This window comes from Pecten maximus, chromosome 2 (genome assembly GCF_902652985.1).
Source record: "Pecten maximus chromosome 2, xPecMax1.1, whole genome shotgun sequence".
In the NCBI taxonomy this organism is placed as follows: Eukaryota; Metazoa; Mollusca; class Bivalvia; order Pectinida; family Pectinidae; genus Pecten; species Pecten maximus.
In genome coordinates, this window is record NC_047016.1 from 28128608 (window position 1) to 28373443 (window position 244836).

A 244836-nucleotide genomic window follows, 5' to 3' on the forward strand; every position below is an offset into this window, starting at 1 on the left:
TCCACAGTAGGTATATGGATTATATGTCTCCGTGGTACTGCTGTGGTATATTTGTATAGTTTAAGAGTTAACGGTATATTTTGTCTTTAACACCATTCTTTTTATTTGTCACCTATATTAGACTGCTTTTATATTGAATAAATGAATTGACGACCATTCAAGCAAATGTATCAGGAAATTATAAATATTCTGGTGTCTATTTTATCTATTTTGCCCTTCTTTTTTACGCTTATCGACAGGAAGAGCGTCCTTATATAAATATCGTCTTAATGATTGGTGTCAGACTATCAAAGTCCTGAAACGATGCCTAATGGTAGTTACTACTTCTCCTTATCATTTTTGAAGTGGGACGACTGGTTCCCATGTTGTCACTATAATCTAGGTCCGAATGGTTCTGACGATCCCTACGCTTAAATATTCTGCTAATGGCGGATCCCTGCTCCTAGCAGTTTATCGAAGCGGCTAGGTAGAATCATTCGGACTAATTTTGGCCGGGTGCGATGTCCTACTGGGTGTCTTCAGCAGTAAGCTTCGGTGAGGTACCACTTAAAGTCGGCCTCAGTTCCACAATATCACAAGGAGACGAGCATGATCATTACTGCAGTCCCCCAAAGCCTTCTTCAAAAGGATGAGCATTCAAGGTCAAGAGTGAGACTGTATCGTTAGTCACGAGAGAAATTATCAACAACGCCATCTTTTCAATGTGTATAAAAGGGCTTTAAGGTAGTCGCATGTTTGTAATGTTTTTACTTTAAATGTCCATCCTGTCTAAAAGACCATTTTACCATGGCCAATAACATGTAGATTGTAATACAAAATTCATTTCATAGTTCAAAAAGTCAAAGGCTGTATCCAGAAATATATTTCATTTAAACGGGGTCGAAGGTAAGCTTGGAGATCTCTTCCCGTCGATATTCAAATCAGTCTCTCAAAGTATACAGTTTTAAGGATAATTCAAAGCGGTATCTTAGTGAAACATGACTTGGAATATACACAATAGAATGTATTACTATTTTTACAAAATAAATAACTTAATTGATATTTATAAAATCCTCAAGGCCATCAGTGGAAATAAGTCTTTAGATTTCCACGAACTATCCTTGGCTACATGTCGTATACGTACGTGAGTTTATAACATTGTGTTATTTTACATTTCTTTTAAATTAAGATTAATTTTGTTTTTTCTTAAACATTTTATAATCAAATTTGAATTTGTCTACTATACGTGTTGTTTGTGAATGCATGCATGAATATAATTACTAGAAAACGATGTAGTTGTATGATGCTGACGTTTTATATATAACTAAATTTGATTGTACAATACAGCACCATGAATACAACTCGGATTAACACGGATTAAGTTTGATATTATCAATATTGAAACAAAGAATAACTAGAAAACTTTCTGATATATTTGAAAACATTTTTTTGCTGCGATTTCTCTATCCTCAAATACAGGTTTATAGCGGGAAACCGCTGCTTAAGACTTATCATGAACTTTCTTTAACAAGAAACAGGTTTATAGACTCGGTCCACTTTCATGCCTTTATATAAAATATATCGTACAACCACAATAAAACTAAGAACAAATGTTAGGGATGTGCTAATTGTAATGAAGATCAAAATAACACATAACGAATTCGTCAGCGGCCCAGCTGATTGTCGATTGCCAGACTGCCGTCAACACACGTGTTAGTAATGGGATCAAAAAAGTCCAGTCCGTTGTTGGTACAGGACTGCAAGTACATATGGCCCGTCAAATCACATTGGATATAGTGATGGCGATCACCAAGCACAGGGAAAAACAGTTTCGCGTGGCTGATGTGGTCCGCGTCACAGGGTGTAGTGAACAGGGGACATTGGCTACAGAAGGGATACGCCCCGTTGATTGACGGCGTGTTAACCACCGGAAGTCCTATGGTTGGAGGCGCTGTCACAATGCCAGAAGGGTTGGTGACTGAATTTCCATTACAAGTTCCGGGGGCTGGTGTATTAGGCACGAATGAGTTTGGATTTACGCATGACTGTGATGACTGCTGGAAGTAGAAATTTGGCGGATTGCATTGGCGTGTGAACGACTCATGCCAGAGATCACACTGGATGTACTTCGTCGGGTCACATGGGTATGTGTACAGTAACGGGCCATCAGGAGCTCTAAGATGACAAGGGTTAGCAATATTGGAGGGCACGATACAGGTCAACTCATGCTGGTCCCATTCCTCTCCTGTGGGACACGGTCGTACCCACGCCTTCCCCCACACGTCGCAGTGGATAAACTTGGTTACGTCGGACGGATAAGTGAAGAAAAACTTGTTCGCCAAGATTGCTTCTACTGAACAGGGATTTCCTATGGCGTGGGCGAGCGGGGTTCCTAATACGACGCAGGGTGTATCAGCACCAACACACTGCTTACAGGCATCATAGTAGGACTCGTTCTGGGGGCATTGTACCACATACAGCTTACCCTGGTTATCACACTCCAAGTATTTGGTATGATCATCCGGATGTGGAAATTTGGTGATTCCAGCTAGAAGTGTTTCCTTGGTGCAGATATTGCCATAACCCCAATGTTCTGCAAATACAGAAATTGAATGAAACTTTCAGACACATACTAAACATATTATTTCAATCAAGGTATTCAGAACATGAAAATGGTGGTGCTGTCTGTGAGCCATCTTCACTAGCCAAGGCCTCTGATTACGTTACACTCCATGAACGTTCGAGGAGTGTAACGTAATCAAAAGCCTTGGCTAGCGAAGATGTTTGTGAGCTTGCTCTTGCCTTCTTAATTACTACACTGCAATACGTGTTAAATAATGCTCATAAAAATGTATTTGTCGCGACTACAGTATTGATGTCTGGGGGTGTAGCAGATCGTACATCAATCAATTATCAAAATGATAACCAACCCTGTCTTATGATCTAGTCCTTTGTACTGCTATGTATCTTACCTTTACAGTCGTCTGGACACTTGATCTGTACGCCGTTCTGGTAGCATTTGATTTCTGTAAGAGAAAATCATCATAAGGATTCAAACAAACGAAGTTTTATTATTTGAATCATGAATAGGAACAACAGTCTTTCGACCAGAGTGTATATGATCGCAGGCTTCATACAGCAGTTAACACAGCTCTTTCTTGTTCTTTAAATAACACACTGCTGAGACCGTTGGTAAAATCAATCATGTCAAATGTATTCATGTTTATCGTTTACTTTCTTTCAAAAAACATCTATAGGACTTTAATAAAGATGCTTCATCTCTGAAAAACAGTAACTATGATAGATAGAAAACAAGGGCCGTTATATACATGTATTTATATACAAATCCAAAAGTTACAATGTAATTTACGCAATTATCACCCTCCAAACGTTTTCATCTTCTTTTTATTATCTTTAGAATTTAAAATGGAAAATCTCCAAAGAAATTCCATCGTACGTTTATGCATTTCTGTTTTGTATGATCCTTCTGGTTTCGTAGGAGATCATTTTAAGACTATTTTATTCTACTTTCTTGGTGTTCACTAGATAAATGCGTTTTTATGAGACATTGCGTATATGTTGTCGGTCGGCGATCTCTATGCGGCGAATTAGATAATACAGATGATAATTTATGTAATTACCATGGTCACGATGATCCCCATTGTAGGGCGTTACGTTGATGGTACAGCCCCTGGTCCCATTGGTCAATTTGAGTGCATCCCCTAAACCCATGAAAAGAGTCTGGGTGGTGGTAGTATTTCGGAACACGATTCCAAGATCAGTAGCCTCGGTTTGAGTTTGCGTTTCATAGTATGAGTTTCCAGGGTATGGGCTCCCGAACGCCGTGAATAATGTGATTTTACCGCAGGTTACATTAGTCTGAAAATATAAGATATAACAGGTGATTACATTATCTCTATAGAGAATAAGTAATGAAGGAATTGGATAAGTAATGGGAGAATTGAACAAGTAATGATGTATGGCTAAGGAATGGAATGGTGAACTGCATGATGGGAATGTTTAATTATTAGTTTTGATCCATTTAAAGTCTTAATTAGTAAAGAGAAACGAATAAGTAAGGATGGAATCGAATAAGTAATGGGATAAGTAATAAGTAGCGAATATGTAATGATTGAATCGAATGAGTAATGGAATAAGGAATAAGTAATCAATTTCACGGAGGTTCTCTATAGAGAATATCCAGCGAGTAACAATTTGGTTAAAAGAATACGGTCTATAGTAAGTATCTAGCGAATGATAAAAGGGGATAAACACAATCAAGGGAAAAACTGTAAACACTATCTGATTGAGGAGGAGAAAATACATTTCAACCAATAATAAAACACAACCTTAGTTTTGATCATATGAAGTATGATAGCTTAATATCATTTCAAAATTACCTCTACAGTAACGCCTCCTGGTGGTGTAATGACAGCAAGGGGAGGGCACTCTTCCATAACACACGTGTAGGTGTGGTTCATTTTAATATATAAGGGTGCTGCCAAATAAAGAAAAAATGCAAAATATTATTTACACAATCAAATGAAAATAATTGAACTACTGCTTAGATTAGTCAGGAAGTCAAACTATGGTATGTAATTACTGACAACTGCACCCGTGAAGGAATGTTTCAGTGTTTGACAGTATTATACGTTTTAGTCATATTTGCTGTCCAAGGGAAGACAAGGCGGGTCGGTAAAACTTGGTTAGCGAGGATGTGTTTTAAGTAAGACAAATACTCATTATTGCTTAAATATATCAAATACTAAATATTTGCCGCTAATAGATATATCTTTCTTATGATCTATCAATTAATTGTCAAGTGCTGAATAGGGATGCATATTCATATTCTCTTATGTAATAGAAACATTTTTACATTAATGATGTAGTATAAGTGAAACTTAATTTTATGAAAACACATTACAAGTATACTGTATACACGATGCTTCCTCAGAGTAGAGAGGGGAGCAAAACTCATATCTAACTTAAGGACGTTGATCCGTTGGTTTTCGGTAGAGGTCATTTCTGCAATGTTTTGTGTATTTGGATTACAGTAGGGACTAGCCATGTCAACATAATGTTAAATACCTTTTACACTAAGGTATGATTATCTGTACACCTATATTCTCGTTACCTCTACATGTCTTTTCCTGAATCTCTTGTTTAAGAGCCGTCAGGTCAGTGAACCCAGACACCGTCATTACGTGTGTACATGACGGACTTGTTGCGATGGCGTTGAGCTCGCCTTGATTGATATGGCTGCCCACACCAATTGTAAATGTGACAATGTTGTTTACATGGATGGCCTCGGCAGCGTGCAGTGTATTCAGGCGGTCATTGGAAGCGCCGTCCGTGATGACGATAAGGACCTTCACCGCATCCGTCCGGCTTCCGTGAGACACCTAAAATGGCCGTGAAGTACCATATATCCTTTTCCTCATGACCTAATTGGTACCTAATCCATTGCGTTAAGTTTTGGGATCAACTTATCTTTCTTACCTTTTTTCTTTAAAAAGCAACAACAAAAGCAAGCAAATTTGCAGTTAAATTTTTCATGTAATAAAAACTAATATAGCAAGCACATATATTTATATTGCTCAAAGAAACAGCTGGTACTAGCCGATATGAACATGAAATTACTATAACAGGTTCTGGCCAATGCAACTTCGTTAAAGGTAAGACTAATTGGTTTGAGATCAATTTAAGCAGAGAGATATCTATTTTTGAAGTGAGTTAGCTACCTGGAAGACCTCCGTCAATGTTTTCTTGAGAGCTTCGTCAGTTGCAGTGGTGCCACTATCAAATGGTATGTTGTCTATTGCAGTAGACACGTCGCTCTTGCTGTTGTACGTGTCCAGAAAAAACCTTGTAGTAGCATGTGTGGAGTAGGTCACCATAGCAACCCTTGTCTTGTCCGGCGAGACAGGGAAGTCGTTGATGATGTCCTGAATGAACATTTTCGATCGTAAATTATCATCGGCGGATAGACTGTTAGACTGGTCCATAACAAATGCCAAATCTATCTTCTTTGTGTTTGAACAGCCTAAGGAAGAAAGTTAACAAAAATCCTTTACTGTTCAATAAGAACAACAAGTCATAGCAAATAACAAGCACATTCTCAACCAATTATTTACATGTAGACAATTCCTTTGTCTTAAAAATTCAAAAGGGCATACATCCTTAAATTGAATTTAAAAAAGCCCATTATAGGTAATATACAACGCAACGTAGACAACGCATGCATGTACATTGTATTACAGAGGAGTGTGTTAACAAAACAAATCTCCCTAGTTTACCATCTACGCATATGGTTAGCGACTATATCATATCCTCGCCGTAGAGAGCACTTGCCATCCATTCAATAATCACTATCAATTACACGTGATACAAAATGCCGAGTTACAATGAAGAATATTCATTGGTTTATTTATTACGTTAAACTTTAGTTACTTTAATTTAAAAAAATCGGCAGATGGCTATTAGTAACATTTGGAAAAATAGTGAACATTTACACTGATCATTGACAAAAAACAGCACGTGTCTATAAATTCACACAAAAAAACAATCTATACTGAATTATACCTACCTTGGGCAAGTATTTCTGCAAGATTGGTGAAATTGTTTCCACCCATACTAAGGAAATTATTGGCAAAGAACTGGCCCTGGTCCTCGATCCGCCATCCCACGCCTCCATGTATCTTTGTGAAGAGAGCGGCGGCTATCCCCGAGTACAGTGGCTTCCTAAGATCATTCCAATTTACCTCGCCCCAGTCTATATTGAACTTCTGCACAAGCATGTCATATTCGTGGAGTAGTTGATTGTTGTATTTCGTTTCCAGGAACTTGGGAAGGCTTAACTAATAATGAAAAGGTTGAGGAACATTAAAAGTGAACCTGGTCTGTCAAAAGAGTTATTAAGTTGTATTTAGTTACATGTATATAATATTGACAGTTATTATATTTAAATGGATACTACAGTGTTAGTACTATTTATATGACGTAACAAAGACATTTTTATGTAAGCTGTTGTCAAACCAGTTACATTTAACATAAATCCTTAAAATTAGCAATTGATAGGTTACTGATAATGTCCATATAGGGATTGAATGGGTTAATTTGTCATTTTCATTGCGGCTATGAATAGCAATAGCTTTACAGTTTCCAGTCTTTTTTTATTTTTGCTTTTTGCTTTTTATTCAAATAATGTCAAATACAATAATTCGTGTTAAATTATATCTATTTTATGTGAATAGCAAAGAGAACGAAAACCATGTTTTCATGCTGTATTCATTGTGTGTTCATGGTCAAATGTTTGCTGTTTCAATTTGGTAACTTCATACAAAGAATGAACACTCAGAATATAAATATATTTAAGTAGTAACATTAATTTTCCGCTTTTTGTGCTGAAAGCCTTCCGCTTGATAATGAATGCGCTAATGGCACTAATACAGGTATGCATCATTGTGCTAATCTGTTTTAACCCAATTATAGAATAAAATTTGATTGTACAAAAATATACAAACTACAGTATATGATTCTTTCATTTAATACTTACCTGCCATATACCTCCATCAAAACCAGGGCGGTACGTCTTCGGGTCGGTTCCGTCGTAAGATTGGACGTACGCCAGACGCCGTAAGAAGCCTTTGTCGTCGGCAAACAGGCACGACTCTCGAATCCTGGAAACAACTGCTTCGACCACATTCGCACCATTACCCCCGGGTTGCATCGTCTGATCCAACCCCAGGGTACCTACTATCACACCAGCACAGAAAATAGACACACACACTGCTATAGTATTCATCTTTGTAAATGAATAATAGAAGCAGTGTGAAGTCGACGTATGTTATTCTTATCAAAAACTTCCTTGTTAGAGAGTCAACCAAATGTCATAGTCACTGTGTAGGAGATAATGGAAAGCATATGTTGATGCACGAGCGGAAGCGTCTTATGTATGACTTTTTCGCGTGCATGCATTCTGATGATCGTAATTACTTATGTAACCAGCTTTAAAAGCACGTGCTAGTAGGACGGTACATCACGCTCAGGATGATCTGTACTTATATGAGTCATACATTGTTACTTACTATCTTATATTAAATTCCTATTTAAATATGTTATTCACTTTTTTGTCTTCTGTTGAGTTCTGTGAGACACCTGTGTATTTGAACTTGTCGTTATTTTGAAAGAAAACAATTATAAAACATATTACGTGATTTATTTCTACGTTCTTTGTAATTGTCAGTAATTCGTTGATAGGGCGTATGGTATCGCAAACGTATCCTACACTATCATTCCTTTGAATTAAATTTGATATTTACTTTATCACCAAGAAAACGCTTATGTTGAATAACTGATTGTCACTATTTATATTGTTGTCATATGTGGGGATGTAGATCAGACAAATACTTCTTGTATATGGGCAGGGAAGAGCAATGAGTCTTACTGTGGTTGCCATCTGCTAAAACATGTCGGATTGACATTTTCCTGTTATGCCTTCAATTGGAAATTATTTATCTCAGTTCCATTTACTTAATTGTTTTGCAGGAGATGTATTGTCCCCAATTGCAGTATCTTGGTTGTCGTCAACAATCGGCCGAATTGTTGCGACTGGAATATATTCCTGGCTGTCAGATGTCAGCTAGTACTGATGACCTCTCCAAAGGACAAACTCTGATAAACCATTCCTCCAATGTGATGTATTTTCGCATGTGATGACGTGTGTATTTATAATCCTACACAGGCTTTATCTTGGTTTACCAGCCCGCCTATAATCAGGTATTTTACACATTGTTAGTCACGTTATTCTAGCTGTTATACACAGACTTATTTGTGTACATTGCTGATTTTTTTTATATTATATTATTCAATCAGATACATGTAGGTAGATAAAACACAAGTTGTGATATCCAGCATTATCTAGGACTGCCCTCCTGTCGCAGAACATTTCCTGCATTACTTTTTAATGTAAAAGGCTTATTTAGCTAACAAATATATCCAACAGTTTGCACCTTTTGCAACACAGTTACAATAAAAGCAACAGGTTATAACCACTTACATGTATTTCATAGCTGATGTTACAATTAAACACTCAACTGCTTGTGTGGTCGAGTAATACTCATTATTAACGGGTTAAATGTTCACTATCGCGGCCTTTCGGCCGTTCAGTGGACGAGTCATCCAATTACACCAAACGTCACAGGTATAACTACTAATGTACTGGCGTGTTAAACGGTATGAGTCAACCCCGTATGTAATCCAGTTACACTCAACTTTGTAGTCATAACTCATGTTACCGGCGTGTTACACAAAAATCATCTCCTAAGCCATTTACACTAAACTTTGTAGTGATAATTACTGTCATCAGTTAACCTAAACTAATCGGCATGTAATATATTTGTAAATATGATGTAACCAATCACATTATATTATAATCCGCCAATAGGAATTAATCTACGTGTTTAAAGTATAGTTTTACAATAGTCTTTATAATGTTTTTATCTATTTGATAGAGTTAACTCCGTTATGAGAACTATGAAAGGTGATAAGACAACAGCCTGTCTAAAAAAAACGCGTGACATTGTTCCACATTCATACTTATCGATATGAAAGACGGATTCGAGTGATTTTACGTATGTTACCTTTCGGATCTTATCTTAATAAATGTCTAGACATTGGCCTTAGCATCACTACTTAGCATACGTCGGGTGAAGTAAAGTTTAATTACCTGGATTACAATTAAAATACTAATTCATTTGGTTATACGGATCGCTTTGGTATGTTTTGTATTGTGATTATTTGTGCGTCAAGGGATATTTCAGGTTTTAAAAATGTTTGAGTTTATTAATATAAATCTTAATACGATGAGTAAATAGCTTTAAAGAGGTTCACATGAAAACCTCTCATGCATGATAAGATGAAGAAAATAAGAAAATGCCTATGCATCATTCACAATAAGATATAGTGCAGGTAAATTGTCTAAGAAGTTAAAATTGAACCTACTACAGTATGTAACAGATCACATTATAGTAATTACGTATTGGTGTACAATCATCTCCACCCAGATATTGCTAGAGACATGCGCCATATTGACATATTAAACAGGCGCATTTCAATTTAAATGTTGTATGAGGGATATATATTTAAGCGTCTTCTATGATAGAATTCAAGTAAATTTTCGTTTTAAATGCTTTATTATTATTTTGTTATATTTATTCTATTTCATATGTTTTGATATTTTAGATTTTTAAATGTTACATGGTGGACATATATTAATCTAATAACCGATTATTAAAAAAAAGACAGAAAACTTGACATTTAAAAACCAAATTCAAAATTCTTTTTTAAAGTACGAGGGAACTACAAACAAAGACATAGATGCACGAAGACCATTGAAAACATACAAAGGGAATGCGACCATGTGCTGTAATAGGGTAAGCGTCTTCGACGTCATCGACGACACCTGACATTTAAATCTAGGTACAATCCTTATCACATTCTCAAAACCATTCTCCAATTGGTAAAGATCGCATGTATATTTTTTGTCCATATTCTGTGGTTGTATTCATGAGTTTTAACGAAAGAATTCATAATTAATGATATAAAAGTACTGTACATGGAAACTTACTTCCACAGGTTTTCTGATTAAATAAATGTTTCCTTTGCTTTGCTGTGTCCAGGTTCCATGTTGTGGTTTTGTAATGAGTTATCATTATATCTATATATATATTTTATCCATAAAGCAGAAAGTTAATCTGATCTCCTTTCCCTCAATAAATGGAAAATAAAACATTGGTGTTGTAAAAAATAGTTTATTACGTAGCTTTAAATGTTTAATGATACATTTGCATTGTATAATGCAATATCTATCTAGCTAATGTGGAACTGGGTATATCACATTCATGATATAACTTCGTTATCGTTACCAGTTGGTGAAAAAGTAATACGATTCTGTCACAGTGATGATGGATTTTACTGAATACGGCCAACATTTCTGTAATCATTAATAACATGCTGCTTTCACTTTTACTACATATTGTCATTCAGCCATAAGTCGGACATTGATTGTTGCTGATAATTTCTGTTCATGACTCAAGAAAATTGCCTATTGTTTATTTTTTGCCTACAACTGGGACGGGAACAGTACTCATGACGAACAGACCTCTTGGCACGCAATTGAGGATATCCTGCCTCCAAATGAAGTAGGGTTTGCATACTTTCTCGAAGGCGTCTCCATACTGGTCACAGTGAATATACTTCTGGGGATCACTGGGATGAGGGTAGAAGAAAAGATCAGGAACGGTTCCACATGGCTTACTGTTAGATCCAAAGGAGCCCTTGGTGGGATCTACAACAACCTCTCGGTACAGACAGGTGAGTGTGGCCTGGTCCCAGAAGTGGTGAGGATCGCAGAACTTCACCACAGCAACATACGGGAGATTGTAGCATTCGATGTATGCCTGATCATCGTTAGGATATGGAAAGAAAAATAGTCCATTTAGAATGTTTTCTGGTGTGCAGGGGTTGCCAGTCTGGACGACAGCGTTCGTTGGTCTTGGTGTAACTGACGGCAGAGGGGTCATGGTGGTCCTGGGGAGAGTGAAGGTCATCGGCATTCCTGGTACACACGTCTGTGCCTGAAGATCAAATACTTCCATAAATGGACATAGCACTTCAAACACGTTACCATGTCCATCACAGTACAAGAAGCGGTCGTTCCTCAGAGGGTGTGGGAAGATCTGGATACGACTGCCTGAGCATGGGTTGGGGATAGCTGAAAAGAAAATCAGGTTTTTCCGTCATAAAAATGAAAAAAAATCGATTTAAGATATCTTACTATACGTTATATCGCTCCCATGATATATAGAAACGTTTTTCTCTACCTTAAAGCACATGATATACCGATATAATCCAGGTCTCAAATTTACAACTCTATACGGTATATCGATATGTCGTGTAAACACGAATTCCATGCAAACATGTCATCTCGGATTGAACTTGAAGAAATCATAAACTAATTGGATGATGTTTTCATCCTTCTTTATTAAGGAGACGATATTTCTCCTTTTACAAATAATACACCACTATCAGCATAAGTTTCCTATGTTGTTATACTTACAGTACGGTGGAGGGACAATCATGTACTGGCTACCGAAAAGTGTCTGGGCTGAGCAGTTGACAATGATCCGTCCAGCTTCTATACACAATAGGTTGTTATCTACAACACACAAGGCGTAGTTAGAATTTGCCTGGGTAATATTATATATGACTTTGGGTTCTTTGGATAATTAATGTCAATAGAACTTTAAATAGGTATACGGATTGCTGTAACATCACTATAATGCCCCGTTTCATCCATATTCCTTAATTTAAGTCCAGAATTTAAATAGAAAAGTTTAATTGGATTTAACGGCAAAGAATAGTTAAGGAACTATCCTGTAATAATATGCTTTCCTATGACAAATTTTAGTTGAAAAATTAGCTTAACTTAAGGAGGATTGATGAAATGTTTGATAATACTTACATGGTCGGATATTGTTTCCCTCCTCTACTGTAATGTTAAAGTTTCCGGCACACGTCTTGGTAGGGTATGTGGACATGACGGCCAGAGCCACTGACCTGTTACCCCTCACATAGAACGACTGACCAGCGTTGATGTCGGCGATTTTGTAGAACTCATTCAGTACAGGACTGGGGTTTGCTGACGTCAGAGATCCAAACACTGAGACGGTGCCATCAGTTGGTGTGATCTATATACCAGTAAAAGTTAATTTAATACTGAGGAATTACTTCAACATAAGTCATAGAGGGTCCCATTTGTTCTTAAACAACTCTAGTGCGTACGGATTTTATGCTTTAAGTTGCCATATATGCATACTGTACACGTTCATATTTTAGCGGTTATGTTATTTTAGGGATTTTTGCGATTGAAGCATTCTGCTAAGTTATGATTGCGCTAATTGCACTTTCGATTAAACTGTTTCTATATTAAACAATATTAGCGCGCCAATTCATCAATGCGCTAATCTGTTAGAATTTGAAAATGCCCCAAAAATTGAGTGCGTCAAATAAAAGAACGTTTACAAGTATGCTGCTCAAATATTTTATTGCAAATTTAATGTTTTCTATATGTGTTAAATACTAAGAGGCGTGGTAGGTCCTAGCTCACATTTACAGTTCTTTACATATTTTCAATCAAACAATTTAACATTTGATTTCTTAATATAAATTCAACTTCATTTTATGTGGTTTTGTTGTTTAATGGTACGTTTCATTTGACTTATATGGCTGCTGAGATATCGTCATGCTTTGTCGTAAAACATCTCTTCAGAATTTCTTGTATACAGTTTGTTTCTTGTTGTTATAATGTTCACTCCCTCTGTATGTATTTAAGCATTGAACTGTTTTTGTATGGTATTTATGATCTATTATGGTCGCGTGTTTTTTGGCAAACAAAATAGTACATGGAAAGTTTTTTTAAAAACTCAATTTTGTTAATCATTTGATTATCAACGTAATGCACAAATGGCATATTTTTCATAACAAATAATGTAGACAAAATAATTAGTCGTTAAACTTAATTATCCTGGATATTGTTGTTCCGGTATGTGTTGTATTAATACGCTGATAAGTGTAGCGCGTGATGGGTGGCATTTAAAAGTACATCAACGCCAGAGCTCTCAAACAGACTACTAGTATATAGTGACAATGCCAGACAAATGTAAATATTGAGCTACCAACACCGGTATCTTACCGTGACTGTGGTGCCTGCTGTGATGTTGGGTAAGATCTGCACGTTGATGTCACTTCCACAATTGTACTGGTAGTTGTTTGGGGTCAGGATGGCGGCGGCTATAACATATCACCATGTCTTCTCTCATATTGTATATTAACAAAGAGTTATGCCTTATTAAATTTCTTGGGGATATATTGAAGCCGCATGTATCCAGACAATTTCACTGCATTAAAGTCCAGTCGCTTCCCGTTTCGTTCTACCCATGTCATCGCCCTAGCACATTATTTTCTTAACAAATTTAATGATACTTCATAAAAGTGTAGTGGAAAAGTGTCTCTAATTAGTTCTTAGTTCAGGATGTAAAGGTCAATTACTTCCTATAACAAATATTTTGATCAAATGATAAAGATGTAATGTATACTAGCATGTCAATACGTCTTAATTCAGCACACTTATATATATATATAAATGTGATTACATCTCAAGGGAACAACCAACCAATTGAAAAAAAATATATTTTTGAAACAGCCCCTGTGTATAGAAAGTTGAGCCAAGGATAAAATGTCTGGCAGCCACTGATTGGCCAGTATGTTATGAAGTGAGAAAATAGATATGTAGCCTGATAGGTAACTATCAATAAGAAATGTTGATATAAATTTCGTAAGTCCGATTGATTTTTTCCCAAAAGTTGAGCTGAAGGACTCAACTTTTTTTTTGATTAGGTGTTATATCAGACCCTAAATTTTTGTTATAAACCATAATTGTCATATTGAATTCAAGAATTTGAATGAAATACTCCAAAACGTTAACACTAAGGTCTATGGGAAAACAATTGGTTGGTTGGTCCCTCAAAGTTGTTCGATACAATATTACGGAGATATAACGTTTCACGCGTTTCATTTCAAAAGTATTATTTCTTCCCGCCAGTTATCAAGTTATTGCTGCTATCAAAACTGTTCTTTATCACAACCCCACGATACTGTGCTCGGCATAGATATATAAACCCATTCGATTTCTGGTATTAGACACTTATGTATTCATATGAATTAACGCGATACACTTTTTAACACAGTCTGGGACATATTTACTTACCTTTACATGAAACACTCTGGATTTCAGTTTTCAGACTGTCCAAGTCAGCGTAGCTGTTGAGAATTTGTGAGTGAGTACAGCTAGGAGCACTGGCAATCCCGTCTAATTCGATCTACAAGTAAGTATTTTATTGTTTGTTTTAGCTGAATGACGAACAATGACTTTAATTTAAGTTTCGAGATTGGGGACATCCGTATAAGGGGGATGACCATGACGCCATCAGATTTATTAGATTAAATCATCTTTGGAGTCGTACCAACACCACAGGACAGAGTTGCCTACCTTGTTTGCACTTTGTGTGACTCCGAGCGTGAAGATGGTAATTCCACTTCTTCTGGCGTTGTTGGCAGCAATTTGTGTGTTAACTGTGTTTTCTGACCTACCATCAGTGATCAAAATCATCACCTGTATAACAGAGAGGACAAATGTTGAAGTCGGTTTCTACTCCAAACTTCCTTTCCCATGACATGTTCTATTGTGTCTAATGATTTTAAACTACCGTGGACATCTTAGTGTATCGATAGTTCGATGATAATTGTAAACTGCTGTGGCCATTGTAAACTCACGTGGACATTTTACTATATTCATAGTTCGATAATGATTGCAAACTCCCGTAGACATATCACTGTATTGATAGTTCGATGATAATTGTAAACTGCTGTGGCCATTGTAAACTCACGTGGACATTTTAAAATTAAATGGAAAGATTGAGAAAAAGATCACCGAGTAGGGTGAGAGTACTTTACAGAATGAGAGTACGGTGTAGGGTGAGAGTATCGGGTATGGTGCGAGTACTTTATAGAATGAGAGAATCGGGTAGGGTGAGAGTACTTTATAGAATGAGAGTACGGTGTAGGGTGAGGATATCGGGTAGGGTGAGAGTACTTTATAGAATGAGAGTACGGTGTAGGGTGAGGGTATCGGGTAGGGTAAGAGTAGTTTATAGAATGAGAGTACGGTGTAGGGTGAGAGTACCGGGTATGGTGCGAGTACTTTATAGAATGAGAGAATCGGGTAGGGTGAGAGTACTTTATAGAATGAGAGTACGGTGTAGGGTGAGGGTATCGGGTAGGGTGAGAGTACTTTATAGAATGAGAGTACGGTGTAGGGTGAGGGTATCGGGTAGGGTGAGAGTACTTTATAGAATGAGAGTACGGTTTAGGGTGAGAGTACGGAAGGGATAGATTTATTCTCACGGCGATGCTAATGATATCATGTACTTGAAGAAACCATGAAGATAGACAAAGTGAATATATCCCCAGAGTTGAGATTACTTTTATGTCCACACGGAAGAGAATTCTTACATAAACCTAGCAAAGTGTTGGACGTTTACCTTAGCCGCACCGTTCCGTGCACCATTAACGGTAGAGAAGACTTCATTGACGGTTTTGTCAATGGCGGCTGCAGTATTGGTACCGCCTGGACTGTAGACAATACCATCGACCGCCTTCTTTACTGCATCCTTGGAATTGAATTGGTTCAGCAGGAAAGAGGCCTTAACAGCTGTGCTGAATTCTACCACTCCAACACGAACAGTTTGTGTTCCGATGTCGAACTGGTCGATCACATCACTAACAAACTTCTTTGTAATGTCAAAATCGGTAGGAGACAGACTAGCTGAGCTGTCCAGGACGAAAACTAAGTCAATAGCATTGGTGCTGCGACATCCTGTCAACAGAATCAGGGATGGTTACTGTAATTACCGTGTACAAATAACAAAGATAAGTTCTGTTTCTTATATAATGTGTATAGCTTTCATTGATCTTCATTTACTCGTTGAAATATGTATGGAAAAGAAATAAATTATATCAAAGCGGTGATGAGGAACTATTCCAGGTTCTGACTTATTTGTTCGGAATTAAAGCCCAAAGACAGATCTTCTTTAAATGTGCATGGCATTATTATGTTCAATTTGATGCCTGCATCATTACTACATCTTTAGCTTTATTTCGACAAAAGGAAATTAAAAGATATGTGGTCATTTTCGTTAAAATGTTAATGTGTTTAAAAACAATTACAAAACATTGTTACCAATAACATTGCCTGGTCTGTTCAATGCATATAACTAACCTCCCTGTAACTCGTTTACTGCACTGTAGTATGCATGGGCCTCAAAAATGGTGTGCTTGGTGGTGTTGATCCAGAATGAGCTCTGCTTCTCCACTGAGCTTGGAAGGGAATCCGAGCCCGCCTTCAGGAGCGTATACAGAGCTGCAGCCACCCCGGAGTAAAGAGGCTTCCTCAGGTCCTCCCACCTAGCGGCTGACCAGTCGATAGTAAGAGTGTTCCTAAGGAGAGCCCTGGCTGTAGCCAGCATCCCAGACGTTTGTGTCTGTAGGAACTGGTCCTCGTCAATCTATGTATAGAAATCATAAAATAAGTATAGCTAGTGTAAAATTCGGTTTTACGTTAGGATTTATAATAGCAGTCAACATCAATATACTAATTCCATTTCCGTGGTAGAAAATGGTATAAATACCATATTCAATAGAAAGGAACATACCACTTTATTAGTTATAATTGTGAAGAGTTTCAACCCTTAGATTTCCGTCTGCATGATATCGAGATGACACGGCATCAAACGTATTGCCTTACTTTTTAGCTAAATTATCAAGGTATAATAGGCTTGGTTTGGTGTTGCTTTCTGTTCAGCTCAGCAACAGCCTTAAATTATAGTATAAATATTTTAAAGGTATTGAGTTGATCTTCTATAGTCCTTTCTTTCACATTCTGAACAAATATAGTTGAAGATACGTTCGATAAATCTAATTTAGACAGTGCTGCTTCAAATATTTAAATCATGTGTGTTCAGTTAATCTGCCTTAGGAATATCAAAACTGAAATTGATATCGAAATGTATCGGATATTGATTGTAAGTTACATACGGAAGAACAACGATAAGATGAACAGTATCAAATGCGAGATCATTTCTATGATACCCTGATGAAACAAGAAAATGTCTATAGTTTGATATCTTCTAAACAGAAGCTAGCGAAATAAGATTGTTTAGTTAAGTTACACAACATACCAATATACATTTATCATTCCCCTAGTTTCGTACTATAAAAACTACGATATACATGACACGACATGTTTGGCCACAATGTTTGACCTGTAGAAAAATAAACATAGATACATCAACGAGGTCTTCCAGTAATTTAAGCATCCGCATGGTAAAATATTTACCATTGTATGGCACTGCCACTATATAACCCTACCAATTCAGTTGCGAGTTCACAAGCTTTTGAACTGCCAACTGAAATTTGAATTTGAAAATTTCAAAAAAAAAATCGCACGACAAATAAAAAATCGCAGATGGTAAATATAAGCATTGAACGGCTTTCAGTTGGCATTCATAGTCAATATGAATGCCAACTGAAAGCCGTTCAATGCTTAAATGAACTACAGGGTTTACCGTAATTCCCAGTAGATATTATTAGTAATTATCATTATTAGGAAAGTGATTTTAAAACGAGATTGAAGTAAACTATATTGTGTTTTATCAATGCTGCCGATACAAGATCTTGTTCATAAATACTGTTAACATATTTTAGCGATAATCCTGTTTAAGTGGTTTTCACGTTAAAAACGTTCTGCTGAATGATGATCGCGCTAATTGCAGTTTCTAGCAATGTGCTCCAGAATAGGTACGTTTACGGTAGCTTGTTTATATTTGAGATAGCCGTTTCATTGAACCTTAAGGTTTATTAAATGGTAAAAATAATAATAATGATAGCAATAATGATACAATAGTTTTATCATATTTCTGCCTAGCTTAGTATCATGTGTCTACATATAATCATAATACAACTTAGGAGTTGCACAGAATCCTAATCCTTACTGTTTGTATACATATATGTTATTAATTGACACACACCTGTGATTTGCATATGCATTTATTACAAGATGTTTATATACCAAATATCGAATATAGATAACCGCATCATAAAGTCATTTTCGTCCATCTGACTATTCAGTAGTGCTCAATCAGTAAATGAGTGAAAATCCAGAAAACATGTACACCCATACAAGGACGTTTGAAATGATGTCCTTTTGTCATACTAACAACACTAACTCACCTGCCAAATTCCACCATAGTACCCGAACCTGTAGGTGTCGTTAGCCGTACCGTCCTTGGATTCAACATATGCCAACCTTCGGAGGTAGAGTTTGTCGCTTGGGAATATACAGGACTCGTGGATGAGATTGATCACAGCCTCCACTACGGCAGAGCCACTGGCCTCGGGAACCCTTGTTTGATCCTGTATCTGGCCACTACACAGATACATCAAGCCCAAACCTAACAGTATTCTTGAAATCATTATGATTTGTCGTTTGAATTACAAAAAACAAACTGAACTAGCCTCCTCCTATAGGGGAGAAGTATGGCCAGGTATATTCGCTCTCCAGTTCCTAGGTGAGAGACGATGACAGGGTTAGGATTTTCGTTTTATATACCCAGCAGTTGGACAAGTCACGACATTAACTTTCTACACCTCAAATCCATTGTAATGTATCTTAAGTGTATTCTGTCAATCAGAAAAGATTTTTATCTCGTTACGCCTCTATCATAAACAAACAACCCCCACCTACAACACTGGATAATGTCTCACGATAACCTATGCAAATCAGAAAGAGTCGTCAACTACACCACAGTGCGGGAAATATTTCGATAGCCTTACTTATGATGACTATTTGTTCTTTGATAGACCATAAGCCGGTATCTATGAAGACGGAGCACGTATAGTCGAACGCCCGTCCAAGGGTGGCGTCACTCCGAGGAAGATCGCTTGGTTAGTGCTGACTTTGGCGTGGCTCGGTCACATTAACCCTTTAGCTAAAACATCTCCCTCGTTATCTTAATGGACATTTAATACTTTGAAATTTGTAATTAAAATCAATCTTAAATTTTTGCTCTACTTAATTGGTGACTTTTGTGCCAATGGGTCATGTCTACATTCTCCTGTAGTCTGTAAACACCTAAGACGTAGTCTACATTGCGTGTGTTACAATTTTATAAAATATGCTATTATTGTTTACAGAAATAGGTGTACACAAATTCTACATGAATGCTTTTCAATGTCATTGTTTGTTAGTTTTAATGTTTGTCGTATTTGGAATATACGATATGACTCCTTTATTAATTATGTTTTAGTAACAGATATCTAACCATTGCAACCAGTATACATAATGGTATAGCATTCACAACTTTAATGTATTTCATTTTACGGGTTTCTTACTGAAAAGTATAATGTGGTGTACTTAATGAAAAAGAGATTTAATTACATGATTGGTCAGTTTCAAGTCAACGTTTATCTTGTATCAAATCCAGCTACTTTATATTAATATAGAAAGCTGGAATATGCACCAAAAAAATACATAAAATTTGCTACGTAATAACCGAATTAACTTTTCCACTGCTATGCTGACCATGTAATACATCATATACTGTCATATCAAACTTCCGATCAGTGTCCTGATTTTCAAGACAAGAATCTTTCACTGGTTATAAACACTACGATCTTAATAAACTTGCAGAAGTGTAAGGCGAATCTAGGGAGAGAAACACAGATAATATCCCCATAGAGATGTGTTCATTGAATATGGTTTAAGACGGTATCAATACTCGATTATAAAAGGCCACTACTGGGATTGGTCTTATTATAAACCGTAACTCGAACTCAAAATCGACAACACGAGAGCAAAATATGAACAAAAACTTGAGATTGGCATGGATACTCTTGAAAATGTAGAAGGAGAATACGACCAGGTGTTCCAGTAGAGTAAGTGTTTTCTGCTTCATTGACGACGACCGCCTTACAAATCTAGGTCATAACGACGACCGCCATACAAATCTACGTCATGACGACGACCGCCATACAAATCTAGGTCATGACGACGACCGCCATACAAATCTAGGTCATGACGACGACCGCCATACAAATCTGGGTCATGACGACGACCGCCATATAAATATGGATCATGACGACGACCGCCATACAAATCTAGGTCATGACGACGACCGCCATACAAACCTGGGTCATGACGACGACCGCCATACAAATCTGGGTCATGACGACGACCGCCATACAAATCTGGGTCATGACGACGACCGCCATACAAATCTGGGTTAAGTCAAAATCTCAAAAAATAGAACTAGAAAGATGACAACGGGACCACTGGGCACTTCATGAATCACATGATACGATAGAATACTTCCAAATCAGATCATGATACGGACCATGAAACCTCTCCGTGGTATTTATCAACATGCAGCTTCCGTCGGCAGTCTACTTCTGTAAAGGAAATCGTGGTAATGACAATAAGTCCTTGAATTTCGAATAAACTGAGACATGTTAACACTGTCGGTAGAACATATGGATCCCACTGTCTTGAAATTGAAAATTGGGAAATGAATTAATCAGGTCCATACAGCTTATATAGATGTACCTGCTCATGCGCCCACTACTCTACTGTTGAATCTGTAACATCAATGGCGTAAACAAATGGTCTGTTATACTTGTCTTTCCATGAACTTCAATTTTATTCCTACATTCTCTATAGTAACGCTTTTGTTCTCTTATCATATATGTCTTCTGACACTCTCAGATTGTTGACAGACATATGGAATATTTATGCACAGTCTCCTAACAATAAACTATCAAACATACATTTGTATATTAATATTGCTCCTTAAAGTCTTATTTTCTATACCTTTTAATATCCAATTGTCCTACATTTTCCTAACTTTCAGCAATATTGAAAGATCGAAAATCAAGTCCTTTAATAGATAGTTAGATTAAGTTCGTAGATTTCTTTCATAGCTATTTTGCATTTTTGTCCTGAGATAAAGAACTTGAAGTAATCTATCACAACAGCAGAAAACACATCGACACCACTGATAGTGACCCTTGATAAATTATTGAACTTGCCAGGTTTGTGACGTCATCTTTGTTGTGGGTCTTCCCTTCCACAGTTTTGATCACATCAAAACACCGTACATACGCAGTAGGATATAGTCACCCCATGTGCGTCAGAGAAAACAAACAAAACCGAAATGAGTTCGGTTACTTCAACGACAAAATAACGCTACTGTGTTTGATAACGCCGTGTAAACAGTTTAAAATTGGTGACTAGTAGTGTTACCAAGGATATACAAGTTAATATCTTCACAACATAAGCTTTTACAAACAATTCAAAACTTTTACTGAATAATCGTCCGTGTCTCTTGTTTTATTTTATTTTATTTTTCAGAAAACGGATATCCTTTAATAATGTAAGGGTTCTTTTCTTTCTTGACTTACGTTTTAGCGATATCTTACCTGAATGGATTTTCCTAAAGAACAAAATTTCATCTGAATACAAATATATTTTACTTACCTAACCGTAATCGCCCACTCATGGACTTCGCACAGAAATCTCTTCGTGAGTCTTATACATCATCCTGGACGTATGTATAGAGCGATGCAATTAATCACACGTCGTCTAATTGTTACACACAGTATTTCAGTATTACAGAAAACAATGAATTCACAGGAATATTTCAAACTGATCAGCTGTTTTAATGATAGATTTCAACAAATCAATTCATTTATTTTGAGAAAGTTTGGTATAAATATAAAATGTATTTCAATAACCAAACTTCGGTTTCATCATCATTACTTAACTTACCGACATTCATTAACTTATTTTACTCAAAATGAAAGGTTACAGAATTATAGTGTGTTTTTTCTCTGGATTTATCGCCCCGTTTACTGCCATGGTAATTTTGAGGCAGGGTTTCCTTGTAGCAGTTGGTGACTACCTCGCTGAACAACATACGGGAAGCTGTCGCATGTCATCCTGGGTAAACACAACTACATTTGGTTTGGTTTGGTTTGGGTTTGTTTATCGTCCTATCAACAGCTAATGTAATTTAAGGACGACCTCCCGTGCATGCGATGTGCATGCGTGTGGTGAGTGCGAATGTAGCGCGACAATGAATACTAGTGAATGTAAGTGAATATTTATATTACACACAAATGTATGTAAGTGCGTGACATTTGATACCGGCGAACCTATTATGAATGGGACAACCCCGAAACATTAGCCCATGAAAAGTAACACCTATACAGTATTTAAAATGGTTTATTACAAATGTGAAAGTACGACAAAACCTAAAAATCAAATCTCCAGAGCGCACATTGAAAAATTGATACTGTTTTACCGGTGGGATTTCAAATAATATGGCAACTGTTATTCTTTCTTCATCAAGTTTCTACAATAACATTGCTTAGAAACTGTTCTTTCTATATTTCCACACTTTTGACCCTAGCATCACAGAGGATTCCTAAAAGGACGTAACAACTGTATGATGTAATTTTAAGGTAAATACTTAATTAAAATGTAAAGGAGTTATTATCTGGTCCTAATTACAACTCTATCAGACCAGCCTATTTCCAAAGCTATCTTGGAATTCATTGCCATCTGTCAATTCCAGACTTATTTCGAAATAATTTAATTTTGTATGAAACACGCATTTTCATTGGATGAAATAATTTCGTTATACCTCCATAACAAATTTTTTGACGTTGCGAAATGTAACGTCATTTTTGATTGGCTGATGACGTTGCGTAATAATTTATCACAGAAAAGAGTTCGCCAAAGAAAGTGAAATATCTTGGGTGTGTATAAAACGAAATTAAATTATAAGAATTAACATTAATTATTTTTTCTGTTATACAGTCATAACATAAAAAACTGGAGTGTACTCTCTTCATAAACCGCTTCCTTAATAATATCTGGATGTGACGTTATATAATTGAATCATGCATTTAATTTTTTTTTTTTTTTTTTTTCACGATAGGCAGGTTATTACATTTACAGGTAAGGGAGAAACTTTGTCATCAACGAGCTTTCTTGACGAGTTCTTGACCATTTTTGGTTACGTATAACTTAAACTGATAAGCACCAGTGTTGATACACTAGGTTGGTCATGACACGGACGTTTCGCACGAACCTTGGTATTGATGTTGTCTCATACAAATATTGGGATTAAATGCCATTTAGTGTAGTATAGAGTGTGTGGTAGCCACTAGATACAACCGATAAGTAGACAAACACTGCCCTTGTACTACATAGACCAAGGGTGTGTACTATCAGTAATGAAGTGAAGGACCCACACGGCTACTAACCCTATAACATTGTCATCATCGGAAATATCTGATAATGTAGCCTAGTTATGAAGTGCTGTCATTTTATACGCTATGGTAAGCAATTTTTATGAATGGGGATAAAGTAAAGACTATGAACTAAAATACAGAATTCGAATTACTGACGAGTCCTAAAGGACGAAACAGCTGTATGGTCCACCTTAATCAACTTTTGGTTCAACTGTACCCAACACTCAATCTGTATTGAATAATGCCGATGTCCTTATTATATGTATGTAGCTTCTAAAATTAGATATCGTATATATCTGAGAAGATTAAGTACCCGTAATTTCTGCCTAAGACAGGCAAACTTACATGTAACTAGTAGCTAATCAATAGGAACACAGAAACACCCTTTTATAGGAGTATTTTTTAATTAACAGTACTATCATACTGTTCACATCTTGGTCCGTTTTTCTCTAGTTTTAGGTCATGTTTATCCCAAAGGAAACGCGTTTGCGGCAGATATGAAATTGATCTCCGTCCGTCCAGAGGAATGTATGAAATTGAATTCTGTTGATGTTTCTTTTTATCCATTTATATGCAGGAGATACAACCCACAAAATTACGAACTTAATCATTTGCTTATATTTCCGTTCAGTCTGTCGCAAAGTACTGGGGTGGTGCACATGCGCAGTGACGTTTATTTGTGGTTAAAAAGCTAAAATTTAAGTAGCATTTTTATTCCCTATAGGAAACTAAGATAGTTTACGGAATGAACCGTGAATGCACAAATATGTTGATTGAGAACATCCAATTGCCCATGCAAAACTTGTACATGTATGACATGAACTCCGACCTTGGACATGTTTAGTTCATATTTACACCGTAATACAGCATCAAATTCTACACGTGGTTTAGGTTTTGATAGTCGCTCAAGAACAAACGCTTGTGTACTACATATCAGATGAACCCCTGGACAGACTTCTGTTACTGATGAGGTGTGTATGGTATAAGATGAACCCCTGGACAGATATATGTTATTGATGAGGTGTGTATGGTATAAGATATCAGATGAACCCCTGGACAGATATCTGTTATTGATGAGGTGTGTATGGTATAAGATATCAGATGAACCCATGGACAGATTTCTGTTATTGATGAGGTGTGTATGGTATAAGATATCAGATGAACCCTGGACATATATCTGTTATTGATGAGGTTTGCATGGTATAAGATGAACCCCTGGACAGATATCTGTTATTGATGAGGTTTGCATGGTATAAGATGAACCCCTGGACAGATATCTGTTATTGATGAGGTATGTATGGTATAAGATATCAGATGAACCCCTGGACAGATATCTGTTATTGATGAGGTGTGTATGGTATAAGATGAACCCCTGGACAGATATCTGTTATTGATGAGATGTGTATGGTATAAGATATCAGATAAACCCATGGACAGATTTCTGTTATTGATGAGGTGTGTATGGTATAAGATGAACCCCTGGACAGATATCTGTTATTGATGAGGGTTTGTATGGTATAAGATATCAGATAAACCCATGGACAGATTTCTGTTATTGATGAGGTTTGCATGGTATTAATAAGATGAACCCCTGGACAGTATCTGTTAATGATGATGTTTGTATGGTATAAGTGAAACACATGACAGATATCTGTTCTGATTGAGGTATGTTTGGTATAAAGAATATAAAGCCTCTTCACATAATATTCAAGAAGTCAATATCCTCTTGCATACTTCCGAATGTCTGGAAATATGTCCACGTTACCCCTATCTATAAAGGTAAAGGCTTAAGGTGTGATTCAACTAATTATAGACCAATCTCTGTTACTCCTATTTTCAGCAAAATATAAGAAACAAATTGTATGCAAATACATGTTTAACTGTCTCTCTATAAATAAAATTATCTCCTAAAATCGATTATTCAACAACATATCAACTTCTAGCTATATATGATGCACTTACAAAACATTTGGATGAAAGTAAAGAGGCAAGAATGATCTTTTGTGATATCAGTAAAGCTTTTGATCGGGTTTGGCATGATGGTTAACCCTACAAGTTAAATACGTATGGAATAACTGGTAGCATGTTAATATAGTGTTCATCCTATCTCAGTAATAGAAGGCAGAGAGTGGTCATAGATGGTTTCAAATCTACCTAGAAAACAACACAGGCAGGGGTACCCCAAGGCGCTGTCTTAGGACCTTATCTATTTCTGTTATATCAAAGATATTGGTGATGATATAAATTCAAATGTTAAATATTTTGCTGACGAGAATTCTTTATATACTCATATTGAATATAATCAACAGGAATCCGCTGCCATTTTAAATGATGATTCGAGATAAATTTCCTTATGGACTGAGAAATGGGGCATAATTTTAAATCCTGATAAAACTGTATCTTCTATTTTGTAGGCAAATTGACTCCCAGACATTGCAACCTAATCTGTGTTTTAATAACCTAGGTATTGTCTACAATGTTACCCATCATAAGCACTTACGTATATTCTTCAACACAACGGCAAACTGGTCAACCCACATAAATTATATCTATGAAAAAGCCTATAAACGAATCAATATACATTGTACTTAGAATGCTAAAATTCAGACTTGATAGAAAATCTCTCTTAACCACTGTGTGTATACCACATTTATTCGACCAGTTCTGGAGTATTCAAATAGTGTATGGTCAAATTGTAATCAGACTGAGTGTGATGTCCTGGAGTCGATTCAATTAGAAGCAATTCGCATCATTACGGGCTTAAGACGGGGAATAAACTATACTTCACTTTATCAAGAATCTGGCTTGATACCAATTACTTAGTACATCTACATAGAAATACTGTCCCTCTCATAGTCACGAACTTTTACAACCTTTTACTAATACAGGAGACAACTACGATTTTCGTCATAGAAGAACCCATTTATATCCAAATAGCTTCTTCTCGTCCTTTATGACGGAATGGAATTATCATACCTGTCCGTTTCCTACATTGACATCTATTAGATCATTAAAAAGAGTATCTCAAATACACATATAGTTGATAATACCCAATGTTCAGGCACTTTTAAGTATTATAGTGATCGTAGAATTAATATCATGCTTTTCAGCTAAGGAATTTTGCAAGTTATCTCAATAATGATCTTTTTAACTCTCATCTTAGTGACATTTCAGTCTGCCTGTGTGGTTTTCCAAAAGAAGATCGTTATCATTATTTTTTGCACTGTCCCCTTTATACTAACCCAAGACGACTTCTTTTCAACTCTTTTACTGAACTAGATAACACTCTTCCGCTAACTATCCAAACTTTCTTGCACGGATCTGAAACTCACTATAAACTGCAATTTATTACATAATGATATGAATATAAGACTTACTTCTATATCATGAGAATTCATTTAATATGGTAGAGTCTGCTATTTTTATTATTTATCTCTTTCATATAATCAAAATAATTTCCTATATTATTGAATTGATGTGTATGTACTGTTAATATCGTTGTAGGGAGAGGGCTTGTATAGGATATGCCTGTTGCCTTATTCATATTGTAGCAAAGATATGCACAATATAAAAAAATATTCTGAAATGAAAAATGACCCTGTATGAAGGTCAAGGTCATCCATTTGAACAAACTTTGAAACCCATGCTACAGACCCAATACCAGGTCTCTGGGCCTGTTGGTAACTGAGAAGTAGAAAATGTTAATTGTTTACGACGCACGACGCCGGACAAAAGGCGATCACAATAAGTCAACTGAGACTTTGTCTCAGGTCACCTAATAAATCTACAAAAAAAAAGTACTGCAAGTACTGTAAACGAACATTATTGTTTAATGCAAAATCAGTAATCTCCTAAGTTTAAAGTTGATAAATTGACTGATATTGATTTAGGAATTAATTGCAAATAATTTGAATTGTTTGGAGCTGTTCTGATATGATTATACACATGTTTCTGTAAGTCCTAATTGGAAGTATGTTGATCTATCTTGGATGGATAAAAATATATGTCTTCTTTTTTCGGAAAGGTATCATCAGTTATAATACAGTCGGGACTCTGTGACCTTATTGATGCCAACTTCTAATATGCACTAAATTTAGGCTAGTTCCATCATTAGTTAGACATATTTCAACTTAATATGATGAAACCGGCATAAAGAATTACTGAAAACCAAAACTAGAGTTGCTAATCAAGAACTGAATTAGGAATGTATCGTATTGAAACTGTACTCATGATGTATGGTACTACAAATAAAAACTTGAGTCCTTTTGTTCGGGAATCATTTGATGTTAATACATCTTTATATGAGAAGAGATACTCCTGGTATTATTATTGTAAACAATGTGATAATTAAAGGATAACAACCAGATAGAGACTGTACCTTCACCGAATAATTCAGTTAACAGGAAAAAAACATCCAGCTTCGTTTTCAACTTCAAACCTGATCACAAAGATTACAGAAGTCCGTCCGATGGGACGTCGCATTCCCTATGTATTGTCCCTTTCCAATATTGATCATCCAGTCATACTGAACCACAAAGTTCAGCAATGTAATCGTATAAATCACACGTTTAGTTGGAGAGAACATTTTTGGGCAAGTTATAATATTCCATAATTGTACGCAAATTTGTGAAGCATTCCATATCTATATCTATATATATAGGGTCTAGTAAGTAATAACGACGGTATAAACCAATATAGGTACTGGATCCTAACAAACAAATGTTGGATGCGTATTACTAGAAATAGATATATGTCAAGTAGTAATAACGACAGTACAGACAAGTAAATTGTCAAATTTTCGAGGCAATCTGCCCCTTTATCAAGACACAGGTAAATTACATACGATCACATATAGACATAATACATGGAACAGTTACACAAATATAGTAGGTATAAACAACAAAAAGTATCATAATGTTGTAAAAATGATCCCCCTCGGTCGATACTAAATTCGCCGAGGGCCTATTATGATTAATAAGGAAACATCTTTGGTGGTGTACAGATGCTAAAAGTAAATGAATGAATGAATGAATGAATGAACAAATAAATAAATAAATAAATAAATAAAATAACTTAAAGGTTTAACAGAAAAGCATCGCGGGTCGATTCGATGTGATGGCAGCGCGTGTTATGTCATGAATGTTTTTGTTATTGTTTTTTTTCCCTCGATATGTACATTTCGTCCCGCAAAACTCGGCCCAAACAGCGGGTTGCAGTGACAATATCGGGTGGCCAATCCCATATTAAAATTAGTTCGTTTAAATGAAATGGAACAAGTTTTAAAAACATATAGATGTAATTGTGTAGAAAGGTAAAATTTAGACATTAGAAACCAAACGAAAAGGTGGTCGAAAGATCCTATTATCGTGACGAAAACCGAATGTCAGGACGACTCGTCACAAACCGACAACATGTACTCGCCCAACTTATTCAGCCAATCAGCTGCTGTTTCAGTGTGTTTGTGGGGCCTGTAGGGGTTGGTCTGATTAAATAACATATGGAGTGGGTACTTCCTATAAGCGAGAATAGAGATTATAGGAATAATGTTTGAAGAACAAACATCATACATCCCTACTAAAAATAGGATGGCGTAGGACTACAGGTGGAAAAAAAGGCGGGAATTCCCCAGATGGGGGTTTCCCCGTCCGTTGTAAGGTCCTTTGATAACACATGTGCTCCTATATGCTATGAACCTGTGCACGATATTTGTTGTGTGTGGCGAGAATAGATATTTATTCCGTCATTTTAACTCCAAGTGAATGATAGAGGCGAATAAATCTGCAGTTTTGACATATAGTGAGGAGTTTCTATTGTGAGAGTCCCTCAACTACGTAGATCTAACGTGTAGGATTATCTCTCATTCATGCCGAGTGGGTAGCCGGTTTGTAGTTGGTTGATCCAATGTCGTTCCCTATTCAGGCGTTGCTGGTCATTCCAACCCCTGCAGTGGTCAATGGGGACAACCTGCATGTCGTGCCATGTGTGGCTCGGCATGTTGAAATGTCTCGCTACTGGCAAGTCCTGGCGTTTCTGTTTGATAGAACAACGGTGGTTATTTATCCTCAGATTCAGTGGTGTTTTGGTCTCCCCTACATACTGCATGCTACACTTGGCACACGTAATAAGGTATATTACATTGGCCGATGTGCAGGAGACTGATTGAAGGATGCGGTATTTCTGTCCATTAGTCTCACAATTGAATGAATTGGTGTTGTGAGTGTACGGACAGAGTTTACACCTCTTACTGCTACACGTCTCGAAACAGCCATTGGCTGAAGCATTAGATAGTGAAGGTAGATTACCACTGACTACCAAATCTTTGATGTTTTTTGGTCTGCGGTAAGCTAGTATGGGGGGTTCCGGGAAAATACCCTGGAGTTTGCTGGACGACAACACGATGTGCCAGTGTTTCTGGAAGATTGTTGACAATGCGGGCATGCCCGGATGAAAGGTTACCACACAAGGTACTCTTCCAGTTTTCGGCCTGTCTTTGTATTCCAGTGTACTCGCCCTGTCCAATTCTTTCACCCTATCAATTTCACGATCTATTAGGGCTGCGCCATATCCTCTATTGAGAAGATATCTATATATATATATATGTGTGTGTGTACTTACATATATAACATAGTAAAACAAATGACGATGGAAGACAACTTTTTGACTCGTGCCCTGACCGGGCGTCGAACTCACGATCTACGGCACCGAATCGCCTAGCCAGAAATACCCGCAGCTCTTAAAAAGAACGTTTCAATGGCACAGTGATGGTCGGCCCGATACTCTGAATCAATCATCTTTAAACTAACTTCAATATATGACTTAATTATAACATCACGTTTAATTTTGTCAGTTTTACCATACCAAAGAAATTCATATAATATATTGTTGATCTTTTTTTATATACGATTCATTTGGGTTCGGAAGAGCTATAAAGAGGTGATTGAATTGTGAAATAAGTAGTGTTTTTATAATAGTTATTTTCCCTATTGGAGTAAGATTTCTTCGGTTCCACGAGTTAATGAGGGATTTCAGTTTAATAAGTTTCTTGTCAAAAGTCAATTTTACTATTTTATGCAAATCAACATCATATTCTATTCCTAAAAGATTAAACTGTGTGCTTCCCCATGAAAGATTGTGTGCTGTTATATATTTATCATTACTATACTTTTTGCTACCTATCCAAATTACCTGGGTCTTGGTGAAATTCAATTTGAGTCCAGAAACTCTGGCATAATAATTAAGCTGTTGTAGAGTGATATTTAAAGATTTTTCCGAGCCATCAAGAATTACAGAAGTATCGTCCGCAAATTGAGAGAGAAGAATTTCTTGATTGTCAACTACAATACCACTAATGTCTAAATTATTTCTTAATAATATCTATAAAATCTCTGCACATAGTATAAAAATATTTGAAGAGACCGGATCCCCCTGTCGGCAACCGCGCTCAATACCGAAAAAAATTGTCAAGTTACCTCCTATATTGATAGCAGACTGAATGGTTTTTTGAAAAAGTTTAATCCCATTAATAACTGATTGTCCAAAATTGAAGAAAAATAAAGTTTTTGAAATGAATTTCCAAGAAACGGAGTCAAAAGCTTTTTCAAAGTCAATAAACAAAAGAAGACCAGGTATGTCATGTTCTTCAGCATATTGCATTAGATCGTAAATTAATCGTGTATTTTCGCCAATGTATCTACCTGGAACAAATCCAGTTTGGTTATTACTTATTAATTTGGAGATAACAGTTTTAAATCTTTCCGCTATTGTGCCAGATGCCAGTTTGTAAATAGTATTAAGTAATGTAATAGGGCGCCAATTTTTTAACTGATTACGTGGTTTATCTCCTTTAGGAATACACGTTATAATTCCTTGTTTTTGGGTAATAGACAATTCTGATATCGAGTAACCATAATTGATTGACCTGACTATGTAATGACCAAGTTGCTTCCAAAATACTTTTAAAAATTCAACTGAAAATCCGTCAGAACCAGGACTTTTATTTTCTTTCATTTTCTTTAATGTTTTCCCCATCTCGGCTATGGTAATTGGTCCTTCTAAAGATAGAGATTCAAGGGGAGATAATTTGGGTACATTATATTAACCTAATACATTTAGTTTTTCTAAATCAGCATCAAGGATGTTATCATTTTTGTTATATAATTTTTTATAAAAAAAAGTTCAGTTTCCTTCAAAATTTCTGACTGCCCTGTTATAACTGTTCCATCTTCCTTATCTAATCTAGGAATAATTTTACTAGTAAAATTCCGGGATTCTAGTCCACAAAAATATCTGGTTGGTTTTTCACCTTCACTAACCCATTTAGCTCTAGACCGAATCATATTACCTTTTAACTTATGCCTTCTTAATTCGTCTAGTTCTTGCTTTTTAGAATCAATGCTATTCAACTCGGTGTCACTTACAATTGTCCCATTTTCTAGCTTTTGGATATCTTCTATCAACTTATTTTCCAAATTATTATTGGCTTTCTTTTAAAAGAAGAATATGAAATAGTCTTGCTTCTAATTTCTAACAATAAAATCTCTAAAATATAGTTGGTCATTGATAACAAACAGAAGGAATATTTTCTATGTTATCCATTTTGTATACTGGTAATGCATATTATTTTTTAACTTTTACAATCACTGATCTACTAGCGTCTAGATTATTAATTTCCCATAACCCCCTCCCCTTTTGAAATTTGGTAAAATTAAGGTTTATTACAGGCATTGAATGGTCAGACCGGTTTCCTGACTCCACGCGTGACTCACTTAAACTTGATAACAATCCGTCTGATATAAAAATGTAGTCTAATCTTGCCTGTTTACATGGATTTCTTCTGCACCAAGTATATCTTCTAGCATCAGAGTTGAGTTCTCTAATAGCGTGTTCCATTTAGTGGAACGGCCGGTTCGAACTGGAACAACCGGAACGTTCCGCTAAATGGAACACGCTGTAAATGTATCAATAATTCCTATTTCCTGTTTAGTTTCCACAAATTTCTCTCTAGCTTTTTATATATACCATGTCTCTCAGACTACTACATGCTCTACCATTTTTTTTATTTGTATAAACATTTGTGGATTCCTTCTGTACTCAGTTCTATCTAATTAAACCTATCAATCATATATTTAAGAAGTTATTAAGCCAATTTCGTATGCAGTGTCACAGTCTCAATATCGAGTCTGGGCGTTATAATAACATCCCTAGAAATCAGAGGATTTGTACTGTCTGTGATAAAAATGACGTAGAGGATGAAGTGCATTTTGTACTTCTCTGTCCGGCATATTCCGAATTAAGGGCGACATACATCAAAAAGTATTTTTATTGTCGACAAAGTGTGTATAAGTAGATTCTATATTGAATTATTCTCGAGTAAAAGTTTTAAAATTTTGAATATGTTGGGTAAGTATTTGTTTCGTGCTACAGCGAAAAGAAAAGCCCTGCTTGCAAGTAATTAAATTGTTCTTAGTTTGTTTCTATTATTGATTCATCATTTTTCATCAGTGTCACTGTTGCTTTTTATATAGTATGACGTCATCCGTTATGACGTATCGTTACTATGTATGACGTCACGGTTTTGTCATATTCATTCAATAAGTTGAAACTGGTGAGTTTACAGTGTATATTGATAACACAATGTAGTTACAACATGTCTTGTACATCTCATTACAGTAGTATTGATGGTAATATTGTCCTCCGCCATCTTATGCTTGTCTATGTCATGATAATTATGAAAATGTTTGTACTGTTCCTTATATGCTTGTTTTGCATTTGGATGAAATAAAAACTACAAACCTTACCCCTTCCCCAAGCTCTGAGAAGCTGGTGGTGGTGTCTATTGTATAATATAATTAGCTAACAATTTGGTGTTGATCTGAATTAAAACCAAAGCTATTAAAATTTTCTTAGAACAATAGAAAAGAAAACTTGATACATGACAGAAAAGTAGAAAGATACTGGACCAACTCATCACTTTATGCATTCATTCTTTTTAACATGTTTTGTAAACTCTTGTGTGAGTCATACTGTTTATTAATTGCATTTATTTATATTAAATATATTGATGCCAGTTGAATGGAAAACAATATCTATTTAAACAGAGAAGGTATCAATTCCTGTGCATATCGGCAAAGAATACAGTAACATTCAACTTAAAAATCTGAAAGAGACATAGAGACAGTAAGTATATGTTTCGATTGTAATTACCCCCTTGGGGCCCCACTAGTTTAACACTAGCGATAACCAAAGTTGATTATCGCACGACAAAGCCACAACAAAACGAATTACAAGTTAAGTTGTTAAACCTTATATATTACAAGAGGCCCATAGGGCCTGTATCGCTCACCTGGTTGGATTTGACCAATTGTCAAAATAATGTTCATGTTCAATTTGTTAATACATAGCTTTATTTGTCAATCTTGAACAATACAATATATGATTATAGTGTGGGGATTCCAACTACTTTAAAGAAATAAAGTCCAGACTCTTTATGGGTGTGAAAAGACCTCAGGGATTGTTTTTACAACATGACTGTGTTTAAAGAAAGTAAGTCCCTTAGAGTGGGGATAGACCCTTTGGTCTATTTTTAGATCAGAATTGTGTTTATCCCTTAACATCCAGCGACGCTATACATGGTTATGGGATGGAGGGTCACAGCAACCATTAATGCAAAACCTGATCCCCTTCCCCCAAGGATCACAAAATTTGATAAGAACTTAACGACAAGTAGTGATTTATAAAAATTACCCCTATTTCTCCTATTTGACCCCGCCCCTCTGGCCCCTTGGTGGTCAGAATCGCCATTAATACAAAATCCAATCCCCATTCCACCAAGGATCTTCCAGACTAAATTTTGTTGAAATCCATTCATAACTTTATAACTAGTAGTGATTTAAAGGAATTGTCTCAATTTCCCCTACTGGGCCCAGCCCCTCTGGCCCCTGGTGGGTCAGCTTCACCTTTTTTACAAAACCTGTTCACCTTCCCCCAAGGATATTTCTGACCCAATAAAGTTCAAATCCATTCATAACTTTAGAATTAGTAGCGATTTAAAGGAATTGCCTCTATTTCCCGTATTCTACCCCGCCCCTCGGGATCAGAATCGTCAATAATGCAAAATCTATTCCCCTTCCCTCAAGGATCTTTCAGACTAAATTTTATTGAAATTCGTTCATAATTCTAAGACTAGTAGCGATTTAAAGGAATTGCCTCAATTTCCCCTATTGGGCCCCGCCCCTTGGGGGTCAGAGTCACAATTTATGCAAAATCTGATCCCCTTCCCCCAAGAATGTTTCTCACCAAATTGGGTTCAAATCCATTCATAACTTTATGACTAGTAGCGATTTAAAGGAATCGCCTCAATTTCCCCTATTGGGCCCCTTGGGGGTCAGAGTCACCATGAATGCAAAATCTGATCCCCTTCCCCCAGGAATGTTTCTCACCAAATTGGGTTCAAATCCATTCATAACTGTATGACTAGTAGCGATTTAAAGGAATTGCCTCAATTTCCCCTATTTGGCCCAGCCCCTTGGGGGTCAGAGTCCACCATTTATGCAAAATCTGATTCCCTTCCCCCAAGAATGTTTCTCACCAAATTGGGTTCAAATCCATGACATGACATGACATAAGCTCACCGGACCTTCGGTCCAGGTGAGCTAATAACTGCTTATTGTTTGTTAGCTGTTTTTCGGGTTCTCAACTTAGTTGCAGCCATGTGGTGTAGGGAAAGGTAACTCTTATTGGTGGATGTCCGAACACAAAGCGCACATGTACTTCCTATACTGGGAGTACTGGGGTACCCTAGCATTGTGTCCAATCAGAAATAGTTTATAAACCTAAAATGTAATATGGAAAGTTGTAAGATATCAAGTCTCCCATAATTTTTGATGTATTGATACCTAATGGGTTCAATTATAATAAAGTTAGATTTTTACATCCATTGACAATCAGCTCTGAAATAGCTTATCGATTACCGAATATTGCAAACAATACACATCCCCGACTGCTTCCTCTGATCTTAAAAATGTCTAACACTTCACAATCATATGTACTGGACAGTATTTTGTAGACCTTTGTCATGTCATATTGCCACCCAAGAAAAACTCACCAGAAAATTTGATTAAAAAACATATAATTTTTATTTTTTCAAATATAGTGACTATTTTTTTGTTACATGAGGGATATTTACAAGGGCAAATCTGAAGATGTTCTCTCAAAAAAATGACATTGCAACAAAACATGTAAAACAGATTGAACAAAATACACCTCACGATACCATTCTCAAAATATCACTCAGAAATAGCCAGCTAAAGCTCACATACATTCTGTTATCAGACAGACTACTGATGACAGCTATACCAAAATGTATTTCTAGTATACACACACTCTTTCAACATGTAAATATTCATTTTATCTCACCTCAAGAAAATAATAGAAACATTCTGAACCGTTCAAGTAGAAACACTGTATTTACCTACAAATAAACCTCTGTCCACAACAAACTCTTTCTCAAAGTAACAGAATCTTATCAATAACAATTTCAAAACAGTAACCCAAAATGTGCTCCTAATCTATGAACTCTTCCCAAACTTCATAAGTAAAATTTTGCACTAGAGCCTTTTTCATTTATTGCAGTTCAAACAACTGGACCAGTGTTGTTCGTGTATGAAATGATGACACACCAAGTGATTTAATGTTGCTTTCAGAAGAGTCTTGGCAAAGAAGAGGCTCTAGGTGAGGGGACTTATTTGAGATTAACCAAAGTAGAACAAATGTTATAAAGTGCAAAACATTCTCGAACCTACCATACATGTAAACAGGGCAAACTTCATTGCCTCCATGATCGAACATAGAAAGTCAACAGGCCATACAATCATATCTTATCAGTGGAACCACACATTAACACAACAATCTAACATAGTGATATATAATAAGGTAGTCCCAATATATAACAATTAAGTATTTGAGTTCACATTTTTTAAACATGGTCCCAAGTCCAAAATACATTATAGTTCAAAGATAAAACAAAATGTGCTCCCAATCCTTTGACCAGCACTCATTTTATCATGTGGTTTGTCTAAGTAAAAACATCCCCATCACAAGAAACAAAATATGATAATAGGTCCAATTTTTTTGTACAATATATAGAGGTTCTCATACACACGATAACGCATGTAGAACCATACACGTTTACCACAAAATTATGATCTAAATGATCTACATGTGCTTTTTACCCTGCCAGGTCATTATTTCTCGATGCAGATCTCTGATTAGGTATAATTATTGTGAGTACATGTATTTCGTAAATCCATGGGTCTCTAATGTAACAATTCAAAAGGTTAATAATATCAACATTACTGGTGTGACATGTACCTGGTGAAAATAACATGTTTTTGCTATCCACTTTTTGTTTTATCAACAATTCATATTATAAACATACTGAGCATTGCATCAGTCCTGTATTAGATCCTCAAACTGTAGTTTTCAACATTTACTAAATATGATCACAAAACATATATTATTGGTAATCAGGCACATTGGCTATTGAAGACGTATGAACAAAAACTTTCATGAAAATCGCAATAAGGATGTTAAAATCATATTAAGTAATCATACAAGTAATTCTGATAAGTTCCCTTAAGTTTGTGAGACAAATTGAGGCATTTAAGAAATATCTACCTTTCAAATACAACAATCAACATATATGGCCACAAGAGAACAACTATCAAATCAAAATAGCATACAGCTTTTTTCTGCATGCAGATGTAAACAAGTGGTATGCTACGTATACATAATGGGAAATACACCATGTACAGCTTACATGGTCACTGCTTGGTATGGAAAACTTTAACATAGTCTGACTTTAACACAAAATAATCATATATCAAAGATCGGAAAAACCGGTAGTCCAAACTACTCTAGTAATGAGGTTCCCATCATTAACTTCATTAATTGATATTCTACACATACATATATATATTTGTTCTTGTTGTATTTAACCAGAAATCATCAGGTTTATAAACCAAAGGCCATTTACTTGACAACTGCTGGTAGTTCCACTACTGTTCAAGTCTATATCATGCCTTCAAAGAAATATTCTGCACAAGTTGGAAAATTTCTTTAAAACTGTTTTGTTACTTTTTAAGAACTCTTTATATATAGTGGCTTTTAAAAATTCAGTCAAAATATCTTTTCTCTTGTCAGTTTAGACAAGCTAAATTGCTGGTTATAGTCATGGTCATTATAAATTTAAGCTGTCTAAATATAGAGCATCGTGGCACCAGGAACTAATTCGTCACTGGATCATAGATTTTATGGAAAGTATTTGGTAATTATACAATGCAAAAGTGTGTACGCTGTTCACTTATAGTATCTGCTGGAAATGCAGTTTCATTGCTTCGTTAGACATATATATTTCTTATTGCATTTAAAAATGTACAAATATTCCACTCTTCAGCTTATAAAACACAAACCCTGTTGTAAAGCAATCAGGGCCATGGGAACGTTTGTAAATCAATTGCAATACAGCTTAATCTAATTTCTACAAAGAAAATATTGTACATTTGTTGATATGGTAAATTGAGGCATACACTTTCCATAATAATGGTGATGTTTACATGCATTATTTTTTATAAAAAGCATATTATATACAATCCCAACTCGTGCTGAATATCCCTTTATTACTGTACATGTAACAGTTGATCACAACACTTGTTCGCACCCAACGGTTCCTCATAACAGCCATATTGATTTCCTCATAAAACTAAGGTAGACTGTCAACTAGCTATAGATACTATACGGTCTTTATTGCACCAAATGTTATGTCAACACTGTCATAAACCACTCCAGGCATCTATAAAATATTCATATTGTTTTTTATTTGTACAGTAGCTAGTTGTTGAATTCCAATCGATATAGCAATATAAAATCTAACATATATTCATGGAAATATAAAATTTAAACCAATAAATCACATAGAAATCAGTCTATCTAACATTTGGCCTAAATAATTAAAAAACATTTGATAAATAGTTATAAAAAATAAGTATTAATATTTATATACAGCAACCTAAGATATCATCCTTACCTTACTTAGGAACGAGACTGATGTGTGAAAAATAATTGTCCTTGGACTGGCACAAATTATACAAAAATATGAAAAAGGAAACAAGAAAAAAACTCATAAAAAAAGTTAATCTGTGTTAAAACATGGTCCCTCCAAAGATCTGTACAATAACACATATTGGAAAGACAATCATTTTAGTCACATTTACACAAATTTCAAATCAAGCATCCTATATTCTAACATCAACACACAGCAGGTACAGTATCCAATTTTCATTTGGAAATATTAAGAAATATATTAAATACAAAAATAATTACATTTAAGTTGGGTTTTTTTCAAAGCTTACATTGCTGTAAACCTTGCTAGCACATCTCATGTTCAGTTGTTTCTGTTATATATTTTGTCCTTCGTTCATTAATAATGTAATTATATAAGCATGTAAACATTCTAGACAATGAAATATATTCGAAAACACTAGAATATATTTAATACATGTATGCCTTTGATCCCACTTGGACATAAATGGTGCTAAATGCAAAGTTCAAAAACATGTCAAAAACAAAGCAAAATCTAAATCAAATTTTTCATTTTGACAGCAAAATATCAGCATCCTTTCATTATTTCTGATCAAGAGTGCATGGAAAACTTTTCAATAATTCTTAACCAAATCTGTATCAGACGGGCGACGAAAGTTTGTCTCAAACCTTGTAGTGGCAGGAGCATAATCAAATTGTCACCAACTACTCTCAATGCTATAAATAATTGTTTTAAATATGAAACTTTCTTATTAAAAAAATGCTGAAAATTTGAATATATCCATCATCATCAACTAAGTTACACGTAATGATCTGCTTATCAACACACCACTCTTTAATCTTGTTTTTTACTGATGGTATCAGTCTTTCAAATGCTTTTCTTTATGATGCGCTATAATTGTTAATGTCATACAAATCATTTTTTCTACTTGGGGACAATTTCAATATATAAAGGATCACAATTCAAAAATGTTTTTTAACTAGTTATAATTATGATAACAGTCATACCTACAACAGCATAAACTTAACACAACAGCACAAACCTTGAAATCTAACACAACGTTCATACACACACATAGTAATATTTAATGTCTATGCAACGATGCCATCCCATGCAATCAGGTACTGTACTTTTCCATCGGAATTCACACGTTTTGCCAACACATCATACTTTTCTCCCTTCTTCAGGCGATCAGTGGCACCAAAGTAACTGTTGATATTAGATTTGATGCGGGCCATACTAACAACATGACATTTTACACTTTCAATCATTTGAGTATCAATCACATTCTGCATCTCATCGTACCGTCCAGATATGCTTACTCGGTTTCGTTTGCTGCGTCTTGGTGCTACAGCCTCTTCATCTTCGCAGCCCTTGCGTTTTTTGCCCCGTCTCTTACGACAGGGTTCTTTAGAGCAGGAGGAGAGTGTTTCTGTTGACTGAGATGAAGTCACAGAGGGAGGAGGTGTAGGAATGGCTTTTGTGGGGTCGTCACCAGACAGTCCTGAACACAAAGAGCTCTGGGATGCAGAATCACTGTCGTAACTCTGATAGAGATAGTTAATGATCTGCATCTTCCTCTGATGTTTCGCAAACTCCTGCTTCTGTTCAACTTCCGTTTTGAAAGGATGATTGAAACTTTCAAAGTCTGATGGCAATGGTATAATGTTTTCTAAGGTATGGGATGGCTTCCTTTTGGATTTACCTTTCCTAGATGAAGTTTTGGCCACAAGACTTGGATCCTCTTTGATAGGTAGAGATCCATTGTATCCACCATAGTTCTGGTTGAGGCTGCATGCATTCTCATCACCATGCTGCGAGATAAATATAAACAAGGTTTAATACCTAATAATAAATGGCAACAAACACTGCAATTATTTTTTGGAACATCTGTTTTTGTAAAATATTTTGACACAGTGATATTGGACAATATTACATGGTGATGTTTGATCTCATGCTTCGTCTGTGTCATTTGTTTATATCCAATATGGTGGATTTAACCGCTTGTGATGTCACAGCTTGATAGGTCACTATGTACGAAAAATGACATTCGCGTGCAGGTGTGCATTCTGTGATATCACAAATATCTCGAAAACAATACAATATTTGGAAGCAGGTAATACAGCCAACACTGCGTTTCATAGGATGGATAGAGGGTCCTCCACTCCTCTGCTGGATACCCAATGGTATGAAGGGCGATCGAGCAATAGGAGAAATATGATACGTGCATCGATGACAACAGCAGTCGAAGTGGTAACTTTTAGACTTTTATTACTTCGTGATTATTGACGAAGTAATAAAAGTCTAAAAGTTACCACTTCGACTGCTGTTGTGATCGATACACATATCAATACAATATTTCATATAATTTCTCCACAGCACTTTATTTTACAACATTATCTAACAATAAGCAATTATAACAAGTGCAATCAATGATTTTGAAAGCTCAACGGCGGCAGCAATTACACTATGCATTCATTATTTATGTATGTATAAGCATGTCATTTTGAAATTGTACGTTACATAATATCGTTCCTAGACCTCTAATGGACTTATAAACCAAATAAGAAGGGTGTAGACTTACAAGCTTTCCAAAACATACCCCAAAAATCTTTAAAGAGGGTTTTTGTGCTAATCTTTAAAGAGGGTTTTTGTGCAAAAAAAATCAAGTCCACTAATTAAAATGCCAAAACAATTACAATTTTTTTCTGTATGATTTTGATATAACATCACTCCTGGACCTCTAATGAATGCATAAACCAAATTAGAAGGGTGTGAGAGCAAACTTTTGGACTTACCCCCAAAACTTTAAAGTGAGTTCTAGTACAAAAAAAGAAAATTCCAAAAAATGGTAAAATGCGAAAAAAATCACAAATTTTTTCTGCATGATTTTGCCATAACATCACTCCTAGACCTCTAATGAATGTATAAACCAAATTAGAAGGGTGTGAAGTGTATACTTTTGGACTTAGAAGCTTTCCAAAAACAGATCCCAAAACTTTAAAGTGGATTTTGGTGCTAAAAAAGTTAAGTTCTCAAAATGGTAAAATGCGAAAAAAATCAAAAATTTTGTCTTCATGATTTTGCCATAACATAACTCCTAGACCTCTAATGAATGTATAAACCAAATTAAATGGGTGTGAAGTGTATACTTTTAGACTTAGAAGCTTTCCAAAAACTGATCCCACAAGCGACTCGTAACCGGTGAGCTAACAAAAATTTAAATGGTCATCTGCCGGCCATCTTGTTTTCTGATTTTCAGCCTTAAAATGGAACCTACACATGAAATTTGAGGAACATCCATGAAAAACATATGGGCAAATAGTGATTAAAAACTTAAACAGTTGGCCATCTTGTTATCAGATATTATCGTTCTCAAAATAAAACATGCACAACTATAGACCAAGAGAAACCAACAGAAGAAATCATGAGAAAGATCCATGAAGAACTTCTGAGAACTAGCAATAACAAACTTCAGCTTCTAAAAATCAAAATGATTCTGTCTGCCACTTTGTTTGTACAACTAGGCAGGATGCGGAAGGTTACAAAATTTGAAAAAGATCAAACTGTAAATATTCGCGTATAGTGTGCACTAATTGGAGCGGTCCCATCTACTCTGTTTATACAAACAAAATAATTAATCCTTCCCTCAATTACCTTGTGATTTGCAGGCCAGTATGATCATTTGTGGTATCTGTACACGATCAAATACAATATATGTATACATGTATATGTAAATATTCGCGTATAGTGTGCACGAATTGGAGCGGTCCCATCTACTCTTGTTTATACAAACAAAATAATTAATCCTTCCCTCAATTACCTTGTGATTTGCAGGCCAGTATGATCATTTGTGGTATCTGTACACGATCAAATACAATATATGTATACATGTATATATATACAAAATGTATGAATGATGTGTGAATGTTTATGTTTGAGTTACCTCCCTTAAATGTTTATTTTCATGTTATTCTTCATTTCATAGTAAATTTATATATCTTATGTTTAAATTTATACGATCCACTTGCCACCTAGGCTTGGCCTTTTATTCGATCCTTTTGACTTATACCATACAATGTCAATAAAATTTGTTGAAATGAAATCTGTACACGATATATACAAAGCTAATTAGGCCCAATCATAACAAGATTGACTGGTAAGCTGAGTAGGGTAGGCTACATAATGTAACACTGGCTGCCATTTTGTATGTGGAAACAATTTTGCTGTCACTGTGTTGGTCACTATTTTTATATCAACTATTTTTTAAAGGCATTTTTCAACAGATAAATTTTATAGGGTAGACGATTTATTAGAACAGTCAGATCGTAATTCTATAGGGCCAGTTGGTCAGTGAGTGCGGCACGAGATTAAGACATTAGTGTCATCCTTGCCGAATCGCACATGCATGCTGTTACAGCTTCCGTAAATAAACAAGTTTCTGGCAAAGCTCTGGATTTATAAGGTATTAAATCATAATCCTACCATCGAGGAAACAATTACAAATCTCGCATCACATTCATGACATCCATGCATTTGACCGGCAAAGGCTTGTACCTGCCTATAGTGCAGTGGATTTTTTCACTTGTCAAATTTTGAAAAAAAAGTGTGCACTCTACAGGAATAGTTACATAACTGTTTTTTCTGAGAAATGCTGATTAAAATAGAAATGCTGATTAAAATATTCAACCTATCAAAATTTGTTTCTGATCACTCACAAATTAAATTTGCACAACTAGGAACCATGGGGAACCTCCAAGAATTTTAAGAAAGATCCACAAAGTCCTTTCTGAGAAATAGCGGCAACACAATTTTAAGATGTCAAGATCAAATGACCATAATAGTCATTTTGTTTCCAATCAGTTTCAAAATTTAGAATGTACAACCAGGTTCCTACATATGAAATTTTAGAAAGATCCATTCAGCACTAGCGGCCACAAAAGGACCACGTACAAAAGGCAATTTAATGACGACAAGTCTGCTTAAAATATGAATTCTTTTATGACAGTATAGCGTGGTAAGGTTTCAGTGGGATATATTAAATGCAGAACACAATCAATCATATGAAATGAAACCTCAAAAATAAACTATCCAAACTTACCTCCAATGCTTTCAGTAATTTTTTCCTAGCTTTATCAGACTTGAACGCAATTGACTCATCTATCTCATGACTGTTCTTCTTGTATCTCAGAGGTACAGGTGAATTACTACAACATAACAATAACATTATACAATGAACACATGACAATGATGTAAGCATGGTTTTATCCGATACCTAATGATATGCATTCCATACAATTTATTTAGGTTTCAACAAATTTTATTTGGTTAACAAAAGGATCAGACAAAACACTGTGTCTACATAAGTCTTCTCCTGAACTGGTACAACATGTATACATTTACACATAATAAGGTATGTTTACAAAATTAACGATAATCAATTACTTGCTGAGATTATTGTTAAGTAGATGGATAATTTTATGGGAAATAAGTATCTGACACTTTGTTTCTATTTCATCATAATTTCCATTAATACTACCAACACATAATATAAAATGTACAAAGCATATTTGATGAATAATTATTAGAGAACTGGAGAGTAATAATAATCAATAACTCTTGTTAATAATGAAAATCTAAACTGAAATATTTCATTATAATCATCAAAGGGGTTTAAAATATACAATCAGAGACCAATGCATTATTTGTTACATACAAATGTAGTTTCCTGATTATACTGTTCAATAAAATCTTTGCGAAATGAAGTTATGATAGTTTGTACTTTCTATTTCACAATTAAGTGTATAAAAATTTCTCTTTTATTTGATATTATCATTAAATTGTCCAGTAGAAAGCATGTGTTTAAGAATTAAAGAGTCTATAGTTATGTTTTGAGCTTCTGTTACTCTGTTGTGCATATTTGATGTCAAATAAAGTTCTTGTATCTTAAATGTGTTTTGTGTTATTGCATAAGAAGCAAAAAATAAATGCCTACCGATGTCTCTTCCTGGGACGACCCATGATCAGCTTTGATTTTTCTATACTTGTAAATCGAACTTACTCATTTGATGTTCAGGGTAACTAATGACAAATTCACAAGATGAAAAGTGACATCTTACTCAACATCTAATTAGAAGAGGAGTTGTTTTAACACCAATTGTCACCTGTGACATGTTAGGTGTCAACAGGTAAACAGACTGTCACACACCTGTCCAGGTAAATCAATACCTTCAGAGGGGGTAAACAGGCAATTATAGTTAGGTTTGTTAAGGTAATAATGTTTATACAATTGAGACATGGCTGTAGGGGTAACTACATCAACACTATAAAAGACCTGGTTTATTTGTGAAAATATACTTGCTCTTTTAAAACCAAACCTACAAATATGACCTGTGAAATAAGGATCATGCAGAAATATTTACCAGTAACTGTTTGTAGATAAAATATATTAATAATAGATCTCTGTTATTGATATTATTTAAGCATGTCAAAAAATGGCTGCACAGAGAGAAAATTCTTTATCAGAATCAGTATGTTGAGAAGCGCTGGCTGTCCCCTGTGATAGTATAAGCTGTACAGAGCTGGGGCATACACTTCTACAAGTCCGGTCCTAGAAAATTTTATTTCTGGGCAAGTGATTTCAGTAATACTAGTATTTTTCAGCAGTTTTTATGAAACTACAAAATTGCTGTACATCTGATTTGGAATTGATATATTCACAAAGTGAAAGGCAATACTGTAAGAAATCAGAAATTGAATTGTCAATTCTACAAAAGTAATGATCTGAATAAAACATCAATCAAAGATCAATCTGAAATGGTCAGATCGTAAGATTCCCCAAGAAATTATACCATGCACATAAAACAATCCTTGAAGCAAAACAAGTGCGATAAAGAAATTGTGAAGCTCTCCAGGAGAGGCCATAACAAAAGATGAACTTAAAATGATACAATTCTATAGTCTAAATCCAATCAATTTCATCTGTGAAAAGTGTCAAATTAACTTTCATTGTATACAGCTCTGTAACTTATTAGGTAGCTATTGACAGGCAAAATAGCTGTTTCCCTTAAAATACCTTAATATTATAAGTGCAAAAGTTTCCATTATAATTTTTGGAAACAGTCATACTTTTGAACAAGTATGTTTTAAAAACACTTGCAAAAGGAACACTGCGAAAAAGTATGTACCCCTGCAGAACTAGCCATAATTTACTCTGACCCCCAACACCAGATGAGGTTTAATGTATAAGATGCCTGGTGAGTTGTTTTCGATGTTTTTGTATTGTATTATAGGCCGTTGACAACTGAAATGATTTGAGACACACCCAAAAGACATAAATCAAACTTTAACTTGATTTGAAAGGCTGATTTTTTTTCATTATTATTATTTTAACATTACGAAAAATCCAAATGCAAAATATTCATATTTTGAGGTAAAGATCATATTCCATCTATATATCAAAGAAACTTTGTAAAGATTGAATGCCATACACAGGTTTTACTGGTATGTAGTGCTGAAGTAATCCTGAATGACAAACAATCTTCTGGAATAGAAAGAGTCATATAGGTAGTAAACCAGTAACTAATTAATTAAAACACTCTTTTGGTGGTACATTTTGTAGCTATCTGCAAAAGCCTCTGAAGATTGGAGCGTTGTGTACTACTGTCAACGTAAGGTAGCATACATATATAATAAACAAGGGTCTCATAATTATCTTATAAAAGGTATTTTATCTATCACACAATCTATTCTAGTTTCTGTAACAAGATTTTCAAGATAGCTAATATCTTGAATGCAGTGTGGACCTGAAGGACTGTTCCAATATTATCAGTGGGAGACCCAAAATTGCAACCACCCATCAAATATTATAACATATTCAATATAAGGAAATCTAGAAAATAGGGAATTTACTGCACCACCGATCAAATTTTAATACAAAAATAAGTTTCTGCTCAGAAAAATAATTGATCAGATTTTTTTCAATATGATGGGTATCTTCAGTCCACAGCTTTCACAATACCATATTTACCACAAACGTAATGTGAAAAACTCATTGTTCGGACTTGTTGCACAACAAGGATTTTCCTACATTTTTTCAACTGGGTCCAAGGTCCATTGAATTGGGAATTTCTACGAGACACAATGTGACATTGGGAAAAACAAAAAATAATGAAATTCATATAAATTTCAGTTTCTCTTTGATGAATTTTAATAGCCTTTGTTATTTTTGATTTCATTTTGTTATCTATAGCTGTTTTTATTTTTCAAAAGTACCTTTAAAGTATAGGTCTTTGTAGATAAAACTAACTTAATCATTCAAAAGTGACTTCAAATTGGGAATTTTTCAGTGGCTAATTGGGAATCTTCACAAGAATTTTTAGGGGAATGGGTCCTTTTAATTGACCCTGTTTCTATTGTAGGAAAATCCCAGCACAATAACGGCAAAACAGATAATTATAAGATGGTAACATTCAGGAGGAAATTGTTGAACTGTGGAAAGGGGTGGACTGTACAAACAGCACAGTTTTGAATAAATTATGACAAGACAGTATCAGAAATTTCTGTTATCATATAGTCGTGTGGTCTGGCCCCAGATATCTCTGTTCATACGTGAAACCTCTGGTGTTGGGGTAAAGGAAACTGGCTACTTCTGATGTTGTTGTTTTTATATTAAAATAAAGTAAGGAATTATTAATAACAACAAACCAAAATCTGACTATGTTTGCGCTGGCTCAAACCAAGCTTATGTTTTATGATTAAACCAAAATGAAGATAAGAAAAGGATTTTTTCTAAAAGCAACTTAGTTGTTGACTTTCAGAGCAACTCATGGGAACTGGAGCCTAGCGCCAACAGAGTCTGTTGTGAGTTTAACAATTAACATGGTTAAAACAGTTGGTACCTTGGTAGTACTAGAGCCGTCTTCTGGCTTAGCGAGCTACAAATAAACCACACAATTAACCAAACATTACAAAAAGCTAGAGGTATTTAATTACTAAAATGTCAGGCCACATACATCTATTTCGTTTATGATAGGGCTAATCAAAAACAAAATTGGATGCATTTCAGGTTAATACTTAAATACATGGGACAAAGGCATCTAAAAGTCACGTGGATTACTTAAAGGACAAAATGAACAAAATTTTACATCATTTTGGTTGAATCAGGATTACAAGATTAGTTCCATAGAGTAGTTTTAATATTACAAGCAGCTACTTCGACCAGAACTTTGGATAAGTGAGACAACCTAAAATGTACATTTAATTTGGCTCAACTAATTTTGACTTCATTAAATCTGTTCAAAAGATACCTTTACATTCTTCCAGATTGGACATTTGAATTCCTTGTCGAGAGGTGGGTATATATCCCATCCTCCAATATCATTGTTTGGTAGGGAGGTGGGAGAATTAAAATTCTAATGGAGAGTGCTGTGTAACAACATGACCTAGTACTGAGCCAATCTGTTAACAGCAGGCCAGTGGAATAGAGGGTAAATCAATGGTCACTGTATCTGTAAGTTATGCTGGAAACATTTCTAGACTGAGCTAGAGATATATGCTAGGAATATTTGCAAATGTCCCTTGAATGATCTTAAAACCTTAGTTTCTAACCATAATATAGCTTTAGTATGTAAATATAAATATATGAAACAAGACATATTAAAATCATCATGAAAATCTAAAATAAAACATTATTTTTTCAATGACACCACAATCTATAAAGGATGAAGTTAGAAATTGTATTAAGTTGTTCAGTTATTCTCTGCAAAATCATCAATTCCATTAGTTTTTATATAAAATGATTCTAGTAGTAAGCATCAGGTTACACAACAAATTTCCATGGCTACTAACCACTGGATGGGAACAAAACACTTGGTTTTGCGACCTTTAGCCTTCAAAGAGTTCATCACTTCTTCATTGATTTGACCTTCCACAGGGAGAATGATGGTAGGCCCAGGGGGTGGGACCCTCATTCTCAGGCCCCAGTGTGTGTGTTTCTTCTTCACATCACGGCTAAATGAGAATCTAAAATTTGAAAATATTTAACATTAAAAAGTTTGCCATGATTTTTATAAGTTAAATCAATCTAATATAATACAAAACAATAAAAACAAAAAAATACACCTTTTATGTAGAAGTTTATCAAATGTTGTCTCCTTGCCTGGTGTGATACAAATCTGTGTGACCTTTTGCATAGAAGTTTATAATGTATTAGCTCTTTGCCTTGTGTGACATGAATCCCTGCCTAGATAGCATGCTATTTGACATTGGCGACAGGAGATCCAGCCTCACAGATATAAAAATAAAACATACTTTTATTTTCTAGATTTAAGCATATAACATGATAACAACAACTACCTGTTTCTAGTATTATCAGACAGCCGTCACATTAAATGAAGTGGTTGATCAGTTTTTTATAGACTTTTTGAGATTTTAATATTTTCTGCTACTCTACAATTTGGACACAGGTTATTTTTATCATTAAAGATTTCATAGATGATTTTAAAGTGTAATGATAAATTATATTTTTGCATAAATGCTTTAGCTTGAATATGGAAAATAGTATTTTTGGCTATCCAGAAATATCTTAATTATCTTTTCTGTGTGAATGTTGTGCAAGACAAATAGATATTTCCAAGCCTAGAGAATTCCTTATTTCTTGTTTAAAATTGGGTGAATAATTTTTTCAGAGGTTTTTCCGAGACTGATGTGAGTAGTCAATTTTACATGCGAGGAAAATCTGTACGCAGAAACATGTACTTTGACTACCAATCACACACACACAAATTTGCTATAAAGAAAATCCACTGATACTATTTCTTGTACTTTTGTCTCTTACCAACCTTGTTTTATGACCCTTCAAAACATCATTAAATTTCTTCGGTCTCTCTTCTTCAGGTGTTTCAGCCATCTGTAGCAATAGGACACAATCTAAATCATTGTGATGCATTGTTTCAATACTGCAATTATCAAATTGTATTGGAATATTTTCACCTTTGTCCATGTACGCTGGACAATTTTGAAAAATATCTACAGCATAATACATCTATCAAAATACAGATATTCAATTTATTTCTATAATACCTATGCTAGGTTAGCTATTCATGCAATTATATAAAATCTAACATTTTCCTTTCCATAGACTCGAAATAAACTTACTACCTCTAGTCTGTGTTTAATATTTGTCAACTACTAAAATACAAAATCTGTCAATCCTTAATCCTACAACTTTCCAAATTTTCCTCGTTCTGAGATAAGACCATTAAAAATCAATTTCTTTGCAATCACGTTCTCAAATTATCTTTTTGATTGGGATATATATTATCCCAAATTGATGAGTGTACTCACCAACAACCCCCTGATCTCTCGTATTTTAAGCCATTTAACATACACAAGACAATTTGTATGTTCATTTTCTTAAATAATTACCACATGCCCCATTCTGACTTAAGATTCATGTCTAAAATATTCTCAGTATCAATTTATATTCTGGTGTAAGTACAAACTCAAACAAATATATTGAAATTTTGTATGTTTTTTTTTTAAAGAAAATTATAACTGTTGAGCCATAATGAAACCTTTTTTTCTAGATTTGAAAAAACAACAAAAAGAAAACAAAACTAGTAGTGTGCTAGATTTTAATAGATGCTAGCTTTCAGATCTGAGAATTAAGGAAATTAATTCTTTATAGCCTACATGAAATAGTCTTTATGAACGTGACAACTTAACCAGATACATGCTTGCTTTGTAAGGGTTTTTTATTGAAAAACATGAAAAACACCTACCGGGCTGCTGAGTTGAAGTTTGTTCCAGTTGGCATCAACATAGGCCATGATCACTTCAAAGTCATAGGATTTTTTTATGCCACTCAGGGTGAGGTTGAACAGGACCAGATGAGCTACATCAACCCTAAATCCACAAATTTACAATTATCAAAATGAAATCTATAAACTGAAACAATGGACTGAAATTTAGTTGAGTTTCTATAATATGTAGACAATATTGGGGTATATGATTGTATTTGTTAATTTCTTTCACTGCAATTTCACGGAAAACCTCTCTTTGGGCCTTACAGGATATACAGAACATCCATAAACTTGGCTTAAAGTGTCATGAAATTCAGAACCTTTAATAGGACTCACCATTTCAGATCAAGACGTTTTATATACTCTGGTCCAGAGTTACAGTGTGAACAGACAAACAGGTAAAACCGGTCTCCATTCAGTAATGGATGTTCTAAACACTGGATACAGGCTGGAACATATAGGTAATACAAGTAATAATCTTTTTTTTTTAAAAAGATTACCATCATATCAATATTCTGATGATTTGTCTTTTACATGATTTATCATTAATTTCAGTATTTGTGATGAAAGCAGAAATCTGATCATTTGTTTGGGTGTATTAATCTTTGTTGGATTTCATTTTGGAATTTTGTATGCATACAAATTCCATTTACTTTCAATAACAAACACACATGTTCAATCCAGTATTCACTATTAAGCAACTTTGAAATAGAAATTTCTTTTTGATTTGGAGTTCAGAGTCTATCTGTGTCATAGGAGAGCAAAAAATAAATACATGTATTCCAACCTGGTGTTGTCTTCACTTCAGTATTATTTTTTGGTCCTTTTTAACCTTTTAATACTTTGTTTACAATTTAATACCATGCAATAAATGTATTAAAAGTACCATTGTATTCATTACCCCACCAAACTGTATTTGCTCAATATTCATACAACTTCAAGTATTCATCATTGCTCTGTTTTTGTAAGAACATATTTCTACAGACAGCTAAAGATCATCCAATAATCCAGTCATTCTGGTGTATATGTCAATGATTTTGTTTATTTTGTATTTGGAAATTGACAATAGCTTTAGATACGCTGTAGATCCTGGTCCTTTTAATGTCTGAAAAATTTCAATTTCACCAGGAATCACAATAACTAGATGATTAAAACTGAATTTGTTATCACACTCACCTTCATGGAACCACTGCTTACATCTACAGCACTGTAACATCTTTAAGTACCAGCTGAATTTAGACAAATTTTGTATATGAATATTATGTACAATTATCAAACAGGCAGGAAATAAAGCGTAGAAATGTGTTAAAAAATTTACATTAATTTTATCTAAGATACTAGTTAAAATAATGTGAGTAGAAACATACAGTATTCATAACAAGTAGAAGAGCCATGATTGGAAATTAACTCTTTATGACTAGCAAAATGCAGGAAATGCTAGATAAAATTTTGTCTACTTGCAATTTTTTTTAGTATGTTTTCCCAGTCTATCTGTTCATATACATGATACATGATCATAAATAGTGAAAATATGAGTGGAAAAAAGATACCAGCAGCAGAAATTATGATTTATGATGAATGAAATCCTTCCAATAAGTGTCATGATTCCTGTATTTTCTCTACTTTGTAGTAAATTAATGAAAACACTGCTATAAAGTTTATTAGTTCAAAATTACATTTTGCTAGTGAAAATTTTAGGAACTCGTTATGAATTACTAGTGATGAAAAAAGTTAATTTCGACCTCTGTGAGTTGGCACCAAATTACAATAAAGTTTTTATTCCTGATCATTTTGGGAATTGCCTCATGGCAGAATTCACATACAAATACAAGTTCTAGTGACAGGAAATCTTGATGATTTCATCTAAGGCAAAATAGGGCATAAATTCAGACCCATATGAAAAGACAAGAAAAACACTTGGAAGTGGCACATAAAAAAAAAAAAATAAATAAATAAATGCATATTCCATCAATAATTTCACAAAATACTACAGACTTGGAACTGGGTAACTGGAGGAGACTGTACTCACTCTCCTGGACCACCACAGTAACAGTAACATTGCTCCACATTGGTTTTCCTCTGGGCATCCCATGTCAATTTGTTTAGCTGTAATTAAAGAAGGAACATTTCCATGTGATGAATACAATGTTGAAATGAAATTGCATTCTAATACATTAAACCCCCTTCTCTCATCATATAAGCTATGCTATTGTTTTATCGAAAAAAAATATAATTCCTTTAAAATCAATTGTTTTATTAGAAAAAACATTGTTTTAACATCAATTGTATCATAGATTCATATCAAAGCAATTTAATGATAGAGCACAACAGTATCCAACAACAGGTTGGTTTGTTTTTGTTTAGCGTCCTGTTAACACCCAGGGTCATTTAAGGACGTGCCAGGTTTTGGAGGTGGAGGAAAGCAGGAGTACCCGGAGAAAAACCACCGACCTACAGTCAGTACCTGGCAACTGCCCCCAACGTAGGTTTCGAACTCGCAACCCAGAGGTGGAGGGCTAGTGATAAAGTGTCGGGACACCTTAACCACTCGGCCACCGCTGCCCCATACAACAACAGTAATTACATTAATATTGTTAGTAGATGAAGTATTGACATAAAAAGTTTTTAATGTGCTCAGTTAATCTTAAAGTAGATAACACTGACAAATCTATAATGTTTATACATATGTAGATTATCTACATTTTAAAATGAACATAGAAAGTAAAGACCTTATCCATACTTACATCATAAGGAAAAGTCTGTTTCATCTTCTGCAGAGCAGTTGCTGGGAAATTAAAAAGTATGCAACACATGACAAATTAGCCCCGAAGAAGCATACATACATGTCCCTTACAGGCCCCCTCAAGAAATAGTAACAGCAACCTTGAAGCAAAAACCTTAAACTCGACTAGTCCGAGATATCATGGTCCTTCCTCATTGTTTGAAGTTTGATCACCATCCCTCACGGAATGAAGCCAGAGTGCTGATAAACTTTGGTGTTACATATACAAGATGGATAGCAAGGAAACCTATAGCCCTTCAGATTTTACCGTAGGGGACTAGAAACTAGCTATACCTATCCACTCCAGATTAATTTCACACACAACACCAAGTTAGTGTTTAAAATATTTCATATGAAAGATTGTAGTTATTTCTAACAGTTGATAGTCTTCTTAGTAAATCCTTAATGAAACTTTATCATCACCTCTGATAAAAGCTAAATGGGCACTTACCATCAGCTCCAATCTTTAAGGCACCTCCTTTCTGAAATTTAAATGTAAACTTTCATAACATACTCAAAATTTCAATGTCACATGGAAATCTATTCAGATGATTAAATTCAATACTTGATGTTCAGGGAAGTTTGCATACATGTAGGAAAGAATTACACCTCAAAGTAAACAATTCACATATTAATATAACATATGTACTTATATGAAAGATTAAAATACAAACTTTTCCCTAAAAGGGTAATGCTAACAATGTTAAGAGATTAAACATGACAAGAAAGTTTTGACAGACATTGTTTAACCAATACTGATCAATGTCATTGCTGAGAACACAGCACATCAACACTCACACACGCTTATTCTATCTTGATGTGATGAATATGCACATTTTCACAACTTATATATCCAAAGATTCAACCCAGTTTCACTGTTAAATTATGCCATACTTGTTCTTGCACAGGTTTATCGGAAATCTGGATTTACTACACAAAACAAGCAGAAAGCTATGTCTAGTGTGAAATATTATAATTTCCATTTCAATATATATATTTGTTTGTACTAACAGGAGCTGCCATTCTGTTCCAATGATCTAGAGTTGATCGATGAGTATACAACTGTAACAAGTGATTTTTCAAGGATTTCAATATTATTTAAAGTATGTCACACAATACTTTGTGCATAAATGCATCATTAACAAGGAAGTTTAATAGTAATTATTAACACCCTTTGTGGTTTTTGATGTTTTCTGGCACATTTTGAGTTCCACCTGCTACAGAGAAACATGGCTGTGGAAATAAGAGGTTGCAGATCTGCCAATGTAATCAGGCAGACTTAGACCTCTTATACATATAAAGGTAGGCAATACCTTAACTGCAGCAGCAAAGATACAGAGTCGGCAGCACCATTCTACCTCCTCCTCAAGCACATACTCATCATCTATGGTAGGGTTATGGCATTCCTGATGGAACCCTGTCAGACAATGTAATAATTAGACACTAAATATTCTTCACCGATAGCTATCAGTATTACCATGGTAATATAAATCAGTGTAACATTCTCTAGACTGTTTTCGTTAAAAATTCCGATAACTTTCTACAATTACCATTTCCATTTCACAATGAATATTAATTATTCCAAAATTTCTGATTGAGGTTTGATTTTGATCCATTAGTATTTCCGATAAAGCATCCCCTACTGTTTTAAGTCTGTTTCCAAAAAGAGAATATTAATTTTCATTAGATAGTTAATCTTGTTTCGTTGCTTCATTCATTTGTTTAGTGCTTTCCGATGTCTAACTACCCAAGGGTATGGTTTACAATAATATAACTTACCAATACCACAATTGTCACAAAGAACAATTTCATTGGGGGCCTCGGACACATCACTTTGACAAACACAACAGTTTATCTCCCCTTCCTTGGCTCCTGTCAACAGATCAAATTCATAAGTTTACAGTAAAATTTCAAACGAAACGGCATCCAAGATCAAACAATGTAATGCATGGCACTTTGAAAAGTAACAACAGACTGAAAATTACATCATACTTACATAGTTTTGACAGTTAATCTTTGAAAGACTAATTTGCTCATCAACCTTTGACAAATCCATGGTTATTGCTAAAACATTTTGGATTCTGGATGTTAATTTGTAATAATCTTGGTACAGGTCAGGTTGCAAAAATCAAGTATTCGATATTGACTTTTTGCTGTATAAATGTTACTTTGAAGAGAATGATATCTAATTCTCATGATTCAGCTCACTCTGCTCTCTCAAGAGGAATTTACATAAACAATTTTGTATATTCCCAAAACAGATCACCTATTGTTACTAATCGAAATGGCGATGTAGGGAACCGATTCTTCTTTATCTTTGAAGTAATAAAAAAATTTCCAATACCAATTCCTCTGAATTCCGAAACGATTTTGCACTCAAAATGGTAAAAATATACCCAGAAGTACTTGTGTGTGGCTGCCTAACCTACAGTGAAATCAACACCTGTGGTGATTGTTGTTGTAAGTTTTGTCTTGGGCCATAGGCATGTAGTAGGTAAATTGGTACATAACATCTATGACTAGAGGAGCATTTTGATTTAATTGTATACTAATCAAAGCAGTCAAGATGAAACCATGAATCACCATAATGGTAAGCAAGCAGAAGCCTGAGTTTCACATTTGCATGAAGCCCCAAACAGGAAATTTTTGCAGAGGAAAAATCTGCATGCGATAGGAAGCTAATAGCAGATTGGTTTAGAGAAGTTCCACTGTAGTTGACACAATCGAACTAGCACTTCAGGTTATGATACAGGGACAATTCATACCCCATTTCCACTTGATGGCTGGGAATGAGGGGCTTATATAGGCTTTAATATTCAACTGATGACATTTTCAATCAAAAGTAACTTTTGTTATACCACAAAGAATTCAGCAAGGTATAATCCTTCTATGGCTATAATAGCCTATTAGTATCTAAATGTATCTGTAGATAAGAAAATGCTTGCCTTTTTGAAGATCTTTATATAATACCCAGTATTCAGAGTTGTCCTCGAATTGCACAAAACACTTGCCTTCCTTATCTTCAACCTGTCAAAACAAATACATGGAAGTATATATATACAAAATCAGAAATGAACTGTGTCTATAAAACTAGCTGTTAATTAATCATATTCCTAGGAGCTGATAACCACTATATTCCTCAAACTAAGTGTTCCTGTATTTACGGTTTCAATTTTTACCCCATCCCCATATCCCCTTTTCAAGCCAGGTAACACATATGTTTATGTACATGTATATTTGATAGGTGAAAGAACTCAACATGATATATGCTGAATTGCTATATTTGCACTTGGAAGTTAGAACTATAGCATGAACCTATCATCCTGTAAAAACACATAGACTTTGACAAACAAAAAGGGCTTATTGCAGGACAGCAACAATTTTTTGACACAAAATTCAACTGAAAATGTTATTTGTTTTAAGGTTGGGCTTCAGCAAGATTGTCTTTTGCACACATCCAATGCCTCAGGTATTTATTTGAGTATTCAGGGACCGATTTTCAATTATGAACCATGAAGAAGGGTGTTTTTTTTTAGATGTGTTCAATTGTTATTTGCAAGGTATTGGATATCATGGGCAGAAGTGAAATTCCTTGACAGTCAATCTTTGAAAGTATGTAAAAAAACTAGTTCAATATGTATTTAAGATAATCTACTAACAACTTATATTGCTTAAAAAGTACTTCAGAGTTCTCTGTGTCTAGATTTTATTTTTTGTTCTGGGATTGCATTGTGCATGCAAGATATATCGAAGCACTTGTTACAGCATACACTCACTTTCAGTACATTTCCTAGATAGAAAAGACCATCACTCCACCTAGCTAGGACTTCTGCTCCAATGTTGAATTTTCCACGCTTTGCAACTTTGTTAGCTGCTTTGTTAGTGGATGAGGATTTCTTTGTTTTCTCCATCACGGTAAGAGCCAATGCCGTCCTAGTACCAAAACTAATATATATTACAATACAATATCTATACATTTAAATGATCCATTTAAGTAAAAAAAAAAAAAAAACTCAATTCATGATTCAACGATTTCAAGAAACTAAACAGTATACTTAGTAATAATTAACTCTGGCATTGAATAACAAGAATTTAAACAGTACTAATTGAACTGCATATAAAACAATCATGGTAATTACATCATGTCCAACAAGAACTTGTTAGAATTGTTCTGAAAACCAACCTGGATATGGGCTTAGGACTCTTTGGACTGGACCTCTCGGGCGAGCTACAGGTGGAACTACATGGGGAAGGTGTCACCGACTTGGGTGTACTTGGTAACAAGGACTTTGCTGAACTCAATGGAGATGACCGAAATGATACCGGTGATGTTTTTCTCTCAAACTTTGGTGATGCCTGGGCATCATTATAAATATACCTCGATAGTTTTTCATCTGATGTCATTGTCTTAGGGACTTTGGACTCTGCTCTTGCTGAGTACCTGTATGAGGTGATCATTTGGTCTTTTTTGGGGGACATTCTTCTGGTGTTGGATAATGGTTCCCTCCTAGGAGAGGATCTGATGGGAGGTGTGACATCTCGTCGAGGAGAATTTTTCTTCACCGCCGAAAGATGTTCTCTTCGTGGTGAAGATTTATTTGTGCCAAGCAGCAAGTCGCATCGAGCTGATGACTTGTTCATCATGACAGACCTGTAAAATATGTTCAATCACTTATGTAATATTATATAAAGAGCAATAGAAAAATAGAAACAGACAATCCAGACATCAATTGAATAACCTGTCAGCATAAAGTTTAAAATTATGCCCCAAAATTCTAAAATTGTACCCCATATAGTTTTTTTTTAAACAAACGTCTTAAACCATTTAATTCCGTAACATATTTTACGTTTTGTGAACTACAAAAACGTTTGGATGGGGTATTAATGAAGTCTTTCAACCACAATACCACATTGCAATATTTGCGATTTTCGGTTTGGTACAATAGGGGGTTCCTCGGCCTCGTTATATTTCCGAATGACAACGATAGCAAAAATAATAACCATATTCAGTCGTTTAGGCACTGTTTACAGAAGAAATTAGTGACCTGCACATTTGTTTGTCAAATATTAGGCAACAGGTCGCTGCAGTATTATTACAAACCGAAAATAGTTTTCCCTCATTTTCCCAGTGTGTACGAAAGAAAACAATGCAGTAAAATTACTTAATTTCTTTAGCATTGAAAATTCTATACCTGAAAAATGACCTGCCAACGTTTCTGAACTTTAAATCTTATAAAAGATATACTCGGATTAGGATTATATAGGTAGCATCTGTTGTTTCAGCAACTTCTGATTTTGCTTGTAATCAAACGTGCATTTCTCCCGCCATCTTGCATATAGGGACGTAGTAATATATGCACTTCCGGTATAAAGAATTATATCTTTATATACGTTATAATACTTTCAAAAGCCTTAACATATAATACGTTTGAAATACTGATTAAGTCATATAAAAGAAATTTTATGTGGCATTCGATAAAACATATCAATGGACTTCTTAACAATATAGTCCAGCGTACTTATTTCAGTGAACCGGCTCTATTTGCCTGTGTCCCGCCCCTTTTGATCTAGGATTATAAGGAGCTGTTCTCGCTCGCTGAAAAGCCGAAAAACCGCATTAAGCGGACGGACACTTATTAATAATGATGATGAAGGTGTCGCTATTTTATATGAAGACTTATTTTTATATCATGAATTAATTTTCTTTATTGATATAGAATAATGAAGAAATTATTTTTTGATATAGATCTACAAGAATTCGATATCAAGATAAATAAATAATGAATAAGTTGTAAAACGACGCCTTTTTACTGCCTAGTGTTCAGTGCAACTTTAATTGTTGTCTTTTTCATATCAAAAGGTGCTTGTGATTTTTTTATATCAATAATAATTCTTGACACATTATAAACAAAAAATGAATAAATATTTATATTGTAAAACGTCGCCTTCATATCAACAGAGACATATATATATAGAAATATATCTAATCTCTGATATCAAGAATTCGATATTTTTTTTACATAAAAGTTTTACTACCTATATATGAATATTATGCATATATTTTCTACTAAATTCTGGCTACAGTGAATTATCTATGCTCTCTTGAAATATATAACGATTTCTTCTTCTCTACGTAACTAGAGACGTATTCATATAGCTATACCTGATATACAAGTCTCTGTCGTAAATTCTGGAATAGATTTTGTCAAATCAAGAATTTATATATAGAATTTTGATGAAATTTCAAGAAACATAGTCTATTACAGGTTTGGATAAAGTTATCCATTTAGAGTGGCTTAAAATGTTTAAAAAAATACTTTTTCGTTTTCAACGCTATGGCCATATTCAATCATATATCTTCCTACACTGACTGTAAGTATGCACTTTTCAAACGGAATTGATTTAACCAGTATTTATAATCATCCGATACTTCCAGATAATATGCAAAGGTAAACAACCTAGCTCGGAGAAATCGGAGTCAATGAGGTTTTTTTTTTACAATTTATTTATTCATTCATTTATTTATTTAATGTCAGCATCGATAAAACCCAAAACTTCACAACAGTTAAACATTCAATATATAGAGCCGCAGATTTAAACACACATCGGCAATAGTAAGGTAAAGTTTTAGGTAAAAAAAAAAGCAAAACAAACGTCAATTTTATTCCTTTACATGTATTTGATAGAGACTATACATCATTCGTTCATTGTAAATAATAGACTCTATATATAGTACCAGAATAACACCTGGTATGATGGAGAAGCTGACACGTGGAAGTATTCTAGTGTTTACAGTAGATTGTATCAGATTTGGCTTGTGGAATAGCTCTTTGAACAAATCATTAGAGCATATTGGACAAACACAGGGGAAACATACCTGTATTTGGTTACATGCCCGATTAATTAGCTAACGAAAATGGCTTCTTATTCATTCTTTAAATGGACGACTTCGGCTGAATGCTATGAGTTATGTCCCTTTAAACAGCGCTTTTTGAGCAACAAGCGAGAAATTGTCCAGGCAATTATTTAACAAGAAAAGTGCTGATTCATCCGAGAATATCCGCAATTTAACCGTAAAAAAACCCATTGATTATGGGCCGTGTATTACCACGATTTCTCGTTTTAGGCTTTCCGCGCGTTTACCTTAGTTGGGAGACTCAATTCATATTCATAATAAAAAAAAATACATGAAGCGACTATATTTAAAACATTCGCTGTACGGAAATGTTCATACAATATTACATGTTCCAGCTGAAAATTAGAGAACGTAGCAACCGGATCGATGGTTTTGTATACCTGACTGTGAGGTAATGTGATTGTACATCTCTTAAATACGCCTACCCTATGACTGCCCTGTGAGGCTATGAGTCACATAGTAATTGATGTTAAAAAAGGCCAAGTATCATTATTGAACAAAGGACTTATGTGTTTGTTTATTGTTCAAATATGCTGTAATACCTGTTCAATTGTTAGCCAACAATATATTCCTTCATTTACTTTGGCGCACTGAAATTTTACCGCATATACGTGGAATTTGCGCACCCATTAGCAGTATACTTGTCATAGAATACAAAATATACGATGTACAGAAACTGTGATTAGCGGCAGACAATGCACGTTTACAACTGTGAAGGATTACACCACGTCAGGAACATGAACTACAAGTATATGGGGCGCCGTTTTACTATTTTTCAAATAAGTGATATCACCTATTCGAATAGGTGATATCACTTAATGAAACGAATAGGTGATATAACTTATTCGAATAGGTGATATCACTCATTCGAATAGGTGATATCACCAATTCGAATAGGTGATATCACTTTAAAATATTCTTAAGTGATATCACCTATTCGAATAGGTGATATCACTTATGAAATTTTATAAGTGATATCACCTATTCGAATGAGTGATATCACCTATTCGTTTCATTAGGTGATATCACCTATTCGAATAGGTGATATCACTTATTTGAAAAATGAATTGGTGATATAACCAATTCGAATAGGTGATATCACTTATGAAATTTGGAAAACTGTATGCTCGTTTGTATTGATTCTAAAGTGATATCACTTATTCGAATAGGTGATATCACTTAATGAAACGAATAGGTGATATCACTTATGAAATTTTATAAGTGATATCTATGGGGCGCCGTTTTACTATTTATTCCCATTTGGTGATATCACCTATTCAAATGAGTGATATCACCTATTAAAATAGGTGATATCACTTAAGAACTTTTTAAAGTGATATCACCAATTCGAATAGGTGATATCACCTATTCGAATGAGTGATATCACCTATTCGAATAAGTGATATCACCTATTTGTTTCATTAACTGATATCACCCATTCGAATAGGTGATATCACTCATTCGAATAGGTGATATCACCAATTCGAATAGGTGATATCACCAATTCGAATAGGTGATATCACTCATTCGAATAGGTGATATCACTTAATGAAACGAATAGGTGATATCACCAATTCGAATAGGTGATATAACCAATTCGAATAGGTGATATCTATGGGGCGCCGTTTTACTATTTATTCCCATTTGGTGATATCACCTATTCGAATAGGTGATATCACCTATTCAATCAGTGACATCACCTATTCGAATAGGTGATATCACCAATTCATTTTTCAAATAAGTGATATCACCTATTCGAATAGGTGGTATCACCCATTCGAATTGGTGATATCACTTAATGAAACGAATAGGTGATATCCCTTATTCGAATAGGTGATATCACTCATTCGAATAGATGATATCACCAATTGGAATAGGTGATATCACTTTAAAATATTCTTAAGTGATATCACCTATTTGAATAGGTAATATCACCCATTCGAATAGGTGATATCACTTATAAAATTCTTAAGTGATATCATCTATTCGAATGAGTGATATCACCTATACGAATAGGTGATATCACTTATGAAATTTTATAAGTGATATCATCTATTCGAATGAGTGATATCACCTTTTCGAATGGGTGATATCACTTAATGAAACGAATAGGTGATATCACTCATTTGAATAGCTGATATCACCAATTCAAATAGGTGATATCACTTATAAAATTTCATAAGTGATATCACCTATTCGTATAGGTGATATCACTCATTCGAATAGATGATATCACTTAAGAATTTTATAAGTGATATCACCTATTCGAATGGGTGATATCAGCTATTCAAATAGGTGATATCACTTAAGAATATTTTAAAGTGATATCACCTATTCCAATTGGTGATATCACCTATTCCAATTGGTGATATCACCTATTCGAATGAGTGATATCACCTATTCGAATAAGTGATATCACCTATTCGTTTCATTAAGTGATATCACCTATTCGTTTCGTTAAGTGATATCACCAATTCGAACGGGTGATATCACCTATTCGAATAGGTGATATCACTGATTGAATAGGTGATATCACCTATTCGAATAGGTGATATCACCAAATGGGAATAAATAGTAAAACGGCGCCCCATAGATATCACCTATTCGAATTGGTTATATCACCTATTCGAATTGGTGGTATCACCTATTCGTTTCATTAAGTGATATCACCTATTCGAATGAGTGATATCACCTATTCGAATTGGTGATATCACCTATTCGTTTCAATAAGTGATATCACCTATTCGAATGAGTAATATCACCTATTCGAATGGGTGATATCACTTAATGAAACGAATAGGTGATATCACTGATTGAATAGGTGATATCACTCATTCGAATAGATGATACCACTTAAGAATTTTATAAGTGATATCACCTATTCGAATGGGTGATATCACCTATTCAAATAGGTGATATCACTTAAGAATATTTTAAAGTGATATCACCTATTCCAATTGGTGATATCACCTATTCGAATGAGTGATATCACCTATTCGAATAAGTCATATCACCAATTCGAACGGGTTATATCACCTATTCGAATAAGTGATATCACTTATTTGAAAAATGAATTGGTTATATCACCTATTCGAATAGGTGATATCACTTATAGAATTCTTAAGTGGTATCATCTATTCGAATGAGTGATATCACCTATTCGTTTCATTAAGTGATATCACCAATTCGAATGGGTGATATCACCAAATGGGAATAAATAGTAAAACGGCGGCCCATAGATATCACCTATTCGAATTGGTTATATCACCTATTCGAATTGGTGATATCACCTATTCGTTTCATTAATTGATATCACCTATTCGAATGAGTGATATCACTTATTCCAATTGGTGATATCACCTATTCGTTTCAATAAGTGATATCACCTATTCGAATTGGTTATATCACCTATTCGAATTGGTGATATCACCTATTCGTTTCATTAATTGATATCACCTATTCGAATGAGTGATATCACCTATTCGAATTGGTGATATCACCTATTCGTTTCATTAATTGATATCACCTATTCGAATGAGTGATATCACTTATTCCAATTGGTGATATCACCTATTCGTTTCAATAAGTGATATCACCTATTCGAATGAGTGATAACACCTATTCGAATGGGTGATATCACTTAATAAAACGAATAGGTGATATCACTCATTTGGGAATAAATAGTAAAACGGCGCCCCATAGATATCACCTATTCGAATAGGTGATATCACTCATTCGAATAGGTGATAGCACCAATTGGAATAGGTGATATCACTTAAAAATATTCTTAAGTGATATCACCTATTTGAATAGGTGATATCACCCATTCGAATAGGTGATATCACTTATAAAATTCTTAAGTGATATCATCTATTCGAATGAGTGATATCACCTATACGAATAGGTGATATCACTTAAGAATATTTTTAAGTGATATCACCTATTCGAATTGGTGATATCACCTATTCGAATTGGTGATATCACCTATTCGAATGAGTGATATCACCTATTCAATCAGTGATATCACCTATTCGTTTCATTAAGTGATATCACCCATTCGAATAGGTGATATCACTCATTCGAATATGTGATATCACCTATTCGTTTCATTAAGTGATATCACCTATTCGTTTCATTAAGTGATATCACCTATTCTTTTCATTACGTGATATCACCTATTCGTTTCATTAAGTGATATCACCTATTCGAATGGGTGATATCACCTATTGGAATAGATGATATCACTTATTTGAAAAATGAATTGGTGATATCACTGATTGAATAGGTGATATCACTGATTGAATAGGTGATATCACCTTTTCGAATAGGTGATATCACCAAATGGGAATAAATAGTAAAACGGCGCCCCATAGATATCACCTATTCGAATTGGTTATATCACCTATTCGTTTCATTAAGTGATATCACCTATTCGAATGAGTGATATCACCTATTCGAATGAGTGATATCACCTATTCGAATGGGTGATATCACTTAATGAAACGAATAGGTGATATCACTCATTTGAATAGCTGATATCACCAATTCAAATAGGTGATATCACTTATAAAATTTCATAAGTGATATCACCTATTCGTATAGGTGATATCACTCATTCGAATAGATGATATCACTTAAGAATTTTATAAGTGATATCACCTATTCGAATGGGTGATATCAGCTATTCAAATAGGTGATATCACTTAAGAATATTTTAAAGTGATATCACCTATTCCAATTGGTGATATCACCTATTCGAATGAGTGATATCACCTATTCGAATAAGTGATATCACCTATTCGTTTCATTAAGTGATATCACCTATTCGTTTCGTTAAGTGATATCACCAATTCGAACGGGTGATATCACCTATTCGAATAGGTGATATCACCTATTCGAATAGGTGATATCACCTATTCGAATAGGTGATATCACCAAATGGGAATAAATAGTAAAACGGCGGCCCATAGATATCACCTATTCGAATTGGTGGTATCACCTATTCGTTTCATTAATTGATATCACCTATTCGAATGAGTGATATCACTTATTCCAATTGGTGATATCACCTATTCGTTTCAATAAGTGATATCACCTATTCGAATGAGTGATAACACCTATTCGAATGGGTGATATCACTTAATAAAACGAATAGGTGATATCACTCATTTGGGAATAAATAGTAAAACGGCGCCCCATAGATATCACCTATTCGAATAGGTGATATCACTCATTCGAATAGGTGATAGCACCAATTGGAATAGGTGATATCACCCATTCGAATAGGTGATATCACTTATAAAATTCTTAAGTGATATCATCTATTCGAATGAGTGATATCACCTATTCGAATGAGTGATAACACCTATTCGAATGGGTGATATCACTTAATAAAACGAATAGGTGATATCACTCATTTGGGAATAAATAGTAAAACGGCGCCCCATAGATATCACCTATTCGAATAGGTGATATCACTCATTCGAATAGGTGATAGCACCAATTGGAATAGGTGGTATCACCCATTCGAATTGGTGATATCACTTAATGAAACGAATAGGTGATATCCCTTATTCGAATAGGTGATATCACTCATTCGAATAGATGATATCACCAATTGGAATAGGTGATATCACTTTAAAATATTCTTAAGTGATATCACCTATTTGAATAGGTGATATCACCCATTCGAATAGGTGATATCACTTATAAAATTCTTAAGTGATATCATCTATTCGAATGAGTGATATCACCTATACGAATAGGTGATATCACTTAAGAATGTTTTTAAGTGATATCACCTATTCGAATTGGTGATATCACCTATTCGAATTGGTGATATCACCTATTCGAATGAGTGATATCACCTATTCAATCAGTGATATCACCTATTCGTTTCATTAAGTGATATCACCCATTCGAATAGGTGATATCACTCATTCGAATATGTGATATCACCTATTCGTTTCATTAAGTGATATCACCTATTCGTTTCATTAAGTGATATCACCTATTCTTTTCATTACGTGATATCACCTATTCGTTTCATTAAGTGATATCACCTATTCGAATGGGTGATATCACCTATTGGAATAGATGATATCACCTATTCGAATTGGTTATATCACCTATTCTTGTCATTAAGTGATATCACCTATTCGAATGAGTGATATCACCTATTCGAATGAGTGATATCACCTATTCGAATGGGTGATATCACTTAATGAAACGAATAGGTGATATCACTCATTAGGGAATAAATAGTAAAACGGCGCCCCATAAATATCACCTATTCGAATTGGTTATATCATCTATTCGAATTGGTGATATCACTTAATGAAACGAATAGGTGATATCACTCATTTGGGAATAAATAGTAAAACGGCGCCCCATAGATATCGCCTATTCAAATTGGTTATATCACCTATTCGAATTGGTGATATCACCTATTCGTTTCATTAAGTGATATCACCTATTCGAATGAGTGATATCACCTATTCGAATGGGTGATATCACCTATTCGAATAGGTGATATCACCAAATGGGAATAAATAGTAAAACGGCGCCCCATACAAGTACAGTTGGTTATTTGTATTATCCCGACAAATGATTGTCGGTACGTCGTGACGTCGTCAGATCATCTTCAGCTTATAACACAATTGCGTTAAACGTATTGTAGTTTATAATTGTAAGACATAACAAACGCTGTGTTTACCCAGAGATACTATATCCGTATACTATACTATTACCCAGAGATACTATATCCGTATACTATACTATTGTTAGATACCTCTTTATAATTGTAAGACATAACAAACGCTGTGTTTACACAGAGATACTATATCCGTATACTATACTATTGTTAGATACCTCTTCACTTGTGCACCTTTTGTAACACATTTAAAAACCGTTAATGACTAAACCGTTAACAATGAATTGTTCAAAAGACACAAATTTAGCACATTTCAAATCGAATCAATGTATAATTTGATAAAGGGCAAACCTACCGATGCATTGGTAGATACAGTTTTCATTAAACCAATCAAATTGAGATTTTGATATTTGCGTCGATCACAGGACTCGAATCTGACATGAAAAGCGATCTTTTATACAAGGTTGTATTGAAGATAGGAAGGACAATTCTGGACCTTTTTATCTCAACACAATGCTTTGTACGGTAATATTCCTGGTGAGTATGGTATGTACAAGCTGGGCGGCTACCCTGCTGGACGCGGACTCCCTGATACAGCACCTTTTCACTTCCTACAACACCGAACTACGTCCAGTCCAAGACCAGGGTCAGTCTGTCAATGTCTCCATTGGCATGACCCTTATCTCCATTAACAGTTTTGATGAAATAGCTGGAGTGATATCAGTTTCCGGTGGACTACACCTGTCATGGACAGACGAAACACTCACATGGGATCCAAATTCGTATGGCAATTTGACATATATCACTACTTCACTAAACAAAATATGGCATCCAAACCTATTTTCTGCAGACCCGTTAGCTAAAGCTTTTTATGTTGGACACGACCAGTTCAAGGTCAAGATTATGTCACACGGACAAGTTAGTTGGATTAACGGAGGTCTTCTGAGGGGACGGTGTATACCCGATGTAAGCGAATTCCCCTTTGATACACAAACATGCAAATTAGAATTTTTTCCAATAGGATACACACCCAGTGAAATCTCGTTCACAATGGTGTCGTCTGCCGTAGACCTTGGGTATTTCCGACAGAACAGTGAATTTATTCTCACAGGATCGAAGACTAATGTACAATCCTATGTTGGTGATGTTGCGGAATTCTACCTAATCATACAAAGAAGACCGCTGAATTTTCTGGTCAGCGTTATCTTTCCGATTGTAATGTTGGCACTCATCAATCCGCTGGTCTTCGTTCTACCGTTCACGTCGGGGGAGCGGTCATCCTACAGTATCACCGTATTACTAGCCTTTACCGTGTATATGACCGTGGTCAGTGACAAGATGCCCGAATCTTCTGACCCTATATCTTACCTCTCCTACTACATCCTGACACTACTCGCCATCAGTACACTCATCGTCGCCGTCAACGTCCTTCAAATACAGATACAGGCAAACGAAGAAAAACGTCCACTTCCACAATGGATTTGTAACTTGATACTTGTTCTCAGGGAAGTAGACAGAAGAGTGAAAGGGAACGATTTGGACGATCCCTAACACCCCGAATAACGAAGGATGTACTGATGAAAATGTGAATATGGATTCTTTAGGTGACGGAACACGTCCAAATACAATGGACGAAGACTGCGCGATGAGAGATGGTAAAGGTGTCAGCTGTTTCTAGATCAGGACGCTTAACTTGGAATACGGCAGCCCGGTGTTTAGATAAACTATGTTTTATTATCTTTCAGTTTCTCATTATTTTTTCCACTATTGTCTTATTTATGGTCACTGCAATATAAAGAACATTTATACATGTATATCCAACATGGAACAATCGGATGAGAATGCTGTCACATATACCGTGGTTATTACAATTAAACTTTAATTTAGGGAAACTACTTGACAGTTTTAGTTTATGTGTGTAAAAATTGGCAGTATTAAAAGGTATAGTCATGGAGATGATTTTTAGTTAGCGCATGCGATAGTCATTCACCAAGACGGCCGAGATTCGACAACCCGATTGGATGCGGAAATGTATGGGGTACACCTGTACCAACACATTCGGTTCTTTGCGTGTCAAGTGATCCCCCATATACGTCTAGTGACCACCATTCAGATAAAAAAAAATGTTTTCATAAAAAGTTGATTAATGAAATTTCATCAACTACTGAATCAGTAGTCTAAATGTTATTATCTTCATAAAGATCTGTGTCTGAATTACATCTTCTTGTGGCTATGATGTTACAATTTCATGACATCCATTGTAAATGACAATTTATAGATTAATCTTCATCTTTATAATTTGATTTTTCAACCGTAATCCTTATAAGAAAGAGGATAACGCCATTAATTTGGTTGTTTATTAACAATTCTCGGTTAATAGTATTGTGCAATTGTTTTACTGTTCCCCAAACTGTATACGTCTGTAAAGCCTCTTTAGTTGTAGTTTACCAGTGTGATATAAAGATATCTACTCTAAAGTCGAACTTTGTGAATTGTGTAAATAAAGACAATCTGTATTATTTGGTAGATTTGATTTTTTTTCAGATTTCTCTTTTTTGATTCTTGAATTTATTAAAACAATCCGCCATTTACTGATATGGTGAACCATCTTCCAGTTGCCGAAGTTCAACATGAATTTTCCGATAAATACACCATAGTTATGACACCTCGTGTCACAGAGTATAATGTCTATTATCAATTCTCCATTAATGACACGTAGTTCATTGTTAACGGATTGATCCGAAAGCTTCTGTTACTTCCGATCGCTGTGTGTAATTGCCGATAATCTAATGTCAAACTTTTCGTCAGCGTATACAGCAATATTTTTGATACAAGCATACTATTTTTTTCCAATACACTGTCGGGTAGATACCGATTTCGATCCAAGAACTGTACAAGGACTCACAAAGGGATAGTGCCTTCAGAGGCGGTTTTATTTTTATGTTTCTACTGCACGGTGAAATGTTCGATAAATGATGCCAGCTAAACACTAATGTCTCCATTGGCATGGTATTTTTCTCCATTAACAATTTCGATGAAATAGCTCGCATGATATCGATCTCGTCTGACCTGCAAGTATCATGGACAGACAAGTGTAGGATCTTGATATCTATAGCCATTCGACTATTTCTGAACCAAAGATATGGTATACCAAGCCTATTTTGGACAGTACTTTTTTCTAAGACAATTTATGATGAACATGACCAGTTCAAAGCCAAGGTTACCTCAAGGATACATGACTTGGTCTCGAGGAGGGTGTTATTGTTGATGAAACTGAAACTGAGGGGGGGGGGGGGGGGGGGGGGTCTACTTAGGGGACAAAACATACCTAATGTAAGCAAGGTCCTCTTTGTTACACAAACATGCAAATTAGAGGTTTTCTTCTCTCACAATCATTCCACCAACTATATCGCTATCTTTTTCCCGTCTTTACATTGGAAATAATATTCTAGAAACTATAACTAGTGTTAATCACGTGTTGTTCTAAAAAGAAGAATGCTTAATTTTCGGTAAGTATAATAGCCGTTCCGATTGTAATGTGAGGACTCATTAATCCGCTGGTATCCCGAGCCCCTGTGGTTTGCACAAAATATTTCATATATGAAATGTTTACTGGTGTCATTTTGTCAGGTCATTTTGGAATTGAGTCTAATAAGATGACAAGTTGAACTAAAAACACCATGAAAGTGGTACCTAGCGCACAAAACACCATAAATGTACTGTTAGTACCGATCACCACATCAAATTAGCTATACGTGTCTAGTATACAAGGATAAGACTTTCTCTGTGGAAACAGCAGTACAGAAACCCAACAAGAGGTCGTCTTGGTACAGTGTAAACTCCTATACTAGGTAAGCACAAGACAAAAATAGCTTCTTTCGACTTTTGTGTTTCTTTGTTATAAGCAAAACACTTATCTAGATGAATTGATCGCATCAATTACGGAAGAAACATTAATGTATGCTGAATATAAAGCATGAGTGTACTCTCATTGTATAACAAAAGTCTGGTTCATGGTGTTAATGCATACATTGAATTTATCCTTCCTGTTGGCCCTGATCCTGGGCAGCAAGAGCATCACATAGCCCAACCTGCTGGAGATGGACACTGGTCAGATCAGTTGTGGTCAGTTCTACGAGCAGCTTCCACAAGGCAGACACATAAGTATGTTATGAATACTAGGCGAGGCACATTTTATTAATATACGTGTCAGTAAAAGCAATTATATGAATCATTTCTGTCGTGCTTGTATTCATTACAAAACAAGTACGTAAATCCAAGATTTGTGTGTTAGCGTAACTCTATACTGATATATATACTCAGTGTGTGGGTATACACTAAGTGTCGGGTTGGTACACAATATGTATCGGGTTTGTACACAATAAGTGCCGGGTAGCCTAGGTACACACTAAGTGTCAGATAGGTACACACTTAATGTCGGGAAGGTACACATTTAATGTCGGGTAGGTACACACTTAAATGTTGGGAAAGTACACACTAAGTGTCGGGTAGGTAATACTAAGTGTCGGGTAGCGGGTAGGTACATACTAAGTGTCGGGTAAATACACAATAAGTGTCGGGTAGGTACACAATAAGTGTCGGGTAGGTACACACTAAGTGTCGGGTAGGAACATACTAAGTGCCGGATAGGTATATACTAAGTGTCGGGTAGGTACACACTAAGTGTCGAGTAGTACACACTAAGTGTCGGGTAGGTACACACTAAGTGTCGGGTGGGTACACACTAAGTGTCGGGTAGGTACACACTAAGTGTCGGGTGGGTACATACTAAGTGTCGGGTAGGTACACACTAAGTGTCGGGTGGGTACATACTAAGTGTCGGGTAGGTACACACTAAGTGTGGGGTAGGTACACACTTAGTGTCGGGTAGGTACACACTAAGTGTGGGGTAGGTACACACTAAGTGTCGGGTAGCGGGTAGGTACACACTAAGTGTCGGGTAGGTACACATTTAATGTCGGGTAGGTACACACTAAGTGTCGGGTAGGTACACACTAAGTGCCGGGTACTCTTGAGAAATTCCCTTGGTGCCCTGTTATAATAGCAAAAAATGTCTTGCCTTATATACGATACAAATTCCGGTAAATATTTAGATACCTTTAATATGTGTGATCAATGTTCAGACTCAGGCCCCGGTTACAGCAATGTGTCATAACTTAGATTCAAGAGAAACATCTCAGTTTTATGAATTTTGTTTAAATTTTGTAAAGCTGTCCTATGGGAAATCGTTGGTTAAGGAATATATTGATGAAACTGGTGCCAGACCCTCTATTAATGGTTCATTTTCAAATGACATCGACTCTCTATATATAATGTTTATATGCATAATGCATGGAACAGTAAGTTATCCAATCTTTAAGTCGGATAGATGTACCGTATCCACTACAATCTGTTTACATCAATTATGCCATCTATAAAAACCAAGGTTTCCGATCTCGGTGTAGTTACTATGTCTTCATTCTTGGTATTCTGGATTTATTTATCCGTGGTTGGACTCTCTGTATCCGTGTCGGTTTGTGTTTCTCGGAAAGCTGGGAAACGGGCCGGTCTATGCTGTCGTGGTTGTGTCCTTTGGTAAGACACTTTGCCCTGATTGCTCTGGATGACATACGAAAACAATGGTATGTTGTTTGGTGAGATGATCACCAACCACTACAAGGAGGCCTTCCCTCAAAATGACCCTGGCCGTTATAGGGGTGGTAATCCCCTGCAAACACACAAAAACAGTCCCTTGCGTCGTGAAAAAACTGAAGACTATTACTATGACATCTGGTTTCTCTCGGACATAAAATACTTGCTTACGTTAGGATGATATCCAATCCCATATAAAACCCCATGTTCTTTACCTTGACGTTCGCCGTCCGAATCCTTTGAAAAGGTACAATAGGGATTAATGATTCTCGAACCGACACGGATAACTATCCTCACCTGAGGTTACGTGGCCGAAGCTCTAACTGACTGAACTATTGCAGACCCTTAGAAGCTAAAGAAAATCCCTGTTCGTAACTAATCTAAAAATGTTCCTTTCCAAACCAAAATTATGTTTCGGAGTTAACCTGGAAATTCCATTATTAACTAATAGAAAATTCTCAATTATTTTCCCGAAATACATGTAAAGTGGAAACTTATTCCACGTCTTTTTTCCACGACTATCCTTCTTTATCTATACAGCCTTTCTAATTGTTCTGATATTCTATTTTTATCACTGGTCAATACTGACCATGCAGGTATATATTGTACTAATTATGACACTGATACAGAGTTGTATATCAAGTGAACAACTCTCCGCTGACACGGCTGTTTTCAGTCACGGCCTGAATACCAGCACGCTATCTGGAGTTAACGCAGTATATAAGATACCTATAGCGTAGACTAGGAAATATATACATACCTGTTCATATACCATGAATATTGACCGACGTACGTACTAAGATTGAGTATAAATAGTTCACACCTCAAAGTTACAGGGTCAAGCTTCACGGCCATACCGAGAGGATGCAGATGTGGATTAAGGGTGTGGCCGAAAGGTTAGTATACACATATCTAAAGGTGGAATTTTACTCTTCGTGTACGATTTTTACTGATTTTAACTGAGCATCATTAACAAGTTTATAGTTTACCTTTGCTAGACGATGGATATACGTTATGTCGTAATAGATATGTTATATAAATCTCACTGGAATGTGGTGCCGATGGGGGTCGTTATGATTAAGTTTTTATTGAAATATTTTGATCGTTCTCAATAACAGAATATACAATTGTAGACGAGTTTATGTGGTTATTGTGCCTTGTCATATTCAAATACATTTTATATACACGTACGCATGATTGCATGCAGAGGTACATGTTTACTCAAGCATATATTCGACAGTTGTGTATATATATACAAACGATATCTATCCCCACCGTTGGCACACGATCACAGGCGCCTGTATATATGAAGCAGTTGTGTTCCTCGTTATCATATGGTAGGTTAGGTAGGCACTTTGTAGCAATGATTTGGTACTCGGCCTCCTGGAAGTTAGTACATGCACGGCCACTTCACTCCAGCTGTTAATACTATCCGAACGGGAGCCAGCAAGATTCTTTAGAGTATATATGAGCATCTAGATTACAATCGGTCATGAAAAAAACAGATTTCTTTGTTTTTCGTACTGTGCTTCAAAGCAGGGTAGTGTATTTACATATATAGGTAACAAGTTAGAGCTACATGCATTTGATTTCCCTTCACATATTACTGAAATAGGGATAGTATACGTTTGTACAACACTAAGATTTTAGCGTACAATGTACTTAGGGAGAGGTCACCTATCACTTAATAATTGATTTATTCTGTATCAACTTTGGGCCTTATGCCCCATCAGTACTTAAACATATTACCCACACTACAGGCATTTCTCAAACATATAGTATTAGTTACATTAAAACAAAGTATTAGATAAATGGTGGCCTTGAATTTTAATTAAAGGTCAAGGTCGAATGTGGACATGTAAAGCCCTAGAGAGGTTGAAGGTGGTCGGTATGTTTTAATGATCTACACCCGGGTATAGTCAGAGCCTTTTTTCAAACTACATGACAATGGCGCATGTGCCCGGAGCAGTATTTATTTTCGTCATTGTCCTTTATTGAGATCTGATGAAGTATCAGAACAGGTAGGTCGATTAAGTGAATCTTGTTACGTAAAGGCCCTCGGGAGTTACCCGATAGACAAAGAACTTTTTAAAACACAGTAAACAAATTTCTCACATAAATGCATTAAAAATTTCACACCTGTATACTCTTAAATATATAATTGTCTTGATGTCATATTACTTACAGGTGTAGTACGGGTTAGTACTCACACATCATAAGAGCACGACAAAGATCGGTGACCAGGTCAGCATTTTACTCATCATTTGTGTAATAAAGGTATGTGAGGTATGCAGTTTCAGTAAAATACCTGTACATTATATATGTTTAGTACATACACGTGAACATGATACTTCGTATCCTGGCTTAGTCATTATTTTTGCTATACTGTAAGATATTCTCAAGACCCTGTGGTATAAGAGACCAAACATTTGTTTCATTCGATGGCTGTGATGTACAGCCCAAGTATTATTGAAATCGTCATACAAATGCATTGCCTCCCTGTTAAGCCTCCATGACTGACGACAATACCAGTTTACAATAGGAACACAATACAGTTATGATACAGTTATTTTTTACTATCCCTGTTAAAATATTACATAAGACTTGTTCGTATTCAGTAACTCAGATTTGACTGTATTTTTAGGGTTCATTTTACTAATTCAATTTCAGTATAACATACATGTACAGCATTCATTTTACTAACACATTTTCCGTATAACTTACAACACGTGTTTAGTAACACTTGTATATAAATTGTACACGCACAATAAATTGCCCTGTGGAATTATATAACACAGGGACTTGGTACGAATTCCCAACCCATGGTCCATATAATTACATAGTATCTTTGATACATACACGGACCGTGATAATTGCTAAGTCCCTGTGCGTGTGAAGGTATTATGATATTGGGATTTGGCTACCTATAGTAGTAGTAGTAGTAGATGTAAGTCCCTCCTCTTGTAGGAGAACCAGTCATACAGACTGTGATTCGAAGTTAGTGGTTGTCAGTGTTTGGGTGATTAGAGTATGCACCTCAAGTGGGAGACTTGCTGTATGAGATTGATTTTAATTCGGTTTTGATTAATTATACTACATCTGCTACGTATTGTTATGTAGGCGAGCCTATAAACTAGTTCATACTCGTGTGATTGATGATTTATGTCTATGTACCGAGGCATTTAGATATATATATGCAGAAGTTAGCTGATTAGTAGCAATGAGGGACCGTCCAATATAAGTATTTTACACTAGCTATATACAACTAAGTACATTGTATGTTCAATATTTAAAGCTATAAAACGTGATGACAGATAATGTTCCTCTAGATGTGTATGTTTGAATAGTAAACAGAAAATATTCATTTTATTTCTAGGAAAAACTGAAAATGGAGAAAATTGTTTTGAAAACTATGCACACTGCTAGACTGTGTAAAAATGCTGTCTACCAAGCGTCTGTCCGGGAGGTGTCCGAAGACGGGGATTTTGCCAGCCTTAAAGAGTCGCGTAAGGTATGCAAGTTCATTTTGGTAGTGAAATACTTTTCTTATGTACGGCTTAATTAAAAGACTTGCGTTAATGCTTTGATCTAGTCCTATAAATACATTGTTATAGTAGTTCTACTTGCTAACCGAATTGTTGTTGTTGTTGTTGTTATTGTTGTTGAAAGGGAGATATGAGGGGGCGTGTTTGATTGCTTGGTTTTGGATTTTGTTGTTGTTTATGACTGAATTATATTCAACAATGAACCAAATAAGTAAAATATACGTTACTTGTTGCGAAATAATATATCTGATAATTGATTCCTCTGATCTGTTCCAAAGGTTCATGCGAAGGCAAGAGAAGAAAAAAGATTAGAGGAGATTACAGAAAAGGACGACCAAACCCCACCTCCGACATACACACCAATCAAACCTGAACAGAGGGACGAAATACATGACGAGATTCGGGTAAAACTATTTGATGCTATCGAGAACGGCTCCGTTTCAGAAGTGAATTCTCTACTGGGTCAGGCAAGAAGCTATGTCAGTCTGCACCATGCGGACATGCTCGACCCTTCCAATGAACAAAACGTGTTGCATTTTGCATTAAGTATCCCCCGTCTGGAGATTGTCGACCTCATTCTGAGCGATAAAGTAAACGACGACTTATTGAACCAAGTGTTCCAAGTGCCAAAAAGCACAAGATCAATTTTACACCAAATAACCGAACTGAACAACGTATCATTAGCAAAGAGGGTATTGGAAAAGTTCTCAAACAGAAGTGAAAAGGTGAAAATTATCGAGATGGAAACTTTGGTTGACGTTGAGGGTCAAAGACCAAGAGTATTTTCTTCGTATCATCTTGCAGCCTTCAAGGGTTTTACTGACCTAGTGAATCTGTACCTCGACACCGGTGTCGATATTGATTTACTCAATGGGAAGAAAGATACAGCGTTGCTATGGGCAGCAAGGTGGGGTCACACAGACACCGTGAATTGTCTCCTTGACCGACGCGCAGATGTCAGTTTGGAAAACGACAAGAAATCGACTGCTTTGTATTGGGCTGTACGCTACCAGAAATACGACACAGTACGACTTCTTCTTCAGAAGGGAAGGGCAAATCCCAATCAGACTAGACTACTTGGGTTGGTGGCACCTATCGTCATAGCATCAGCATTAGGCAATAACACAATAGTCAAGGAACTCATTCGCCACGGCGCGGACGTTAATACCATAATTCGCGGAGGAGAAATGCCACTCCATCACGCAGCAAAAGAGGGCCACGTAGACGTGGTTCAGACCCTGTTGAAGGAAGGCGCAATACTTACGGCCCAGGACGAGAGGGGAGATAGAGCTCTAAGCCTGGCTTCACAAAACGGGTATGCAGACGTTGTCATGCTCCTTCTTGATAGCGGGGCAGACATGTATCACAAGAACCACTTTGGTATGGACGCCTGGTATAGCGCTATAAATCAAAAGAACGACATAGTGCTTAATGTATTGACGAATCATTACAATAATCTTTACGAGAAGGACAGAACATTGAAGTCGCCTCTTTGTATTGCTGCTAGCCTCGGTAGATGTGCGAAAATTGAAACCCTTGTGAAGTTGGGAGCATATGCAGAACAACAAGACGAAGATGGAAATACGTTAATGCATCACGCTGCTGCTAACAACCAAGGGGAAGTAATAAAGATGTTTCACAAGACGGTGAACGTTGATGCTAAAAACAACGAAGGGGATACAGCACTACATATAGCATGTAGGGAAGGCAATCATAATGCAGTTTTAGAACTGATAGATAAAAAGGCAAAATCCAACATTGCAAATTCGATTGGAGAAAATGCACTGCACACCGTGGCTCTTTCCCCTGCCACAACGCACGACATAGCCCGAGCTCTTGTTCAACACACCATCAAGTCACACGACTGGGAAAGCTTGAATGCGATGGATGCTCAGGGCAACAACGCTCTTCATATTGCAGCACGGTTTGCAAAACCAGAAGTTCTTTGGGAATTTCGATTCGTAAGATTTAGAGACACTGACATTGACGGAAACACACCACTTCACGAAGCGGTAATTTCTGGGAAAGAGAATATATTTAAGACAGCCCTTGACGTCTATGAGAATATGCAGAGAGATGCTGACATCAACACACTGAATAACAACTCGGAAAGCGTGCTTCATCTCGCTGCTGACGCAGGGTTCTCGGAAAGTGTCACAAGGCTAGTGTTTTATGGTGCTGACTTATCATGTGCCGACAGGGATGGTAACACAGTGCTTCATAGACTTATTAGGTCCCTGACGGAGGACAAAAGCATGCATGATGCCCGCATGAAAGTAGTGGAGACTATCTTGCATGATTCTGTCAGGTGGTGGAGCACTATGCAAAACGAACCTTATCCAGAAGAGAACAAATCGCGTTTCAAGGAAATACAACGAGAAGCACTTGTTTCATTGACAAACGACTACAAAAACAACAACAACTTATCGGTCTTGGCGTACGCGTATAAGTTAGGTTCATACACATTTCTGGACCGATTTTTGACCATGCCTGACGTCATGAAGTTTCAACAAGGAGATGAGGTCTATTTTGACGTTTCACATTTGATACCATTGACAAGTGAGGTATCCAAGCGGTGCTGTGGTCTTGCAACAAATGAACAAACGGGATCCCATATAGAGCTTTTGATGACATTAAAGGCCAAAGAACGTGCATCACGCGTGCTCGACGTGCCACCCGTGAGGCACATTGAACAAATGTATACTTCCATATGTGCTTGGGGCTACGCATTCTTCATGTTGTTGCACATCATCTATATGGGCGTGTTTTCCTATCTGGGCGTGTCGGTGGCGGAAAAATTCCGCCATCTTAACAATGATGTTCCCCTCTTCAATACAGACCCTGTGCTGGTGGCAGTCTACATAGTTGTACCCATAGAACCCGCCATAGCTGTTATATATTCGTCGGTGTCCCTTGGCAGAACTATTTACAGGAGAGAGTCGCCAGAAATATATTCGCTCATCACCAAGTTTTTCCTTACCCTGTCTGCCTGTTTGACTCTGGCCTGGATTGGAATGGTTGCCCGACGAGATCCTAACCAGGATTACGTACTAGCGATATGTTTGTGTCTTGGATGGATGAGCTCGATAGCACTGACGAGAGGTTTCAAAGGTATTCACTACTTCTTCAAAATGTTAGTCAACATGGTCGTTAGAGATGTTCTTCGCTTTCTTGTCGTCTTCTCCTTCGTGATCCTCGCATTTGGTTTCGCCCTGCATGTTATATTCCAGATATCCTCTGATATCGTAGATACTTACTCGGATCCGTTCGAGACTCTTTTCATGACTTTTAACCTTATGATTGGAATGGCAGAGCTGTTTGATGATGATTTTGTAAACGGAATGTCAGGAGTTGGTCGTTCAGTAACATTTGCTAAGGCAATTTATCTGATATATATCTTGTTATCGACAATTGTTTTGTTGAATCTGCTCATAGCAATGATGAACGACTCATACTCCGACATTTTACAACATCAGAAGGTCAACTGGAGAGTGGAATCGATTCAAATAGCGATTGGTGTTGAACATTTCTTCCCGTGGTTCCCGTCCATTTTTGGTAGAACCACAATTAGAAAAGAACTCCACGGCGAGGGGAAATTAGCGAAAAGAGAGAGATGGTATTTAGTGACAACAGAAACTAATGTTTTGAATGACACCTCGGAGTTTATCAATAATGACACAAATGAACGGAAGACCACTTCCTTTGAGGAAAAACTGTATGAAGTTGAAAACCGTGTACAGAATATAGAGCAGCAGGCATCCGAAACGAGAGAGACATTGGAAGAGATCAAGAAACTAATCCAAAATATAAACAGTATTCTTATAAAATGAGTTTGTGCTATGGAGGCATTCTGTTTTCTGAAATCAAAATGCGTTGTAATAATTATTCCCAACACCAAGAATTAGGTGTTGGTGCCTGGCAGACTAAAAGGGAGATGTTGAAACATCTAGCTTGGGTCTATTCTGTGGTGCATGAACATTGCATAAATCTTAATAATTTTATATTAATACCAATATTTCATTATCATACTTGCATAAATCCTTTCTACCTTTTGCACCATAATTCTATATTTCAATGATGAATGCATGAATCATCAGTATCATCACAAAAGCCAAATGTTGAAGGTATACCGGTTACCAATTTGTAATTATTTTACAGAAAGTAATTGAATACTAATTAAAGATAATATTCAAAAGAAACCCCAGTCTACCAAACTGTGATTTATTTATTTAATTATTGATACATAATCATATAACTTCGTATGAGAATGTGCATAGTTGCATTCTCATATATAATATTTTATTTCCTATGTTATAAGTTTATTTTAATGATAAAATATAATATTGAATATCAAAGCAACTTACATGTATTTTTTAAGATTATTTATTGAATTGTTAAAAATAAGTACATGTATAATCAAATTGAAAATTGATACAAAATATTTCGTAACAAAACAAAACACACCTTTCAAGTCTACTTTTATAGATATCCACCAATGAAATTCTCAAATGGAATAACTAGTATGTAATAAATGCTGTAAACCATGATATTAGTGCCCAGTCCCTGGTCTTTGAAAAAATACCAAGTGTTGATTACTAATTACAATTAAATTCCCGATCAATGTACCTGTAGTTCTAATTGTAAGATAATAGGTATTTCAGAAGTATGGTGAAATACCGATAAATACTGATAATGAAACAAGTGAAATCATGTGTATACCGTATTCTGCCATACCGGTATATTCTAGGTATATATACGGTATTCAATAAAAAAAGTACTCAATATTTTCAATTGTTTCAATTTATTACTTTTTTTCCAATATGACAATGAAAGTGATGGAGTATTGAAATGTATAGAAACTAGTAATGTACAAGATGTCGTATTCAAATCAGGTCTTTCAACTTCCCCCAAAAAGGTAATAAATTAAATATTTATGATATAATATTACGTTGTTTGTTTTGTTGAATTAGATTTGTTATTTCATTCATAGGCAATAACCAAAATGGAACATTCATCTGTTTACAATGTCAAGTATTTGACCAAAAACATCGGTTAAAGTATTAAATGTACTAAATATTGTTTTTCCATTCAACACTTAACATATTTACAAAATAACAAAAATGTGACCGTGACCTGAATTTCACATCACCACAGCTGAAACCAATACTTGTCTGTGAAATCAGAAAGGTCACAAGTACTGGAGAGTTGTTCACCGAATACTGTTCTAAATTATTACAAAGACAATCATTTTCTGTTTTCAGTACAGCATACTGATTAACCTAACCTTCAACAAGCACTTTGAAACACACTTGTATGATATATTAAAATACTTGGCATTTTTATTATTTGAAAATAACATGTACAAATGAGATTTCTAAAGTATTGGTAATCATTAAGTGATAACTCCGATACAGGCGACTACTTGGTAGTGAGGTATACAACTTTTTAACACACACATGTACTGTACTGGACATGTTGCCATGGCTATTGTCCTAAAAGCCAACAAATACTCGTAACAGCTAAACCCCACACATTTAAAGTAAATCCTTCATACAACTTACAGTTAAACACCATACAATTACCAAAATCAACCTTTACATGTACACAGCTTAGTATATATGATTTGATAATTACTACACACATCTAAAGTTAACCCATTACAAGCTTTCCAACATATATCTTAACAATAAATACTTATAAATAAACCATATAAGTTTAAAATAAATCCTTTATACTGATAACAGCTTAATCAAACACATTTAATGTCAACCATTTACATATATATAATAATACTGGTCACAGTTTAACCACACACAAATAAAGACACATCTTACCAATAAATACTCACACAACAATTACAAACCACACATTGAATACCACACAAATGAAGACCTCTTTCACATTCCCTTGATAACCTAAATAAAAAAAGGTTGACTAAATGCTTGACAAAATTCCTTAACCACCAAGTATTCCACAGTAATAGATGGAAAGACAAAATATTGTATAAAAATAAAACATGGAATGTATATCACATAGGTAGGGTTTTTATAACCATCTATATCACAGAAGAATTAGGGAGTTACCTCCCCTCAAAATGTTGACCATTAGTTTGGTAAATAAAACAAGGAACACCATATGATTTGATAGTTACCAATTAAATTTACCACTTAATATATCTTCAACATTGAATTGATGTAACATCAATTAAAACAATATTATTGAATTGGATGTTAAAAACTTTTTACATATTACATTTCTGATACCAAAAACTGTACTTTAGTTACATATCTTAAACAGAAAGATGATTTAATTCCATCCTCATGAAATGAGGAGAGGGCGTTAGACCTAGCCTGGTTGGGCCACTACAGAGTCTGGACGGCATTGTGGATGCATTACAAAGCATTCGGACGGCATAGAGGAAGTCCAGTGTTACAACACTTCATAAGGTAAAACATATCCTCCTCAGAAACGAGCAACAGGCCAAAGAGTCCCGTTAGCTAATGAAAACTGGAGTTGGAATATACCCATATGGAAACTGGAAACACATAAACTGAAACACAAACAAAGTATACTTCAATGGTCAGGTAAACAATAGAGTGGAGCCAAGTGACAATTTTGTATCTAAGCTACCATATATTTTTCTCCATTGTGTGGTTTCTTAATGAATATACCAATGGGTAGGAATTTCATGTTTCCAGTGTCTTAAAATGTTTATTTGCCATTTTAGACTATAAATAATACTGTTTTCCTGGTCAATGTTACAATTTACATACACTATTAAATACAGAAGGTTATGTACATGATCTACATCCTCCACAACCGGAATCAGTAAAAAGGTGTTAGATTATACTGTTTGCTCTTGCATGCTATTGGCAGATACAATCATTGTAAATTAGAACTTGTTATTACACATACATACCTACTGTCCTCGTAACATATTAAAGATGTAAGAGGACCGGATCCACTGAGACAGGTGTCAGCAACACACTCTACGATAAAATAAAATGTTACAGCTGTCAATACTCTTCATGTACAAGGTAAACAACCACAACAGCTAAAGAGTATGGTTTCTTCTGTTTAATGTCTGCTGCTTGTCAACATGTTTCCCCCTACTTGGGCTTCATCAGGACGAATATACAAAGATTTTTCACCCCTAAAGTACACAAATTGTGGGCACAATTTTCTATAAATATATACAGTTAAGCCACAATATTATGACGTCACACAATAGAAGTCCCTTGAAGATTGGACAACTCATTGGTGATCACAACCTGTTTTGTTTCTGAATACTATCATATTCTCTATTTTAACCTTTGGTGATCACAGTCTGTTTTGTTTCTGAATACTAGCATATTCTCTATTTCATCCTCTGGTTTCTAATGTTCTTGTTCTGAATACCGCTACAATCCAACCGCCATGTATACCCTTAGGTATCTAGCCTCAGAGTATAGGAGATACATTTCTACCACAATATACTGTTTTATTCCACTCTTAAGCCATTTTATAAATGTGCCGACTGTTGAATATATATATGTTATACTCCACTAGTGGAATATGACCTTCCGGTCTTTTGATTGGTCAAGAATTTGATCTTTGACCCGAGCTGCAATTGTCACCGGGTCCCGGCCATCACCTGTACACCTTATTTATATATGCGAAGTTAGACTTGGCCATGTTTCCCTTTGATTCAAGCCGATATCATTGTGGTAGAAACAGGTCAAACGACTAGTGATTTTTGGATATGGAATTTATTTCACACTCGTAAGTTAATTTTTAAAAGTTACAAAAGACACTCGCTAAAGCTTGTGCCTTTTGTAACTTTTGGAAAATAAGTTACTTGTGTGAAATAAATTCCATATCCAACAACCACTCGTTGTGTAACCTCTATATCCATTCTAGTAAGAATCAATGGTTACCATGGCGTTGGCTCTATTCTCTTTACTCTTTATGTAGTAACTTGTTTACGATCACTGATATATGTGTAAAATTATTATGTGGATATTTATCGATTGTTAAACAAAATCAATATAGTGAAGTTCTCTTAGTAATATCAATTGGAGTTATTATTATTATTATTTTTTTTATATAAATTGGAACGATTTTATTGTACCTTTGGTATCCCTGTCCCATATTCGCACAGAGCAGTCCCTTGAGGCAGTGGCAATAAGGTTTCGTCCATTAAATGGCAAGAATATACAGGACTCTATGGCCTCTCTGTGACCTTTGAACTCATGTACTATACTCTTCATTCTCAAATCATAAAGCTGCAAATATAAATACACAAAACACAGGATTCACTAAGTTTGTCTATCTCTATATTATAAAAAATATCCTAAAAAGATTTCTTTAGATATTTCATTAAGATTTGAAGATGCAGGTATTCAACACAATGTAAGCAGTGAATATGAAGAAATATCATGTCTTATTATCATTCAACTGTTTCATGAGTAGTGAATTATCTGTAGTTGGGTTTTTTTCTGGGTACTAGATGAAATGCTTGCTAAACTTCTGTTCTGTACGTAAATGTTGAGAGGCGTCTACTTACTGTAGCTTCACAGCCACTGCCACCGAACCCATTGCTACATGTTAGACAGTAGTTACCGTCCTTACTGACATCACAACACATCTGGATGTACTGTTTCTTGGGGAAGGTGTGAGTCACAAGCAGGTTCTTTGTTTCATAGATCCTATCGGAAATAGTCACGATACATTATACTGAACAGAAAAACACATACATGTAATTATCCTGTTTGAGATATCTATTTTTCCTGTCAAGTTGAATATATTGCTGCAAGGCTATGAAAGACAACAATTTACATGTAGCTGCCTTAATTATGATCTTTAAGAGCAAAAATTTTACATAATGTAACATGTACTAGATACTTGTAGCACCCTTGTGAGAATGTTGTTCACGTTTTTTTTTAGTGTCATCTATTTGTAAAGAGAAGGAATATTCTGATCCAAAACCTTAATTCTTTAAATGTTGAAATGAATTTGGAATCATTTTGTTTGGAGTTCTATCCCTATCTTACTGTGGACTTTAACTAATAAAATGTCTTCAGATATGTGAAAACTTTCATCAAATCCAGCATCAGATATTGATTTCTAATATTGATATCATTGTAGAAATTTGCATATACTTCAATTATAATATTAGTTTTCTATATGTTAAAGTATATTGAGAGGCAAAATAACTTGTGCCTTAAACTTTGTTATAAGTTTGACAATAAAAGTTGTTCAAATCAAAAACAAAAATGTGTGTATTGATATTGTAACATGTCTAGACAGTAAGGCTTTTATCTGTTAATGCCTTCATCAAAAAGACGGCAATTCTTCAAAACTTTACTTGATTGAAGGTTATCTGTGATATAAAATGGATGATTTTGTGTAGTATAAGTATATTTGCAGTCCAGACATGTAAAAAACGTAACTACATTTCTCCTGGTTACTACAGTTATATAACAGTTATTCCGCTATATATTGACCCTCCCTTCCCTGTGTCGGTTAGTATTTCTTGGGAAGCTGAGAAATGGAACGGTCTGTGCTGTCCTGGTTGTGTCCTTGGTTAAAGACACTTTAACCTTATTGCTCTGGACTGCATACGATGGGCATCTCGCATGTTGTTCAGTGAAGTAGTCACCAACTACTACAAGAAAACCCCGACTCAAAATGACCCTTGCTGTTCACGTGGTGATAAACCCAGCAAACAAACATACTATATATTTATATGCAGTATCAGTTTCTCCTTTTAGTTTTAATGAGAGAAGAAAGTTGATACAAACCTGACATGTTTGTCTTCCCCTGTCTGTACCATACCATTGTCGCCTGGTATAAACTTTAAATCTGTTACCTAAAATCATAATCTGGGGTTACGTCTGTTTCCTTAAACTACACATCGGAAAATACACCTGCCGAAGTTTCTTTTCTACAACAGTTTTGTACCATACAAGGTAGTTAAATGTATAAAGAGAAGGGTTAAATTATTATCTTATTCTTACCACAGCAATAATAATCTTATTAACCAATAGGTATCACCATAAACCTTTCTCTTGATAAGAATGAAACAGGACTAAGTACAAGATATCTGATAATTTTTCTTAAATTTTTACTTTCATCAATTAGCGTATAATTATATGATTACCTGCCACATATCAATCCTATTAATAATAGCATCTACCCTGTTTTGGTAATCAAGTAGTTAAATCATAATCCATACACCATTACAAGTCTGACTGGTTAACGCTTTTGACCATGTTACTTCAGTGAATAAGACCATTTACCAGATTTCGGTGGATGTTGTTTTCCAGCAGACATTCTCCTTTTTCCACATCCCATAGACGTACACTGTTGTCTCTAGATCCAGTACACAACAGACGATTGTCTACAATGTAACACTCTCTCTTACTATCTATAGATAACACAACAGTCGATTGTCTACAATGTAACACTCTCTCTTACTACTGATAACACAACAGTCGATTGTCTACAATGTAACACTCTCTCTTACTATAGATAACACAACAGTCGATTGTCTACAATGTAACACTCTCACTTACTATCTATAGATAACACAACAGTCGATTGTCTACAATGTAACACTCTCTCTTACTATAGATAACACAACAGTCGATTGTCTACAATGTAACACTCTCTCTTACTATAGATAACACAACAGTCGATTGTCTACAATGTAACACTCTCTCTTACTATAGATAACACAACAGTCGATTGTCTACAATGTAACACTCTCTCTTACTATAGATAACACAACAGACGATTGTCTACAATGTAACACTCTCTCTTACTATAGATAACACAACAGTCGATTGTCTACAATGTAACACTCTCTCTTACTATAGATAACACAACAGTCAATTGTCTACAATGTAACACTCTCTCTTACTATAGATAACACAACAGTCGATTGTCTACAATGTAACACTCTCTCTTACTATAGATAACACAACAGTCGATTGTCTACAATGTAACACTCTCTCTTACTATAGATAACACAACAGACGATTGTCTACAATGTAACACTCTCTCTTACTATAGATAACACAACAGTCGATTGTCTACAATGTAACACTCTCTCTTACTATAGATAACACAACAGTCGATTGTCTACAATGTAACACTCTCTCTTACTATAGATAACACAACAGTCGATTGTCTACAATGTAACACTCTCTCTTACTACTGATAACACAACAGTCGATTGTCTACAATGTAACACTCTCTCTTACTATAGATAACACAACAGTCGATTGTCTACAATGTAACACTCTCTCTTACTATAGATAACACAACAGTCGATTGTCTACAATGTAACACTCTCTCTTACTATAGATAACACAACAGTCGATTGTCTACAATGTAACACTCTCTCTTACTATAGATAACACAACAGTCGATTGTCTACAATGTAACACTCTCTCTTACTATAGATAACACAACAGTCGATTGTCTACAATGTAACACTCTCTCTTACTACTGATAACACAACAGTCGATTGTCTACAATGTAACACTCTCTCTTACTATAGATAACACAACAGTCGATTGTCTACAATGTAACACTCTCTCTTACTATAGATAACACAACAGTCGATTGTCTACAATGTAACACTCTCTCTTACTATAGATAACACAACAGTCGATTGTCTACAATGTAACACTCTCTCTTACTATAGATAACACAACAGTCGATTGTCTACAATGTAACACTCTCCCTTACTATAGATAACACAACAGTCGATTGTCTACAATGTAACACTCTCTCTTACTATAGATAACACAACAGTCGATTGTCTACAATGTAACACTCTCTCTTACTATAGATAACACAACAGTCGATTGTCTACAATGTAACACTCTCTCTTACTATAGATAACACAACAGTCGATTGTCTACAATGTAACACTCTCCCTTACTATAGATAACACAACAGTCGATTGTCTACAATGTAACACTCTCTCTTACTATAGATAACACAACAGTCGATTGTCTACAATGTAACACTCTCTCTTACTATAGATAACACAACAGTCGATTGTCTACAATGTAACACTCTCTCTTACTATAGATAACACAACAGTCGATTGTCTACAATGTAACACTCTATCTTACTATAGATAACACAACAGTCGATTGTCTACAATGTAACACTCTCTCTTACTATCTATAGATAACACAAGCTATGCTACATATTTCCAGGTGCCAACCAATGTCGTTGTGTAATTTGTAACATTATGATATATAATACTACCTCGTGAGTACCTTTGGTAAGATTATAAATCTTAAAATCTGGATTCAGTACAAGGCCTACTGGTATCATGTAAAACATTTGAATATTATTTATCTAGGAACAAATTAATTTGGAAAAAATAATGACTCCTTCTTTCAGACACTTTAAAAACCTACCATTGTTGAGGTCAAGTGCTGTGACCACAAGTTCATGTCCTGTGAATGTTTGGATAGGCGAGGGCCTGCCGCGACACCACATCTTTACTGATTTGTCCCTGGATGCACTGAACAGGCTATTACAATTTGGTCCATAACGCACCTATAATTTATAAGTGTTTTGACAAGGTAATTAATGAATTTTAAGATATGATACAGATTTTGTTACAATGTTTTAACAATTAAACAAAAGCAAGTTGTCTCTGCAAAAGATGTTAGAGATACAATATCTAACTTTGAAAAAATGTGATGAATTAAATGTCGTACAGACAACACAGTACTGTACTCACCTTTGTTACCTCCCTTTCATGTCCTGTCCACTTCTCTTCCAGACGATGATTATGATAATCATATAAAGCTACACTCTGTGTTAGAGGTAAACAGTGTTAGAGTGAGATAAAGAATGTTATGAAAAAGTTTTCACCAAAACAGAAAATTTATAAAAACAACACTGATTTTATTCATTTATTCATATTTTTCTTAGTACTTTCTGAGCTGATCATTTTATATTTAAGCAAAATTCTCAACTTTGGCAATTTCCTTCCTAATTCACAGATTTTATTCTCAAAGTGAAGCAAAACAGCCCCATCCTCAACCAGTGAAAATACACCTTGTAAATTTAACAAAGGGAAACTGATCATGATTAACTGTCAGGAATATTTTGGTGATGATCCAACAGATTTATTCATTTTTAACCAGGATGCAATTCTGATACTATTTTTGATCAAAAATATTCCCTAGTCCAACAGTACAAATACCCACCCTGTCTTTACTGCCAGACAAACAAAGTCCAGACTGTATAGCAGCCAAACTGACCACTGCGTCAGTGTGTATAGGACCATAGGTTTTGATCATATCTGATGCTTGGTCAGCGGTTTCACTAAATTCTTTTCCTCTCCCCTGTCCAAGCTGGGCAGTGTCACTGTATTAATACACAAGACCAAACATTAATTTTATATCATTTCTCATTCAAAGTTTTTGCAAGTATATATTGATATCAATACTGACCGGTAATGTTCAATGTTTATTTTAAACAGAAGATATCTAATTCAAATTACAACAGTTAACAATGATTACTACAGTAAAAATGCTTATGTGACCAGCTTTTGTCAACGGATTTTAAACACTATAAAGGGTGTGATGCATAAAGGGATATAAAATGAAATGGAGAATTTAATGAAAGAGGAATTAAGAGTAGACAGTCAGACACTAAAATGTGCGTATTGTTAATAATTAGTGTTTGACAGCAGCAGGTCCCATGGGGGCTGCAAATTCTCACCTGCCATTCACTGCTTTGACAATTTTCTACCTTTCGCTTATCAAAAGTTTTGTTTTACAAAGCTGACATCTATGACCCTGAATGGGTCAAGGTAATTTCTATAAACAAACATTGTCGGGTATTAATCCCAGGATCCTACCAGTCAAATATCATAAATCTAGGCTTTTCAGAGGAACATCATAAGTCATTTGAGTGTTATCCTAGGAACCTACCAGCCAATACCTTGATTCTAGGCCTTTTGGTTGATTAGAAGATATCACTTGAGTATTTAAATATATTTGACCCCTCTGACATATGGGTCATGAAAATGTCTTTACAAAAACTTGAATTGTCGGCTCCACCCCAAGAACCAATCCACCAGGTGATACGGTATCCTGATTCTAGGTATTTTTGTTTTGAGAAATTATATTGTTTCAAGGAAAATGTTGATGTAAGATGTATAAGGGATGATGCATCAAGGCATCAGGCCATAACAATTAAATAGAAATATGACAATAATCATCCTGATTCATCGATTCTTAATTTTACCTTATTGAATTTATGACATGGTGTTTAAACAGCTTGTATACACTGTAGATCTATAAATAAGCAAATTATGCTAATTTTCTTGCTCTGTCATGATCATGATGTTGTCAACCACTGTACAAACAGGAGTTTAACTTGATGTCACTCTCTGTATGTCATTATAATAACCAACAGATAAAGATAATTTTGAATCACTTCTTTTTATTCATCCCTGGTTTCAGATATTTCAAAATTCCAGAGTTTTGAATGCCAACAAAGAATAGCTGCAATGATTTTTTAATATATAAATGAGTCTTTTTTATGCAAAATAGCACCATCATAAATGTGTGAACAGCAAACCTGTAGAACTTAATTAGTCATTACCCATTTGCTGAAAACGAACAGGATCAGACTAATGTACCAGTACATGGTATAATGCCTCCCATTACCTAATGGCAGGGTCAAACAATTATTGATTAAATATCATAGATTAAAAGAAAGAAGAATCACTTTGTTAATTAGAGTTTGTTATAGAAGTGATATGGGATCAATTGGGAAACAAATATCTTTGACAAAATATTGAGAATGAAGCAAAGAAATTGCAATATGGTTTGTAACATTTTTATAACAGTTCCAACAAAACGAAAAAAAGAACATGAAAATAACAAATGTAATTTGAAATTGGTTAAAAACAAATACATGCTGCATTATATAATATCTGAGGGAACTTACCCTTTATATCGACCCCATAAATCACGTACCACACCCGTAACAAACTCCATAATGACTAACTCACGATGAAGACCTTGTAAGAAACAAACAAAGTTTCAATATATTCATTTTGTCTGCATTGTCCTGAAACCTTCCTAATTGGTTGGAGAGTCCCCTAATTAAAACTTGTATAGTACATATTGTATATCAAACCAGCCCAGGAACCAGTAAAATTGCTTGTAATGTTCATAATCTTAAAATATTACTCTTGTAGTCCTGCAAGAAGTGCAGATTAAGTTATATTGTTTTAAAGAAACATCAGGGTAAAACTTTTCTTTTGTACCGTTTTTTTTTAAAAACTTTTCCATTTATATATCAAGTCAGAAGTGTATCACCTTATAAACAACGACAATTGAATTTCAATGAAATATGTACTTGTAAAGATGCTAATTAATAATTCTAAAAGGGAGTCTCTCGCTGTTGATCAACAGTCTGGATATGTTAATGTGCACAACACGTCACACCTGTAAACAAAAATGGCCTACTAAGTGAATTGCCTGTGGTTGAAAAGAGTTACGAACTTACGAGAGACTAAATGGGTGTTCTGTGGTAAATAAATATCTCATTTATCCATATATGTAAGGTAGGTGTTATGTCACACCCGATTTTATTGTATTTGCACCAAATTCTTAGCAACACCAAACAGTGTCGGATAATTCCATGTTTTCATATAGCAGTGCGCTCTGGCCCTACACCAGTCATGGTGACAGGGCCAGAGGAAACTCGGGCTATATTGTATTATGCATTCTCTGTAGCGAGTATAGTGGTTCTGTTGGCCATCTTCGAATTTGGATCAACTCGAAAAATAACAACACTTGATCAAGACCATCTCAGGATCATTTCTGGTAAGATAGAGCTGAATCCCACTGGTGGAATTTGAGAAGAAGTTTAAAATAGGTGTTGTTCAGGAAAACCATGATTGCACAATCTTGTTATAAAATGGCCGCCATGTCAAAGTTTTTACAAGGCCGAAATATAACAACACTTTGTTTGCTCTCCTCCCTTAACATCCTCACCAATTTTCAGCTCAATGGCGCCAGTGGAACTGGAGAAGAAGTTTAAAATGTGTTTTTCAAGATGGCTGCCATGGCGGTCAGGACCATCTCAGGATCATTTCTGGTAAGATAGGACTGAATCCTACTGGTGGAATATGAGAAATTTGACATTGGTGTTATTCAGGAAAACCATGATTGCACAATCATGTTACAAAATGGCTGCTGTGGCTGCAATGTCAAAGTTTTTACAAGGCCGAAAAATAACAACACTATGTTGGCTCTCCTTCCTCAACATCCTCACCAATTTCCAGCTCAATGGCACCAGTGGAACTCGAGAAGAAGTTTAAAATGTGTTTTTCAAGATGGCTGCCATAGCGGCCATCTTTGATTTCTGACCGACCTGAATAATAACAACACTTGGTCAGGTCAGGACCATCTCAAGATCATTTCAGGCAAGTTTCAGCTCAATCCCACTGTTGGAATTTGAGAAAAAGTTTGAAATGTGAAAAGTTTGCGGACGGCGCAAGACGACGGAGGAAGCATGCATGATGACTATAGGTAGGCTCCCTACTCTTATATTATTTTATAAAACCAGTCATGCAGGTACCTGTGCGTGTATCTAATTTGGCCCATGGCCACATGAGTGTCTTTTCCGATGTGCATGCAGGGTATGTGTTTTGTTTTACATAATTGCATTTGTGTAAGTATTCAACTTGTGATCCATTGTTTATAAGATATGAAATCCGAACCGAAAACCGACAAGTAACTACTAGACCCGACAACAAAAATGATAACCCAGCCCACCGAGGTGACCGAAAACATCCGTTATAGACATATGATAGACCAGTCCGACTATCTAGAACTAAGGAACTCGGCGTTTCCAAATCTGTAAATATAAGTTATCTGACTAGATTACTGAAAATGGTACCTTGAATTATTTAATTTGCTGCAACAGTCCCCCATCAGGAAAGTTGATCAAACAACCGGGTTTCTTCAGTTTGTTTACAATCATTGATCACTGCGTACGCTGTCGGGCGTCTCAGGATTGTAACCTCCGACGCAGGAGAGTTCTGAGTTGCATTCTGATCTACCGGAGTTACTTCCCTTCGTTTACACATGAAAATATGAAGTCTGGAAAAAATATCCCCGCTATACTTATCAACAAAAACAGACCTAAGGTTAAAATCTTCAAACATCAAAATCCAAGATGGTGACCTGTTTTGTTGTTCTATATTAGACTCCAAATCGAAGAAAACTGAATTGATACAACCAGGGACCTAGGGGAAGCTACACAAATCAAAGACAATATAAAGTCCTGAAAACGAAACTGATAACATTCTCACGGACGACCAAGAAAAATCAGAATAACTCAACCATTTTTTACAAGTATTTTCACAACCGATGATCTTAGTAATATTCAAAATGTCGCACATGGATACGCCCAGGAAGACCTGACAGAAATTCAAATCGAAGAAGAAAAAAAATGAAATAAAATAAAATAAAAAAAAAATAAAAAAAATGCTAGACCAACAAAAAGCAACTACAAGGCACAAGGTCCAGATAAACTCCATCCAAAACTTCTGAAAGAAACCAAGGAACTCTGCACAAAACCACTCGCCGATATCTTCAGTTCTAAAACAATGAAAAGTAGCTAACGTCACCGCTATTCACATAAAATGATCAAAACATCTCGCACGAAATTACCGCCCGATCATCTTAAGCTTAAGGGGGAAAATTAAGGATCGTATGGAATCAAACAATCTTTTTACCAAACAGGAACACGTTTGGCTTTAGGGAGGGTAATTCATGTAATTATTGATGTCATATAACTGGACAAGAGGAGTTGGAAAAGTAAAAAACAATATTGATGTGTTATACCTTGACTATCAAAAAAACTTTGATTCGGTCACCATCGAAAGACGTTAGAAAATGAAGGATATGGAATTACAGGGAATGTCCTTATGAGGATTAAAGACTTTCTTAACGTTAACAAAGAGTTGTCCTGAATGGTAAAAGCTTTAATTGGTCAAGTGTGACAAGTGAAATGTCTTCTTCCAAGTCTGTAGAGGTTCAGCAGTGAGCAACACCTAAACGTTGGAGTCACCAGAAACCACAACACAAATCGATGACGTTACCGAAGACAAGGACCAGGGCGTCATGAGATCTGCACACATCCAAATGTCAGGCAAAAAAGCAGACAGGATGTTAGGAGTTGTCAAAAGAACTTTCTGGCACATGACTAAAACAACAACCCAAAACCTATATAAATCATCGGTACGACCACATTTGGAATATGCCTCGTCAGTATGATCGGTCATTAACAAAAAAGACGCCCAGCTCTTAGAAAATGTCCAGAGACGTGCCGCCTAACCATTTCGACCGATAAGGAATAACAGCCATCAAGAAAGGTTAGTCCGCGTTGGATTTCCGTCACTTCAATACAGGTGACAGAATAGACATGGTCGAAGTTTACAGAATTCTCACTGAAATGGGCAAATGTGACAAATTGTTTAAAATCAGGGAAGAAGACATAACGAGGGGTCACTAAAAAAAAAAATCATCAAAGGACACTGTAGATTAAATTTATCTGAGGAATTAAGTTGGCTCAGCCACCACTCTGAACCAGTTCAAATCACCACTAAATGAATTTTGGAAGAATTGTGCCCAGACTGGTACCAAAGCCAACCAGAACTGGAGACAAATATTGTGATGGGTCAGAGAGGGAACGCCTATAGAAAACTCGAAGACAGGTAACAGGTAATCTAGAAAAAAAATCCAAACCCGAGATGACCGCATATCAGCCATTTTGTATTCTGATCAGTCCCAAATTAAAATCAAAAAGGCACAAGGACTAAAGGGAAGATAATATGAAATTTGAGAAAGATCCGTCCAATGCATCACAAAAATAGAGATAACAAGGATTGACAAGAACTGAGGACGCACGATGGATCATGAACGCAGGGCGATGTAAACAGTCCACCATCTGACGATGAGCTGGCCCTTTTGGAAAATAAATGGAAAATGTCTTTCCATCTTGGGAAAGGTTATATACCCTCTGTCTCAAGGAATATAAATCTCACCCATAGTTATACGTCCTACGGCGTATCTAAAGCTACGTTTACGGCGACTGTAGATATAGAGACGCCGTACGGTGACACTGCGGTTACCGCAGATCTCAGTGGCCGCCTTAAGTATCTCTCGATTGCAATATAGAACAACAAATTAGTCTTCTGGCTGTCGGTGAAGAGAAGACAGTTTTCGCTGCTCCGCTTTTAAAAACTGTTTTCAGCTAGTTTATAGTTTTAAGCTCCGCCAGACTGACCCAACTGATTCCATTTTCAACGTTACACCAACATCAATATTGGAAATTCAAGTCAACTAACGGAAAGCCAACCCTTTTTCAATGCTTCCTGCCATCTCATACTGAATTCCCAAAATAATTTCCAACCGGGATCTGTCACACAACCAACTCCGGAATTCCACCGACTCCAAAACCATCCGTTTGACCGAAAACAAGCTACATAAATACATTAAAAACAACTCTAGACCTATCAATACCGCCAACATAAAAACTCCAGAACTCTTTTCTGCTAACAAAGGTAGATACCTACACAATGTAGCCACATGGGACAAAACATCATACAATTATGATATCAAAGCGGCTTTAACTTTCGACGAATAACTAGTTAGAACATCAACCATGAAATAGCAGAGATAGGTAAATAACCAGGGATCCAAAATATCAATACCTTTCACACTACACTCAAAAGAATATGTACATGTACAGTACTTATTATCACAAAGGTCCTACACCAAACAGATATAAAAACAGTCTTTCTGGAAGATACATGTATATACTCTGTCGAAAAATGGAATTACCACAATAAACAACCAAGAAGCAGACGAGTTCAGGATATACACATTGTATCGATAATTAATGAGGTCAACAATCTAATAAGGAACATTAACAAAGACAACTCTTTAATATCTAAAGAACAAGAACCATTGGATCTGGTAAAATTGATATCTAGTTAATACAATTTCGATCTTTATCAAGGCGGAATCCACTAATGCTTCACTTTGAGCAGGTAATTGCTCAAACGCATATAGAACTAATCTGACACGCCTGCTACCAACGATGGACATGCTAGGACAAGAGGGCGACACAAACTTACGACACGCAATCAGGTCGCTATCAGAGTATGATTATAAGTACAAGTCATGAAATCACAGGAAGGAATACAGGAACGAGACTTCCGGCACAAATGTTACTCAGTCCAGACCGACACAGTACCAAGTGAACAGGAAGAAAACACGAGAAAAGAAGATTGAAGCATGTAATAGAAAAAAACCCAACTTAAATTCTGTTTAAAAGCAAGGGGAAAACTATATAATGGAGTTCTCAACTGCAGTATGTGAGCTTTAAAGAACTATAGTGAACACTGATTTGGAAGCTAACACAGAAATACCCCATGTAAGCAAACTATTGTAAATATGACAGGTCAAAAATAGGAATCATTAAACATCTAAATGACCACTTACAAGTCACCTTAAACAACTATACAAACAGCAGTTTGAACAGCAAATATGCTAAGCTATCTCCAACCAGACTGACGTAATGAAATTATCACTCGTGCAGACACGAAGAGACCCAGGGCATAGAAAGTTCCCAATATCGACAGGATAATCTGGGAACAGTATACTGGAGATAGCTGTCAAAAAACTACCAGCATCAAAGACAACCTCAACAAATAATGATGATCATGAATCACAAACATGTCCACTCCGCACAATAAAGATGATAATAGCATGAGCAATAGAGTGCTCAAACTGAACATCATTGTATTATAAATCATGCACAGACCTAGTGAACAAGGACGTAATATATTGTGAAGGAATCCCCAACCATGTATCTGAATCCCTTCTAAAATTCTCGAATATAATGACCAAGACGAATCGAAGACATGAATATCAACTTGCATGTAGATGAAAATTCACATTATGGAGATAATGAATGGACCGCAGAAGATGGGAGTATGAGTACAGAGAATCAACAGCTAACTATGCCTAGAACCACAGACATAATAGTAGAAACACAACCAGAAAGGCATCAGACCAGGATCACAGCGTCGCGAGAATTAGGGGGAAAAAGAGAGAGAGAATAAAGAAAGACAAAATAACGAAACCAGAATTCGAACACAAAAATAGTTTTGCATGTAGACCAGTGAAAGACTGCAAGGAGAATAAAACCAGGTGCTACGGAAGAGTAAGCCTCTTCTGTTTCATCGACGACACTCGTCATACAAATCTAGATCAAATCCGAGTTGAGTCATGATCTCAAGAGTTTCAGATCTAATCGCAGAATGAATCTTGGAATTTCCATGATAGGCAAGTATCAAACAAAGAATTCAAACTTGGAGGAACGCCATATCTATGCATGTATATGCTTAAATCAAGCTTTCAACGACACCAAGACAGTGATTCTGTGATATGCAAACTTCGGCTCTGGACTCTGCAAAAGGGGTATGCCATCAATTTTGCAGTATCAAGAACGAAATATGCGCTAGAAGTGATGCAAATAACAAACGTAGACGAGGAAAACATCGAAAATGCTTTTTGAAATGTTAAAGCAAATGCAGGGAATGTCAACAGCAGCCACAAAACCGTAACAATCGACACCGACACTGTTCGTCAATATCACAAGAAACAATAAGTCAGTGAGTATCAAATACTACAAAGAGGTATAGCTATGACGAACCAAATCAGTGCAATATGATGAGCCACTGCACATTAAAAAAAATCCTCACAAATCCACATATTTACTCCTAAGATATAAAGAGCTGCTGCAGAAATCAAAGCAAGGTTACTTACCCAGACATACAAACTACAAATGCGCCAAGTGAAATTCGCCTAAAAATGTAGATGAAACCTGACAACTATGAAAAACTGAAAACTATGAACTGGAACACTCCCTGTTCAAATACCCTTCATTAGAAAAAAATCAGAAGTATCCATCAAACATATAAATAAATCAAGACTGAAGTTAAAAAAAATCTGGGGACACCGACAGCTGGTATTGGATCATCATTGTACAAAAAATGATATCATTAAATATTTTCCTGTTAGTTACGAGGTAACCGTTGATGGTGTATGACACTGTCCACAGTGGTGATCAGTCACTATGCTCCAACGGTTGGCTTCCAGACACTCTCCTTCTCTCTTCATCCGCACCCAACAGGAAGCACGCTCAGCTGCTTGGGTAAGCCTTTGTACTGCTCCTTTCCATGTCCATGACTCCGAACGCTCATCCTCTTGGTCACAACTCTTCTATGGCACAGTCAGCTCCACCAATGTTATCTTCTGCCTTTCATTAAAAAACAGTCGGACGTCTGGCCCGAGAGCCGCCTGGACGTTAGGGAAAGAAGATCTTCCATTTCGATCGACTTTCATGGGTCAATCGAGATTTCCAGTAAGCCTCGTTTCCTGTTAGATCCCTGCGCCATTGTATTTTTGGTCTTCCTTTGGGAATTTTGAAGTTCATAGTAAGATACTACTTCCTGTCTATATTTCTCTTCTTTCTTAGTGTATCTGCAAGCTCATGAAGAACTTCATTGTGCTTCCACGTCTAACAGTCCTGTGTTGTCAGCACAAGGTTCCACACCCCCTTTTGCCGAAGTGTATATGCCAGGTCTTGTTACCAGTCACTTAATCTCTGAAGATTGATTGGTGATGGCACAAGGCGTCATAGATCGAACGCGGCAGGAATTTCAGCTGAGCTGGTGGATATCGACAGGTATCTTTCCAGGTTAGTTGTTGTTGCTATGTGTCCCTTCTTGTCTAGACAAACTGGCAGCCAATCTCTACAGCTTGTTTTCCTCCCCTCCTTCCGGGCTTCATTTTTGTCAGTGCGTTCATACCGTCCCATAGATGTCTTTGTGCCTATGCCTGTTTGTGCACCGCAGTAGCCTTGCTTGCCAACCACTTGTTCCTTGTTTTCCTTTCAGTACTTGAGCCAGTGAAAGATGGTGCCTTCCTCGCCAATGCTGCAAATGTCTGTTGATGGTTAATTTCAAGCCTTCTGACGCACATCCCATACAACACCAATGGGCACGTCAACTGGGGAAGCTGGCCATGCTAAAATATCAAGGCCTCGAACTTGCCGAGTAGTCCCATAGTCATGTCAATGTTCTTCGTCCCAAAGTCCCCTCTGATGTCTACTTCTGTTATCGGTTGATAATACTTATTATTTTAAGATAAATCTATTTTCAAGACTGGTCAAATACCCAATATAGTATACAGTTATCAAATGGGTATGAGGGTGATAGTGATTTTGTCAGCCCCGAAGCAACAACTGTTGCACGAGGGCAACCGTTGTTGATGAGGGGCTGACAAAATTACTATTGCCGAATTACCCCATTTGATAACTGTTTTATTATACCTTTACGTTTTTTTTTTCTCTATAGGCTTATATATGTTTGTGCTGGCATGAGAATCTGCTAGATAGTCCTCCACTAACTTGACAGACGTTTGTATGACCCTTTTAGTGTTTTGGCTATCTCTGTCCGTTAATAATGACTCGATCTCTACGTCTGTGGTGTTTTGAATACGTGTGTGTTGATCCGTGTTTGACAGTTTCGTGAGAGAAAACAAAATGTTAGGCTACCGTCTGCAACAACAAATAATCTGTGTCAATTAAGCGCTTGCATGTCGTTTTGTCTTTCAAACGTTCTGACGACGTTACAGCAGGGGTGCGACAGTTCGCCGTGTGACAGTTTGCCATGTGACAGTTTTTTCGAACTGTCACACGGTGTGATAGTCCTGGAAACACATGCGCAATCCTCTCGAGGCTGACAGTCATATTATCACATTACTTTTATATATAGAAAAAAACGTAAAGGTATAATAATATCCATTATATCTAAAATTATGGTGCAGGTTAGGTCTTTCAAGTGTTCTGGAAATATCCAGTAAGTCTGGTGATCAAATGTGTACATAAAGGCAGGACATTATTGTGGTTTGTCTCGTAATTCTGTACATTAATAAAACAAAACACAAAGACTGAATCAATTTTAACCATTTAATGGTTTAATTCTGAGCTACAAGTTCAGCTGTGTTCAGCATTATGAAATTCCTGCATAAAATGATAACATACCATTAAAATGAAAGGAAAAACGATACAGATCTCACTCATTATAACACACATGGTCAACGGCACATAGAGTACAACAAAAACTGTATACAAACAGGAAAATTTCAGAGAAAAATACTGTTAAACAGAGAAAATTGCACAATGGAGAGAAAGTTCTGTAGCTTTGTCCTCTTCAAATGAGACATCCATCTATCTACAGCAACAATAAAGCTCTTAGGAACTGCAGGTAATTCCTCAGTGAAAATCTCATTCTTGAATAGCTTGTGTATCATCCAAATGTATTGAACAGTACTCTCAAATGAGCCTTGTTTCTATGGTAATGCTGAGTTATAAAGTCTAAGGACTGAAAATATAAGACTCATAAGTATTTATCTTAAGCATTGAAAGTACCTTAGCATCGAAAGTATTTATTCACATTTTTTAAATGAAAAACCTGGATATCGATGAAAATGAAAGAATCAAATAAATTAAAAAGACTCATTAATTAGAATACTCTAAGCAACAAAATGTGCAGGAAATGTGTCTGCATTGCATTTTTGTTTTTAATGAAAAGTCAATGAATTGTCATAAATTGCACAAAATACGATAACATTTTCAATCCATTGCATTGTTGATATCAAGATATTGATTATGATAAGAATGTCAACAGAAAGCAACATTTTGAGAAGTGAAGCATTGCAAAAAAAAATAGGATAGCAGAGTTTGTGAGCTAGACATTTTCAATTTTGCTGAACACACTATGACCATGCACTTGTCATAAAGCTTAAATACATATGAGCAAAATACTACAACGTAACAAATGTTATTCATGAAAATAAAGCTGTATATATCCTGCAATAAGCTCAGGGGCCCAACAAATAAAATTTGACTCAAAGAAGGGGGTGGCTTTATGAAGGACAATGATACTCGTATATCGTCCATTAGCATGTTTACTTAACCGAAACAGATGTGGACGTGTTTGCTGTGGGGCATGGGGTTATTGTAGGATACATAAAGTACCAAGTAAATTTCTCTCCAATCAAAACTAATAAAAGTAGGTGTTGTTTTTTTCACATGAATGATAGGCAATTCATTGAACATCATACAGACAATGTGATTCAAACTATGTCCATGTAATGCTAGTCACGGACACATTAAAAGTTTAAACTTTCACAGAAGACTAAATATATACCATAAATGTATACATTTGACAAAACAGTTGCTCCATCTATGCCAAGGACTAATGAAAACAAAGTATAACAATAACAAGCCCTATATATATAGCAACATATCAATCAGATCAAATATTGTAAACCGCTCAAAAATAACTTACTGAGAGGACCATAACGGACCTGGGCTACAATCAGAATCAAGAACATTTTAGAACACAATTATAAGAAATGCTTGATGTTTTTTAAACCAAACTGTTCTAGAATATTTTTGGGTCTGAATGTGTCACAGGTTTGAAAGACAAGAAAATGAAGGAACATTTCAAATACATGCTGGAAGTTTTCACTTACAGCATGCACATATTATGAATGTGTGATGTGTGGTCAAACAATATAGCTCTGTATCTTAACAGCATATTGAATGGAGGCAAAACAACAGTAAAACTTAGATAAGAGAATTCAAGAAGATAATTCAGACTTAATTTCTTAGTATTGGTAATTTCCTATATCAACAGCTATGGTCATTTATGGATGGCCTCGCCTGTGTGCAAGATGTATGTTAACCTGTGATAACATGTAAATGTTGACGTAACACATTTTTAATATTTTTGAAAAAGCTTCACATTACATAAATAGAAACCATAAACAGATGGCACCATATCATATTCTTGTATGCTATATTGTATTTCCTTATACATTGTACTGGCCACATATAGACTCTCTGATGGCACAATGTTTACACATCTATTAAAATGGCTTATACTGCATAAATAATCCCCATATAATGATACCTATACAAATTCTTTATAATTTTAATATATAAATCTTTCAATAATACAAAATTAACAAAACCTTTGTAAATCAAAAGATCTTGCAACCACTAATGTCATATGCCAGTTAGAATTTTACTAAATGTACTTTGTGTTTTATACATGTAGTATACCTACAACTGCAGAAGCAATATTCTTATTGATACTTTCTTACGTTTTTCTACATCAAGCATTTTCAGTGAACTAATCCATCATTGCACTAATCTGTTTGAATTTGGTAATGTGTGAAAATTTGAGTGTGCCAAAATGAAAGTGTTTACAGTATACGAGAATTAAAGTGATACCAGGTTGATGTAATAATCTATATATTGTTGACATTTATCTTTTAGTGTTATTATGAGTTCTACATGTAGTAAAACGATAGTTGAATATACTGACACATTAATTTTGGGATATGAATATAATTTATCTGTAAATAAAAATAGAATACAAAAATATTATAGACTGTAGAACGGGATTTGTGAGTAATGTCATATATTTATTTGATAGAGATTGATTCCCTGAATAACACAGGTGTCATTGATATTGTTTTACTGTACCAAAGACTACACATCCAGCATTTTACTGACTGAGCTTAAGTACCTGCGGAGACCACTAACAAAACGGCATCCACTGAAAATACTCAAAAATATGTTTGTGTTTCTAAATTAACACTTCAAATCTCTTGAAATTTATTTCAATAAAAATTCAAAGATCATCAACTAGATATGACAACATTAGTTTTCATTGTGTTCAAACATTTTCTATGTTGCTAAATGAATGTTTCAAACCTCTGTAACTTTCCTTTTAATGATAAGGTCCAAAGATCATTCAAGTTGAAGAGATTTCTTGATCACATACATAATTGATAAACTGTTTTTTGTTATGTAGAATGACACAGAATAAGTAAGCAGCTTGTGGATCATCTGAGGAATTGTTGAACATGTATGTACATCGTTGTCAATGCTGAAGAACATCCACAATGTTTCTCAGTTCTCACCCGTGTAACAATGATAATCACAAAGTATAAACATTAAAAGCATACCTACTTATATATATATATATATATATATATCCAAGTTCACTTCTCTATACTCTGAAGTGGAACTCTGCTTTCCTTTTCAAAATTCTAAAAATCTAATTCATCGGGACAAAAGAATGAATTGGTAATATATTTTACCTATATATATGTATTCACAACAAACTTGAAATATCTCAGATTAATATTATCAACCAACATCAAATTATTGCAGTTTTTCAGATGATAATAAAAACTGATCAATGAACATTCATATTATGTAAGAAAACAAACTTCCATACAGTTATATGATGACTAATAAAGTCACTAATTATGTAGGAATGAGGTGCAGAGAAATTCTCCCAAATGGTATAGAGCTAAGTCAGAAACAAGGTTTTACTGAGGTTCTGACCACATAAACTACATTAAGATAGATGTGAGTCTAAACATTTCGCTAAGGTTGTGAGCCCAAGGGTAGGATTTCACCATTTCTAATGCCTACATAATCAGTAACAACCGACTACTTTTCTCCCACCACTTACATAGAAATTTGTTAATAACAAATATCAGTTAAATGGGAAAGAAATAACAAATGTCAGTTTTTTTCAGAAAATGTACAAATAAATGACAACCATATATATTCATTATTTGGAAAAAGCAGGAAAAACTGTATACTTGAGGTATACTTATACAATGTATTTCCTGAACTTGGGTGCACCTTGCGGGACATATTTCCACATTGGCCCTTCACACATAAAATAATGTCCAATTCTGATCTATATTAAACCTATATATACTGAAGCCACACCACACACACATTATGATGGTAATCTATTGTTGTTTGTACTTGTCAGGACGTGCTTTAAACAATGTATTACCATTGAAAAAGTATGATATCTGAAATTTTAACAATTCTAGCGCCATTGACAAGTATTCTATTTAGCAATGAATAGGAAGATATTTCCATCACAAGCATTATTTTACCAGGATCAACGAAATAAATTTTCTTATACAGTACAGCTTTGAATTAATAAGACCACAAATGAACTTATTGACATACTACTTAAGAACAGGTGATCTATCTAATACTTTTTAACCAGAAGAACATCATTTATTTGAATTCAATTTCATACAAATTAAATCTTTATTACATAAATAATTTCTAACACATATTCGTATACTGAAGGGAGATTTTGATTCTTTACCGAAATGTTTCAGATTCTGAATAAAAAATTTCAGAAGACTCATAATAGGAATGTCTGGTATGATATTGAATTGTTGCCTGAATGTCAAGTATGATGTTGGATTTTTGCCTGAATGTCCGGTATGATGTTGGATTGTTGCCTGAATGTCCGGTATGATGTTGGATTGTTGCCTGAACGTCAAGTATGATGTTGGATTAGTGCCTGAATGTCAGGTATGATGTTGGATTGTTGCCTGAATGTCCGGTATGATGTTGGATTGTTGCCTGAACATCAAGTATGATGTTGGATTGTTGCCTGAATGTCCGGTATGATGTTGGATTGTTGCCTGAATGTCAGGTATGTTGTTGGATTGTTGCCTGAATGTCAGGTATGATGCTGGATTGTTGCCTGTAAGTATGGCTCTCTTACATGTAAAATGCTAGTTCTTTAATCAATTTTAATTGCACTACATGTTCTCATTAAAATACTTGTCTTGTTCATCATTTAGAAGCAGTTCCTTTGTTTTCTGCTTAATCTATTGTTTTTCTGTCCCGTCTGAAGAGTCGTTGGTTGTTGCAAAGGGTGGCATATTTGCATGCATTTTGAATTTCATTATACATTAAGACCAACTTGGTTTAGCCATATAGGCAAACAAGATAGATACATGTTTAAAGGAAATGAAACTGGTTTCACAATTGCAGCAAAATCAGAATGAGCATAAATACATTATCAACTCCCCTTCTTCTGAAGGTACATTCTATCACAATATTTTGTCTGAACTGTATACAAAATGTAGTGTTAGGATGCTTTACTTTCTGTACTGACTTTCGGTAGTTTAATTGTCTTCCAGCAAGTACTAAAGTATCTCAACTACCTAGCTGTGCATCTTTAAGTGGCAGAAAAATATTTTTTAAAGATAGAAAAATATTACAGAAAATATCTTGTTTTGATAGGATATAAAACTAATGCTGACAATCAAATTACATTAAAAGACTCCCTTCATATGATTTGTACTGTAATTAGTTATGATACTGTAGCATGTTCTCTCTTCATACACAAAACCTTTTTTTCTTGTCCCTGTTATTTTGGATATTTAAAGTTTTGAAAATCTAATTGAAATGCAAGATAGCAGTGAACCATAGGGGATAATGAATTACAAAATACAAGTCTAATTTAAATCACATGGCAATTGGGGAATCTTCTTTAAAAAAAAGCAAAATTTTTACAATGGCAATATTTCAGCATTATACATGTACCAGGTGGGGTAATTTTCCAAAGTTAAACCTGCTGTTATCAAGGCATAATAAGCAATTATCGAAAAAAGTAATGTCTGCATGGATGAAAAGTTTATAACATTGTACAGGTTCATTTGAGAAAAAATATTCTACTATTTCTGGAAATTTCTTTCTATTAGATTTTTTTTATCGTAATCAATGTTATGCAAACAAAATTCAGTTTCTCATACATACATAGGATAGGTTCTCACTGTTCAGACTTTTACAGAATTACTGGTCAGTATAGGCACGTAATCAAGGCCTCACACCAAGATCAGTGGACAGGTGTATGATGACTGAACTTCCCATGATATCTGGTATGCCATAAACATTATCATCATACCTTAAATGTTAGGAATTATAGATCATTCAGATAATAATATCAATTATAATATAACTGAACATTTTTATGCATTAGGTAATCAAACAGCATTTTGAAATAATTCAAAATTATATCTTGATGGATTACAAGCTGTTATGGATCCAAACAGTTTTTGCAGATACTAATATGTAAATGTTTAATTAAAGCATCTTCCAAACATCTCATAAAGTTATGTTCATTTAACTTAAAGTACCTAGTTCTGAACAATGCAGAGCAACATCTTTATTGTTACAATGTTTCTTTAATTTTCCAGGATTTATGAGGGCTAAGTATAAATTTCTTTGATTTTCCAGGATTTATGAGGGCTAAGCATAAATTTCTTTATTTTTCCAGGATTTATGAGGGCTAAGTATAAATTTCTTAGATTTTTCAGGATTTATGAGGGCTAAGTATATACATTTTTTTGATTTTCCAGGATTTATGAGATCTAAGTATAAATTCAGTTTAAAGTATCATAGCCATGTATAGCAGTAATACAATAAGTTTCAAGCTAGAAACGCCAAGGGTAAATTTCCATGGGGGTTAATTTGGCGATTTCTAAAGGTAAACTGACTAAAAGCATGGCGGTTGATCATTTCCGCGAATATTTTTTCTTCACCTTTTCCATAAATACCACATACATCACAAAAATATGCAGGGGGTTGCGGCTGGATGACCTTTGCCTATTAAGTGTAAATTCCCCCCTCGTGTAGATTTCCATGTTAACAGTATCCAGTGTCAAAAGTAACATGTTATTGAATTGGATCACTATTAATATATGAAAAGCACTGGAATTTTATCACTGCTAAAACAAGTGATAATATTAGCATATTTTTAATAGATTAAAAGATTTCATATTGTCTATATCTAATTGTTACCAAGAAATTTATCCCAAAATTGGCTGATTGAAGTAAATCAAGTACAATCTAAACCTATGTCATGTGATATCTGTAGTCTGTGTATAAAATTATTGATCAATTAGCATTCAATCTAGTATAAGAAGAAAAAAAAAAAATGCAAAAATATTGTTTCTTTTAATATTTTATAGGAAATGCAATTGCAAATAAAAGTTATTGATATTAATGTACTTTTTATAAATGATAAGAGTATGCAGTACAAATATACTGACAATGACAAGAAACAATTTACTCAAACTTGGCATTCTACATTACGGGAAAGACACATGTATATCAAGAATACTCTTAAAATTTGATTGTGCCATTTTACTGGCATGAAACATGTGGGCACTGACTGCTTGCTGTCCTGGAGTGGCCGGATTGTCCCAGGCCCACTTACAGAAGCATGTCTATCCACACATGCTGGCACACTGCATGCAAGATGTCATCTGCTGTTGGTCAGAAACCTTTAAAAGAAAATATTTCCACATTGCCTGTAGTGAGAACAAGTTTTAGCTGGAAGTCATAGTTAGGTTGACCCAACAGCTACACAATGAATACATCTAGTACATGGCTTGGGTACATAATTAAAATATATGCTAAAATGATTGTCACAAAATAGCATTGAAGAGCAGGAGGAACATCTAGTACTTGACAAAATATGGTCCGATTTCTTTGTCACCATCCAAAATATAAAGTATTCTGAGCAATTTGGTCCACTATCCAGATTGATATGTCCCTTGTATCTTGTATTGTGTGGACATACCAGGTCGTTGTGTCACGCTCCTGACTATGTATAAGGTAAAACTCCCAGCAATATCGGCTACCAAATGTTTGGTGGACACTGCGGACGGTCAATATTGTCACATCCCTGTGTCAGTAAAACATCCCTGTGGATCAAAATCATCTTGTTAATCTTCTACCGACACAGGTAAAATTGTACAGGAAGCACCCTATGTAATGGAGGCATGGGTTTCTATAATCCATGATACAATTAGCCAACATTTCCGGGGCAAGCATTAAACAGCCTGGGTACCAGTAGCCAATGATTTTGCATCTAAAAATTCACACTTCAAGTTCATTTCTTCTTTTTCTTCCCCTGTGTTTCTGTTGTTGGTTTGTCTGGCAGGCTAGTACGCTGCTCCTCCAACCTCGAAGACTGTACCTTCTGGATAAGACTGAAGAAATCTTCGTCGGGCACTGTCGGAGCTGGGATGTTGGATTGTGGTAAGGAACTTCTCTGGTCCTCGATCCTTGAACCCTGCATATTAAAAGGTGACAAATATTGGGTACATGTGTAGACTGACTTTAATGTTTAAGTTTTATGATTAACATATAAATCAGAAGTAATGGAATCCTCAAAACTGGATTAATACATTTACATGTATTTAATATATGCCTTAATTAAATTGTCTGAAATCTTAAATAATATCACAGGATAATGTGTTGCTATTATAACAAAGGTTTTATATCTATTAAGATACAATGTTACTATGGCGACTTTTATTACCAGATAAATAGCCAGGAAGGTATGTGTTCTCATGTGTTCAACATAATAACTTAACTGGGTAGGGCGTGTGGGGAAGAATGAGCATTCTATATGATACATCAGACAGTAACCAAAACAGTGACAGGGTCTTGCTCCATTCCTTAAGTCAACTGTCTGTCATATGATAGTCAACATTATCAAGTGCTTATTATTGATGACATGCATGTTTTTTTAAATTTTTTTCAAAAAGTTTCTTTTTATTAAATTCTAAAAGAATTCAACGAAGTAAACATTTAAACATTTAAACATTATGAATTATTGAAAATTATCTACAAAGAAGCCTCCTTCTTTATTTTTGCAGAATCATCAATTTTGAAAAAGTAAGCTAAAAGTGGTTCACTAGGAGAGGGGGCTTAATTATTTGAGGATAAACATGACACTACATTTTTAGTCTAGGGGAGGCAGCTTCTTTCAGGATAAATATGACAGTAGACACTAAATATTTTTTTCCTATGGAAGGGGCTTTTTTGTAGATGAATACAGTAAAAACATAATTTTGAAGCTGTTTCCTTATCACAACAGTTGTGGACACATCAGTTAATTAAGTATTCAAGGTGCAGCAAGGATAATGTATGAAAATAATAAAACGGTATCCTGAAATTTATAGAAGGTCAAACACAGATTTCTAGGTTTATGTAAGGTTCAACCACAGTCAAGTTTTGGATTTATCTTAACAGCAGTTACTGAGTTGTGATAATTAGTTGATAAGTGACAGTTTTCAATTTTGAAAATTTGTAATTTTGCTTTTGACCTTAATAAATTACAGAATTGAAATAAGAGTAAAGTTGGATGTTATTATGATCTGTGCAGTGTGTCATATATACTCATGGAGATGAGGATGACTGAAACTTACCTACTGCCATAAAGGAGACCTAACGTATTGTGTTGTTTTTAACCTGTACACAGTAGCTCTAACCTAACTACAGAGTCGCAGTCTCTACAGTATAAAAAACTGACAAAATACTGAGTATAGTCAGCGAGACGAAACCTAGCAATTGTCATGTAGACAGTAAACCAGTAACTTAAACTAAATCTACAGAATAACTAATGTCAAGTACTTGAAAGATAATCACATGTCCACACTTGTCCTTGTAAAATAAACTACCTCGTTAAACATGCAGCATTGGAGACAGACATATAATGTCACACTAACACCTGTCTATATGACTGCCCTCGTATTCATCAAATCTTGTATGATGTTTGCTCACTAAAAGCTGCTGATGTATATGTAAAATGTGACAATCTCCACTGGTGCACAAATAGTGTACACAAACTTTATACTCTCTAGTCTCCAGGCTTATCTACTCTAATTAGAGTAAAACTCGTATTGCCTATTCAATTTCTTAGAAGCAGGTCAAGGTCATACTATCACTGAAGTCTAGCTCAGTCTCCTGGTCAAGTTATCATAAATCAGGTTCAGTCACCTGATCAAATTATAAGTCTGGCTCATTCATATGGTCAAGTTAAAGTCTAGCGCAGTCATATGGTCAAGTTAAAGTCTAGCACTGTGAATCACCTGGTCAAGTTAAAGTCTAGCGCAGTCACCTGGTCAAGTTAAAGTCTAGCACAGTCACCTGGTTAAGTTAGTGGCTAGGTTAGTCACCTGGTCAAGTTAAAGTCTAGGTTAGTCACCTGGTCAAGTTAAAGTCTAGGTTAGTCATCTGATGAAGTAATCAGACTGACTCAGTCACCTTGTCAAGTTTTCAGTCTGATTTAGACACCTGGTCAAATTCTAAATCTGGCTTATTCATCATCATGTTAAAGTCTAGTGCAGTCACCTGGTTAAATTCTGGGTTAGTGGAAAAGTTAGTCACCTGGCCAAGTCATAAGTCTGGCTTAGTCACCTGGCCAAGTTATCAGCCTGGCTTAGTCATCTTGTCTAGTCATAAGTCTGGCTTAGTCACCTTGTCAAATTTAAGTCTAGCGCCATCACCAAGTTCAATTAAATTCTGGCCAGGTTAGTCAAAAATTTAGTCACCTGGTCAAGTTACGAGTCTGGCAGCTCAGTCACTTGGTCAACTTATAAGTCTGGCTCAGTCACCTGGTCAACTTAACGGTCTAGTTCAAGCGATAGGCGGAGTCATGTAGGCAGTAAACCAGTAACTAACTAATAGCCTAAAGTTATTAATCTGGCTCAGTCACACTATTTAGCTATTCCTTCATCACTGTAGTTTTGATGAGAAACATTCCTTGAAAGGCCAAAAGGGAAAGTTCTGAAATGTTTGTACGAATAAATTATCTCTTGTACAGTATATAGTATAATCATTTAATTGTTTTCAAAGTTATTTATTATAGTTAACAAAGGTTAAGGTGATCAGATTATTACTTCTCATTCTAGTGAAGGATTAATTAGTATTGTGTATAGGCTAATTTCAAATTAAAGGAAGTATACAGTAAAGTGTTGTTATTGTTGCTATAAGAATTTGGGCTAACAGTGATAAATTTAATAATTTGCTAGTTTGTACATCAACAAAAACTACCATATATCATCTTGCTGCACCCATTACAGATCTATAACATAACTCTTGTCTTGGAATGGATATCCGACAAATTAGAATAATTCCAGATGTGGTTAAGTGACCACATTTAATTTTTACAGCTAGATTTGATAAATATTTGATCATATTGGGATTTCACAAATATAGATACAAAAAGGGTACAGACATTTTTATAATTACAATAATTAAAAGGCACATGACTAAATAGAACTCAAGTATGATCACAGAAGATTATCTGTAAATCTAAATATACAAGATATAACTTACACTGAGATCCCATATGGATCATGCTCCTCTCCAATAATTACAGTAAAACCCTACTTTCTTGATCCTGCATACCCCCTATTCGTCAAACTGTTTGCTTGCTCCTGACAGCATCCTTACATATTCCTTGTACCAGCTATTTGTTCCATACCCCTATTATAATGGTTTAGGACTCACTGATGATAACTAGAATACCTGTATTCCTCAAACTAATGACATGGTCCCTACAGGAGTTAGTGAGGTTTTACTGTATATATGCAGATTTCAATGATCCTGGTCCATATATGCAATTTCATTGAAAGAAGCAATTAAATTTTCTATTTCCAAATAGGAGGTCATAAATTTTCATCAAAATCTAGCAGATTTTACAAAGTTAAAAATGTGTTTTACACTGTGACCCTGTGACCACTAATGTCCTCATGTTTAGTCCCTTCCCAGTACAGATTATCATCTTTATCACTGGTTGAGAGATAACATTAATCTGATCGCTTTAAGTGATCACTACACCCACTGACTTCCTACGGACCCATTTCTCAATCCTCTGAATGCTGAGCCATTCCTTGAGAACATAGCTGCATCCAAATGATCATAGGCTGAAGATTACCTCCATCATGTTTTATTAAAATCTGACTGACTTTTCACGAGGAAAAGTTTGAAAAGCACTTGCACCTGCATAGTGGAACCTATTTATGAAATCCGAGAACGATAAACATTATTTGTTAAATCCAAGATGGCTGACTGGGATCAATATCATTCTTTTGATCAGTTTCAAAATGAAACATGCAATGTTGTTAGTAAACACTACACAAAAACTAAGTTGGTTGATATCATCAATATTTGCTTTAACTGTACCTGACATCTCATCAGCATTTCAAAGAAGTTGTCATCTGGAACATGGGAGTCACTCCTCTGCTTCAAGAACTGGTCAATAACGGTCTGTGAGTTGAGACCAGGGAACTGTGGGAGAGCCGCTCTCTGGTCGTTCATCCGTGAACTTTGGATTCCTGCCACCATGTCAAGGAACTCCTCATTTCCTTCTGATGCTTTAGTGTTGAAAAAACAGTATTCAATGATGATATTTTATCACAATTTAATGATAAATTAATGATCCAGCAAACAAAAGAACAAGACCCAAACCCCAACCTTATACTATAAAAAAGACACAAATATGTATGAATCATACTTTGGTGGGAATTGATAGGAGAGTTAACTGGAATAGAAGAGCATACATGTTAAACTGGAATTACTGGCATTTGTTGCACGACAGCCAAGCACCTGTCATCATAATTGAATATCACCAATAACAAAATCACAGTGGGTCACTTGATGTTATTACATGACACACTATTGAAATATTAATACATAATCATGAAAAAACAAATTGTAGCAATTGTAATGTATTTCTAACATAATAAATATAATCAAGTAGATCTTACAGATGTATTCCTAACTTTAGTTATACACAATATCTTAAAACTTTTGTTTTCATTTTATTCAATTTTTTATTTTTGAAAATGTATTATATTTGATACCACATATTAAGATAAAATGAAGGACATAAAAACAACAACAATGGTTTTGCCCCAAAACTGAATCAACCAATCAGATAGTTGGTAATATACTCAGCACTTCATATTGGTACCAAGCAATCATAAAGCTAGTAGAATACTATTGGACTGATGGTCCAGGCCAATCAGACATTTGGTAGAAGAATGTTAGCAAATCAGGTGATAGGTAGAACACTATGTGGCTGATGGAACCAGCCAATCAGAAATGCTTTACTGCAAAACCAGAACACAAGGGCTCCTTGTATTACCTGCTGACATACTGGTTTTCTTTGTCACCACTGGTACTGTGGGGACTGGAGGTTTAGGGGTGGGTACTGAAGGCTCAATCTTGAATGAACATCGTTGGTCGTCAATTCGCCTACTTTGGAACTTGCTGACTAGATCAAAGAAACTGTCTTCATCTCCATGACTTGTGTCTACAGACTGAAATGAAATGAACGACAAAACAAATTCAAATGTAATGTAAAAACCACATACCACAATGACATCATCAAATCCCAAAAGATTGGTTAGAATCTGAACTAATTTGATTAAAGAGACAAAGGAAATTAATTATTTAAAAATTGTTTAATTAATTGAAAGCTTACACTGGGAGAGCAATTATATACATCATTATCATAAAGTTTCAGACTGTGGTTAAACTGAGGAAATCTCCAGAAAAAGAGCTTAAGGTTGACAGAAGAAAAGCTGTACAATGATATGCGTTGTCTAAATCTGTATTGACATGTACAAAATCTACCTTATCTTTCGTGAGCTTTGGTCTGTGTTCTAGTTCTGAATTAGAAGCTATACTGGCTGCCTTCTGGAACTTGGGAACTTTTGGTCGAGCCCCTCCGTTGGCAGTAGGTAGGGTACCCTGTAATGGATAAACATCTATTAAATATTTCTCAAATTCTACTCAAAATTTTAAAATTTGCCATTTCAAGAGAACTTTCATCATAATGAAGATTTTCTGATATCTACTTTCACATATTCGATACTTGGAAATTGAAAAATTTTATAATAAACAGCAAATTCTTTAATGATTCTTTAGGATCACAGAAAAACTATAAGTAAAGCAAGCATCAGCCATATATAAGAATTTTTCAGCACTCAATTCTCTTGTATATACATTGGAAATTTCATACAGATTTGGCATCTAAGCAAAACATATCAGTTGATCAATGTGAAGCAGAGGAGAGTTTAGCTATTAGGACCTTTTTATCAGGTGTAAGCTTCATCAGTTCCATATTTTCCATGCTGTGTCGTCGGAAAGGTCGTCTGCCTATGGAAGTGTGAAGTGGGCATTATGTTATTATTACATATTAACTGAAGTTTAATTTATGAAAACATGACCTTGACCTTTATACACATTAATATTTAGGATATCTCATAGCCAATAGTTTTGTTCAGTATCAAGGTCATGGACATGATAAATGATTACCTGAACTGAGATATAGAGATATATACATGAGGACACCCCTCTCACCAAGTTATGCCAATGTTGATCCCCCGCAAATCTACAAAGCGTGTCCATGTTGATCGTTTGAACAACAGACAACAAAAAGAATAAGTGACAGGTGTAAAAGTAGTCTGTGGTCAAAGGCCACACGTTAGCCAATCAGAATTGTTGGAGGTCACAAATGACCAAAGGCCACACGTTAGCCAATCAGAATTGTTGGAGGTCACAAAAGTGGTTACACACTTCACAAAAACACACCATTACAAATTTATCACGTGCCATATCAGTTGTAAATTTTTTTTTTTTTAAAGTGAAGATTAACTCTTGAAATCTAAGGTGTTATCTCCCCTCTGTGGCCATATTCAATATTATACAGTGTTATATCATCATAGGATATTAAACTATTAGTATGCACTATACTACGTACATCTCATCACAGATACAGTAGGACAAGTCGAACAGGAACTACTACTCACTTATAGCAAGATCTGTTTCATCCTTCAACTTCCCATCGTGACTGCAATATAAGAATGATTCCAACACATAAATATAATACCAGACCCAATTTGGTCTTCTTATCTACCACAAAAGCTGTTCTTAGCATATGTAGAAAAATGTTTGACAAGTACTTTATAAAAAAGCTTGAAAACAAACTTTGACTCTGAAAACCAAGAGCCTCATCCTACAAACTGCTGGTGCTCAATAAGCTTAAGGTTGAAAATGGGACCTTTATGCACAAACTAAAAAAATGTCCAATATTTTACAGGGATTGGGAAGGCACCTATGGCCCATGACCACTATCCTTCCCAAGTCCTGATTTTATGACAAATATTAAAACAGAATTACCGACGATCCATGGATAAAAGGCAATGTGATTAGAAATTTTGATGTTTGAGATCTCACCTGATGACCCCTGGAGTAGATTCAGCAGAGGACATGTTTATACCCAGTACATTTCTCAGGTCCGCTAGGTTCATCTGAGCTGAAAACTGACCATTTTCATCACCAATCTGTAAACAACAAATATAAAATAAAACACCACTTAATCACTTCACAGGCTCAAAATCAAGTTTATGGAATAATGATTATATAACTTAGCTAAGATGTTCAATACAGAAAAAAAAAAGAAAAAAAAATATCCCAAGAATATTGTAGCCAAGTTATAAATATGCTAGATTTAGAATTCAAGTAATGTTATTATAGTGATAGTATTTCCTAGGCTCACTATTTCCTGGGCCTTTAGATTCCATAATATGTGTAAATGTGCAAATTAGTAATCATGTATCATTTATTTATATGAATTTAAGTGGTAACATCTATGCTGGTCATATGTGTCGATATAAATCCAAGATTAAAAGGCCAAATAGGCCTGCATTGTGTACCGGGTATTCACTAGTTTCAGTAAATAACATCAAAAGAACTTGTTTCCATACATTTAACAATATGACCCCTGTGACCTTGAATATGGGTCAAGGTCATTTCTTTTTGAAAACTTTGTTGCCTGTCATCCATCCCAGGAACTTATCAATAAAATATCTTACTTGATACCCTTTGGATATGAGATATCATTTAAGTGTTTTTGAATGTGTTCTTGGCCTGTGTGATCTAAATCCTTATTGACTATACATGTATTATACCACAAATAATTTTATCTTAGCCATTCCTGACATAACCAGAATGATTAACATCAGCTTAAAGTGGTCCAAAGCCTAACTGTATTCTAACTAGTCAATGCAAATACTATCATGAGGACTATTGGTGTATTCTATTTTTCTATGATTTACCTCTTTAGATATTTGCAAGTGTTTACTGGCAAATTCCAAGGCTATTTCATTGTTGCCTAGTGAAGAATGTGCATTGCCTAAGCTCCAGCACGCTCTGCCCTCACCCACACGGTCATTCAGGTCCTGTGCTATTTTTAGATGCCTCATATGATATTCAATGGCCTTCTCGTAGTCCTGAAGGAGTGTGAAGGTATTTCCTAGGCTGTAGCAGGCCTGCGCCTCTAGTGCCTTGTCTCCAAGCTGTTTCGCAATCTGTAGTGTCCTCCTGTGAACACAAATCAATTTTTTTTTTTGAATTAATATCTAGCCTGATCATGTAAAAAGCAAAAGGGTTAAAAAGAAAAATTCAAAAAGCACTTATTGTAATGGGATGCCACTTTTTTCTTCTAAAAAGTAAAGTAATTAAAAAAAAAAAACAAGAGCTGTTGGAGAACAGCATAGCTCGTCTCTAAAATGTTTGTAAATAAATAATTAAAATATATTAATTGGAATGGTTTCGCAAATTGCATTAATAATATTTATATTTTTACTTGATCAGATTATGTTTTGTGAATTCATGCAATTTTCAAGACCATACCAATTTATATATATATAAATTATTTATTGACAAACATTCGGGAGACAAGCTATGCTGTTGTAGATTAAATGAATATATTAAATACAAATGTAATTGCTTTTGGACATATTTCTTCAATTTTTGACAAAATATTATCCTAATGAGAGTTGTCTCCCTTGAAAAATGTGGACCGGTATAAATTGTCTAATGTGAGCATTTTCACATTGTTTTATTTTCAGTTTCACCCCAAGATGGGATAGTGTAAGTCCATAGGGACTCTTTTACCAAATATCAGCACCCTAGTACAATAATAAAGTGATGTGTTAATAGCTTTCAACATTTGCACAAAAATTTTAAAAATGTGTTTTTTCCCCCCAAAACATCTTTCAGTTTAACTCCGGCAAGGGATAGTTTAACCCCCACAGGGAACCTGATACCATGTATTGCTATGCTTTTCAACACTCACAACATCAACTTAACATAAAGTCCAAAGATTTAAAAACAAAAAAACAAAGATTTAAAAAGAAAAAATCCAATTTTTTAAAAGTTTTACTCCAGGAAGGGATTGTCTTCCTCCATAGGGACTCTATTGCCAAATATCAGCACCCTAGTACAATTATAAAGTGATGTATTAAAACCTTTCAACACTTGCATCAAAAACTTAACGCAGAAATATTCTAAGTCCAAAAATTTGAAAATTCTGTTTTTTTTCCAAACAAAATCTTTGAAATTAACTCTAGCAGGGGATAGTCTAATCCAAGAGGGAGTCTATTACCAACTATCAGCACCCTAGTACAATTATAATGTGATGTATTAATAAATTTCAACACTTGCACCAAAAACTTAACGCAGAAATATTCTAAGTCCAAAAATTTGAAAATTCTGGTTTGTTCCCAAAAAAATCTTTTAGTTTAACTCTGGCAGGGGATAGTCTAACCCCAGAGGGACTCTATTGCCAATTATCAGCACCCTAGTACAATTATGAAGTGGTGTATTAATACCTTTCAACACTTGCACCAAAAACTTAACGCAAAAATTTTCTAAGTCCAAAATTTTTCAAAAATCTGTTTTTTTTCCAAAAAATCTTTTAGTTTAACTCCGGCAGGGGATAGTTTGACCCCCACAGGGACCATATTACCATAAATTACTATGCCTTTCAACACTTGCACCAAAAAAATAACATTTGGAAAACCAACGCCGACGCCGACACCGACACCGACACCGACGCCGACGTGACGACATAAGCTCTCACTCTTCTTCGAAGAGACGAGCTAAAAAATGGGATTGTAATCTAAAAATAGACACAAGTAGCTTAGTTTTATAAACAGCTGCAGTGGCCATATCAGAAAGGTAATTTTGAAGAAGAAGAAGAAGAAGAAGAAGAATAATAATACAGAAAAGGGGTAAAATCAATAAGTCCCCAAACTTTGGACACTAGTACTTAATGAATAAATCACCAGAAAAAAATACCAAATGCTAACAACTATCGCTTATTTATAGAAGATTGGATTGACAAATGGCCCTCACTGTGCTCCATGTTTCAAAGAAAGGAAGATCTTCACTTAAGCAAGGAGGTCCAGACCAGTTTTAATAAATTAGATATACATATGTGTACTCAACAAACAGGAATCTGAACATCTGAACTGGGTGAATATCTTGAATATTTACTATTAATGAATGGAAGAAATGGATAGAATAAGTTAAGTTCACTTGGCCTGACAATTTTGTTTATCCATATATATTCACCCTTGACCAGATGTTATGCTTAATCAAACTGATCAACTATTCCCCATTTTTTGCACATCACTAATAAATTACTATAAATCGGCTTGCAGTGTATACTGTATTGTGGAATATATTTCATCGAGCTAATTAAGCGACTAATTCAGAAATGCTAAGATATGAATTGCTAATCATTAATGTCATTAAAAATAAACTCATTAAGATTAACCCTGTACACACAGGAATGCTCTTACCAGGAAAATATGAAGTTGAGATGAACTCAGGTAGTACGCATTTGTTTGCGAATATCTGCAGCATTATACAAACCAATTACTGACAGTATTTATTGTGACACATCCTGCAGGTGTTTAGTATTCCATGAACCCAGTACTATACTGAAATACTTGACCAGTAACATTATTTTTATTTAGAAACATATAGATATGCACATACAGGGGTGTTCATGTCCACACGTAGCTCATCTGTTACTTCCGAGACATATTTTCATATATGATTAAAACAGAAGGAATGCATCCAGCTATCACTTCATACCAAATCATTTTGTTTTGTATCAGCACTACAATATATGTCTAGCCAATAATGGAGTTTAATATTAGACTCAGTGGACCACGGACAAAAATCATGTAATTGTATTTGTAGTATTCATTACAGCAAACCAGATATTGACCTGACATCCCTGATACATGAATTAAGTACAGGTATCATGAGACTGATAACAAGTTTATAGTTTCGATGACAATGTGAGGAAAATTACACTTGGTTTATCGAGCAAGTATAAAGATTTTTTATGTGACTTTATTTATAGTATTAGTGACCTAGACAATAAACTGACAATCTTCATTTGTGAACATGGCTGGGGCGTTGAGGAATAATAATTTGTGAACTGTTAAAGAGGTAATTTGTAAATTGTTTAAAGGTAATTTATGAATGAAGTTAGTTAAGCTTATTAACAGTACATTGTTTTGAGGAAAGCCAATTTGAGAACTGACACTTTTGAATATTGAGGACAATAATTTATTCATTAGGACTAACAAACATGCACCACCACACCATATTACGAAAGTTAGAGCATGACAACCCATGTTTTATCTTATTTAAGAAAACAACAGACAATAATAAAAAGTTTTAACCATACTGGAGTTAAATTATAAACAATAATCACTTCATACCTGTATTGCTCAGCTGCAACTTCAAATTCACCTAAGAATATATGGGCGTTTCCTAGGTTACTGTACGCCCTCCTTTCGGCTGACTTGTCTCCAAATTCTTTGGCTATCGCTAGCCTCTGAAGTCACATGAATCATTCATTACTATCAAATGTAACAATTCTAGTACACATTTTAGCTACATCTAGCCTCTGCAGTCACATGAATCATTCATTACTACCAAATGTAACAATTCTAGTACACATTTTAGCTACATCTAGCCTCTGCTGTCACATGAACCATTCATTACTATCAAATGTAACAATTCTAGTACACATTTTAGCTACATCTAGCCTCTGCTGTCACATGAACCATTCATTACTATTAAACAGTAAAAAATTCAGTACATACATCAAAACAGTTCATCACATTATTGTAGCTATCACAACATTTCCTTGTGAAGGATACAGTGTATTTGCAAATCAATAAGATTTTCCCTTATTCCATCACACCCTGTCTTACTTCATTGTGGAGACTATTTAATAATTGGGAAATTTGGCAATTAAGCAAAACTACAATGTCTAATAATATTTTGTGCTGAATTAGAGTATTTACCAAAGCATAATATACTATAAATTGTGAATTCATGGAACCAAAGAAATCTATGAAAACAAGATAGAACCTCTTCATTACTATCAAAAATCCTCAATGACAGAATATATGGAATGAACATGTATAATAATGTTTAATCATGCTTTTAAAAAGTTTCCTATTTCTATAAATCAATTTCATGTTAATAAGGGTAATTCAACAATTACTGTTTTAAGTGCCTTTGTAGCTATAACTTTACTGTACTTTAACACCATAGTTAAAAAACCCCAGCTCTGCTGTGAAATTTTAACTGTTGATTAAATTGTAGACATATGAATTAAGAGTATCCACAAAATGAAAATAAAACTTTGTGAAAATGAACTATTTCACAGAAAGAAAAGCTTTTCAAAGAAAGGACTTACTGGACCTTGTCCTGTTTTGATTTAATGTGATATGGAACAACATAAAACAGGCTAGATGAAACCAGGGAAACCCAACAAACTCTCTACTAAACACATTTTTTGCAAACAAATGGCCAGGAAAGGTTTATTTACCATTAGATATCACCAAACCTTGATACATCATCATCCAACAGTTATTGCCTGGTTTTGTCTATGTAGAAAAGGATGATGATTGAAAAGGTAGATGTGTTGTGACATAATATCTACTCCTACAATACACAGGACAGGTGATACGGGTAATGTCTATAATATATGTCAGTACATGTCCTAATAGCAGAATAACATGTACCACATGTAATATATCTACAGCCCCTGCTTTGGGGAGACATGAGTATAGTTCCTCGACACAAAATTTTATGGAAGATTTCTGTGCAGCACTGTCCAATTTCTTTGGTTAAAATTATTCCTTTGATATTTTCTCGACCATTTTTCTTTAAAAACTTCCTTCATGCTGATAGCATCTTTTCTAGAATGTTATCTATTTCTTCCTCATTTCAAATGTGAAATATTCCAGCCACAATTTGTTCAGCAACAGATCTTCTACCGACATTTATAATCGAAGAGTGGCTCTAGGGCTACAATCACAAAGCGGGAACATGACACAAAGATTTGTCAGCCTGGCACTTAATCAACCTAATCTAATCAAATAAGTTATAACAAAAATATTGTATAATTATCATAATGTCATACTAACCTCCTGGTGGTACTGTATTGCCTCACTAAAATTGCCCAGGAGATAGTTGGTGTTGCCAAGGTTACCGCAGGCCCGACCTTGGGCAGCTTTATCACCAAGGTCTTTTACAATTTGTAGATTTGCTCTGCCAATTTGCAAATTATTAATTATTTAATAAATAATATTAAAATTTTGTGTATATAGAAGATGTTTAGATGAATATATAGATTTTAAGATTTAAAGACAAAATATTACATCATCATCATCATCATCATCATCATCATCTTTCTGCATTGTCACTTTGTACTACAGAGTTAATTCATCTGATATCATTCTTCTTTTGATGCTTTTTAAAACATTCTAGGATGGCCGACAGTGAAAGGTACAATAGTTCACTGAAGAATGATTATAGAATACATTTGCCTACATGGATTTAAACAACCAGAGACTTTTCTGAGCTAGGTACACGCACCTTTTTAATTTATACAAAATACAGACATAAATGTGTATTGTCTTACTCATAGTACTCGGCAGCTTTCTGAAGACAGGTACGCACTTCTTCCGGAAATTCTCCTGGATCTTCATTTGTACATCTCCCAGTGTGTTTGCCTTGGGCATGGTAAACGTTGCCAAGGTTATACAAAGCACGGGCCTCACTCACCTGTAACAGGCACAACTCATAGAAACAATCGTTGCTATCAAATTTAGGATAATGAATCTGACATTCTTCTATATAACTCAAGCAGCAATTATATACCATATATGGTTTATAAAATAACATTTAATGAAAATATGGTGACGAAATTGTTGATTAGACCAAACAAAATCAGTATGTGCATCTCTTATAATAAATATGCTTGAAAAGAGGGCACTGTAAGGTAGATTATTAAGAATAAGTAAATTTTAGGATAACCACTGGAAGGCAATTATGGCTTTAATAGAAAATCCTTAAATCTGCTTTAAAATTTATGTTATAGGCATTTGGATCAGATAGAGACTGAGCCTTCAAGAATCAACAACATGTTTAACACAAACTTTATCTAGATATACTATCACAGTTTACATAAGTGCTAATAACATAGCTCTAACATTTCTTCATGTGATAATTAATGGAAAACTTTCTCATTTTTTCATTCTGAAAGTGACTTGATTCCCCGATACTGCTTCACATATAGGAGAAACAGTATTGCATTATGGAGGAAATATCTTTTCACTATAACAATGTTTTGAGGAAAAGTATAATTTTTACAATATATTTTTATTCATCTTTCAGCTCTCTGTACAGTTTTACAGAGCGATTGAGATATACAATAAAAATTTTGCAGAGCAGTTAGTTATAGCATCACATTTGTTTAAGATTTTTTTCAATTAAGTCTACATGCTATATGATCTAAAATGATATGAAGTATGAATAGCAAATGAACTACTGGCCAATAATTCAGATAATTTTTATTTGATGTACACCTGGTAATATATTACTGGGTTAACTAGAAATTCATCAGTAATCAATAGATGTCATGTTGCTGTATAAAAAGACTTAATCAAGGTCAAAGAGGTCAAAGGTGAGGATCAAGGTTACAAGTTGTATTTCTAGAGGCATGAAAGCATGTGAAATTATGATGGACCTTTTTTATTATGTCACAATAACCATACAACATAAAATGATTGTTTCTGTAAAAAAAAGAGGAAAAAACCATATACACTGAGTGACAAATTTTCCTGTCATATATATATGATATTACCCCATCTTTGCTTTTAGATTAATTACCAATGTTGATTTCTCAAATACTATATATTTTGGGAGTATACCATTAACATTGTTATGTATTTGATACTCAAGGTAGAAAAAGACATTAATAAATGATATTTACAACACAAATTGGTCTTCATTATTATTCTTGTGTATTTCTAACAAAGCAGCTGTCTCTTAAAATTGGCTCAGTTTCTTGACAGAGATGACATAAATACATTTAAAATTGGCTCAGTTTCTTGACAGAGATGACATAAATACATTTAAGCATTGAACTGCCTTATTTGGAAACTTATTTTCTATAATTCTCACAGCATTGCAGACAAATTGAATAATGTGATAACACATGGTATGATTAATTTGTCTACAATCCTGTGAGAATTATAGGACAATATCTTTTCAAAGAAGGCCGTTTATTACTTATATTTCCATATTATATTCAAGTTTCTCTTATATTCAACCTGTAACAGCTAGCGCTATACCCATTTCACGCTGTCAATGCGACCTGTTCTTGTGATATGTCATGACTACAGATGACGGTTCTCGTCAACAAGGGCCCAATGGGCCCGAATCGCTCACCTGCAATGCAGTGATGTTTTCATATATGGATCCTGCATTTATTTGAAAGCATGCTACAGGGCCAATATAATGTCTCTCGGCACTTTGGCTATTCAGAAGTCATTTAAAGACTTAAGCATACTTGACCAATGTGACCTTGAATATGAGTCAAGGTCATTCATTTGAACAAACTTGGTAGCCCTTCACCCCAGCATGCTACAGACCCAATATCAACTCCCTGGGACTCTTGGTTTTTGAGAAGTCGTTTAAAGATTTTAGCCTTTTTGCCCCCTGTGACCTTGAATGAAGATCGAGGTCATTTATTTGAACAAACTTGGTAGCCCTTCACCCAAACATGCTACAGACCCAATATCAACTCCCTGGGACTCTTGGTTATTGAGAAGAAGTGATTTATAGATTTCAGCCTATTTTATTCCCTTGACCTTGAATGAAGGTCAAGGTCATTCATTTGAACATACTTGGTAGCCCTTCATTCCAGCATGCTACAGACCCAATATCAACTCCCTGGGACTCTTGGTTATTGAGAAGTTGTTTAAAGATTTCAACCTATTTGATCCCTATGACCTTGAATGAGGGTCAATTTTATTCATTTGAACAAACTTAGTAGCCCTTCACCCCAGCATGCTACAGGCCCAACATTAGGTCTCTGGGCCTTTTGGTTATTGAAAAGAAGTTGTTTAAATGGAAAAGTTGACGCCGTACGAACGGACAGCGGCCGGACAACGGACGCCGCACCACGGCATAAGCTCACGTGCCCTTCAGGCAGGTGAGCTAACAAAAGCAAAAAAAAAAAGTTCATCAAAATAAACACAAAATTGTGTTTATTTTCATGAATTATAAGAGCCCATTATCATGACACCAACTCTCATTCCAAAAACAATTATGCAACCCCTATGACCTTGAAAGGTCAAAGTTATTCTTTTGAACAAACTTGATAGGCCTTCATCTCAGCATGATACTGGCCTAATATAATGGTCCTTTCGACTTTTGGTGAATGAGAAAAATTAACAGTTTTAACATATTTGATACTGCACATATTCTTCTTGCTCTGGGCATGCTATGTATTATGATCATTTTTGCCTGGATCTTGGTTATGAAGAATTACCGGTAATTTAAAATTTTAACATATGTGACCTAGAAAGTAGATCATAAGCCTTAATCAAGGTTTCATTCTAGAATGCTGATAGTCCTTATTGTGACCTAGAGCCTGTTTTCTGACTTGTTAAATAAGCTCTTCATGTGCTAATGGTCTTTAAACTAGAAAATAAGTTGTTTAACTTTTGGCAGGTGAGCTAACATAAGTGCCATCAATGAATGAATCTCACCAACAGCAGGCATAACAAAATGCCTACACCGAAGAAACTTTCTGGAATATAAAGCCTCACTGCCAAATAAAGCATTTTATATACAGACTGTTAACTGATGTGAAGTTGAAACCAATTCCAAATGTAAGAATAACTGATCTAGTTTTGACGTCCAGCGCTTGATAAAAGATAAGGTAAGTTAATTGAAAAGTCCAACTATTTTCAACACACAAGTCTTTTTTATCATAGACCCCTAATGATTGTATATCAACCAGGAAAACTAAGGCATGCATTCTTATGGAATGGACTTGGAAGAATTGAGTTTTCTGCACCCAAAAAAAAGAAAGAAAAAAATTCCAAAACATGATAAAATCATGAAACCCCCCCCCCCCCCCCCCAAAAAAAATTGATCTAGAAGCCTACCACAAACTTCAAAATGACTGCCTTTTGGTTATTGAAAACATTTGGCCCCTTCAATGTTGAAAGTCGGAGTCAAGTCAAACAAAAGATAAAACTTAGAAGCAATTCGTAGGTGTTAATAGCCAGATAGCATGACCCTAGCACTGTTATTCATGACTACTGAGAAGTCATTTAATGATTTAATACATCTGACACTTCTGACCTTGAGTGTGATTCAAAGTCCCATCACATCATGCTCTAACCAAGTATTATCGCCCTGGGAATCTTGATTATTGAGAGAATTTTTTTTAAATAAATTGAACACACTGGACCTCTGTGAGCCTGAAAGAATTGTCAAGGTCATTTGAAGAAATTTGGCAGCTGACTAATGTCATGGTCATAGGATTCTCATGCTTTGATACATCAATAAAAGATTTCAAAACATTTCACTCCTGTGACCTAGGTCAATAATAAGGTCAAGGAATAAGGCAAAGAACAAAATTAAGTTTGTTTGGCATTGACTGACCGACTGGGAAATTATCTGCTAACTCAAAAAACTATTTTTTCGCTAATGAAAATTTCCGAACCAGATTCTGTTCCGCTTTTTGTATTAGAAACTTTAAGAGCATGTAAACTTTATATTGATCAAGTGCTTCAGGACCGTGACATATTCTTACATATTCATCAAAAAAAGAAAAAAAGGAGAGAAAAAAAAGAAAAAGAAGGGGGGTGTGATATATCGATCTTACATATTCTTAAAAAAAAAAAAAAAAGTGTTTATGTGTTTAATTTGAAGTTGAATAAAATGTTTATTTTCGTTATATTATGTTTTCTTGTGTGAAATTTTTATTACCGGTAAGTACAAATATTTCTATTTTGAAGAAAAAAAGAGAGATATTTTCCCTACCTACCGACCCAACCTTCAGAGGTGGGTCAGTCAATTTGAAAAAAAAAAAAACAACAAAAAAACATGGTAGCCAATTATCCCAACATGCTGACTTGCCAAATAGTATGGTTTTTAACCTCTTGGTCACTTAGAACAATTTACAACAATAAATATTTTGCTTGCATTTTAAATGTTTGCTCATATGTTAAATGTTTAGATTATAGGTCAAATTGTAATTTCAGCATTGCTAATAACATATTATCTGATCTGTCCTTGAACAATCCAGGGGACCAACACCTAAATTTTGGCCTGACTTATTCCAGGAGGATGACATATCTTAATTTGTCTCCAATAGACATGAATCAACTAATTATCACTAGAGGAGCCAGATAATCATGATAATATTGTTAGTAGTTTTGAATAAATCTTACTTTCTGATTGGTCAGTTTCGATCTTGTTAATTGTCACAATAAAAATTTATTTTCAATGTAAAACATTACATTTCAGTAAAGTATAATACACTTTTGTTCATAGTTTTCTTACCTTATCTCCAAGCTCCTGTGCTATATCTAAGTGTCGTAAGCAGCAAGCTATTGCCTCTTCAAACTTTCCCAAGACTTTGAGTGTGTTTCCAAGGTTACCACTAGCCTTTGCCTCACCAACCTTATCACTGAGAGTTCTGTGGATTACAGTAATCGACAGGTGAACGTGAAGTAAAAACTAGCTCTGGTGTCCATGAATATCTCATGTAGGGCTGGATCAGCTAGATAAGTGGTCAGAGTTTACCCTAGGTGTTGATGTACACATGTAAATATTTCTCTCCGGCTGTTAACATATTATGTATCAAAATCCATGGAGATATTTTATGGGGCTTTTTTGAAGATTAGTATTCTGGCTCAGTTACTTGTGTTTTTATACACATTGGAATTTTGTTATTATTGGGAAAAGTATAGATGGGAATGTAAATATTTCCTCTACTATACTATACTGACATGTTACACTGCCTATACCACTCACAACACTACAGCAGCATATGTTTAAAGGGAGATGACTCTAGTCAAAATACCTCTGCAAAGTTCTTCTGAACAGCTATCAGAATATGTACATTATTGTATTTCATTAAATTAAAATGATAATATTTATTATGCATCACTTTCCTTGTATTCACTTATATGATTATTTTCTACCTAACAGTTAATCAAAAGAGCTTGTATCTGTGCTTTAACAAATTTGACCCATTTGACCTTGAATATGAGTCACCGAGGTCATTTATTTTCAAAGTTACAGTCTAAAAGACACCAACCTTAGAACCTGTAACCATCCAAACATCTTGCTTCTAGGCCTTTCAGTTAATCAAAGAAGTCGTTTAATGGTTTTAACAAATTAAACCCAGTGGCCGTAAATATGGGTGAAGGCCATTTCTTTTCTAAAACATTGACGGTGCAACCACAGAAAGCCAACTACCATCTAAAGATCTTGCTTCAGGCATTTTAAGTAAATCAGAAGAAATTGTTCACATATATTAACAAATTTGACCCCTGTAACCTTGAATACAGGATAAGCTAGGTCCTGTATTTTTGCAAACCTTGTCTGGCTTTATTCCAGGTACCAAGCAGCAAAATATCTATATTCTAAGCCTTTTAGTTATTAGCAAAAGTTGTTCAACAAATTTGACCTTGTGAACTTATATACAGGTCAAGGTCATTTCTTTTGGCAAAACTTTGTCAAGCATTATCCAGAAACCTAACAGCAAACATCTTGATTCTAGGCCCTTAAGTTAAATCAGAAGGTGATTTGAATATTCTAACAAATTTGACCCTGATAAACTTGAATATGGGTCAAGGTCATTACTTCTTTTTGCAAACTTTGTTCGGCGTCATCTCCGTAACCTACCAGCCAAATATCTTGATTCTGGACCATTTAGTTAATAAGAACAAATTGTTCTTTAAAAGAGAAAGTTCATACCGGATGAATATCGCATCTTTTCATAGGCATAAACTCAATTTGCCCTTTTGACCAGGTGAAATAAGAATAAAAGAATGATTTTTCAAAAGCATTAAAAAGGAAATTCCAATTCTTGAGTTAATACATGTATAAGAAATGTAAAAAATAAACATTTATATTTACCGTGCTAGAGAAAGGTCAAGTTTGTGGTACTCCAGAGCCTTAGCATATTCCTGTAAGTAAAAGTAGGCATTTCCAAGTTGGCTGTAGATGGCGCTGAGAGTTTTCAGATCATCCGTGCCTGTCTGCACCGCAGCTTCAAAGAAATGGACCCCTGTACGGCAGTCGCCAGCCTTACATAACCTTTCCCCCTCTAGTGCCAACTCCATACAGGTACATTCCATCTGAAAATGAATAAGGCTGAAGGTCAACTTTGGTTTATAAATAATGTAAGTGCATGACCATATGGTTATACAACAAGAGGCCCATGGGCCTTAACGGTCATCTGACATCAACAGACGTAGTACTATATCGTAGTATACATACTCAGTAGTAAGTCTTACACAGGCAAATCATCACCTGTGTAACAGCCACTTTCCCCAAACAGGATATGTACCCTTATCTGTAAATTAGTAGCTATTTTTCTTCCCCTGTAGCAATACTACATGTGCTCAATGTTAAAATAGTATATGTTGACTCAGTGGAGAGACACTATATATAGCACCAGTGGAACTGGCAGCCATCTTGGATTGAAGACCGACCCAAAAAATAAAACACTTGGTCAGGACCATTTCAGGATCATATCAGGAATGTTAGAAATGTGTTTTTCAATATGGCTGCAATGGCCATCTTGGGTTTCGGACCGACCCAAAAAATAACAACACTTGGTCAGGACTATCTCAGGATCAATTCAGGTAAGAGCTCAATTCTACTGGAAGAACTTGTGAAGAAGTTTGAAATTTGATAAGTTTACGCACGGCGGGACGGCACACGATGATGGATGAAGCATGATGACTACAGGTCATCCCTACCCTTTGGGTCAGATAACCTAAAAATCGACCGAAGTAAACCATGTTTAAATATATCCGCCATACACCAACAAGCCTAAAAGATCCAGACAGAGTGCATCATGTTTAAACAATAGACAAATCATAGGGTGAGAAAAAACCAGGTCAGATGGCCCAGAGGCCAGCTGATTTCGTCTTCAAGTAAATATTGGTGACTATTTGCTCGATAGACATGTGCAAACTATTTGCCGATAGGCATGTGCAAATTTGTATTTTTTTTTTTCCCCAAACTTTTCCTTAAACATTATGAGACACCACAAATTCAATTAAATTTTACAACTAATTTTACAACTAAGTTTTGGTTTTGAGCTGCTACTTTAAACACAAAATTGCCAGAATAACCAGTCGGAAGGTTTATTCTTTAATTGTTCTGCCTGCATTTACATCATGACAGTGAGTACAGTTAAGATGTAAAAGATATAAAAATACACAATTGTTTTTAACTCCTAATACACTCATTCATTCAAAGCATATGTTGTCAATACATGTATACCTAAAATATATAATATTTAGTGCAATTACTTTATTAGAACATTTTATTATCTAATTCCATAATTGATTGATGTCATACTTTTCTATAAAATTAATGAATTATTTCAAAACTGTTGAAATTCATTTGAATTACTGATCAAACCTGGTATGGTCAGTGCATAAAGCATGTATTATACAGATGTTACAAGAAACACGGATCATACGTCATTACAGGAAACACGGATCATACGTCATTACAGGAAAGACAGATCATAGGTCATTACAGGAAACACTGATCATACGTCATTACAGGAAACACGGATCATACGTCATTACAGGAAACACTGATCATACAGTCATTACAGGAAACACCGATCATAAGGTCATTACAGGAAAGACGGATCATAAGTCATTACAGGAAACACTGATTACAAGTCAATACAGGAAACACCGATCATAGGTCATTACAGGAAACACCGATCACAAGTCATTACAGGAAACACCGATCATAAGTCATTACAGGAAACACTGATCATAAGTCATTACAGGAAAGACGGATCATAAGTCATTACAGGAAACACTGATCACAAGTCATTACAGGAAACACTGATCACAAGTCATTACAGGAAACACCGATCATAAGTCATTACAGGAAACACTGATCATAAGTCATTACAGGAAACACCGATCATAAGTCATTACAGGAAACACTGATCACAAGTCATTACAGGAAAGACGGATCATAAGTCATTACAGGAAAGACGGATCATAAGTCATTACAGGAAACAACGGTCATAGGTCATTACAGGAAAGACGGATCATAAGTCATTACAGGAAACAACGGTCATAAGTCATTACAGGAAACACTGATCATAAGTCATTACAGGAAAGACGGATCATAAGTCATTACAGGAAACACCGATCATAAGTCATTACAGGAAACACAGATCATAGGTCATTACAGGAAACACCGATCATACGTCATTACAGGAAACACTGATCATAAGTCATTACAGGAAACACTGATCATAAGTCATTACAGGAAACATTGATCATACGTCATTACAGGAAACACGGATCATACGTCATTACAGGAAACACTGATCATACATCATTACAGGAAACACGGATCATAAGTCATTACAGGAAACACTGATCATAAGTCATTACAGGAAACACTGATCATACATCATTACAGGAAACACCGATCATAGGTCATTACAGGAAACACCGATCACAAGTCATTACAGGAAACACCGATCATAAGTCATTACAGGAAACACCGATCATAAGTCATTACAGGAAACACTGATTACAAGTCAATACAGGAAACACCGATCATAGGTCATTACAGGAAACACTGATCACAAGTCATTACAGGAAACACCGATCATAAGTCATTACAGGAAACACTGATCATAAGTCATTACAGGAAACACTGATCATAAGTCATTACAGGAAACACCAATCATAAGTCATTACAGGAAACACCTATCATAAGTCATTACAGGAAACACCGATCATAAGGCATTACAGGAAACACCGATCATAGGTCATTACAGGAAACAATCGGTCATAAGTCATTACAGGAAACACTGATTATAAGTCATTACAGGAAACACCGATCATAAGGCATTACAGGAAACACCGATCATAGGTCATTACAGGAACAAGAGGCCCATAGGGCCTGTATCGCTCACCTGGTTGGATTTGACCAAATGTCAAAATAATGTTCATGTTCAATTCCTTTTGTTTGTTAACCTCAAACAATGCTATTTATGGTTATAGCGTGGGATCCCAACTGCTTTAAAGAAATAATGAAGTCCAGACTCTCTGAGTTTACAACATGCATTTATAACTTTATGACTAGTAGTGATTTAAAGGAATTACCTCTATTTCCCATATGGGGCCCCGCCCCTTTTGCCCCTCGGGGGTCAGAGTCACCATTTATGCAAAATCTGTTCCCCTTCCCCCAAGAATGTTTCTTACCAAATTGGGTTCAAATCCATTCATAACTTTATAACTAGTAGCGATTTTAAGGAATTACCTCTATTTCCCAATTAGGCCCCGCCCCTTTGGCCCCTTTGGGGTCAGAGTCACCATTTATGCAAAATCTGTTCCCCTTCCCCAAAGAATGTTTCTTACTCAATTGGGTTCAAATCCATTCATAAATTTATGACTAGTAGCGATTTAAAGGAATAACCTCTATTTCCCATATGGGGCCCGCCCCGCCCCTTTGGCCCCTCGGGGGTCAGAGTCACCATTTATGCAAAATCTGTTCCCCTTCCCCAAAGGATGTTTCTGACCATATTGGGTTCAAATCCATTCATAACTTTATGACTAGTAGCGATTTGAAGGAATTACCTCTATTTCCCCATTAGGCCCCGCCCCTTTGGCCCCTTGGGGGGTCAGAGTCACCATTTATGCAAAATCTGATCCCCTTCCCTGAAGGATGTTTCTGACCAAATTGGGTTCAAATCCATTCATAACTTTATGACTAGTAGCGATTTGAAGGAATTACCTCTACTTCCCCATTAGGCCCCGCCCCTTTGGACCCTTGGGGGTCAGAGTCACCATTTATGCAAAATCTGTTCCCCTTCCCCAAAGGATGTTTCTGACCATATTGGGTTCAAATCCATTCATAACTTTATGACTAGTAGCGATTTGAAGGAATTACCTCTATTTCCCCATTAGGCCCCGCCCCTTTGGCCCCTTGGGGGGTCAGAGTCACCATTTATGCAAAATCTGATCCCCTTCCCTGAAGGATGTTTCTGACCAAATTGGGTTCAAATCCATTCATAACTTTATGACTAGTAGCGATTTGAAGGAATTACCTCTATTTCCCCATTAGGCCCCGCCCCTTTGGACCCTTGGGGGTCAGAGTCACCATTTATGCAAAATCTGTTCCCCTTCCCCAAAGGATGTTTCTGACCAAATTGGGTTCAAATCCATTCATAACTTTATGACTAGTAGCGATTTGAAGGAATTACCTCTATTTCCCCATTAGGCCCCGCCCCTTTGGCCCCTCGGGGGTCAGAGTCACCATTTATGCAAAATCTGTTCCCCTTCCCCAAAGGATGTTTCTGACCATATTGGGTTCAAATCCATTCATAACTTTATGACTAGTAGCGATTTGAAGGAATTACCTCTATTTCCCCATTAGGCCCCGCCCCTTTGGCCCCTTGGGGGGTCAGAGTCACCATTTATGCAAAATCTGATCCCCTTCCCTGAAGGATGTTTCTGACCAAATTGGGTTCAAATCCATTCATAACTTTATGACTAGTAGCGATTTGAAGGAATACCTCTATTTCCCCATTAGGCCCCGCCCCTTTGGACCCTTGGGGGTCAGAGTCACCATTTATGCAAAATCTGTTCCCCTTCCCCAAAGGATGTTTCTGACCATATTGGGTTCAAATCCATTCATAACTTTATGACTAGTAGCGATTTGAAGGAATTACCTCTATTTCCCCATTAGGCCCCGCCCCTTTGGCCCCTTGGGGGTCAGAGTCACCATTTATGCAAAATCTGTTCCCCTTCCCCAAAGGATGTTTCTGACCAAATTGGGTTCAAATCCATTCATAACTTTATGACTAGTAGCGATTTAAAGGAATTGCCTCAATTTCCCCTATTGGACCCCCCCCCTCAGGCCCCTTGGGGGTCAGAGTCACCATTTATGCAAAATCTGATTCCCTTCTGCCAAGGATGTTTCTGACCAAATTTGGTCAAAATCCAATAAGAACTTTTTGACTAGTAGCGATTTGAAGCAAATGTTGACGGACGGACGACGGACGACGGACGACGGACGCCGCACCATGGCATAAGCTCACCGGACCTTCGGTCCAGGTGAGCTAAAAACAGATCATAAGTCATTACAGGAAAGACCGATCATAAGTCATTACAGGAAAAACAGATCATAAGTCATTACAGGAAACAACGGTCATAAGTCATTACAGGAACACTGATCAGTAAGGTCTACAGGAAACACCTGATCACAAGTCATTACAGGAAACACCTATCATAAGTCATTACAGGAAACACCGATCATAGGTCATTACAGGAAACACCGATCACAAGTCATTACAGGAAACACCGATCACAAGTCATTACAGGAAACACCGATCACAAGTCATTACAGGAAACACCGACCATAGGTCATTACAGGAAACACCGATCACAAGTCATTACAGGTAACACTGATCATAAGTCATTACAGGAAACACCAATCACAAGTAATTACAGGAAACACTGATCACAAGTCATTACAGGAAACACCGATCACAAGTCATTAAAGGAAACACCGACCATAGGTCATTACAGGAAACACTGATCATAAGTCATTACAGGAAACACCGATCATAAGTCATTACAGGAAACACCGATCATAGGTCATTACAGGAAACACCGATCATAAGTCATTACAGGAAACACCGATCATAAGGCATTACAGGAAACACCGATCATAGGTCATTACAGGAAACAATCGGTCATAAGTCATTACAGGAAACACTGATTATAAGTCATTACAGGAAACACCGATCATAAGGCATTACAGGAAACACCGATCATAGGTCATTACAGGAAACAATCGGTCATAAGTCATTACAGGAAACACTGATCATAAGTCATTACAGGAAAAACAGATCATAAGTCATTACAGGAAAGACCGATCATAAGTCATTACAGGAAAAACAGATCATAAGTCATTACAGGAAACAACGGTCATAAGTCATTACAGGAAACACCGGTCATAAGTCATTACAGGAAACACTGATCGTAAGGTTACAGGAAACACCGATCATAAGTCATTACAGGAAAAACCGATCACAAGTCATTACAGGAAACACCGGTCGTAAGTCATTACAGGAAACACAGATCATAAGTCATTACAGGAAACATCGGTCATAAGTCATTACAGGAAACACTGATCATAGGTCATTACAGGAAACATCGACCATAGGTCATAACAGGAAACACCGATCACAAGTCATTACAGGAAACACCGATCGCAAGTCATTACAGGAAACACTGATCGTAAGGTTACAGGAAACACCGATCATAAGTCATTACAGGAAACACCTATCATAAGTCATTACAGGAAACACCGACCATAGGTCATTACAGGAAACATCGACCATAGGTCATAACAGGAAACACCGATCACAAGTCATTACAGGAAACACCGACCATAGGTCATTACAGGTAACACTGATCATAAGTCATTACAGGAAACACCAATCACAAGTAATTACAGGAAACACCGATCACAAGTCATTAAAGGAAACACCGACCATAGGTCATTACAGGAAACACAGATCACAAGTCATTACAGGTAACACCGATTATAAGTCATTACAGGAAACACTAACCATAGGTTATTACAGGAAACACTGATCATAAGTCATTACAGGAAACACCGATTATAAGTCATTACAGGAAACACCTGACCATAGGTCATTACAGGAAACACCGATCACAAGTCATTATAGGTAACACCGATCATAGGTCATTACAGGAAACACTGATCGCAAGTCATTACAGGAAACACCGATCATAAGTCATTACAGGTAACACCGATCACAAGTCATTAAAGGTAACACCGATCATAAGTCATTACAGGAAACACTGATCGCAAGTCATTACAGGAAAGACGGATCATAAGTCATTACAGGAAACACCGATCATTAGGGCAAACATAGAGACGACATGGCTGTATTACGGTTTGCAAGCAACCTCAGCCCAGTCCTTCTCCTTCCACTGTTAATAGGATTCAAATTGGCACCTATTTCAGTTACCATGGCAACCAGAAATAGAAATCTGCATGGCGACAGTGTTAGATTATTGTAGGCTCTGAACGAAAAACTGCCAAATGATAAAAAAAAATTTCTTTTAAAGCATTTTGAATTAATCTTTTTTCTATAACATACAGTCTGTACCTTTATCTGTGGTAAGTACATCTTACAACACTGCCTGTTTAAGTCACTTTCAGCTCTACAGCACTTCCTTTTATGTTTTGGACACAGATTATAGCCACTTTAGTGACACTGAGAGCTGTCAGACCTGTAATCTTCTTCAAACAGATTTACTAGATGATTATGTCCTAAATATAGATAGATGTACATAAGATCGTTTCCTTTGAATTGTGAGTTGGTAGCATGTAATCCATAAATTCTAATTGACACTGATTGTCCTGATGGGGGATAAAGATGTCTTCATTTCCACAGACAGTACGTATTACATTGTATGCGTAAACACAAATTTAATCCCCAATTTTTGACCATTGCATATGATATTTTGTCTAACTTTGGGTTATTGACAATACACAATAATGAAAGACAAGTCTCTAAACTTGTTTTCTTTTTAAAAATTCTTGTTACTTATTCCTATATTAATTTTTCAAAATTATGTTGATAAATATGAGACTGAGGTTGGACCTCTACATATAATATAAATCTCCGAAATAGAGTGAAAAGAAGTGATGAACTGATACGGAGGAATCAATATTTATGTGATTTCAGGGATTCTAACACACTTCAGCACCTCAAGTAGACAGGAAGTCTTATAATTTGAAATGTTTATCTTTCTCATCAATTTCTAAATCTGATTTATTGGACTGCAAGCTGCAGGCTATTGCAGGAAATAGAATGTAAAATCTGTTATACTTCCCTCACCCTACATTAAGTGTGATGGAATAGTCCAGTTAATGCATGTCTACAATAAACCAAATATCCCAGAGGGGGTGTCAGGTTCATGTTTATACACCTGCTACTCACAACTTTACAAGATCAGCTTCCGCCTCAAAGGTGAACATCTACCTTAACTTGAGACATTAGATTGGAAAACCAAGTCTTACAAACAGTTAAAAAAGAAACTACATATGTTTTCACTTTCTAAGTCAGTCCATACATCTTGCAATTTGACATTAACAAATTACGGGCAACTTTAATTTGCCTTTGTAATGCTGGTGCTGCCTTGCAGAACAGGGATGGGCTGAAATAACATGTAAACTCCATTACAACAGGCCCAATATATATTATCGGTATCGATACCACTTCCACTTATCTACAACCAAACTGAACATTTTCTGATACAATATTTCAATAAAGTTTTGTTGTAAGTGAATAAGTGAATAAATGAAATGCACTTAAGTTATTAAGGCTTGACAACAGAAAATGATTACACTCGGTCATGAATTTTCTATTGAGCGTTACAGCATCCAACGTAATTTAACAGGCTCCACAGACAAACAGAACAAGCCGTCTGTAGTCATGTACCGAAAAACATTATCGCAAACTGTATTGTGACAGTAAAGGATATCCAGATTAACATTGCAAGATCAAAAAAGATATTCAGAATAAGATTATCAGATATCCAGAATGACATTATCTGGAGATATCCAGAATGACAAAAGGTATCCATAATAACATTACAAGATATCCAGAATGGCATAAAAGATATCCAGAATGGCATAAAAAATATCCAGAATAACATTATCTGGTATCCAGAATGTCATTATAAGATTACCAGAATGTTATTATAAGATATACAGAATGTCATTATGAGATATCCAGAATAACATAATCAGATATCCAGATGACATACTTGATATCAAGAAGGACATTATAATATATCAAGAATGATATTAAAAGATATCCAGAATGTCATTTTAAGATATACAGAACAATGTTGTAAGGTGTCCAGAATGCCATTGTTAGATATCCAGAATGACATTACAAGAAATCCAGAATGGCATTGTTAGATATTCAGAATGACATTATAAGATATCCAGAATGCCATTGTTAGATATCCAGAATGACATTACAATAAATCCAGAATGGCATTGTTAGATATTCAGAATGACATTATAAGATATCCAGAACGGCATTGTTAGATATCCATAATGCCATTGTTGACTGCACTATTTTAGAAGTATACTTTGATTTAAACATTAGGATTAGGATTAGGCACAAGTTCTAACAACTTAGTTAGCCTTCTACTAACTAAATAAATTTTACATATATCGGGAACTTTTTTTTACGATATGAAAATAATCTATTTAAAGTCCAACAAAAAGAGCAATATTGATAGTAATGATAGGCATTAGTTTGTCAGAAGGAGGAATATAAATGTACCCATGGAAATTCAAAGAAGTTGACAAACATGTGTAATTTTACAGACCAAAAAAACTGAATTAATCAGCAGTAACATTTAACATCGAGTAACCTGAACTTATCCAAATGTTCTATTTTTGATGTGATTGGAGGCGAGGCAGCAATATGAATTTAATTGTACAAGGTGATCGGTCTATAGTAGGAGACAAAACAGTTCTTTACGACTCCAAGCAGACATATTTGGTTCATTAATGGGAAGTCAAAGTATCGGGTTTTGAGATGTGCGTAATACTAGGTAATGGAGATCACAGTTGTTCAGTATATGCTACAATGTAAATATGCACTGTCTGGTTTAAACTGTTCAGATAACCTTCCTAAATTATCCATCATCTCATGTTCCCAAGCTTAATTACTTTACAAACTAAACAGAAGAGGGTAACACTGTATCAGTGCCTGAAACATTATCTACTACTTGTAGCATTACACACAACAAATGTCACAGAATGTGTGGGTGCTGAAAAGGACTGTTTCTGAAGTGTAAATTGTAATTAATGAAGTCATTTGTGATACCAAAGTGTTAATAGGGTAAAGTACTGATCGAGTTTATGAGTAAATACAAATCTTCTATGTTATCTTAATTCATCCCAAAGCAATATCCTTCTCTCCAACATGTGTTCTGTCTTAATTTTATATTCTTTATTAACGGTAATTCCTGGGTCTTGATGACATTAAGGTTTTACCAATTCTGTTCGACAGTTGTCAGTGTTATCAAGGTTTTACCAATTCTGTCCCAGACAGTGTCAGTGGTAATAAAATGTTTTATCAATTCTGTCCCAGACAGTTGTCAGTGTTATCAAGGTTTACCCAATTCTGACCCAGACAGTTGTCAGTGGTATCAAGGTTTGCCCAATTCTGACCCAGACAGTTGTCAGTGGTATCAAGGTTTTACCAATTCTGTCCCAGACAGTTGTCAGTGTTATCAAGGTTTACCCAATTCTGACCCAGACAGTTGTCAGTGGTATCAAGGTTTTACCAATTCTGTCCCAGACAGTTGTCAGTGGTATCAAAGTTTTATCAATTCTGTCCCACTGTTGTCAGTGGTATCAAGGTTTTATCAATTCTGTCCCAGACAGTTGTCAGTGGTATCAAGGTTTTACCAATTCAGTCCCAGACAATTGTCAGTGGTATCAAGGTTTTACCAATTCTGTCCCACAGTTGTCAGTGGTATCAAGGTTTTACCAATTCTGACCCAGACAGTGTCAGTGGTATCAAGGTTTTACAAATTCTGACCCAGACAGTGTCAGTGGTATCAAGGTTTTACCAATTCTGTCCCAGACAGTTGCAGACCTGCCAACCTTTCAAATTCAAAAATAGTAATTTGGCCCATTTTTGAGCAAAAAAAGAGTAATTCTTAACAATTCTTGCCAAATCTATTGCATCAAAAAGAGTAATTTGCTACTATTTCGAGAGAAAAAAGAGTAACGACCACCACAAAATAGTAAAGATTACTATAAAATAGTAGTAGTTGGCAGGTCTGCAGTTGTCAGTGGTATCAAGGTTTTACCAATTCTGTCCCAGACAGTTGTCAGTGGTATCAAGGTTTTACCAATTCTGTCCCAGACAGTTGTCAGTGTTATCAAGGTTTTACCAATTCTGTCCCAGACAGTTGTCAGCATTATTAAGGTTTACCAATTCCAGACTCCATGCAAATTTGTTTCCCTCTGAAAAACTCACCCTTGCAAAGGTAATGGTATCAACTCTTGTATATGATATAATATATATATGAAAGATGAAGCTGTAGAATATACTGTCTGTCAAACACACAAATAAAATAATGTGTCCATAAAACATAGAAGATATATCTTCAAACTGTTCCTGTATATATATGGAGCGTTCCATCTTTTGGTGACTAGGCAGTCTTGTGGTCTATAATCAAGTTGTTGTCCACTGGTTGTATACAAGTTGTATTAAAACAGACACAATGTCTGGTGAAGGATGCAGTCTAACTTAGTTAGCATGTATGGTGTCACGCATGGAAATGGCAATTACAGCATACTACACTGCCGCACTCTACTGTCTGTTTGCTTTGGCAGCTGCAGAATTCACAGAAGCAGTTCCAATATGATTTTTATTCTCAAAACAAAATGCTAAGTTTTACCAGTAAATTCAGTATGATTTTGCAGAAGAGGCATTTCAAAACATTGTTTGTATCGATTGAATTTTCTCCTTGTGGAAGATATTTGAAACATTTCTAAACATGTTGGAATGTGACATCTCCATGAAAATTCTGCCCTGTTGATCATCAGAGTACTTAAGCTCTCTGTTAATAGGAATTTGGATCATCAGGAACTATTCGATATCAAAAACTGAAAAATGCTTCACATTTCAACTACCAAGTATGAAATAATGAAAATGTATTGAAGTACACTATGATTGGAGCAAAATCTGGCTTAGTACTATGTACTGTATGCTCAGATCCCTTCACCAGATTCACAATCTACCAAGTCTGATAATACTCAAGGAAATTGTATCTATCTAATCATAGTTTCATTTTTTAAATTTTATTTTCATTTTAATTCAACATTATGAAACTTCACAAAATCTCTCTCCTCACTAGCTGTAGTACTCGCTAACACGAAAATTGCATGTCTATGAACAAGTTTAAAATTAAACAAAATGAAATAAATCTGTAGAAAGTAAGGAAGCAAACATGTCCATGCGTATACAAGTGTATACAGAGTACAATTTTAGAATATGTTTTTATTCTTTCTGTCATGAAGAGATATTAAAGGTTTATTAGCTCTCTTAGATTAATATGTGTTGGTAAATATTTACATCATAAAACATCCATTTTTATATTAATTTGTAATTCAGGAAATATTTTGATCAATGCATCGAAAGACATTTATCTGTTTTATTTCCACCGACATTCAACAGGCTATGAACAATTCCTTACCAGAAATTGATAGCTGGACAAAGGCAATGGTACATTGAGACAAAGGCAGTTTAATCATTTTCAGTAAGTATATGTTGATTACAATTCTACAATGCTAGGTTATAGATATTATACCTTTTCTCCAGCGATAACCACAGCCTGTGTAGGTCTGTTTTCATCTATTTTGCCAAGGGTTCTGGCACGATACCCTGGCCACGATAATCTCCGGTCATGTCTAGTATACTTTGAGAACATGTTGTCCAGTTATTCCCACAACAGCTTTTGGCCAAATAAATTATCCAAGTCACATCTCCATACCAGGATCACGACATACCACCAATGAAAACATAGTCCACTCGTCTTCACTGGGTGTGATGCACACATAAATTGACAGCTTCCCCAGCACTTCGGATCAATGTTATGTCTAATTTGTAGCCAACTTATAAAATCATTACTTATATGTTAGAAGCGTGTCATCAACAGAATGAACGAATTGTGTAATTACACAGATGATAACAAATCACTCACGACTGGTAAATTAATGGTACATGTAGCTAAATCAGCTTACATCAAGAAGACGTCAGCACTGTCTGATCAGTGTGTCCATTAAGCTTTAAGTATTGAAATGACACTATTGAAATCCAGCAGGATCATCATACAGGGCTGGCTCCCAGCATTTCTGGAGTATGGAGCTTAATAGTCGGATACAGTCACTAGGCAGAGATCAGTAATTATGAGAAATGCACAATCCATTGGAAATGTAATCAACTTCTGCCCACGGATAGATACTATTTTTGGGTACCCAGGTGCTACGATTCACACGTACACATCACCTACTTGAAGTATATTTTTTAAAGTATATATAATTGTGTTATCACTGTTGAGGTTTTTGCATCGATGAAAATGTTCCTTTTAAACTGACTTACGTCAATTTCTATGGCTTCTTTATTTCTCCTCTTCGGATTAACATGGAAATGAAAGGGTGATCAGAGTTAGTGAACATGCAGTCATGTTAAGTATAAGAAATCAAAATAGCTCCTGTATCAGATCAGGTATTTTGATCCTTCAAGATTTCCACCCTTAAACACTAGAGGTTTTTATCATACATCAGTATCAAAATACCTTTACATCAATCATAATACATTTTTACCAGATTTCACATTTACCTCCACGAAACACCAAAATGACTGTACATGTGTTGAAAACAAATCAGGTAACGAAAGTGGATAATGTTTTCACTGCGCGAATGATTATATGCATTAGGTTAAGTGTCTATCGCATCATAAAACCCGTTGATCACTAATGTACATAACACTCATTAGTGCTAATTGTTGTCCACAGGCTGTGTTAATATCCATCTATATCCCTCCGGGGAATCGGTTCTGTCGTCAACACCAGCATACATCAACAGGAGACTAAACCCCATTCAAGGTGTCCATTGTACTCCTATTATGTACTTATGTCTGTCCTTATCTCCAGGTAACAGAGGACTCACCAGAACCCGCTCATACATTACAGTCTAACTATACTGACGGTCAATTATAGATGCTGCTCCACAAGTTTAATGCATTTCCTACCAATGCGCAATTCTCAAAGATGTTTAAATATTTATGCTGAAGTGTAAATTAGTGCAGTGTGTCCCAAACACATTGTCAGTAGAACGATGCTGTTAACAGCCAATCCAACAGAACCTCTGCCCTGCAGAAATATTTAAATCCCACTTTTAAAGCAATCAATAGTAAGACTTAATCTTGAATGTTTCGCATTCCAGGCAGGAATCTGTCCAATGTAGGTATGTTCACTTAGTAATTATGGAGATAACTAATAAGACTGAAGTAGAGTACATTTCCCATTGATGATTTAATCCAGCTGACATATACTGTATATCATTGTACTGTTATAGATGACAGCTTAAATCCTTCACAGAAACATTGTCACATTCTGTCCACATTTAGTATCGGTACATTCCCTGGGCATTGATCTTAACAGGTCAGCAACAACACCACCTTCATTGACAACGACATTTGAAACTAGTAAGGGAAGCTGTTGGCAAACGAATCACTCGAGATCAGTATAAGATCGTTAAGTCAGCCAGTCATGGGGATGCCACAAATCCATTTCATCTTCCAGTATTGATCTATATTTATCAAGCAGGTTCTCCAAAATCAAGCTCTGCATATGGTTTTGCTATCTAGCTGACATGAATTTAATGATCTATGGATAAGCTGAATTAAATTGCTGTACTGTGCTTAGAGTATGTTCTCCAAGGTCAAACCAAAGTCTAATTTGAAGGTCAATATGTCACACTATTTCATGTATAGTTAATATAAACACTGAAGGATATCCAGCTAATAAAGGTCTTAGTTGCTGAATGACTCAGAACACCATATCTGTAAAAGTAGATTATTTTTACTAACTTTAAAGAACAATTTTCAAAAGATTTACATAATCTTTACAGTACAGGTCGCAGGAGTCAATCGGAGAGCACAACAGCTGAAGTTTACACCCATCTGTTTTTTCATAAATGGAAACACTCATTCTGATGTCCAATGAGGATTATGCTAGTGGTTTGGGGCACGATGATCGTCTACAGACACCACAGGAAAGATATTGACACATACAATTCAGAAACACCTCCGATAGTGTCAATCTGTCTCTCACTTTAGAGAAGTATCCATTGCCGATTAAGCTGGTGTAACATTCAAAACACTGACAACTGACATTGTTTTCGAGAATATCTATATATATATATACATTTGAACAACCCTGGAACAATCTCCATTTTATCTACACACAGATATGAAATTACTCCAATCCAGAACGAATGTTGGTTTGGTAAAGACTCTCCCTCAAAAGCAATGTTACCTCGGAATGAATCTGTGCTGTGTAGTTGGCTGCCAAGTCCTTGCCATCCCAGCCCAATGATCAATACCCTTCCCTGAGTCTGCCATGGCACAGCCTACTATGGCAACTGTTACCATTTATATCATATAAATACCATCTGACATGACAGCGGGTCCTTCGTATAAATTGCTTCTCATTATTACTTCTTCTTTATCACCTGAAGGTGTTCTCTGGTTGAAAAAAAAAAACGTTGAAACCACAGGTGTATAGTCAAAATTGGTACAACCTTTTAGTCTCAATATAGTAGTCAGGCCAATGATCTTTGACACAGCAGCATTATAGATATTTTTTGCTCCTTTCATATGAGCAATGTCATACTGATTAACAACCTGTTCCTTAATTCTTTATTCACCTAATGAGTTGTTTCTTTGTCCCCCCAATGAATCCCTATGATACAATAATTTTGTTTAAAATCCTTTACTCCTTTAATTTGAAGACATCTTTTAATGTTTCCCTACTTCCTTATAAATTATTGTCCAACCTTTCCGTCTAAAAGAATCCATTGAGTCAACACATAATCTTTTCATGTCAAGTATATGTTTCCACGTCAAGCACAAGCCTTCCCATGTCAAGTACAAAGATTTTCAAGAAAAACAATCATTCAAACACGCTTATAGGACTGTGAAAAACATTTAGAATTGTCCTTATCTAATGGGCTTCTTAAAACTAGTATTGAATCCATTTGACTTAACAGGGATGCTTTATATTTCAAATTAGGTTACATGTATAATCCCTTCACTCATACTAAAACAAAACACTGATGTGTAAGTTTCAGAAATAATTACAAATTTCCTTTTTTTAAACAGACATAAAGGAGATTAGAATTCCACAGTTGTGGATGTGTCGCCTTACACAAACTTAATTAAAAGGCGTCATTTTGAAAATTTAATGGTCACCACATGAAAAGCATCATGCTTCTGTTGACGGTTAGTTTATTGATAGAGTTTAAAGTCCATACAATGCAACATCTGAGGGCATGTGTGGTGGTATCATTATTGCATGATGCTATTGTGTGTGGCATAACTCCAGCAATGGATGGAATTCGACAAAAGTACTGAACTCGACTGTAATCCTTCATTCATGAAAAAGTAATGTATCAAGTTACATATTGATGTGACAAGTGGTAACAAAAAGGATATATATCTATAGACAGTAATAAGAATTTCCTCTGTGCAACAGGTTATATATAACTCCAGAGGGAAAAGAATATTGACATTATTATGATGATGTCACATACAAAGTTAGAAATTGATACGGCAAGCAGTTCATTAGAAAAAATATGGAAATCAATTAATTAGGAGAACTTCCTATGTGCAAAGGCCATACCTGGGGGTATAGCAATAGCTACCCTGGACTTCGTCCCGACGAGCTAAAAATAAAATATTGACACAGGGTTCAAACTCAAACAGTAATTCATTATGACAAAGCCACATACTAAGTTGCAAATTGATGTGGCAAGAGGGAAGGAAAAAAAGTCTGAAAGTGTGATGGTGCATGGCGGCAGACAAAGTGATCCGTAAGTGTCTGCCATGCTTCGCAGGCGACACAAAATAGGCATTTTACATATATAAGCCCTATAACTGCACAAGCTCAACTGATCAAATTTATCGGAAACTGATCAAACACATTAGGATGAAAACAATATGAGTCAGAAGGCTAACAAAGTCGCCGACGTCTCCATTACTAGTAAAGTATGGTGTAAAGTAAACATACAATTTTAGTCGTAATCTTATTATAGATCTTTTAGTCCACAGTTATGATTGCAAAGATTACACTTTCTTTATATATATATATTTTTTGGAAGCACTAAACAACTTTCTTTATATATATATATTTTTTGGAAGCACTAAACAAAGTCTTTTGGTATGCTAATTTATCATTGAGCAAATTTATATCTGGTTATATGGTTAAAATTGAGTGCAATCAAATATGTGTGTTCACAGTATGTAATTTCCTATTGCTCTGAATGTTCCCATTTAACCCTGTACCATAATGAAGCTGCCGACCTTTGAACCAATCAGATCACTATATAGAACCTAAGGTTAACCTTATACCATGCATATATAGTGTACATGTAAGTGAAAATGTTAACTTAAAATCTGTTCAGGGCTTTGATTTGAGATGTGACCTTTGACGCGTAACCTTGACAAATGAATCACTTAAATTAAATTAAAGAATTTGATGTGTTATAAATTTGAAGTTTTAGTGATCTGAAAAGTGAAATTGACCTTGACTTACACTGACTGAGAGTCAATCAATTTAGATTTTAGAGCGATCCTCCTGTTGATCAACCACTAGTTAGTACCCATCTAATGAACAGCATGGTATATAGGACTCCAGAACCTGAGAGTATAGACTGAATGCTGCCTCTGAACCTAGGAATAATCTCTCAGTAGGCTACTGGTTACGCTACCCTGATTCTCTGTTTTACACAGGAAATTAGTGGATTATAGTCTGTCAATGGTTTCCCCCTCCAAATGTCAGTAAACCAACAATATTCGAGAGTATTTACCCATGAAATGGTATGCATGGCTTTTTCCTGGACTCATTACTGTAGGAGGAAGCTATCAACTGTTGATATTCCTGACGGTTGGTGAGGCTGTAGGAGGAAGCTATCAACTGTTGATATTCCTGACAGTTGGTGAGGCTGTAGGAGGAAGCTATCAACTGTTGATATTCCTGACGGTTGGTGGCCTCTGTGACATGTAATATCCTAGCATTGTCAATATGACCTTATGTACATAAGCATGGTGATGATTTCTAGGCATTGTTAACGCCTAATTCTGATAATATGACTTGACTATTGACTTATGTGATATGGTAATTTACAAGCTGGTATTAATTAAATATACTGTTTGTGTAAACCCGATTATGATGTTATTTTAATAGTAAACTTGATTCTGGGTGTCAGTTAAAGGATGGGGAAATGTTATTTAATGGTAAACCTAATTCTGGGTTTCAGAAGGATGGGGAAATGTTATTTATCGGTAAAACTGGTTCTGGGTTTCAGAAGGATGGGAAAGATTATTTAACAGTAAACCTGATTCATGGTTTCAGTAGGATGGGGAAATGTTATTTAACGGTAAACCTGGTTCTTGGTTTCAGTAGGATGGGAAAGATTATTTAACAGTAAACCTAATTCTGGGTTTCAGTAGGATGGGGAAATGTTATTTAACAGCTAGTAAACCTGATTCTGGGTAAATTATCATGCTTTGTTTGTTTTTAGTATAAAAAATTTGGTAACAATTAAAGGTTAAGACGTTTCATAAATGTACTTGAGATGTAAATAAATTTTCTACAAAAAAGCAATTCTTTACCAAATTTAGAAAACTGATCATAATTGATCATCAATTTTGAGTTTGGTTATCCATTCTGAAAGTGAAACTGATTCCCTTCACTAACTTATGTATATCTGGTAGTTTTTGCCCCCGTTTAATTTTCGCCGTTTTCGCCTTTTGAAGATAGGGCGAATTTAAGATTAAGGCAAAAATTTCAAGCTGAATTGAAGGATTTATAAACCAATACATGGGCCATGTGTAGTCAGATCAGAAACATTATTATTAACCCTCTTACTTTTCAACTGTAAAATCGCGTACTAGGCTTTGCATATTCAAGTTATTCAAGTTATTTAAAAAATTCAGTCATTTTTTTGTAGTATTATGTAGCCCGGTCATGATAAAAATGAAATACAGAGTGACATCAAATTCCTGCCATGGAAAAGATTAATTTGATGAGTTCACCGTCGCTTAATTGCGGCTTTCATTCATGTACATGTATGTACATGTGAACAAGAGAAAACACTGGCCAGTCATTAGTCACGGTGCGATGAACTTACAATTGATCGTGTTTGGTTAAAATCACCCATGCATACCCGATACTACTTGAATTAGCAGGGACTAAAAGAAAATCTGAGCACAGGTAAACGTTCTATGTTTAACATCTTTTTTTACACTCCACGAACGTTCGTGGAGTGTAACGTAATCAGAAGCCTTGAGTAGCGAAGATGCACACCTGATTACATTTCACATCTCATGCTGGTAAGACAATTGGGGAACTCGATAAGTCCCGAGTGGTCCGAGTGCAACTTTATTGATAATTCCGAATGAAATTTTTCGATTTTACAAACGATGAAAAAGATATTTCTTGAAAACCATATAGGTCGAATTTAAAACGGGGCGAATATGTTTTATGTTGCTCAAGGGCGAAAAATAACCTGGTATACAGTATATATATAGTCAACAGAAAAATGTGCTCCCTCTTCCCAGCTGTCCACTATAGTCAAAGGCTATAAGCTGACATTATCTAAGTGATGATTTGTTGAAAACAGCGCCTGACACATACAATTATCAAATACAATGACATATAAAAGGTGTTTCAACACTTGTGAAACAAATATTTTGTTAGCTAAATTCCTGTTTATTTCATTCAGGTTACGCTTGTTTCTGTCAGAGTAAAAGGTGATATTTTACTCCATAGGTTGTTAATGTAAACAATATGGCGGCTTGCTAAATTTTCATTTTAGCTAACAGTGTCTAAGACATTGTGAAATGTTCAATGCGTCATCTAGATCTAATTTAGAACAATATTTCTCAATAATGTATGCTGAAAGCATATCTAATCTTTGTTTTTCTATATGAAAAATGAAATTGAAATTGAAATTGTAATTCTAATTCTAATTCACTGTAAAGTATTTACAAATTTATTTATAGCCTATATGCAGCCTTTATACACTGTAAACATTTGATGTATGTTCAGGAGAGGGCCTCGATAAGTTTGAGAACTTGTGCCCAAATCCTATTTGTCACTATAATTATGAACCATTTAAAGGCAAATAAATATGTTTAAAACAAATGATTGTGAAAGCTCACCGGTGGCAGCAATCACACTATGCATTCATTTTTTAGGTATGTATAAGCATGTCATTTTGAAATTGTACGTCACATAATATTGCTCCTAGACCTCTAATGAATGTATAAACCAAATAAGAAGGGTGTGGACTTACAAGCTTTCCAAAACTTACACTAAAAATCTTTAAAGAAAGTTTTGGTGCCAAAAAAATAAGTCCACTAAATGGTAAAGTGCCAAAAAAAAATCACAATATTTTTTGCATGATTTTGATATAACATCACTCCTGGACATCTAATGAATGCATAAACCAAATTAGAAGGGTGTCAGAGCATAATTTTGGAATTACCCCAAAAACTTTAAAGAGGATTTTGGTGCTAAAAAAGTCAAGTTAACAAAATGGTAAAATGCGAAAAAATCACATTTTTTTTCTGCATGATTTTGACATAACATTACTCCTAGACCTCTAATGAATGTATTAACCAAATTAGAAGGGTGTAAGGTGTATACTTTTGGACTTAGAAGCTTCCAAAAACTGATCCCAAAAACTTTTAAAGTTTTGGGTTGGGACGCCGACCCCGACCCCGATGCGGACGCCAGGGTGACAGCATTAGCTCTCGGTTACTCTTAACCGGTGAGCTAAAAACAACACACCAAAAACGCACAGGTAGTCTGCCATTTTGTTTAAACTTCTGGGAGCAAGCTGCCTAATAACAACTTCTGGTATGGAATGTTAGAAAGAACACAAAATACAGAAAGAGTTAACATTGACTAATGGATGAACTACAGTCAAACCTGCTCTAACGACCCCCTGTATATAACGACTGCCTGTCTATAACGACCGGTTTTAAGATTCCCCGTGATATTTTACTATATAACGACCCTCTGTATAGCGACTACCTGTCTAATGTGGCTAACGACCGATGATTTCGGAACGGCGGTCGCTAATTTGTTTTCTATAGCGACCGATTTCTGTCGGCCATCTTCTGCTCTCGGCAGTCATCCCTCATAAAATCCCCGGAAAATTCAGACACATCGACCCCGGCTTGATTATACAAACAAAGGACCTCCACAACCCTGGCCTGAGTATATAAACAAAAGACCCCTACCACCTGTTAGCCTATAATTACTGTAGCTGCCCTGGCCTGGGGCACGGTAAGAGAGGAGTCGGGTCACCATGCGTGTTGGTATTACATTACAACTGTGCACAGGTGGCTTCATTTGACACGGTCAGTTAATTTTGTGATTACAACTAGGATACATCACTTCAATAACAAACACTGGTCATATCTGTCAACAAGATTTACTCACATGAAAGCCAATAATGCCTTTCTTAATCGTAGCTGTCGGTACTAGCGTTTGTACTGCCGCCATCTTTAATTAGTCAATACTATTAAAAAGTCGTAAACTGACACAAATATCCGGATTTCAATTTGGGTCAGAAAAAAAATATTTTGGTTTTAAGAAGTAAGACTATAACAAAAAATAATTAGTAGTAACACAAATATAATTAATTTATTAATTATTGTGTATTCTTTTTCTTTATTTATGAAAGAAAGGGAGATAATTTGATAGATACATATAGCATTATTTCAGAACATAATATTTAACAAAAATTATCCATAAGACCATTTTGAGTTATATTTTGTGTTTGGGTCCACAAATCATTAAATATTAAACCCTTCAGATTTATAAAGTTTATGCATTTATTTAACTTCTGACTGGTCTTCTGAATGCCCTGTTCAATGACAATTTTTTATGGCAGGTTTAAGTAAATTGGTTGGTGCAATAATTTTGACCTGTCTATAAAGGCAACCTGTCTATAGTGACCGTTTTTCTGCCTCCCCTTGGACGGTCGCTATAGACAGGTTTGACTGTAATTCAATCTCATAAACAGAAAAGAAGAAAAGCTGAAAACTCTTAATTTCAACAGAATAATAGGCTATGTACTTCTTTTTCTGGTTTGACCTGGTTACGACAAACACGCCTGACAGAAACACAATCCCACACAAAAATGTGCCAAAAATAGCATGGTATACTCTGTGTGCTGGGCTTAAATTGCCCTGTGAATTCTGCTCTGTGTAGTAGTAGATGATGGCTACCTCACAAAACATAAGGGACATTGCATGCTATCTAGAACATCTAAGGTATCCCTTGCCAAAGGACACAACTACAGAACAGGATAGGCTTTGATCTATCAGCTTTCTGAGAAACACAAACCAACCAAGGTGTGGATCACACTCTCACCTTGGATTCTCACCTAATGTTACAATGTCTGTTGCTCTAACCATCCAAGGTGGGAATCACAATCTCACCTTAGATTTTCACCTGAGGTTACAATGTCTGTTGCTCTAAAGAGTTTCCAGCTATGAAAGCTATTAAGGCACGTACACTGAGTTGGTAAATATAGGGGATGAATATGTGTTAGCATAATTTCATGATTTATCATCGATCAGTCAAATATCATATATCAATATAAATACATGTATATATAATTGGCCATGTAGTAATAGGCCAGTATAGACAATTAAATTCAACATGATCAAGACACAAGTGAATTACAAACGCTCACATACAGACATAAATTAAATAGATAAACAACAATCAATACCATTATGTTTGTGTTAGTGATCCCGTGGATCGATAATCATTCCCAGAAGCCCTATTGTTATTAATTAGAAAATATCTTAGGATGTGTATAGATGGATATAAATATAAATAGCCTAATAAAAGGTTTTATTCAATTAGTAACAGCACAAGTTAAAATGATATGATGACAGCATGTGCTATATATGTAGCAAACATTTTTGTTTATCTTTGCAGTAAATTGGTTAATTTCGTCCCACAAATTTTTTGTATATATATATATATATATACACTGCCATCAATAAAACAATTTAAGAATTTCACGAAAGTGGATGTGATGCCTGCACAGCATGCTAGATGGTTACGAAGAAAGTGATACAATTTATATAAAAAGGAAAGATATTCTTTGAGTGTTTGAAGCTCATAAAACATTTTGAATTCCAGACAGATAATGCACATATAACATTATCGCCTAGGAACACATTTTCTTTTTTTAGTAACAGTGACCTTGACCTTAAACCTCCAGACCTGAAATGCATCCCAAGCAAGCCCCTTTGGTAAGGAATTAATGTCTCTATGAAGTTTGAGCTTGCATGGTTAGCCCAAGGAAACTTGAGTTATGGCACGGAAACTGATTTGCTATTTTCAGTAACAGTGACCTTGAACTTTGGGTCTGAAAAGCAATCCCATGCAAAAACTAGCACTTTTGGTAAGGAAGGTCTGTATGAAGTTTGAGCATGATCAGTCCAAGGAAACTTGAGTTATCGCACGGAAACACATTATATTTATAGTAACAGTGACCTTGACCTTTAACCTCTGGACCTGAAATGTAATCCAAAGCAAACTCCTTTGGTAAGGAAGGTCTGTATGAAGTTTGAGCTTGATTAGCCCAAGGAAATTTAAGATATGGCATGGAAACTAATTTCTATTTTTAGTAACAGTGACCTTGACCTTTGACCTTTAGGTCTGAAAATCAATTACATGCAATGCAAGCACTTTTGGTAAGGAAGGTCTGTATTAAGTTTGGGTTTGATCAGCCCAAGGAAAGTTGAGTTGTCCCATGGAAACTTCTTTTTCGGACACCGACATTGTGATCCCAATACGTCTCCTGCTTTCGCAGGCGACAAAAAAACTAGGTGGTATACAAAATCTTTTGACTTGTTGAAATATTATGAGTGCATCACATCCTTTCTTGAATTTCTTGAAGATTATCATTTTGTCAGTGACAATAAATAGCATTTTTCTAATGAAAATAAACCACATTGATGAAATTTCAGGGAGGGTCAAAGATATATGAGCTACTTTGTTCTAAAGATGCACCATAACATTACACTCTGTGAACTTTCATCCCATCCAAACATTTTGTTTTTCTGCGAAAATATGCTCTCAATATAACAAAATTTCTAAATGTATTCCAATTATAATTATATTCCAAAAAATTTGCTTTTTAGGATTTGCACATATCGACTATTCATAGACAAGAGGCCCATGGACCTTAACTTTCCTACTAGAGAAGAATTTTAAAATGTTTTTCAAGATGGTGGCCATCTTGGATTTTGCACAAACCCGCAAAATAACAACACTTAGTCAGGACCATCTTAGAATTAGTTCAGGTAAGTTAAGAGTTGAATCTCACTGGTGAAACTTGAGAAGAAGTTTGAAATGTTAAAAGTTTTTGCCCCCCAGATGAAGCATAATGACTATTTTGAGGTCCATTCCTACTCTTTGGGTCAAATGACCTAAAAATCAATACGATAGAAAAAATAAACAAGAGGCCCAGAGGGCCTATATCACTAACCTGGTTTCATGAGATATGAAAAAAGAATGATGCTTGAGTATATTTGTTGCTGGTATTGCTACATTGTATGTCAATATATATCATAGGCATATGGGTACATGTACATTGGTTTTATTTTAATACTAAAAATGCCACAAAGTGCATTAATCCATGAAATGAAATTGACTTTTGGCGCGACCCATAGGGATGCTACCACACAAATGTGAGTGATATCCATTGGGTCAGCCCCACTGTTTGTACAATTTTGAATCCTCATCCCATAGTGATGTTACCAGGCAAATAGGAGCAATATCCTTTGCTTGGTTTCAGAGAAGAAGTCGTTTATATCAACAGAGCCAAATTGACCCCTTTTGGCCCCGCCCCTCAGACCCCTGGGGGGTCAGCCCCACCATTTGTACAATTTTGAGTCCCCACCCCATAGGGATGCTTCTGACCAAATTTGGTCAAATTCTGATCAGTAGTTATGAAGAAGAAGTCAATTGTTGACGGACGGACGATGGAGGCCACGGTTAATGGCATAAGCTCACCTTGGTCCTTCGGAATTAAAACACAATATTATAATTATGTCTATTGAATATCACAATATTGTCTACAAAGTGAAGGAACCTATAGATGGCAGTGTATAATATACTCACAGGAAAGTTACTTAGATGCACATAACACTTAACAAGTGCAATCAATGATTGCGAAAGCTCACCGGCGGCAGCAATCACAGTATGCATTAATTTTTTATGTATGTATAAGCATGTATTTTGAAATTGTTTGTCACATAATATCGCTCCTGGACCTCTAATGGATGTATAAACCAAATAAGAAGGGTGTGGACTTACAAGCCTTTCAAAACTAACCCCCAAAATCTTTAAAGTGAGTTTTTGTGTCAAAAAAAGTAAGTCCACTAAATGGTAAAATGCCAAAATGCCAATTTTTTTTCTGCATGATTTGCCACAGCATCACTCCTGGATCTCTAATGAATGTATAAACCAAATTAGAAGGGTGATAGGTGTATACTTTTGGACTCACCCCCAAAACTTTAAAGTGAGTCCAAAAGTGGCAAAAAAGTTAAGTCCACAAAATGGTAAAATGCGAAAACATCACAATTTTTTTCTGCATGATTTTGCCATAACATCACTAACAGACCTCTAATAAATGTATAAACCAAATTAGAAGGGCATGAGGTGTATACTTTTGGACTTACAAGCTTTCCAAAAACTTACTCCAAACACTTTAAAGTGGGTTTTGGTGCCAAAAAAGTTAAGTCCACAATATGGTAAAATGCGAAATAATCACAATTTTTTTCTGCATGATTTTGCCATAACATCACTCCTAGACCTTAATGAATGAATAAACCAATTTAAAAGGGCATGAGGTGTATACTTATGGAGTTAAAAGCTTTCCAAAAACTTACAATTTTTGGGGTGGGATGCGGACGCGGACGCCGGGGTGACAGCATTTGAGCTCTCGATTACTCGTGAGCTAAAAATGATAAGGAAATTTACAGCATGGATGGACTGACCAAGATCTGTAAAGTATCTATTTTAAATGGCTTACACGTACAGATGTGACCTATGCAATACACCTTTTCTGCAGCATCCTTATCTGACCTTTGATCATCAGGAACACTCATCAGGATCGACCAGCACCAATCTTCTTTCTGTCCTGTAGATCTAGATCTGGAAACTAGTTAATATCAAAACCTCTAAAAGGAGAGCCAGACACAGCTGGGGCCATTAAGATAGTGTGATTTTTTTTCTTGAATTCTCATGCCCTCCAATTGTATACAGTATATATATATATATATGGTTATGAGATGGGAATGTCAACAGCTTCATGCATGGGCAGGGCTTGTCCCTTGACCAGTCCTTGTAGCATAAGTGTATCTGTCTCTTAATAATACTAATTAGCAATAGTGTAATTTAGTTTTAACAGCAGGAACCAGATGTACTGACACCTGTCGATTCCAGGAAGGTTTGTCAGTAAGTAACATTTAATGTACAGTGCATGCATCTTTGATTAAACGAACATGATGTGTGAAATCTAAGTCAGCAGATGATGACAATTGTAAAGTGTCCATAAGACAGAACATTCTGTGGTATTGATCAACAGGATATATTTATATTTCCACTCAATTCAGACTCAATGAACCTACCACAGTTAACTCGAGTCATTTTTCAATGAACTATATCAAGTCCAGCGTAGGAATACATTTGTCGAGCTTGGACTATATTTTTTTCATTCCTTTTCAAAAGTGATCATATTTATATGAAATAAATTCTTTTAAAATTAATATTTGTTTTAATTCGCTATTAAGTTTGTTCACGAAAGAAATCCTAAAAGTATTAACCATATGTAAACGAAGAGTGATTACGTACATTTCGGTAAGTTCTGTGGTAGACTTGCACAAGTCCCTATTTGTCAAAGACAAAATATTGTACAAAATATAAAAAAAATATAAATATAAGGATTGAATAAAGTTATGTTGAGGTGTATGGGGGTATAAACCTCAATAGGTCTTGAGACAAATTTTATGAACTGCGAAAGCAAGCAGTTCATAAAATTTGTCTCAAGACCTATTGAGGTTTATACCCCCATACACCTCAACATAACATTATTCAATCCTTAAATATATCTAGCCAGAAATTGTCTACAGATTAGTGAACTTAATAACTATATTATGACATATACCAAAGGTTATGACTATTTGTTCTCTCTTTATATTCTAGTGTTAATTGTTCTGCATGACTATTAATTAATCATAATCTGAAGATTGAGTCGAGTGTATTATGAAAGGCACTGAGTGAGGTAAAAAGTCCTTCCATACAAATGCATTCAAGAAGCCTGAAAACAGGCTGGACCACACAATGTTTCTCCTTTGGAAAAGGTAGGCAAAATAATATATATTGGGCAAGCCCATCAAAGTCATATAAAGGTCGTATAAAGTAAAACTGATATCTGTGAAAGGTAGAAAAGGAAGTGAATAGGTTACCATCCATCTAGTTACTGATACAAAGTACCAGGTACTTGAAGGTCACTCAGTGTGCGATGTTAGCATTAAGTGATGTATCATTGAATAGTCTGTACACAACCCTAGGTGACAATACCATCAGATCCTGTAACACCTCAATGACATAGGTACTAATCAAATCTGTCCGTAATCAATATCTACCTCATCAAGATATCCTGTCACCCTGTGAGGCTGTTTAGGACATCTCATTACACTTGTCAACACAGGAGGTTGGCCTGACATACAACAATGAAGGGGAGCCTAGTAGCACTTCCATTTCATTAAACCATTAAAGATTTAGATACACGTCAATTGCCTATTTTACCAATCTGTGCAACAGAAAATATGATTATCTCAATTTCCCCTATTGGGCCCTGCCCCAGAATAGGCCCTGCCCCAGAATAGGCCCCGCCCCAGAATAGGCCCTGCAACTAGACTGATCACTACCAGCCCCTCAGTTTGTGTAAAGATGGCTGTCCGAGCTTATCTTCCCTTAGTTTGAAACTCAGAATCAGACATATCCTATTAAATATTATCAACTAAATTCATTAACTTATCAGAGAATCCATGCTTGTTTGAAAATGGTTTCATGACGTCAGAAATAGATTTGGATTCAGAACATTCAGAAAATAATTATATAATTCAAATTTCTGATAACGACTAGAAACATAAGACATTCTAATCCATTTAATCATGTATTCACAGGTTTCTTCTAATTTTTCTGATGACATACAAAGTGCAATTGCCTTCAAACAATGCAGTCGATTAATAATTAGTTTTCTTTTTCGTCTTTTTTTTACAAACTGTTAATATCTTAACATCAAAGTAATAAAATTCAACAAGAACTGTAAGCCTTCGGCTAACTTAATATTACCCAATGCTTCTACTTAAACAAGAGATCCCAGAGGGACCTTAAATTGGCACCCAGCATTTGTACTAGCATGTACATCAGATAAATGCTAGATGGTCTCTTGTTTTCAGTATCCTGAGACTTGTCCTTATCATATAAAATTTTGTTAACATCAAATGATTTTTTTCTCTTCAGATAAGGATATCAAATTTCACCACAACAAATATGTTTGGAATTTCTCAAGCAAAGTTGGTCATAGCCCACAAACCTGCTTCATTACTTGAGATAAATGTACAATGTTTGCCAAAATGCATGAGCTTGGAACAAGACACAGGCACCATACACAAACAGACTGGTGAATGGCATCTATACCTTATTCATGATTTCTTGTGACTTGGACATATTAAAGGTCGAGCGACTTGACTCAGAGAACCTTGAATTTTTTTCATAAAGTACCATGTAACCCAAAGTATAAAAAATAAATAAATAGACAAAATAATAAATAATAAACGACTAAAAAAAAAGCCAAATTGGCATCATCGATCACCCGAGACTTAAATATAAACATGTAACTATCTTCTATGTATTTACAATGTCATTCTGAACAATTCCTATATAAACAACAATAAAGTTTAGTCCCTCGATCCCCAGAGGGAAATATGAAACCAAGGTTCCATGAAATTTATCATTTTGATAAAGCACCTTAGGAACCTTCCATCAAAGAAGAGTACTTGTTTCTACCACATCTGGGTCTGGATAAGAAGATTTTTACAATTTCAGTCAAATTTGGTCATTTTTGGCCATACCCATCAGTCCATATAGGGGTCAGTCAAGGAATATGTACACATGTACATCATCAAACAAATATCATATACTAATAATTCTAATCAAGCCTGAATCATTGCATCATTTCAAAGGGAACTATGCTCAAAAATATGATTTTCCTTAATATAAACTATTGTAAAGTTTCTCATAAGTCTCTTGACCCCCAATGGAAAATGGAAAACACAGGCAGGCTCCATGAAGTTTACACTTAAAGACTCCACATCCATGAACAGATTCTAACATATATGCATGAGTCTTGAAAAGAAGATCTTTTGAAATTTCCATGAATTTGACCCTTTTTAGCCCTTACCTGGGTAAATACCCCTCAGGCCCATGGGTGATGAGGACCATATACTTTAAAATTTTGATTTACCATTGGACAAGAAAGGTTTATTCAAAATTTTATCAATATAATGGCTCAGGAGTTTTAGAGAAGCCAAAAATGTGTAAATGTAACCTCAGAAGGATGACAATGGACAAAGACGGATTGGAAAAGGTCACTGAGCAGTGACCTAAAAAAAATTTGACTTTTAACCTTAGGTGATTCTTTATTAACTTGATTGAGTTTTGTTGGGTGGTACACTTCAAGCAATATGTGTCTAGGATTCAATTTCCAGAATAACATTGAATAGTGACTGAGATATATGCTTATTTACCTTGCTTCATGGCTGTTATTTTAAAGTCTAAATGAATGTTGAAGGTCACATTATTGTTAATGGATCAAATGTCTAACATATCTAGGAATTCAGGGCTTTTTCTGGGGGCTTTTTGGGGCCATTAATGGGCCCTGATTCCCAATAGCTAGAAATTATTTCATATTTAAGCCAAATTCCCAAAATTTGCAGTTTACACGTGAAAAAATCTTTCCGAATTCAACAATATTCTTCCCAAAATGAGACAAAAAAGCCCTTTCCCAAACCAGTGAGAAAAAGTCCTGGAATTATCGCCCTTTACCTTGGAATCCTGAAAGGTGATCATAGTAATTTCTCATAAGTACTAGATGATCTTTCAACAGTAAACTGGATGATTGTCTATAGATAGAAATGGTAACCTTGACCTTGGAAACCTAAAAGTCAGTTGGCCTTATATTAAAACCCTGAATTTTAGTTACCGGTAACTCATAAAATTCTCATACATGACCTTTGTATTTAGTTTGATTAAAATTTGTCACAAAATTGAATTTCTAGAATGATGTTGATGATTTTATATTGTAATGTAATGTTGACCTTGGCCTTGAAATCCTGAAAAATGAAAATTTTCATCACACATCCCCCATATATAAATTTTGAAAGTGTTTTTACATATCGAAATTGCAAAAGAAATGAAGGAGCAACGTGTTTGGTAAAGATTCAAGGTGAGATGGATGTGGGTTTAATCTACATGTTCATTATTACCTGTGTATATTGTAAAGGACAAATTGTATATTTCAGTACTAAACTGCATTATGCATTCTGATTGGGGTATATGTTATATAGAGGTTACACAACGAGTGGGTTGTTGGATATGGAATTTATTTCACACGAGTAAGTTGTTTTTTAAAAGTTACAAAAGACACGAGCTTTAGCGAGTGTTTTTTGCAACTTTTAAAAAATAACTTACGAGTGTGAAATAAATTCCATATCCAACAATTTCGAGTCGTGTGACCTGTTTCTACCACAATAATATCGGCTTGAATCAAAGGGAAACGTGGCCAAGTATAATTTCGCGTATGCAAATAAAGTGTACCGGTGACGTCCGGGACCCGGTGATGTGACGTCATTAGATTATTGATGACGTCAATAACAATTGCAGCTTGGGTCAAAGTTCACCGTGTTAGCCATCAAAATGCGTACAGAGTTTTATTACGTGTGGTATAAACAGATTGTTAATCAACAGCTGTAATGATTAACTGATGGTCTGAGAGTTGAATAACACAGGGTATTGTGGTAGAAACTATAATAAACCACAGGCGCTTGCATAAAAAGAAGCTAATTTTAAAATGTTATGACATGGCAGGGGTATGGGTACATCATGTCCTTACAAGAGTACAGAGACCCCTGCCATGTAATAATTCTAAAATTACCCTTTTTTTTATTCAAGTGCCTGTGATATGAACCCTACTGCATCTCAGGAAAACAAAACATGAACTGCACTACCAGTTAGATACTCAGATATAACTACCCGTTACCATATATTATACCAAAAAATTAATTTAGACTGAAAATTAAATATATTTCCAAGAGCATTAATGGTGGAACATACCTAGCGTATGCTCCCTTCCCAGAGATGGGAAACTTTCACACCCTTTGACTTAAAAAGGAGACTTTGAAATATTGTCCACATGCAGGAAAAAACATCTATTGTAAAAAGTAATTTTATTATGGATCGGGTCAAAACTTTTCATCTTTTAATTTCATTGTTCTTATTTAAAAGTGCTGTAAATATAAATGATATTGTATGTTTATTATGTCATACTGTGGAGGGAATTTTAAAACCAAGTAAATTATACTGTCACCATGTAAGAAAAGTATTTCTGCATCAAGTAAATTGTTATTATATATTGTGTTGTATGAGAACCTGAATACATACATGATACTGCTAGTCAGCTACACTGTTTATAAGGGTACAGATGGTCTTTCTCCAGATATGTCATGTCGGCATAGTGACATTGCCAGCTTTATTTCAGGCGATACTGTCCACCGGGACATTCCGACAATCGCGATTACCTACATATGGCTGAGAGTGAGTGATAAAATACTTATACCGCTACCTTTGTTGATGGCTGATTTTTTTGTTGTGACTTAATTTTTAATTTTTTCAACAGGTTTATTTGATTGAGTCCAAACATGACAAAAGATGAATGGTAATAAATAGTCATTAAGTTTTCTATAACTTCCTGTTCAAGTAAGAGTCAAGGGAGATTTGCATTGTTTGTTTATATTAATTTTATGTTTGTATTCAACCGAAAATGGAACTTAATAACTCTATTAGAACTGGAAATTAGGCAAAATCTTTGCATAGAGCTTAGCCTCATAGGGTCCTCTAACTACATACCAAATTTTAGTAAAATCCATTGAAAACAAAGCAAATGCATAGCCGGACAAGCTAGTAACCATTTTTTACATAAAGGGGCATAATTCTGTAAAAAGAGTTTTTTCGGAAGAAGCCGTTACTGGAGACACAACTTCATGCGATCCTTCAACTCTGTATAAAGTTTCAAGAAAATCCATCAAAAACTAAGTGAATGCATAGCCTGACAAAATTATGACACATTTTGTATGAAAAAGGGGCATAACTCTGTTAAAAAGGGCTAAAGTGGCATAATTTGTTTAAAAGAACTACTTGGGGAAAATCACAACACCATATGGTCTTTTAACTGTACACCAATTTTGTGAAAACTGAGGAAATACATAACTAGACAAAACTATAACCATTTTTCAAATAAAGGGGCATAACTATGTAAAAAGCATTTTTACGGAAAAACATTTACTGGAGGCACAAGTGCATTCAGTCCTTCAACTGTGTTAAAAGTTTCAAGAAAATCCATTGAAAACAAAGCAAATGCATTATATAAGCCGGACAAGCTAGTAACCATTTTTTACTTAAAGGGGCATAACTCTGTAAAAAGGTTTTTTTTTCGGAAAAAGCCGTTACTGGAGACACAACTTCATGCGATCCTTCAACTCTGTATAAAGTTTTAAGAAAATCTATCAAAAACTAAGTGAATGCATAGCCGGACAAAATTATGACACATTTTGTATGAAAAAGGGGCATAACTCTGTTACAGATGGACAAGCGGACGGACAAGGTGATTCCAGAATACCCCCCCCCCCCCCCCAACTTCCTTGCGGGGGGTATAATTAACTTTGTCCATACCATACCTAAAACAACTAACTTTGTCCATACCATATCTAAAACAATTAACTTTGTCGCTACCATACCTAAAACAACTAACTTTTTCCATACCTAAAACAATTAACTTTGTCCATAACATACCCAAAATAATTACCTTTGTCCATACCATACCTAAAAATTAACTTTGTCTAGACCATACCTAAAACAATTAACTTTGTCCATACCATACCTCAAACAATTACCTTTGTCTAGACCATACCGAAAACAATTAACTTTTGGACATTGCATATTCATTCACTCAATACAGACTTAACTTTAAAAAGCATAACTAAATTAAAACAGGCTATTCTTAAAATCATAACCCAATACAGACTTTACTTAAAACCATAACTCAATTCGAAAAGACTATACTTAATTTATAAGCCATTAACTCACCTAGAGCATGCCTAAAAGTATTAACAGTACTCGGATACAGACTGATCCATTAAATCAGTATGTATAAATAACACCATTAAACTGGAACAGCACTCGAGACCTTATACATGTACCTTGGTAACCATTAAAGTCTGTCTATAAAGTAAACAACAACAACAACCCCCCCCCCCCCCTTGCAATACCAGCAGTAAGAATACTAACTCAGATCACAATACATCATGTACAAATAATCACAATTCAAGGTGTTAAATACAGGAATTGACCTGCAGTCCCAGTTAATGACATGTGATTAGGGGGATGTATATGGAGCCAGCACAGAAAACATCACCTACAGTGGAGACATGAATGTGACCGAGGTGACAATCTTAACTTAGATTATGTCTTTGCTGTTGCTGGTAAAACGGACAAGACACCTCTGTACATCAGCACTGCAACACCTACCAACTGTTGAGTCTTACCTACTAAGCCATAGATGTGTTAAGATATCGCTACACCGTGTATAATCCAATCAGGTGGGCAGTCCTCATCGTCCCTTTGGTCTTGTGTCGTCGTCGATGCCAATAAAGCACATAGACTTCAATTAAATATGTTGGAATGTAGATGCATCCCTTTCCCCAATTTTATCCTCATTTACATTACACTAATGTGTCCGGGTAGCTGTTTCTCAGCTCAAGGATTGCCTGCCAGCCTGGCCATAACCAATGTCTATGTTAACATTCTGACAAAATGTCTGAGTCAGGCTTGAGAAGAATGGGAGCTGTTCTAGCCAGGCGAATCATGCCCCACTTGGTGTGCTGTACCTAGCTACATACAGAGTGTGGTGGTGCCTGTTGGCATTGATTTTCAGAAACGGGGACCAAAAATGTGCTGTTAGTTGTGTCACAAGCAGAGTGTTAGCAGATGGAGACTTCTACCGCCACTATAGCACCAGAAGAAAGTGACACTCAATTATACAAGAAAACTAACATATCTACATATTTAATGTAGTTTTTCGACTGTAAAACAAAACGTCTAAATCATGCATGGTCTTCCAAGTTTTCCCTTACTTGGTAATCTAAGGAAACTCTTATTAGCATATATATATAATCAGGGCTATAGTACAAAAGACTACATCAGAATTTAAAAATAAATATAATCTATGATATATCACCACAAAAACATCATCCATTTCAATAGATATAACTATAAAATGTGCCATGAAAAAATATGAAATTTTCTTTTACCTTGAAAATTAAGCAATAAATGTGGTTCTTGTATATTGAAAATGGGCAGGCAATTTATTAAATTGTTATCATTATGATATTAAGTCGAATCAATGAGTGATTTCCCTGAAAACTGGTTATATATTTTTCATGTGAATATTGATGACTATATGACTTTAAGAGTAAAAGGTATATTATATGAAGAGTTAATAAAGAAATATTAGAAAAATTGGATTTGAGGTCATTCTACAAAGTTATTACAGAATTTGAAAAAGCAGAAGTTAATGACTGGTTTTAGTTTTTAAAGAAAGGTTTATGGAAAGTTCCCTGAAAGTTATAAAAGAAAATAAGAAAGATGAAAGGATTAGATTGTTCTACAGGGAGTTATTCAAGAAATTTTGTTCCATGAATATTCTACCTTGATTCTAGTAACTAAAATGGAATAAAATCAGTGCTTAAGATAGTTTAGTAATCATTGTAATGATTTATTGTTCAACTTCATGTGTGACCTTGACCTATTTAAATTTAAGTGACTTTGACCTTGAACTCTGAAGCACAAAACCTAATGTTCAGACTTTTTTTGTTGCTGTGTTTTGTGTATTAACTTCCATCAAAGTCTATTTAGAAATATGAAGATGCTCGCATGATGACTGATGATTTTCTATATGTAGCAACAGTGACCTTGCCCTATAGCAACCCTGAAACACTACAATGTTGGGAAGTATACTCATTATCAACCTTTGTATAAATTGATGAAATTCTATGAAAGAATGTAGTGGTTAGGTTTTAAAACTGAAAGTTGATAACATTCTATATTCAGCAAGTGACCTTGGCTTTGACCTTAGATCCCTGAAACGCAACAATATCTGAAGTATACTCATACTTGACCTATGTTTAAAATTTGATAAAAATTTAGGAAAGAAAGTTGTTATACTTGGGTGTTAAAATGGAAACAGTTGATGATTTTCTATATTTAGCAACTGTGCAGTGACCTTGGTTTTGACCTTGGAACCCTGAAACATGCCAATTTCAGAAGTATACTCATATTCAACTAATCTTATTATATTAAGTGTTAAAACTGAGACAGTTAATGATTTTCTATATTTAGCAAGTGACCTTCTTGACCTTGACAAGTCCGAATCCTGAAACACAAAAACGTAAGAAGTATCATGCTTGACCTTTGTATAAAGTTTGATGGAAATCTGTCAAAGATTGAAGCTGCTATCTGGGTGTTGAAATTGAATCAGGACGGACAGGAAGGGATGGACATCATCGGACAACACTATATAACCCCCAATTTTATGGCATGGGCAAAAAACCATGTTTATACAAAGTTTCAATAAATCATATATTCCACATTGAAGTATTTTATTTAAGGTCCAAGGAAGACATGAACAGAAAAAGTGACAAAGTATTAACATCCTCCATAATCAGTTGTGGGTATTGAATGGAACAACAATTTAACATCCAAAAAGATTTTCATATATTTTTTTTTTAAATGCTGTGAATTTTGTGTTTGGTGCCAGTTATCACCAACTATACCTCTTCATGTAGTATTTTCTGTATGAAACCTCAATTTACATAGATACAAATTTAATCCTCCAAAAATTTGAAGATGCATAGAAATTTTAATACACAGAGGTCAAAATCACCAAAAAACGGATTTCCATAACCTCTTCCAATAAATAAGAACAAAAATTCTCAATATAAGATTTTCAAAAAATACTTCAAGGCATGTGGCCCTTTGTTGTGTAAAAATGTCTCAAATTAATTTTTTTTTTTTAAACCAACATTAATTAGGAGGTATTATCCGTACTATCTGATTATGATCTGTGAAGAAAAAAATATGATACGTAACAATGAGTTTATTAATTAAAGTATTGTCAGTATACAAAATTATTTGAAGATATTTTGAACGCCCTGCCATATCCAGTCACTCATTAGATGGATTGCATCATTGTGTAGTTAGGGGCTATAATCTACAGACTGAAGGTGTCAAAGAGGTTAGTGATTATCACAACCATAGCTGGTCGCATCTGTTATTTCTGTGAGAAGGTGATGACACTGCAGCCACATATACCACATAACCAAATCAGTGGCAGGATAGAAAGAATGGGACTGGTGCGCGACTCATTCACTGCTACGTTTAAAACACACAATTGGCAGTGCAGAGACAGGAAATGTATTTCCCAATAAATCTTTCAGATTTCCTCCTCTATCCAAACCTGTATGTATTGACAGGCTGGTCCAACTTTTCTGTAGCAGCAGGATTAACTCTAGATTAATCCCACCTCTGGCAGCAATACACTCTTTACTTATTACAAATCAAGTGATATCCGTGCATTGCCTGACGTGGTACAGCGGCTCTACCTTTACACACAGCCAATAACATTCCACACGTGACTTGCAGGGAAAAACAAGTTTATATGCATCAATCTATGGATATAAAGAATCCACCAGCATTAATAGCATGCTCTCATAAAAACAAATTATTTCCAACCTTCATCAGGTTTTTCCTCTCACATGAAGATTGATTTTTATGAAATATACCATAAAAACCGTCATAAATGCAATGATGCCATGTGCTTTTTAAACATAATATCTTGATTTTTCTATTCTTCTTGTGTGTTAAAATGATAAAGAAATTGAGTTGTATGTATATGATGTCTGCATGCATGAGATAGTTGTATTACTGTAGACCATACCATTATCAAGTATAGACTAAACTTAGTGCATATCAGCACTATATATATATGCTGTTTCTTTGTGTTGATACAGAAGATGATTACATATAACAATTGTATTTCCACTGTTTCCTAACTCGTCCAGCCTTCATGCAGTCAATATGTACAGAACTGATATGTGTCACCCTCTGACTGCTGGCTCTTTCTAAGTTGGTCATCAGTTAATCACACAATAAAGACATAACTTAAGATGAAAGTTGTAGGACTACAATTTTATAATGTCGACTACCTATGACGATTCACTTGGTTTACAATGCTAGTACTGGTGCTATGTAACTTCTCAGTGATTTCATGATTTTGGTTACAGCATTGCACTTCCATAATGCAAACATTTTATCAACAATAAGTGAGAATCCATCTTTTAAATGACTAATGTACTTGTGACTTTCACCGTTGCTCTCGCCGGTCATTAAATGTTATTTGTTCTATATCATGCCCATACCATATCAATGTCAGTCAAGTTCATTTACTAATTAGAGCCGTTATACTTATTACTAGGCTCAACACGACAAAAGCTGCATTATAAAACAGTAATAAAATATCCAGTACTAGTGCACCTACTTAATCATTGTATTATAATTAATTTTTCTTTGTTTTCATGGTAAATACTCAAATGTGATTGGTCGAAAAATTCTTTTCATTCTTCTATGAAAGAAATTCCGAGAATGGCGCGAAAAATGTGACGTCACAATACGACAATTGACGTTGCGTATTGTTTTGAGAAAAGAATCCCATTTAAAACCAGTAAAATTGTACATAAAACATGTTTTAAATTAGAAAATCATTTTCATCAATTAATTATAAGTGTTGATGTCATTTTTTTTGTTTCATCGGGGTATGAAACAAATTTTGTTTGCAAACTTCTGTAAGAATCCGCTATGTTATTACCAAACCTCTACTGGCATTTATAGAAATACTGTGGCCTTTACTCCTCAGGTCTATCTTCATATCTAATGGGAAGAATGATCATTAATAGACAAATCCTTTGAGACTGTGATTTCAGAAAAAAATCAATTGATTGCATAAAACAGTTGAATGCGGGACAGAAAATTATACACATCCAAGATGCTGGCATGAGAATAATTTGTCTGTTTACTGTGATCACTGCTGGCAACCTGTTCGACCTTCAGCTGGTCATACCGTTACTAAGGCAATAAAGTGTCACATTCATTTCAGCAGTTATGATGGCATCAAGTACGAGTCCCTCTTAAATAAAGGTACACACATCATCAGAGTATAACATCATATTGAACTAGTGCTGCAATATGGTATAATCCGTGGGACGCTAATCGCGATGTCAATGGCACGGTTCGGTTCACAGTATTTTTTATCGCATCATGATCATGATATGCCCACTGTCAAGATCAGGCGGTTTCCGGTTTTCTGTGCGGTAATTAGTATCGCCCACAACCAGTATGGCGGCGTAAACACTTTCATCAAGTGACTATTTAGAATAGAAAGAACTGCCTGTTTCATTTAAATAACATATTTGGAAACATTTTGGGTTTCATCTAACTGAAACAGATGGTATTAGATTTAATTTATTGATTATTTATGAAATACTGTATACCTGGTAATTTTCGCCCCCGTTTAATTTTCGCCATTTTCGCCCTTTGATGAAAGGGCGAATTTAAGATGACGGCGAAAATTTCAAGCTCAATTGCAGGATTTACAAGTTATCGTACATAGGCTACTTGTAGTCGGATCCAAAACACACCCTCGTACTTTCCAAGTGTGTTATATCCTATACAGTTACAGGCAACACGTGTTATATATTTACACTAAGTTTATAAAATAGGTAATTGTTTTATTCCAATCTGTGCATGTGAAATAAAATCTAGATCTAAGTATTGGCCTTGTAAATTTGCGATATCACGTGGAGTTAAATCGAAAATATCGGCTAAGACAGCGTACTAGGTTTAGTATATTTGATTTTAAACAAAAGCTTTAAATACTAAGTAACTTTTAAAATCCAAACATGTTTTAAAATTATGCACACAAATAGGTCTCTGCCATTGTGAAGGCTGATTTTATGACTTCACCGTCGCTTGTGGCTTCAATCGATGACAAATGAACAAAAGAAAACACTGGTCAGTAGACTTCTAATTAGTCACGGCATGGTGAACTTACCACTCATCGCGTTTGCTTAAAATCGACCATGCATACCTAATACTATTTGAATCAATATAGGCTAAAGTAAATCTGAACACAGGTAAGCGTTGTATATTTCACACCTGATTACATTTCACACCTCAGCGGGATTTGCGAAGAAAAGAAAATGGGGGAACTGGATAAATCCCGAGTGTTCCGAGTGCAATTGTATCGAGAATTCCGAACGGAATTTTCCGATTGTGAACGAGGAAAATACATTTCTTAAAAGTAGTTTAGGGCGAAATTAAAACGGGGCGAATATCTTTTGTGTTGCTCAAGGGCGAAAATAACCTTGGGCGAAAAATACCAGGTATACAGTAATTGTATCGTGAGACAAAAATCCTGATACATATTGTACCATAAGGGAAGCGTATTGTTCCAGCATTATATTGTACACATGTGATGTTTTGGAGTTAGGTCATGTGCGAACTATTGAACACCTTGTGACGTTTTGGAATTTAGTCCTACCCTTTCAAGCGTCTAAGTCACTCAGGTGTCAACAATGCCAGTCGACTTCTAAGCTTACAGGAAAGTGATTCTAAGTGTTTTAGTGATTATGTAATAAAATAAGTACATCATTGGTGTCTGCAATAGTCCAGAATATTTGACCCTCAGTAATCTTAATCGACCGATGATCTATTGCACTTAGTCTTCTGCATCGTGCAATAGAACATCGGTCGATTACCACCTTGTGTCAAATATTCTGGACTATTGCACAGACATCCATGAAACAATTGTATAACAGTATACATGTAGTACCCAGGTTTGCCACACAGCAGAAAAAACAAGGTATTGCTGAACGATAAATCTCCCTGCTATTGATTCATTGTCCAGAATCTTGACCTTGGAACTTGGCATTATTTTTATAATCTTTTTACTTTAAAAAATAATCATGAGCTTGCTCTACGATATGTAACAGTATCAATACAGATATATATTGTGCCATGAACATTGACAACAAACATGTACTAACACTCTTTCAATATATTGTAAATAAATCATGTCACTTGATTGTGTAAGTAATGAAAAAAAAATTAAAATTTGCTTGTCTTTCTAGAAAATTAATTTGAGACTTTTTGCCAATTTTCTCATGAATATGAGCTATGTGTTGCTCGTGACATTTTAGATTACTTAACTTGTTTAATAAATTTTATACCACATTGACATGCATGCAAGATACTCTATTAATTATGTACATGTCATTGTCATATTATTCATTGTATATATGTCATACTAAAACATGACAATCTGGTGAATTATTGTCCCCATCCGCTGAATGTGAAATTATAGGAACAAGTTCAACACTCTAACTGTTTGACAAGAGTTACAACATTCAATAATTGCATTTGGTGGTATATCAAATGTGAATGAATTTAGTTCAGAAATATCACTTAATTTAGTTCAGAAGTTGAATCCAAGTGAACCCATATTATACCCCAAGTAAGAAGTTCCAGTGATGAGTAGAGCAGCAGGTCAGGGTTGAACTATTTTTTTCTTTAATGCATGTAAGTCAAAATGTAGGTTGCTTTGGCATTCATTTGGCCTACATGCATTAAAGTTTGTAACATATCGCCTCACCTAGGTGAACCCATGACCCAAGTATGCAGTGTAGGAGCTTACTGCAGGAAAGTTTTAAACTTTTCTTTGATGTATTGGTCAATGGTCAAAATGTAGGTCAGAGCGACCTTATTTTGGTACATGACACACCACCTTACTTAGTAAACCAATGTCCCAAGCATGGAGTTCCAGTGACAAGTGAAGTAATATTTATGTGTGATGCTTCGATGAAAAGTATGATAAGTTATAGTATACATGTACATGTATATGCATGCAGTACTAGTGACAAAAATATTTAAATGACCATACTAATCATGGTATTTGATGGTTAACCGTGATTTAACATGGTCAACTGTCAAATACCATGGTCTAACCATTGTCACTTGCATCAACCATGGCCATATTGGCTTTGGTCAAAGTCAACTAGCTCATTCATTATGGTTGACCATTTGAGTTGCATCAGCTTTGGCCATGATCAATATTGACCATGATTCCTGCACGGACCATGTTTCGGACCATGAACATCACTATGATGATAATACTTGGTTTAATGTAGATTCTGGTAAGTTACCTAATTAGTAAGGCTAGCTAAATAATCTTTGTAGATATATATATATATATGTATAAGGAATATCATAAAGCAATGCTTGGCCAACTCCAGGGGGATGATATACTTAAGCATTGAACTGTTTTTGTATGGTATTTATGATCTATTTGAATGACAGAGCTTTAATTGCAAGCAAACAAATCGTAATGTGCGGTTTTTGTATGGTATTAATGATCTATTTGAATGCCAGAGCTTTGCAAGCAAACAACATAATGTGCATTAGCAAAAACAGTTCAACGCTTTTATTTACATTCCTTTTACTTGCTTTATTTTTTAAGTGCTATAATTCATATCTAAAATTCATAATTCCCGCCTTACCGACAGTCAGCGGATTTTTTTGTCAGTCGTTGGAACAGCCGGAACATGCATGGTCGCATGCTTTTTGGCAAACAAAATAGTACATGATTTAAAAAAAAACAAAAAAAACTCAATTTTGTTAATCATTTTATTATTACTGTAATGCGCAAATGGCATATTTTTTATAACAAATAATGTAGACAAAATAATTAGTCCTTAAACTTAATTATGCTGAATATTGTAGTTTCGGTTTGTGTTGTATTAATACGCTGATAAGTGTAGTGCGTGATGGATGGCATTTAAACGTACATCAATGCCAGAGCTCTCATACAGACTATATAGTGACTATGCCAGACAAATGTAAATATATTGGATTGATGTTATATGCTAAGATATGTATTTATATTAATGACCTTGAAGTTCAGCATTGACAATGATTTTATCATATTCTTAATCTACCATAACTTAGACAGATTTTAAAGCAGTGACTTTTTTTATATGTTTCTGTCAAGTTGATTATTCCTGATATTTCCTGGTAAATGTACGTGTAGAGTCTACCTGACATAGCGTGTATAGTCTACCTGTACGTGTAGAGTCTACCTGACATAGTGGTACCACAGCCTGATGTATATATAATAGAAGGTATGTCAATTGTACGCGTAGAGTCTACCTGACATAGCGGTATCACAGCCTGATGTATATATAATAGAAGGTATGTCAATTGTACGCGTAGAGTCTACCTGACATAGCGGTACCACAGCCTGATGTATAATAGAAGGTATGTCAATTGTACACGTAGAGTCTACCTGACATAGTGGTACCACAGCCTGATGTATAATAGAAGGTATGTCAATCGTACACGTAGAGTCTACCTGACATAGAGGTACCACAGCCTGATGTATAATAGAAGGTATGTCAATTGTACACGTAGAGTCTACCTGACATAGCAGTACCACAGCCTGATGTATATATAATAGAAGGTATGTCAATCGTACGCGTAGAGTCTACCTGACATAGCAGTACCACAGCCTGATGTATATATAATAGAAGGTATGTCAATCGTACACGTAGAGTCTACCTGACATAGAGGTACCACAGCCTGATGTATATATAATAGAAGGTATGTCAATCGTACACGTAGAGTCTACCTGACATAGCAGTACCACAGCCTGATGTATATATAATAGAAGGTATGTCAATCGTAGGTGTAGAGTCTACCTGACATATAGTGGTACCACAGCCTGATGTGTATATAATAGAAGGTATGTCAATTGTACACGTAGAGTCTACCTGACATAGTGGTACCACAGCCTGATGTATATATAATAGAAGGTATGTCAATTGTACACGTAGAGTCTACCTGACATAGCGGTACCACAGCCTGATGTATATATAATAGAAGGTATGTCAATTGTACACGTAGAGTCTAGTCCTGACATAGCGGTACCACAGCCTGATGTATAATAGAAGGTATGTCAATCGTACGTGTAGAGTCTACCTGACATAGCGGTACCACAGCCTGATGTATAATAGAAGGTATGTCAATTGTACACGTAGAGTCTACCTGACATAGCGGTGCCACAGCCTGATGTATAATAGAAGGTATGTCAATTGTACACGTAGAGTCTACCTGACATAGCGGTACCACAGACTGATGTATATATAATAGAAGGTATATCAATCGTACGTGTAGAGTCTACCTGACATAGTGGTACCACAGCCTGATGTATATATAATAGAAGGTATGTCAATCGTACACGTAGAGTCTACCTGACATAGCGGTACCACAGCCTGATGTATAATAGAAGGTATGTCAATCATACGTGTAGAGTCTACCTGACATAGCAGTACCACAGCCTGATGTATAATAGAAGGTATGTCAATCGTACACGTAGAGTCTACCTGACATAGCGGTACCACAGCCTGATGTATATATAATAGAAGGTATGTCAATTGTACGCGTAGAGTCTACCTGACATAGCGGTACCACAGCCTGATGTATATATAATAGAAGGTATGTCAATCGTACGTGTAGAGTCTACCTGACATAGCGGTACCACAGCCTGATGTATAATAGAAGGTATGTCAATTGTACGCGTAGAGTCTACCTGACATAGTGGTACCACAGCCTGATGTATAATAGAAGGTATGTCAATTGTACGCGTAGAGTCTACCTGACATAGCAGTACCACAGCCTGATGTATATATAATAGAAGGTATGTCAATCGTACGTGTAGAGTCTACCTGTACCTGTACGTGTAGAGTCTACCTGACATAGCGGTACCACAGCCTGATGTATAATAGAAGGTATGTCAATCGTACGTGTAGAGTCTACCTGACATAGCGGTACCACAGCCTGATGTATATATAATAGAAGGTATGTCAATTGTACACGTAGAGTCTACCTGACATAGCGGTACCACAGCCTGATGTATATATAATAGAAGGTATGTCAATCGTACACGTAGAGTCTACCTGACATAGCGGTACCACAGCCTGATGTATATATAATAGAAGGTATGTCAATCGTACGTGTAGAGTCTACCTGACATAGCGGTACCAAAGCCTGATGTATAATAGAAGGTATGTCAATCGTACGCGTAGAGTCTACCTGACATAGCGGTACCAAAGCCTGATGTATAATAGAAGGTATGTCAATCGTACGTGTAGAGTCTACCTGACATAGCGGTACCACAGCCTGATGTATATATAATAGAAGGTATGTCAATCGTACACGTAGAGTCTACCTGACATAGCGGTACCAAAGCCTGATGTATAATAGAAGGTATGTCAATCATACGTGTAGAGTCTACCTGACATAGCGGTACCAAAGCCTGATGTATAATAGAAGGTATGTCAATTGTACACGTAGAGTCTACCTGACATAGCGGTACCACAGCCTGATGTATAATAGAAGGTATGTCAATCGTACGCGTAGAGTCTACCTGACATAGCGGTACCACAGCCTGATGTATATATAATAGAAGGTATGTCAATCGTACACGTAGAGTCTACCTGACATAGCGGTACCAAAGCCTGATGTATAATAGAAGGTATGTCAATCTATTTTAAGATCCAGAGAGATATAAACACACCAAGGGAGGCCAGGCTTACTTTTACTGGAATCACAATATGTGTAAATGAAATTACATGTACTGATGATATAGATTAATATGAGACCCAATTTATCACTGATACCAAAATACCAGGTTCTGTCTGAAGGCTAGAAGTCTGGTAATGTACATGTGCTCTGGATCTTTAGTGATCAGTACAATACCAGTCTCATTATACTCCCTCAGCTTCAAATCAAAATGTACATTTATCTTTTTTTTTTTAATTTTCTCTGAAGAATTCCAAATAAATATCTGATATTTAATATGATTGGAGAGATAGCACTGACATCCTTTTAATTAAGTCTTGGTACATAAGGTTTACTCATGATGAAAGTATAAACCCAACCAAATCCTTCATAGGCTCCTATTTTAATTACAGACCAATAACAGATGGGAATATTATGTAAGAAAAGTGTACAAGACTGGATCTAACTGTGCAGCCTGCAGACTTTCCCATACCAAGTGAAAATAAGCTTGAAATTGTCAAGGAAAGAGCATTTTCTACCAGACAAATATGAGAAGTTCTTATTTAAATCTTCTCCAAGGCTCTATTTCATTATCATCACTAAAATTAATAACTATTTATTTTTTCAGGCAGGTAATATTTGCATATGTTGTGAGTGTATGTATATAATATATATACAACTACAAGAAGTAAATGAATAACATACAATTATCAATGTCTCATCTATCCGTATTGGGAAGTTTTTAAACTAAATCCAAAATTCACTTAATTTTCAGAAAAAATTTCAAACATTTGAAGTCCAGCTGTGCTAGTTACAAGATGTCCAAGTATGTGATCTTACTGTATTCTAAACTAGTTTGACTACTCCTATCCAATTAACTCCAATATTTGAAATTGCAAAAGCAAAATTACCGGTTTTCAACATAGCTAAAAAAAAATTGCACCAAAAAATGTGCAGGCAATTGGGGATATGAGATTATTTGACCAGACGTTATATATTTATGAGACTAGAAACCTTGGTTGACAGAAACTTGTGCATGATATTGTTTATACTTTGAGAAATATTGTGGCTGATGTGTTGATAATGTACATAAACTAAACTGCAACAAAGACTAACATATTGACATGCATGTATATATGCATTTTATGTAAAAAAAATATTAATAGCCCACCTGCGGTATAACTAATACATACGGGTACATACACATTACAAGACAGAATCATCCTTTGTATTAACTCATTAAAACAAGGACAGGAAATTCAAATCTTTACATTCGGATTAACAACGCATCTATGTGCATATGATATATTCGATTGTGCTAATATAACGATATATAATATACAAATGACAATGGAAGACAATTTTATGACTCGTGCCCTGACCAGGGGCTCAAACTCACAATCAATGGCACCTAATCGCCTCACCAGAAATACCTGCAGTATAAACCACTGAACCACATCCACGTTCTTAATAAAGAACGCTTCAATGGCGCAGGGATGATCAACCCGATAATATGACATGGTCATACTGACAAATCGTTTATTACATTAGATGATATGAAAACCATATGAAAACCATGGATCGCAATGTATATACATACATGGATGTGAATTGTACAAACATATATATTCAACACAGTACAACTACAACAGCAAATTCAAATCTTTACCTTTGGATCAACACATAGTGCATATATAATGATACATTATTCTAATAATGATGATGAAGGAAGACAATTTTATGACTCGCGCCCTGATCAGGCCTCAAACTCACGATCTACAGCACCTAATCGCCTAGTCAGAAATACTGGCAGCTTAATTATACCGCTGTAAAATAAACAGCACTTACACACATATATATATCACACAGGTAGAAGATTTTATAAGACTGATATCAATGTGCCACCGGTGTTGTAAATTTTATGTGTACGACTTATTCCTAACAGAAATCATTACACATTACACAGGTACCAAGCAGCCATCATGCATTATTCTAGGTGAGCTTCTTAGATCACTTTCAAGTATGTATATAGAATAGGATGATTATAGATATAAACACAACAGTTTCAGAACATATCACAAAACCAGCAAAACAAATATACCTTACCATTATACTCCTCAGCACGTCTATAACTTCCCACTTTCCTCCAACCAATCACTTGGTATTGTAAAGATCAATAGTGTCCTTTCATTGATTTCAGCAATATTACCACAGATATGTGATGTATATCCAACGCTCCAGTGTCAACACTAATTATGCTACATCCTAATTGCATTGTCAATTTTTAAATGTATTGATATAATAGAGATAATTTATTGTGCTATAGAAAGTGGCTCATATTTATAGGATGTAAGACTAAGGAAGGTATATATAGGAGGTAAGACTAAGGAAGGTGTGTATAGGATGTAAGGCTAAGGGTAAGGAAGGTGTGTATAGGATATAAGACTAAGGAAGGTTTGTATAGGATGAAAGACTAAGGAAGGTGTGTATAGGATGTAAGGCCAAGGAAGGTGTGTATAGGATGTAAGTCTAAGGAAGATGTGTATAGGATGAAAGACTAAGGAAGGTGTGTATAGGATGTAAGGCCAAGGAAGGTGTGTATAGGATGTAAGGCCAAGGAAGGTGTGTATAGGATGTAAGGCCAAGGAAGGTGTGTATAGGATGTAATTAGACTAAGGAAGGTGTGTATAGGATGTAAGGTTAAGGAAGGTGTGTATAGGATGAAAGACTAAGGAAGGTGTGTATAGGGTGGAAGGTTAAGGAAGGTGTATATAGGATGTAAGATTAAGGAATGTGTGTATAGAATGTAAGACTAGAAGGTGTGTATATAGGATATAAGGTTAAAACAGGTGTATAACGGATGAAAGGCTAAGAAAGGTATATATAGGTGAAGGGTTATAGAAGGTGTATATAGGATGTAAGGCTAAGGAAGGTGTGTATAGGATGTATGACTAAGGAAGGTGTGTATAGGATGTAAGGCTATGGAAGGTGTGTATAGGATATAAGACTAAAGAAGGTGTGTATAGGATGTAAGACTAAGGAAGGTTCGTATAGGATGTAAGACTAAGGAAGGTGTGTATATAGGATATAAGGTTAAAACAGGTGTAACGGATGAAAGGCTAAGAAAGGTATATATAGGTGAAGGGTTATAGAAGGTGTATATAGGATGTAAGGCTAAGGAAGGTGTGTATAGGATGTATGACTAAGGAAGGTGTGTATAGGATGTAAGGCTATGGAAGGTGTGTATAGAATGTAAGGTTAAGGAAGGTGTGTATAGGATGTAAGACTAAGGAAGGTGTGTATAGGATGTAATACTTTAAAGGAAGGTATTATAGGATGTAAGACTAAGGAAGGTGTGTATAGGATGTAATACTTTAAAGGAAGGTGTGTATAGGATGTAAGGCCAAGGAAGGTGTGTATAGGATGTAAGACTAAGGAAGGTGTGTATTAAGGATGTAAGACTAAGGAAGGTGTGTATTATAGGATGTAAGACTAAGGAAGGTGTGTATAGGATGTAAGGCTAAGGAAGGTGTGTATAGGATGTAAGACTAAGGAAGGTGTGTATAGGATATAAGACTAAGGAAGGTGTGTATAGGATGTAAGGCCAAGGAAGGTGTGTATAGGATATAAGGCTAAGGAAGGTGTGTATAGGATGTAAGGCTAAGGAAGGTGTGTATAGGATGTAAGGCTAAGGAAGGTGTGTATAGGATATAAGACTAAGGAAGGTGTGTATAGGATGTAAGGCCAAGGAAGGTGTGTATAGGATATAAGACTAAGGAAGGTGTGTATATAGGATATAAGACTAAGGAAGGTGTGTATAGGATATAAGACTAAGGAAGGTGTGTATAGGATGTAAGGCTAAGGAAGGTGTGTATAGGATGTAAGACTAAGGAAGGTGTGTATAGGATGTAAGGCTAAGGAAGGTGTGTATAGGATGTAAGACTAAGGAAGGTTTGTATAGGATGTAAGACTAAGGAAGGTGTGTATAGGATGTAAGACTAAGGAAGGTGTGTATAGGATATAAGACTAAGGAAGGTGTGTATAGGATGTAAGGCTAAGGAAGGTGTGTATAGGATATAAGACTAAGGAAGGTGTGTATAGGATGTAAGACTAAGGAAGGTGTGTATAGGATGTAAGACTAAGGAAGGTGTGTAAAGGATGTAAGACTAAGGAAGGTGTGTGTAGGGTGGAAGGCTAAGGAAGATGGGTATAGGGTGGAAGGCTAAGGAAGATGGGTATAGGATGTATTTAGGCTCAGTTATGTGTAAGAGAGGCTTAGTGCAGGTAGTCTCAGTTATGTGTAAGAGAGGCTTAGTGCAGGTATGTATAGGATGTATATCATAAGGATTTTGGGGCTTTACAGATGTGTAGAATGCTGAGGGTATTGGTATGTATATAGGCTGATAAGTCTTTTTAAGGTAGGTATATATGTAGGATGCAGATTGTTTAGGCTACATATATGCAGATGCCAGGTACATTGAATTAGGATGTAGGTTGCATGTTCAGGAAGTAATAACTATTGTGGCTGAACCTTTGTAGACAAAATAAAACAATGATCCAATTGCTGCTGTTGGTGAGATACAAATGCTTTTATTGGGTAATTATATAATTCAGTAGTGAACCATTTATAAAACTAAAAGAAACCCAACCTTGATGTGACAGGAAAAATTAACCTCACAATGTCTCAATTGTCATTTATTTGATACAATTTTATTTTATGACACAATTATGGAACTGCTAGTATCTGCCATAAAGTTAGCATGTATAATTTTGATAAGGATGTTTGACTGCATACATAATGAGCTACTGATGAATGCAGAAGTCAGATCGTTCAAGGTCAGTTCTTGTTGTGGTGCAATCAATTGGTCCTGAATGGTCGCCGTCACAGTTAATTTGGGCACTAATGTTTCTCATGCATTTAGTTTCCATGGTAATAAAACCGATAGTAAACTGACAAATTCATTTCTTAATCATGGAAGAAATTGGTATGATAATGTGCTCTATTTTTAGCCATCTTAGGTTAATGACATTTTATACCGAGATCATTACGTTTTATGACCAATATATTAAGTTACGGAGACCATGATATGATTAAGGATTAAAATGCATATTTTAACAATATGATGGTGTACAACAAGCTCCATTCAAACAAGAAGCCGATGAAATGTCATTTGGTAGTGCAATTTGGAGAATGCATGAGTTTGAGTAAACAAAGTTGCAGCAAATGTTCCAAGAAACAATTGAATTTGTCTCAGGTGACCCAAAAATATTGAAGAATCAAAGATTTTTGAAGATCTGCACCAAGTAAAACAAGGACATAAATCCTCTGCCCATGCAAATATTGTATTACATGAAATTAAAGTGGGCAACGTACATGCTTTAAAACATGAAACACATGACATGACATTTTGAATCATTACCATAATTTCCTGCGTATTGCCCGTAGGGCTGTACGTTTTAAAACATTGAAAATGCCTAATATGCGGGCTATCTGCTGAAATTTTTTTACAAAAAAACCCACATAAAGTGCGGGCTATACACAGTCAAACCTGTAATAGCGGACACCCTTATATAGTGGACACCTGTTCATAACGGACAGTTCCAGGAATCCCCAATGAAAATCACTATATAAATATCATGTATATAGCGGACACCTTCCTAATGCGGACAGCGGACACTTATTTTTGTTCGTAAAGTTGTTAAAAATTCCGTACAACGGACACGTGAACCATAGCTGTGTTAAAATTTGTGTGTAAAAAGTTTCTAAATAACCAGCAGAGCCTTAATTACTCAACTCCTCTGGCAGCAATGCTAACTTGTATGTAACAAGTCTACCAAGTAAGTTTCATCAAAGTCTAATAATTCCTTCAAAAGATATTGTGCAGAGAGCAATCAGCCAATCAGATTACAACAGCCTCATTAAATATGCACAGAATATGACTAAAATCAAACTTGAGCGAGGGTTTTAGGTAATAAGTCTATACCAAGCAAGTTTCATAAAAACGCAATCATTCCTTCAAAAGATATCATGCGGAAAGCAATCAGCCAATCAGATCACTGAGCAGCCTCATTAGATTTGCACGGAATATCCAGATAATCAAGCTTGAGCTAGGAATTTAGGAAATAAGTCTACCAAGCAATTAAGTTTAACCAAAATCTGATCAGTCCTTCAAAAGATATCGTGCGGAAAGCGAATCCGGACAGACAGACACAACCCATTTATATAAACCCCGCCAATTTGAATTCCTTGGGCAGGGGATAAAAAACTACTAAAAGTTTTGAAGTCTATAACATATTCATGAAAATACAAATATTTTTTTGAAATGAGAGGCCCTATGGCCTTAACAGTCACTTGAGTTTTGAAATATTTCTGTCAATTTGACCCTTTTTCACCCCAACCATCAGCCCCTGGAGGTCAATTAGGGCCAACATGTGAATTGTTATCCCATGTTGATAATGTAAATAAATTTAGAATGAATTCTAATAGAATTCAAACAATTAAATGATAGTAATAAATGTGATTTCCCTATATAAATTACAGTAAAGTTAACCCCCTTTCTAGTGGTATTTAACGCGAGACCAAAGGGCAATGAAATTCATTTCCTTCTATGAAGAGTATTTGCTTCTACCTTATTTGGGTCTTTTAAGTAGAAGTTTCAAATTTCAGTTGGCCCTTTTTAAAAGACCCACCAGGCAGACATCTCATACTCATGATTCTAACCAAGTTTGTACTATTTTCAATTGCAATTGGAACAAATAACGCTTAAAAATATATTTTTCCTTATATAAAACTAGTAAACTTTACCACCTCCCCAGAGGAAACTTGAGACCCCAGGGTCATGAAAGTCACTATTTTTGGAATGGACCTGAAGACCTTCAATATATATTTGTGAAGAGTATTCGTTTCTACCATATCTAGTGAACTGATAAGAAGATTTTTTAAAATTTTAGTCAATTTGACCCTTTTTGCCCTGACCCCTCAGGTCCCTGGGGTGTGTGGACCATATAATTCACAATTTTGGTCGACCTTTGGCCATGGAAGCTTCCTGTCAAATTTCATTGAATTTGGTTATGCAGTTTAGGAGTATAGAATTCAAAAATGTAAACTGTTAACAGGTGATGCAGATGCATGATGGGCAACAGATGACGCAAGACAGACAACAGACAATAGGCGATTAGAATAACTACTCAGGTGACCCAAAAAGTGAATACTGGTGCATGACCTATTCCATAAAGTACCATTACCCCCAAACACTTTCTCCAGGATAAATTATCCAATTTGTCTTTCCTAGCATTTAACATCCTTAATTAAATTTTAAGTTAAACTGTCAATACAAATGTAGATATCAAATAAACACTATGCCCCCTACCACCCTCACCACTTCCACCCTCACCACTACCACCCTCACTACTTAACATTTGTCCCATCCTTGACAGGACTGAAAAAGTATTCAAATGAAAACAATGTGAGAAAAGACAGCTAAAATATCACTGTGTAATCAGCATGGTCAAACAAGATGCTCATCTCTCCTAGTATGATCCTATTATGGTAGTCGTTTCTATTTATGACTAATTACTGACCTTAGAGCAATGTTTCACAAAACAATTCCAAATAATGAGTGAATGACAGACAATGACATACAATTTCATACCATGGTTTTAGCAAGCTTGGTCTTCTGGGACATGCCCTCACACTGACAACCCTCTAGCTCACCTCTAAAAGAGGTTCAGCTAATGTATAGAAGGGTCCATTGTAGTTGTAGAGGGAGCAACAGAAGTGCATTTCAATCAACACCATGGCAGGTTTTACTCCCAGAGTTCAGCATTACTGGAATCAATACATCTGTATGGACCAACAAATGTCAAACTACTTCATTCCATACAGGGGATTACTCTTAACAAAACCTGATGATTCTAAAATTCTCATTATTTTGTTAATCAAATTCACCAGGTATAGAGAATTTATCAAATCTAAAGGTTATTCAGTTTAAAATGTCTATTGAACTTACTAATACAAAAATTCAGTGTCTACTGTCTAGTGAACTTAGCAAAACAAAATTTCAGTGTCTAGTGAACATAGCACAAACGTTCAAGTGTCTTCTGAACTCAACACAAAAGTTCAGTGTCTAGTGAACTAACACAAAAGTTAAGTGTCTTCTGAACTTAGCAGAAAAATTCAGTGTCTTCTGAACTTAACACAAAAGTTCAGTGTCTAGTGAACTTAGTAAAACAAAAGTTCAGTGTCTAGTGAACTTAACACAAAAGTTAAGTGTCTTCTGAACTTAACACAAAAGTTAAGTGTCTTCTGAACTTAACACAAAAGTTCAGTGTCTTCTGAACTTAACACAAAAGTTCAGTGTCTATTGAACTTAAGCTGAACAACACAAAAGTTCATTGTATAGTGAATTCAAACTAAACAACTCAAAAGTTCAGTGTCTAGTGAATTCAAACATCACAACACAAAGGTTCAGTGTCTAGTGAACTTTACAATACAAAAGTTCAGAGTCTGGTGAACACAAATGTTCAGTGTCAAGTGAACTTAACAACACAAATGTTTTGTGTATGTTAATCTTCCCAACACAACATTTCAGTGTCTATTTAGGGGGAAGTATGTTGTTTTTTGCGGCTATGCTGATTATTAGAACATGAAATTTTATTTGAACTTGAGACCGATAGGTAGAGAATTTAAACCAATTTCCATGTTCTAACAACGTGCCATCCTCATTCTAACACACTGACTGTTAAATATATTTATAAACATTGTTTCACATCGCTACAAGTACTCTGTAAAGTACTAGTACTCAGTTACCTCCACTAGTGACCTCGACCGACGTGTCATACGCCATGACGTGCTGACGAAGCGGCGCATTTGGATTGTTGTAAAAGTCCTGTTACCAAAGATTTTATCACATATTTGGATTTACTCTGCAGTATATATATTGATATGTATATTTCGACAAAATTGTTGCTATTGACCCATGCCAACTTTATGTGAAATTTTGTGCACTTGTTCCATTTTGTTAGGATTTTACTTGGCTTGACGCCTACACAGGGACAGAATGAACGTTTCAATCAAATAAGGTGACAGTAAGAAAAATATTTACTATTTTTGTTTAATTTATTCAACAAAATACATTCCATTTTCTTCACTTTCATTCCAATCCCACGGGTCATCAATCATATATATTGTGGAGTGTTAAATTTCGCTAAGAGGCTAACTTGAGGTAATATTGTTTTGATTAGAAATGGGGTATGGCTGAATGGGCGGGACTTTAACACGATTGATCATGGTTCTAATCGCAGAACATCATACAGGTCCATATCCAATCAAAGCACAAGTTGCAAATGAATCGCATGTTAGAATTGCGAACTTATCAACACAAAAGTTCATTGTATAGTATAACTTAACAACATAAAACTATAGTGTCCAGTAACTCACCAACAAAAAATAGACCCACTATTATCGTCAAGTGAAATTAGCTAAACGCCACCTAATTTTTTTTTTATAGAAAGCAAATAATCGGATATCACACTGCTTTAGCTCTTAACTTGCCACTGATAATACAATGTGACTGATAATACAATCTAATACAATCATTTTAATCTAGTGTACTGGTAGGTGCACATTCATACTGGTACATTACATTATATGTTATTAAGAAATTCATCACAAAAATTTCTCTGTGATATTTTAACATGTTGAACACTTGAGTAAATTGAGTGAGCAGTGAGACGGATCATTGATCACTACCAAATTCATGATTATCTGTCTGATGTAGGAGATATTGCATCACTGAAGTACAACCTATCTTTGGGTGACTCACGTCAGTGTGGTGAGATAAATACTTTCTGACACCATTCTTACAATCTCATCAGGTTTTACTACCCCGATATCAAATAAAGTACAAGGAAATGCATCACTCACTTAAGATCGATATTACATAAATCTGTAATACAAAGAATTCGTTTTCTGACAGTTACTTATCTATTTTTTTATTAGTATTGATTGCTAAAAAGAATTGACATGTCTAGTACAATACAAGTTATTGGCTATGATTTCAATATAATAATCCTATATTAGTTAAAGACATCTTTAAACAATTGGCTGAAATTTTTTATAGAAATGTGGCAAAAAGCTCTACCATTTCACGATTTTCAAAATCAGGCCAATGTATTGGACTAGAACAGGGTATATATGGAGTAGTGAATTCATATTTATAAGCTTGGTGGTCACTGGCCTTTCACCAAGGGGCTAACAGGGTTTCAAATATCTGATCAGACGTGAAAAGATATGGAGACATATACAGTACACCAGTGCCTGACCATTTGGGTTTTCTCCAGGGAGTCGGACCCTCCCAGGCTTCCATACAACCCGAACAGTGTGAATAATTATATGAAGACCTTTTTTTTGTTCCCTAGCTTTAATCTAATGGCCTTTTATATGGACAAATTTGACTCTATTTACATTCAGTTAACAGGTGATTTTAGTTGAAGGTGCCAGTTGGTGAGCTAATAAATAATGGTCAAATGTAGTGGTCACATCTGGCATCCAGATCACTCTAATACTGTCAGTAGTAATCATGTCAGTGCTGCCGGCAACCCCTACCATGTTTACCGGCCACCCCTACCCTGTTTACCGGCCACCCCTACCCTGTTTACCGGCCACCACAACCCTGTTTACCGGCCACCCCTACCCTGTTTACCGGCCACCACAACCCTGTTTACCGGCCACCCCTACCCTGTTTACCGGCCACCCCTACCCTGTTTACCGGCCACCCCTACCCTGTTTACCGGCCACCACAACCCTGTTTACCGGCCACCCCTACCCTGTTTACCGGCCACCCCTACCCTGTTTACCGGCCACCCCTACCCTGTTTACCGGCCACCCCTACCCTGTTTACCGGCCACCCCTACCCTGTTTACCGGCCACCCCTACCCTGTTTACCGGCCACCCCTACCCTGTTACCGGCCACCCCTACCCTGTTTACCGGCCACCCCTACCCTGTTTACCGGCCACCCCTACCCTGTTTACCGGCAACCCCTACCCTGTTTACCGGCCACCCCTACCCTGTTTACCGGCCACCCCTACCCTGTTTACCGGCCACCCCTACCCTGTTTACCGGCCACCCCTACCCTGTTTACCGGCCACCCCTACCCTGTTTACCGGCCTTCCCTACCCTGTTTACCGTGGGGATGTTTTATGATCATGTTTACCAATGATAATTGATCGTGACATTATTTCCCTTATTTGGTGTCTGACATTGAGTGTAACCATTTGGCTGATTAGGTGGCGTGATTACATGTACATCACACTATATCTGTAGGCCATCTACACCTACACTGTTGATGATCTGACATGAAACTGAACTTGACAATGACCTCATGATGCATCAACATTTTTGTTTTTCATTACTTTTTATTACTTTACTGGTACATATACATGTATTTTCAAAAGTTTGTATATTTCATGTTATATAAATTCCTCATATTATATGTAACTTTTAAAATATAGATTTGACATACATCATAATTGATATGTTTGAATTTTATACAGTACATCAATCATAGGTCAGGTACCAATTAATGAAATCAATTTCTTAATACAAGCACCACACCTGGAAATACATGCTCAAATCTGAGACCAAAATAGATGTGGAACTAAATATAGCTTGTATCTCTTCATCAGTACATGTACAATCATGACTGATAATTATAAAAGTATTTTTATATTGAGCAGACAAAGCCAAACTAAATCAAACCACTTAATTTCCCTTCACTTCTTTCTTTGGAACTCCAAGCAGATTTGCCTCTCCTCTCATTTTATGAATTAAGAATGGTAGAAACACAATTTTGCTATTGGAAGATTTATTATTAGAAGCCTGTAGGCAATGGAAGACTTGTTTAGATTCTACATACAGCCATATTGTATAAACTTTGTACGCCAGGTACAGTCTGTTTCTTACCGACTTAATGTGATGCCATTTACTAGAGAGTGCCAAACCAGATGCACTGGAACCTGCTTCTACTTTAACATACAGAAACTTTCAATTACAGCCAAATTTCCACAGTTGATGTTTTTGATAAATCAAATATAACCAATGCAAAGCAAAAATAAAAGATGAGTAGCCTGGGTTGAACCATAATACTACACCAGTACTGTAAAAGAATTTCATGTAAATGACCTTGACACATTTTCAAGGTCAAAGGGGCCAGATAATTAAAAACTCATTGATGATCTTATTATCAAGTTCTAAAGGCCCTGAGGCTACTCATCTTTTAGCCAGTAGGTTTCTTCTATGAAGTGCTTTGAAATCTCTAAATATAAATGACCTTGACTTATTTTTAAGGTCATAAAGTAAAATAGTAAATTATTCCTTTGCAAATCTTCTTTGTCCAATAGGTACTTTACCATGGCCATGGTAAAATGAAGCATTTTACTATTTTCTAACTAATTCACTTTTTTTCACCAAATCCTTTTTAGATTACCTCGTTTCATTCCTCTGAACACATTAACACACAAAAAATGTTTGGGGGTCAGGAAATTTAGGGTGGGGCGGGGCGCTTCACCTAAATTTTTGTTTTATCAAATGTAGAGAAATAACTAAGCTAACTGATAAAAATTTTTGTTAAGAAAAGTCAATTAAAATAAAATAAATTGGCTTCACTTTACCTGGGGGGGGGGGGGGGGAGGGGTGGTTCATTTTCACCATAATGGTGAAATATGAACTGCGGTTCACTTTACCATTATGGTATGTTGACCCCGGTTCATTTTACCAGCGCTTCAAAATACCATGCCACACCTGTATGCCATACCAGCACTCTGTTCTAGGTACATGTACCTGCTGGCAAAATATCAGGACTAATTGAGTCTTCTGGAACTTAAATAAATTCTGGAATTTTTCAACATTTTGATCCCTGTGACCTTGAAAATAGGTCAAGGTCATTTATATGAGGACACTTTATTGCACTCTTCCCTACGTTTCTCCTGGCCAAATATTTGTTGCTAATAGTTTTCTAGAAGAAGTTAAAAGTTAATGGATGGACAGATGCTAGACGCACACTCCTGCACCATATATACCATAACCTCACTGGCACTTTATGCCATGCGAGTTAAAAAGCATCCTTAATTATTGGAATAGTAATATAGGAAACAGGAACACAAGATTGCAACAGAAGACAGCTAGGTTCAGACCGTAAAAATTCATCGAGCTGATGGGCAAACTCTGGTTTCATATATACTCAGATTTCCCAATAGGTTTGACACATAAAGAAATAAAAAAAAAGTTAGTTGAAATGTTTTATGAGGATCTGGATAGTGTAAAAATACATTTATTATCAACAGATGTATTTTTTTGTATAAAACAATTTTATTACCTAGACATTTAAATGTATAGATGAATTCCAGGGTTGGGACCCTGGATCCTGAGCATCCGTACAAATACATGTATATGTCTTTGTGCAAGAGGGCTCTCATTCTAGCTACATACATATCATTCATTCATTCAATTCATTCATTTATTTTATTTTATTCAGTCATTCTTTCATTTTGTAATTCACCCATTCAGTGTATGTCTGATATATTACACACACTGCTACACACAACATGCCCACATATATATATATATAAAGACTTGATCAATGAAAATGATATCAAAATCCTAAGTTTGATAATTTAAGAATCACCGATGATATGGTTACTATAGACGTTGACAATTTCTGATAGGCACATAAAAATGTCCTGAAAACAACACATTATCATGACCCAGTTAACATTTTTTTATCAAATTTACCATTGAACACTGGCCTCCATGATTAATGGAGATCTACACATTTTTAAAGTTGTATATCTTGGTTATAATGCACTGTCAAACAGTTATAATGTATTTACCAATCATCTACCTTATAAATTTGAAATCATCTTCACAGCATAGGCATCATTTGAGATAGAAAAGCCTGGGCGCAGACATGAAAATTTCTACATAAAAAAAGTCAACCTATGCCATGGATTCTATCTTTTCATTAGTTTTTTTTAAGTTGTCATGCAATTTGTAAAGGCATATTACACGTTCAATTTGCTTGGAGCAATATATCCTCGGATTTCATAGATTCTAATCGATATAATGAAAAGCAATTTAAATCAACATGCATTAACTCCATTTCAATGGCATCTTATAACTAATAATTGAATACTTTTACCATCACTGATAATGAAAAAAAATATCTGACACTACCTTTATTAACAGTAGTGAGTATTGTAGAAATTTGTAAGTAATTTTGTTCAGGTTTCTGTCAAAATGTTTATATTGGACCGCTAATATAAAGTAACTATCAGCAAAAATATTTTACAAATATGTGAATCTGCTTGCACATATGATTAGACAGTAATGGAGAAATCAGATATTTGAATTTGGTCAATTTATCAACACATTGTATAAGTACTGGTACTTTCAAATGACTCACCCAGTCTGTAACATTTACTGAATAATAAAAATATGTTTTACAACCGAAAAATAAAAAAAAAAAATCTGTACAACTGTGTCTAGTTAAAATCACAAAATCTTTAAAGTTATTTTAATTTAAATGAAAGCGAAACCCAAATCCACAAGAAACAACTATTTTATAATAGCGAAACTATTCTTGTAAGCGTTGAGTAAGAAATTTACCTTATTTGCTTACATTATATGTTTCAGTAAGGAAACTCTCCTGTACCATCCATGAATTCACTTAATAATCTACAACTTTCCATATTAGAATAGTGAATACCAGCTGCTGATATATTACAGACATACAGTCTAGACTGAAGTCGCCTGGTCACTCAATCCTGACATTATACAGACATACAGTCTAGACTGAAGTCATCTGGTCACTCAATCCTGATATTACAGACATACAGTCTAGACTGAAGTCGTCTGGTCACTCAATCCTGACATTATACAGACATACAGTCTAGACTAAAGTCATCTGGTCACTCGATCCTGATATTACAGACATATATATACAGTCTAGACTGAAGTTGTCTGGTCACTCAATCCTGATATTACAGACATATATATACAGTCTAGACTGAAGTCGTCTGGTCACTCAATCCTGATATTACAGACATACAGTCCAGACTGAAGTCATCTGGTCACTCTGAAGTCATCTGGTCACTCAATCCTGACATTACAGACATACAGTCTAGACTGAAGTCGTCTGGTCACTCAATCCTGACATTATACAGACATACAGTCTAGACTGAAGTCGTCTGGTCACTCAATCCTGATATTACAGACATACAGTCTAGACTGAAGTCGTCTGGTCACTCAATCCTGACATTATACAGACATACAGTCTAGACTGAAGTCATCACTCAATCCTGATATTACAGACATACAGTCTAGACTGAAGTCGTCTGGTCACTCGATCCTGACATTACAGACATACAATCTAGACTGAAGTCGTCTGGTCACTCAATCCTGACATTACAGATATACAGTCTAGACTGAAGTCGTCTGGTCACTCAATCCTGATATTACAGACATACAGTCTAGACTGAAGTTGTCTGGTCACTCAATCCTGACATTATACAGACATACAGTCTAGACTGAAGTCATCTGGTCACTCAATCCTGATATTACAGACATACAGTCTAGACTGAAGTTGTCTGGTCACTCAATCCTGACATTATACAGACATACAGTCTAGACTGAAGTCATCTGGTCTCTCAATCCTGACATTACAGACATACAGTCTAGACTGAAGTCATCTGGTCATTCAATCCTGACATTATACAGACATACAGTCTAGACTGAAGTCGTCTGGTCACTCAATCCTGATATTACAGACATACAGTCTAGACTGAAGTCATCTGGTCACTCAATCCTGACATTATACAGACATACAGTCTAGACTGAAGTCATCTGGTCTCTCAATCCTGACATTACAGACATACAGTCTAGACTGAAGTCATCTGGTCACTCAATCCTGACATTATACAGACATACAGTCTAGACTGAAGTCGTCTGGTCACTCAATCCTGATATTACAGACATACAGTCTAGACTGAAGTCGTCTGGTCGCTCAATCCTGACATTATACAGACATACAGTCTAGACTAAAGTCATCTGGTCACTCGATCCGGACATTACAGACATACAGTCTAGGCTGAAGTCGTCTGGTCACTCAATCCTGACATTATACAGACATACAGTCTAGACTGAAGTCATCTGGTCACTCGATCCTGACATTACAGACATACAGTCTAGACTGAAGTCGTCTGGTCACTCAATCCTGACATTACAGACATACAGTCCAGACTGAAGTCATCTGGTCACTCTGAAGTCATCTGGTCACTCAATCCTGACATTATACAGACATACAGTCTAGACTGAAGTCATCTGGTCACTCGATCCTGATATTACAGACATACAGTCTAGACTGAAGTCGTCTGGTCACTCAATCCTGACATTACAGATATACAGTCTAGACTGAAGTCATCTGGTCACTCTGAAGTCATCTGGTCACTCAATCCTGACATTACAGACATACAGTCTAGACTGAAGTTGTCTGGTCACTCAATCCTGATATTACAGACATACAGTCTAGACTGAAGTCAGTGGTCACTCAATCCTGACATTACAGATATACAGTCTAGACTGAAGTCGTCTGGTCACTCGATCCTGACATTACAGATATACAGTCTAGACTGAAGTCGTCTGGTCACTCAATCCTGATAAAACATATACAGACATACAGTCTAGACTGAAGTCGTCTGGTCACTCGATCCTGACATTACAGATATACAGTCTAGACTGAAGTTGTCTGGTCACTCAATCCTGATAAAACATATACAGACATACAATCTAGACTGAAGTCATCTGGTCACTCAATCCTGACATTACAGACATACAGTCTAGACTGAAGTTGTCTGGTCACTCAATCCTAACATTATACAGACATACAGTCTAGACTGAAGTCATCTGGTCACTCAATCCTGATATTACAGAGGTACAGTCTAGACTGATTTTTTTTTAACTACTGAGATGAATCCCAGTAGAAATATGTTGGAAATGCAGGTACTATACTAAAGATTGAAGTAGAGAACTGTTTGATGTCTTAAAAAATGGTGGTTGTTTAACTTTTAAGCTGTGCACTTTTATAAATACCTATGTTTTTTTCAAATCAATCATTAACTTTAAAATTTAATGAGAACATTGAAGATTAAAACAATCACTTGAGGGTGTATGACAAGTAAAGTATTTCAGAAAAACAATCCCATTTCCATAGCCGGACAGTGTATCAGAAAGAGACCATAATGATACAAGAGTTGTCTTTCTTAGAGTATTACATACTTACACAGGAACTAGGCACAATTCTACCACATATATACAAAATGTACTATAATATATATGTACATGTACATATTTGTGTCAAGTCCATGAGCATCCTTATTGAATTCCAAGAGTTTATACACACATATGTATGCAAATATGCTGGTTTATTTTAATTTTGTTGTCAATAAAGTGCACTAAAAATAATTATAATAAATTAAATGAAAATTGTTTGTTGGTTGATATTGTAGAATTAACAGAAATCTGCTACACAATAAGGGATATGCTACAAGTTCACTTTGTGATCTCGATCAAGCTGTTTCATGTAGCATTTCGAAACAATGTTGACACTTAATTGAAAAGTGACTATTATGATATTAAAAACACTTTAATTGTTACTAGATACATGTATTATGAGATCTGTGAGTGGGTAAAAGTGTAAACAAAGTATGATACTGGACGTTGTTGATTACTAAATTGTGGACACAATCTAGTTCTTTTGTTTAATAACTCAGAATTTTAGAGGTGATACATTTGCATTTAAACTAAGGGTTTGTTCTCTATGCCATTGAGCTGTAGCTGCCATGATATTGTTGTAATTATAAGATTCCCCCAATTTTTCCATTATGAAATCTTAAAGGTGACTGTCCTCTGACAAACTAGTACATGTATACTATTATTGTCAGTTTACTACAATCCTTATATAAGATTTCAGGTGGCCATAGTTATAATAATTAGTAATACTACTAGTAACTAGGTTTAAAAATGGTCAATCAAGTAATTAATTACAACCAGAGCAAAACTTTCTGGACCACATATGTACACAGATCAATTAATCTGTCAAGCGATCCATTAATTACAATTAGAGCAAAACCTTCTGGACCAACTAGATCAATTATTTGATTAATCAATCAATCCATTAATTACTCAGAGTAAGCCATTATCACACGTTAATTGGATTAATTTTCTAGCAAACATAACTGTAGGATTCTTTATCTTTTGCAGAAAGTTCATACAATATTAGTGATTTCCGTGACCATGGCCTTTTGTTGATCTTTATTCTTTCTTTTTTCTTTGTAGCATAAAATTTCTTAAAGAAACATCAATTCATTGTGATTGTTTGTTGTTATTCATATAAAAATGTATTCATGTGTAATGTCAGGATGTGCTTGCAAAGATAAAGTGTATATGCACATTATATCATTAATAAATACACATGAACAGTAGATCAATTAATCAAGTAAAAAATCTGTAATCAAGTTTTGTCAGAAATGCCCGACATCATGAGAAACTAATGAATATTAGCTGGTTGGTATAACATGTGAGAAAACCTTGTCACGACTGATCACTTGATTGTGGTTGTTGCCTATACATATAAAATACAAGCATCTATGTGATTGGGGCCTGCAGCGCCCGAGTGGTTAAGGTGTTCCGACACTTTATCATTAGTCCTCCACCTCTGGGTCGTGAGTTTGAAACCCACATGGGGCAGTTGCCTGGTACTGGCCATAGGTCAGGGGTTTTTCTCTGGGTACACCGGCTTTCCTTCACCTCCAAAACCTGGTACATCCTTAAAGGAACCTGGCTGTTTTAATAGGATGTTAAACAAAATAAAGCAATGACTGGAACTACACAGTAACAAGATAATTCAACGAATTACAGTCCCCCACCGGGTTGTTATCTCGAGATCTTTATAGTGTAGGAGATAGAGCCCGGACAAGGTATTTGTGTAACGTAGGTCAGAGGTCAAAATATAGGTCACTGTGACCCGGTTTTGTTACGCGACACACCGCCTTCCCATAGGGAACTATACTACCAAGTACAAAGTTATAATCCTTAATAGTGTAGGAGATAGAGCCCGGACAAGCTTTTACTTAAATGTAGGTCAGAGGTCAAAATATAGCAAAATAAAGGTCACAGTGACCCAGTTTTGGTACGTGACACACCGCCTTCCCACAGGGAACTATACTACCAAGTATAAAGTTATAATACTTAATAGTGTAGGAGATAGAACCTGGACAAATTTTTCTTTCTTTAATGTAGGTCAGAGGTCAAAATATAGGTCACAGTGACCCGGTTTTGGTACGCGACACACCGCCTTCCCACGGGGAACCATACTACCAAGTATTAAGTTCTAGTGCTTTATAGTGTAGGAGATAGAGCCCGGACAAGCTTTTTCTTTAATGTAGGTCAGAGGTCAAAATATAGGTCACAGTGACCCGGTTTTTGTACGCGACACACCGCCTTCCCACAAGGAACCATACTACCAAGTATTAAGTTCTAGTCCTTTATAGTGTAGGAGATAGAGCCCGGACAAACTTTTACCTTAATGTAGGTCAGAGGTCAAAATATAGCAAAATAAAGGTCACAGTGACCCGGTTTTGGTACGCGACACACCGCCTTCCCACAAGGAACCATACTACCAAGTATTAAGTTCTAGTCCTTTATAGTGTAGGAGATAGAGCCCGGACAAACTTTTACTTTAATGTAGGTCAGAGGTCAAAATATAGGTCACAGTGACCCGGTTTTTGTACGCGACACACCGCCTTCCCACAAGGAACCATACTACCAAGTATTAAGTTCTAGTCCTTTATAGTGTAGGAGATAGAGCCCGGACAAACTTTTACCTTAATGTAGGTCAGAGGTCAAAATATAGCAAAATAAAGGTCACAGTGACCCGGTTTTGGTACGCGACACACCGCCTTCCCACAAGGAACCATACTACCAAGTATTAAGTTCTAGTCCTTTATAGTGTAGGAGATAGAGCCCGGACAAACTTTTACTTTAATGTAGGTCAGAGGTCAAAAAATAGCAAAATATAGGTCACATTGACCCGGTTTTTGTACGCGACACACTGCCTTCCCACAGAGAACAATACTACTAAGTATTAAGTTCTAGTGCTTTATAGTGTAGGAGATAGAGCCCGGACAAGCTTTTTCTTTAATGTAGGTCAGAGGTCAAAATATAGGTCACAGTGACCCGGTTTTTGTATGCGACACACCGCCTTCCCACAGGGAACCCACACACTAAGTATGAAGTTCCAGTGTCTTATAGTATGGGAGATAGAGCCCGGACAAATAGTGTGCGGAAGGACGGCCGGACAGACGGACGGACACAACGCAAACCTATAGTCCCCCCCGGATTCCGGTGGGGGACTAATAAGCACTGTAAGGAATGTAAAAAAAAATCAAATACCCAACAAAGATCATTAAAATCTTTTAATCAATCATCGATTCGAGAGACAGAACTGATGATTTATCAGGAAACTTCCACCGGTTACCACCACTAATGTAAAGTGCATTTCCTGGTAAAGTTTTATTCATCCGAAAGCTCATTGAAACACAATATTTTTCATTTCCCCATGCTTAAATAGGACTCAGCTTTAAGCAATAATGATAAATTGCCAACATATTTCTCATACACAAGTATCAATTCTTCATTAAAACTATAATTTGATGTGCATTCTGGTTAATAAAAAAAAATTAAAATTAAGCCAGAAGTAAAATTTTAACATTACTAGGTAAATGTCTATTATATATATATACTCAAACAGACTATTGGTCAGGAGCTGGATGTGGGATTTGATTACCTCTTTTAACTTTTTCCCAAAGACAGGGAATACTATGGCAAAATAAAGAAGAGCTGTTGTATACATGGAGTAGTTGAAAGTTATTTCATATATCTCACATTGTTTAGCACAACAATGATCATGAGTACATTTTTGCTGTTCAGGTCTGTATTGATCCGAACCTTCAAATGAACCTGATCATGACCACATCTCTCTATACCTTTACACTATGCTGATATGCACGGTTATTAAACTCTGTTTGGTAGTGATGAATAAATGTCATCTAGGTGAGAAATATTGAATTTTACCATCAGCGATAGGTGACTAAGTAGAGTATAGCCTGAAAGGTTATACAAATTGTATCTTATAATCAATAATTTGTGTACCTGCATTACCTTCTATCAGTATAATCTGATATCGAAGTGCCCACAAGGGCATTTGTATATCCATACTATAATACCGCAGGAACATAACTCAAGTCTATGTATAGGTCTGCCAGTACATTCTAATGGAAATCTGCAAATGTTACAGATTTTCAACAACATTTATATATGCATACATTTTAAAAGACATTGAATTTTCTATGCCCTACATGGGGCAGTTGCCAGGTACTGACTGTAGGCCGGTGTTTTTTCTCTGGGTATACTCCGGCTTTCTTCCACCTCCAAAACCTGGCACGTCCTTAAATGACCTTGGATGTTAATAGGACGTTAAACAAAAGCAAACCAAACCAAAGCCCTACAAGATCGAGGGCTGCCCCTCACGCCAACAGATCATTGACCATAGTTTGTGATACGAAACCTAGCATTAGTCATGTAGGTGGTAAACCAGTTAGAAACTAAATATTCTGAAATAGATATAAATCCAAAAGAACACTTACTGCTATCTAAATTGTTTTTTTGGTAATCTTAAATAAAAAATTTCAAAACTGAGACAAAAAGGCTGAACTTCAGTCCTGGATAATATCAAGGTGTGAGATCAGAATTTGTAATCACTCTTAATTATTGCAACAGAATGTATAGGTAAATTTAAACATTTACTGGTATGTATGTATATTACTCCATGTTTGTAGATGTTGTCTGTGTAGAGGTAGGTGCAGTCCTGATCAGACTGTAAACTTTTGAATGCTTTTTCACTTCATATAGCTATTGCACGGGGCCTGAACATCGTCAATAAAGCAGAAGAATAAATACCTACATGTACATGTACATGTGAAATGCTAAAGGTTATACAGTGTAAAATAATGTACTTCATGTAAGTGTGAACAATCACTCTTTATAATGACTATAAATCTCCTATATTCGTCAATACAGGTGAGGTTAAGAAGATAGAACTACAAAGGGAGATAATTCATAACTACTGACATTAGTTCCTTTGCGTAAACCCTACATTTAGTACCTGTGAGGGATGCACTTAGCCTCTAATGACATAGGTTACCTGTAAACTAGTCAATACACCTGTTTGAATATACAATTTTTTAAATCCAATCCAAACTTAATCATTATCTGGTGAGCACACTTGAATTGTCTTTCACCTAGACAGCCGGGGTTTCATTTCCTGAACAGACCTTAACAGGTATATGGGGCCACCTGCTTGACCAACTGGGTAAACGTTATACTAGCCACATGCTTCCATCTGGAAATTTGAGTCATAACTCTTGTAAAATAAATTAAGTTTATATTTTTATTCAATTTTTAATTTCAATTAGATCAGATATGTTAATGCGTAATGAAATTTATGTTTAAAATAAAACAACAACAAAACAGAATGATTATAAACTTCCGACAATACTTTTTCAATGCTATTTCATGATCAGGGGTTCTACAATATTTTAGAACAATCATGCTTGATGAACAAGTTTCACCTATCAATACCTCTGTGAGAAAATCCACTTATGACAGAACCAGTACACTTGTACACACTTGACGGTAGATCAATAGTTCTGTGTTATTATCACTGACCCTGGTCTCAGCCTAACATTTCCTTCTGTTGCCTGGAGATATATTCTACACAAGACAATCAGATACAGCATCATCTTTACCTGTGTTATACCAAGAAATGCAATACAGGATAAAATATTCTGCTTTTCCCACTAAGTCACAGATATTTTATATAGAAGGAGTAGGGGAACTGTGTTAAACCCCATGTACAACAATCTTGCTCTAATTTCATTTTAAGGGTATACAAAATGTATATGTATAAGTAAAGGCATTGTCAGAAGATATGAAAATTGACTTAAGTGATCTTTGCATTGGCATTTGTTTGAAAAAAGAACAAACCAGAACTGTCGCCAGGATGGCTGACTAATACCCCCACAATCCGCATGAGTCAATGGACATTAATAAACTGAAACTGTTATTTAGAGGCTAACTAAGATAACCAGTGTGCTGCTGATGATGCCCCTATTTCTGAAATTCAGAATGGCTGGAATATGTGTTGTTGAAATTAAAGAGAATTTAGTCAAGTTTTGTTGAAATCAGTCCACAGGTTTTGGAAGAGTTGTCTGGACAATAAAAACCTGTTTATAGGACCAGTTACATATACCATGGCAACCAAAAATTTGGAATTTAAACAGCTGCATGCACGTCTGCACATGTTCCCTAACAATCCTGTAACTGCACATGTTCCCTCTAACATTCCCGTTGGTTTTGTGAAAATCGGTCCACAGGTTTAGAAGAGTTGTCTGGACAATTAAGAAAAACATATGAAATAGTGACCAGTAACCATGGCAACAAAAAAATTGGAATTTTAACAGCTGCATGCATGTCTACATATAGTCTTCTCTATTTGTGTGAAGTTTCATTAGAATTGGCCCACCAGTTTTGGAAGAGTTGGGTCTGGATAATAAAAACCTGTTACAAGGGAAATAGTGACCAGTTACCATGGAAACCACAAATATGGAATCTAAACAGCTGCATGCACATGCATGCACACCTGCACATGTTCCCTAACATTCCCGTGAAATTTTGTGAAAATCTGTTCACAAGTTTAGGAAAAGTTGTCTGGATAATAAAAACCTGTTAATAGTGACCAATTACCATGGCAACAAATAAATTTGGAATTTAAACAGCTGCATGCACATGCACATCTGCACATGTTCCCTAACATTCCCGTGAAGTTTTGTGAAAATTGGTTCACAAGTTTAAGAGGAGTTATCTGGACAAGAAAAATATATGAATAGTGACCAGTATAACCATGGCAACGAATATTTTGGAATTCAAACAGCTGCATGCACATCGATGGTCATCTCTATTTGTGTGAAGTGTCATCGGAATCGGCCCACCAGTTTATAGGAGTTGTCCAGACAAGAGTATAACCCCCCCCCCCCCTCCCAACTTCGTTTAGGGGTATAATTAGTAAAGAAAAAACCTTTTAAAGCTGATTTTCTCAAAATCTAGTCTTTTTCGAAAAAAAATCATGTGATTATTTCCAAATTCCCGTACAGATTTTCAGATATAGATTCTAAACTATGTTTTATCAAATCTTTATATTGTTTGTCACTCTGGACTTAATTGTTTTCTGATGTCTTCTTGGAAAACATGTACATTTTTCAATCTTCTAGATCTTTCCCCAACTTCAGATGCTGAAGGCTAATTAGTCATCATCAGTTTGAAACCACAGTCAATACCTCTGCCATGCTTTACTTAAACATATGGTCTGGCTTTTGATTGAAAATTTTTTTCCCAGGTGATAAAATTTTATGTATCACATTATTTTCAGATACATGCAGTGGTCCCCCTCTTATGAGACCACCTATGGGACAGGCATCAGATGGTCTTATAATGGGGGTGGTCTTTGTTGAGAGTTTTGTCACCTAAAAGTTTTGTCAACTGAGTGATGTCAGTGAGGTCAGTGATAACACAAGCTAGTACATATTACATTATAATATATACATAGATTATTCATTTTGTTAAGTTAAAATGTGTTTTTCAATATTCTCCTTTGTTTACAGTCAGTGATGTTTTGAATATGGTTTAATTGTTGCATGTGTAAATAATTTCACAAAATTAAAGTGTAACGTTATATCTCGAATAATTAGCAAAAAACTTAAAAAGGCACGCTTAAGTGCAGGATCCACTAAATCACCCCCCTCATCCCTGAAAATCGTCGATCTCTAACAGTCTGCGACGTTAACTGCAGGCCCGAGACCTGGGGCCTTTAAAAATATGGTCGGGCCTATAGTTTCCCCAAACCCACAGGCCCGACAGACCTATGAAATTTCAAAAAAGAAATTTTTATATATAAGGTAATAATTCATCTATCTTAAACACGAAGCCATACTTTTTCATTGCGGTAAAATGGTAAAACTAAAATACGAAGTCATTGCATGTCGTCACACAACAGTCGAAACACGGTAGAGGCTTACAGTTGATCTTCCGGTCTAAGGGAAGTAACTCTAATTTACCTAGAAATACATTTCCGGTTCGAAAATGGCTGGCTTGCTCCGGTATGTTGATGGGGCAAAGCCCGGAAAAAAACTTATAATAGAAAGCAAGCATATTTCTTCAGACAAAAAGTATGAAGATAAGAAGGTGCGTAAATTCCTGGCCGAATGGAACAAGGGAAGGCCTTGGCTAAGGTACGAAAATGACAAAATGTATTGTGAATGTTGTCGGGAAAACAAAACTACCGGCGCTTTTTGTGTCGGCACAACAAACTTCAAACTGACTGCAATTAAACAGCATGAGAGCTCTAATGTTCATAAGAAATTTGCTTTGAAATATTTAAGGCCAAAAACAGTTGAAATATTTATGCAGTGTTCAGTATCGTTTTTTCTATTTTTATTTTATGGATTTTATCTTCAATTTTCGGACCTATACAATTTTGATCGGGCCTGCTAATTCTGGATTTCATAGGGCCTATAGCAGTAAATCTTTGTCGTGCAGACTGCTCTAATGTTAAAATACAGCACATTTGCAGGTACGAATAGCTGAAAACTAACAACAAAAATACTTATAGAAAAAAAACTTAAATCTGTTATTGTAAGCCGTTGAAGAGAAAAAAAAAAGTAATCCAAGCTCGGGATCCCGGCGTTTTACCGACATTGGTTCCGATGCAATCTTTCTTGCATTACCACCATTGTGTATCATTTCTAAAACTTCGATCTTTTGTTGAAGTGTCAAAACTTTTTGTTTCCTGCTGGCTGCTGAGGATGTTCAGCCATCTTTGTTATAAATGACAAGTCTGTTGTTTTCATTACCGACAACGATGCGCACGCATACAGGTAACAAGGGAGGTCACCCTAATGGAAAGTTCATCATGTTGTCTAGCTACGTACTGTACGTTGTACGTATAATTTAATAATAGCTTTGGATACATCGTGTACAGATACCACAATATATTAAATGTGTGAAAATCACAACAAACCATTTGTCTACAAAAGGTAGGAGTAATTATCTTGTTTGTAAAAACATCGGTGGACAAAACAGCTCCCTAGGCTTGCAGGCTATCGCAGTGTAAACAACCTGTCAATCCAATGTGTCAAATTTTACCTGGGTCCATGAATTTCAATGAGCTGGACGTTACATGCTTTTATTATTGATTATTCTATAATTTTAATGTCTTAACAAAATGTTGCCAAAATCTTGGTCGTTCACGAGAGGGATACCAAAGTACTTTTCACGTTTTTGGGACATGATTAAGCGGTCGTTGGTCGGGTTAGCGGGGTGGTCGTTTAGAAGGGGTAATTTATTGTTAACGTCGGTGAACACGAAACTTGGTCGCATACAGGGAGTGGTCGTTCTTGAGAGTGGTCGTAAATAGGGGGACCACTGTACTTGTTAAAATTATCACCATTCCTTGTATATGTATGTATCAACAATCTGGAATCACCAATATGGGCACTGTTATAATTACCATACACAGAATTTGGATGGCCTTACTCATAGCAACTTCATTCTTAATCCAATTGTCATCATAAATTTTCATACACCAGTCTGTGATAATCATCCCCTTCCTGGACGACCCATTTACATATATCAAGTCAGTGCAGAAATAAGGTCATAATGCAGGATAATAAATTCATAATTTGGATGTCCTCATCACTCTAATAACTTTCACTGCAGATGTACCTCAAACATGACTTACATCCATATTGCTTGTGCATTTTGCCCCTAAACCAACATCTGCTAATATAATGACCCGATGTGCTAGCTGTTCTGTAGAAATCTGATGCCACACACAAATGGCCAATATAGAGGATGGTCAGTTCTTTTTATCATTAATTTGAGATTAATTCTTTATATCCTATAACAAGACTTTGTATTCACAGCCCAGAAGCTACTAGATGCTTTCCAATTGTTTCATATAAAAGCAATCAAACATACAGTGTCAAAAAACAACAACAAAAGAAACAGATTTAAATATTAACACGTTATAATATTTTTCTAGTATATTTTTGCATTAGTGCAAGTACTTTCATTTATTGATAGGAGGAAGTGAATTGATAATCAAAACTTCAGGATGATAATCAAAACTCCAGGAAGAAATTGTTAAGTGTTTTTGCATGAATGAAATTTGGAGGAAACTGTTTTTGATGAATATGTTCACCTGTTCAGCAAAGACATTTAGTATAACTATAAGATTAAAACACTGTTTCTTGTGAAATAACAAATCATGGAGATTCACAAGAATTAATTCATATTTGAATCATATACATGTAATACTATAACTGATATCTTATCAACATATATCTATAGATACTTTCCAAATTGAAACAACTAATAAGTTTGGCAAAACAAACATCAATACTGAGTATTGTTTTAAAGCAATATATTTCCCCAGGTCTGTGGCCCAAATCTGCCTGTTTTAAAATCTAATGATTTTTAAAGAAACTTCGATTTTGAAAATAAGAAACAGTGACCTTGACCTTGACCTTACAACCTTCAAACTCAAACTTGTCTGGGATATCATGGTCCTTTGTACTTGTGTGAAGTTTTTGATAAAAATTCTTCAAGGAATGAAGCCGTTATAGAGTGCTGACAAACTTTGGTGTTACATATTTATATTATGTATTATATGTACCAGACAGATGGAGAGAAAACCTAGCTATATTAAATAAGTCCCTCTGGTTTCACCAGTAGAGGTCTAAGACACAGAGTAAAGATAGGTTAAACTTTTAACATTGAATTACATAACATCTAAAAGGATAGAAGACAAGTCCCTGCATACTCTTTACTTTGTTTCTAGATGCATAATCTGAAAAGGCTAATTGTTTCGAACAAAGTATCGTCATCCTCCTTAAATCAGTATCGGAAACGTCGGACAGAAATATTTTAAATGACTGAGGTCATGGTTCAAAGGTCAAAGGAGATGCTATAATAATTTGTTTTGACAACATTCCATGACCTTTTGCATTGTTGCTATGTTAATTGTTTGAATACATATGGTATCACAGAAGTCAGAGTGACCTAGATTAGATATATAGGACACATTGCCTTCTGTACATCAATCATAATACTCTTACATATATGTATTAATCATGATTGAAATATTGTACATGAAAATTGAAATCTAGAGGTCAATACATGGCCTAAATTTTCAGTTCAACATATATCATGACATTGATGCATACATGCATAATCTCAGCATAATTCAATCCAATGTATAGTATATGTATCATATATATCTTAGCACTGATTAGAACAAGGAGAGTGCCACCTTCCTGTTTGTTCTGTATATCACTCACCAATATTTACATTATAACAGTAACCCACTGATGAATCCTCTGAGCCAAGACAATTTTTATAGTGTTATCAGAATGAAATGTCAAAACTGGGCCACATGTGTACAATACATCATTCAGTCATATTGATAACAGGCTTACCATGCCATAATTTAGAATTAAAATAAATTACCAAGTCAGAAAAGGTAAACAGCAGAATACTAGATTTATGGGCCTTAAACTCGTCCAGCTGTGATTTTTTGACGTACATATCTAGAGCTGTGTATCGCAAGGTGGGTAGCGATACGATTCGTATAGCAATACAGGGGTCACGATATGATACGTATCACCATATATCAGAAACTGATGACCTATCAGATATCTGGTATTCCATCATACAGTAGTCATGTTTTGTTTGTGGTATTTCCAGGATATTAGAGTCTTTGTTGACATTTGTTTAAAAAACATACGTTTTGTCCGTTTTCCACAAAGCGTTCTTGAATTTAGATATTCAAATGTGAAAGAACTCCAACAGGCAGCTTTATAAGCTATCTTGTGATTATTTGACTACTTTATTTGATGACTATAAGGATGCCGTCACTGCCGTTTGATGTGACTACTTTGTTATGATGTTTCTTTTGCTTTGTTTTAATGTCATTAATTATAATGTACCACTCTGTGATTCAATACATCGATGCATCGGTAAATCGTTACACCACTATGCATATCCATATGTGGCATTGAATTTCCCAAAGAAATAGAAAATAATAAATCAATGTACATCAATGACTCATCAAGATTTTTTTTCACGATGAATCTTTACTACTCTTACTGTCTGGTATGACATGAAAAGAGTTGCAGTCATGAGGCCCCCTTCTTCATCCCTTCTTTCCAAGTGAACTTCATTTTAAACACCTCTATACTTAATTAATGGAAACAAAATTCACACATTGTCACATACTGGAATGAGACCTACCTTTTTGCTTGCTTGGCTGTCCATGGTAGTATATAGTGACTGTCCACTTGTTTGTGTGTAATAAGGTAAAGTGGACACTTGACCTTTATCTCTAGTCTAGGTCCTCTGTCATTGTGATGCAGGTACAGGGATAATTGTACTGGTCATCAGCCTGCAATACATTGGATTCAGATGAATTACTGATGAAAGCAAAGTCAGCAGCTTGCATCTCAAAATTACATCACTTTGTAAAACAAGAATTATATATAACCATATGTATCTCAAATATCCCTGCTTTTCAATATCCAATCAACAATAAACTTTAGGGGAAAGTCAGAATCTGCAACTGTGCATTTTGATGGCCATGTGTAGATATGCCTATATATATTTGGGTTTTGTTATGACAGCATAAATATGACACTTTGAGAGTAATTTAAAAGCTCAAATCCAGCTAAAATGAAAACTATTAATGTTGTAAAATCAATAAAACAAAGTCCAGTTAATATTTTTTGGTAAACAATCTGTAATGTGTCTTGGAATATCTATGCATTTTGGGAAGAAAATTGGTGAATTGGTAAAGATTTTCCTAGGAGTAAACTGCAGATTTGGGGACTTTGGCTTAAATAGGTAATTGGGAATTCGAATGAGGCCCATTCATGGCCCCAAAAAGCCCCTTGATATTTTAGCCCTGCTAGTGTACAAATGCAACTGAAGACAAATACATGGCACCACTTTTTAAAATTTCTAAAAGAAAAATGCCACAAAATTCTATTATCCAATATCATATATAAATATAAAGATAATGAACAAACATTTGACAGAACGTCATATGTCATACTGTATTCCAACTCAGTGTCAGGCTCTGCCTGATCTATGCCCAAACCTAATTTGTCATAAATGTTTATGTCAATAAAGTTGTTTGAAATTGAAAATGAAATACTGAATTCCAACTGCATTTGAACAAGAGATCATATATATTCTGCTCCTAATTTTGAAGACTACATGGACATATATGTGCTTTATATCATGTTTTTTAGCAAAGTTTAGTTACTGGTTAATGTGACCTACTAGTTTCTGGCAATTGTAGGTTTCATCTCTGTATTATGCAACTTAGATCATGCAGCCAAGCTTAAAGGTACCAGACAATATGCATTGCCATATGTTTAATACATATGTACACCATTCCCTTGTGTCAATGAAAGAAGAGCTCAACACCATGCATGATGCTTGCTTTTCAGCCTAGCTATAAAATCTTAATAAATCCTATACATATGGATTGGGACTGTGTCATGTCATTGAAAACTGACATGGACCTTACTTACAATATAAATTTCGGTTTTTCAAATACAGTGTACATATTCAGTATTAGACAACATTCCTCGTTTTTTTTAATACAGAATATTACTAGTATTGGACAACATTAAAGGCCCCAAACATAAAATGAAGGTACCCAGCACAGTATACATGTATATATAAACATTTTGTTTTACATAATTTTTGACATAACCATGTTGTTAATATATGCTTATCGTGTGGCAGAGGGCTTTATATTACGTCACATGTACTACATGTAGGCCTATATACATTGGGAGATCTATTTGCAGTTGATTAAAAAAAAATAAAGTTGATTAATTTGAATCAGTTTAGTAATGTTCAGAAGGTGCAATATGTTCTTTCAGGAAGACACTGTTAAATTATGTGCCTAAGCTCTCTGTAATATTTCAAATTGACTAAGAAATTTAATGTACTTCACTGAATTGTTTACTTTCTGGAGACTGATATGTTTAACCCAATGTGAAGTTTTTTTTATTGATGTTATATGTACATCACATGATTATTTTTTTTTTTAGATCTATAATATATATATTGTCCAACTGTTTCATAACTCTTTTAGAGTGGCTTTCGTGATTAACTTTAATATATATGCATAGCAATGTTTTAATGTTATTACGAAAGGTGAGACTTTAAATAATCAAATATTGTATCTGTATTTTTTTTGTGATGCCTTACTGGTTTCTATAAACATCACTTCTCTGAAAAATACTCACTTCAGATAATGATATTCTTTCGCTCAAAATTCTACATGAAGATCAATATCTATCTTGTTGACAGTGACATCATTTGTTTGTGAGATTATATGCATATAAAATTGTAGACATTTAATGCTTATGTGTTTATGCTTGTGTGGGTGTATAAGGAAGATAGTTGAGTGTGCAAATTTTTAAGCTTTAAAGGTATACACACATGTTTGAGTACTTATAATTACAGTCCTGGGAAATCTCATAGACATTTTTTAGAAACAACACAGAATTCATTTTCTGGCTTAAAGCTACTTCCCTTTCCCAGGGGATAAGAAAATTATTTTAGTAATTTTCAATTAGAATTCTCAGAATTGTTGGTATTTTTCAGTGTATCTGCTTCATTTTCATGTTAATTCTAAAAATACAGTGAAAACAACAACTGTAATTTTCAGATTTTGCATTGGAAGTCATTCATTGAAAAAGACATGTATTTTTCAGAAAGTCTATAAAAGGACCTCAATCACTCAATCTGAAAAGAACTCCACTTACTAAGTACACAGTGCAAACTCTTGACTTTATAGGGAACAACCAACCAATTGAAAAAATATATTTTCGAAACAGCCCCTGTGTATAGAACGTTGAGCCAAGGATAAAATGTCTGGCAGCCACTGATTGGCCAGTATGTTATGAAGTGAGAAAATAGATATGTAGCCTGATAGGTAACTATCAATAAGAAATGTTGATATAAATTTCTTTAGTTCACGTAATAATAGTAAACAGGTAAACATTTAAGATTTTTGAGAATTTTTACTGCGAAATTCACCTATTTTCAAAATGGCTACCCTGGAGAAAATTTGAGCTGAAGGACCCAACTTTTTTTTTTGATTAGGTGTTATATCAGACCCTAAACTTTTGTTATAAACCATAATCGTCATATTCAATTCAAGAATTTGAATGAAATAATCCAAAACGTTAACACTAAGGTCTATGGGAAAACAATTGGTTGGTTGGTCTCTACATAATACACACTATAAGATTTATAATATAAAAATGTAAATGAAGTTGTGCCTCGGGGGGCTCCAACTCTTAACATTTATACAGTGGAACCTCTATAAACTGAACATGCATGGGACATGGATATCTGTTCTGTTAGAGAGGGTTTGGTTTGGAGAAGTTGATCGAAATGACTGGTCGAATTCTGGATATAACTGGTCGGACGATGTTTTGTTAGAATATACCTGATTACAAACCGGCACATATGTACGTAGACAATTTGGTTTGTCTAAATAATATGAATATTATGAAAGTTAATCAATGCATATATTACAGATAATTTAAGAAAGGCAAATGACTATAACTGTAGTTTTAAACAGTATTTGTACAGGTACAACTGCACTTTACGATCGACCTACACTTTGTTACATCCGGTGAAGCTTCATGTGGTAGCTATATAGGGGCTGATACGGAATAAATTACACAAGGAAATTAATCAATATAAATTACAATTGATCAGTTGATACTGGTCATATTTCCGACATCGGTATTGTCTTGAAAAACATCGGACATGGGCTTAATTTACGACAATGCAACCCCCCCCCCCCCCCCTTCCTTTTTTTTTTATTTGGGCCTCATTGAAATTAGATACGAAACTCAGGCTTCTAGCTCTACTTGCATTGAGAAGATAAATGAAGAGTGGCACTGTTTCATAATTGTCGTGTTGATTATACACTAGGCCTACCATCATAATGCCCCCCTTGGGGTATATATTGGATACCTGTACAAATTACCTACATGTATACGTAGGTCCCGAGATACAATTAGGCTTAACACAATACCCGTCACAGGTGTTGTTTCACTGTTGACTGGCCTGACCTCGTGTCATGATCTCTCAGGTAAGAAGTAATTTATGGTATATTTTAACAGAAACCGGACACAAAATCAGTATACAGTATGCAGAATGGACACAAAATCGGTAAAAAGCGTGCAGAATTCAGAGGGATCGGTATTTGGAAGTTTTTTAATACTATAATGAAGAAGGACCAGTTCCGTACAATGACAATTTGTTCAGTATTCAGAGGTGTTCAGTTTTTTGAAGGTTCGGTTATCAGAAGTTGCACTGTACATCATAATTTACTGGGTACACTTTAAGTAGGACCTCCACATGCACAAAGAACCTTAATTTGCAAGGAAAGTTATAAAGATCACTTGCCATGAATGTTCTAATCTTAAGTAGTTCCTGGCATAGTCTAGGCTCCAACCTCACAACTTTAATTCAGTCTTAATTAGCAGCAGCAGCCATTAATTGGCATAATAATTAAATTTGATCTAAGTTTTAGTAAAATATACTATTAAAATTATAATATACATTTTGTGTATAATAATATATATTACTGTACATACATATGTTATCATTGTTAACTAATGATCAATCTTGATTTTGGAACCTGAATACCCAGCACAGTTTACAAAAGGTACTGAATTTTTTTGTTTGTTTTTGTTTAACGTCCTACTAACAGCCAGGGTCATTTAAGGACGTGCCAGGTTTGGAGGTGGAGGAAAGCCGGAGTACCCGGAGAAAAACCACCGACCTACGGTCAGTACCTGGCAACTGCCCCACGTAGGTTTCGAACTCGCAACCCAGAGGTGGAGGGCTAGTGTTAAAGTGTCGGGACACCTTAACCACTCGGCCACCGCGGCCCCACAAAAGGTACTGAAATACCATCATTCTAGATCTTATTGATCCTTAGATAATTATGTTGTTTGAAGTTCTAAACATCTCTGACTCGATCATGTGGCCTTGAAAAAGAGAAAATATATAGACTACTTGAAAGCAATATTAAAAATAAAAAGTTGTCAAAAAAATGATGGATGAGAGATCAGGATGCCACGCCTTAGCCTGGGCTCATTGGCAATTTATGACATATGTAATATAAGCCAATAATAGCTTATTACAGTCCAATTGTTTACTTCTACCCATTTAAAACTGACTTACCATGGCCAGGTATAAATGAAAGGACATGCCAAGTTTTAACAACATTTTTTGAATTTATCATATAGACATCCTGAAAATTATCCTAAAAACCTCAAGGATTACTTGTGTGGTTAAGGCATCAGGTGGTTAGAAAATTGAAAGAAAATATGAAGATCCTAATTACTGCACAGCACACAGCTCACAGGAAATTTCATTTAATCTCCTTTGTGTTCCCAAGAAGACACAATTAAATGAAAATCCCAATTTCTGAAAGGGATCCATGCCGAGGTCCAATATCATAAGCCACATGTGTTATAATCATGCATGCAGCAGGCAACAGTTTCCTTTGCCAGTCCTGAATCTGCAGGGGTAATGTCTATGGAGAGGATCTAATATGGGCAATTATAACTTCATGTTAAGTTAAAAGGCAAATTTCATATAAATTAAGAATTATATCATAAACATGACGAACATGAGTATGTTAGATTTGATTTATTTTTAGAGAAGTATATATAGCATAAAATGATACTTAAATGTTTTCCATGTTCAGCTGCCAAGACAATTATATGTGATTTGACTCTACGATATACTGTTACAATAATAATATGTGTCCTATATATATATAATTTCTAATTGAATGCAAATTAAAGAACCTGGATTAATTGTTACATTATCCTCTTTATAACCATGCATTGCAAATGGCAATGACCTCAATTGTTATTTGAGAGATATATAAAAAAAAATTGTAAATGAGAAAATATGAAAACTATAAAAAGACTGCTATAGACCCCCCCTATAATAGCCTGCTACATTCGTTTTTGTTATAAAACTGTTTGGAGTATTTTGATAGGGATAATGGTTAATTTGTTTTCATCTTTAATTCATGTTGACAACTGACAGCAACTTACAATTCAATACATATATAATTATCCATTTAGGACATGATTATGAATTTCATATATATATATTATAATTAAATATTTAAATATGTATTTTGATATCTATTGGGGGAGGTGCATCAATTTCAGCTTTGAGATGTAAAGCAGAGCAGACCCAATATCAAATTGATATAGATCTACATTTTTGTGAAATCAAATATCATCACTTAATTAATAAATCAACACAATATTAGACTATCTAGCCATATTGATCAAATAAACATTTCAAGAGTAAAGATTTGCTGAAACAAATGGATGAGTTAGTGCATTACTAAATAAGCTGATATGTGTGTACAGGCCAACACTAGGCCTACTTCCTCTAATGTGAGGTTGAATGTGTGGTTAATATGACAGCTAACAAAATGAATCTTTTAAATGCACATGACTGTCAGTTCAGAATGAATTAAATTATGGCAATATGCACGTATTTACCTCAATGCCTCTAGTAAAAACGCAAGCGAATCAGATGATGAGGATGTTAAAAGCATACTGACTTAAAAATCGATGACAATTTTCTTTGACTTGACAGTCGTCCCAAATGTGTATTCAGTATAGTGCATGGTTATTTTTTTCTTTCGTGTCAACAAACAAACAAAGGGCATTCTTTGAGTGAAATAGTGTTTAAATAATTTACAAACAACTTACCTATTCCGTCCACATAGCAAAAATAGTTGTAACTGAAAACTTGGAACAGTTAACACTGGAAAACTTGTGTCGTCGGTTTCAGCAGTTGGAGGGAAATCACACATTAACTATTCACGTTCAATAGTAGACCGAAACTTCCGGTTGGGTCAGATTGGAATATTCCATTATCTGCAGAGGGTAATCTATTATTTCCATAGTTTAAATCGGTTTAAGTTTACTTCATCACCAATAGATTTGAATGAAAAAATTATTGGAAATTAGTACTTTTCCATTAAAGGTTCGTAGAAATCTTTCATAGAGACAAATTCTTAATTTCAAAATTCAAAATGAAATCCTTTTGCACCTATTTTTTTTCAAAAGTTCTAAGGACCTAACAAAGATGGCGCCCTCCATGTAAACGTGAGTGGTACGACCACAACAACAAACGTTCTGATTTTGGTGCCACATCGGAAGAATAACAGACAAGCCTCTTGCTTCTGAAATGATAATGCCAGAAAAGAAAGAATCACAAAAGGATATTTTCTTCGTATGTATATATAACGATTATGTTACAGTCTGTACGGAAGGGGTTAACGTTGTCTTACAAGATTCGAGAATCTTTATTTAGTCTCGTTTATGCGATGTAAACATTAGCTCTGTAGAGCTATTATTGCGACATACAAGTTATAGAAACACGGTTCATAAGATAAAACACAGAAAACGACAGGAATACCAAAAATTTTACACAAAACACTTGGACAAGTTATAGCATACAGCAGGTTGGGGAAATCTGCCATTTTCAGCTTTATAGCTGATTTCAGCTACTCTAGCTAAACATAGCTACTATAGATTGCTGGACTCAGCTACTTCAAAACAATTTACCTGTCGCACGTGCGCCTCAAAATGATCAGCCATCATCGGGTACGCCACCCTAACAGACACAGTATTTAAACAACTTCCACGAATATAAATTAAATATAAAAAATGATAAAAACAACATTGTTTATATTCGTGAAAGTTGTTTAAATACCATGTCTGGTAGGGTGGCATACCTGATCATTTTGCGACGCACGTGCGACTTTGTGTATTTGACACGTCAACAGGTAAATTGTTTTGAAGTAGCTGAATTCAGCTATTGATAGTAGCTGTGTTTAGCTAGAGTAGCTGAAATCAGCTATATAGCTGAAAATGGCAGATTTCCCCAACCTATACAGGACAAACTACAAAAAAACTACAATTAAAAATTAAGCTGCATTTCAGTCACTTCTGTACGGTAATTAATTAATTATAAGTCCTGTTCACATTCAAAATTCATCTGGTATTCACAAACATGCAGATTCTTTTATTTCTTTATACTTAAGCGGCTTTTCAGAGATGTATATATATCGCACTAATCTATGTCAAAAATACTTGCATGTTTTCTGCAAGTCTGAAACTCTTGATTGACAGAAAGAACGCCTTTGACCAATTTCTAGTATGTGTTGTGATAAATATATACTGGTATTAATGTTTATATTGTTCACCAACATCATAATTTCTTGCATGTATTTTAGGAGGATGAAGATCTTCCTTACGAAGAAGACATCTTGCGGAATCCTTATTCGGTAAAGTGCTGGTTGCGATATATTGAACACAAGAAGGGAGCCCCAAAAAATGCTATTAATTTAGTATATGAGAGAGCATTAAAAGAACTTCCAGGAAGGTAAGCAGTAAATCTGGTCCACTGAAAGGCCAATCAAGGCAATAACAGTGGATGATTAAAACCTGTTAGTAAGAGAAAAAAAATGAAATACTAGTTATTACAGTTACAATAGATATGTTTTATTTTAGTTCACTGGAGTATGACTGATTCAAGATCTGAAGATGGCTATTACACTTTCTGCACCCTTGTCGCCTATATATAGTCGACAGAAAAATGTACTCCATCTTCCCCATTGTCTTGATAAAGTACAATATAACAATAAACTTTGTGTTTCTATATGAAAAAGCAATACACCAAAATGCACATGTGGTCTGCCATTTTGTTTAAACTTCTTGGGGCGATCCTTATAACTACTTCCGGTACGTAATCTGCAGAGAACACGGTGTATGGAAAGAGTTGAGGGCTATTCCAGTAAAATATGTGTATCCTGTAAAATATAAGGACTCCACAAAAGAAGAAGTTCTATGCATGGTGGATACTGGAAACATACAGCTTATTATAATGTTAGTGTTTGAATTAAATCACTTCTATGGGTGGTTCCTGTCAGACAAACTTGGTGTCCTCCGAATTTCGGGTAGATATTTTACTGGAATAGCCCTAACAAACCACATGCCCCAGGCAAGTTTGACTGAGAAATCAACTTGTTCATGCACAACAAATTCTGTCCCCTGAAAATATGTAAATTTCAAGAGGAAATGAAGTATCTTACTGGAATTATTTTTTTAATATCCCATATCTTATTTCTTATTAAGTTAATAATTCACTATCAATATAATTTGAAAGTTTTTTTGTGAAGTGTATATGTAGCGATTTGAAAGTGATATTGTGTTTAGTTGTTCGTCTTGTTTTATAGTTATAAGCTTTGGTATAACTACCTAAAGATCCGGCGACGCCAGTGTAAGGGTCATTGTATCACTGAACCACTCTATGAGGATGCCAACAATGCTCATGAACGTGCCCTTGTGTTCATGAATAAGGTATGTAAGCAATAATCACTGTGGCTAATAATTGTAGCAATGATTAAATTGTTACTACAATGGTTTTATTTGTTCAGAAATCTTTGTGGAAAAAATTCTAGCATTGCACATGAATGTGTCCAGGTATTAGGTTAAACTTATAGGAATATTAAAACTTCCTGTTTGAATTTCAGATGCCACGGATTTGGCTGGATTATTGCCAGTTCCTTGTAGACCAGTGTAAAGTGACTAAGACTCGTCGAACATTTGACCGAGCCTTAAGGGCTCTTCCCATTTCACAGCATCACAGAGTGTGGCCTGTCTACCTCAAGTTTGTGTGTAAATACAATCTACAGGAGACCACTGTACGTGTGTACAGACGTCACTTAAAGGTAAAGGCTACTGAAGCAATTAAAAATATATTTCAGCTGTGGAGATGATATTAAAAAAAAAACACCTCGCCTTTATTTTGAAAAATATGGTTTATTAAGGAGCAGGACTGTCAAACTTTGCAGGAGCAATGCATGTAAACCCAGGTCTGATATAGCATCATAACTGTTTACAACTTAAGTTCACAAAGAAAAAGAAGAGAAGCAACTCCTGAAGCCAGGTTTCCAAGCAGTATATTCTAATTTCTTCTACATGTAGTAGTGATGATCTCAATTGTCACTCCTAAATACATGTACACCAGATACAGAGGTGTGCCTCAATGATGGCCTGCCTAAGGCCGAAACATGTCAACAACCAGCTGTAGTAGGTAGAAGAAATTAGAATATACTGTTTGGAAACCTGGCTTCAGGAGTTGCTCCTCTTCTTTCACATTTGTTAACCTCTTTATTTAAGAGGGCCCAGCATACGACTAGGTATCCTTTGGAAGCTTACATTGTAGTAGATGAATTACAACACCTTTGAATGTCACAGAATATTGGTTCTTTAAGAATCTTTCCAAGTGGAAATTTCTCTTCTGGTTTTATATCCAAACTAAATTATGTATAAGTTAATTAATTTAGTACTAATAAGTTTAATGATATCAGGGAAAAAAATTATGTTATTGTAAAATTAATAATTAATGTGTACTGTGGTTGATTTTCAGCTTCAGAAAGAGAACACAGAAGACTACATAGAATACCTAAAATCTATAGAGTGGTTGGACGAGGCAGCAGCACGCCTAGTCAATATAATCAACGATGATCCGTTTGTGTCCAAAGAGGGCAAGTCGAAACATCAGGTAACAAACTGATAAGTCATATACAGCAGAACTTCGTATACTCAAAGTCAACGGGACCACAAGAAAACTTTTGAGTTATCCGAGTGTTCGATTTAAGCGAGTTGTCATTTTTGGTGAAAAGTTTGGTCAATATTTGTCAACATTATATAATCATTATAACTCTGCTCTGTCGCTCATCAGTTTAGTTTGAAGACTGGTCAATACATGTACATGAATATGTAATGTTTCGCTCTGTCACTCGTAATTTGGTGTAGTTTTGCCGATATACAATCAAGATAAAGTTTCTTTCGCTTAGTCACTTAAAAAACGATCTGATGTACATGTCATGTTTGCAAAAGGAATAACGATAAAATGGAATTCATCAGAATAACAATTTATTCATGTCAAATCAAATAACCGTTTAAATTGTACACAAATTATATGTAAATCGTAACAGAACCATTACCTTATATTGAACACATAAAATACTGTTTGATAGGCCTACTTACATTTTACCATGTAAATCGTAACAGAACCATTACCTTATATTGAACACATAAAATACTGTTTGATAGGCCTACTTACATTTTACCGATAACCAAGCAATCTCTTCAATGAATTTGTGAAACACTTAGTGCCGATATCTTCAGTATAACAATCAGAATTTCGCTGTTAAAAAATGTCGGTGTTTACCACCGATCGTTGTTGGACACAAAAATTATACTTCGAGTTATTCATTTCAAGTAGGATTTTTATTGTTGGGACCAAATTTTCACTTCGTATTATCCAAGTTTTCCGAGTTTTCTTTACTAAGATAAAGAGAGAATTCGGCCGGGACTAACAAAGTACTTCGAGTTAAGCGGGATATTCGAGTTTTTCGAGTTCGAGTTAACGAAGCTCCACTGTACATGACTTCACAAATTTGTCATCCCTTTTGTAGTTTCTGTAATAAATCTATCCTTTTGTTGATCAAATTATGCTGCTTTAGGACCTAAACTGTGTTCATTATTATATATTGTGAACTCAATCATAAAGTTTTCTTTTAGCATTACATCAAAGTTGGTGCAAAAATGAGAACTTCTAGAATAACTGTTATTATTATAGACTTTAGTAATCTTGACAGTTTATTTTTGTTATTGTCAAACATTCTTAGAACATAACATTTTACAAAAATCAATGCAACTTTCGTTTACAGTTATGGAATGAACTGTGTGAGTTGGTTGCAAAAAACCCAGACAAGGTGACATCACTGAAGATTGAGCCTATCATCCGGCAGGGTCTGAAGCGTTACACTGACCAGATAGGTGTTCTCTGGAACTCCATGGCTGACTACTACATCAGAGGCGGACACTTTGAACGGGTCTGTAGTGTACCCTTACAATCCATTGACAATCCCTATAACTAAAACATGTATTATAATGTGATCAGTTTTGCTCACACCTAAGACAGAGATATTCTATTGTCTGATGTGTATAGTATCACACTTTTATGTGATGTTACGTTCATCCACACTCTAAAAGAAACAAAAGACCTGCACTGATAGGATTTTGTTTAGCCTTACAGCCATTATGTTTTGTCGATCCTCTTACGCCATGTGCTATCAGTCATGCTCCTTTAATGAGCTTTTAATATTTACTTCAGAAACTTAGTTCCACCAGTGGGGTTCTGCTGTGACTTTCCTCAGATGATTACTGATGGCATTTAGATGACTGTTCAGGCCAATTATGCCTCTTGCTATATATAGTTACTAAATGATATGAAAATTCACTTTTCCACTTGTTGTGTCAAATGAAATTGTATTTGCATACAAATATACATGGCTTACCAAACCAGAGACAATAATTTGAGTATGTGATCTATTTGTCTACTCTAGGCTAGAGATATCTATGAGGAGGCCATTCAGACTGTAATAACAGTTCGAGACTTCACACAGGTCTTTGATGCTTATGCTCAATTTGAAAAAAATGTCATTGGTGCAGAAATGGAAACTATGGAGGAGAAAGGAGCCTCTGAGGAAGGTATGTTTAATAAAAATCAGTTCTTTAAATGTCAGAGGATACAACATTTGAATTTGATGGCTATTTCACAGTTGTATTTCTAAACATGTCTTTTTTACCACTCTGCTGACCATTTGTGTATTTTGTGTATGACATTTCCAGGGCATATATCTCATATACCCTGTTCCCTACATCTCTCAAGTTTTTATACGAGTACCTTTTTTGGAATGCCAAGTGTTACATACTGAAATAAAGTTGTGTTCTTCACTATATAAATTGTGTTTATAATGTGTTATCATAGAGGGCTTATTTTCACATGACTGCAATTTGGAGTAGCATTTGACTTTATGCTACTGAAAGTAATAACCCTTTGATAAGTTTTCCAAATTTTGGAATTATGCATTACAGGCTATTATGTGTTTCTTATTACATTTAAGATTTGATGAAAAAAAAACAATTATCTATTTTCAGATGACCTCAATCTTGAGTTACGTTTGGCTCGATTAGAATGTCTCATGGACAGAAGACCTCTGCTTCTAAATAGGTAAGTTGAACTCAGAAAGATTAGAAAGGGTAGTGTAATTATGTGGATGCATGCATGAAGAATGTATGTTAGTTTCATTCCAATATAAGAATTGATGTGGTGCCATGTTTACTCTGAGATCTGTCTTTTCCTACCCCTGATTATTCTGACACAGTGATGTTCTATCTCATCTGATGAACTTAGAAATATTAGAATTAACCTGGGACCATGTTTGGATTAAGTAAGAGATACGATTTTTACACTGCGATCTGTCTTCCTACTCCAGATTATTCTGACACAGTGATGTCTCATCACATCTGATGTATCATCTCTTTTAAAAACTAACATGGAATAAAAACTATATATCCCGACACCCTATCTCAGTCTATCAATGAGTTTGATCCTTCATGATGTTATATTAGATAAGTTTACCTATACTGATATATCATAACACTTTTTCATTTTTTGTTCTGATTCAGATGCCATGTTTGATAAATAAATGTGTATTTTGGACATGTGGTCTTAATAATAATAAGGCTTGTTTTGTCAAAGTTACTGGTGTTGATCCTGAACATTGCTTATCATTGTACATCTATAACATACTTTGTTGATAAGTTGTTAATAATTAATCTTTAATTTTAGTGTCCTACTACGACAAAACCCACACAATGTACATGAATGGCATAAAAGGGTGAAACTCTATGAAGGCAAGCCAAGGGAGGTAAGTATGATGATAGCTGTGGAGTTTTAGATGAACAATGATTTAAGATCAACATAAAAAGAAAACTTAATACACTAATTTGAGAGCACAGCAAAAAGACTATATTGTAACTCTCTTTAAAAATAATTCATTTTGGATTTTCTTTCAAATTTTATATGAATTTTAATATCAGTTCAGAAATGATTTAAGTAATGTGATCATCCTATTTATATCTAGTATATTCAATGGTTGACAGTTTATCATATAGGTGGGATTGAGTGTTAATTCCTATATATTCTAGCATATTCTATGGTTGGTGTGTTGACAGATAATCAACACATATACAGAAGCTGTCCAGACAGTCGATCCAAAACAGGCATCAGGAAAAGCCAGGCACGCTGTGGGTAGAATTCGCCAAGTTCTACGAGGCAGCGGGACAAATAGAGGATGTGAGTATACAGACATAATGTGGCGTCCTTAATGAAATGTGTGCTACTTAGGATCCAGATAGATAATAATAATATGTAGGTGACAAATATAGATTATGGATTGGTCATCTGAATGTTTGATCTTTGTCACAGGCTCGTGTGATATTTGACAAGGCTGTGAAGGTGCCTTACAAACATGTAGATGATCTGGCAACAGTCACCTGTGAATGGGGAGAGATGGAAATCCGACATGAGTAAGTAACTCATTAAAATTATCAATATTATGTGATGACTCACAAAATAAGTCTTACAAAGTTTATTTTTGATAATATCAAAGAAAACCAACAAAAACCTTGAAAAGACATAGAGAGCTTAATATCTGCATTAGTGCAATTGGCAATGTTTTATCGTTTATTGTTGTGATAGGTTTGTCATATCAGTCTTTGAGTTGAGAGTTTATAAGAAATGAACATGGTATAAAATTTTATAACACAGAAACTATGAGGAGGCCTTGAAATTAATGCAGAAAACCACAGTACCTCCGTCTCGGAAAGTGGCATATCATGATGAGGTAAGTGTTTGTCAAGTACATCATCAAAGACTATATGTTTATATTGTCTTATAACAAGATGGAACAGTATTTAATTGTATGCATTGCCCTAAGGCTCTCCCTCACCTGTTTTGAAGTTAAAGAAAGCCTCGTATCTTGTATTTTTAACGTCAGGGTGCCTTTGGCACCTGCCGTTATAGGCGTGGTGGGGAAATGTTGTTACTGACAGATCTGTTCCGGCTAACTATTCCTCTTTTCTGTCATACAAATGATATACATCCGCAGCCTTATATAGTTCCTATTTTGATAACAATTATTGACACAATTTAAGTGATGTAAGCCGTGTTTACTGCAATTATTTAAAATGAAATGTTAATGTTTGGTGTTCTAGACTATTTTAGAGTATAATTATTAACCTTTTTCCTCGTCAGTATATGCAATTTTGTTGGCGTAGGATTACGTAGTTCTGTCTCGATACTGCCTTGAAAACGAAAGTAGAAAAATCAGTTTGATTGTCGTGGAAATTTACATGCATTCACAGAGAAACTATTCACATCTGTTCATCCTGAGTTCATATGCAGGAACATTTGATAGCTTAAAACCAATCCTATTTACGTAGTCAAATGCACCCGAGCATTCCACGAGATAACTTCAGCTGTCACGTGACTCTTCACTAGTCAGCCAAAATGGCGGTTATGTCTACTGTAACTAAACCAACGACCGTTCGCAGTTTCATATTCATTTGTAAGTCGCTAGAATACGCAAGAAATATGACCAGGAATTGAGGGCAAGTTGTAACAAACTACATTGCCGTTTTTCGTGAGGATTTTATTAAATAAGGTTATTATTTGTTGTTTTAAAAGAATCTAATGATTATGATCCGTGACTGATGTACTGGCGGTGTCAAAACTAGATATGTCTCGTCGGACAACGCGACCGCAATTTTCTATCAGAGTTAAAATGTGTTACTTAAGGGGTCATAAAATAGATGTTTGATAGGCCTTATTAATACCTTATAGTATAAATAAAATTAAAAAAACTTCGGCTGTGTACATCTTGGATTTTATCTTTAGTTGTAGTTACAACATGTTCTGTTAATAGACCGATTTGTCGCTCAGTTGATTCTTTTTTTTGAAGTTTACAAGCAGCTTTACTGATTCAGGAGTATATCAATAATATTTCACAAGCATTAAAGAAATGGGGAAAGAACTATACTCAGCTATTGTAAAGTTGTTAGCAGATATATATATATATATGTTATACATGTTTTCTTGAATATATAGAATAGAAATACCAGGGCCAGATGAAGACATTTCATCTGATACAAATGTAACTGTCTGACTGTAAAATCCAATTTTTAATTTCTTATAATATGACCTCAGACACTGACGTTTCTCAGGGCCTTTGGCCCTTTGATTCCTTTAAGTTATTGAATAAGAAAAGAATTTCCCTTACTATTCTTCAGGAGAAGAATGTGTTGAAAAAAGTGTTACCAACAAATTTTTCTCCAGTATTATTCATTGTATTTAACCATACAAAGTCAAAGAACAATGATAGATTATTGTTTCCCACATTTTGAAGAAGTAAGTAAGAGAATGTATAATGAATGGCTTGCAAAACAACAAGTTCTCTTTTTAAGTTCTGTTTTTTCACCAATGAAATGATTTAAAAAAAAATTAACTCACTCCCTCATCTCAAATTAGACAGAGAACCAAGTAATTAATTTAATTAGCCTGAATTGTTTATTTACTGAATGACGCATTATAATGCAAGTGATTAATTAATTGAATGCTCAAAGTATGAGCGTTTACTAGGTAATAGACAAAGGTAAGAGTTTATCCTGATCGTATGTTTACAGACCGAGACTGTACAGGACAGGGTACACAAATCTCTGAAAGTCTGGTCCATGTATGCTGACCTGGAGGAAAGTTTTGGAACATTTAAGGTGTGTATAACAGTTTTACCTGAAGAAAGCTTTAACCGACACAGATTATTCCACATTTGGATTAAAATATAAGTCTCTGAAAATATCAGTCATATATTGCATTGATGAGCTTTTAAATTAAAAGCAATTGTTATTAAACCAACTTCAATCTTGATCCTTAGGCAAGAATATATATGGTGTTGTAGGAGTTCTATACTTATTCATTGGATATACGCAATGTATTGGAGTATCATATGTCTGTATTTATAGCCAATCTCAGCACCAGCAATTTATCACACAGGAAGACTCAAAAGAAAATCTATGCATGGTGGTGCTGGATAAAATGCTGTTAATTATATGTGTATTGTAGTGTTTGAATGAAGTCATTTTTGTGATGGTTCCTGTTTAAAAACGAGCATTCTTCTCATTGGTTTGATGTTTATCTAGAATGATTAAATAGAGGTGTTATGATATTAATTTAAAAATTGTTCAAGTAATGTAAATTTCGGACACATAATATGAACAGAATTGAAGGTAGGCATGAATCTGTAAGGATCTTGTAGGGTTATAGTATTATTTTCTAGTAGAGGCGTAACATTTTGTTTCATGGAAAGCTTTTAGTAGACCCCTGATTATATGCAACCATCTTTGAAGAAATTAAGGCTTTATTTATGTAACAATAAAGGTAATAACCCTGACAGAGCATCACTGTATGTTTGTAAATTGTCATCCTTTAGACCTGTAAAGCAGTTTATGATAGAATCATCGACCTGCGGATAGCCACACCACAGATCATCATGAACTATGGCCTGTTTTTAGAGGAAAACAACTACTTTGAGGAAGCTTTCAAGGTAAGTTGTTATACAGTGCATGCTTTGAAATATTTATCGCTTTATTAATGGATTCAGTGAATATTGCAGTGTTGTGTATGATCATAACTGTTATATGATCTATTTTGATGACTTCAGAGAATGTTATGAAAAATACTTTCATCTTTTAAAATATTTGCAAAACTTCCTGTTTGATGTGGTAAAAAGGATTATAAATTTGTTTCAATTTTCTGTCTGAAAAAATCATGAAACTTGTCAAAAATGTTTAATTTTACATAAACACAATCATGTATTCATTACCATCTTGCAAAATTGAAAAAAAATCTTAGAGTTGTTTTGTGTTGACATCAAAGTATAGAATTCTGTAAATAAGATATCGTTCTATAGGTAGTTGTTAGAGCAGTTTTGACTGTAGTATGTTAATCAGTGGTGTTCAGATGGTATAGTGGGAATGCACTCATCTTTCACCAGTGAGGGGCCAAAGTCGATTCCCTGATCAGACTAAAATGGTATGGTGGTCAGGGCCAGCAAGAGTGATAAGTATATGTTTATATAACTTGTATCACAATTGATGTATGTACATGTTATACAACTTATAGTGATATATTGGTCTTGAGTACCAAGGAAAGACATCTTAAAATTTCTCTACATTTCAGGCCTATGAAAAGGGGATTGCATTGTTTAAGTGGCCCAATGTCTACGACATCTGGAATACATATTTGTCCAAGTTTATTGAGAGATATGTAAGTATTGAATACATTCTTCAGTTACTTTAAGATCAGAATTAGAATGTTTATGATGTTTAATATCATGTGCCATATCAATTGAACTTATATTGGATATAGGACCAAATTTTTTAAAGTTTTTAGGTCACCTGAGACGAAGTCTAATCGCCTTTTGTCCGTCGTCGTCCGTCGTGCGTCCGTAAACTATTTACATTTTCAACTTCTTCTCCAAAACCACTTAACCAATTTCAATGAAATTTGGCAGAAAGTTACTATAGCTGAAGGTCAACCAAAATTGTGAATTATATGGTCCCCACCCCCCAGGGGCCTGAGGGGTGGGGCCAAAATGGGTCAAATTGACTAAAACTTCAAAAATCTCCTTCTCTATTCTCATATTTGGTAGAATCAAAAACTCTCCATAGATGGAAGGGTCTTGTGATGCTTTACTAAAACTGTGAATTTAATGACCTTTGGGTCTCACGTTTGTCCCTAGGAAGGGGGTAAACTTTAGTATAGTTTATATAGGGAAATCACATTTTTGACCGTTATTTGTTGGATTTGTATTGGAACTTATTCTAACCTGGTCAACATTATCAGCATGGGATAACAGTTTGATGGTATGCATATGTTGGCCCTGACTGACCCCCAGGGGCTGATGGGCGGGGCTAAAAAGGGTCAAATCGACTGAAATTTCAAAAATCTTCTTCTCAATACCTATATAAAATAGAATCAAATACTTTTCATAGAAGGAAGGTTTTCATGGTGTTTTACTTAAATTGTCAATTTCATGACCCCGGGGTCTCATGTTTGCCCCTAGGGAGAGGGTAAACTTTGCTATAGTTTATAAAGGGAATTCATATTTTTGACAATCATTTGTTTTATTTCTATTGGAATTCATTCTTACTTTCTTAAAATTATCAGCATGGGATGACACCTTAATGATGTGCACATATTGGCCCTGACTGACCCCAAGGACTGATGGGTGGGGCCAAAAAATGTCAATTAAATTAACTGAAATATTTCAAATCTCAGGTGACCGTTAAGGCCCTTTGGGCCTCTTGTTTCTAATGCCACATTGGTTCTAATGTTCACTCAAATTAAGAAGAGTTCTACACATGTGTTTGTTAAATCCACCAATTATCAAACAGTGGCAATGATAACTTCACCAATTATCAAGCAGTGGCAATGATAACTTCACCAATTATCAAGCAGTGGCAATGATAACTTCACCAATTATCAAGCAGTGGCAATGATAACTTCACCAATTATCAAGCAGTGGCAATGATAACTTCACCAATTATCAAGCAGTGGCAATGTTAACTTCACCAATTATCAAACAGTGGCAATGATAACTTCACCAATTATCAAACAGTGGCAATGTTAACTTCACCAATTATCAAACAAACAGTGGCAATGTTAACTTCACCAATTATCAAAAAGTGGCAATGTTAACTTCACCAATTATCAAACAGTGGCAATGATAACTTCACCAATTATCAAACAGTGGCAATGTTAGCTTCACCAATTATCAAACAAACAGTGGCAATGTTAACTTCACCAATTATCAAAAAGTGGCAATGTTAACTTCACCAATTATCAAACAGTGGCAATGATAACTTCACCAATTATCAAACAGTGGCAATGTTAGCTTCACCAATTATCAAACAAACAGTGGCAATGTTAACTTCACCAATTATCAAAAAGTGGCAATGTTAACTTCACCAATTATCAAACAGTGGCAATGATAACTTCACCAATTATCAAACAGTGGCAATGTTAGCTTCACCAATTATCAAACAAACAGTGGCAATGTTAACTTCACCAATTATCAAAAAGTGGCAATGTTAACTTCACCAATTATCAAACAGTGGCAATGATAACTTCACAAATTATCAAACAGTGGCAATGTTAACTTCACCAATTATCAAACAGTGGCAATGTTAACTTCAACACTTATCAAACAAACAGTGGCAATATTAACTTCACCAATTATCAAACAGTGGCAATGTTAACTTCACCAATTATCAAACAGTGGCAATGTTAACTTCACCAATTATCAAACAGTGGCAATGTTAACTTCACCAATTATCAAACAGTGGCAATGTTAACTTCACCAATTATCAAACAGTGGCAATGTTAACTTCAACACTTATCAAACAAACAGTGGCAATGTTAACTTCACCAATTATCAAGCAGTGGCAATGTTAACTTCACCAATTATCAAGCAAACAGTGGCAATGTTAACTTCAACACTTATCAAACAAACAGTGGCAATGTTAACTTCACCAATTATCAAACAGTGGCAATGTTAACTTCACCAATTATCAAACAGTGGCAATGTTAACTTCACCAATTATCAAACAGTGGCAATGTTAACTTCACCAATTATCAAACAGTGGCAATGTTAACTTCACCAATTATCAAACAGTGGCAATGTTAACTTCAACACTTATCAAACAAACAGTGGCAATGTTAACTTCACCAATTATCAAACAGTGGCAATGTTAACTTCACCAATTATCAAACAGTGGCAATGTTAACTTCAACACTTATCAAACAAACAGTGGCAATGTTAACTTCACCAATTATCAAACAGTGGCAATGTTAACTTCACCAATTATCAAACAGTGGCAATGATAGCTTCAACAATTATCAAACAGTGGCAATGTTAACTTCACCAATTATCAAACAGTGGCAATGTTAACTTCACCAATTATCAAACAGTGGCAATGATAGCTTCAACAATTATCAAACAGTGGCAATGATAGCTTCAACACTTATCAAACAAACAGTGGCAATGTTAACTTCACCAATTATCAAACAGTGGCAATGTTAACTTCACCAATTATCAAACAGTGGCAATGTTAACTTCACCAATTATCAAGCAGTGGCAATGTTAACTTCACCAATTATCAAGCAGTGGCAAAGAAAAATTCAATGATACTTGTATCTGATTGTCACCATCTCAAGAAAATGATTTGAAAGGTTTGGACTGGGAATATTCATTGGTCAACTGAAGCAGAAATCAGAGCATAAAAGTAGAGAAGAAGATATTGTGTAATACATGTAAATCTGTTGTAGGGTGGATCAAAGCTTGAGAGAGCAAGGGACTTGTTTGAGCAGTGTCTTGAAAATTGTCCACCAAAATTTGCAAAAGGTATGTGGTATTTATTTCCAGCATAAAACTAAAGTGAATATGGTATCTTAACCCTTTAAAAAGTGTCGTTCGTTTGTAATGGAGAATCGTCATTTAATTGACGTTAAAGATACGTGAACAGTTATTTTATATTTCATTGACAACCTAGCGGTACATGTATAGCAATAGCTGTACTAATCCTGATATTTCTGTTTTATAGCCATATTCCTTCTGTATGCCAAGTTGGAGGAGGAGCATGGATTGGCTCGGCATGCCATGGCAGTGTATGATCGGGCAACTAAAGGGGTGTTACCTGAAGAGCAGGCAGAGGTAAGAGGTCAAAGCTAAAAGGAGGTCAGAGGTTAGAATTACAAAATACACATGTAGGAATTGACTTTTACAACATCACAAGTTACAGGTCAACCACTCGGTAAGACAAATATTGTAATATTTTATTTTGATATTGACCAGAAGATAAGATTTTTAAAGTTCAGCTTTGCCTAACAAAATTCCTAGTGTATGAGTTACAGTTTTTCAGTGTGTAGCATCCCAAGGTGATGTAGTTGATTCCCCCTCGGATGTTTAGATTTGTACTATTACAATACACTCCGATTCCTACTCGGATGTTTAGATTTGTACTGTTACGATACACTCTGATTCCCCCTCAGATGTTTAGATTTGTACTGTTACGATACACTCTGATTCCTACTCAGATGTTTAGATTTGTACTATTACAATACACTCCGATTCCTACTCAGATGTTTAGATTTGTACTATTACAATACACTCCGATTCCTACTCAGATGTTTAGATTTGTACTATTACAATACACTCCGATTGCTACTCAGATGTTTAGATTTGTACTATTACAATACACTCCGATTCCTACTCAGATGTTTAGATTTGTACTATTACAATACACTCCGATTCCTACTCAGATGTTTAGATTTGTACTATTACAATACACTCCGATTCCTACTCAGATGTTTAGATTTGTACTATTACAATACACTCTGATTCCTACTCAGATGTTTAGATTTGTACTATTACAATACACTCCGATTGCTACTCAGATGTTTAGATTTGTACTATTACAATACACTCTGATTCCTCATCAGATGTTTAGATTTGTACTGTTACAATACACTCTGATTCCTCCTCAGATGTTTAGATTTGTACTGTTACAATACACTCTGATTCCTCCTGTGTACTATTATGTACAATGCACTCTGATTCCTCCTCAGATGTTTAATGTATACATAAAGAGAGCAGCAGAGATCTATGGTGTTACTTACACCCGACCTATCTATGAAAAAGCCATAGAAGTTCTTCCAGACGACCATTCAAGGTAAGTTTCTTTTTCATCATTGTAACTGTGAACTAAATATAAACATTAATTTGTTAACAAAAATGGGAAACAGGTACATGTATATTGTTTTTTTTCTTAAATGGCTTGAAAGTGCATGGAGTGATTAGGTTTTTGTGATAGATTTTGTCTACATAAATTCACACTTAATTTATCATGAGTTATACTTTACTTTTTTTCTGTTCATGTCCATGCTGTGGGTTTAGATTAGATGTCATGTGTACAGAATAATTATATGTTGATTACAATTGTGTTTTCCAATTCTCCTGTTTCAGAGAGATGTGCATGAGGTTTGCAGATCTTGAGAGAAAACTTGGGGAAATTGACAGAGCAAGGGCACTGTACTCCCATTGTACACAGATGTGTGATCCTCGGGTAAGGGACATAACCCAATATCTATAAGCAAAATGTGATTGCATAGATTCATTTAATACCAATCACCAAAATCTCTTGCAAATTACGCTAATATTCTCTCTTTTTGTCCTATTGTTTCTAAGGATGTTAAGAGATATCTATCTTGTGTTAAATGTCTTCATATTTCTTACAGGTAGCACCCCACTTCTGGCAGGTGTGGAAGGACTTTGAGATTAAACATGGAAATGAGGACACCGTACGGGAAATGTTGAGGATCAAACGCAGCATACAGGCCATGTACAACACACAGGTGAGATAGGATCTGATGTTGTAAAATACAAAAGTTGGGGAAGTTTGTTTTTACAACCTTAAAAAATTAAAGCAGTTTAAGATAGTTTGAAGGCAAGGTTCAAGAATGTTGTACAATGTGAAAACAAAGTCAACACTACTTTAAATCTTCATTTATGTATGCAATGTACAATATTTTTAATAAATAAATAAATAAATAAATAAAACTATAAATAAATAGCATATTGATGCCTGATGTCATGGCATCACATACTATTATAGCAAGATTAGGAACCAAAACAGAATTCTTGAAATATACATAGTATAATTACATTTGTTTGTCTGTAAACGTTCATGATGGACGTATGCTGATAGTGCTATGAATAAGTCATTGGATGTTTCTCATTGTAGGTTAACTTCATGTCCTCACAAATAATGGCAGCACAAAGTGGAGGGAAGACAGATACTGGTAAGTTTATACTCCAAAGGGAGATAACCAGATAACGGGGCCTTTTTTGCAACATTACTCAACAGTCTCTATTACTTACTTGCTGATGAAATATAGGCAAATGAATCTGTATTAACTATCTTTATTGGTGATTATGTTTTAAATGATTGTGATTAATTTTTAAATTTTGAACATCCCTGCCAAAATGGCTGTCAATGCTTGATTGATTACAGAAACTTCCAATCCAGAAGTAGACAGCATGAAGAAGTTGGAGGAACGTGCCCGACAATTAGCAGAGGAGGCAATGAAAGACCAAGCTAAACCAGACAAGGGCATCTTATTTGTGAGGTAAGGACCCATATCTGGTATTTGTCTGTCAAATCTGAAATCTCAAAATTGTAGCAATACATCTTATTTTTAGGCGATTTGATAAAATGTATTACTCCAAACAACAAACATTCTTTTTAGCTGAACTATTGGGAAATGCAACAAAAATACATTTCCAAAAGGTTTAAGGTCGTTTTTCATATTGATGACATAATATCATATTCATCTTCATGTGTTGGTCAGTTGTTTTTTTTCGTTTGTCCAAACATCATGACTGATTGGACCAGAGTAGATTGCTTAGGAATCAAGTTTAACTTTGCAATCTTATTTTCTTTTCTGGCAAACTTTGATGACAACTTTCAATGCTGGTATTAATATTTGCAGATCTGTCAAAATTTTGCCTGAAATGTTTGATTTTAAAAGTCGACAAACGTTATGTTAACAAGTATTTTTTGTTCCCGGATTTTTAAATGGTTACCTGGTAGGTTATACCTTATTTATCATAGGTTAGCAACTACTGGCCTCTTTGGTATTTCCTTGAAATAATTTGAACAACAACTTATATGAATAGAAAATTGTAAAGACATTTATAACATAGAAGTATTTGGGTAGTTGGGTGGCACACTTGCCTTTCCGACACCTGGCAGGTTTCCATCCAGGTCAACAAGCATTATTAATATGAATTGATATATTGAACTTGTTTCACAATTGTTGTATAATATTTAAATGAATTTTAAACTTTACATAGAAATATATATCTTTATTAACATATTTCTAGTACAACTATCTGCAGAATTCTTAGATATACCATTTGGAAATATAACATTAACATTTTTAAAATAAAGAAAAAACGTTTGATTAGAAGTTTGAATATAAAACAACTTTTACTGCATGAAATTATGTACATGGAGGCGACTGATATCGTAAACTGAAGTATTTTGAATGTAACATTTATTGTACATTTATTGGCGATAAACGTAATGTATACAGTATATAGACAATTGTCTTATACCTTTTCCAGGAGTAACACTACGGATGAGGAGCTTGGAGAGATGACAAAGACAGCCAACCCTGATGCCATTGATATTGATGACTTTTCTAGTGATGATGACGAAAATATTGAAGGTAGGAATATGCCGTAGTTATTTGTTTCTTCCATTCTCAATGAAATGATATTATCATAATGATACTTACTACTGTCATTTCTTATTTGTTCTTTTAATTTTTTAACACGAAAATGATATGTAGAAATAACTACAAAAATAGAATGCAAAACCACTTTTAACCTGCATGATGTTATTTAAACGGAGAAATTATGTTTAGAAAAAAAAAAAAATACTGCCTCTAATATGATAAAAAGTAGAATGTGTATGTGGAAGATAGAAACATTTTTTTTTCTTGTTCAGTACTGGTAGTGTTCTACATACCGGGTATACTGTGTACTACATCTACTGTGTACTACATGTACTGTGTACTACGTGTACTGTGTACTACGTGTACTGTGTACTACTTGTACTGTATACTACATCTAGTATACTACGTGTACTGTGTTCTACATCTACTGTGTACTACATGTACTTTGTACTATGTGTACTGTGTACTACATGTACTTTGTACTATGTGTACTGTGTACTGCATATATTGTGTTATAATGTTTCAGAATTGGAGGTTCAGAAGCAGTCTGTTCCATCAGAGGTATTTGGATCTCTGGCCACAGAAGAGGGCTGACGGTTGATATCTGAAATGCAAACAAAATAAATACGCTATGGGCAGATTTTGAACATGAAATCTCACAATGTGCATTCAAGTTCAGCTATATAAAATAGGAAATAATAAATGTTTAATGAACATGTTATTTATTCTTTCTTGTTAATGTAATCCTAGTCTTTAGAATAATGCTCCACAAACAATCAAAACTGAAAAAAAAGTGAGGAAGTACTCCGATGTCTCTGGAGGAGGAAAGTACAGTAAAACTCACTTGTGTCGAACACACTTGAATCAAATACATCGGATGAGTCAAATGTTTCATTCTTTATCTTAGTAAATTAAACACGGATGATTGTTACCTTAAACTCCTCCACTAGCGATGATAGTGAGAGTTGCATTGGTTACGTCCAACAATAGAGTCCAGTGCTGGAGAAACTGTGGTACTCCAAGCCACCTCCGCAGATAGCTGCTGATGGTTCTTTCCAGTCCTTCCACTGTTGTCAGAGGGACCTCGTATAGCATGAAGGGCCACATGAGTCTTGGCAACATTCCATGCTGGAAGATCCATGTCCTGAACTTTCCTGGCAGGCCCGACTTGTCGATCTTCCTCATCCACTAAATTGCCTGTTTCTGCATGCTGCCGATATTGCTGGTATCTTTCAGTGACGCATCAAACAATTTCCCAAGACACTTGATTCGGTTGTCTTCATTTGATGGGATCTCTTCTCCTTGCACCTTCAGCTTGAAATGTTGTGTCAGTCGTCCCTTCCTCATTATCATACATCTCGATTTCCTTGCCTTGAATTTCATCCTAGCCCATGAGACAACCTCCTCTAATGTAGACAGAACCCATCTTGCTTGGACATGTGTGGTGGTAGTCACGGTCAGGTCATCCATAACACCTCGATTCGACGGTTGGAAGATTCCTAATTCTATTCCCTCTGGTTTCCCGTTCTGCAACCTTGATGATAAGATTCATCCCCATGACAAACATAATGACTGATATGGTACCTCCTGTCACTATTCCTCTTGCCAGGATGTTGTATCCTCACCAACAGTAAAATGAACCTGGATTCCACTGAAGTAGCTTCGTACTATTTCCCAAATATGTTCTGGGACAAAGTAGTGTTGTAGAGCTTCCTCAATTAGGTGATGTGGTATTGATCCATATGTATTAGCCAGGTCTAGCCACACTACTGTCAGATTCCCTCAGGTGAACTTGGCCTCTTTAATAAGTTGGCTTAGCACACCTGTATGCTCCACACAACATAGAAGCCTCCTTCTGTACCGATGTATCGATGGATGCATTGGTCGTCATGTACTATGTCATTCTTTTTGCCAATACAACAAAGAAAATCTTGCCTTCTATGCTCAACAAGGAAATTGTTCAGAACTGCCTGATGTCTTTTGAGTAACAAAGCATCCCGCTGCCTTTTGCCAACATGGTGGTATCTTTCCCTTCTTCCATACTTTCCTGAGTAACTGCCACAGTCTCCTAAACAGCCGTTGGCAATTCTTGTACAACTTATATGGAATTCCACTTGGACCAGGAGCTGATCCAGTTCTTACCTTCTTAACAGCTTCTTGGATCTCCTTCCATGTTGGTTCCTTGATATCTAGTGGAAACTCTGGAGGCTCCTCTGCTCCCATCCGTGGACAGTCCCCAAGTGGAATGTCCCTATCTCCATCGCTGTGTGCTTCCTTTAGGTGTTGCTCAATATCTGCTATCGAACTTCTCAAACGGCCTGATCGTTCTCCTCCCAACAGTGTTTTTGTAAACAAATACGGGTCCTTGATAAGGGACTCCCTCTTCCTTGCTCTGTCCTTCTTGGCCTTCTTTACCTGCTCTGCTTTCCTGAGTCTTACCAGGTTCTCACTGATATCGTCTCGCAGCTGATGCAATCCTATCCTCTCGACTTCACTTGCTTTTCTATACTGTCGTGTGACAGCTTTCAGTTCTCGTCTGAGTCGTTGATGGTATCATGTCCTCTGGTTGGGATAATTCTGTTCATAGAATTCCTCTGCTTTCCCTCAACTCCACATCTTTCCTTGCAGAACGTGTAGATGATCGTTCCCATTGCCTCAATTTTTCTGTCTAAGCTTCCCATTAGAGCCGAGATTCATTGTCGTTCATATTTGGCCACTTTATCCCACACCTTCGTGCTAGTTGTGTTGGATGTGCTTGAACACCATGGCTGTGGTTTGTATCACTCAAGTCCGAATGGCTGACCTGTGATGAAACCGAAACGGAGAGGTCCCCAACACTACGGGGTGCATCCTGGCTGGGGTCCTCCTACGTCTCATCAGAAATTACTTCTGAGCGCTGCGTCTGTAACCCCGCAAGTCTGCACTTCGTCCTCGATCCTCAATCCCCGAATATTCTTGCACACCTTTCCACGCTAGCATTTTACTTCTGTTGCACCTGTCAGGGTTGTTTCCGTTATATCTGTCCGCATAAGCCTTTCATCCTCCCCTTCTCGGAAGGCTTTGTGTGTGTTCCTTCTTGTTGTGTTGTAGCTGGATGAACGGTGTCCTCTCACGAGAACTGCACATTGGGCTGCCAACCCATAGTGCCCGAATACCAGTCTGTTCCTGGATGTCATCTGTATCCGGCGTCACCAATCTTTCTTGGTTGTCATCCAGCCTTTCCTGGAAATCACTGGTTTCCCAGAGGAAAATATGTACCTATACAGTTTGTGGAATACTGCAAATCCATTAACATCATCAGCCGGGTCCATCAGTCCCCAGACGTTTCAGCCCTTGTCCCGGAACGTCCTCGTGATGGTGGGTCGAAAGTGGCGATCAACTCGCTGCCCGTCAATGGATGGCTTCCAGTCTCTTTCCTCCCGTCTGCTCCACAACCAGCATAATGCGCGCTCGGCAGCCTCTGCTAGTTTGCGTACTGCAGTCCTGCGTGCCTTCCCGACCACACCCACAGTCTGCAATGTCTTCCAGACTGATAGAGTATAGATATATATATATATAGAGAGAGAGTATGTACACGTTCCAGAAGCGAAAATAACGTACAAAATGTTTTCACTGGTGAAGTTTAATGTCCCTCTACATCTACACTTTCAAACATTTCATTTGTTTATATAGCTTGGGATTGTCTCACTAAATGAATACAAGGGCCTATAAGATACTCTAATAGTTGTTTAATGACCAACTTCGGTACTGCATGCGTTCACGGTTAAATAAGTGTGTTCTATTTTATATTAGAAATGATTACAACATTTGATTGTAGCGTAAATGCATCTCAATTTTACTGGTGTTCTATGGCCAATATAAATCTACTACCTGATACATATTCTACCTCACTCATCGCATGACAGGACATTCACCACTGAAAATAACAACCCATCTTCTTTTAATAGTTCTACCAAAGAGGACAGAGAATCAGATTTACTAATAATGGCAACTTTTCCTTCCAAGGACTCAATATTAGCAGATGACCAGGTACACAGGGCGGTACTGTTACGAGTTGTTTTTGCTCGCCCTACACACTTAGGGCTGTAGCATGATTGCATAGACGGTACTTTTAGTTCAAGTTTTTTGATGTAGACTACGATCAATCGTTACAAAGTTCCATCACCTTAACAATTATCAAATGAAATTGTGTTAGGGTATATTACTCTATTGTCCTCTTAACAATTATGAAATGGAGTTTGGGTATATTACTCATTGTCCTCTTAAAATTATCAAATGAAATTGAGTTAGGGTATATTACTCTTTTAACCAGCAATCGAAATGCTTTAATACCTATGATAGGAAGGGGACTTATGTACGCACGAAAGCCCGATTTTCAAAAGACCAACGGCGTAGTAATTTTCCTGTTCTTGTATTCTTTTCAGAACTAAGGATATGGGAATTATTTACAAAAAAGTTATATAACATAATTTTTGTTTCAGTATTTACCTTAAAATTAAAAATGTCACATTACCTATATTATTTAGGATAGGATTTTAGAGCGTTATTTGACAAATGTCCAGAAACGAGTTGTATGAACTATATTAATGCCTTTTTGACGTGTTTGTAGCTTTCCATAATGCCCACTTTCCCTGGGTCACAAAATTATGGGTAATGTAATGGATGTTATGAAAATAAAATACAAAAGTTAAGGTATAAGTCCTACTTTAAATTTTAAGTTTAAATCGTATATAAGACTGTATGGGGATTATCGTATTTATTCAATAATAATGAACATCAAAAGGGCGCATCTTATTGAACATTTATTATAGATTGAATGCTATTTAACACAGGAGTCGACAACTAGCCATCAACACAGCTCAATATACTGAGGACAAGAAAATTTGGAAATCATAAGAGAGAGAAAACCCCAAATAACCAGTTGATTACACATTGCAGATACTAACTGATAACTGTCAACACACAAGATTCACGAACTATTGATATTGTTGTTCACACACCACTAATTAAACATCATAGACATATAGATGAGAAGAGAGAAACAGACGACAGGCGTGGATGCCTCTATACCATCAACACCTCCGTCGGAACAAACTCTACTAGAGTTTGCACACCTGCACTCCCCACATTGAACTGAGTCCAGTGCAATTTCAGCGTTACAGGAATCGATTAATGCCCAAAATTCCATGTAATCTTTTGAATCTTTAGCATATCGCCGAAACATTTGCGCAATATCTCCTTGGATGCAATTGTTACGGCGTCGCTCTTCCATCAGGAAATCTTTGCATTCCTTTATACATGGTCCAAACGCTTGACAGCGAGAATACAGTTCGGTGGAAAAGCGTATAGTATCAGGGTGGGTATCGTTCTGGAAGTTGTGAACGTTGCAGCCATCAACAACAGGGAAATCTTTCTTGAAAGTATGCATTTTGCATAAGTCGATGCCTTTCCAAGCAGTGCAGTAAGGAAGCTGGATGTTTTGAGCTGGGTGGAAGGTAAGAAAACCGAGACACATTTCATCTGAAGTACCGTCTCCTTCGAATGTCGTCCTGTCCTTCCCAATAGATCGGTAGGTGCATGTGGTCTTTAGTTCATCCCCTGGTCGCAATTCAATGGGATCCCGAAATCTGCAAAGGAGGATTGGCATCTAGACTCTTGTTACGACATTAAATAATCCTTTCATACGTTTTGGAACTAATACTTAACCAACGGTTCTTTAAGACATGTATTGTCGACAGTGGGTTAAGTAAGAAAGCATTATCTCCCTTCCAATATATGCGGATTGGTAAAAAAAAGATGAGGACAATTTTGAGCAAGCAGTTATTCGTTATTGTGCAATGCTTTTAGTGCTGAATGCACATGATTCATCATAAGTTATGTCCAACTTCACTGATTATAGAAGCATTACATCATCCACATCTTCACAAACACATCAAACAAGGTAAATGTGAATAACGAAATGCAGCTGGGTTGTTTCTTTAATAATATTCAAATGCATTAGTGTTTACATGTGCGCAGTATAAGATAATTGTGATTCATTATGTACTTTCTTGATACTTGGTATATTACAGCGTTACGGGCATGTCACAATGATACTAAAGCAAAACCTACAGCAGTGCAACCATATCACATCGCTAAGAACGGTAGTACATAGTCAAAATATCGGCGAGATATCAGCAACGGCAATGATTTTCTCGCTATTGTTTAGCTGATTTGGTGCATTTTTGCAAAAGCCACTTGTCTGGTTTACTTTAGAGTGCTACCTAGTCGATATAAACTAACCAAATAAGACCAGTCTTTGGGTACACGGCCCTATTTAGCCAGAGAATAGTAGGACTTAAAAATAACATCCTTGAGTACCTTGTTCAATACGAGGCTCCCAAATTATCCATCAGCCCTCATATCACTGGATTTATATGTTATTTACTCACTCATGGAGAACTGGACTGTCATAACTATACAGTTCATCATACGACAGGTCCCGTAGTTTAACGCCGTCCCTAAACTGCTCAATTCTCTGCTGACGTCCTGAAACACATTATTAATGAAGACAATTCCGTTTCAATATGATCGAATCTAACTATGATTAATCTTCGTATATTAATATCCAAAATAATGGATATGTATATAATAAGTTTTAAAACTTGTAGGGATATGAAAGTTTTAATATTAGAAATAATTGATGTAAATTTGTATTCACATTTAAACCGTATTCTATCTTGAAGCGAAATGTTCAAGTGTTTCTCGCATGCAATTGCGTATTCATATACGTTTTTCTGTTAATTATGTTCTGTGTATCATTGATATTAGAATTTGGAGCTGTTTTTACTCTTTTCTATTAACGTTATTCGGAAGATATGTTTTTTTTTCATTCATCCTTACATATATAGTACATGATGGCACATTTACAGAATACAAATACATCAGTTTTACGGTACCATATAAAACACAAAACAGTGTCAAATGGTACAGTATACATTTATTCCAGTAGGTAGTAGATGGAAGATACATTTGAATACGTTGTTATTTAGTTTAACTCTCTGCATAATTATGTTTTACTTGAATAAAGGAACAGGAATTTAAGAAGATACAATAACAATGCATGTACTACCCATGTAATGCATGTGGTTAAGCGCTCTTGTAACGTAGACCGTGTCTGATAACTTCTTCGACGTACAGTCTTTTGTGCACGTGCCCTCAACTGTGTATGCCTCCTGTCCAGGCGGGATAGCAATGTAATTCTGGCCAATCATCAGAATGTTTGCATCGTGCACGCGGCGGTTGGCAGTGTAGTATAGTGTCATACCGGAACTGTCTGTGAAGTCAGAGCGAAGCAAAGGGTTGTTCCAGTGAAACTAGGGAGGCAAGAGAACACAAATACATGAATAATAATTATATAAAATCCACTGGATATAATTGCAAACGTTCGAAAATGTCTTGCTTGAATAGTTGGATGTTGGAATGTATATTTTAAGAGTATGTTTTAAATATGATATGAAATAAATTATCTATATTATATAATTAACAATATTATGCCATAATTGCGTGATATAGGGACTTTGTAAATGTATAAAACATAACGTTGTTAGACGTGATGTTGGAACAAAGTTTATGCTACACACATGACGTTGTTAGACGGGATGTTATAACAAAGTTAATACTGCACACATGACGTTGTTAGACGGGATGTTAAACCAAAGTTAATACTGCATGCATGACGTTGTTAGACGTGATGTTATAACAAAGTTAATTCTGCACACATGACGTTGTTAGACGGGATGTTAAAACAAAGTTAATACTGCACACATAACGTTGTTAGACGGGATGTTAAACCAAAGTTAATACTGCATGCATGACGTTGTTAGACGTGATGTTATAACAAAGTTAATACTGCATACATGACGTTGTTAGACGGGATGTTAAAACAAAGTTAATACTGCACACATAACGTTGTTAGACGGGATGTTAAAACAAAGTTAATACTACACACATGACGTTGTTAGACGGGATGTTAAACCAAAGTTAATACTGCACAAATGACGTTGTTAGACGGGATGTTAAACCAAAGTTAATACTGCACACATGACGTTGTTAGACGGGATGTTGGAACAAAGTTAATACTGCACACATGACGTTGTTAGACGGGATGTTAAACCAAAGTTAATACTGCACACATGACGTTGTTAGACGGGATGTTAAACCAAAGTTAATACTGCACACATGACGTTGTTAGACGGGATGTGAAAACAAAGTTAATACTGCACACATAACGTTGTTAGACGGGATGTTGGAACAAAGTTAATACTGCACACATGACGTTGCTAGACGGGATGTTAAAACAAAGTTAATACTGCACACATGACGTTGTTAGACGGGATGTTAAAACAAAGTTAATACTGCACACATAACGTTGTTAGACGGGATGTTAAACCAAAGTTAATACTGCACAAATGACGTTGTTAGACGGGATGTTAAACCAAAGTTAATACTGCACACATGACGTTGTTAGACGGGATGTTGGAACAAAGTTAATACTGCACACATGACGTTGTTAGACGGGATGTTAAAACAAAATTAATACTGCACACATGACGTTGTTAGACGGGATATTAAACCAAAGTTAATACTGCATTCACACATGACGTTGTTAGACGGGATGTTAAAACAAAGTTAATACTGCACACATGACGTTGTTAGACGGGATGTTAAAACAAAGTTAATGCTACACACATGACGTTGTTAGACGGGATATTAAAACAAAGTTAATACTGCACACATGACGTTGTTAGACGGGATGTTAAAACAAAGTTAATACTGCACACATGACGTTGTTAGACGGGATATTAATACAAAGTTAATACTGCACACATGACGTTGTTAGACGGGATGTTAAACCAAAGTCAATACTGCACACATGACGTTGTTAGACGGGATGTTAAAACAAAGTTAATGCTACACACATGACGTTGTTAGACGGGATGTTAAACCTAAGTCAATACTGCACACATGACGTTGTTAGACGGGATGTTGGAACAAAGTTAATACTGCTGCACACATGACGTTGTTAGACGGGATGTTAAAACAAAGTTAATGCTGCACACATGACGTTGTTAGACGGGATGTTAAAACAAAGTTAATGCTGCACACATGACGTTGTTAGACGGGATGTTAAACCAAAGTTAATACTGCATTCACACATGACGTTGTTAGACGGGATGTTAAAACAAAGTTAATGCTACACACATGACGTTGTTAGACGGGATGTTATAACAAAGTTAATGCTACACACATGACGTTGTTAGACGGGATGTTGGAACAAAGTTAATACTGCACACATGACGTTGTTAGACGGGATATTAAAACAAAGTTAATACTGCACACATGACGTTGTTAGACGGGATGTTAAAACAAAGTTAATGCTACACACATGACGTTGTTAGACGGGATGTTATAACAAAGTTAATACTGCACACATGACGTTGTTAGACGGGATGTTAAACCAAAGTTAATACTGCACACATGACGTTGTTAGACGGGATGTTAAACCAAAGTTAATGCTGCACACATGACGTTGTTAGACGGGATGTTGGAACAAAGTTAATACTGCACACATGACGTTGTTAGACGGGATGTTAAAACAAAGTTAATACTGCACACATGACGTTGTTAGACGGGATGTTGGAACAAAGTTAATACTGCACACATGACGTTGTTAGACGGGATGTTAAAACAAAGTTAATACTGCACACATGACGTTGTTAGACGGGATGTTGGAACAAAGTTAATACTGCACACATGACGTTGTTAGACGGGATGTTAAAACAAAGTTAATGCTGCACACATGACGTTGTTAGACGGGATGTTAAACCAAAGTTAATACTGCACACATGACGTTGTTAGACGGGATATTAAAACAAAGTTAATACTGCACACATGACGTTGTTAGACGGGATGTTAAAACAAAGTTAATGCTACACACATGACGTTGTTAGACGGGATATTAAAACAAAGTCAATACTGCACACATGACGTTGTTAGACGGGATGTTATAACAAAGTTAATGCTACACACATGACGTTGTTAGACGGGATGTTAAACCAAAGTTAATACTGCACACATGACGTTGTTAGACGGGATATTAAAACAAAGTTAATACTGCACACATGACGTTGTTAGACGGGATGTTAAAACAAAGTTAATACTGCACACATGACGTTGTTAGACGGGATGTTAAACCAAAGTTAATACTGCACACATGACGTTGTTAGACGGGATGTTGGAACAAAGTTAATACTGCACACATGACGTTGTTAGACAGGATATTAAACCAAAGTTAATACTGCACACATGACGTTGTTAGACGGGATGTTGGAACAAAGTTAATACTGCACACATGACGTTGTTAGACGGGATGTTAAAACAAAGTTAATGCTACACACATGACGTTGTTAGACGGGATGTTAAACCAAAGTTAATACTGCACACATGACGTTGTTAGACGGGATATTAAACCAAAGTTAATACTGCACACATGACGTTGTTAGACGGGATGTTAAAACAAAGTTAATGCTGCACACATAACGTTGTTAGACGGGATGTTAAAACAAAGTTAATACTGCACACATGACGTTGTTAGACGGGATGTTAAACCAAAGTTAATACTGCACACATGACGTTGTTAGACGGGATATTAAACCAAAGTTAATACTACACACATGACGTTGTTAGACGGGATGTTAAAACAAAGTTAATACTACACACATGACGTTGTTAGACGGGATATTAAACCAAAGTTAATACTACACACATGACGTTGTTAGACGGGATGTTAAAACAAAGTTAATACTGCACACATGACGTTGTTAGACGGGATGTTAAAACAAAGTTAATGCTACACACATGACGTTGTTAGACGGGATGTTGGAACAAAGTTAATACTGCACACATGACGTTGTTAGACGGGATATTAAAACAAAGTTAATACTGCACACATGACGTTGTTAGACGGGATGTTAAACCAAAGTTAATACTGCACACATGACGTTGTTAGACGGGATATTAAAACAAAGTTAATACTGCACACATGACGTTGTTAGACGGGATGTTAAACCAAAGTTAATACTGCACACATGACGTTGTTAGACGGGATGTTAAACCAAAGTTAATACTGCACACATGACGTTGTTAGACGGGATGTTGGAACAAAGTTAATACTGCTCACATGACGTTGTTAGACGGGATATTAAAACAAAGTTAATACTGCACACATGACGTTGTTAGACGGGATGTTAAAACAAAGTTAATGCTGCACACATGACGTTGTTAGACGGGATGTTAAAACAAAGTTAATGCTACACACATGACGTTGTTAGACGGGATGTTGGAACAAAGTTAATGCTGCACACATGACGTTGTTAGACGGGATATTAAAACAAAGTTAATGCTGCACACATGACGTTGTTAGACGGGATATTAAAACAAAGTTAATGCTGCACACATGACGTTGTTAGACGGGATATTAAAACAAAGTTAATACTGCTCACATGACGTTGTTAGACGGGATATTAAAACAAAGTTAATACTGCACACATGACGTTGTTAGACGGGATGTTAAAACAAAGTTAATGCTGCACACATGACGTTGTTAGACGGGATGTTAAAACAAAGTTAATGCTACACACATGACGTTGTTAGACGGGATGTTAAAACAAAGTTAATGCTACACACATGACGTTGTTAGACGGGATGTTAAAACAAAGTTAATACTGCACACATGACGTTGTTAGACGGGATGTTAAACCAAAGTTAATACTGCACACATGACGTTGTTAGACGGGATGTTGGAACAAAGTTAATGCTACACACATGACGTTGTTAGACGGGATGTTAAACCAAAGTTAATACTGCACACATAACGTTGTTAGACGGGATGTTGGAACAAAGTTAATGCTACACACATGACGTTGTTAGACGGGATGTTAAAACAAAGTTAATACTGCACACATAACGTTGTTAGACGGGATGTTAAAACAAAGTTAATACTGCACACATGACGTTGTTAGACGGGATGTTAAACCAAAGTTAATACTGCACACATGACGTTGTTAGACGGGATGTTAAACCAAAGTTAATACTGCACACATAACGTTGTTAGACGGGATGTTGGAACAAAGTTAATACTGCACACATGACGTTGTTAGACGGGATGTTAAACCAAAGTTAATACTGCACACATGACGTTGTTAGACGGGATGTTAAAACAAAGTTAATACTGCACACATGACGTTGTTAGACGGGATGTTATAACAAAGTTAATGCTGCACACATGACGTTGTTAGACGGGATGTTAAAACAAAGTTAATACTGCACACATGACGTTGTTAGACGGGATGTTATAACAAAGTTAATGCTGCACACATGACGTTGTTAGACGGGATGTTAAAACAAAGTTAATACTGCACACATGACGTTGTTAGACGGGATGTTAAACCAAAGTTAATACTGCACACATGACGTTGTTAGACGGGATGTTAAACCAAAGTTAATACTGCATGCACACATGACGTTGTTAGACGGGATGTTATAACAAAGTTAATTCTGCACACATGACGTTGTTAGACGGGATATTAAAACAAAGTTAATACTGCACACATGACGTTGTTAGACGGGTATTAAAACAAAGTTAATACTGCACACATAACGTTGTTAGACGGGATGTTAAAACAAAGTCAATACTGCACACATGACGTTGTTAGACGGGATGTTAAACCAAAGTTAATACTGCACACATGACGTTGTTAGACGGGATGTTGGAACAAAGTTAATACTGCACACATGACGTTGTTAGACGGGATGTTGGAACAAAGTTAATACTGCACACATGACGTTGTTAGACGGGATGTTAAACCTAAGTCAATACTGCACACATGACGTTGTTAGACGGGATGTTGGAACAAAGTTAATACTGCACACATGATGTTGTTAGACGGGATGTTAAACCAAAGTTAATACTGCATGCACACATGACGTTGTTAGACGGGATGTTAAGACAAAGTTAATACTGCACACATGATGTGGACGGTGGTCTATGCCAACATAGTAAAGTGGACCGAAATATGATGTGACAAGGTGGCTATTGAAACTTCGTCATTATACATGTATACCAAACATGAACCAGGCCGGAACTTTGGGCTGTAAAAACGTGACGTGAACTGGACCTGTTAGAACGAAGTATGTAAAACCAAAGGAGGCCAGGGACAGGAAACTTGTTGGCGAAGGTAGGTACATGTTATTTACTGAAACAGGACAGAAGGGTTTGGTCAATGGTGATATAGAGGCTATTGAATGATTTCCCGTTTAATATAACCTATTAACATGAACTACATGTATATGTTATATTCACGATGGCTTGGTAAGGACATTAGATAACTTCTCGATCGAGATAGAATTTTTTTTATTATGCTATGTAATGTCCTTTCCCAGCCACCGTATATATTAAACGGGAAACCATTCAATTTTCTTTTTATTACATTTTATACACTTAAAAACAAAATTAAAAACATTGAAAAATTAAGAGTGTCAAAAAGTGCGGAAATTAGTAACATAATTCACGACCTCATCTCAACACTTTTGTCAACACTCATCGCTGCAGCGAAAACATAAGTTTTATTAGTTTGATAAATTTCTATATTTCACTGGCAAAATGCAATAAATAACTATACTATATAGGTATATGTTATTTATAGTAGCATGTGCATTGCGTTGTTTAATTGACGTAAACTATGTCAGCATAAAATAGGAATATATATGAAATATTCTGGTGCAATTATATTGGAATTTAGATTATAAAGTTAGCGAAGATATGATGTTAATATATACTGACATATATGCAATTAACATACCATAGCAATAACATGTTTTCAATATCAATAAGACGGCAAAAATATTAAGTATATATACATATTAATTGTTGTCGTTGTTAGAAAGGAAACTATAGAACAAGTACATAGCTCTAAAGGTCACGTATCATACATTTGTTACTGGTGAAAATCACAGTGAAAATGTCCTCAAGTACTTTGTTGATTTGCTCTTGACCGAGTCTGTTAAGATACTAAAGGGTTACATCCGGACCAACATCACTGAAACTCATCACTAACCTGACCTGAGGACACAGTGTGATTTAGAAGGTGTGATCACACCATTTATCGTTAATCCTCAGCATTCTCATATATTAAGTGATTAGATACGGAATTTGTTACTGCAGTGCTTTATCAAACAATGTTTTCGTAAAAAATGCAAACATGTAGTCTCACAATAGTTAAACTGTCGCAATAAATCTAAACAAATAACAATAATATCTAAGGTATTGATGAGAATTCAAATAACTGTAACAAAACTTCAGCCTCGTAACATGCTAACACAAATATGACATACATGAAACATTTTGGTTTTATTTTATTTAATGTCCAACGTGGGTTTCGAACTCGCAACCCAGAGGTGGCGGGCTAGTAAAAAAGTGTCTGGACACCTTAACCACTCGTTCAACGCGGCCACATATTGGGCATATGTGTATTTTTTATGATTAGAATTTAACTCACATTGTGTATCTGAATTTTAAACAATTAAAATCACGAAAATGACCTTTTTTCTACATACCTGGAAGGCCGCTTTTCTGTAACCATTCTGTCCTATTCTAAAGCCAATGTCTTTGTGGACACACTCGCCGCTGAACCCCACTGCCCATAGACCTATAAGGGTCGTGCACTGTCGATGGGCTGCCATGCCACAATGCTGTGGTAAGTTCAAGGTCGTGTCTGTGATCTCTTCGTCTGCTCAGGTTTACATTGAATAGATAGAGGATATATATCAGTGTCTTCAGTAATACCAAATATATTTCACGAGTGTGGCTTAAATATTTGGTATTACTGAAGACATTGTTAGATATTATGTTTATTACATTTGTTAGCAAATTATACCGGTTCTGCTTTTAATTTCCCTAATGGCAGTTTGTAAAAAGTTTCTTGATTGGTCAAATAAGAAAAAGTGATAGTTTTTCACTAGTGAAATATCACTTTTATAGAATGAATAAATTTTCGATATATCACCGGTGAAAATGTAATGATAAGGTTTTGTAAAAAAAAAAAAGATTATCGCGTATGAGAAAAAATCCGTTTTGTTAATTTTGTTATATGAAAATTATTTGCACCTAATGGAGTCAAATGGTGGTCTTACAGATACAAACACATCATCATCAGATTTAACAATCCCCTTAAAATAACAGTATAAGCAACGTTAACATATTGCCATCACATTTACCAATCTAAATAACATTATTACCTCATAAGGACATAACAACATTGACTTCTGGAAATTTTCCATGAATCGCGTCATAGAAAAATGAATACTATTTTCGTCAAAGCTTTCAAGATTACTGAATGTAAATATTTATAAATAACGTCACGATAGTTACATGACTCGGTTGAATGTCGACATTGCCTCCAGTATCATGTATATTATCAAACAGAAGACGCTTACTCTTCAGAAACACACGTTTTATAAGTTTCTATGACTATGAATTTGGTCTTTTATTATGATTTTCTCTCTTCAGCATTCTATGGCTTGTTTAAGTCGATATGTCACACCCAACTACACAGCATAATCAACAATTACACATATGACTTTATTATTAATACACTTATGTAGTATAGAGCCTTACTGACACAAATTGTTAACCATTAAAATCGACAACCACTTACTCGTTTCATCACACCCAAACATAAGTATGTGATGCATGACCTCCTTATTGTCGATGTAGGGAGTAGTAGCTACCATGTGATAGTCACGATCTGTCGGTAGTTCAAACAACATACAATAATAGTTTGTCTCAGTAGGGGGCACCACCGTCTCAGGAAACCGGATTGTTATGTTCTGCATACCTGGAAATATTAGTGTGTTAAAGTACATGTATGCTATAAGTTTTCAAAAAATGGATATTGTTTATCAAGATAATTCTAAGTTCATCGTACATCAATAAAAATCCATTCTTCAGACACGATGAGCCCCCCCCCCCCCCCCCAAATGTAATGATGTAAAGGTTACTTCTCACTATTCGCCTCTTTGACATACGTTTCATTAACCACTGGTATCGTATGACGACAATGTCACGGCATTCAATGGTATGAAGCAGCACTGATTAAAAAAATTGTGAACAAAATACAGTAAGATAAACATACCATCTTCATTTAGAGCGTCACATTGGAGCTCCCCGACATCACAGTCAATCCACGAATTGGCCACCTGGCAGGCGGGATCGGAGTAAGGGGTACAAACCCCAGGGTGGCTGATGCCGACAGTGACAGCTGGAGTACTCCCTTTGGTCCACACACAGTCCGGGTCTCCCAACTCCTCCCCGTTAGTCTTCCCGTCCCCGTCCGAATCCATCATGCAAAGCGATTTGTTCCATGTCTATAAATTGATGCAATGGTAGGACATTAGAAA

The 244836-nt window shown here is 35.6% G+C and overlaps 9 protein-coding genes across 13 annotated transcripts in view; 3 read left to right on the top strand and 6 right to left on the bottom strand.

Annotated features, from left to right (window-relative positions):
• Positions 1 to 1275: 1275 nt before the first annotated feature.
• On the bottom strand, positions 1276 to 7925 carry LOC117321712. Its single transcript, XM_033876221.1, has 8 exons — positions 7535 to 7925; positions 6566 to 6836; positions 5721 to 6022; positions 5114 to 5381; positions 4380 to 4477; positions 3621 to 3858; positions 2952 to 3005; positions 1276 to 2572 (listed from the first exon to the last, which is right to left on the bottom strand). The coding sequence occupies exons 1-8, from the start codon at positions 7781 to 7783 to the stop codon at positions 1644 to 1646; spliced, it is 2409 nt and encodes an 802-aa protein (XP_033732112.1). The 5' UTR covers positions 7784 to 7925; the 3' UTR covers positions 1276 to 1643.
• Positions 7926 to 10774: 2849 nt separating this feature from the next.
• Positions 10775 to 19234, bottom strand: LOC117321713. The gene is made up of 9 exons (XM_033876222.1): positions 18886 to 19234; positions 16877 to 17162; positions 16140 to 16474; positions 15089 to 15211; positions 14807 to 14918; positions 13733 to 13830; positions 12503 to 12728; positions 12098 to 12196; positions 10775 to 11752 (listed from the first exon to the last, which is right to left on the bottom strand). Exons 1-9 carry the CDS (start codon positions 19126 to 19128, stop codon positions 11091 to 11093), a joined length of 2184 nt encoding a protein of 727 aa, XP_033732113.1. The 5' UTR covers positions 19129 to 19234; the 3' UTR covers positions 10775 to 11090.
• Positions 19235 to 36077: 16843 nt separating this feature from the next.
• Positions 36078 to 58977, bottom strand: LOC117321714 (metal-response element-binding transcription factor 2-like). Of its 3 annotated transcripts, none has more exons than XM_033876224.1 (17): positions 58843 to 58977; positions 57834 to 58301; positions 57427 to 57583; positions 56596 to 56677; positions 55430 to 55522; positions 54964 to 55067; positions 54102 to 54132; positions 53613 to 53653; positions 52898 to 52974; positions 52045 to 52097; positions 51205 to 51316; positions 50848 to 50971; positions 49906 to 49973; positions 48914 to 49087; positions 47965 to 48000; positions 44166 to 44271; positions 36078 to 40878 (listed from the first exon to the last, which is right to left on the bottom strand). In XM_033876224.1, the coding sequence occupies exons 2-17, from the start codon at positions 58292 to 58294 to the stop codon at positions 40156 to 40158; spliced, it is 2442 nt and encodes an 813-aa protein (XP_033732115.1). In that variant the 5' UTR covers positions 58295 to 58301; positions 58843 to 58977; the 3' UTR covers positions 36078 to 40155. The 3 variants fall into 3 exon arrangements, with proteins under 3 accessions (XP_033732115.1, XP_033732114.1, XP_033732116.1); XM_033876223.1 differs by having other exon boundaries at positions 57427 to 57595; XM_033876225.1 differs by lacking the exon at positions 47965 to 48000 and having other exon boundaries at positions 57427 to 57595.
• An 8784-nt stretch (positions 58978 to 67761) lies between these two features.
• On the top strand, positions 67762 to 68769 carry LOC117342341 (acetylcholine receptor subunit delta-like). The gene has a single exon (XM_033904485.1). It carries the CDS (start codon positions 67762 to 67764, stop codon positions 68767 to 68769), a length of 1008 nt encoding a protein of 335 aa, XP_033760376.1.
• A 4830-nt stretch (positions 68770 to 73599) lies between these two features.
• Positions 73600 to 81354, top strand: LOC117321715. The gene is made up of 4 exons (XM_033876226.1): positions 73600 to 73766; positions 75058 to 75147; positions 76247 to 76381; positions 76694 to 81354. The coding sequence occupies exons 3-4, from the start codon at positions 76259 to 76261 to the stop codon at positions 80243 to 80245; spliced, it is 3675 nt and encodes a 1224-aa protein (XP_033732117.1). The 5' UTR covers positions 73600 to 73766; positions 75058 to 75147; positions 76247 to 76258; the 3' UTR covers positions 80246 to 81354.
• A 406-nt stretch (positions 81355 to 81760) lies between these two features.
• Positions 81761 to 93489, bottom strand: LOC117321716 (WD repeat-containing protein 31-like). 2 transcript variants are annotated; one of them, XM_033876227.1, is made up of 11 exons: positions 93354 to 93487; positions 91392 to 91464; positions 89639 to 89798; positions 89167 to 89241; positions 88838 to 88979; positions 86696 to 86796; positions 86198 to 86265; positions 84961 to 85102; positions 84526 to 84679; positions 83335 to 83404; positions 81761 to 82965 (listed from the first exon to the last, which is right to left on the bottom strand). In XM_033876227.1, exons 2-11 carry the CDS (start codon positions 91439 to 91441, stop codon positions 82878 to 82880), a joined length of 1050 nt encoding a protein of 349 aa, XP_033732118.1. In that variant the 5' UTR covers positions 91442 to 91464; positions 93354 to 93487; the 3' UTR covers positions 81761 to 82877. The 2 variants fall into 2 exon arrangements, with proteins under 2 accessions (XP_033732118.1, XP_033732119.1); XM_033876228.1 differs by lacking the exon at positions 91392 to 91464 and having other exon boundaries at positions 93354 to 93489.
• Positions 93490 to 100488: 6999 nt separating this feature from the next.
• Positions 100489 to 209894, bottom strand: LOC117321719 (G-protein-signaling modulator 2-like). 2 transcript variants are annotated; one of them, XM_033876231.1, is made up of 15 exons: positions 209766 to 209894; positions 203212 to 203362; positions 128583 to 128803; positions 126999 to 127134; positions 122056 to 122198; positions 121559 to 121682; positions 119837 to 119952; positions 116369 to 116633; positions 115488 to 115594; positions 115061 to 115101; positions 114340 to 114407; positions 113883 to 113999; positions 113392 to 113566; positions 112428 to 112618; positions 100489 to 108525 (listed from the first exon to the last, which is right to left on the bottom strand). In XM_033876231.1, the coding sequence occupies exons 2-15, from the start codon at positions 203233 to 203235 to the stop codon at positions 108343 to 108345; spliced, it is 1911 nt and encodes a 636-aa protein (XP_033732122.1). In that variant the 5' UTR covers positions 203236 to 203362; positions 209766 to 209894; the 3' UTR covers positions 100489 to 108342. The 2 variants fall into 2 exon arrangements, with proteins under 2 accessions (XP_033732122.1, XP_033732121.1); XM_033876230.1 differs by lacking the exons at positions 203212 to 203362; positions 209766 to 209894 and adding an exon at positions 141116 to 142391.
• Positions 209895 to 210126: 232 nt separating this feature from the next.
• Positions 210127 to 229053, top strand: LOC117321718 (pre-mRNA-splicing factor SYF1-like). Its single transcript, XM_033876229.1, is given in 25 exon segments — positions 210127 to 210291; positions 211298 to 211446; positions 212300 to 212423; positions 212597 to 212794; positions 213496 to 213630; positions 214805 to 214969; positions 215483 to 215627; positions 216078 to 216150; positions 216772 to 216850; positions 217158 to 217214; positions 217216 to 217278; positions 217411 to 217511; positions 217753 to 217828; positions 219666 to 219752; positions 220469 to 220582; positions 221218 to 221304; positions 224368 to 224443; positions 224643 to 224752; positions 225667 to 225770; positions 226064 to 226163; positions 226336 to 226452; positions 226842 to 226899; positions 227112 to 227226; positions 228227 to 228330; positions 228866 to 229053. Coding segments are annotated over 25 exon segments (2550 nt in total). The 5' UTR covers positions 210127 to 210246; the 3' UTR covers positions 228934 to 229053.
• A 4072-nt stretch (positions 229054 to 233125) lies between these two features.
• The window catches only part of LOC117321720 (dopamine beta-hydroxylase-like), a 13116-nt gene continuing 1405 nt past the window's right edge, over positions 233126 to 244836 (bottom strand). The window contains exons 2-7 of the mRNA XM_033876232.1: positions 244572 to 244803; positions 244095 to 244274; positions 242995 to 243167; positions 235451 to 235694; positions 234771 to 234867; positions 233126 to 233966 (exon numbers count right to left, since the gene is read on the bottom strand). Coding sequence (XP_033732123.1) covers positions 233342 to 233966; positions 234771 to 234867; positions 235451 to 235694; positions 242995 to 243167; positions 244095 to 244274; positions 244572 to 244803 — 1551 coding nt within the window. The 3' untranslated portion in view covers positions 233126 to 233341. The remainder of the gene's footprint in view (positions 233967 to 234770; positions 234868 to 235450; positions 235695 to 242994; positions 243168 to 244094; positions 244275 to 244571; positions 244804 to 244836) is intronic.

Excerpts from the sequence above, each read along its gene's own strand:
- LOC117321716 (XM_033876227.1), bottom strand. The coding sequence starts at position 91,441 with ATGGAGTTTGTTACGGGTGTGGTACGTGATTTATGGGGTCGATATAAA. Across the intron at positions 85,103-86,197 it reads GGGGAAGACAAACATGTCAG|GATCTATGAAACAAAGAACC; the intron begins GTTTGTATCAAC and ends TATTTCCGATAG. Across the intron at positions 84,680-84,960 it reads GCAGTGGCTGTGAAGCTACA|CTTTATGATTTGAGAATGAA; the intron begins GTAAGTAGACGC and ends TTATATTTGCAG.
- LOC117342341 (XM_033904485.1), top strand. The coding sequence starts at position 67,762 with ATGGTATGTACAAGCTGGGCGGCTACCCTGCTGGACGCGGACTCCCTG.
- LOC117321719 (XM_033876230.1), bottom strand. The coding sequence starts at position 141,235 with ATGTTCTCAAAGTATACTAGACATGACCGGAGATTATCGTGGCCAGGG. Across the intron at positions 114,408-115,060 it reads TGAAACAGATCTTGCTATAA|GCAGACGACCTTTCCGACGA; the intron begins GTGAGTAGTAGT and ends ACACTTCCATAG. Across the intron at positions 108,526-112,427 it reads AAATGCTGATGAGATGTCAG|GGTTCAAGGATCGAGGACCA; the intron begins GTACAGTTAAAG and ends TTTAATATGCAG.
- LOC117321713 (XM_033876222.1), bottom strand. The coding sequence starts at position 19,128 with ATGATTTCAAGAATACTGTTAGGTTTGGGCTTGATGTATCTGTGTAGT. Across the intron at positions 16,475-16,876 it reads AGTAAACGAGTTACAGGGAG|GATGTCGCAGCACCAATGCT; the intron begins GTTAGTTATATG and ends TTCTGTTGACAG. Across the intron at positions 11,753-12,097 it reads GATTGTCCCTCCACCGTACT|CTATCCCCAACCCATGCTCA; the intron begins GTAAGTATAACA and ends TTTTCTTTTCAG.
- LOC117321715 (XM_033876226.1), top strand. The coding sequence starts at position 76,259 with ATGGAGAAAATTGTTTTGAAAACTATGCACACTGCTAGACTGTGTAAA. Across the intron at positions 76,382-76,693 it reads GCCTTAAAGAGTCGCGTAAG|GTTCATGCGAAGGCAAGAGA; the intron begins GTATGCAAGTTC and ends TCTGTTCCAAAG.
- LOC117321714 (XM_033876223.1), bottom strand. The coding sequence starts at position 58,294 with ATGATGAACAAGTCATCAGCTCGATGCGACTTGCTGCTTGGCACAAAT. Across the intron at positions 57,596-57,833 it reads AGTCCTAAGCCCATATCCAG|TTTTGGTACTAGGACGGCAT; the intron begins GTTGGTTTTCAG and ends AATATATATTAG. Across the intron at positions 49,088-49,905 it reads TTGAAGGGTCATAAAACAAG|ATTCTCATTTAGCCGTGATG; the intron begins GTTGGTAAGAGA and ends TTCAAATTTTAG.
- LOC117321712 (XM_033876221.1), bottom strand. The coding sequence starts at position 7,783 with ATGAATACTATAGCAGTGTGTGTGTCTATTTTCTGTGCTGGTGTGATA. Across the intron at positions 5,382-5,720 it reads CATTGACGGAGGTCTTCCAG|GTGTCTCACGGAAGCCGGAC; the intron begins GTAGCTAACTCA and ends CGGCCATTTTAG. Across the intron at positions 3,006-3,620 it reads TGGGGATCATCGTGACCATG|AAATCAAATGCTACCAGAAC; the intron begins GTAATTACATAA and ends TTTCTCTTACAG.